Source organism: Daucus carota, chromosome 9 (assembly GCF_001625215.2).
Source record: "Daucus carota subsp. sativus chromosome 9, DH1 v3.0, whole genome shotgun sequence".
In the NCBI taxonomy this organism is placed as follows: Eukaryota; Viridiplantae; Streptophyta; class Magnoliopsida; order Apiales; family Apiaceae; genus Daucus; species Daucus carota.
Genome location: NC_030389.2, coordinates 30,827,223 through 31,115,580, shown reverse-complemented (window position 1 = coordinate 31,115,580; position 288,358 = coordinate 30,827,223). Strand labels below are relative to the sequence as shown.

General features: G+C 34.7%; 27 protein-coding genes and 2 non-coding genes across 57 annotated transcripts in view; 12 read left to right on the top strand and 17 right to left on the bottom strand.

Moving 5' to 3' along the window:
• Positions 1–6,303: 6,303 nt before the first annotated feature.
• LOC108201400 (protein BIG GRAIN 1-like E) lies at positions 6,304–7,602 on the top strand. Its single transcript, XM_017369685.2, has one exon. It carries the CDS (start codon positions 6,467–6,469, stop codon positions 7,424–7,426), a length of 960 nt encoding a protein of 319 aa, XP_017225174.1. The 5' UTR covers positions 6,304–6,466; the 3' UTR covers positions 7,427–7,602.
• A 6,420-nt stretch (positions 7,603–14,022) lies between these two features.
• LOC108202012 (protein CRABS CLAW) lies at positions 14,023–15,868 on the bottom strand. Its single transcript, XM_017370370.2, has 7 exons — positions 15,619–15,868; positions 15,234–15,362; positions 14,891–14,996; positions 14,743–14,791; positions 14,576–14,651; positions 14,385–14,444; positions 14,023–14,299 (listed from the first exon to the last, which is right to left on the bottom strand). Exons 1-7 carry the CDS (start codon positions 15,685–15,687, stop codon positions 14,273–14,275), a joined length of 516 nt encoding a protein of 171 aa, XP_017225859.1. The 5' UTR covers positions 15,688–15,868; the 3' UTR covers positions 14,023–14,272.
• A 21,787-nt stretch (positions 15,869–37,655) lies between these two features.
• On the bottom strand, positions 37,656–42,357 carry LOC108200270 (translocation protein SEC62). Of its 2 annotated transcripts, none has more exons than XM_017368370.2 (5): positions 42,119–42,357; positions 40,793–41,107; positions 39,243–39,444; positions 38,921–39,149; positions 37,656–38,111 (listed from the first exon to the last, which is right to left on the bottom strand). In XM_017368370.2, exons 1-5 carry the CDS (start codon positions 42,209–42,211, stop codon positions 37,862–37,864), a joined length of 1,089 nt encoding a protein of 362 aa, XP_017223859.1. In that variant the 5' UTR covers positions 42,212–42,357; the 3' UTR covers positions 37,656–37,861. The 2 variants fall into 2 exon arrangements, with proteins under 2 accessions (XP_017223859.1, XP_063940506.1); XM_064084436.1 differs by having other exon boundaries at positions 40,793–41,104; positions 42,119–42,333.
• Positions 42,358–65,624: 23,267 nt separating this feature from the next.
• On the top strand, positions 65,625–69,034 carry LOC108200805 (cytochrome b5). Its single transcript, XM_017369058.2, has 3 exons — positions 65,625–65,849; positions 68,374–68,440; positions 68,537–69,034. The coding sequence occupies exons 1-3, from the start codon at positions 65,763–65,765 to the stop codon at positions 68,785–68,787; spliced, it is 405 nt and encodes a 134-aa protein (XP_017224547.1). The 5' UTR covers positions 65,625–65,762; the 3' UTR covers positions 68,788–69,034.
• Positions 69,035–69,620: 586 nt separating this feature from the next.
• Positions 69,621–72,547, top strand: LOC108200791 (uncharacterized). Its single transcript, XM_017369043.2, has 3 exons — positions 69,621–69,740; positions 69,844–70,107; positions 72,111–72,547. The coding sequence occupies exons 1-3, from the start codon at positions 69,704–69,706 to the stop codon at positions 72,317–72,319; spliced, it is 510 nt and encodes a 169-aa protein (XP_017224532.1). The 5' UTR covers positions 69,621–69,703; the 3' UTR covers positions 72,320–72,547.
• A 3,396-nt stretch (positions 72,548–75,943) lies between these two features.
• On the bottom strand, positions 75,944–79,428 carry LOC108200564 (probable 6-phosphogluconolactonase 1). Of its 2 annotated transcripts, XM_017368763.2 has the most exons (4): positions 79,205–79,428; positions 78,379–78,583; positions 78,161–78,296; positions 75,944–76,620 (listed from the first exon to the last, which is right to left on the bottom strand). In XM_017368763.2, the coding sequence occupies exons 2-4, from the start codon at positions 78,549–78,551 to the stop codon at positions 76,126–76,128; spliced, it is 804 nt and encodes a 267-aa protein (XP_017224252.1). In that variant the 5' UTR covers positions 78,552–78,583; positions 79,205–79,428; the 3' UTR covers positions 75,944–76,125. The 2 variants fall into 2 exon arrangements, with proteins under 2 accessions (XP_017224252.1, XP_063941087.1); XM_064085017.1 differs by lacking the exon at positions 79,205–79,428 and having other exon boundaries at positions 78,379–78,599.
• A 1,813-nt stretch (positions 79,429–81,241) lies between these two features.
• LOC108200295 (cell division control protein 48 homolog B) lies at positions 81,242–87,959 on the bottom strand. The gene is made up of 12 exons (XM_017368400.2): positions 87,745–87,959; positions 87,420–87,464; positions 86,957–87,012; positions 86,455–86,604; positions 85,660–85,767; positions 84,575–84,674; positions 84,159–84,440; positions 83,912–84,081; positions 83,106–83,234; positions 82,426–82,513; positions 82,242–82,319; positions 81,242–82,126 (listed from the first exon to the last, which is right to left on the bottom strand). The coding sequence occupies exons 1-12, from the start codon at positions 87,877–87,879 to the stop codon at positions 81,659–81,661; spliced, it is 1,809 nt and encodes a 602-aa protein (XP_017223889.1). The 5' UTR covers positions 87,880–87,959; the 3' UTR covers positions 81,242–81,658.
• A 65-nt stretch (positions 87,960–88,024) lies between these two features.
• Positions 88,025–88,096, top strand: TRNAT-CGU (transfer RNA threonine (anticodon CGU)). Its single transcript has one exon. It is a non-coding gene; the product is annotated as a tRNA-Thr (tRNA).
• Positions 88,097–93,957: 5,861 nt separating this feature from the next.
• Positions 93,958–97,014, top strand: LOC108202855 (ninja-family protein AFP1). The gene is made up of 2 exons (XM_017371429.2): positions 93,958–94,984; positions 96,450–97,014. The coding sequence occupies exons 1-2, from the start codon at positions 94,294–94,296 to the stop codon at positions 96,851–96,853; spliced, it is 1,095 nt and encodes a 364-aa protein (XP_017226918.1). The 5' UTR covers positions 93,958–94,293; the 3' UTR covers positions 96,854–97,014.
• A 414-nt stretch (positions 97,015–97,428) lies between these two features.
• Positions 97,429–100,861, bottom strand: LOC108202854 (probable LRR receptor-like serine/threonine-protein kinase RPK1). The gene is made up of 2 exons (XM_017371427.2): positions 99,182–100,861; positions 97,429–99,091 (listed from the first exon to the last, which is right to left on the bottom strand). Exons 1-2 carry the CDS (start codon positions 100,601–100,603, stop codon positions 97,541–97,543), a joined length of 2,973 nt encoding a protein of 990 aa, XP_017226916.1. The 5' UTR covers positions 100,604–100,861; the 3' UTR covers positions 97,429–97,540.
• Positions 100,862–101,211: 350 nt separating this feature from the next.
• Positions 101,212–104,675, bottom strand: LOC108202856 (uncharacterized). The gene is made up of 5 exons (XM_017371430.2): positions 104,546–104,675; positions 104,353–104,432; positions 103,607–103,722; positions 102,865–103,493; positions 101,212–102,707 (listed from the first exon to the last, which is right to left on the bottom strand). Exons 4-5 carry the CDS (start codon positions 102,935–102,937, stop codon positions 102,175–102,177), a joined length of 606 nt encoding a protein of 201 aa, XP_017226919.2. The 5' UTR covers positions 102,938–103,493; positions 103,607–103,722; positions 104,353–104,432; positions 104,546–104,675; the 3' UTR covers positions 101,212–102,174.
• A 2,223-nt stretch (positions 104,676–106,898) lies between these two features.
• LOC108203176 (protein root UVB sensitive 3) lies at positions 106,899–113,128 on the top strand. 3 transcript variants are annotated; one of them, XR_010287751.1, is made up of 14 exons: positions 106,899–107,148; positions 107,693–107,752; positions 107,835–107,873; positions 107,973–108,035; positions 108,141–108,197; positions 108,391–108,454; positions 108,721–108,804; positions 109,571–109,653; positions 109,795–109,924; positions 110,508–110,600; positions 111,135–111,293; positions 111,574–111,614; positions 111,698–111,885; positions 112,708–113,128. XR_010287751.1 is itself a non-coding variant. In XM_017371948.2 (14 exons), the coding sequence occupies exons 1-14, from the start codon at positions 106,963–106,965 to the stop codon at positions 112,804–112,806; spliced, it is 1,326 nt and encodes a 441-aa protein (XP_017227437.1). In that variant the 5' UTR covers positions 106,904–106,962; the 3' UTR covers positions 112,807–113,128. The 3 variants fall into 3 exon arrangements, 2 of the variants coding, with proteins under 2 accessions (XP_063940965.1, XP_017227437.1); XM_017371948.2 differs by having other exon boundaries at positions 106,904–107,148; positions 111,155–111,293; XM_064084895.1 differs by lacking the exon at positions 108,141–108,197 and having other exon boundaries at positions 106,903–107,148; positions 111,155–111,293.
• Positions 113,129–113,314: 186 nt separating this feature from the next.
• LOC108202668 (PHD finger-containing protein 1) lies at positions 113,315–131,177 on the bottom strand. 21 transcript variants are annotated; one of them, XM_017371172.2, is made up of 14 exons: positions 130,956–131,176; positions 130,608–130,671; positions 124,017–126,573; positions 123,819–123,942; positions 118,666–118,773; positions 118,125–118,205; positions 117,830–117,885; positions 116,572–116,685; positions 116,388–116,480; positions 116,185–116,289; positions 114,742–114,862; positions 114,015–114,236; positions 113,815–113,939; positions 113,315–113,634 (listed from the first exon to the last, which is right to left on the bottom strand). In XM_017371172.2, exons 8-14 carry the CDS (start codon positions 116,594–116,596, stop codon positions 113,543–113,545), a joined length of 783 nt encoding a protein of 260 aa, XP_017226661.1. In that variant the 5' UTR covers positions 116,597–116,685; positions 117,830–117,885; positions 118,125–118,205; positions 118,666–118,773; positions 123,819–123,942; positions 124,017–126,573; positions 130,608–130,671; positions 130,956–131,176; the 3' UTR covers positions 113,315–113,542. The 21 variants fall into 21 exon arrangements, with proteins under 21 accessions (XP_017226661.1, XP_063940972.1, XP_063940967.1 ...); XM_064084902.1 differs by having other exon boundaries at positions 118,666–118,849; positions 124,191–126,573; XM_064084897.1 differs by having other exon boundaries at positions 124,191–126,573.
• A 2,988-nt stretch (positions 131,178–134,165) lies between these two features.
• Positions 134,166–134,237, bottom strand: TRNAP-AGG (transfer RNA proline (anticodon AGG)). The gene has a single exon. It is a non-coding gene; the product is annotated as a tRNA-Pro (tRNA).
• An 86-nt stretch (positions 134,238–134,323) lies between these two features.
• LOC108200949 (uncharacterized) lies at positions 134,324–138,152 on the bottom strand. The gene is made up of 9 exons (XM_017369223.2): positions 137,942–138,152; positions 136,611–136,731; positions 136,417–136,484; positions 136,252–136,311; positions 136,007–136,165; positions 135,693–135,839; positions 134,993–135,207; positions 134,772–134,880; positions 134,324–134,674 (listed from the first exon to the last, which is right to left on the bottom strand). Exons 1-9 carry the CDS (start codon positions 138,059–138,061, stop codon positions 134,594–134,596), a joined length of 1,080 nt encoding a protein of 359 aa, XP_017224712.1. The 5' UTR covers positions 138,062–138,152; the 3' UTR covers positions 134,324–134,593.
• Positions 138,153–141,087: 2,935 nt separating this feature from the next.
• LOC108200486 (PLASMODESMATA CALLOSE-BINDING PROTEIN 1) lies at positions 141,088–143,714 on the bottom strand. 2 transcript variants are annotated; one of them, XM_064084814.1, is made up of 5 exons: positions 143,504–143,714; positions 142,841–143,083; positions 142,700–142,739; positions 141,892–142,006; positions 141,238–141,810 (listed from the first exon to the last, which is right to left on the bottom strand). In XM_064084814.1, the coding sequence occupies exons 1-5, from the start codon at positions 143,556–143,558 to the stop codon at positions 141,472–141,474; spliced, it is 792 nt and encodes a 263-aa protein (XP_063940884.1). In that variant the 5' UTR covers positions 143,559–143,714; the 3' UTR covers positions 141,238–141,471. The 2 variants fall into 2 exon arrangements, with proteins under 2 accessions (XP_017224148.2, XP_063940884.1); XM_017368659.2 differs by lacking the exon at positions 141,892–142,006 and having other exon boundaries at positions 141,088–141,810; positions 143,504–143,710.
• Positions 143,715–152,478: 8,764 nt separating this feature from the next.
• LOC108200668 (triose phosphate/phosphate translocator, chloroplastic) lies at positions 152,479–156,606 on the bottom strand. The gene is made up of 12 exons (XM_017368900.2): positions 156,175–156,606; positions 155,957–156,028; positions 155,626–155,691; positions 155,408–155,486; positions 155,199–155,319; positions 154,900–154,995; positions 154,109–154,221; positions 153,716–153,793; positions 153,493–153,609; positions 153,198–153,297; positions 153,005–153,105; positions 152,479–152,782 (listed from the first exon to the last, which is right to left on the bottom strand). The coding sequence occupies exons 1-12, from the start codon at positions 156,468–156,470 to the stop codon at positions 152,756–152,758; spliced, it is 1,266 nt and encodes a 421-aa protein (XP_017224389.1). The 5' UTR covers positions 156,471–156,606; the 3' UTR covers positions 152,479–152,755.
• Positions 156,607–158,912: 2,306 nt separating this feature from the next.
• On the top strand, positions 158,913–162,356 carry LOC108200927 (uncharacterized). Its single transcript, XM_017369201.2, has 5 exons — positions 158,913–159,099; positions 159,387–159,459; positions 161,150–161,201; positions 161,297–161,366; positions 162,065–162,356. The coding sequence occupies exons 1-5, from the start codon at positions 158,983–158,985 to the stop codon at positions 162,149–162,151; spliced, it is 399 nt and encodes a 132-aa protein (XP_017224690.1). The 5' UTR covers positions 158,913–158,982; the 3' UTR covers positions 162,152–162,356.
• Positions 162,357–162,425: 69 nt separating this feature from the next.
• LOC108201399 (14-3-3-like protein GF14 iota) lies at positions 162,426–164,600 on the bottom strand. Its single transcript, XM_064084802.1, has 7 exons — positions 164,416–164,600; positions 163,745–164,051; positions 163,332–163,419; positions 163,119–163,228; positions 162,879–163,027; positions 162,745–162,803; positions 162,426–162,657 (listed from the first exon to the last, which is right to left on the bottom strand). Exons 1-7 carry the CDS (start codon positions 164,486–164,488, stop codon positions 162,652–162,654), a joined length of 792 nt encoding a protein of 263 aa, XP_063940872.1. The 5' UTR covers positions 164,489–164,600; the 3' UTR covers positions 162,426–162,651.
• Positions 164,601–165,356: 756 nt separating this feature from the next.
• On the bottom strand, positions 165,357–170,020 carry LOC108202643 (probable methyltransferase PMT4). The gene is made up of 9 exons (XM_064084801.1): positions 169,364–170,020; positions 169,039–169,174; positions 168,642–168,882; positions 167,952–168,150; positions 167,672–167,831; positions 167,234–167,538; positions 166,420–166,552; positions 166,041–166,241; positions 165,357–165,764 (listed from the first exon to the last, which is right to left on the bottom strand). The coding sequence occupies exons 1-8, from the start codon at positions 169,873–169,875 to the stop codon at positions 166,092–166,094; spliced, it is 1,836 nt and encodes a 611-aa protein (XP_063940871.1). The 5' UTR covers positions 169,876–170,020; the 3' UTR covers positions 165,357–165,764; positions 166,041–166,091.
• A 2,002-nt stretch (positions 170,021–172,022) lies between these two features.
• LOC108200500 (protein KTI12 homolog) lies at positions 172,023–175,100 on the bottom strand. The gene is made up of 2 exons (XM_017368674.2): positions 174,961–175,100; positions 172,023–173,201 (listed from the first exon to the last, which is right to left on the bottom strand). The coding sequence occupies exon 2, from the start codon at positions 173,125–173,127 to the stop codon at positions 172,219–172,221; it is 909 nt and encodes a 302-aa protein (XP_017224163.1). The 5' UTR covers positions 173,128–173,201; positions 174,961–175,100; the 3' UTR covers positions 172,023–172,218.
• Positions 175,101–176,741: 1,641 nt separating this feature from the next.
• Positions 176,742–179,070, top strand: LOC108202264 (uncharacterized). The gene is made up of 3 exons (XM_017370655.2): positions 176,742–177,659; positions 177,937–178,482; positions 178,724–179,070. The coding sequence occupies exons 1-3, from the start codon at positions 176,847–176,849 to the stop codon at positions 178,823–178,825; spliced, it is 1,461 nt and encodes a 486-aa protein (XP_017226144.1). The 5' UTR covers positions 176,742–176,846; the 3' UTR covers positions 178,826–179,070.
• Positions 179,071–206,822: 27,752 nt separating this feature from the next.
• On the top strand, positions 206,823–211,566 carry LOC108200772 (beta-glucosidase 6-like). Its single transcript, XM_017369022.2, has 13 exons — positions 206,823–207,120; positions 208,293–208,359; positions 208,759–208,817; positions 208,888–208,963; positions 209,122–209,193; positions 209,328–209,415; positions 209,541–209,796; positions 209,928–210,043; positions 210,184–210,407; positions 210,554–210,588; positions 210,672–210,774; positions 210,941–211,049; positions 211,177–211,566. Exons 1-13 carry the CDS (start codon positions 206,965–206,967, stop codon positions 211,349–211,351), a joined length of 1,536 nt encoding a protein of 511 aa, XP_017224511.1. The 5' UTR covers positions 206,823–206,964; the 3' UTR covers positions 211,352–211,566.
• Positions 211,567–212,291: 725 nt separating this feature from the next.
• On the top strand, positions 212,292–216,459 carry LOC108200928 (beta-glucosidase 40-like). Its single transcript, XM_017369202.2, has 13 exons — positions 212,292–212,564; positions 213,117–213,183; positions 213,531–213,589; positions 213,671–213,746; positions 213,883–213,954; positions 214,096–214,183; positions 214,326–214,548; positions 214,704–214,819; positions 214,960–215,183; positions 215,348–215,379; positions 215,499–215,601; positions 215,750–215,858; positions 216,109–216,459. Exons 1-13 carry the CDS (start codon positions 212,409–212,411, stop codon positions 216,281–216,283), a joined length of 1,500 nt encoding a protein of 499 aa, XP_017224691.1. The 5' UTR covers positions 212,292–212,408; the 3' UTR covers positions 216,284–216,459.
• Positions 216,460–217,333: 874 nt separating this feature from the next.
• On the top strand, positions 217,334–220,701 carry LOC108203160 (uncharacterized). 3 transcript variants are annotated; one of them, XM_017371926.2, is made up of 4 exons: positions 217,336–217,489; positions 217,720–217,773; positions 218,679–218,829; positions 218,948–220,701. In XM_017371926.2, the coding sequence occupies exons 3-4, from the start codon at positions 218,685–218,687 to the stop codon at positions 220,420–220,422; spliced, it is 1,620 nt and encodes a 539-aa protein (XP_017227415.1). In that variant the 5' UTR covers positions 217,336–217,489; positions 217,720–217,773; positions 218,679–218,684; the 3' UTR covers positions 220,423–220,701. The 3 variants fall into 3 exon arrangements, with proteins under 3 accessions (XP_017227416.1, XP_017227415.1, XP_017227414.1); XM_017371927.2 differs by lacking the exon at positions 217,720–217,773 and having other exon boundaries at positions 217,334–217,489; XM_017371925.2 differs by having other exon boundaries at positions 217,336–217,773.
• A 31,306-nt stretch (positions 220,702–252,007) lies between these two features.
• LOC108201802 (uncharacterized) lies at positions 252,008–254,763 on the top strand. The gene has a single exon (XM_017370092.2). It carries the CDS (start codon positions 252,716–252,718, stop codon positions 254,402–254,404), a length of 1,689 nt encoding a protein of 562 aa, XP_017225581.1. The 5' UTR covers positions 252,008–252,715; the 3' UTR covers positions 254,405–254,763.
• A 7,041-nt stretch (positions 254,764–261,804) lies between these two features.
• On the bottom strand, positions 261,805–262,979 carry LOC108200743 (uncharacterized). The gene is made up of 2 exons (XM_017368993.2): positions 262,514–262,979; positions 261,805–262,438 (listed from the first exon to the last, which is right to left on the bottom strand). Exons 1-2 carry the CDS (start codon positions 262,952–262,954, stop codon positions 261,923–261,925), a joined length of 957 nt encoding a protein of 318 aa, XP_017224482.2. The 5' UTR covers positions 262,955–262,979; the 3' UTR covers positions 261,805–261,922.
• Positions 262,980–269,145: 6,166 nt separating this feature from the next.
• Positions 269,146–273,609, bottom strand: LOC108200279 (probable WRKY transcription factor 57). The gene is made up of 3 exons (XM_017368377.2): positions 272,877–273,609; positions 271,295–271,438; positions 269,146–269,587 (listed from the first exon to the last, which is right to left on the bottom strand). Exons 1-3 carry the CDS (start codon positions 273,263–273,265, stop codon positions 269,257–269,259), a joined length of 864 nt encoding a protein of 287 aa, XP_017223866.1. The 5' UTR covers positions 273,266–273,609; the 3' UTR covers positions 269,146–269,256.
• Positions 273,610–281,720: 8,111 nt separating this feature from the next.
• LOC108202925 (alpha-1,4 glucan phosphorylase L-2 isozyme, chloroplastic/amyloplastic) overlaps positions 281,721–288,358 on the bottom strand; it is an 8,456-nt gene continuing 1,818 nt past the window's right edge. Inside the window, exons 4-16 of one of the 2 annotated variants that reach the window (XR_010287613.1) lie at positions 288,124–288,300; positions 287,747–288,022; positions 287,257–287,528; positions 286,985–287,102; positions 286,245–286,616; positions 285,965–286,117; positions 285,259–285,387; positions 284,435–284,671; positions 284,026–284,102; positions 283,014–283,200; positions 282,627–282,824; positions 282,194–282,372; positions 281,721–281,910 (exon numbers count right to left, since the gene is read on the bottom strand). Coding sequence is in view for 1 of the 2 variants with exons in the window: in XM_017371546.2 (XP_017227035.1) it covers positions 282,256–282,372; positions 282,627–282,824; positions 283,014–283,200; positions 284,026–284,102; positions 284,435–284,671; positions 285,259–285,387; positions 285,965–286,117; positions 286,245–286,616; positions 286,985–287,102; positions 287,257–287,528; positions 287,747–288,022; positions 288,124–288,300 (2,313 nt within the window). In the remaining variant the exon portion in view is untranslated. Of the gene's footprint in view, positions 281,911–282,036; positions 282,373–282,626; positions 282,825–283,013; positions 283,201–284,025; positions 284,103–284,434; positions 284,672–285,258; positions 285,388–285,964; positions 286,118–286,244; positions 286,617–286,984; positions 287,103–287,256; positions 287,529–287,746; positions 288,023–288,123; positions 288,301–288,358 lie in introns of those variants that run through there. The other variant, XM_017371546.2, reaches the window with a different exon arrangement.

Below are 288,358 nucleotides of genomic sequence, written 5' to 3'. Positions count from 1 at the left end.
CTCCACCCCACATCAAGTATTTCTTTTTTCCTTTTCTCACTCTTTTTCCATTTTCCTTTATGATTTATTTCAGAAAAACTATATTACAACAAACATACACACACATATGTATAGAAATTATATAATAGGAGTCATATATTTTTTCATTTGGTTTACAGATTTCAAGCTAATCAGTTAATATAATTTAAGAGTAAGTCCAACAGCGCCCTATAATGATGTCCTAAGTTAAATTTAAGACATTTGAAATAAAGATGTAATCCAAGTGTCTTTGGTGCCTTAAAACACTAGAACACACTACATGTGCCTTATTTATAAGACACTACCACACTTGTCTTAAACCATTTTAATCCATAAAATATTTACCTTTTCTCTCTTTTCACACCTTTTCATACCTGACTTATATATAGTTTTATTCAAATATATTAATATTTTAATATTAAGAGATGAAGATAAGACATATTGTTGGAATAGATGTATGTGTATAGTGTCCTAAATCACTAGGACATTATATTTTATTATATATATAGGGTTTCTACTAAGACACTGTTGGACTTCTAATATCCCTTTTATGTCTTCTTATTTCCTTTTCTAAATTTTATTTCGTTCATTTTCCTTTAATTTCTCCCATTCTGTTATACTGGTGGAACCAAACAACATCTTCTCCTTTTTTTTTTTGAGAATTCAAACAACATCTTAATCAACAATATAATGTGAATGTATGTATTGAAAATATTTCTATACAGGGGAAAAATGCTAAAGATATAAATTATATAGTTATAATACATCTTAATCATATAATTGATTTATGGAGATAAGATCAATACAATTAAATCACCAACAATGATACGAAACTTTAAACTCCTTGCTGCTACAAGGAGACATAGCACCCTTTTCACCTTTAACATTATAGAGGCAAGTTAGAAAAGTGGGCTGATATATATGGCCCGCACCCTTTTCACCTTTAACATTATAGAGCTGGACTTTGTATCTTTGCGTCTATAATGTACATGGAAATATCATATTATATGCTTAGATAGTCATACATTACGTGTATAACGTGTGCGCTAGTGCACGAGTATATTTACATTATTACGTATATGGACATAGCAGCTCGTGAACGGAATGAAGGAGGGCTAAGTTAGCTCAGTTTCGGAATGAGCTTTCAAATTTAGAGAAATAATTTGAAATTACAGAAAATACGGTTAAAAATGATCGGATAAAAGTGATCATATTATTTTGAGCGAAATTTTGATGTTAATAATTTAACGTATTTAATTAAAAGGATAAATTGTCATATTATTCCGGATTTTTTTGAATATCTCAACCTGATTCTCGTCGCGGCAATTAATCGTTTTTTCTCCTCCAGGAGAAAGTATTTCAAGTTGAAAAATGCTAGTTTTCCAAATTTCACGTTTCATCTTCTAACTGGATATCTTACCATTAAATAGACATGAACCGTGTAAATACATGATATTTAATTTGAGTCTGAATATTTTAAATTCTTGTTCCGTCAAAGTCGCATAAGTTTACAACAAGAGTGTCCCCAGCTTATCTGAGAATCCGAGTCGACTGGTTGTAATACTACCTGGCAATGGCAGAGATATGAATATCTGATGAAACAGCTATTGTGGTTCTATGATGACCGAGAGATAAGGAGACCGGTTGTGGTCATGCAACACAAAATGTCTCACCACTCAGGCACAAAATTGGACCCCTAGTTGTGCCCTAATCTCATAAACTAGCAAATGATAGCCAATTATTCATACTGTGGATTTCCACAAGAAGAACATACAGGGGTCCATGTAATTTAGCTATTTGCAGTTTGTGATCCTTGAAGAATAAAAATGGTAAGAGCCTGTGGAGGAGATCGATTAATTATTCATGAAGTGGTTATTAGACAGAGGTGCCTGAATTGAATGGTTATTGTGGTGTAAGTATCTAAGGTGAGTACTAATAATTTGAATTCAAACATCAGGGTAACTATCTCTATTTTTGTGTGAGTTGAAGTCGGACAAGTAAAATTTATGAATGTGTTAGAAATAAATAAAACTGATGTTAATGCAGTACACCCATAGACTATAAAAGCTGAGAGTTATGAGATAATATTTGACAAGAATATTAAGTTGGAAAATAGCCGTTTTTTTTGTAGTGGTTGTATTTGATGTATTTTATCAAATAAAATAAAATGACTAAAATAAATACATTATGGATAAATTAAGAAAAGAAAATACAAATTATTTATTGTAGGGAATTACAAAAATGTATGTATTAATATTGGGAAAGTTATATTCATTTAGTTAATGATATTATTTATATGATTTGACAGATTCGTTGCAAATGAGGGGTGGAGTTTATGTTATATTGCCCACATATATAGTAGTTCAAGACTTCAAGTGATGAAGAAGAAGCACACAATATTTGCTTGCTTATAACATATTCGAAACCCCATAATATATCCTTCTTTCAAATATCATTATAAGCTAATATATGATTTGCAGATGTATAAATTATCTTTGCCATCGAAAAATAGAAAAAAACTTCAAATAATGATCTCAGTACATTATACGGGTCCAAACTATATATACTAGGATTTTTTGCCTGCTTCACATGGTTTAAAAAATTAATATTGTATTATTAATTTAATTTATTTTAAAAAGAATTTAAATATTATTAAAAGATTTGAAAATAATAAAGAAGACAACATAAAGATTAAAGAATAGATTGCTAATAAATAGATTAGGGATGACAGTTTTACCCAACTCGTTCGACCCGATTAAGTCCAGCGAACCTGATTTTTTTGACCTGGATTTTATTTTTAGACTCGAAAAAGTTTGGATCTAGATCTCGATCTCAAGTATTCCAAACCAAGACCCGACCCGAAACCCGATTTAAACCCAATCTGAACCCGAAACCCGATAAAAACTTAATACAAAATATTATATATATATATATATATATATATATATATATATGTTAAATATAAACTATATATATTGAAATATTATGAATTATTGGGTATGAATATTAACATTTTTACTTAATTTTATATGCGCAATACATAATTTATATTCATTTCATCAATATTTTATTTTTCTCGATTATTGTGCGTTAAAATATCTAAATATAATAAAAATAATAAAATATAAATGATAAGTTTAATGATTGTATACAATCAAGTTAACATGCTTCACGTGTTTCTTATACTAAATGAAACCTGTAATTCCCTTTTTTATATTCCTAAATTTTGAAAAAATAATCAATAATCACAAATTTTATAGATATGTAAATTTTATTTATTTTTATTTTTTTAATATCCGAATTAGACCCGAATCCGAACCGAAATCCGGAAAAATCGGACAGATCGGATTTGGATCTTCATTTTCTGGACCTGAACCCGAATCCGAATCGAATCAAAATATAATGAATCGTGTCTGGATCTCAAAAACCCGACCTGATCCGACCTTGTCTACCTGATTGATTCCTATTTATCTTTGCCGTCAAAAAATAGAAAAAAACTTCAAATAATGATCTCAGTACATTATACAGGTCCAAACTATATATATACATCAAGTGCTACAAAGGACTAGCATCTCATCTCAATCACAAATCTTGATCTACGAATAGTCCACACCACACTACATTAAGCCTTCACATCGCATATTTTGTTTTCAAGTGTTTCAGACAAACATAAACGAGCTTAGGAGAAATCATAGCCATGCAGTGTGCCTTTTGATTGCATGGTGCATATCTAAAGAAAGCAGCCGAACATGATGCATGCCGCGAATATAGTGGATCCGGCCTTGCAAATTACAATGTTAAAAAGATATGTAGAAATAGGTACAACCAAGACATCACCTAAGCTTGGGTGGCATTGTGATCCATCATAGTTTGTCAAACATGGATATCTAAATTATGTGGTCGATATTCTACCAAGTTAATTATGCACTCTACACAGTCGAAATCCCCAACATAATGTAAATAATGTACTTTCATTCTCAATAAAATAATAAACTCAATAAAATAATTTTTTTCGTTCATCCCAACGTTATTACTTTAAAAAGGTTTAACTGTATATATATAAGTTAGATCATGTCTATGTGCAGGTCACCTTTTTTTTTTTTTAATATATATATAGAGACTATAAATTTTATAGGAGGTAAGTATTATATTTTTATAAATAGAGAGACTATAATATAGAAAAATTATGATATTTATATAATAATATAGTGACAACCTAGGGTGTCATGCCCACCTCTGATCCTATGTAGGCTCATCCTGTTTAAGATATCTAGACCGTCTCATCATGACATTATATTATATTAGAAATCTATAAATCTATTAATTTAATTACATAGATTTTGATCCTATGTATAATAAATAAAATTGCTAGTAAAATATAATCAAAATACTAAAGAAAAAAATTATATAACAAATTAATCGATAAATTTTGTTTTATGAACTACTGAAAATTGATCCAACTAATTATGCAACGGAGACCGCTCATGTTTAATGTGAAGGTCACGAATGCCCACCAAGATTGAGAAGATATAGTGATTTTAAGAAAAAGAAAACGACTTGCCAATGTTAATACTGACAATTTAATTAAATGGTGGTACTGACATTTCGACCAACTCGTATAGGCTTCTCATGATCATTCATAGAATTTAATGTAATTTTTATATATGAACAATGATCTATCCGAACTTTCCATTTATTTTTAACTAATAAAATTTAAAATGAAGGAGAATTGAGTATTATAATAGATATATACGCAAACGGTAATTCAGGACACATATTATTATTTCCCCTGTCATTCTCATTTGTTTATAATTTTTTTTATATTTTTTGACTCGTGTTTTGGGATGTATATGAAATATAATATTAAAATTTATATTTATTTTTTATAAATATTTAAATACTAAATTTTATTAAAAAATTAATATGATTTCTAAAATAATATTTTATGGGTACACGCCATCTTACTCAAATTAAACAACCTGGAGGGAGCATGTGATTAATGTTAGTAGTGGTATTGTGCTTTCATGTAATTAAGGTTTGTCCCTGTATAACAGAGACTAACGAACAACTTTAATAATGTGCGTGTAGACATCAAACATGGGATTAAGCCATCATATAATTAATCGCAGATCGTGTACAAATAATGCACGCCCGGCCAGATTCTGGATTTAGCTAGTAAGATATACAGAAACTGTTTTCTTGAATTGTTTATGCTTATTTTCAAGAAATAACAAGTACAGATGGAAATAGTAAATACTTGTGCCATTTATGCGTTACTCAACATTTTTGTATAAAAATTTCGTTATTTTCTATGAACCGGGTTAGGATGAGAGAAACCGCGGTAAGATTCCTTTTTGTTTTAGTAGCGATTAAGAATTAAGGAAGCTTTACAGTAGAATCCAAATTTTAAGCGGCTTCATTGCTATCTGCTGTTGATAACATTGCACGCATGCTCAGAACTAAGAGTAAAGAGTTTCACTGATTTTACTTCTTACAGAAGCATGCATGGTGTGTTTAAAGTTCTTTTAGACGAAAGTTATGTCTACTAGTGCAAATATAAACATCGGGACTGTTTGAATAAGTTTAAAAAAAAGTGCTTCTTACTTAAAGTAAAGAATTGGACCAGATTTGAGAAGTAAATTAAGATTTTTAAGTGATTAGAAAAGAAGTACAAGTCCTGAAACAAAAGTTAACATTCTTAGTTTCTTACAAGTGCTTTTAGCTTTTTACACAAACGAGTTAAGAAAAATAGAAGTCGGCTTCTTATCAAAAGACGGGTCGCCAAACATGCCCATTATACGCTTCGGTCCCACCGGAACTCATCTAGAATTCCGAACTTTAAGTGGGTGTCAAATACTTGTATATTTTTAAATTTCACGAGAGTACTTTTATAATTTTATAAAATTTAGAAGGATAAAAATATGTAAAAAAAGAATTTGAGGAGGCCCACGTGTCCCATGTACCTTTTACTAGATCCGTCTCTGGTCCCACCCATTTTTATAAGGATTTTTATATTACTTGATACATATTTTAAGTTTTCTATAAAATATAATTTAATAATTTTTGAAATTCATTAAAATTTTATTCAGAAGAAAAAAATTTAAAACAATTTATATAAATATATCTTATAATTTATATTTTAACTTATTTACTTTTTATTTTTGCTCACTTCTCTGGTGTAAGCAAGAAATCTCTTGTTTTAAGTTTGCGTAAACGGCCCCATAATCCGGAGCACTGATAGAGTAGTAAAAATTAGCATGTAGACCACTACCCAGTACCCTCAATCATAAGAAAAAATCAATCCCATCTCCTCATTCTACTGTAGGCTACTTCTTCATGCCTTATATAATGTCCTCTAATTACTCCAAACGTTATCAACAAACACCAACAAGAGAGCAACTTCACTTCTACACTTTCCAAACAAATAGCAAAGTTGAAGCTAAAAATCATGTCCATAGCAGCTGGACTCCCTCGAATTCATGACAAGGGCAACCAAAAATCATTCCACCAGCGGCACAACTCCGGTGAACTCGACGTATTCGAGGCTGCAGGCTATTTTTCCGGTTCCAACGATATCACTGGTGCAAGTACTACACCGCAGCCTAAAATGATGAGACCTAGTGGAAGAATGAGCCTTGACATTCCAGTGATGAGTAGCAAGAGAAGCTCAATTCCAGCACCAACTTATCAGCACAAGGTCTCGAAAGATGAGAAAAAAATGAGGCAGCCGAACTCTCCAGGTGGTAAGCTTGCTAGCTTCTTGAATTCACTCTTTAACCAGACTTCCTCTAAGACGAAAAAGTCGAAAGTATCATCCTCAAAGTCCATGAAAGATGATCAGGATCATGAGATGGGGAGGAGGAAAAGGAGAAGTAGTATTAGTCACTTTCGAGGTGGAAAGACGACATCTTCGAATTGTAACTCTTCGGATTCGAAGGCTTCGTCTTTTTATTCATCATCCTCGAATTCCGAAAAAAGGCCTCCTGCATGTGCAAAAATCTCTAGTCGTTCTGAACATAAGCCTGAAGTGATGGTGAATTCTTTGTCGAAGATCAAGTCTTCTTCTTCACACAGGAAAGTTCATACAGATGAGAACACGGAAAATTCTTGGTTGGATGAAGAAAAATTCAGATTTCGCACTCCTAGTGAAAATTCATCCGAAAAATATTACAATACTTCGGTTAAGGGGGTTTCGGCTGATAAGATAAATCATTCCAAGGATTCGGCAAATTTTATAAATTTTATAAACAACGAGGACGATGGAGCTGAGAGTGATTCAAGTTCTGATCTCTTCGAATTACAAAATTATGATTTAATTTCCTGCTATTCGAGTGATTTACCAGTTTACGAGACTACGGATATCGATTCCATCAAGAGAGGTGCACCAATTGTCAGTGGCGCCAAGTAGTATAATTAACCACACACATATACACATAGCTACGTCGTTTTGTAAAAAATTCTGTAACACTTTCTGCAGACGTATGTTCTTGTTTTAAAGTAGTGGTTGTCATGCATGTTTGAAGCTGTACTTATGCATCCTTTTGATCATCTTGTTCTTCTTTTGAAGATATTGCGTTAGTAGTACATCTTGTCTCTACCCTTTTTCTACTGTGGAATGATTAATTCTTATCGTTATGTTTCGGCCAATATCTACCTTGTCATCTGGCTCACATTCTCGATCACAGCTTTTTAGCGCATGTACAAAAGTGTACAGTATGTATTGTTTGTTTGTCTGATTCTTTTCATTTGGTTGTTTTCGACTTTTTGATAATTAAACACACTCTCACACCCATCTCATTTCTGATAAGATCCGAACTTTCAATTTGAGGTCAAGAGGACGATACCATCTAAGAAAGATACTCCCTCGTCTCAACCACTTCGTAACACTTTTCCTTCTGAGATGTCTCTAGTTCTTTACATTTCAAAATTTATTGAATATAATAAAATTTTATAATATAAAAATTAACTACTACTACTTTTTCTCCACTATATTTACTTTATACATTAAACATAAGTTGGTCTTACTACTATCGTCAATTTTCTTATCTTTTCATTCTAACTTTACTTATTTTCATAACCTTTATATCCAACCCTAATCTAAACATTTGGAGGGGACGGAAAGAATAATTGGTTTTCGATTCTTGGATGAATTCAGTGGAGAACATCAGGACATCACATAGGTGAAGTCTTCACATATGGTGATGACTGAGTAGATGTGCATGATTGACTTGAGATGAATTCACGCGGGTTTGATATAAATTTCAACAAGATAAGTGGATGCGCGGAGCCGGTAACAATGATCCACAGAAACACAATGGAACAAAATCATCTATTCCGCGGCTTTTAGCTAGCACTTGCAGGAGTGCCTTTTCTAGACTTGTCCTATACGCACTTGATATATGATGCATGTAGTTTGAGAACTCGAATAATAATTAGGTAAGATAAATAGTTGTCTCACCTGGAATCATTAGATCGACTATCAATGGGAGAAGATGATCACTGCAAATCGAATTGGATGGGAGGGATCTCTCCGAGAAAAAAAATTGGATGGAACAGATTATTAAGATCATCTTCGACGGTCGACTAAAATGATCGGTTAAAAATGATATAACATATTGATTGAAGATGTTGTACTCGGATGATATTGATTATATTTCTAAATTTATTATTATTTCACATTATTAAAAATAGAATATATTATTTTATTTGATTAATAGATGATTTGGAATCTTAGAACATTTAACTGTAGCTTCAACAAATATAGTCAATATTGAAATGTTAGCTTAATATTTTAGAAAAGAAAAATGCTTCACTCTTACTTTCTAACGCCCTTTCGTAAAGTAACATTGGTCCTCACTTGAGCGTGTCCCATTATATATAACATAAATTAATAAATATATTATTCATTATCGATCCATCACGAGTTTAACTTGGTCGAACGTGAGTCAAAATAGAGCGAACTCAAACAAACATGTGATTAGTTTGGTTCGTTAAGCTTATCGGGCAGAAATATTGTTCCGCTATCAAACCGAGCTTAACGAACTCGGACACGAGTAAACACAATTGAGCTTAACGAATAGTTCATTTTGTTTACGGCTCTAATGCCGATGATGCAACTAACTCTAGCTCGTCTGCAGGGATTTGATTCAAGTACCCCTGAAAATGAACCAGTTAATATGACTGGAGCAGCAGGACTGACTATGCACAGGAAATACCTATCAGAAGTTGTGCTTACTCCCTGCCTCCCATATAAGCTTGACGATGAAGCAGATAGCCGAATGGATCCCTATTCTTGTAACCTGAATGACATACTCTCATCCTAGTACTTAAGAAGTCGGGTTTGCAGATGGAGGCATGGACGTGTGCGATTCTTTTTATAATTTCGAATTCTAGAAAATTATAAAAGAAGGCTCAGCAGAGACAGCTGCAGTAGATGGTTTTTTGTTTATAATTGCATGTAAAATAAGTATATGATTCCAGTTGCTTGTCTCAGACAATGGAGGTAATGCGTGTAATTTGATTTCAGAAGAGACCGAACATTCAGAAATGAATGCAACAGTCCTGGCACAAGCTATTCAGAAATCTCAGATTTTTTCTGCACTAGAAAATTAAGAAATCGCTTGCTACTCCAATCGTCTAAGACAGAGACTAGCATTGTCTTGCAAAGAAAGCTCGGTTTTCTCTGTATTTTCAGTGTCAAATGAAGGTGCAGGTTACATGGTAAGTCATTGTTTTCTTGACTCCTAATGTGCAAGGTTGCACTAGAATACCTTTTTGAAGTGGATAAGATTGTCAAATATCGGTAACAAACTTATCAGAAGATACATCGTCTTTTCTTGTAATGCCATATCCACTCTGTTCTTCACAAACAATATCAGAGAACATAGATTACTGCTAATCCGATAACTTAGAGAATTATTCAAGGTCGCCATCGCAAACAATATGGTATTTCACTGGTTAATTATAGGCTATTCGCCTATTCGGTCTACTTAAGCAATTAGCCTCTTTTGAAGAATTGAGAGGCGCCATTCTAGTACTATTTTCTTAACCCTCATATATGATATATTCATTTTTCTATCTTTTCCTTCGGCACAAACAATATAGTTCCTTCCTTATAACAGTTTATGTGACACAAAAATATGTTTTTGAAAGATAGGGTTCGAAGATTATGCTGCTATTATAGGGTAGCTTGAGTTTCAGGATCATGGTGCTTGTTACAAAGCTCTTGAAAGACGACAACCACAGTTTCCGCCTCTTATTGAAGTCACATGGTGACAACAAAAATCCCTTTCAGTCAGGTATGATTTGTTCTTAGGCCTGAATTGAAGATGTTTGGATGCATCACTAGGTTCATAAATGTAAAATTAACAATGCAGGCTACCATGTAATACCCTGCTTTCCCTCCTGAACACACACACGCAGAGTAAATGCTTATGACATCATAAGCATGGCAGGAGCTTTATTTCTTTCATCTGGAATGCTTGCCAAAGGAGCCTGAAGATCCCTCACTTCAGCGGCTAAACTACCCTGTGCGCCATAATACTTGTCCAGCACTATTCTGCATTGCAAGAGGATACGAGAGGAAGCTTATAAGTTAAACCAATAAATAAAACTGATAAATATCAAGGCGGGAAGGAGAAGGCATGAAAGTATTAATTCCTTTACTAGTTACAGATTACACCTTGATGACATATCATCATCTTGGATGCTGCAGAGATCTCCTATGTTTCAATTCTAGAAAGACCTCATAGGGAAAAACTATTTCACCTCTGAGTACAGATCAACACTCCGTCACAACTCACAATCAAATGCAATAATTCATGCCAACGGCCATTTAAGACCGTTCAGGCTCAATCCAAACCCCACAAACTAGAATAGCCATGCCATATACTTTATATTGAAAATCTCACCCAAGTCCGTGGGTGTGTACATGAAAGATCTTAAAAATTACAACCAAATGAAGAAGCAATGATTAAATCACATTAAAAGCCCGCAATATACTTCAAAATCTAGCTATAAATAGGAGATATTGCTACAATGAGAAAGGGTACGAAACCAATACATCAAAATCAGTCTACAACTTGAACAAATAACATAACATGTTTGTTGGGATTATTTATTTAATCTAAACCTTTGTCAATTATTGTTATGAGGTGTTTTATTTGTTTAGTTGTTTTAAATAAATTATATCTTACGTGTGTATAAGTAGCAGTAGGAGAGATATTATAGGAGAGTCATGGGCAGTTGAAGTATTTTAGGAGTCCAGTACGCTACTTTCTAGGTTAGTTACTATTTTTGTGTTACCCACCTCTTGCATGTGGTTCTATTTAAACTGCATGTATCTTGTTTAGTTTATCAGAAGAGAATACAATGTAGTCTTTATGTATCTTCTCCGTTTATACACATAAAACTACTGTCTCTATATCCTTATTATTATTTTTATCAAATTACAACATGGTATCAGAGCTTGGGGGGAGTATCAAGGCTTAACAGCCTTCCCTACCATTCTTTGGAGGTACTGAAGAGCAGTTAGAGTGAGGGAGCCGGTGAAGAAAGAGTGAGGACAAAAGGTTGGTTTTGATAGAGTGCGCCAACTGTTCCATGAAATGCAGGAGAGATCATCATGTGCAGTATGGGATGCATATGGAGTTCATTCTTTAGTCTAAGTGTCAGATGGGCGTGCCAGACGGGCAAATTTAAAGTGCGATACAGTCAAAGAAGTAATAGCCATACGGGCTCAAAAGGATAGCCATACGGGCTCAGTGTAAAAGTCATACGGGCTTGTGAAGAATAACCATACGGGCTCAGAAGGATAGCCATACGGGCTCAGTTTAAAAGGCCACACGGGCCAATAAAGAAAGTCTTATCGGCTACGAAGGTCTTGCCAGATGGGCACCAAAGATATCGGCTACGAAGGTCTTGCCAGATGGGTACCAAAGATCATGCCAGATGCGAAGAATTTGCCAGGCACTAAGTTTAGATTAAGGGGGAGATTGTTGGGATTATTTATTTAATCTAAACTTTTGTCAATTATTGTTATGAGGTGTTTTATTTGTTTAGTTGTTTTAAATAAATTATATCAGCAGTTACGTGTGTATAAGTAGCAGTAGGAGAGATATTATAGGAGAGTCATGGGCAGTTGAAGTATTTTAGGAGTCCAGTACGCTACTTTCTAGGTTAGTTACTATTTTTGTGTTACCCACCTCTTGCATGTGGTTCTATTTAAACTGCATGTATCTTGTTTAGTTTATCAGAAGAGAATACAATGTAGTCTTTATGTATCTTCTCCGTTTATACACATAAAACTACTGTCTCTATATCCTTATTATTATTTTTATCAAATTACAACAATGTTGAGCCATATTGTGCAGAGAGAACATAAATCAACAAGTACAACTAACAGCAACTGGCATCTGCATTCAGCTGTCATTGACCCCCTTTAATTTTTACACTGAAAGGAAGCTCTCCGTGTGCACCTAGTTTTTCCGAAAAACTTATTAGCATCAGCATACAGAAACACCCGATCTATCTTCTCCAAACCAGAGCCAAAAGTGAAGATTTTGTTCCAAAACACCTCATCAGATACCACGTCCATAGTCCATAGACTGACCTCCTTTATATCAAGCGATCCATCACGAATATTGGTTAGAGCATCTCAGTAGTGTCTTGAGGAGGTTCTCTAAATATATAATAAACAATTCAAAACAGGTAATTTATATTGATTGCAAATTTGTGTTCCCTATTAATATTATAGTATTAAATTCAAATTCTTTTAGCAAAAAAATAGTAGAAAAGATGTGAGAAAGAGTACGCAAAAAATGACCGTTGAATATTTAATCATTAAAGACAAAATGAGGAATGAGATAGGGATTACCTATTTATGAGGAATGAAAAATGTATCCTTGATGTTTAGGGAATGAGTCGAGACTCTGATGGAGTGAATTTTCGTGCATATTTCTCAAAATTATAGTTTAAACATCATATAACTACTCTGCTGGAGATGCTCTTACCATAATCATATTTCAGAATCATGTTCCATGCAAATTATTTCAAGATGAAGGGCAGAGATGATGAATATGAAGTGATCCACATCATTCATCAGACATTAACAGATATATTTTGATTTCAATAAAAATATCAATCTTTTTATACTAGTTGACTACTGTATTAGCTATGAAACATAGTATCAACTATTAAGCAAATATTTGACTCACAGAATATTAAATTTACTCACATGTCCTATAGTACCGTCATCTCCAGATACTGTAAAACAGAATAAAAAGCTGCTATTAATTTTATTATTTTACAGTAGATTAAGTTTGGCGAAATAGTTGATTAAGTATTACATGCAAGTTAGGAGTATAAATTGGTAACTAATGAGTAAAATCATTGAATTTTATGCAGTAGTGTTGAGTATGTAAATTCTATTTATTTCAATTTGGTAAAAATAGCGAAATAAGGAGATATTTTACGAGCGCCTTGTGATCACTCAATGCAAACGTCTCTGTTTATATAGTTTGTTATGGAATAAGGCAAACATTAGTTAGCTACTGAGCTCCCAAGGAAATTTTGAAACCTGAGGGAATCATAAGATGTCTAACTTTGTATAGCATTCCTCGTCCTTCCTTTTTACCACAACTATTTTATTTTTCATTTTTTTCTTTGAAATGCAGTCTACGTACTTTTACGTCCTGATTATAGACCAGAACCGATAATCTTCTTTCTAATCCTCCTAGATATATGAAATTGGACCTTGTAAGCTTTATATTATTCAGATTAATTAGTTGCAAGGGGCATTTGAAAGTACAAATGGGATTTATAAATCAGACATATGACCTATCGAATCCATGTCCGACATTAATATATATGCAGTGTTATTAGCTGCAATTTTACTTTTAGCTCAAGATTTTTGTATAAACTTATAATACTGCGATAGCACATATATAATGTTTGTCTAAATTTACTGTAATAGCATATGAAGTGATTGTAAACGTAAAAGTCATGTTAATTAGCAAGTACGTAGAAGTTAATTATTACTTAAAGCAAAACATCGGCGCCATTAGTCCGCTAGTAATTATAGATCATACAATCAAATGGCTAGAGCTAACTGATGGAGCAGGAAGTGCATAGAGCAACACAATACTATTACAAACATCCAACCCTAGTTAATCTCCGAAATAAACATATAACTAACACTAATTAATTATTAGAATTAGAAACGAAGGAAGGACATTTGCGCGCATCTGGCTCGTCATCACTTCATTCCTGGGAAACCTAAACCCTAAACAGATAACCAACATTGTGAGAAATAATTGGAGCGTCGAATACATAAGGACGCGTACACATAGCTCTTGTTAATCACTTACACCAGCGTTGCTTGTGCCGGAGATGGATCCAGAAGCCGCAGCTGGAATGTACCTAGCCCACTATGTAAAAGCCGTACGTATTGGCAATTTAGATCATAATTTATCATATAGAATTGGAAATTATGTTGACAAAGAGCTTAAATGGATTGGTGAAAGAAAATTAGAAAAATATAACGGCAATCTAAACTTACATTTTTTGCTGCTGCACTGAAGGCTTCCCTGTGAGGTATTTCCGGATTGGCTGTTTTGATGCGCTGGATCTCCTCCCTAATCCGTGATTAATGAGCACACCAAGTTTAAAATTAATTGATATGTAAATTATTATGATCTAGTAGATGAAAATTTAATTTATCCTCACTTCATGAAGCGATTGTAAGCAGAGGGAAGCCTGTGCTTCTTCTCAGGTGCTGCATAAATTTTAAAAAGAAAATATCATGAAATGTTCCATCTGTAACATGTAGGGTTAATATGGAACTTCGGTTATTCAAAAAATTAAGATTTCATACGCTTTACAACAAAGGGTGCTTTGGGGGATGCAGGTTCGCTAGACGTTGATGAGGATGAGGATGACGACTGGCCCTTCTTATTGTAATCAGTATTGCCGAAAGCAGCCTAGCCATTCAATTATATTTCAGACAACAAGTAGCTAGTTAGAAGCCAACACTAGTCATTAATTGACGACTAGCTAGCCTAAAGAAGTGTTCTAAGATAGGTAAATATACCTTATAAGATCATGCAGTTAATTATTTATGAACTAACAATATTGCAAGTACTCTCGGAATCTATTTGTGGGCATTCATCTTGGTTTTATTCAAGATAGTGTTAATTATATAATGTGTAGAAACATACCTGAAGAGAGGCCGGGTGATCGAGACACTGGCCTTGCAAAGGAGGCCTTGTGCTCAGAAATGAAAGATTGCTGCAGTGTCCACATTTCACCGTCACCGTGTCCAGCAGCCTCTTACAAGGAATTCCGACCTGTATATGTATATATGTGGGAATAGAAAATTAAGGTTTCACTAAAGTACTCCTATCCAACAACTCATTACAAGGCCTACACATTAACTAGCTAGGGTTTATATGCAAAATAGAATATCTATTTATCTGCTCACACGCTTTATTAAATTTATCAAACTCTTTAATCATGCTATACATATAGATTAGTTGTTTGCATGGGATGGAAGAAGATTGAAAAGATTGCGGGAAAATATATAAGATATGCAAGTATATGTACCGCAAGAACAGTGTTGCAGAAGTTGCAGCGGACATAGCACAAGTGCTCAGATGGGGGTACCAAATCCATGGAGCTAGCAAGCTACTTCAAACAATGAACAATCTATCAGCTGATATAGGGATTATTGTTGAGGAGTAGTAGGAGAGAAAGGAGATGCGGAAGATGGACTTGGCTAAAGAACTCGTCCAAAGAATATATATATATATACACAACCTAATTGCTTTGTGTCCTAATTATTTTTATTCTGCTTAAGTAGTAAATATAACTGCATCAATCACTACTTGTCGAACTTATAGATGTCTACTAATCCTGCATTTTTAGATCTTTGTTGAATTATGAATGCGAACGTTTGGGTTTGACACACTTTCAATGCTCATTTGATATAACTATTTAGTTGTTACGTTAGCCTTCCACATGTATTTTAATGCACGCGCGTATGTAGAACATACTACTATAATTTTAAATTTTCTTTTCATATACAAAATCAATATAAATATTTTAATAATATTTGGGAATTTTAAAAACATTTTTATGATGAATGTAAAAAATTAAATAAACAACTAAATAAGAGAATCTCCGTCAGAGTTGGTTAAAATGTTTATCTAAAATAATAGAAATTATTAACTATATAAAATTTGCTAAACATGTTCTTCAATGGTACTTACTATGTATATTAATTGTCTATATTTTAAAAATAATGTTATATTATTATTTTAAATTGTTATAAATAGAATATATATGACTTGAACATGATCATTTAATGATGTGCAATCTTCTTACAGGTTTAGAAGTGTGAAAATATAGTCAATATCAGGAGTTTAGTTAAAATTATACAAAAAAAGAATGTTCTCGGAGTTGATTTTTTTACATAATCTTTATAAATATTAATTTATTCATAATATATATTTATTAATTTTAGCGTTTGAATAAATTTTGTAAATTATTTTTCAACTTTTCATTTCTGAGTAGAAATGGAGATGTTAAGTTCTTATATATCCTGTCAATTTCAGTGCTAGGTCTACGTATGTACCGGCTAGATTATCGATACAAGTTAATCTCCTTCTCGCCTTGCACTTAAAAAAAACAGGCAAAATCGATCGGCATTAAAAAGTGTCGGGATATAACCGACCGTCAACAATCGGTCGGTTTTAACCAGAACGATGTCGTTCTGCCGCTTTAAATTATTTTAACCGACCGAAATGAACTTGGTTTGTTTTAGAGCTGACGTGTCCGACTCATAACCGACCAACTTATCGGTAGGTTAAGTGTTTGTGTATCTTTAATCAATTTTTTAATAATTTATTAGACAAAACGATGTCGTTTTATTTCTGAAGATAAAACTGACTGGCTTTCGATCGGTTTTAACCTGATTTTTTAGGTTAAATATGTTTATTTATATGAAAAATGGATGAAATATACGCGTCACAAGAGCGGTACGACGCCGTTTTATGTTAAAATGCTAAACCGACCACCAACGATGGATGAAATATACGCGTCACAGGAGTGGTACGACGTCGTTTTATTATATATGCTAGGAAAACTTTTGACAATTTCAAAATTAACTGACCGATGGTGGTCGGTTATATTTACACACGTGACACTTGCGTCCACGTGGCACCGAATGACAATGTTGGGTCCGTCTCAGCGAGTTTTTACAACTGAGAAAACCGACCACCTCTGTGGTCAATTTTATACTTTAAACATGACCAATCTGTCAAAACTGACCACCAGAGTTGCTCGGTTATAGGTTTGAAACCGACCGTTATTGGATCTAACCGGCCGTATGATTTGATTGTCGGTTTTGTCCTCTCTCTTTTTTTTGTAGTTTTGCATGTTGGTGCGCGTTCGGCAGCTAACTAATTCACTTAAGCACGAGGACATGACTCGCTGATCAATTATATTGTACTACTCTCTCTTTAATGATTTAGTTACGATTAAGCAATTATATAATTGTCCTCAACAAAAACAATTATGAAACAATGTGTGCATAGCTAGGTTAAATGACTTTTACAATTTACATACAAGCTATCTGATCACTTTGATGAAGCTGATGTATGCATGCACAAAAAACATATAGAGCAAAGTACAAAAGTTCTAGATTAGGTAGCGACAATCTAGGGCTAACATGGCTAAGATGATCATCTTGTACTGCTCCGTGTTTCTTGCTAGCTCGCAGCAAGTACGCAGTTTTGTATGTTTAAATTTAGACATATGCGACAGTAGAAAACTGTTATGACTCATCACCCAATTCTAGCTCTTACTCCATCAATCGTACATTTGCTCTTTTATAAGCACTTTTCAGCTAGCCTATCTGATTTTTGCAGCCTAGCTCTCCTCATGCTTTTGGCCATCAACTAGCTTGCTATCATGCTAATTTTAAGTTTTAGCAACTCACACATCATATGTTTTATTAGAAACCTAATTGATATATAACTCGATAGCTCAAATTCAATAATTATGTTCCTCAGAAATTACATCTGAATACTTACTGAGATTACCTCCGAATACTCCTGATGTAATCAACAAATCAGATAGAATATCACTACACACACACACACACACGAGTATATTAGCTCAATTATATAATTGTCTCGTAGGGGTCGTGCTACGTGGAAAACACGTTTTAGCGTGAAAATAGTGATAATCATATTGTTCTATTACAGAATAATACAATATTGAAAATGTGAAACACTTGTTCTGTACTATTTGAACAGTGCTAAGAGCAATATAAATTATTCTCACTTGAATCACTTAATCGCTTGCGCTATAACTATTCTAAAAATCTCAGAAAATTTATTTTATAATCTAATTTAATATATGTGAAGAATTAAAACCGGCATGGACAAAAATAAAATATGTGTGCACACAAATTCTATGATATATGTTTATGTAACCAAAACGAACACTAGTAAAAGGTATATAACTCAAAGATCACTATTCGGAGCATGCTATATATATTAAAATGGTGAAGAAAGGAGTTATATATGTGAATAAATGGAGAAACAAAACGTAGATAGAAAGGGTCTGGGATTTGATCTAGTGGGTGGCATTTCAAGGAGACAAAGCTGAGAGTGACAGATGCTAAAATGGAGAGGTCACAATCGAAATCAGAGTGTGATCTGAGGGAAATGAAAGAAGAAATTAAAGTAGGCAGCTGGGTAGGGTTTTGTATTTTGGCTTTAAGTGATAAGAACCTTTAATTGATGAGACTACTCCTCTGGAATTGCCAAACATGGATATAACCTAGTCTTAACCCTTGATTTCCACAACTTGCTTTGTTTGTGTAAAACTACTTTCTCAAGGTCACTTTCCCTCCCCCTACAGTACCCCTCCTTCTGATCATCTCAGTATTTGTTTCTTCTTTTACTGCTACTCATCCATATATGATCCATGCACCAATAATAAACGCATATAGACACACGTTACGCCGATTAGCAGTTTGAATTAACTGTTTTCGCTAGCAAATTCATCGATTAGCTATTTTGATTCACCGGTTGATAACAGTTGTGGTGTGATTCGGTCGTTTATAATTTAAAACATAATATTCTAATTTAAGATATACGATTTTTTTTTTGTTGTTAAAAGCGACCACTCACAAAAACTATCAGACAAATTCAACTAACAGTAAAAGCCACCGAATTCAATCGGTTTTATATATTTTAGTGACTCAAATTTGAATTGACTTTAAAAGCAACCGTCGGCGGTTGCATTTATGCGTGCTGTTTTTTAGTTCGTGATTTTTGACCAGTTTTCTTGTGACGATTGTTTGATTCAATCATTTATAATTTAAGATATATATATTCCGATTTTCTGACTAAAAAATCTTATGAACTTTCTAAAAATTAAGGAGTCAAGTTTAAACCACTTATCAATATCATTAATTAACTATCAAACTTTAATATCAATACATGATTCATCTTGTTAAATCTCTTATTTATTTTTTGTGCGCGAATTTTTTTCCACCTATAACTTTTAAATATATTACGAGGGTTTCTCTAACTGAAATATGTCTTGTTAAGATTGATCTCCATGTGATACATGTTAGCATAAACATCAATTATGGAACACTCCTTGAACTCGAAGAAATACTAACGTATTTTTTATATATGTGTGTATATGTGTGTGTGACTGTGTCGAATGGAGGCATTCTTGAGAACTCGCATCCATGCATGGCTTCCTGGAATCTAGCCACACACAACGGCACCTTTTGTGTGTGTGTATATGATCCAAGCATGCATTTTGATTATTAACGGATTTGGAGCAAACATCTCATCTATACTCGCTCTTGTTTCATATCTACTTCCGGTACCTAGATTAGACATGCCTCTACCTTTCCTCCGCATTCATACATTGTCGTGGTACCCTAAACGCTACACTCGCATCTCTCATGACTCTTTTACCCACCGATTTTGTTCTCGATTTGCTCGTCGCTTCTAGCCCTTTTTCTTGTAGTGCGGAGACGGTGATACAATTATTTACGGCAGATTTTTAACACTAAATTTTTCGCAACTGATCAAATAATGACGAATTTTTCCATTATATTTTGCTCAATCATAAAGGCCATAATTGATCATAAGAGCATCTCCAATGGGAGGTGCCAAAGGGGGTGCCAATGCCATGTGGCATGACATGGACTGACACTCTCGTTGACGCCCCCGAGATGTTGGGGTGCCAGTGAGTTGGCTTTGGGGTGCCAAAAGTTGGAAACCCATAAAGTAGGGGTGCTAACTTAATTTGTGGTTCCAATTATACATAAAATATAGATTTGTGGTCCCAATAATACATAAACTATTATTTCTCTATTAATAAAGTTAGCATCTTGGAGTGTCAACCATTGGAGTGTATTTTGAAAGAAGGATGCTAAAAATGATTTGGAAGAATGTGGAATATAAAAAATAATATTTTGAGTTATGTGTGAAAATTGGCACCCCTTGAAGGGTGCCAACTATTGAAGATGCTCTAAATACTTCATACGTCGACACATGCATGAAAACCTGGCGGTAGCTTCGGTCTCTAATTAGTCGCTCTCCGCATGTAGCGTGTCTGGTAGATAATCTCTATTTGTGTAACATGTTTTCTTAATTTAATCTAGGATCCATGATCCATAAATGAGAAAGTTTTTAATACCCGTGGATGCAGAACCTGCCTAATGCCTTACAAAATGGTGAGTTCGGTCTCACTGTTAATGGAGAGCCAGGGCTTCCGGAGATTTTCATTGTGTCATTTGATATTGCTGACGTGGCATACTCAAAATCAATCTTCGAATTATTACTCAAATCTTTTAAAAGTTTATTGCGTTTTGCACGTGGTTTTGACCAAAATCACTTTATTATTTATATTTTTTATAATTGCACTATGCATCCCGTTACAATTTTTGGCGCATCACTTTGCACCCTTTCCGTTAAAAGTTAGGGGTAGTTTGGGCAATATAAAAAATTAGTTATAGACAGACTTTTATTTAAATTTTTTTTGACCCTCTAAACGATATTTTTTGAAAATTCTTAAAGAACGAAAGTTGTAGAGAACGAAAATATCTTTTTAAACAATAAAAATTAAATTTATTGAAAGCTTCTTTGTAATTTTTTAATAGATTACACAACTTAGCGATCTTGTAAAAATTCGTAATAAATTCAATTAATTTCGGATTTCGATGATTTTAGATGATTCGGAAAACACTTTCAATTGCTTAAAATTTTTGTTCATGTTAACTCCTCATATCATGTTTCGAAATATTTTCGAAATAATTAAATGCATTTACAACTCTTTTTTTTAGTTTAAAATTCAATTTTTCAAACATATTTCGAAACGTGATATGAGGACACAACATGAATGAAAGTTATAGCCGATTGAAAGTGTTTTCCGAACCGTCAAAAATCATCGAAATCCGAAATTAATTGAATTTATTACGAATTTTTACAAAATCTCTAATTTTTGTAATCTATTAAAAAATTACAAAAAAGATTTCAATAATTTTGAATTTTATTATTTTAAAAGGATCTTTTCGTTCCCTACAACTTTCGTTCTTTAACAATTTTCAAAAATATTATTTACAGGGTCAAAAAAATTAAATAAAGATCTGTCTATAAATAATTTTCTAATATTGTCCAAACTACCCCTGAACTTTTAATGGAAAGGGTGCAAAGTGATGCGCAAAAAATAGTAAAGGGATGCATAGTGCAATTATAGAAAGTATAGATAATAAAGTGATTTTGGCCAAAACCAGTGGGGTGCAAAATGCAATAAACTCATCTTTTAATGAAGATTACGTTGCTTTCCGAGTTCGGTCCCGATCGAACATATCTCTCCTACGTCCAGTGACGGACCCATAAATTTATTCTAGTGGGTTCCTAATATAAATGTTAAAATAAAATAATACAAGATTAATGACGGTAAATAGTACAAAATACATTAACATAAGAAATATTTTACATTTTAAACTTGTTCCCTACGTGTTTTCATCTTTTGAAAATGAACTATTACATCATCATTTGTAACTTTGGCAAGTGCTTCTTTATCTATAGCCGAAATAAGACAATCATTTAAATAATCATCACCAATTCGATTGCGCAAATCCGACTTCATAAATTTCATTGTTGAAAAGTATCTCTCAACTGTGGTAGTTGCAACCGGTAAAACCAATACAAGCTTCAGTAACCGATAAAGTAAAGGATAAGAAAGATGTTTCTTTGTTTGTATATACCATCATCCAGCAAGAACAGCAATACCCTTCAAATGAGCAAATCTTCCATCTTCTTACGCATTATCAATATAAATTGCTAGTTCATGCTCAATAGCAGTCTTATTTATAGAAATAGAATCATCATGATAGAAATCAACTAACCCCATCAACTGCAATAAGTCAAATGCACCAAATGAATCGCGTGGATCCAAAGCAGTCATACAAATTAGCAACTCAGAATTCACCTCATTTAAACAATCATCAAACTCTGCAAGTTGCATATCCACAACAACATTAATACAATCATAAGAATAATAATGTTCATACGTGATTCCTGTTTTTTGTCGTCTATTTTTTGGGTTAATGAATGAATCTGTCATGTTCAACTTTTCTATGCCACGCTTTTTACAAAAAGAAAAGATCTTCTCTAAAAGAGGAATCCATCCATCAAGCCTAAACTTCTGCAATTTCCGCTTAGTTGATTTTACCAATGAAATAGCATTCAAGATATCTTGATCTTTTCTTTGTAGTGCTTTTGTCAAAGATTCAGTTAGCCCAAAAATGTGCAACATCAAGTGCAAATAGAATACAAAATCAAATGATGTAAAATATATTTAGACCATTTGCTTGACGTTTCTACACATCTTTTTCACCCATCTTTTCAACATAATCAAGGACATCAGTAACATCCTCTCATACAAATAACCAAACGCAAAAGTGTTTTGTAATGAGAACTCCAACGTGTGTCTTCAGCTCTAATTAGAGAAAACTCTTAATGTCACATCCTGGTCCCAAAAAAATGCTTATATAATACTTTTGAATGTATTAAAATAGTTTTCGGGATTTTTAGATTTAACAAAAATATTTTGTTTTAGGATTTATAAGGAATTTGCGAATAGTAAGGTGACCCTATAAAGGAGAAAGGACATGAAGGGGTAAAAATAAAAGTCTCAGAATAATTTTTAGATATTTTATAAATTACCAGAGCGGAGAAATAGTGAACAGAAGTACGGTCAGAATTGTATGATTTTGCACCGAACTGTGATTATAAAATCCAGTTATTAGAAAATAGGTGAAAATAGAAAAGACACAAAATGAGCCAAGAATTTTCCTAGAGTATCTAAATAAATTGTGGAACTCATTGATGAATTTTCGGAAATTTTACGAAGCTCAAGGAAGTTAAAATGAAAAGGAATAAAGGAGCCGGATACCCAAGATTTCCGGACTGCAAAATGACCTTTAAACTAAACCAGCAGAATTTCAGAAGGAATACTGAAGAGAAGGTTAGTACGTTTATGATCTTTGGAGTCTCTAGAACATTCCTATATTGAGTTTGAAGAAAAATCTCGAGATTAAGAGTGGACAGGGATCAGTGGAATAATATCAGACCGATACATCCCTAAGAAAAAGTGAAAAATTTCCGGACTCCAAATGAGCTCATTTTACAGTCAAAAATTCCCAAATAATATACTAGGAATTATTATATCGTCGGAATTCGTCAACGAGATCAAGAATAGTGAGATTTAATTTAAGATTTCAAGAATTTAAGGACATGGAATAGATAATTATCCAAAAAGCATATACAAAAGAATATTCCTGCAGGGTGGCACATTCTGATTGGTTAATCAAGTTAAAAGAAAACCAAAATGGAAACAAAGTATACGACCACATTTCATTGCTGCCGAAGTGAAGGAAAAAAAGAAGAAAAGAAAGAAAATAAGAAAAAATTCAAGAAAAATTCATAGAAAAATATTTCTAGCTCGGATTTTCGTGTTCTATAGCTTGTTGGAAAGATCTCTTCAAGACCTTTAATTCAAGAGGTATGCTTCTTATTTTTGTAATCATTAACGTGTTCAAAAAGATGGTTGATTCTAGCTATGAATAGTGATGTTCTTGGTGGAAGAATTTCTTTAAATCCTAAGATAAGTACTAGGAGGTTATGGTGTTATAATAAGCATGTTTACATGTTTGGATTATTGTTTAAGCTTGTAAAGTGGTTGTTCTTGATTGGGTGGAAGGAGGATCTGGTATAAGTATTATATGGTGATTTGGAGGTTGTATAATTGTTTGGGCTGATGATTAACATAAGTTTAATTATGGAAACGTTAAGATTATAGCCGTTATCATGGCCAAGTTGAAATAACAGCCGCTGTTACTGTTCATCCGAACAGTTTAGTTTCTACTTTAAGAGGTTTATTTATATGGATGGCTAGAGTTTGGTTAGTAGATCGCGTGTGCGCTTGAATCATGCAAAACGGATTTACGGTTTAGAAGTTATGGCCATTTTAGTACAGGACGCGCAGAATCCTAGTTTCCGTAAGAAAATGAACTTTGACGTTACAATTCGACTAGTTCAAAGATGATATAAATCATGAAATAATTTGAATAAATACTAGGGACAAATTGGGAGGTATATGAGTTGGTTTCGTAAGAAAAACTCGAATGATTTATAAGTGAAAAGTGTCAGAACCTAAAGGTGTAAATAGTAACAATAATACGTGAGACGAGAAACAGTTAGTACCAAATCTCTTTAAAGTGAAAGGATTGATAATAAGACTGATTAGAAGGGACTTTAAGGGTAGGTAACACACTATGATATAGAGTTATAAAGGATTTTAATGATTAATTATGTCCCTTATAGGTGCACAGAAAGGTGCAGAAGAACTTTAAGGACCAGGAAGTTGTAACTGAGTTGCTGAAGTAAGGTGAGTATACATCAACACTACTTATATCTGTGTGATATGTGAATTACGTGCTTTTATATGCTGAAAGTAATATATTAGAATATTGATTTGACTATGTAATTCTATACATGACTGAAGTTCTTTGATGTCAAGGTAGTGTGATGATATATCAAAGTACATGTATATATGGAATGTGTATTGACCTGTGATTTCACGAATGATACATTAGCATAGAGTCTGCATATAGAATAGGTCATATGCACGTCCTACATTCATTTGACAGTTACAAATTAAAAAGTCAAAGTGACAGTCACTTGTGTAATGGCCACCTTTATATATGGAACCTACGGGTAATTACGGAGCAGACTATATGTCAGCCATAGACGGGGCCGACTTGTGTCGGACATAGACGGAGCCGATTTCCATAGTCGGACATAGACGGAGCTGGCCAGACACACATAAATCCTTTGAGGATATATGTGGAAACACGGGCATTATACAGTGAACTGTTCACAATAGAAAAAGAAAAAGAAATAGAGATGCATGCATGCATAGATACAAGCTCATACATTCGTTGCATACATGATTAACAAAAGTAAGTGATTTATGATTAACTAAAGCATATATGTGATGATTCTATATTTTCGTGTAATTTGAGATGATGATAATATTATGAATGAAAGAAATATTTGTTCTCATAAATACGAGCAGGAAATATATATTAAAATGAATATTTCTTACAATTGTTTCAAAAGAACCTTACTTTCTTTTGTTTTCTGGAAAATTTTACAAAGACGTTATAAGTTATTTTCAACAATCTATGTATCTTTTTCAAAGTAAAGTTGATGTATATTCATTGAGTTGCGACTCATGGAAATCGCTCATTTTTCCAGGATATGAATAGTTAGTAGTGTGTTTTGTATGAGTGCTCAGTGGAGATTGTAGATAGTGCCTAAGAGACGGTGGTCCAGCAGGATGCTCCAGACTCCTCCATCAGCCGATGCACATATATGTAGTTTGAGAGATTGTGTTTATGTACTCTAGACTTACTAAGTGTGCAAGAAATCACGAAGATAAATTTATGTTTAAATTCTGAATATGTGTGGTGAATATGGATGATGGAAATGTATTGAAATGTTATGTTGCTTGGTAAATGTTGTTGAAGTAGTTGAGATTTTCTGTTCTGGTGAAGATCAAGATATAGCCAAGCAATAGCTGATGGTTATATTATCCACTTATACAGGAAAAGATATTTCATAATATTATTAAATTACATGATTTTGCTAGAAGTGCATGAAAATGATTATATGGTACAAGGGTGTTACATTTAGTTGGTATCAGAGCAGGGATATGACCTCTAGGGCATAGAAGTACGGTTAGGATTTTTGAGTGATATAGTATCTAAGATATGTTTATATGTGCAGAAGGCGATGGAAGGAGCATCCAATGAACAGGCTGCACAAAGGAGTCCAGCTGACCACCAACCATCTGGTAGTGGATCACATACTCCACATGAGTCTAGACACGAGGAGTCTATACCTATTCCACAAGAATCTAGGCATGAGGCCACTGTAGAAGTAGAAAGACAAGTACCTGAGCAGCAAGCTATGTCAGAACCCCAAGTTGTACGTAGGAATGCACCAGTTAAACGGAATTATAAAGAACTTAGGAAATTGGGGGCGACTGATTTCTATGGTACTGTAGATCCAACTGAAGCTGAGTCATGGTTAAAAAGGACAAAGAGAGTGTTTAATATGATGCATTGCGGAGACGAAGAGAAGTTTGATTATGCAGTATCCTTACTCCAAGATGATGCTTATGATTGGTGGGAGACTGTTCCTGACTCAGATGCTCAACCACCAAAACTTACTTGGGATGATTTTCAGCGAGAGTTTAAAGATAAGTATATGCCAGAGATCTATAGGGATGAGAAACAAAGAGAGTTCTTGAATTTGAAGCAAGGAAATATGACGGTAGCTGAGTACGAAGTCAAGTTCACCCAATTGTCCCGATATGCCTCATCAATGGTGGCAACTGAGAGGGACAAATGTAGACGTTTTGAGGAAGGTCTCAAGTATGAGATCAGGAGTAAAATTACTATTGGAGAACTTAGGAGTTATACAGATTTGAGGGCTGCAGCGATTCGAGCTGAACGCTTGATTAAAGAGAAGCCTGCTTTCTTCTCAAAGTCAAAGAGAGAAGAAACAAGATTTGCTGGAGAGGCTGGTGGAAGGCCTAAGAAGCGTCCAAATGTTAGTGCACCCACTAAATCTATTACAAGAGGAGGTTTTTCTGGAGCTCAAGGCGGGAGATTGAATAACCCTCGATCAAATCCAACTCTTAGCCGAGGTTCAAATGTACAGGTGAAGCCTACATGTCAAACTTGCGGAAGGCAACATTTTGGGCAATGTAGAGCTCAAACGGGAGGATGTTATTTGTGTGGGGAACAAGGCCATTTCATTAGAGACTGTCCCAACAAAAGGGAAAATGTACGGGCTGTATCTGAACCAAGTGTTCAGAATGTAGAAGTGAAAGGAGTTGGTACATCTTTTGGAAGAGGTAGAGGCAAGAAGGGTACAGGTAGCACTGGGGGAGGCATTGGAAGATCACAGGCTCAAAGTTCAAATCCACCAACCCAGGCACGAGTTTTTGCATTAACGAGAGGAGAGGCAGAAGCTGCACCTGAGGTTATAACGGGTAAAGTTCTCTTATATCAATTAGATGCGTATGCTCTTATCGACCCTGGTTCAACACATTCATTCATATCATCTAAAATGACATCTCACTTGCATAGAAGTCATGAAATACTAGATCTCAAAGTAAATGTTCATACACCACTAGGAGAAGTGGAAGTAGTAGATCAAATATATAGAGACTGTCCTATCGAAATAGGAAATACGGAATTAAAAGCAGACTTGATAGTATTGCCTTTTCAAGAGTTTGATATCATACTAGGCATGGATTGGTTGACAAGGCATCATGCTAAAGTTGATTGTTACGCTAAAGAAGTTACGATCGAGTCACCAGGACAAGGGAGAGTCGTATTTCAAGGAGAATGTAGGATGATATTTAGTTGTTTAATTTCGGCTATGAGTGCTTTTAAGATGATTAGAAAGGGCTGTGAAGCGTATTTAGCACACGTGGTAGACCCGAACACTAACTCAACTAAACTTGAGACTATTCCAATAGTTCGAGAATTCCCAGATGTGTTTCCAGATGATTTGCCAGGAATGCCGCTGGATAGAGACATAGAATTTAGTATTGAGACAGTTCCTGGTAGTACCCCTATTTCTATTCCTCCTTACCGAATGGCACCCGTAGAGTTAAAAGAGTTAAAGAAGCAGTTGATAGAATTATTGGAAAAAGGTTTTATCCGCCCAAGTGTTTCACCATGGGGAGCGCCAGTATTATTTGTCAAAAAGAAGGATGGAACTATGAGGCTATGTATCGATTACCGAAAATTAAATCAAGTCACGGTTAAGAACAAATATCCATTACCAAGAATAGATGACTTATTTGATCAATTACAAGGGGCTCAAGTGTTTTCAAAGATTGATTTGAGATCAGGATATCATCAATTGAAGATTGCCAAGGAAGATATCCCAAAGACTGCTTTCCGAACTAGATATGGTCACTTTGAATTTCTAGTTATGCCGTTTGGGTTAACAAATGCTCCAGCTGTGTTTATGGCACTTATGAACAAAGTGTTTCAACCTTTTCTGGATAAATTTGTTATAGTATTCATCGATGACATATTGGTATATTCAAAGAGTAAATCTGAGCATGAAGAGCATTTAAGAACAGCTTTACAAATCTTAAGAGAAAACCAATTATATGCTAAGCTGAGTAAATGTGAGTTTTGGTTGGACCATGTCGTATTCCTAGGACATGTTATTTCTAGTAAAGGAATTGAAGTGGACCCAAAGAAAATAGAGGCTATATGGAATTGGGAAGTACCCAAGAATGTTACAGAAGTGAGGAGTTTCCTAGGAATGGCTGGTTATTACAGACGTTTTGTTGAAGGATTTTCTAGGATTGCCGGACCAATGACCAAATTACTCAGAAAGAATGTTCCTTTTCAATGGACTGAAGAAGCTCAACAAAGTTTTGATGAATTAAAGCGAAGATTGACATCCGCTCCAGTGTTGACTACACCATCAGGACAAGGTGGTTTTGTAGTATATAGTGATGCGTCACAACAAGGCTTAGGATGTGTCCTTATGCAATATGGAAAAGTTATAGCTTATGCTTCAAGACAGCTCAGACCGCATGAAAAGTCATATCCTGTACATGATCTAGAATTGGCAGCAATTGTTTTTGCATTGAAAATTTGGAGGCATTACTTATACGGGGAAACATTTCAGATTTTTACAGACCATAAGAGTCTAAAGTATTTAATGAGTCAGAAAGAGTTGAATATGAGACAGAGAAGATGGGTGGAACTTTTAAAGGATTATGATTGTACGTTAGAATATCACCCAGGAAAGGCCAATATAGTGGCAGACGCTTTAAGTCGGAAATGTAGTAGCGTAGCAAATCTTCAAGGATCGACATTCCCATCTTTAGTTGAATTAAGAAAGATGAATATTGGGTTAGAGGTTGACACCTGTGGAGTTTTATTGGCTACACTAAATATCCGACCGGTGTTGAAGGAAAGGATCCAGAAGGCACAAATAAATGATCCTAAATTAAGAGACGCAGTCGAGAGAGTAAGACAAGGTCAAGAAACTCAGTTCACGTTATATGAGGATACTTTAATGTTAGGAAACAGAATTTGTGTTCCAAATGACGAAGACTTAAGACGAGAAATTCTAGATGAAGCTCATAATGCTCCATATGCCATGCATCCCGGAGCAACAAAAATGTATAATACGATGAAATCTCATTATTGGTGGTCTGGAATGAAAAGAGATGTGGCAGAGTTTACAGCCAAATGTTTAACGTGTCAACAAGTGAAAGTGGAACATCAAGCTCCAGCTGGGAAGTTACATCCGTTGTCGATTCCTGAGTGGAAGTGGGAAAAGATCACTATGGATTTTGTAACAAATTTACCCAAGACAAGGAAGGGAAATGATGCAATATGGATCATTGTTGATCGACTTACCAAATCAGCTCATTTTCTACCAATACGTTGGGGTTGCACACTAGATCATTTAGCTCAAAGGTATGTGAATGAGATTGTACGATTACATGGAGTACCAATATCCATTGTTTCCGATAGAGATCCAAGATTTACTTCTAGATTTTGGAAAAGTTTACAAGAAGCAATGGGTACAAGATTGAATTTTAGTACAGCCTTTCATCCTCAGACTGATGGGCAATCTGAAAGAACCATTCAAACGTTGGAGGAAATGTTAAGAGCGTGTGTGATTGAGTTTAAAGGTTCATGGGATGAATATATTGCTTTGATGGAATTCGCCTACAACAATCATTTCCATAGCAGTATTGGAATGGCACCTTATGAAGCCTTGTATGGACGGAAGTGCAGAAGTCCCTTGTACTGGGATAAAGAAGGTACTATCATTTTAGAAGGGCCAGAACTTGTCCAGAATGCAGTAGATAAGGTAAACATTGTAAAAGCAAAGCTGAAGGCTACCCAAGATCGACAGAAAAGTTATGTGGACCAAAATAGAAGAGAGATGGAATATCAAGTAGGTGATAAAGTATTTCTGAAAGTATCGCCATGGAAAGGGGTGATGAGATTCAGCAATAAAGGGAAGTTGAGTCCTAGGTATATTGGACCATATGAAATAATTGAGAAGATAGGACCACTTGCCTATAGATTAGCATTGCCCCCAGAACTTTCTCAAATCCATGATGTATTTCATGTAAGCATGTTACGAAGATATAGGTCAGATCCTACACACGTTTTGAAGGACCCCGGGATAGAAATCAATGACAATTTGAGTTACATTGAAGAACCTGTCAAGATAATAGGACACAAGACCAAACAACTGAGGAATAGAGAAATACCGCTAGTCAAAGTACTATGGAGAAACCACGCAGTGGAAGAAGCCACATGGGAGACAGAGGAGCATATGAGAAGCAAGTACCCTCACCTATTCGACAATCCAGGTACATTTTTGAATTTTGAGGACAAAATTCTTTAAAGGGGGGAAGAGTTGTCACATCCTGGTCCCAAAAAAATGCTTATATAATACTTTTGAATGTATTAAAATAGTTTTCGGGATTTTTAGATTTAACAAAAATATTTTGTTTTAGGATTTATAAGGAATTTGCGAATAGTAAGGTGACCCTATAAAGGAGAAAGGACATGAAGGGGTAAAAATAAAAGTCTCAGAATAATTTTTAGATATTTTATAAATTACCAGAGCGGAGAAATAGTGAACAGAAGTACGGTCAGAATTGTATGATTTTGCACCGAACTGTGATTATAAAATCCAGTTATTAGAAAATAGGTGAAAATAGAAAAGACACAAAATGAGCCAAGAATTTTCCTAGAGTATCTAAATAAATTGTGGAACTCATTTATGAATTTTCGGAAATTTTACGAAGCTCAAGGAAGTTAAAATGAAAAGGAATAAAGGAGCCGGATACCCAAGATTTCCGGACTGCAAAATGACCTTTAAACTAAACCAGCAGAATTTCAGAAGGAATACTGAAGAGAAGGTTAGTACGTTTATGATCTTTGGAGTCTCTAGAACATTCCTATATTGAGTTTGAAGAAAAATCTCGAGATTAAGAGTGGACAGGGATCAGTGGAATAATATCAGACCGATACATCCCTAAGAAAAAGTGAAAAATTTCCGGACTCCAAATGAGCTCATTTTACAGTCAAAAATTCCCAAATAATATACTAGGAATTATTATATCGTCGGAATTCGTCAACGAGATCAAGAATAGTGAGATTTAATTTAAGATTTCAAGAATTTAAGGACATGGAATAGATAATTATCCAAAAAGCATATACAAAAGAATATTCCTGCAGGGTGGCACATTCTGATTGGTTAATCAAGTTAAAAGAAAACCAAAATGGAAACAAAGTATACGACCACATTTCATTGCTGCCGAAGTGAAGGAAAAAAAGAAGAAAAGAAAGAAAATAAGAAAAAATTCAAGAAAAATTCATAGAAAAATATTTCTAGCTCGGATTTTCGTGTTCTATAGCTTGTTGGAAAGATCTCTTCAAGACCTTTAATTCAAGAGGTATGCTTCTTATTTTTGTAATCATTAACGTGTTCAAAAAGATGGTTGATTCTAGCTATGAATAGTGATGTTCTTGGTGGAAGAATTTCTTTAAATCCTAAGATAAGTACTAGGAGGTTATGGTGTTATAATAAGCATGTTTACATGTTTGGATTATTGTTTAAGCTTGTAAAGTGGTTGTTCTTGATTGGGTGGAAGGAGGATCTGGTATAAGTATTATATGGTGATTTGGAGGTTGTATAATTGTTTGGGATGATGATTAACATAAGTTTAATTATGGAAACGTTAAGATTATAGCCGTTATCATGGCCAAGTTGAAATAACAGCCGCTGTTACTGTTCATCCGAACAGTTTAGTTTCTACTTTAAGAGGTTTATTTATATGGATGGCTAGAGTTTGGTTAGTAGATCGCGTGTGCGCTTGAATCATGCAAAACGGATTTACGGTTTAGAAGTTATGGCCATTTTAGTACAGGACGCGCAGAATCCTAGTTTCCGTAAGAAAATGAACTTTGACGTTACAATTCGACTAGTTCAAAGATGATATAAATCATGAAATAATTTGAATAAATACTAGGGACAAATTGGGAGGTATATGAGTTGGTTTCGTAAGAAAAACTCGAATGATTTATAAGTGAAAAGTGTCAGAACCTAAAGGTGTAAATAGTAACAATAATACGTGAGACGAGAAACAGTTAGTACCAAATCTCTTTAAAGTGAAAGGATTGATAATAAGACTGATTAGAAGGGACTTTAAGGGTAGGTAACACACTATGATATAGAGTTATAAAGGATTTTAATGATTAATTATGTCCCTTATAGGTGCACAGAAAGGTGCAGAAGAACTTTAAGGACCAGGAAGTTGTAACTGAGTTGCTGAAGTAAGGTGAGTATACATCAACACTACTTATATCTGTGTGATATGTGAATTACGTGCTTTTATATGCTGAAAGTAATATATTAGAATATTGATTTGACTATGTAATTCTATACATGACTGAAGTTCTTTGATGTCAAGGTAGTGTGATGATATATCAAAGTACATGTATATATGGAATGTGTATTGACCTGTGATTTCACGAATGATACATTAGCATAGAGTCTGCATATAGAATAGGTCATATGCACGTCCTACATTCATTTGACAGTTACAAATTAAAAAGTCAAAGTGACAGTCACTTGTGTAATGGCCACCTTTATATATGGAACCTACGGGTAATTACGGAGCAGACTATATGTCAGCCATAGACGGGGCCGACTTGTGTCGGACATAGACGGAGCCGATTTCCATAGTCGGACATAGACGGAGCTGGCCAGACACACATAAATCCTTTGAGGATATATGTGGAAACACGGGCATTATACAGTGAACTGTTCACAATAGAAAAAGAAAAAGAAATAGAGATGCATGCATGCATAGATACAAGCTCATACATTCGTTGCATACATGATTAACAAAAGTAAGTGATTTATGATTAACTAAAGCATATATGTGATGATTCTATATTTTCGTGTAATTTGAGATGATGATAATATTATGAATGAAAGAAATATTTGTTCTCATAAATACGAGCAGGAAATATATATTAAAATGAATATTTCTTACAATTGTTTCAAAAGAACCTTACTTTCTTTTGTTTTCTGGAAAATTTTACAAAGACGTTATAAGTTATTTTCAACAATCTATGTATCTTTTTCAAAGTAAAGTTGATGTATATTCATTGAGTTGCGACTCATGGAAATCGCTCATTTTTCCAGGATATGAATAGTTAGTAGTGTGTTTTGTATGAGTGCTCAGTGGAGATTGTAGATAGTGCCTAAGAGACGGTGGTCCAGCAGGATGCTCCAGACTCCTCCATCAGCCGATGCACATATATGTAGTTTGAGAGATTGTGTTTATGTACTCTAGACTTACTAAGTGTGCAAGAAATCACGAAGATAAATTTATGTTTAAATTCTGAATATGTGTGGTGAATATGGATGATGGAAATGTATTGAAATGTTATGTTGCTTGGTAAATGTTGTTGAAGTAGTTGAGATTTTCTGTTCTGGTGAAGATCAAGATATAGCCAAGCAATAGCTGATGGTTATATTATCCACTTATACAGGAAAAGATATTTCATAATATTATTAAATTACATGATTTTGCTAGAAGTGCATGAAAATGATTATATGGTACAAGGGTGTTACATTTAGTTGGTATCAGAGCAGGGATATGACCTCTAGGGCATAGAAGTACGGTTAGGATTTTTGAGTGATATAGTATCTAAGATATGTTTATATGTGCAGAAGGCGATGGAAGGAGCATCCAATGAACAGGCTGCACAAAGGAGTCCAGCTGACCACCAACCATCTGGTAGTGGATCACATACTCCACATGAGTCTAGACACGAGGAGTCTATACCTATTCCACAAGAATCTAGGCATGAGGCCACTGTAGAAGTAGAAAGACAAGTACCTGAGCAGCAAGCTATGTCAGAACCCCAAGTTGTACGTAGGAATGCACCAGTTAAACGGAATTATAAAGAACTTAGGAAATTGGGGGCGACTGATTTCTATGGTACTGTAGATCCAACTGAAGCTGAGTCATGGTTAAAAAGGACAAAGAGAGTGTTTAATATGATGCATTGCGGAGACGAAGAGAAGTTTGATTATGCAGTATCCTTACTCCAAGATGATGCTTATGATTGGTGGGAGACTGTTCCTGACTCAGATGCTCAACCACCAAAACTTACTTGGGATGATTTTCAGCGAGAGTTTAAAGATAAGTATATGCCAGAGATCTATAGGGATGAGAAACAAAGAGAGTTCTTGAATTTGAAGCAAGGAAATATGAAATTGTATAAAAATTTGAAGCAAGGAAATATGAAATTGTATAAAAATTTATATCAAATGAATGGTGTAAGAGCATCTCCAACCATGAAGATTCCTTAGTTAAAAACTTAGATGACATACCATAAATAAAAATTATAGTCAATCTCTTCAAAAAATACACTCCAACTACATTTACCCTTTGTCTATAACTATAACAAAGCTCCCATGAATGACTATATTTGTCGAAGCTCTACAGGTCTGTAAGAAATCTGTAGGAAAATTACACATCATTTATTACCATATTAAACTGATATATTCAATTTATGAGCAGAATTTGTGGTTATGCCTCCTGGATCAAAGCCTGTCGCTTAAGTGCGGTTTACCTTGGTTCACGTAGTTTGCAGGCTATTGCGTGAACTCGTGGGTTTACCCAGTGCCCACCCGAAGGGTAGCGGCTGCGGGTTCCTACGTTAAAAAATATATATATATATATATATTAATAACATACTATTTTTAACTTATAACCCACCAATATATCCGATACCAATTCAGCAAATTTTACGTAATGTCTTACAGGTCCAATTTAGCCAATGATTATAGCCAACGATATTGGAGATGCTCACCATATATGTGTTAAATATTCATTAATATAATTTCTGTGTCAGTTTTAGAATTTTTCAAAATATTAAAAAATATCAAATATATATTTGTTAACAAAACAAATTTGTTTCAATTTTCCATTTATCCTATTATATCATAACATAACAAAGTTTGTATAGGAGTAGGACTATATATATATTATTTCATTTTCTATTTGTCTTGGAGTAAAAAACATCCCTCAATTATATATATTTTTCTGTTTGAATTTTAAAATAATACATATAAAAAAGTAATGATGAATTTTTGTTTTGGTATATATAACTGGCATTTTTATTCTTTGAAACTGTTTAATGACATCAGAGGAATAGACAATTATTGTGGACTTGTATATACTAAGGGAGGTGTTGGAACTTTTTTCTTTTTCAATAAAGATAGTTTATATTTATTTTTAGAAAAAGCAAATAAAAGATAATTCGAGAAACAAAAAATATGTGACCGAATCTCTGTATTAGAAATTATGTATGTGTTGACTTATTATATTATAATATAATATAAATGACATGTTTTACGATGCATACTATCTCAAAGTGAAATTATTTGAGATTTATCCAATTCACCAGTTATATTTGTATCGACTTATTATTATATAATATAAATAGTAGTAATGATATTTTTACTATACATACTACCTGTCTAGCCGTAAAGTCAATTTATTCGAGATTTTCCTGATTGCGGTAAGTATTTTGATTGAGAGCAATATAAAACCCGATAACATTTGGACACAGTCAATTTATTCGAGATTTCCTGATTGCGGTTAGTATTTTGATTGAGAGAAATATAAGACGCGGAAATATTTGGACACATGGTAAAAGATAGGGGTGTACACGGATCCGTGAAACCGACCGAACCAACCCAAACCGATCATATTTCACCCGAACCAATCCGAACTTTTTTGACCCGATTGATAATTGGATTAAAAAATGAGTAACCCGATTTAATTGGGTTGGACACGGGTTTCGGTTTTTTTTAACCGATCCAACCCAACCCGATTAAAAAATAATAAATTACATATAAAAATCATTCACCCCACCCTAGTAACCCATAATATGTTAGCATAGTCCATTTAACTGATCTATTGATTTGTTATACTTTGCTAATTGTTGATTTGTTGTGCTTTACTAATTGTTTCTGTTCAACTTAATTTTTAAATTTATTGCTATAATTTTGAAACTTCTGGTATCAAGCTTAACATGGTATCGAGCTTTAATTGTTTTGATAAGTAGTGCACGTTTTTTAAGATGTTATAGTGCTTAACTCATTTTGTATACACTGGGTATTTCACCTTGCTATAGTACATTCAGTTAAAGTTTTATCTTTTGATGTGTCGAAATTTGGTTTTGCTAGATCATGGAAACGAAATTATTTTATATTTCATAATCCGATCAAACCGATCCGAACCGAAGTAATACAAATTGGTTTGGGTTATGAATATAATTTTTATGGTTTGGGTTGACAATTTAAAAACCCGATTTAATGGGGTTGGGTCGTTAAATTTCTTTAACCCGCCCAACCCGAACCGTGTACACCCCTAGTAAAAGACATGTAGCACATATGTTTCAATTTTATTTAATTTTCTAGTACCACTCTAATTTTTTAAATCGTCAAGTATTTTAATTGAAATTATTCAAAAATATTTGGAGAATTATTTTGACACTTTTTGAAAAAAATTAAATAAATTCTCATTAAATTTAATAACATAAAAATACTTATTAAAAAGTGTACTTAGTGCCGATGACCTGAAAAAATCAGCCTCATACTTGCTAGTCTTGATAGACTTTTTCGTATTGGGCTTTTAGGAAGATGCCTTTTGTACCTCAAATTCTTGAGCCCAACAAGGCCAATATGCCATAATGCTAGAGAATCACGATCACCTCTGCTAAAGTGTAAACAGACAAACACACTCTAATTCATATTAAATATTCATACTATAACAGAATCAAAATTCACAACACTTAAGAAGAACTAGGAATATAAACTTGCGAGAAAGAACCACCACCGTGATCAGTAAAAGTCTCCGGTATCGGATCACCACCGTGATCAGTAAAAGTCTCCGGTATCGGATCGCAAAAATTTTCTACAGAAAAATAAAGTAACACATACTTTGACTGCTAGATTACCGTCATCATTTGTATACCATAATTCTACACATGCAAACTTGTGATTAAAATCAAATACATAATTTAATTTTCCCTGTAGAAAAGAAAAAACTGTAAATATAATAGCTATTACAAGTTCTATAATCACATATCGTCGTCCTTGTTTTCTAGGTCTCCTGTAACTTCTTCATCCTCATGTTGCATCGAAATAGTTTCTCCATCTTCATCATCATGAACTGCTGGTTCTTGAGAGCTCGTCTTGCTCTCGTTGGTAATATTGTCGTTTGAATCTGTAGAATTTACCACTGGCTGCTTATCCATCATCCCGGACAATGCCAACCTTGGATTCCACTCCAGCACATCATCAATAATATTGGAGACCCTCTTTTGGTACCTAGAATGTGAAAGAGCAGACTTGAGACAATGTGTTGCTATAAAAAATTTGTTCACGGCTGTCATAGGACGAGTGGAAGGAAAGCAAAAACAAACAAAAAGGCGTTCCAATTGTTAATTATTCGTGTGCATATATAATTGAATCCTTAAACTACACAGATAAACTTATATCTGGTTCCTTAAATTATTAGCATCATGCCCAGACTAAGACCTATGCCTACTACACAGAGGTAGTGCCCCAAGTTTCATCATTATCCAGTATGACAGGCAGAAGTGTGTCTAAAGGTACATACCAGGGCAGGTTAGAAAAGACTCATTCTAAAGCATAAAAAACGAAAAGAGGTTAAATTGTTCTTGGGGTGAAGGTATTGACCATACAAATGAATCACCCAGGGGCAACTTCTTATTACATGGCAGTATGGCACCTTAATATACTAGGAAGAAGAGGAATAAAAGAGCAGCCTCTTTTTAACCAACTCCTACATTTCCATTGCTGTTTGTATGATAATGTGTCTATTCAAGTAGTCACACATTCCACCAGCTATTCGCAAGGATAATCCAGACATAATCATGCAACAGATATATATAGGAACCCTTGTCGTTCAAATTTCTTCAAATTTCTCTAGCACGACGAAATCTACCTCAACCAACTCACCTAAATCTCTTCCCATGTTCCAAAACTGCTTCTAAAGTTCCAATAATCTATCTCAACATGGAGCAATTCATACATGTTTGATTTCATACTGCAATATTAATCAACACATGCACAGTGCTCCGACAAATTCATCTTGTTTATAAATTAAAACTGACCTGGCTCTAGCAGCTTCGTCAGGGGCATGATGACGCAGTAAGACTATCACCAAGGCAGCCACTGCTGCATAAAAGAGTCGTGAAGTCCACTTTGGTCCCTCCTCCTCATCTTTTGGGGGCCAAAAACGGAACAAATCTTTTAGTGTTGCTTCTTCTGCCAGAATGTTAGGGAAAATCCAGACCCGTTTTCCAAGAGTAATCCAAATAGCACCAAATACCAGGGCTCTCACTGCAAACAAAATTTTGAGAAAATATCTTAATGCAAGGGATTAGATGAAGCCAGCTTTTACACATTTCAAGCACTAGCCGCTCAATGACTTACCAGCAAGCAAGCTAAGTATAAGAAGGAGAACACCAGCACAGCAGTATAGTATGAGTAGCTTGCACTGATGAGGATATACAGGAAACAAACAGATTGCAAGAGTTAACACAGGCCAAAAAAATGATAACAGAGTTTGCCATAGGGGGTTTCTTTTGACAAATGTCCATGCAAAGAATGCGTCGTTTTCGGAAAACACTTGCTCCTGCAGCAAAGCCAGAAAAATATCAGAGTTAGCTCATACTAGTACTGACATACAGCTATATCACACCAAAAAAAAAACAGCTATCAGCTTCACATTCAAATATTTCATGATTGCAAAATTTAATATTTTTCGCCATAATCTCACATTTACAATTTGCTATACAAGGAAAAAAGCTCATATAAAAGCCTTGATATCCGTGTTTGGTGAAGAAGAGAGGGATTACAGTTTCATACTTAGTTGGCACAACGTATTGATTTATGAAAAAGCAAGAATTTTAAGCACCAAAACTGCCTTTGATCCTTTTCTATATAATTGCTTATATCTATCTTCTGGATAATTATTCAAATTATAAACCTGATCTTTATCTATAAATTATAATAGTAGTGATGAGTTCTTCTTAAATTTCAATGCAATTAGTTAGCAGTCTAATTTGCATTTGTGGCAAATTATATAGCTATACAATTTGAAATTATCAACAGACATTCTTTTTCCATCAGTGATGCAACATGATTAAAATTATTCAAATAGAAGTGTGTTATAACTTATAATTATAAGGTAACAGTAGCTTCTACTATTTTCTACCTATTTGTCTGTTCTATTGGTGACATTATGCAATTGCAGTGCTTTATCACCACCAATTATTAGCTTTCTGATTAGCGGCAATATCTGTTGTCAACCAAAGTACCCTTTAGATCAATGCAACATACTACCAAAATGGAGGTGTGAACTCGAGTATTTTAAGCCTTACTTCAAAAAATTTGAAGACTCTTGTAATTATAGCATATGAAATGGACTGATATGAAAATGAGAAACCATTTCAAAAAGGAAAAAAAAAATTACTTTCTGTTGAATAATATAAAGTAAAAGTGAGAGAAACTACCAACAGAAGGCAAGGGTAGGTAAACTCACAAGTGTGACACCAGTAATCTCTATTAGAATTAGGTAACATAACAAAACATCAGAACAGAGGAAATAACATTAGAAAGAATGATTCAATAAATTTATCGAGTACTAAAGGACCCGCAAAATTTCTATGCAAATGTCTTAGTTGAACTATCTAATCTATTGAACTATATGACATGTACCGCAGTAAGGATCACTATTTAATTTCTCAGATATACAGCCACCAGATTCTTTCTTTTATAAGGTTAACAATGCCAGATTAAGAAGCCAAAACCCATAAGCCTTTTGTTGGTAATAGATGATGACATGCGATTCACCTACCTTTTGTTGGTTCGAAGGAGTCATCTTTTTACAGAATATATAGCCAGCAGACTATCAATATTGGATCTGAACAAAATATAATATAAGCACTTCCTGCATATTCAAAATTTAAACAAGATCTTACCGGGAATATCTCTAAATGTGCAGGCCAAGTAGATAGTTTTTTCTTCCCGGGACGAACAGTTTTCACCACACGGTCACAGCGCACTAAAAGATTTTTTTCCAGCAGAACATTAGCAATATCCTCCGCTTCTAGGTTCCTGTCGGATTCCAGAATATCTTTCAGCTCAGAGTGATTCCTAAGAAAGCTAGCAAAATCTTTCCCTCGGAAATACTCCACACGTGTTTCCTGCAAGACAGCCCACCTAGAGACCAGACCCTTATGATCTCTCAACTTCTCAGCAAACAACTGAAATACATCCTTGTTGCTAGCTTTCTTCTGTGGATCAGAAACATTAAAACACAAATAAATAAGTAATCATCCAAATCACCAAAAGATAGAACCAACTTCACGCAAAAATAATGTTGCTATATGCAATAGCCAGGCAACCAAAATCAGAGCTTCCTGGATATGTATTTCAGAAAACAAGCTCCTCAATATGATAATACAAATGAAAGCAAAACAAGCATATATTTGCTTATGCCTTATAGTCTGTTATCCATAGTGCATTTAATATTTACACATGAGCAATTAAATAATAGATAATGACATGCAACTCACCTACCTCCGGTTGGTTAAAGGAGTCATATTCTTATTAGACTATATAGCCAGCAGACTATGAATATTGGATCTGAACAAAATAACGAGATGGCATATGAATTCAGTATCGCTGAATACAGGAATATACATTAAGCCAACTACACTGAATGTGGTTCATTCTTATAAATTCAATCTACCGATGCAATAAAGTTATGTTCAGCCAATTTACGTGATTCAGTCTTCCGATAAATTTTGCTTAGACATGTATCAAGTAATTGTATGATTATATCACATTCACAGCTAAATACCTAATTGCTACTGTAATTACCCAAGCCAATATGAACTATCATTCTCAACACCACCTAAAGACCCTATTTTCGACTTCTTGTGAAGACCCAATTTTTATCAACCGCAAACAAAGCCAAATCATCCCCCATTCTCCAGTTCCCATAAAGACCCAATTCTCAACACCCAAAAACCAACCATCCCCATTCCCCATTTTCGACATCTCATAAAGGCCCAATTTTTAACAATCTTACACAACCCCAAATCTACCAACTTGCACAACAATCAACCATCCCCACAAAAGGGCCTCACAAACACATTAACACATCAACAATCAAAACCCCAGATCTTCAATTCATCACAAAACCCATAAAGATTTTACCTTTACACACAAAACAAGAAAATACACATAAACAAAAACAAAAAAAAATACATGTATGTATAGATTATGCATAGATATGAGACCTTGGGGGCAGGATCGGAGTTGGAATTGGCCCCATTTTGAGGGGCGGCAGAGGATCGCCGGACCTTCTTCTTGTCAGCTCCGGCCTTCTTCATCTGTATGTATTGCTGTGTGTATAGGTGCGCTTGTGTTTGCTTGAGGGGGTGTGTAAAGTGAGAGTGCTAAAGTTTCAGGGGGGGCTTGGATTGTTTATAGAGTGAGGACCTTTTGGGGAATGGGAAAGCTAAATCGTAAACATGGTACTACAACTTTTTAACGTAAAATTTATTACTATTATAGAAAAGATTTAAATGTGCAAGCTAAAGGAGGGTGAAATTACTATGGTTTGATAATAAATTTTGGGATCAAGAAGATATGGATAATTATGTCTAATAATTTGATTTCTGAAATCCGATCACATTAGTAACTAAATAAAATAATTAGAAAAAAATGAGTTTCATTAGTCGATTTCGAATCAATATCTTATCAAGTTTTAATTTATTTCGTGAGATCATATACGAATAATTATGTTCAATTGATCTGATACTTAAAATCTGACTACATCAATAAATAAGTACGTCATCAACAAATTGAGTTTAAAAAAGTGGGGTTGGAAATAACGGTCTTGTCAAATTTTAAATTTTTTTGGTAAATATGATCGTTTTAGTAAAATCCGAATCTATTATCATATTCGGATTAGATTTCTTTTTCGATTATTTAAATAAAATAGAATATTATAACGAACCTTTGTATATTGTTATAAAATTTGTGCACAATTAAATTATCATCACTCACCTTCAATCTTTACTAAGTAGGGTTTGAAGAGCCGTCTTCCGTTATTTATTTTTATCTTGAGAGGCTTTCACTGGATTTTTTTTATGTGGAAAGCCCCAAATCCTTTAGTTTCTTTCATTTTTGTTGATTTTCTTTCAATGAAATTCATTTTTTTGGGATGTTCTTGTGCTCTCCTTTTGGAGTTTTTGTTTTGTGTCTCCTTTCCTTTTGGAGTGTTTCGTTATATTTTCGTCTAGTTATGTTTTGGTTTATTTGATTTTGAATTTGTTCAGAATGATTTCGGTCGTGTTTTTGCTTCTAGAAAATCTGGATCAAATTTGAGGCGGTGGTAATTATGACAGGAGCTCATCTTTCACAATCAAAGAATGTTCATCAATTGATATTTTACACTTTCGACATGTCAGTAGCTAGTATATGGCATGTGAATAACTTATGTTGTAAAAAGCGAGAATCAGACTTAGTCGGTGAAGGTACCGTCCAGCGATTAATCAGATAATCATAAATTTATCGGTGTGATTAATCAGATCATTATTTGTAATCAATTTAATATTACTTTTTAAATTATATATATATATATATATGTAAGTCTAAATGTAAAGACAACCCTATCTGTTACATAGGGATGATAACTCAACAATAGAACAGGACAAGTAAATAACACTACGCCTGCACCGGAATCGGAACATACGAAGACAAAGGTTGAAGAAGCCATCTACAGTCTTGAAGGAATAAGTTCACTGGAAGAAGTTCATTAATATGTTCATGCCTCAGTGAAGAATAAAGATTGAAGTATTCAAGATTGTGGAAGTAATGAAGATGTTGTCCGAGTACTCGAAAGATTTCAGTGCAACCCCTGAAGCAAGATATTTCTATATCTTGGTTGGTTAATTTACAATCAACAAACTGAAGCATAAACTAACCCGGAACGGACTGATCAATGTTTGCTGACAAAGAAGGTACAATGTTTAACTTCAGTGTTAGTCGCTTGTGAACCAGACCAGTGCACTAAGCGTCAGCACGTACGGAGCTTTGCAAAGTATTTATCGATCGAAGAATTGATCCAGTCATATCAAGTCATTTGTTCCAAAGCCAAGCCAAGCCAAGTCAAATGCCAGCTATGCCAAAGCTTACTGCTCAAATGCCATATGTCAAAGCTTCCACAGAAAGCCATATCAGGAAGTGACATTTTATATATGTGTGCACTTATATATTTGTATATGTACAAATATAATTATATATGTATATATGTATATTTAATTAAATATAATATATATAATATATATGTATATATGTTTTTAAACATATGTATATGTATATTTATATGTATATATATTTAAATAAATATATATGTATATAGTATATATATATTTATATTTTACATAAACATTTATATATTTAAGTGTATATATATATATATATTATATTATGTGCATAAATATGTGTATATTTATATCTATAGATAATTATATATATATCCCTATATATATTTATATTTATATTTACATATAATTTTATGTATATTATATATATTTAAATATATGAGAATATATTTAAATATATGTATATATATATATATTACTATATGTTTATATAAATATTATTTATATACATTTATATATATATATCTTTATTTATACATATATTTATATAATATTATGAATATAATATAATATAAATATATGGATGGAGCATACTCCAGGTCAACTCTCAGTCTTATGAGAGATAACAGTGGAATACATGAAGAAGGGAAGCGCAAGTTCAAATCAAGAAAATTCTCCTAAGTGCTCAACCTCAGTGCATACACTGTGAGGTGAATGAATCAGGCGCCAAGTTTGACTGAAAGTCAAAACTTGCGCTTGGTTTATTCATTAGGAAATCGGCTAAGTAAGGAGGATAGTGTACTGAAGAATGGAGCGCAACATTTGACCAAAAAGTCAAATGTTGCGCCTCCTGTCCATCTCTCTCAAAGCGCAACTATTGACTAGGAAAGTCAAAGCGCAACTTTCCTGTGCTTAAATCTTTCTAAGTCATACAGGGGTACATTTCTTGAAGGGGCGCAAGTTTTGACTGTGTCAAAGCGCAAGGTTTGACTTAGTCAAAACTTGCGCTTGACATCAACTCCGTTTTGTGGCTAAGTAAGGATGCACACTCTTCCCTCCTTGTATGGCGCAACTGTTGACTGAAGTGGCGCAAAGTTTGACTTCTGTGAAGATGGAATGTATTTGAGGCGCAACTTTTGGTTTATATATATATACACATATATATGTATATGTAAGTTGCGCCACCCCTAATATATTCTGTGTTTGATTTATTTTCATAAATCGAATCCGTCCAGGACGAACTCAAGTCGTCCAGGACGAACTCGTTAACCATGGTTAGTTTATGAAAGCCTATAAATATGTGATTGTGGTTCTCACAATTACACATCATCCTTCGGGATGGATGGCCAAGTGCTATGCACAAACTCTCTCAAATATACACACACCCTAGCCTAGTTTTATACCATAAATATTTGTAGTGGATAGGGCTTGTAATATTTAGAGGAGTGGTCATTGTAGCCAACCTTCGGGTTTGGATTTGTAGCATCTTCGAGGTATTTATCAATATACAGATATACCTTGGAAAATATTGTGTGTTGGTTTAATATTTTCATATCCTCAGAAACCGACCCAATAAATATCCGGAACACGAAACCCATTACAGGACTGCAATTTATTTATCCGCAAGATTCGAAAGAATTTTAAATTGTAGTGAGTATCGTATTCAACCCCCCCTTCTACGATACTTTGGACCTAACAATTGGTATCAGAGCCAGGTTGATTGATATACAAATCAGGATCCTTATCGTACGGAAAATCAAGAACCTAGCTTTTGATATTTGATTAGGGGAAATGTTCTTCCGGTTTGTGTTGCTGAATTTGTCCGTAGGCCTAAGCAAGGATTATTTGTCGGATACTGAACTTTGGACCGGGACTTATAAATTTATACTTTAAATTTTAAAAAGTTTATTTTATAAATTTGACTTAATTTATTTTAAACTTATTAATTGAGTTTATTATGAATTAATTAAATTTATCTTATAAACTTAATTAAATTTACTTTATAAACTTTACTAAATTCATTTAATAAATTTGCTTAAATTTATTTCAGACTTGTAAAGTTTACTCTTAGACTTTATCAAGTTTATCATAAATTTTTATAAATTTATTATTTAAATTTGTATAGTTTATGATTTAAATTTAAGTTAAAATATAAAATATAAATTTTAGAGGATTTTAACTGATTATGGATATAAGTTCAAGTTCAAGGGTTCAATTTAGTTTGTTCTGGAAGCTATGATTTAATTGGAGACGAGACACTTGAATATTTTCAAAAATTAAATTTATCTAATAAATTTTAATATATTTACTAAATGAATTTATAATAAATTTGTTCTAAACTTGTTCAGTTTATTATGAATTTATTTGAATTTATTTTTTAAATATAATTAAATTTACTTTATAGATTTAACTAAGTTTATTTTATACTTTATTTTCTTTTATCTTTTAAAACTTATTTTTAAATTTATTTTTTTTATAATTTAAACTTAGTTTAAATAATCAAGTGTCCCGTAACTTTTTTAATTATTCTACTCCAAGACAAATCAGATTGACATTTAGTTGAGACAGTTCAGGCTGACAGATTACAAGACAAACACCGGGCTTTCAAATACCAAATTCTCAGAACCGGTAATGGAAGTACATTGATGACCCAATCCAATTGATTTCTCAAAGGATTATTAGAAGCAGTTTTCTATGTTCGACAAAGCTGATTGTGATTCGAAAAAGATTCTATTGAAGACTAATTTGGTACTACTAAAAGTGGATTTTGAAGAAGGTACTTCAGGCCTTGATCTGAGTAATTACTCCGACTTGATTATCAGATCACCAGATCAGGATGGGAATGTGCTACATCTATAATGAAGCATATTTCCAGGGCTCGGAATGTCAACTTTGAATGGCACCACTGGTAGTATGAAAAGAGAAGTTTTTGCAGAAGAATCTTCAAGGGATTTCAATCTAATTCAGTGATTCAGGGATATACAATTACACAGTGAATTGTACCAATGCTAAATCTATTTAGAATCAGCTGAACCAAAGACAGAGAACTGTGGAGGTTTAAGGATATAATTATCGAGTTACTACCGCACCAAATCAGTTTCGTGCATTTATGTCAGAACCTTAGGATTGAACAGAAGAGTTTGTAACTACTGAATTTGAGGAAGCTCAAGTCGACGAAAGTTAACACTTTTGAAGAATGTGAGGACATAACTTCAAGGATTAGCATAACACTATCTGAGAGGTTTAGTCATGTCAGATTCAGATGGAATCCATTGGTTTCAAGTGGTGACTCTTCGGGGTTCAGTTCGACAGGTTGTTTGAAAACTGAGTTGGTCAGTACACACAATATTGATTGGTATCTTTAGCAAAGAATGGTTGCTATATATATTTGAAGCCACGACAAACAAGGATGATATGGCTTGTCTGAAATTCAAGTGGATGTTTTCAAAGAAACATCACAACAAGTTCTTATGCTATTTTAGGAAAGGTGTGAGATGGATCAATTGCTAATGAGAAGGATGATTATGGTTATCTGGCTATCCAAGCATTCTCTGAAGATGATTCACTTTGCACATCTCAGGTATGAATTCTTTCTATCTATGCAATACATATTTCTTTATATTCAAAGCATGTTATAAATCTCTGAGTAGAATTGTTTAACACACAAGCACAAGCATGATAGCATCACAATAGATAATGATTGGACTAGTATGCTAGATCACTGTTCTGGTAACTAGGATTGATGATAATCTTGTGCATGTGTCTTTAGCAGATTCTTAACATGTGTATGAATATTTAGGATTTGATTATTTGCAATGGTGAGATTAGAAGCTTTCCTTTGGAACACGACTCTTAGTTTTAGGGGTTATGATCCTAGCATGTATAACTTTGTTAAAACACTTTGTTTCAGATTCCCTAGTACAATTAGATTTGCTTATCTAATCTGAATTGTTTGTTAAGGAATTTATTTGTTCTATGATGGAATGTCTACCTTATGTCAGTAGAACTATTAGAACTTCATGTTAGATCTAAAACTGACTTAGGTAATAGAGATAGTATAATGCCATATAACAACAGATTGGGATTAGTATGAATTGATAATGTGATTATTAATTTCTTGTGTCTAATCCATATGCTTTTCGAAGATTATTGAATATATGTAATTCTACTTGCTACCTGTTGCACTTGTGTTAATTGGTTTAAGTAGAGAGTACTGAATTTTCTGAATTGCATAACTGCCTGTCTTGCTATCTTATCTTTGATTGTTTTCCATGTGTATTCAACATCATGTCTGCTTATTTTCATGAATGCATGTCTTTGTACTTGCATTGATTTTAGAAAAGCATGTTTGAGAATCACATTAGGGCAATGTCTAGATAAGAATTAGCATGTTAAGATTGCTTATGTTGTTACCACTGTTAAAGAAAAATCTCTAATCCATCCGGACCCAGTTATGATTGGGGACCATAGAACTCTTTCCACTTGTGATTGCAGGTTACATATGATCCATATGATTTTTGGTGCACTCTGTTTGCTGAGTAGCTGAAATCATATGATTCACAAAAAGTACCCTGTTAGCAAATGTGATCGTGTGAGCAGTTCCGTCAATAATCTTTGAAAGATGACAATAAAGATTCTCTTGCTGGACATGCCTGTTTTCCTGGAATGTCATCATGGAAACATATCTTTCTTGAAAGAGTCCAGGCACACAAATTCTTAGTATCAGACTGTTCTCTGACAAAGGACATTATGTCAGTTCATGGAATAGTGTTTTATCTTAAATCAAGAAGGATGTGAATTTTGCTCGTAGCTAATATGGAACTTCAACTGAAGATGGAGTGAGCTGTTTTGATAGTGAAGCCTCATCAGATGAGTATTAGCTATGGCACTTGAAGCTCTCGCACTTGTATGTCAAAACAAGTAGCTCTTTCTATTCGTAAGAAGAGAATTGGTGAGAGGACTACCTCATCTGGAATTCAATATGGATGAAGCTCATGAGGTATGTCAATAGGGAAGTCGAAGGAGCATCGCACAGAAGCAAAGATATGACTAACATTACTGAGCCGCTTCAGATGATACGTATGGATTTCTACGGATCAGCTAATGTCATGTCTGCAAACAAAGCTAGATATCTTTTTGCGATGATCATTGACTGCTCTAGATTCTTTCGTGTTGTTCATATGTGTTCGAAGGACGAGACGTCACAAATGAAGGTTGATCAAGATGAACCCTGATCATTGATAAATCCAGAAAGACACCATTCTTAGTGGCCAATCAGAAGCAAACACTAACTCTTGGTATGTGTTTGGAGGAAAATGCCTCTTTGCAAGTCTTGCATTTGAAAATCAAAGAATACTTTCCTCGGCTACTCAATGGAGTCTACAATCTACAGGGTGATTATGATTGATCAATAGAAGGTGATTGTAAGTCTAGACAGGACATTGAACGACACTTTGCTCCAAGCTGTTAAAGGTGATAGTATTAGTTTAATAATGATTCAGATCCAAGCAGAATCTCTTTGCAAGGATAAGGATTATTAAGGAGATCCCAGCAACAGCTTAGGGGGAGCATTTGGTGGATCTACTAGTCAAACTCAACACCACATTGAAGATGAACAGGACATATCAAGAACGTATCTGCTTAGACAAAGGGTTTGAGTCTATATCATTCTCGGGTTCTAGTTCTTATATGTTCCTAATGGTGAAGTGAAGATTGGGAGAGCTATTGTGAAAGGATGTTATTTCTTTGGGTTTCAATCTGAAGTGAAACTTGGGGAAGATTCAAAAGCTCTTAATGGGATCCAGATTGAGTGATTGCACAGCAAGATGATCTCAGTCAGTTTGAAAGCAGATTATGCGGAGTCTGATACCCTGACCTAATGACAATTCAGTACTTAGTATTTGTCGGGTATTTAGATTCCAACTGGATGTTTTTGGCTCTGTTACGAGGGACAAGCCAATTTGGTTGCTTAGAGTTATTACAAAGGAGAAGGTTATGAAGATGATGGAAATAGAATCTTCAAGTTCAGGACTCTACATCTTAGGGGACTCAACGACCTTCATGATTTAACTAAAGCACCATTGACGAGACTCGGGTTCAGGATATTACAGTGAGCTAGAAGATGAAGATTCATACAATATTTCAAGGACTTTGCAGTTGCAGATCCAACGGAATTTGTATACCTATTTCTTCACCAGCTCTCTATGAGTTGCTATCCAATACCTGATGATCGTCACAGACATGGTATGACTTCTGACTAGCATATTATCTTAATATCTGTTTGCTAGAGTCATATTTGGTATCCAAATTATTACCTCTCATGATACAAGGCACACACAATACAACTATCTGTGCTGTAATACCATGATTATATTATATGTGGACTAACGTCACTTGTGCAAGATAATTGCTAAGTGAATGCAGATTAGTGATATGATGAGTTTGTTGGAAAGTTGCAATTTTTTATGGTCTACTAGTTAGCCTAAAGAATGATGGCAATAAAAGGAAGTCAAGGATCTTTTGAATATGCGCATTTTGGAAGATTCTAGACCTGCCAAGACTTATGCCAACAACCACTGGACTTCATCAGTACAAGAAAGTAACATCAACTGAAATGTCAAGTCTCAGAGGTATTCAACTTATCACTTTACTTAACTGCAAGTGGATCACATACTATACTTTCTATAAGGTATTACTTCTTTCATGAGCATGTCTATCGTATTTCTTGAATGAATTCATGAGTATTAAATTGTCTATACATAGGACTTGTGAACTTATTTAAAATCCAGTACCTCGTGCTTTTTGCTATTCTATGTGATTGCCATGTTTATTGTTTTGCATGCTTAGATGGTGATTATATGTTTTAGCATGAGCGTTTGTTATTTCAATTATTTAAATTATGTTGCATGACAATTAAGTGACTTATTTGTTCATGATTTAAATGATTAGAGATGACATGAAGCATGACTTAATTATGTTATTTTTCTTGATCTATACCTCTTTAACAATTGGTATCTAGTAGAGAAACTTTGTCATAATCTAGTCGTGATATATCTGTATTTGTGAACATACTTAGGATTATTTTCTAGGTTGAATTCATTTTTATAGGTATAAAATCTGAAGCATGACTTATCTATTTCTAGACTTATAACTTGTATCAGTAATTGGAATGTGGTTAGAATCTAGTTAGAATTTAGTCATGATATACTAGTATTTGTGGAGTTACTTAGATTCTCTCTAGGATGAATCCATTTATATTAGTGTATATACTTAAAGCATAACTATTTGTGTTGGATATTTGATGATTTATTAATTGATATTTTATTTCATGTCTAACTGCATATAGTTGTGATACTTTTAGTGTTAGTGATATTTTGGATGCTTATATGTAGATCACTAATATTAATTGTTAATATTTTCTGTGAGGAGTTGTTGTGAGTTTACTTGTACTTAATGCTTACATGTATAGGACTTGTGAATTTTTCTTCAACTTTCCCTCGGGCTTGCGAATATCTTTGTATGATTGTCATGATTTTAGTTGTTATATGCTGATCTGATAATTATATGATATTGCGTAGGTAATTATTATTTTATCTTAGTTAAATTGTGATCCATGACAATTATATTCCTATTTGTTTCATGATTGACTTTGATAGAATAATAGATGCATGATTAATTCACGTTTTGAAATATTTAATTGGTATCTCTTTTTGATGCTTTATTGATGTTTTATATGTGAATTGGTTGTGATGTATTGGCACTGGTGAAATATTGTTGCATATTTCTTAAAATCACTAGTGCTAATATATTTTAGGTGTTTAATATTCTGAGTATAAGGGAGACAACAAAATCCTTATTCTGTCTCGTATTTATGTTCTGGAGTGGTGAGTTTCTGTAAAGAAATTTTTTTTTATCAATTGATTTTAACAATTGGTATCCACTACTCTATTTCATAAATATTTCTTAGAATATTTTGCATCTATACATGTAGGGTCATAGGACGAGACATTGATTATCTTGTATTTGTGTACTTGGTGATCTCTGTCACTTGCAACGTCTGTTTTGACGATGTGCTAGTATGAGGCCTTTTCACTAATTATTGTGGTGAGTGTTTTATACACTGTAGCGCATAAATTTTCTTTTTCCCTTTTTAAAATTGTAGTGAGAAACAGGAGTCTGTGTCTTCTTCAAAGACAAGTTCATTTAAACTTTTTATGCATAGATTCAGACTCTCGTACTCAAACCAGTTTTTAAAGGAAAACTTTGATTCTTTCATCGGTTGTGATTGTCATTCTTTATGAAAATCATTTTACACTCACAACTGGTTCATTTTTCTCAAAAGATAAAATGCAATGCTTTCATTCAAAATCATAGACTTTCCAAAGTGCATTTATATCTCATTCTGTTCTTCGGAACTTTATCAGCCTCTTGGCTTTCCTAGATAGTCATAAGGTTGAAAACCAACAATCTTTATCCCAGACTATAAAACCAAATTCAGAACACATCCCAACTTTCCCCCTGGAGTAATAAGGAACTTTTCAAACAAAGAGTCAATGAGGGAGAAACTGTACTCGTTACAGCAAATAAGGATGTGAGGGATAGTGTACCCACAGCTCTACCTCTCAAGAAGAAAAGGTGTTTTTGAACTTGAGGTAACTGTTGCTCATCTGTATTCTCTCAAAAGAATATAGAGCTGAAAAGGCAATAAAACAGTCTCTGGAATCATTCTCTCAACAGGATGAGTCCATTGAAATTCGCTCGTCAGCCAGAGCATCTTGTATTGAGTCAAGCACATCATCAGTAATCACTCTGATGAAGAGCCTAAACAGAAAATCTTATGGACACAATACAAGAGAGTGCACATTAAGGTTAAAGGTTTTGTTCCAGAAGCAACTTCTTCATTTACCATTTTACGGTAAATAAGATGGTTGATGCCTTTACCGGTGTAAGGAGGAAACGAGGATCTCAATTGCCAAATCTTCAGGATTCTCGTCTCCCTCCCCAGATAAGAACAGATCTGGATCCAATCGGAATGGATTTCCTATTTATAGGAGATCGGCAACTCTCTGACTATGAGTCAATTTATTGATGAGTCAGTTGAGGATTGGGGATTTACGAAACCCCATTGCACCGCTAGTGACCTCTCTTGAAGGGGCTATGGTGATTTTCTCATGCAGGTACAGAAGACCATACTTTGAGTGCTGAGAGAAACACTGTGAGCCAAACACTGAGAGTTAAACACTTGGTGAGATTCTGAGAAGAACCAGTTAGATATCTGAATGAGAAATATGTGAGCATGAGTGAGTGCAAACACATAGGAAATTGAGAAGAGTGAAACACTTGTGAGGTACATATAATAATAATTGGTATTGAAAGCTCACAAGTTGTTGAAAGAATTGACGGAAGCAACTACGGTTCATTCCATTTCACGGTGTGAACTTATGGTTGATGATTCTCTTGAATCAAGTGTCTTCACAGACATTGAGGAGGACTTAGGCCTTTGCCATAATTAAGCCTTTGTCTAACCTCCCAAAGGAAACAACTCTGGATCCTTATTTGGATAAGCCACTTAGTGGTTGGCAACTTGTGGACCATGATTCGGATTTATCTGATGAGTCTGCAGGGACTGGGAATTACGAACTCCCATTGCACCACCGGTGACCCCCTTTAAGGGTGGCTAAGGTGATTTTCTTGCAGGTACTCAGCATTTTGGAAGCTCAGTATTTGTGTGGAGGGATACACTTACAGAACTCGTGAGTGACACCCTTACCCAAAAACCGAGAGAAAATTGAGTGTTGAGTGATACACCTGCAGAACATTTTAGTGAGACACCCACTAATTACCAAATTTATACCTAAAGACAAAGTGGATGTTGTTACTGGAATGTCAGTTCTTATTCATTACTTTTCCGTTTGGAACCTATTCTTTCAACATAGGGACCAACCCAATCAAAGTAAACCCTTCTTCTGAACTCTTTCTTCGAGCCCAGCTTTAGCGTTGTTTAGTTCTCTATGGGGAGATTATCTTTTGGTACAGGAAGTATTGTACACGTTCCTTGACCTATTTGATACCACATATCCTCGGAGGATTCCACAACTAAGGGGGAGAATATATGAAAGGGGGAGAATATATGAAAGGGGAAAGAAAAAGTAAGTTAGCGTTCTTCTATTGTCTACAACTAAGGGGGATTAAACTACTCTTTAGCTGTGTACTACTGAGGGGGAGATTCTTCTTTCAAATAAGGAGGAGGATTGATCTTTCATCTAAGGGGATAGCTACTTATAACTAAAGGGAACCTGATCAAGGTAACGGGAGGAGAAGTATAAGTTGATACATTTATTCTTCAGTAAGTGGTAGACATGAACTCATTCATTACCACTGAAGAATTCAATGAAGCTGCTGATTGTTCTTTGCATAATGGAATGTTTTGAATTCTCTTCAAGACAGACTATGAGGATTATCTGGCAGGTAAGCAAGAACCAGAGAAATAAAGGTGATATGCACATCTGTTATTTCTATTCATGAAATCTGGAAATGTATTATATGATCCAGAAACTTTGTAGCATTATTTACTAGTCCAGGACTCTACTTTTTCTAGTGTTAGTTGAGTTATCCTCCAGAGGATTTGCTTGTTGTGGTTAACAAACAAATAGGGGGAGATTGTAAGTCTAAATGTAAAGACAACCCTATCTGTTACATAGGGATGATAACTCAACAATAGAACAGGACAAGTAAATAACACTACGCCTGCACCGGAATCGGAACATACGAAGACAAAGGTTGAAGAAGCCATCTACAGTCTTGAAGGAATAAGTTCACTGGAAGAAGTTCATTAATATGTTCATGCCTCAGTGAAGAATAAAGATTGAAGTATTCAAGATTGTGGAAGTAATGAAGATGTTGTCCGAGTACTCGAAAGATTTCAGTGCAACCCCTGAAGCAAGATATTTCTATATCTTGGTTGGTTAATTTACAATCAACAAACTGAAGCATAAACTAACCCGGAACGGACTGATCAATGTTTGCTGACAAAGAAGGTACAATGTTTAACTTCAGTGTTAGTCGCTTGTGAACCAGACCAGTGCACTAAGCGTCAGCACGTACGGAGCTTTGCAAAGTATTTATCGATCGAAGAATTGATCCAGTCATATCAAGTCATTTGTTCCAAAGCCAAGCCAAGCCAAGTCAAATGCCAGCTATGCCAAAGCTTACTGCTCAAATGCCATATGTCAAAGCTTCCACAGAAAGCCATATCAGGAAGTGACATTTTATATATGTGTGCACTTATATATTTGTATATGTACAAATATAATTATATATGTATATATGTATATTTAATTAAATATAATATATATAATATATATGTATATATGTTTTTAAACATATGTATATGTATATTTATATGTATATATATTTAAATAAATATATATGTATATAGTATATATATATTTATATTTTACATAAACATTTATATATTTAAGTGTATATATATATATATATTATATTATGTGCATAAATATGTGTATATTTATATCTATAGATAATTATATATATATCCCTATATATATTTATATTTATATTTACATATAATTTTATGTATATTATATATATTTAAATATATGAGAATATATTTAAATATATGTATATATATATATATTACTATATGTTTATATAAATATTATTTATATACATTTATATATATATATCTTTATTTATACATATATTTATATAATATTATGAATATAATATAATATAAATATATGGATGGAGCATACTCCAGGTCAACTCTCAGTCTTATGAGAGATAACAGTGGAATACATGAAGAAGGGAAGCGCAAGTTCAAATCAAGAAAATTCTCCTAAGTGCTCAACCTCAGTGCATACACTGTGAGGTGAATGAATCAGGCGCCAAGTTTGACTGAAAGTCAAAACTTGCGCTTGGTTTATTCATTAGGAAATCGGCTAAGTAAGGAGGATAGTGTACTGAAGAATGGAGCGCAACATTTGACCAAAAAGTCAAATGTTGCGCCTCCTGTCCATCTCTCTCAAAGCGCAACTATTGACTAGGAAAGTCAAAGCGCAACTTTCCTGTGCTTAAATCTTTCTAAGTCATACAGGGGTACATTTCTTGAAGGGGCGCAAGTTTTGACTGTGTCAAAGCGCAAGGTTTGACTTAGTCAAAACTTGCGCTTGACATCAACTCCGTTTTGTGGCTAAGTAAGGATGCACACTCTTCCCTCCTTGTATGGCGCAACTGTTGACTGAAGTGGCGCAAAGTTTGACTTCTGTGAAGATGGAATGTATTTGAGGCGCAACTTTTGGTTTATATATATATACACATATATATATGTATATGTAAGTTGCGCCACCCCTAATATATTCTGTGTTTGATTTATTTTCATAAATCGAATCCGTCCAGGACGAACTCAAGTCGTCCAGGACGAACTCGTTAACCATGGTTAGTTTATGAAAGCCTATAAATATGTGATTGTGGTTCTCACAATTACACATCATCCTTCGGGATGGATGGCCAAGTGCTATGCACAAACTCTCTCAAATATACACACACCCTAGCCTAGTTTTATACCATAAATATTTGTAGTGGATAGGGCTTGTAATATTTAGAGGAGTGGTCATTGTAGCCAACCTTCGGGTTTGGATTTGTAGCATCTTCGAGGTATTTATCAATATACAGATATACCTTGGAAAATATTGTGTGTTGGTTTAATATTTTCATATCCTCAGAAACCGACCCAATAAATATCCGGAACACGAAACCCATTACAGGACTGCAATTTATTTATCCGCAAGATTCGAAAGAATTTTAAATTGTAGTGAGTATCGTATTCAACCCCCCCTTCTACGATACTTTGGACCTAACAATATATATATATAATTAATATAATCATATATACTATAAATTTATAGTCTTATAAAATCAAAAAGATTAATGATTTTTCCTAACACAAAACATGCCTTCATAGACATATACAAGTCCAGTCATCTCCTAAAAAAGTTGAATTTGATTGAATTTGCGAACAAAAATATTGCAGATTTCTGAAATTAGAGTTTAGAGGCTAATATTAAAAGCGTGAAAGGTAATGACAGTCAATTTCAACAAATTACATGGAAATGAAGATATCTTAGGACTGTTTGTATATAAATATAATTATGAGCTATTTAAAGAATTTCAGCCTCTACTAATCTAAAGGATAGGTATCTCTTTACTTACATTACTTCACAACGATTCAAATCTACTATCTACTATATCTATTATACGAGAACAGGTTTTGTTCCTGATCAAATTTATTCAGGTAAAGATGTCCAAACCTATCTCCGAACCTCCCTTCCCCAAACTTAATAATTATACCGCTCCTCGTCTTAACCCTTTCTTTCTTCCGCCCAACCTGAAACTACATGACAACACCTTCACACCTTCACACACTAGACCAACCACGGGTTCCATTCATCTTCTACGTTCATGAGGTCAATTCTGTTGATCGGTGCAGGTCAACAAATATAAAAAATGAGGAGGCTTCCAATCTCATGTCTGTTTGTCTTCTACCCATAGTATATGATCAAGGTTTAGGATTCCTGACCAAGAACAAATTGACATCTTTTATTACGATTTACATACTTGGATTGATTAGATAGTGTGGTAAAACTATTGATGTTTTTTTTCCATTGCTTTTCAGTGTTTATATGTGTCCAACTGTCCATACTCGGGGCTGCATATGTTCTTTGGGTATGTACTTACACAAATTCAGATAAAAGAAACAAAGCACCGATGATTAAGATTTTAAAGCGGAATGATGTGAGATGTATATATACACATAATATCTTGTTCTTAAATTTATGTTTTGGGCATTCTCAAGAGAAATCCGCTACTAAATGTTGATTCTTTGATTTTCAAGCTCTTTCTGTTATTGCGCAGTCTTGGGTTCTATCTTAGAGCTTTATTGTTAATGGGTTTTATTGAAATTTTGAGTTTAAGTCATAGATGATTCTTTTTGTTGAGTTTGCAGAAAATGATCCTGTTATTTGAAACCCTTACGGGGTTTGGTATTCTTAAAGTGTTGGTGAGGGGAATCTCTCCAAGGTTGAGGTGATTAATGATTTATGTTCTTTGTTGTGGTCGGTTCCTACAATATTTTATTTAATTTAATTCTTGTTTAAATTTATTTGGTTTTGGAGTATGTTGGGGCATGTTGTGTTTTGATGTTCCAATACTTGTTAAAGGAGTTTGATACTGTTGACGCAGCTCGAACGGTTTTTTATCTTCCTTTTGTGTTCTTCTCTTTTCTATTTTTTGTTGTGTGTGTGTGTTGATTGAAGTGCGGCTTAGCTTGTTTTGCAACAATTTTTTTTTGTGGACAGAGTTTTTTCACATTTATTTATTTAAAGTGATATGTTATATGTGCATACAACATTTTGCCTAATCCTGGTACTTGAGAGAAGTTATATTTGGGATTGCTATTGTGCTTCAAACTCTTGATGCATTTCTTTATTTTTTAATCAGAATGTGAATTTAAAATTGTGTCTTCCATGTCGTAGTCATATCCCATTTGGTAAAATTTTGTTGTGGGATAATTTTTTTCACCAATTGCATATACTTTTGGTTTGGGGCATAATATTTATACGCATTTGTTTGCTGCAATATTTGAAAAAAAGACCAAGTAGCTTGCAGTATAAAATGTATTTTGTTGCCTACATCACTATACTTAACTGTCTTGTCATATTCAAACTCTCCACCAGGTGGATATAATGATCATACAAGCAACTGGTTTATTGGATGATCTTGATAAAAAGCTTAACTCCTATGCTAAGCGAGTTTGGGAATGATATGGTTGGCATTTCCGGAGCTTGCAAAAATTGTATAGGATAACATACTATATTCAAAGTCTATGGAGCTGATGGATGATCGTGCAAATGCTGCGAAGCTTGATTTTTCAGAGGTATACTACAGGGTCATGTTCGTTCTTTTTAATTATAATCATTGGACTTTAAGCTCATTTGCTCTAAACTTATACTATGTTTTGTCTAAAAGATTTATATTTATTAACTTTTTGGTCCATTTTTATGAGATTAATACACTGAGGGAGTGTGGTGGTAGTAGTCTCTCCAAAATAACTAGAATGGGTAAATGGACTATTTATCAAGTGCACTGCCGGGCTCTTTGATAGAGTGCAGTTAGTATTGTACATACCAGCTTTACCGAGACTGAACTTCCAATTTCCAGAAAAAATAAGATTTGAAACACTGATGGGTGCGTGAGTGAGTGAGCAGGTGTAGGTATAAAGTCTGAAAACCTGCTTCTGAGTGTCCGATTTTAGTGTAACCACAGTTCTCTCTTGTGGGCGAGTTTCTGCAGGGACAAATATAAGACAACAACCAAACCTGTCAAAAAAATAAAAAATCAGAAATATTATACAAATCACATCTAAGCTAGATGTACATTTCTTGTAGATGCAAGGCATCAGAATTGAACCTGATTAAGTAATGATCAATATATTAGTAATCTGATTAAAATAATTTTTTTTAATTCCAATATGATCAAGAATGTATAGTTTCTACCATATATCTTTTCTATTAGAGCAAAAAATTACCAAGATAGCTCAATTTTATTAGGTGATAGATATGGGCAGCTGTTAGCATTCACTCTCTTACAATATATTAAAGGGTTTTTATAGGGACATTTATTAAACAGTTGGACAAAAAAAACTAAGATAGCCATTTCAAATGCATGACAGAGATTAAGTAGTCATAGAATATGAAAAAAATGGATAGAACCAGGGTATTTCAAGTGCTGAAGAAACACAACTTCAGGTTTTCCATGTCCCTCGTCATTATTAGTCTTATTAGCCCCTCTTGTAGCTTTTTTTTTTTAAAATAGTATTTATTCACGTATTTGTCTTCTTGCTAGGTATATCTCTGTTTTTTGCTATTTGTTTATTTTTTATGTTAAGATCTTCCACCCTTTCATAAATTAGTTATGTTGATTGTTAAATTTAGTGGTTCTTGGGGCCAAATTCGATTGTGGAATGTATAAATATATGTGTGGTAGGTGTGTGGTCTGCAGGATCACGGGAAGAGGGATATTTGACGGGAAATATAGTTGTTAAGGTATTTTTATCCGCTTATGACAGTTGTGTTTCAAAATACTTGCAATTTGTTATTCTTTAATTTAATGATGCTCTCATGTCTGCCAGACTTAAACTTTACTATTAGTATTCAGCTATCTATGACCTTCCAACCTTCTAATAGCTATAATTCTAGAGTAATTGGGTAATTACACCGTACCTTATATAATAGACTAAATTGTTTTTGTTAGAACTTTGCAGCTATGATAGTTTTAAAAAAACAGTTATATTAAGTGGTTTTTAGATAATCACTTTGGCAGTAGCTCAAGGATTCTGAAGTACACTCTTATTAGGAAGCACCAAATTTTAATTTTCTCAACCAGTAAGTAGAAAACTAGATCAGAATATTCTTTGTAGGCAGGGAAGATAAACACTTTTTAACTCCCAGCTATATAGTTCATCCTCAAAACTAAATGTCATGGTCATATCCATTCAAAGTAAGTCCACTAACATAAGATGAATTGTCGAGCGTTCCTAGAGCCTTGTTGCTTTAGTGAAAAAACTCAAAAATCTATATGTATGGCGGTCTTTACTTGTAATAGTCAGCTGATCAGGAGATTTTCAGCTCAATGACATGTTAGACATCAGGCATAACAACGAAACTGATAAGATTCAGTTTCTGTCAAAGAAAAATTACCAGTAATGCTTAGTTAGGAGAAGTTAAACTAACAGTCTGAGTTCCATGATTAAGATTTAGATAATTGTTTATGGTCGGCCAAGTTAAAAGGTAGGAAGGTTTATACATAACAATTTCAAAGAAAAGGAGAGGACGAGTCGTGGTGTATATGATTATTGCTGCTTGGGTCACTAACTGTTGTATGTGCATTACGATGTTCAGACTGGGCATCTTGATGATTTTTCATTGAGTCTGTCTAGGTTCAGATTTTCATGTATCACTACTTTGAATTGCTCTTAAATTTTATCACTCTTTATTTAGCTGTCAAGGAAAGTAAGTTGGTGAAAATTAACTATGTGCTACAGTACCTTTTCTGCTTTCCTGTTTCTTATTCTCCTTTTCTCATATGTAATTAGATCTGAATTCAGTTGTAAGAATCAGACTTATACTGTTAGAGTAAAAGGAGTACTAAAACTGTTGAACAAGCACAAACTAACAGAATCAGTACTCCAACACTGACATCAGTAGCAAATTCACTTTTCGGGGACAGTACGAATTCCGTGAACGAATAAATAGTCACCAATACATTTAGAGGGTTTTCACAGTGATCTTTTGCTTGCGGTTGGGGAGAGGGGAGGGGGTGTGTGTAGCGTAGAAAATTCAAAATATCCTAAAATGTTAGATGACAGAAGAATCGGGCTCTTTATTTACAGCAGGAAGACAGTTTAGTAATCTTTGTTGGGTTTCGGGGCAACAAACGCAGCGGATAATCGACGTAAAATCAAAAATTCCGAAACCCTAACCCGAGGATCCATCTATAAAGTATGGCTGATCATGGAGATACGAAGTAATACCTTGTTAAAGCTTTAGGTTAGCGAAAGATGGAGGTCCGAAACAAGCAATCACCACGCAGCCCTCGGTCTAAGGATCGCGTCTCTAAGCAGTCCACACGAACGTCTGATCGCCAAAGATCACCGGAGCCGGTACTAGCCGAATGCAGCCTCTCTCTCTCTCTCTCTCTAGCCTCTCTCTGATGTAGAGCTGCTAGGGTTTTAGTAAAAACGAATTTTATATCACCTAACCCAAAACAATACATCATTATGTATTTATAGGGAAGAGAGAGATAGATGGGCCAAACCCTAATCGGATTTGGGCTTCTCCAAACCTAATCCGATTTTGGTTTTAATATTAAATTCGAAATTCTAATTACTTAATTAAGACCGGCTCAATTAAATAATTTATTTCGAACTTAATCATTTAATTTAAATTCAGAATTTAAATTAAAACTCCTTTAAACGTTCAAAGTGTGTGACCCTTTAGGTTATTATTACGTTGGCAATAATTTTAATATCCAATAATAAAATTATAAACAATGAGCGGCATCTAGTAATACATCATTGCTACCCAAGTAATAATAATAATTGGTGATTCAATTAAACATTTTGTGAATAATGTACAATGTAATATAATCCCTTTAATCCTTATATTATAGATCAGACTCAAGGCATGTATTGTGTCATCCTCTTCATCGTCTAATCCGAATTTCCTTGATCAATGAGTAGACTATTAAACAAATCAATATTTGAGCACGGCCATGCATTTTATAGTCTCACTCAATCAAGAGGCCAATAATATCACTCCTAAAATAGGAGGGTTAAATCCTTTCTAGATCATTCATATTTCTCATACGATTCATAATATACCCAATGTACATTTCATCATCACCCGGTCAAAGGTAACTTTTAGTGCAACCAAAGTATATTAATTCTCATATAGAAATATAATGATATCAAGTCAGAGGATCATTACATCATTATCACAGTGAGAATTTCCAATGACACTTATTAACATGTAAAATCTCACGGTGGGTCATTCCAGTGCCATGTGTCGATACATGCACTTATGTTCTTGACTTTAGCATCACTATACCTATGATCAATGAGATGTGATCATCAGTCAACAAACATACTAGTCTTAATGCATCATTATTGTCCCTTAACAATAATACTCGACTAGGGACATTTAGGAATATTGATATTATTCTCATAATCTCATTTCTAAGTCACGTACTTAGAGATATAGAATTACATATAATATTCCAAGGACATTTATTATGCTTTCAATTTATTACGCAGTAAATAAAGACATAATAAATATTTATTCAATAATCAATATAACATAATCCATAAATGTCTAAAATAGAACACAATAGTATTGTCTCTAGGACACCAATACTAACAATCTTCAAGTAATCAAAAAATTAGTGTGGTTCAGTACAGATTGAGAAAAATAAAAATGATAAGAATACAAGTTACCTTCTTAATTCGAATCTGAAGGCTGTGCAGATGGAAGTGCCAGAAAATTGTAGAGGCCTATACACTCTACTAGAAGTATTAAGTCTAATCATAAGAATTCCGCAGAGAAGAGTATCTTACACCTAAAATAGAACTGATGATGACCATGATCGTCAATGCAGGGAAAAGGAATTGGAGAAAGACTTTTAAAAAAAACTATGCGAAAGTGGACTTTCAATTCATATTTTCAGATTCTGCTGTATTTTTCAATATCCATTTGGCCACAGTCCCACAGTCCACTAGACGATGAGCTTCCTCTGTACAAACATCGTGTCTTTATACTTGAACTATCAAGCTTAGATATTATCAGATTATATATTATTGTAGTTAGATTTTACTTCACAGACAGTAGGAGTATTGAGGTGTTCTGTGTTATGTGCATTTGAATTTATTTCGATTAGGGTGTTGACATCCAGCTTGGACTTGCGATTGATAGTACAAAAGCCACTCTTGCGGTAAAACGTAGGCTTGCATTTAAGATGGTGAGGTACTGGCAGCAGGTATATTTGCATAAAGATCATTGTTTACATTTGGAAACTGATTAGTCAGACGTGATTAAATATTTAAGGCTCTCCAATTTACACTCCAGGTCTTCCTTGGTCAATATTGTGCATTTGTACTGTGGTGTTTGCTTCAACTTCATGTACGCTTAATTGCACTTTACATGAGCCAAACCACACACACATTATTAAGAGTTTACTTAGACATATTACGTAACTATGCCAACACAGAACACGCTAAACTGAATACATTTCATCTTTTGGATTTTATACTTGATATAGATATATTAGCAATATGTCTGGCACTAATTAGGTTTGGAAAATGTCAAACATTTTTTGAAAATGTCTTTATTTATTTGTTCTTGAGTACCTCCAATTGTTCTATGCAGCTGTGTACACGGTGGAGTTCCAGAAACGAGACCTCCCCCATACCCACATTGTGTTATGGTTGGCTGATGAGGATAAATTAAAGACCCCTGAAGACATTGACGAGGTGATATGTGCCGAGATCCCTGAAGAAGAAACCGATACTATTGGGTATAGAGCGGTCTCGCAACTCATGATGCACGGTCCGTGCGGAGAAGCAAATCCAAAATGTTCATGTATGTTTCAATTGTGATAAAATATCATTTATCAAGTTAGAATTATACATTATTTGTGTGAGAAATTACTGGAAATTTATAATCTATTAATATCATAAAAAGTCAAGTTTTTTAAAAAATAATGATATAATCATAATATAATATGAGTTTTTATACGAGGCCCGTGCCTTGCACGGGCACCAATGCTAGTGATAACTAGAAGAAGAACAAAATATTCCCAATAAATAACAAAAAATAACGATACTTAGAATTTACATCGCAGAATCCAATATTATTGACTTAAATAATGAATCGGGGTATATCCAATAATTGTTGTTGAGCTCGAACATAAATAAAAAACAGAATAATAACTTTATTATGATTCAATAACAATCAGCTTCAACAAATTATGTGAAAATGAACGTAGTTTGGGATTGTTTGTATATAAATATAATTATCAGTTCTTTAAAGAATTTCACAATTTACTAATATAACTTATATTTGTATATATCGCACAAAATAGTAAATTTACAACTTATTGCACATATTCAAATCAAAAATAAGGGAAAAAATCTTAAAATTACCTGCTCAAAGTTCGTGGACAACAATTACTAAATAATATACATAACAACGAGATAATTTTCGTGAGAATATTTAAATTATATCCAATTTATTTGGATCTTCTTATTTTTTTAAGTCGGGTAAATCCAATTTTTTTTTCATTAAACTCTACCCCTTCATTAAAGATGATGAAACTGTAAGTATTTAAATCAAATATCACTAGTTTTCATAATTTTGATTATTTACAGACTTAAATTTTTTTTCTTTAATGCTCTTTGATAAAATTTTCTCGCAATCGTTTAATTAAAAAATTTCTTTCATATATTTTAAAATAGTAAAAATTAAAATTTTCCTTGTTTATATCTTATTTTACTTTGATTTTTCTTCATTCCTATATTTACCCAATAGTTTGTATTCTTTTTCTCGACGAAATATTTTAAATTATTTATTTCTTATTTATTCCAAAATTTCTGCTTAATTTATATTTCTTCCAAATTTAATTACACTAACTCCCTAAAACTACTTATCTTCACTATTATGCCTTCATATAGTTTCTTTAGGTTAAAATTTTTGAGAGAGTGTTAAGCACGCATATCAAGACTTTTATGTGGTATTGATTTGTAATTTATGTTCATTATGAAAAATGAAAGAAATTGAATGGAGATAAAAAAAATTGTATACTTTATAAATTTATTCGTCCGAGTGTGATTTTTCTTGTGGATTAAATTTAATATAAATTTATTTATATATAGGGCCTAAATATTTTAAATAGAAATATTGTATACTAACAAGAACCCGATTCATTCAATTCCCATGTTTCTCTTGGGGCCAAGCCCAATCCCCTTAAAAAAGGTTTTGAAAAGTGTATCTAGGGTCCAAAAGCTTGTCTTTTGTTTACAGATTCTTTATCCAAAAATCAAATCAGTTGTGCAACATTCTCAAATTCTTTCTTGCACTTTTCTTCAAGAATCTTGATTCTTGAAGTCAAATCACAAACACCCACAAGACCAAAACAAAGAAAGATGCCAACTTTAACTAAGCTATATCCAATGCAAGAAGTATCTCTGCACAACTCTCAAGATGATTGTTGGGTCACCATTGATGGCAAGGTCTGTTTTTTCTTGTATCCATGTTGTTATATCAATTTTTTAGCTATTTAGTGGATAATTTGACTTGGGTTTATGATTAAGTTGATAAAGATTTGATCTTTCGAGTTTAACTATGTCGCCCATTGATGAGAGGTCTGTGTATCTATGTTTTAGCTATATGGTGAATAATTTGACTTGGCTTGATGATTGATTTGATAAAGATTTGATTTTTTGGTTCAATTATACACCTACTGATGAAATGGCTTGTTTTTTCTGGTATATATGTTTTAGCTATACAATAAATAATTTGACTTGGGTTTATGAGTAAGTTGATAAAGAAGATTTGTTCTTTTTAGTTCAATTATATCACAGATTGATGAAAAGGTCTTTTTTTCCTTGTATCTATATTGTTATATTGATGTTTTGCTGTATAATGAATAATTTGACTTGAGTTTATGTTTAACATGATAAAATTTGATCTTTGGAGCTCAATTAGTTTTTACATGATTACTAGTTTGTTGAAAATCAAGTATAATTTGATGATATTTATATAGTTAAAAGGTAATCTAACAAAATTATACGTATGTAGATGTAAGTATAGCTATATATGCATTATGCATATAATACTCATGTTAGTAGGATATGTTTGTGAAGTTTAGTTCAGTTCGGCAGGATCAGCCAGCAGAAGTATTTGGTTGCTACGCTGTGCTGTTCTAGCTTTAGTTTAACTTCAGATTCAGTATTCAGAGCAGGTACATGCTGTTAAGAAATTAATAAAATTTACCTTTTGAGAAGTACTCGACAATTTGGGTGGGGGAACTTGACTAAGTTGCATATATTCAATTTGGGGGTGTGCTTCATGAATCATGCCTTGAACAAGATTGACTCAGTAATGTCCCTAAACCAGATTAAAGGAAGTTAGACAGGTCTATAAATGTCCCAAGCTAAACAATTAAATACATGTGTGTACTTCAACAAATTAGGTACGGGGAATCTGGAGAGTTGGTCTTTTACTGTACCTTAGTGATACCTAATGTTGGGTTTTCTGTTATAACGTATATCCTTAAACGATTTTAATCCTAGGACTTTCATATCTTGAAAAGATGCTTTGGCTATACATATCACGATATTTTGCTAAAAGATGCTTAAACTTTATTTGCTCCCATTTCTTGTTAAAGTTACCTATATCTTTTAACTTTATCGCCAACACGTGTTATACAAATCAAGTTCATTTTTAGTCTAGATGTATAGTGGGATCATATATTGAATTAGATGATAAAGTGGTTTAAATGCACGTGCTGTAAAGGCAGAGAATCTCTATATCTTGTCTGTTTTCTGGTGTTCCAATCTTTCCTGATAACAGAATAAATTTATGTAGTAAAACTACTGGTGAAAGAAGGATGGGAGAATGAGGAACACGAGAGTGTAGAAATGCTAGCAAACTTTTTCTGAAAACGGGTTGTAGAATAAATGGACAAACACATGTGAAAAGAAATGAGCAGGAAATAGCTTTTATATATGTATATATAATTAACCAGTATCAGGACAGTCAAACTTCAGACACAACCAATGAAAATTATCCTCCAATTCAGGAGATCCACATATATTTTAAAGTCATATGTCATATACTAATATTAATATATTATATTCGTATTAAGATCCAGGGAATGCTTAGACCTGCCCTCACTTTAGTGTAGGTTTCTGACTATTAGGTTGTGTTCACTTGGAGTGAATGGAATGGAGGGAGAATGGAATGAATTTTGTACTCAAAAATGGTGCTGATCAAATAAAATGTATACAATTTTCATTCCTTCAATCATTCCATTCATACTATTTTAACTACAATTTTATCCCACATGTTTTGGAAGGAATGCTCATTCCATCTCTACATCATATTTCTTTACAATCTTAATCACACAAAAATTTAACTCATTCAAATTTAGTCACTATTAGCTCATACTTTAGTCTTTCTCCATAAAATTTCTATATAATTTTTCATTCCATTCTCCCCTCATTCCATCCCATCCAAGTGAACACAGCCTTAGTATAATGCAGTACCTTATACAGCCTAAGGCATCCATGTTCAACTAACAAAAACTTTCTATAAAACTTTAAAAGTCAGCAGTCAGCTTGCTTGTCTATCATCTGGGATGTTCATCACAAGAATCATGCCTATCATAAAAATTTTGTAAGCTGATTGTGGTTAAAAAATAAATATAAGGTCCAGACAGGTGGATACATACCCACACTCAAGACGCCTACAAAGCGAGTCAGGTTGTTTAGCTTAACTGCCTACCTATGGGAAGTATGTGTAACTGTTTTACGTGCTTGTGTTCTTTATTGGTAATTTTCAGCATGTGCTGACTCTTATATATGGTAGAAATCTAATTTTGCAACAATCGATTGTTGTGGTCAACAAATTATGTGAAAATGATCTGACAGCTTTCTATATTAATCTCGAGTCTTCAACATTTGTGTGGATGTCTGTGCATGTGTTTATAGAATATAGATACATGATGATATATTATTGCATTCTATATTACAGGTGTATGATGTGTCCTCTTATATGGATGAACACCCAGGGGGAGATGACGTCCTGCTTGCTGCAACCGGTAATATTTTGGCGACTATACTAGTAAATCAACTAAGAAATGTGCTTAACAAAATATTAAACCCTAATATGATAATTTAATACTTTGCTATTGAAGGGAAAGATGCCACTGACGAATTTGAAGATGCTGGGCACAGCAAAACTGCAAGGGAGCTCATGGAGAGCTTCTGCATAGGTGAGCTTGAAGTGCCTACCCCACTCATCCCGGAACTTGAGATAGTCCCAAATAAGCAGCAAAATGACATTGTGGAGAAGATAAAGGATATGAGTAAGCAATACTGGACCGTTCCGGTAGCTGTTGTTGGCATCAGTGTTGTAGCGAGCTTCTTGTACTCGCGTAGGAATTAAAGAAACTCAAATTTCTACTTCTAATTGGCAGCTTGGAAAAAATTATGTTGCCGGTCTGCCATGTATCTTGAATTATTAAGAAAGTTAGAACCACAGAAAACTAAATACCTGTTCAATCATTAGATTACAAATTACATGATTTGAGACAGTTGCGAATATATGTATGAACTTTCAGCGGAAACAACAATTTTGAATTTGGCCAGTTTTGAGCATTGGCAATGATAAGTTTTGGAGGTTTTGCTTGGTATGTTCTATTAAGATCAGATTCTTGAAATGTTAAATTACATAATGTTAATAATGGTAGTCAAAACTCAAAAGTATCTACTTTAATCTGTTAATAACATACTCCCTCCTCGATCCCTTTCTTTCATTTAATAATTTTTTGTCATTATTTCACACGTATTTTTTGTCATTATTTCACGTGTATTTTAAAAAACAATATAAAATATAATTTTTTTGAAATTTTTTTATTCACCATTTTTTTATTCACCATTTTTTTATTCAAAAGAACAAATAATCAAAATAAGTTTTTAGTCAAAATAATTTTTTAAACTACAATGTATAGAAGTCTTACACAAGCGCCAATGAGGTTTTTATTTGAGAGAAAAAAATAAGACTATGCTTTTGTCATATTAATTTAATATTAAGTAATAATAGCATGGCATTTTGAATTTGATATCAAAATAAAACAATTATGATCTAATAATCGTTAACAGTATAATTTAAAAAAATAGTTTATATTTAAAATAAATATATTTAATTTAATTACATAAGACACTTATATATGACAAATGTTTATCCACGAAATCATACCATTTTCTAAATTTATCATAATTAAATTTAAATTAAAAGGTATATATACCGTCTATGTATAGCAGCAGCAAGAACCAATTTTTATTCTCAAGAACACTCCACGATGAATCAACAAGTGCAGAAGAACACTCTTTATGTTGGTAAGCACCAACCCTTTATCAGATTACTAACACAACATCTTGTATCACTTCATATTTTCACGAAGATTCAAACTTGATTATGTTCTTGATTGATTTTTGACAGGGGGCTTAGCAGAGGAAGTGAATGAGACAATCTTGCACGCAGCATTCATACCCTTTGGAGATATTAAAGATGTGAAGACCCCATTGGATCAGGCGACACAAAAGCACAGGTCTTTTGGGTTTGTGACTTTTCTTGAGAGGGAAGATGCAGCAGCTGCTATGGATAATATGGATGGGGCTGAGCTCTATGGGAGAGTTCTTACTGTTAATTATGCTCTTCCTGAGAAGATTAAAGGGGGTGAACAAGGATGGGCTGCTCAACCAAGTATGTTTCTTATTTTTTGGTCATGAATGTTTGTGTTTATGTTTGTGGGTAAGGCCTAATTTTGAATTTTTGGTGTTTGGTTGATGATTGATGGAAATTTTGTGTGTATGGTTAATTCTTGCAGTAGGGTTTGGGTTTTTGGCTAATTACATCAAGTTCAGTGTTTTTTTTCATTGTTTCCGAAACCCTTAATTTTTCTTGAGGAGCTAATCTGTTTGTGCGTAAGGCCTAAATTTGATTTTTTGGTGTTTGGTTGATGATAGATAGAGATTTTGTGTGTATGGGTTAATGTGATTGTCATAGTGACTTAATTCTTGTATTAGGGTTTAGGGACTTGGCTAATTACTTCAAGCTAGGTATATATTTTTTTTCATTTTTTTTCCAAAAGCCTCAAATTTTTTTGAGGTGCTGATGTGTTTGTGTGTAAGGCCTAATTTGGGGTTTTTGGTGTTTGGTTGATGATATATGCAGATTTTGTGTGTATGGGTAATGGATAGTGTGATTAAGTCATGTTGGGGTTGGGTTGGGTTGGTTGATTGTCTGGTGGGTTAATTTTTGTTCTGGGGGTTTGGGGTTTAGGATCTTGATTTTAGATACAAGAATTTTCTGTAGGGGTTAGTATGAATATGTTGGGTTGTTTTGATTGATTGTCATGGTAACTTGATTCTCGTTGTAGGGTTTACCAGTTCAGGGTATTGGTGTCTGGCGATATATACTAAGTTTGGAGTTATGTGTCATTTTTTTCCCTAACCCTTTAATTTTTTAGTAGCAAATGTATGGTTGATTATAGATAGAAATTTGTATGTATGGCTCAGTGACTCAGTGTGATTAGCTAGTGTTGATTGATTTCTTGTATTGAATTAATTCTTATTTTGGGGTTTAGGTTTTTTGACCAATTATATCGATTTAGAGCTTTTCTGATCGGTTTGGGAAGCCCATATATTATCTTAAGCTTTGGTATCTTAATTCAGTGTTGGTGTTTAATTTTATATCCCTTAGTGTGATTATGTTGTGTTTGGTTAATTATGACTTGGTTCTTGTTTCGGGGTTTTGCCTAAATATATCAAGTTTAGAGCCTTTTTGATTACTTCCGAACCCTTTTTATTTCCTTGAGCTCTAGTATTTCATTTCTCATACAGTGTTAAAGCTTTTATATGAATTCCTGATTTTGGTTGAACACTATAGTTGATAGTGGATAAAAGATGCAAATTATATATGAATTTATTGATATGTTGATAGATTATGGCCTGCCTTTTGTTAATGGGTTTAGTGTTTTTTACTAATGATATCAACTTTAAAGTTTTTTTTCAGCTGTGGATGTTTGTTTTCACTTAGATGAATTTCTAGTGTTCTGTTTCTGCCTTAGAGTTCATTGCAGGTGTAATTGCAGACTTGCAGTTATATGTATTTGAACATCGGAATTGTTTGAGTTGAACTGTCGTATGCTCTTTTCCTTTTCTGGTATTTTTATGGTTGGTTGTTTCTTGCTTTTGCTCATACAGTTATACGGCATTTTAGTTAATAACCAATGCTTACATGCCCGGTGGCTAGTTATACGGCATTTTTACTTCCAAATTGTGAAAGAAACACTAAAAATATGATTATGTCTAAATTTTGTTGTAACATTTATAAAGACTTGCAATATCGAACTGAAAGAGCTTGATCATTTATAATTTAGGTTTAGGATTTTACTCCGGAACTTGTAATGGTTTACTCTAACAGTTCAAGACCATGCTTGTAAACTTTTACTTCTAAGTTCTAACACAGTGTTTACTTTTAGGCAGATAAAATTTTAGTCGATTGTTGCCCTTGGATGTTAAAAAATTCCAGCGAACAGTGAGATGACATTTCACTTCTCAATGGATTTTTTTATTTTTTTTCTCCGGAATTACTTCAATGGATTTAAGTTATTTGAATATTGAAATTGTTAGTCTAGTCTTTTCTTCAAATGTAATGTTAACTAAATGTAGGATGCTGACTTATATGATTTTTTCAATTTTCAGTATGGGCGGATGCCGATACCTGGTTTGAAAGGCAGCAACAGGAAGAGGAAATGCAGCGGATGCAGGCAGAAAATAAGGTGGCTATGGAGGCTGCGGAAGAGTTGCACAGGAAGAAAATGGCCGAGGACCGAGATGGGGAAAAAGATGAGGAGACTAAGGATGATCCCATGGCTATGGCTGAAGCAGAGGCATTGAAGCAGAACACATAGTCCTCATTTGCATTTTCAACTTTATAGGAAATTAACTTGTGCAAGTTAGAGAAGAATTTTTCTTTATTGCCATTTCCAAGATATATTGTGTTTATTCTGGTGGTGGTGGAGCTGTTCTGTTGCTATATAGTTTTTGTAGACTTGTATGGATGATATTTCTCCATCTTGTAGCCCTTCCCTGTTCAACTTGTTTTTCATGGCTAATATGTGAAGTGGGTATTCCTAGCTTCTGCACTGCAGTAATCTGAATGTGGTCATCAGTCGGGCCTTATTAGACCAGCCTACGAGCTGCTTGGTTGATGTTTTGCGATGAACAATCTTGATTTAGAGAGGGGGGAAAAATCTCTGCTATGAAATTTTCCTGCTTGGCATTTCTGTACTTTCGGAAATATGTTGATGAATATTTTTTGACCATTCATTTTGGTTGATTCAATAAGAAGATGAAATTAAAGAATTACATCACTTTCTTTGGTTACCGGCAAATCACAGGGACTCTAGTTATAAGTTGCATCTGTTCTATTCCAAACAATTTCAGATTTGGTTCGATGACCTTGTTTCACAGCATCTTACCTAGGGGTGAGCAAAAAAAACCGAAAAACCGAAACCGAGCCGAAAAACCGAAAAACCACACCGAAAAAAACCGAAACCGAAAAAAACCGAAAAAAACCGTAGTTCAACCGAACCGACGGTTAACCGAACCGACGGTTACGGTTTTACACCTAAAACCGAACCGAAAAACCGAACCGCTTATAAAATATTATATAATTTATTATATATTATATATTTTATATAAAATAAATTATTACATTGGTATTATTGGTATATTATCTGCTAAGTAAGGAACTATCCACCTCAACTATAGTTACAAGTCAGCAAGTTACAGTAGTTTGTTATATTTAAGTAGAGAGAGAGTAGTAGAGTAGTTAGTAATTAACATCATTTCCATAAAGAGATACTGTGTAACTAAGCCTTGTATTGAATTCTTATAATTTCTAAGTAATGCAAGTTCGTTTCCTTAAAAAAAAAAAACACTGGGTTGATTCATACTTTACATTTCTGGATCATCTTTACATACCGTAATAGTGTTCATCTACTTCATTTCGATTATATTAATAAGTATTTATATTTTAAATATTTTCTTTCTTATTTATTTTGGTAAAATACGTACTAATGAATAATATTTAATTAGTGATTATACCTTATTTTTTATTAAAATTTTTTTTGAGTTGATTATTAAATTTGTATAATATTTTTTATTATAAGAAACCGAAAAAAACCGTAACCAAACCGACGGTTAACCGAACCGAAAAAAACCGTTTGAAACGGTTCGGTAACGGTTTTAAGGTAGAAACCGAACCGAACCGACATGTACGGTTCGGTAACGGTTTTAGCTAAAAACCGAACCGAACCGACCCGTGCACACCCCTAATCTTACCATTCCGAGAAGGATAAAGTCAGATATGGGGTATTTGCTGATTCACACTTATAAGTCGGGGAAAAAGAACACTAAGACTGGAAGTCACTTTTGGGTGGGGAAAAAAATTAAGTGCCTGTGTGGGACGAGGGAAGAAGTACTTTTTTTCGGAAGAAGTTGACTTCTGCTTTTCTTGACCTGTTTGTGTAAAAAAGCAGAAGCACTTTTTAAGAGTTACAAATGTTAGTTTTTCTCTCACAACTTTTATTTCTTTCCCAAACACTTTAATTACTTATTTGTTTCCAACTTCTATTTCACCTTTTTATTTTAAACAAGAAGCACTTATTCTAAACTCATCCAAACGGCCCCTAAGTATCTTGGAATTCAGGTTGATCACTGCACTGATCGCTAAGTCGCTATCGCCTATCGCATGAGGGTGAATTCTGTTTCTTTTCAACATTTCGTGTTAGCATGCATTTGCTACCATGACTTTTAATATCATATATACGTCTTTATATAACTAGCTTATAGCCCGTGTAAGGTACGGGAGCTTTTTAATTATTTATAAACTTTTTATATATATTGTAAATGATGTGAAAGAATTTAATTTATAAACAATAAATTAAAATTTTCAATTAAATAAAATATGAAATTATGATTTGTTTGTAAGTCAGAACCATTGTAAAAATATATAGGTTCTACTTTTCAGACTTGTTTCTGTAAAAAAAAAAAAACAACTGGTCACTGTGTTGGATCATCCGACAGTGGCGATGCAGTATAAAATACACCGTCACAGTCATTAAAGGCTTCAAAACTATTGTAATAAAGCCATTCTTTTTCTCTTATGTATCATGCCAAAATATTAAATTTTTTCAATCAAATTTTAATATATATTGAGTAGAATATGTAACGTCAACTTCCATTAGATTATATTTATAAATGTATTTTATATTAGAATTATTATAATATGATTTAAATATGGCTCACTAATTTTAGAATATATTAGATAAAAATAATTTTGTGACGGTGCGATTTATATAATTCTACAATTAAAACTGGTAGGAAATATTTATTTTGGATTAAAATATTCGGCTTATTAATTTTAAAATATATTAGATAAAAATAATTTTGTGACGATGCGATTTATATGATTCTACAATTAAAGCTGGTAGAAAATATTTATTTTGGATTAGAAAAATCATAAACATGTGAAAGACATAATTTATTTTAGGTTCAGAAAAGGAATTACAAACATGCAAGTAAAATTTCAGTTGCCTTATAGAATTAGAAATTAATTTTGTTATAATCTAACGGTGCTTATTTGTTCAATATACGATCCAACGGATCATAAGCTTTTGGAACATGTGACCATGCGACCAAATTATCTCCCTTACGCTTATTATATATAAAGTATATAATAGGGAAAGCAGACATGTTTATATTATATGATTTTTGTATAAAGAAATATTATATGATTTATTATAAAAAAAACGTGTAGGTTTTGATTTATAATTTTCTTTTCTTTATTTTAAGATAATGGAGGAAATTATATACAGTAATTTTCAAATTTCAAATTTATGCCCAAGTATATGCAATGATTTCCTCCATTTATTTATAGGAAAAATAATAAGTTGTCATAAAAAATTTAGGTCAGATAATCTTAAAGATAAAAAAGATGATTGTCAAAAATGAAAAACCTTACAAATCTAAACCATTAGTAATAAGCTATTCTTGAACCTAGCAGAGAAGCTGCACCCTATCCCAGTTCATTCACATATTACTTGCCGACTACTTATACATCTCTCTGCTCTACAACTCCTTATACATCTAGAAAGAGCCATTATGTTTCTATGGCATCTCTCTGCACTGCAACTCCTTGTAAATCTCTCTGCTCATGTTTCTATGACAAGACTAATAAGTAACAGCTCCGTACAAGCATATAGTTACAATTTCGGTTCTACAGAGTATATATATAGATAAAGACTGTACTCATTCTAGAATTATCGTGAATATAATACAATCTCTCTGTACTTCTCCCTCATCTTTCTGTTACAATAATTCTGCTTACATTTAATTAGGGATAAGGAACTTTTTTTTTTTTGCTAAATGGGATAAGGAACTTCCATGGTTACAATGCTACAATTAACTTCCATGATTACAATGCTACAATTTTTAAAAAATGAAGAATGAAAGGGAATAGATGAGCAATATACAGGACCAAGAATAATCCAACATTAAGATTAAAAATAAACTAGGAAGAAAGATCATAGTCATACACTTTTCATTGACAATATTCTACTAAAACTTTAGATAAAAAGGTAAATTTTAGAGATCTTAAAAGGAGTTTGCACTGATCTGATAATGCGCTACATGCACCATCATGAAAACTGATCTACGCTGAAGTTTGGGAAGCACCGCCAAGCTTTGAAGCTGCTGACTTATCCAAAAACCATATCAACTTCCCATTGATTGGCTGAATCATCTTTGCAGGCACTGACGGGCATTCAAGTCCAACATCATCAATTGCCATATGGACAATATCTGCTTTGTTGCTCCCTGTCACAACCACAGCTACATTGGCGGCCGACTTGATGACAGGCAGCGTAAATGTGATTCTCTCAGGTGGGGGTTTGGGTGAGTCGATTATATAAGTTACCCAGTCATCTTTCTCATTAAGAACAGAGTGGTTTGGGAATAGGGACGCAACATGACCATCGTAGCCCATTCCAAGAAGGATCAAGTCAAACCTGGGGCAGTCACTGATTTCAGACACTCCAACCACGCGGGTCCTTACTAGCTGTCTGATGACGAACTCATACTCATTAGCAGCTTTCTCTGCAGTTAGTGAGTCATTGATCGAATGCAAATGACTTGGAACAAGAGGAATCTGATACCATAACATATGTTACCGTCAGAAATTTTAAGCAGCTGTTTTCTAGTTTTGGATGATAAAATTTGAAATTATTGTAATTAGTATATTAAAATAAATCACATATAAGAGTAGCTGGGGCAATAAATTACAAAACTAAAAACAATAAACAAACTTATAGTACATGGTCATATGGTATAAAGGCACAAGTAAAATCTGTCTGCCTATCAATGAGGTTTATGACGTCTTAAACACCAGGAACATCGAGGCTAAGTTTCCTAGGAAGGAAAGATGTTACACACACATAGCAGGTTATGATGGTTGGACTGACAGGGAAGCCTGTGAAGAACATGTATAGGATCCCCACCGAGTGCAGGGTCACTGTCCTTTTTAGCGTTCAATTCTAGGTGAATTTCGATTGTCATTTTACCTACAGGGTCTGGGAGAACTACATCAACCTGAATAGCATGAAAGCTGCTGCCCACTAGTTTTGAGGCAGGCAGCTTATCTCCAAATCAAAGACAATGTAACTAACAGCACAGAGACCAAAATCAAAGTATTCAAACCAAGCTTGGAACATGAAATGTTATACCAGAGAACACTTTGAAAAAGACGGAGTGGAAAAGGAAGCCAGTAGCAGCAGTTAATATTTTTTCCTAAGCCACCAGCAGCATTTAATTAAGATATCTTTTCCATAATATTGCACGATTTTTTTTTTGGAAAGGCCTCGGCATCAATTATAATGTGGCCAAGGCCAATCTGGTTAGTCAGCTTTTCTTTGTAGATGACTCTTTCATCCTGTCCTATTTAGCCCAGTAAACATACTACTGGCCACTTCTTCATCTGGGACAACATAGGGAGGCCTCGAGAAGATACAGATAATCAATATAGGGATCAAGAAATTGAAAAGGTCCTTCCCAGACTCCCGCAACAGGAGGATCTGGGACCTCAGAACTCAGGAGGGTCCCACAATGGGCAGTGTTACCCTTTTTTCATAGATTGTTCTCAGGGTCTGAACTTGTGACATAGCGAGTAGCAAGCACAGACTTGAGTACTTGACAATCACACAAGAATCTGGGCTGCCGGTCTTCTAGTAATATTAGGAAGATGTAATCACAATGAAGTCGCTGACTATAACACAACGATCAAACATAATGTACCAAATACAGTAGGGAAATCTTATTGATGCTATGGTCCATGTACGTGGCACGAACAAATAAGCAATAAAAACAGTAGAATCACCACCCATATTAATTATAAAAAAATTACCAGAAGATACACAGGAACTTTTTAATTCCATGATAAACTACTGTTAGGAAGATTACAGGTTTACAAGACTTCTACAGCTTTATGACATAGATAATTACGAATTGGGATGACATCACGTGCATACGTAGAACTTGTGAAGTTGAATTTTATGATTGGGGTCAAGAAAGAATTTATTGAACACATTAAAGACTGACTAGTATGGTTAAAAATCTCATGTACCTAGTTAATCAGTACAAAATCTAACATCAACAAGTCAGATAATTTGGAAGTATGGAGCATCTGTAGATACCTTGGACAAGAAAATATCCTTTGCTAGCCTGTAGTTACTATCCACGTGATTTTTAGCCACCACACGTTCGTCAGCCCAGAATATATGCCATTTGGCCCAATCAATGGTCTTAATATAAGGTGCTGAAATCAGTGTCCTGCTTTCGGCCAATATATACACACCCTTCAAACAACCAATAATGAACAAAAGATATAGACACGAAACGGTATTGTATATACCTCATCAAGCTTACAAGAGAACCGCCAGATATAGCGATACAAAAAGCACCTCGTTCTTTGATAGTTGCCTCCGATAAATCTGATATATAATCTGCCAAATCAGTGCTTAACTCTTCTACACTTTCCTGGATCCTCACCTCCATTCCATCTCTGCAAGCTCCAGAAAGAGCCATTCTGTCTCTACGGCAACGCTGATAAGTAACAGCTTTGTACATACAAACATCAACACAGCAACAGTGTCGAGTTTAGCTCAAGTAACAATGCAAGATATGAAATTCAAGATTCCCATTGCCTCAACATGCTGAAAAATGACTATAAGTGCATACATCAACAACACAGCAGTGACAATGCAAGATATGAAATTCAAGATTCCCATTGCATCAACATACTGAAAAGAGATTGCGAGTACTAATTCACTGTCAGCAGGGAATCGAGGCCTAAAGGACTATATAGTGAGCAAATTTGTTTCGGAAAAAACTCTTCGGTGACAATCTGAATATCAAAATAATAGAAACATTCAAATCCAGCATCATCTACACAGAACCATATGAGATGACAGTATATAAACTACTACTAAGCAGAATTAAATCAAGAAAAAAAAAAGACAATTCAACTAAAGAGATCACTAAAATTATAAAAAATACCCACATGCATCAAGCAAAATATATCATACTCAACATACAAAACCCAGATCATTAACAAAAACTAAAACCCTGTTACAGTAAACATCTCACAAGTCCAAAACACAAATGCATAAATTTAAACTACACATTCTTGAAGTAGCAAATTGTGTGTGTGTGTGTGAGAGAGAGAGAGAGGGACTTACAAAGCACTAGAGAAAAGGCAGAAATTGACCAAGTTAGAAAGATGGGTATGAACAAATTCTATTTTTGAAGATATATAGATAGATAAAAACAAGAAAACATACATACAGATATACAAACACACACATTAGACATAGATTATCTGAAACAGAAAATTTAATCTTGTGGGCTTCCACGTGGAACCACTGATCGTGACAAAGCACACACACTCACAACTCACACACACACTCTCACATACTCACTCTCTCTCTCTCACAGTTGCAATGCTTATCTGGAACTAGATAAAATTATCAAACTTATTTAATGTGTCATAAATTACAATGATATATCACATTGCATGTTTTTCTCTAATTGATTTATCTTGTTATAATTCAGAAGATCCGGCATGAAGATCATATCTGCTTTTTTGTAATTTTTTCTTCCATCAATACCTTCATAACTGAATTCTAAATGCCTAAAAAATATATGCTTTTAAAATTTTTCATACTCGGAATTAAGTCAATTTTACAACTCAGTTTTACTATTTCGATACATAAAAAAAAGATATATTTAATTCTTTTCAATACTCGAAATTAACTCAATTTTAAATACAGATCAACTTAGTTCAGTCGGGATTGCAGTCTCGTACATTTAGTATTACTCATACATCATTAACAACTCTGGTTGATAAATTAAGTTGAAGTATTAGATAATGTTCATGACCCACCAAACTGATCATTGCATGTAGACTATACTATAGACTTTAGAGTATAGGATAGTACTAAATTTAATAATAGTGACCAATGACTATTGGAAGAGACAGATGCTTGAATAAGGGGTGATTTAGTATGTGATTTGATGCATTATAAATTGTTTTAGCTACTTAATGAGGAGATTAGGTGTGAAGGAATGATAGGTTTTATAGTTATTGTACTGCCCACTCAATGCTATAATTGACACAGTGAAATGGCTTGTCATTTGAAGCAAATAAATTATGCTATTCATTTTACATGCTTATTAGAGTTGTAAACTCAACTCAAATTTATACTAAAGACCAACTTTATGTCATCATTTTTGGTAGCATTGAAGAGTTCAAATCACCCATCATTTCTTCAGTTTGTACAACTTACATCATCCCAGAAGGGCTAGAGGAATCTTTGGCCATCTATATCATGAGAAAGCAGCACCCACCATAATATCAAGTACGAGAACAGAGTTCGGGTTCTCGACTAGAGCTGTAATTCAAGTCGGGCGGCTCGCGAGCTCCCCGGGCTCGAACTCGTTTAAATGGGCTCGGCTCGACTCCACTCGTTAAACGAGCTGAGTTCGGGCAAAGGTTTCGGCTCGTTTAATTAAACGAGCTGGCTCGACTCGACTCGTGAAATTAAACGAGCCGAGTTCGGATAGATGTTTGGGCTCGATTAAGTGTAAAATTATACGAGCTGGCTCGCTCGACTCGTTAAAACCGGCTCGTTTAGCTAAACGAGCTGGCTCGACTCGACTCGTGAAATTAACCGAGTCGAGTTCGGGCAAAGATTTAGGCTCGATTAGTTAACCGAGCCGGCTCGGCTCGAAACTCGCCCGACTCGACTCGAATTAGGCTCGGCTCGAAACTCGCCCGACTCGACTCGAATTACAGTCCTATAATCTTGACAAGCGTATTTTATGTGTTTATTATTTGCGAAACACTGAAATCAGTAGTGTGACACTCCCATCAAGATCAGTAGTAATCATGCTTGCTTAAGGTCATAATCAAGGTGATGACATGATTATGGAGCAATACTGGCCAATGGGTCCATGAAATTATTAGTCCTTTTAGGGCCAAGCATTAGCTCATCTACCATATCTATCACTGTCACACTCACTTCTTGATTTATTATTACCAACACATCAAAATTGTACATCTTGACTCTTTTTCCATCTTTTGTTCCCATTCCTCAGGACCCGTGTCCACTCTGATTTATCTTATTTTTCAGAAATAAGAATATATTTTTAAAAAGTTAAAAATATACTTTTTTTTCAAAAATAAGTATTTATTTCTAACAAAAAGTACATAGATGTATAAAATAAACAGTAATAAATTAAATAAATTTGAATTGTTTTTGCACTCCCAAATAAGCTAAGAATATATATATTGGGAGATGAAAGATGATAATAATGTGGCTACACTATCAGGCCCGTTGGGCCTTGATAAAAAATGGGCTGAAACAAAATTTAAACCAGTTTCTTTCCAAGTAAATCTCAGTATACAGTAGTTCCAAGTTGTCAGAAAGGTTTTGCATGCTTAGCAAACTGCTGCTCTTGTGTTGGTGTGGATGGTTAAATACCTCAAATGGCATTTCTTTATAGCACCTGCATCATATTGGCACTTAAATATCATCACAGCATTTCCGAAAACATCAACCGCGGTTTGTAGGAATCGGACAAAATGGAAAGCTGGTATGGCCATTCATTCCTCCCGTCTCTCTCCAGCATCTTCAGGTGGTTGCAAGTTCACTAGGTACTACTACATCAGGATGCTGGAGAATATATTTGAAGCCGGCATATAAAACTGAAAGTACAAAGACAACTGTAACAGGAGCCGCTGAACCCAAGAAATTCTTGTTTTTCTGCTTGGAATTGGATTTGACGGTGCCAGATGAAATTGGAGATGGATTCTTTCTAAAAGAGGAATAAGAAATAATATCTTCCCTGCTGAGACTTGGCTTTAGTGAGCTCCTGGCAGTTCTGAAGTGGCGATTACACACTATTTTTGCAGAAATGTTTTCTCTTAATGCTAAAAATCCAGCTTCCCTGCATAGTCCCTCCAACTCGGCTCCATTAAAAAGCTCTGTATCTTTTGCTAATTGTCTTAAATCAACATCAGAAGCCACACTTATGTGACGTGTATGTACTCGAAGTATCTCATATCTAGATTCTAAATCTGGTGGTGGAACATAAAGAACCTACAAATTCATTCAAACAGAGCTGTTACCAAATAGTGACTATGAACTACAATTATGATGCATTAGTCACTGTAGTTAACTTAAATTGTTATAACAAAGCAAAAATCTCTCTTACTAAATCAAAGCGTCCAGGTCGCATAAGTGCAGAATCAATTGCATAAGGGCGATTCGTGGCAGCCAAAACAAGAATTCCCTATTAAAAAACAAAACAAAAAAAAATCATCAAAACACATCTTCAAGCGTAAAGAGTTTGCTGGAGGAAAAGGGAGGGAATGGGTTAAAGGGGTTTTACTACTCACTTTGGCCTGCTCTAAACCATCCATTTCAGTCAGCAAAGTAGACAATAGCCTCTCTCCAACTGTGCTGCTGCCACTTGAATTCCCTCCTCTGCATACAGGTATAACATATAATACAGAGAGAGGGGGTGGGGAACAAGGAAGAAAAGGACAAGTTTAGTACAGAAAAAGAAAAAAGTTCAAAGACGACGAATTTTATATTAGAGAGTTATAATGGCCTCCGCTTGCATGAGTAGTATCACACATCTGGACACTTGCGTGGCACTAACTTATCTAAAAATGTAGTCCTCAGGAAAATATTGCATAGCCCTATAAATGCTTGAACAAATTAACGTATATCAAAATATGTAGACACACATGCAATGTTACCAGAATCTTTAGGCACGTATCACTTCTGCTAATAATAATATGACCATGTACCTCCATAAGGAGGATGATACAAAAGCCAACACTGCGGCAGAACAAACTAGAGAAGGATAAGGAAAAAGAATGTCTACACACTTTCCTTCTGCTAAAAGACCTATACACAAATCTACAAAGCAAATCCCTGCATAAAGATGAAGATCTAAAACAAATATACACGATAAAGATAACAGAAGGCGTCCAGAAAATTGAATATAAGACAAGCAGTCGGCCATTGAAACAGAGATTTTACAAAATAGTATATACTGTATAGCAAGTACCTCTTTGCAGCAACAATATCAGCCTCATCAAAGAAAATTATACTTGGTGCTGCAAGGCGTGCTCTCCTAAATGTGTTGCGCAACAAAGCTTCACCTTCCCCGACATACATAGAAAATAATTCTGCACCACTAGTCAATATAAATTAACTGTCAAGACCATAGAAGCTAAAGAAGTTGCAAAACAATAATATTAAATGAACAAAAATATAAGTTGAATATATATCTATCGGGTTCAAGGTTCACTAAATTTCTACTTGTATGAAGCTGATTGTATTCTAATAAAATATACTATATAAACAACTTCAGAGTCCGGATCCATATCAGAAATTGAGATTTTGGGACATATCAAATATATAAATTGTTGAACTTATAAAGCACTTGAGCACCCAAGCCAATAATGTTGAACACTAAGAGCATAGCCAATAATTTTGAACTCGAACCACCCAAGCCAATAATGTTGAACACTAAGAGCATAAGCCAATAATGTTGCACATGAATCCTGGTAGATCAAGGAATATTGACACCCTGATTAAAATAAAAATGTATTCTGGTTGGAACTGGAACCCAATTTGTTTTAAGCTCTCTATCATTTGGTAATAAGTACATGTAACCCACCTTAGTAATCAAGCTCTAAAAATATATTCAACACCAGGCATAACGATTTAAGACAAGGTCTAGATTTTGGAATGACTGCAAGGTCACCAAGAAACCACGTGTATAAAGTGCACATGTTTTCGTCGCGTTAGTTGAACGATAAACATAAAGTGCAAAATCTATCCTTGTGGAAGATGGCACAGAATTCTAACCTCAAGGAAAAAAATGAAGCCTGGGCAGCATGAGCTGCAGCTTTGGCAAGAGTAGTTTTTGAGCATCCCGGAGGTCCATGAAGAAGGATCCCACGGACAGGTGATACTCCCAATCTTGAAAAGGCAGAAGCATGTTTTAATGGCCACTCAACAGATTGCTTGAGCTTAATCTGTTCAAGCAATTATCAAGTTATTGTCAGTGATCAATACTGTTTTTGTTATGACTGCTTTCTTATACGTCACTAACCTTCAAATCTTTTAACCCCCCAATATCATCCCAAGTGATTTTTGGAATTTCCACAGTAACACCTCTTGTTATGCTTGGACCTATTTTAGACTTGGCATGGATCCAATCATCCATTGTCAAGCTAAACACGCCTCCTTGATTTTCATCCGGATGTTCTTTAGCTGCATACATGGCGGCCTCACGACATAAAGCTTCTATATCAGCTCCAACATAACCGTTACAAGATGAAGCTATAAATTGCAAGTCAACACTAGGATCCAAAGGAAGCCTTTTTGTGTAAAGCTGAAATATTTCAAAACAGACATTAATGTAAGTTACACACCCTCATCCAGATCTAATAGAGGTATACAATAGTTAAGATTGGCCTTTTTCTATGATCATTAAGACTAAAGAAGTACACTACATAAAGAACTAACCTTGAGAATATCTAAGCGTTCCTCTTCATTTGGTGTTGTAACATCAATCTCAGAATCAAAACGCCCTGACCTTCTTAACGCGGGATCAATTGCATCTACTCTATGAACATGAACAACAATACACACACATTCATGTCAATTGTCAAGTACAATAGATATACCTGAAGCTCATACATCTGCAATTTTATTACGTATCAGAACTAAAGCTTCTGTCGAAAATAGTTAAAAAAGTTTATTGATTTGATATGTACTAAACTTTACTACCTCAGACAGCCTGACTTATAATTATTGTTGTTAGTTAGAGGTAAAATGGGTTGGTTTAGAACATTTCAGTACTTATTTCACTAAGCGCACCGGATCCCTACTACTGTGTTAGCCGAAAAAACTCTTGGGGTCCTCTAACCTGAAATAATTGTTAACCTACCATAATGTACTGCCTCTTCTAAAGCTGATGCTATGCCTATTAAATCAATAACTGTGATATGAATTGCATGACAACCCAGAGGTGCACCAGTAGCATAATTTTCAAAAGTTGTCCAGTCTTCTTTTTACCCCAGAGAAACCAGACAATCTAAAACAGTAAAAGCAAGGTCAGAATATTTGAAATCATAGCCTAACATAGTATGCGATTTATACGTGTTTTATAATCAGTGTAGATTTACCATAAGCACTTTAATCACTCATCGTATCAAGGAAAGACCTTCCAAGGGATCGATTGTTTACAGTCTTCAAAGGCAGTTACAAGCGGTCACAACTTCTTTTTCTTCCATTTTACCGGATCATAAGTAAGTCCCATGAATCAAGGGCTCAGGTATTGTCTTAACCACTTTATAAATTACATGATCAAATTTATGTTTGTGTATTTTAATATATCTTTTTTTCCTAATTTAATAATTTACACTTTTTATATAACCGTACATATACACACACAAGATAGGTTCTTTTCTGAAAATAGCCTCTTCATTCTGTTGAATGAAGGTAAAGGTTGCATACATCTTACCCTCCCCATTTATAGCCTAGCCTAGTGACCTGATTATGTGTACATTAAAAGAAGCAATCTTCTAATAAGAAAAGTCAGAAGAAACCTGTTCGTTGATGCAACCACTACAACTTTTGGCATAAACGTTGATAAGGAATTTTGGGAGTCCATTAGCATAAAAAGCTGAGAAGTCACACGAATGTCTTGCTCACGCCTGCAATTCAAACCATCAACAGAGAGAAGAAACTCGGATTCAAACTACAGAGATCTAATGTAAGAAACTCAAACCATAGTCAATTAACAAGAAACTCTGATTAAAATCACAGAGATCTAGCGCAAGAAACTCTTTTTTTGTAAAATTGTTATCAACAATAGAAAACTGATACATTGAAAAATAGAAACAGGTATGAAGAAGACAGCTGTAAAGTACTATACTATACTTCACAAAGATCCTATAGACATTATGTACATTACAAGCAAACGAGTGAAATAGTTTAACGCATCACATTTCACTCAACAATTTGAAGTTAAATGCTTATTGCTAAAAAAACAATGCAAATTTTCATATAAATTAAACCTTAGAAGTTAATCAGCAAAAAGTAGACATAAAGATCAATATAAGAGAAATTAACATACCGCCATCTTAAATTTTTTCCACTTACTTGTAGAATTCAAGTGTCTGACTATTCTAACTATAATGATTAACTCCTTTCACTATTTCTAATATCAAAATTGTTACATAGAGCAACTTACTAATTACTACTCTAAATAATTAAAGAACACAGTGTAATTTAAAATCAGAGAAAATCAGTTACAGTGTTTTGTATCAAAACATGTTGATTCAACATGAAACTGACCAACAAAAAATTTCAGAAATTGGAATATATTAACATTTACATACCTAGAGTCACGGCGAGGGCAAATTGCATCAATTTCATCTATAAAAATAACTGCTGGTTTGCCCAACTTTGCATGTTTGGATGCTTCAGCAAAAGCCTCTCTCAAAATTTTCTCACTTTCTCCAGCATGTGCACGATTGACAGAATGGGGACTGAAAAATAATCAAATGATCAGCATCACGGCAATTTAATTTGATAGCTTTACAACAAGAAACAAAAACCGCTGGGAAGAAAATAAACACTCATTGTTTTATACTGCAGTTGACTATGCTAGAAGTAATCCCAACTTGTGAAGGTACAAGAAAAATCCAGGTAATCCAAAACTGATGATACAGTTGATTTACTTTGTGGCATAATAGGCAACTGCCCACACACACACGCACAGGGTTGGGTTCTATGGAGAACTCTTAATTGAAAAACTAAGGTATATATATTTTTTATATAGAAACTACATAAAAATATAAAGTACTTCTAATAAGAATAATTTACGTATAAATGAAATACCTGATAACGGTCAAATGTGCACCGCATTCACGAACAACTGCTCGAACCAAGCTTGTCTAACAACAAAAACACAAGATTAACCAAACAGACTCGCAAAAAACAAATTATCCTCACTACCTACAAATCAAAATACTGTATCTCTTCCAGCTAGACAAGTAGACAGCCAAAACATAACTTAAGTAAAAAGTCTATCAGCCGAAAGTAACATTTCATGAATTCTACATTAACTATTCGTAATTTCAAGATCAGCTATCTTACTTAACAGAACATAACATTCAAAATTACTAGCTTCGTACTTACATTCATTCATGTTGGATGATTAATAATTAAAGATTAATAATCAGAATTAAGCACAAAAATCAAATCTTTTGGACTAGGCACTTCGGTTTTTTTTTATTTTTTCGAGAAAACATGATAAACAACAAAAACCTTCAAAAATCAAATTTTTACACAAAGGCCATACCTTCCCAGTACCAGGAGGTCCATGTAATAGCAATCCACTAGGCCACTGAAAAATAACACCAACCCAGATCCATAAACATCAATACATCCACATATACACACCCCACATCAAATTACTTGACAAAATAAAACTACCCATCTCATAAAGCTTGAAACTTTAACATATACACACACAAAAATTACTTCAAAATAAAACTACCCAACTCATAAAGCTTGAAACTTGAGCATAAACACACCCCGCATCAAATTACTTCACAACAAAACTATCCAACTCATAAAGATTGAAACTTTAACATATAAATACACATATACACAAAACTTTATACCTTGAGACCCAGTTTTTGGGCTTCTTGAATGTAAAGATGAGGAAAAATGATGAGTTCCCTCAAGGCTCTCAGTGCTTCTGCATTGCCACCTATCACTTCCTCTGCTTTCCACTTGGTTTCTTGAGTTTTGTCCATTACGACGTCGTTTGATGTTTCAAACCCTAATCAGAAAATAACATAGATTGGAGAAGAAGGTTTAGGGTTTTAGGGTTTGTTTTTTTGTAATGCATATAAATGTTTTAAATTTATGTTGTAAAAAAAGGTGAAATTGTCATCATCTGCCTCTGTAGCATAGTGGTATTGCGTTCGCTTCGTAAGCGAAAGGTCGCGAGTTCGATCCTCGCCGGAGGCTGTTTTGCGGCTTAGTTTGTGTAATCCTCGTTCTCGATGATGCGAATCCTGCGAGGGCCTTGTCCCTTTCTTTAATTCGTTTTTTTGAAATTTTTATTTTTACTTTCGAACAACATTTAAAAAAAAAAAATAGCCATCTTCATTCGAAGGTCAAAAATTTATACACCCTCGTCCCCTTTTACATGTTCATTTTGTTTTTCGAGAAGTCAAATGACCCATTTTTGAATATACACTACAAATTATCAATTCATTATTTTTAAAATCTGAAAGTTGCATATTAAAATAGACAAAATATACTTTTTAATGATATAATTTTTTTTTATTTTTCAATTTTATAATACATATAAATTTCAGTCAAAATAAATTCAATTTAACTGGTCAAATGTCAAAATAGACATGTAAACGAAGACAGAGTGAGTAACAACATAATCTTTCCATAAAATGGACTCTATCATCATTTTATAATTTATAAAAAATAGAATAAATAAATAATGCGAAACTAAATTTGGTGCAGCAGTGAGGGCCACAAAGAGCCATGTACTTTGACACGGTACATTGGTACGTTTTGTTAATAGGCGAAACGTGAAACAACACGTTAGTGCAGAGCACAAGTGGCTCGACACAATTATTGTTTACTCTTTGCTGGTACTATTTTAATTTTTTATCCCATCTCACGTTCCACTTTGTCTATGCTTCATCCACGTGTTGTGGATCGAGATTATTCTTACTCAACTTTCAGGCTTAAAATATACTCCCTCCGTCCCTTTTTACATGTCCCTTTTGAAAAAAAAATTTGTCCCAAATTACTTGTCCACTTCTCTTTTCAAAGCAACTTTTTGTATGTTTTTTCAAAATGTAACAACTTCCAATGTTTGACTAGCATATATATATATACACAACTCTATCTAATTCATTACATTTATTAGGGATAAGTATGAAAACAAGATATCCACCTAACATTTTCTTAAGATGCGTTATTTTTTCAAAAGGGACAAGTAAAAGGGGACGGAGGGAGTAAGTCTTTTGTCCCTCTCATTTCTTTACGCTTACTATTTTGAGATGTCTCTCTCATTTCTTTATGTTATTATAAATAGTAAGTTTTTCGCATCATTACACCCACTATCTTCCCCTACTATCTCATATTTAACAATAAAAACTATTATTACACCCACTATTTTCTTCCACTATCTCAAATCTATTATTAAATATTGGTAGGTCCCACCACTTTACCCACTTCTCATCTAACTTTACTCATTTTTCATATATTATCTTGGTCTCCGTGTCCCCCTCCAATGTAAACAATTGAGGGGACCGGAAGGAGTAAGAGCAAGTCCAATAGGTTATTTATATGAGTTTCTAAACTTACATTTAGGTAATGAACCAAAAAAACCCACTCCAACGCTCTCCTAGTGAGCTCCTAAATCACTAGCACATGCTCCAATATGTTAGCCATTACCTATTTTTAAGTAACCCCTAGCCATTACCTATATATTATTTATGAATAAAAAAATCATCTCTCTCCTTCTTTCTTTGTCTTTTCCCTCCCTTTCTCATTCTCTCTCCCAAATTTATTATTAAAATAATCTTAAGAGAACAAATATAAGGATTGCTATTGGAGTTGACACTAAAAGCAGATTACCTAAATCACTAAGACTCGCTGGGATTCATTATTTTATATTATTAATAAGTAATGAGATAGGTAACCTATTGGACTTGCTCTAAAGATCACTTGTATTTTGTCTTAAAATATACTCTTTGTCCCTTGTTTATCTTGGAACAGATAGGGTATATGTATAAAAAAAATTATAAAATATAATTTTAATCTTTTTCTGATTTAATATCATATATATAAATTTAAAAATTAAGTATGAAATTATAATTTATATAAATATTAGTGCGTCTCAGATGTCAATTCCATTAAAAAATTATAATAATGATAGGGAAGAATGGATTATATAATTCTGTGTATTATAAAACAAGAGTTTGTCTCCTCAAAAAAAAAAAAATAAGAGTTTGTCTAGTGTCCATGAGCACATGCTAATCGCATATGTTTGGGAGATTTTAATTGGTGTGGTGGTTATATATGCAGGAGTTCATCATTATTAAGATATAAGAACCAATAAAAATGAATCAAATTTATATAATTTCGCGCTTAGCATGTACCAATGAGTACACACTAGAAAAACTGATAAAATAATTCAAAATTGATTAGAAAGAGGTATAGATTGAAATAAAAGAGAATATTCTCTCCATCTCAACCATTTGTTTACAAATAATTTGAGCACGAAAGTTAAGAGATATGTATAAAATAGTACTCCCTCCGTTTCTTTATTCTTTTCTCGTTTCATATGTCGGGACTGTTCATAACATTAGACAAATTACTAATTTATGTCTAATCTATAAGACTAAATATTGTCGTGAGTGATCTTGTTGGATTCGTATTCACGAGTACTTTAATACAATGAAGTTTTTATATTTAATACCAATACGAAATTAACGATATTAAGGATCAAAAGTGTGTATTGGCAAACTTGCTGAAGAGAAACAGGAAAAGTAATAAGAGACGGAGGGAGTAGAATTGAGAAAGAAAAGTGGGTGAAGTGAAAGAAAAGTGGGTGAAGTGACGTGACTCATTGTTTATTATTATTAAAAGGAAGATAGCGGAGTAAAATGAATGTGAAAAGAGAAAAAAAAAAATGAGAAATTGATGGGATTCATTGATTATTTTGATTTGATAAAATTTAAAATGTAGAAAATTGGATGAGACACACCAAAAAGAAAATCATAAAAAGTGGTTGGTACGGATAATACGAGAACTTGTATACTTATTCGAATTACGTTTCGTATTATTCGTTCCTTTTCATTTGGCATGGTTATTTCAGTTATGTTATTAGAAAATATTTTCGGAGAATATATTAATATCATAAATATTTGATAATTATTTGATATTTACACACTTTAAATTATTCATATATTAATAATTAATAATGTGGGGTCAGGTTCCATGAAGTACACAAATACATTGAACGATCAGAGGATAAAATTAAGTAAAATATAATCTAATCATTTTAATTTTAATTTTTTTTATTGTGCGATATTTGTAAACATCTGGCTCTATTCTAAAAGTCGGTGATCAATCACGATTAATCACGGATTAATCCTTGTTTTCATAGCTTGCCAAAATGATTAAATTTTGATTAATACCTGATCAATCTAATTAATTTCTAATTAATCCTTATTCCGCAACTTCATCTGTTAAGTCTGATTCCTGCTTTTTACAACACTAACATTCGACAATCTCCAGATTTTGTTTTACAACATAGACACCGTAATCAAAAGATAAAAAAATTACTTTGAGAAATCATAGACACGGTGCTCTATAAATATAACTCATAAGCAAAATAATAAATTTAGTGCTTGTTAAATTTGAAAGATAATAATGATTAATTAATAATTATGTTTAAAATTGCTTATAAACAATAAATTTTATATAAATTTAGATTTAGATAATCAAATATATTATTTATGATTAATTAAAAAATATGACTAGTAATCCTATGTTCTAGTATTCTCATGCTTTACATAAAGCTTAAGAGCATCTCCAACCACCTAAAGCCTTTGGCTAAAAGATGAGTTGGCTTACTTAAAATAAAAAAATATAGCCAACAGCTCAAAAAACTCAGCTCCAACCATGCTCACCTGTTGTCTATAAATTTAGCCAACCTCTTATGGATGGCTAAATTTGTCGAACCTCTACAGGTCTGTAAGAAAATCTGTAGGAAGATTGTACATCATTTATTACCATATTGAACTGGTATATTCTATTTTAACAATTTAAAATATTAATAACATACTATTTTTAAATTATAGCCAATCAATATAGCCAGTACCGTTGAAGCAAAATGTGTTACAGGTTCAGCAAATTTTACATAATGTCTTACAGGTCCAATTTAGCCAACGATTATAGCCAACGCCGTTGGAGATGCTCTAACCCTAACAATGTGATGTAAAGTGTATCTGATATGATATAATCACCTAGGTCAAAATATGAAATTCGACAAAACAAGATATCAATTTATTTATGGCATAACTATTAATAAATAATGTTAATTTAAATTGTTTTCCATATAAATGATTGTTTTCCAATTTGTTTTCAAAAATAAAAAAGCAAAACTTAAAAAAAAAACAAAAAACTATTTCAAAAGCTATTCTTTTCGTGAGCATATCTAATTTTGAAATCAAGACCTTCAATTTATACTACTGTTACACAAATCATCTGTTTGACAAATCACTTAATGGTACTCCCCAGTCCCATTCATTTTTATACAATTTTTTTTAGGACGTTCCATCTATATATTTCAAAAGTTGTAAACTTTTATAATGATCATGTTTGAGAATTAACGATTAGTAGTTAGTTGTTAGCGGATTGAATTTGATGTTTTGACTAAGTGATTAAAGTAGATGTTTTGATTAGCGACTGAATTAGTTGTTTCTCGTAAAATTGTTTGGTAAATAGCTGATTGATTAGTTTTTTTTTAACACAAATCAAAACCGCTAACCCAAAAAACTCTTTAAAGTAGTTTTTCAGAAATAGTTTTGTGGATCCAAACCTCCATTTCAATCCGCCAACTATCAAACACTAATATTAGTGGATTATAGTGGCCAAACCTCTAAAACACCTCAAATTTCCCCCGAACCTCTGATTTCCAAACTTTAACTACACCTAATTTATACATTAAATATTAGTTGGTCCCATCACTTTAATCACACTACTCTATCTATATTCATTAAATACTAGTTGATCCCATCATTTTATCTATTTTTATTATTTTACTTCATTAAATTACAAAATTTTCTCATCCCATATGTATATAACTCGTGGGACGGAGCGAGTATATCTTTTTCTTTTAATACTAGTTTCAAGTTAAGATATATATAACCACGTATGCAAACTTTAACAACTTATTTACAATACTTTAGAACTTTTTACCAAATCATCATATGTTAACCCACATCTTTACACATATATTATTCCCCATATATTTTAATAATACCACTAATTAAAATAAATAGCATATGGAAATCCCAAAATATTCACACACCCACGTGTCACCATCACTAATTACATCCTCCAGCATTACCTGTCCTTAAATTACATGATTCAATAATGACAGCCTAGGTGTGGGCCCCACGACAACAACCTTTGGAACAAACCATCAACACAAAAACGTGTGTCCATATGTTAAGGCACCACGTGGTGAGTTACCAGACTTCCCCAAGTACCACCGACACGTGTCCTTATTTCCACACCTCTAGCTGGTGACACGTGCCCCGGGTCAATGGACTGTTCATTGTAGTCTCACCAAAACTAGTCCATCCCCCCACTTGGCGACACGCACAAACCTAGAAAATTTTAATTATTAAATCGCAGAAATCGAGACAGATAGAAAGTCAGTGACTCATGTCCACGTGGCACCATGCACTTTCTCCCTCAATGGATAATAATAATCTCCAATTTTAAATTACTTTTTAATTAAATTTTAAATTTAAATACACATTAAAAATGTCATGCTACTAATATTTATAATAATCAATATTGTTATAGTATAAGTTTCATTTTGAATTTTCTGATAATACTAATTATAAACGGATAAGTGTCACATGTAAGGTCCTCTTTTATTAATTAATTATTTATACATAAATTTGATAGTTATATGTTGTTTAACTAAATTTTATAACTTTATTATTTCGAATACAAACTTGTGATTTTTAAATTAATCAGTATTTAATAAATTTAAATAATCAGATCGAATTCGAATGAGGTTTATTGTTATTTGTTGGGGTCCCTATCTCTAATCTCAAGGTCATTTTGTAGATATAGTAAATCTCTGTCTCCCTCTTTCTTGCCTGTTTCTTCATTTCCCTTCCCCTTACTGCCCTTTTTTTCCTTCATCTTGTCATTACATAAAATAATAATTTTCCGGCGAAAGCTGACGGAATTTCAAGAAACCTCCGCCGGAATTTCAAGATTCAATCTTTATGGGATTTCAAGGATTCAAGTGAGGAAACAAGGAGATGGGGTTGCTTATCTGCAGATCTATTCATCTGGGTAAACTAGCTTATTCAGATAAGTATAGTTGTGCATGAATTGTTGATGATTTATGTGATAAAGTTTTGATTTTTATTGCTTTTTGTTCAATGGGAGATAGTAATGAGACTAAGAAAACTAGTAAAGAGATGGAGAATTTGAGTCTTGACAACACAGCTCCTAGAGATTTCTTGCAGAGATTTAGTGGTGTTTCTAATGAAAGCGAAAAAAAGATTGATTCAAGTAGTGATGCTATAGAGTTGAATCTTGGTTTATCACTGGGTGGAAGATTTGGTGTTGATAGAAGTACTAGTAGTACTAATTCAAACAGACTTGTGAGATCCTCTTCTGTAGCTGGAGTAATTCCTTTAGTTAGAGATGAACCTGAGGTTTTGACACCTCCTGCAACTGCTCCAGCTCCTTATTCAGGGCTAGTTAGGACCTCTTCGCTTCCGGTTGAGACGGAGGAGCAGTGGAGGAAGAGGAAGGAGATGCAGAGTTTGAGAAGGATGGAAGCGAAGAGAAGGCGGTCTGAGAAGCAGAGGGGAAGAGGAGGTGAGGAGGACAGGAGAGGTGGTCAAAGGCAATTGTATGTGGAGGCTATGAGTAAGGTGGGATCATCCGCGGCGCCGCAGTTTGGGTTGCCTTCTTGGGCTGTTGCTGCTAAACAGACTATTCTTGGTGGGGGAATTGAGGGTGTAATTGCAAGAGGGAGGGGGAATTCTGGCGGTAGTGGACAGGAGTTGGCTCGAGGAGGTTCTTCGAGTGTGTCGGATATGGAGAGTAGCAAAGCACCTCAAGGTATAAATTTCGATTGCATAGTGTTGTTTACCTACCAAGTTTCATAATATTGCGAGGTTTTTATGATGAGACCTTGATATGTATAATATGCTTGTGTTGATACAACTCGCAATCAAAAGTCCTATTTTAAGATTGAATAGTAGTTTACTAGAAAGGTTTATTTAGGGAGGATCGAGAAGAGATTTGATGCTTAATTTATGCATATGTTTTGATATCTGAAACTTTCTTTATTTGCTCCAACTGTATTTGCTTAATTCGGCATTAAGACCTTTATGTGATTGCTCCTTGTAAATTATATCCATCAGGAAGAAGTTGGTGACTATAACTTTTGATCAAGTACTGTTGGTAATGCTCAAGATAGACTTTAAATGTAGCTGTATTTGCTCATAATTTTCCCTTCATGTGATAGTTAAATCTGTTAGTTCTTTAAACTTCATTTATTATGGATACGAATCTTTGAAACTTTTCTGTGTCATCAAATTGAAGGCAGATTTATGTTTTTGAAGTTCTAATGAAGAGAAAAAGAAGGAAACGTTGTGAAAAGTTTGAATTTGAGGTGCAAATTTGTGAACACAACTTGCATATTATCAATGTGGAAATATTATTTGTGTTCAGATTGTTGCATACGTAGGCTTTAATGATATGAAGTCTTTTGTAATATAGCAGCTACGAGCTTTCGATATTATAGTATGACAGATACTAAAATGATAGCGGGTGACGAAATAGAATGACGTGTAGGGTTAGACATTAGGGTTATACATCTTTAACACGTGTTATACTATTCCTTTCCTTTTCTTAGTAGTTTACGTAGTTCATTTAACACTTGGTGTGTTCTCAGTTTAATTTTAAACATGTAATTACAAACTATATTAACTTGGAGCGTAACAAGATTGCACGAGGTAATAAGAGCTTCAATATTGTTTGAACACATGGTATCCGGCCGTCCATTTAGACGCAAGTGGATAGAATTGTCTCGTCTCACTGAAGTTATGATCCATTTGGAATACAGAAAGTTTTACAAAACAAATCTGATTATTGGATTACATGATCAGTGACCATCAGATCTGATATCTACATATATAAGCTTCCATTTGGCGCTAGGGTGTAGTTGCATCAATTTTATACTTCCGCCTTTCCTTCCCTTTCAAGTCAACGCAGACTCCTTATTGTTTAATTCTTTATGCATTTATTATCTTACACATCTTTACATGTAATGTCACTCCTCTAGACAGTGCTGGATTGTTTTCATCTTATGGGTTAGCCAAATATATTCAGACCATGAAGTTTCTTTGCTTGGTACTTCAACCAACATGGTCTGTTAATTTAATGTAACTCGCCCGCCAATAGTTTCTCAGCTAAGGGCTTCTGCATGGAATATCTTTTTACTTGTGAACTTTAGTAACCTTTCATTATTTGTCAGATCTTTTTTTCCTAATACCAGTTCTTTTTGTGTCTTTTACATCAGGGGCTTCTAGTTGTGGGGATATTAGTCCAGCTAGCATTCAGTCAGCCCGAAGATCTCAAGATTCAGAAGGTTCTCTGGGAAAAAAGGAGGGAGAAAATGCTGGTAGACCTCCAAGGGCTGAGCTTGAAAATCCTAATAAGAGAATGAATGCAGCGAGCAGCGGAACAAAGGATAGCGGAATGAACTCATTGGAGGACATGCCATGTGTGTTCACAAAAGGTGACGGTCCTAATGGGAGAAGAATAGAAGGAATTCTGTACAAGTATGGAAATGGAGAAGAAGTGAGGATAATGTGTGTGTGTCATGGTGATTTTTATTCTCCTGCCGGATTTGTCAAGCATGCAGGTGGAACTGATATCGCACATCCACTCAAGCATATAGTTGTAAATCCCGGTTCTTCCTAGGGCATTTGAAAACAGGACAGGATTGATGTATTCATCTCCAGTCCTTGCATGTAACTATGAGTGTTTTATTTCCATTTGGAGGCTAAATGTTCAGTAAGATTTTTTTAAAGTACCATTTCATAAGAGAAGAAAGCATGCTGTTGGCATGGAATTTTTAGACATTTCTTTTTCCCTAAAGTTTAGTCATGTAATATTTTTTTTCCTGTATAGTTCTTGATAATGTTTTACTGTATAGTTCTGGAGATGGGAGGTGCACTAAATTGTGCACAAAGTACATTTGTGAAGAGAAATGTACTTGTTCTAGACAGAACTGAATGATCTCCATTTCCAAATTTTGGCCACAAAGTTTCTCAGGTACCATCAAACTATGTTCTCCGGACTCGGCTAAAAGTGTCCAACATGATACATCGAATGTCGGTTCGGCAAAATTCTGAAAATTTTATATGTTTTTGGCTTTTTGGCTTATAATAAGTGTTTGGAATGTCCACGTTCAAGTGTCGAGTACCTGACACTGGTACATCCGACAAAATGAAGAGCGGGTAACATAGACATCAAATACAGGTTGGAAAATGAAGAGCGGGTAACATAGACATCAAATACAGGTTGGAAATTTTTTTATTCGGTTGCAACAGTTATAATTCTGATGTTCTCTTTATATTTAACTATGGAGTCTATCGAGTGTATCATCTACCCCGGAGCAGGTGTAAATCTCGTTAGTATATCAACAACTTGTCTCATTGCAGGCCTGGTAGCTTTGATCTCAGCTGAACATCCAAGTGCCAACTTTAGAGTATTAACAAGATGGTTCTGTGGAGCTCCTTCCCAAAGACCAGCCGCAAAAAACTCAATTTCCTGGCTTCTTTCCAGCAGCATCAATGCCCATGATACGATTGTAAAGCCATTTCCATACGATGAAAAAGAAGGATCCAGAGCTTTCTTGTCGGATATCAACTCAAGAAGCATCACACCGTAGCTGTAGACATCGGTTTTCTCAGATAAACGACCAGTGAGCGCATATTCTGGAGCAACATAACCATATGTTCCTGCAACACTTGTTGTTGCGTGGGTATCAGAGATTCCCAGAAGCCTCGACAAGCCAAAATCAGATAAGTAGGCGTTGTATTCATCATCCAGCAGTACATTGCTTGGCTTGATGTCGCGATGTAGAACACGTGGATTACAGTGGTCATGAAGGTAAGCAAGTGCATTGGCAACGTTCAGAGCAATCTTGTGAAGGATTTTCCAGTTGATAGCCCTTTCGGATCGTTTTTGAATATACTGCTCCAAATTACCCCCAGGAAGATAATTATAAATGAGGAACATCTCAGCTTCACTGGCATGATAACCGATTAACGTTATGAGGTTCAGGTGTTCTATACTTCCAAGGATACCTACCTCAGCATCAAACTGTGGAACACCTTGGCATCTTTCTACGGTGAGTCTCTTTACTGCTACGATGATTCCTGGGGCAACTTCAGCCCTGTAAGTGGCACCAAAACCCCCATATCCTATGCAATGGTTTCCATTAAAGTTTGCTGTTGCCTCAACAATACTTTCATAAGTCAGTGGGATCCCCATATCCTTAAAAACTACAATATCCTTTCTCTCAGAAGAGACAGAAACATGAGCTCTCGAATTTGGAGTATTTTTTCTTATAAAGTAGAAGAGGATGACTAGACACAGAAGTATACCGACAATTGCAGATGCAGGTATTATTAAAACCAACTCGGTAGAACTAAATCCTTTACTCGAGTTCTTAGAACCACTTGCTGCTGGATATGCCACAGAATTATCTCTTTCATCGCCTGAAGGATTTGAAGATAAAGTAGCTCGTCGAAGAGAAGGATTTCTAAGAAAGTTGCTACCACTCATATTATCAAGTAGAATGTCACAATTGGCAAGCGACCTGGTATTTGACAACTTGAAAGGGATCTTACCTGACAACTCATGTTCATTGTTATTGAGCAATAGAACAGTCAGGTTGCTTAAGTTGAGTAGACCTAGGGGAATTTCACCAGAAAAAGAGTTTGACGAAAGTTCTAAACATCGGAGAGATGTTAACTGTGCAAATGTAGAAGGTATGGTTCCATCTAGGTGGTTACCTGCCAAGGATAGATACCTGAGATTCTTCATGAGGCTTAGATCATATGGAACCTGGCCTTGCAACTTGTTCCAACTCAAGTCGAGCTTAACAAGTGAGCTTAAATTTCCGATACTGAGAGGAATTCCTCCTGAAACCTGATTATTGGAGACATCCAAAACTTTTAAAGATTTGCATGCTACACCAATATCAGATGGAAGTTTGCCAGAAAGTCTATTGTTGCTTACATTTATGATCATTCTGAAAAATTCGTTACAGTTACCGAGCAAGTCATGTAATGGACCAGTGAGCTTATTTCCACTAGCAAGAAATGCATATTCGACATCATTCTGTAGTCTTTCAGGGGTTACTGGAAGTAGTGGGATTTGACCACTGAAGTTATTTCGGCTGAAATCATGAATAACTGAAAAGCTCACACTTGAAAACGCCGCAGGATTTCTGGAAAGTGTCTTGCATGTAAAAGATGAAACACGCGCAGAGGATAGCCTGGGAGATTGCAGAAGGCCGCGCAAATTAGAAGAGGGTAAAGAATTGCAAGTAGATTTGTTGAAACTGGGAATCAGTCCTGACATTAAGTTTGAACTAATATCAAACACAATCATACAGGAAACTGGAAGTTTTACATCGAGGTGCCCACTTATCCTGTTTGAACTCAAATTAAGGAAAAGCAGGTTTTTCCCAAGCATTGCCGGGATACGACCATGGAGGCTATTTCCTGATACATCCAATACTTCAAGCTTATTAAGTCTACCAAGTTCAGGTGGAATAACACCCTCAAATGCATTAGAAAACAACAAAAGTGTTCTTAATTGGCTACATTTACCAAAACCGCGAGGAATTCTTCCAATCAGATAATTACCAGACAAATCTATATGTTCGAGACTCCCACAGTTTTTCACCAATTTATCAGGAATCGATCCCTTTAACAAGTTATATGACAGGTAAAGTTCTTTCAACTTCACATAGTTACTAATGTATCGCGGAATCTTTCCCTCTATCTTATTATTAGCTAAATTCAAAACTTGCAGGCCCCTGCATTCTGAAAGAGAATTCGGGATTTCCCCATTAATTCTATTAAAACTGAGGTTCAACACCTGCAGTCTCCTAAAATTGTCAAAACCACCAGACAAATTCCCAGTAATTTCATTCCCTTCAAGATCAAGTACCTCAATATTTTTTAAACCCCAGATTTCGCTAGGAAGTTCACTACTAAGTTCATTGAAAGGAAGCGATAAAACCCTAAGCTCTGATAACTTACCAATAACTCGCGGCAATTTCCCAACCAACTTACCAGTCCTATCAGAACAATTCCTTTTGTATCCATATCCGTGCAATACAAATTCTGAAGAACTCAAGCAAGGAGCATCGAAAACATTACCTCCTTTACCACCAGGTATCTTCAGCTCCACAATCCTAGAATCTGAACTGCATGTGATTCCATACCAGGAACAATAGTTGAAACTGTCACTTCTCCAGCTGGAGAGAATACCAGATGGGTCGGAAACCGAGTTCTTGAACTCCAATAAAACCAGTTTTTCATGCAAAACTTCTGCTGAAACTGAATAAACAAAGTAGAACAGTACAATTACATTAAACAAACTTAAGGTTTCAACAACTGATCTCCACCGTCTTGTTTCAAAACACTCCATTTTCTTGATTTGATCACTAAGTAAACTGAAAACCCATAACTAGAAACATCAAAAGGCTGTAAATTTAACACTATTGAGGGTTTTAGTTATCAATCAAAAAACTAAACTTTATGATGAAATAGTAAAGAAAAAGATAAAGACTTGGCTTCTTTCTCCAATTCTTGTGTATTTTTCTTGAGCAGTTGAGTGTTTCAACTATCACAAACAGTAACAGTTTTTTTTTTGCACAATTCATTGTCTGTGGCTAGTGTATGGGGACATTGACCCAGTTGGTGGTAGTCAGTCAATGAATGTGCTATTCTCTAGTCAGCACAATTTGGTTTAAAACTCAAAGTGGTATAAGAGTAACAAAAGAATATATGAACAAACTAGTTTAGAATTATATAACAAGGGTCATGTTCAAGAGAGAACTATTAGAGAGAGAATCATAGAACTCTTAACTTATTTCTAGTATTAGGTAGGGTTCTGCAGCAGAACTTAAGTATTAGTTAGGCTTCTGCAGAGAACTTCACATGCAAAAAAATGTCAATATTTATGTATTATATTTTAAAATTATTTTTGAACACACACAACAATGAAAAAACATGAAAAAAAAATATGTATTTAGATTTAGATCCTAAAAATCTATTTAAAATTTAGGGTTCTGCAGTAGAACCTTAGTGGTTCTATGGTTCTATTTTAAGAACTGGTTCTCTCTTGAGCGCGACCCTATATAACAAATATAAGAGTAATATTTAGAGGAATAAGGTGACTAGTAATAGCAGTTAGCAGTAGTAGTTTCCGCAGCATAGCAGCATCAGGAGTAAAAAACATGAGAATAATGACGATGAAAAGAGACCTAGTTCTTGGCCATTTTCTTTGTATCACTTAGATTAGCAGGAGAGTAACAAACAATAGTAACAGGTTTATTTTATTTTGAAGGACTTCCAATCCAAGCAATCTAGTAATGTCAATATATTAACCGGGCTGAACATCATTTCTACCAGGACTGGACTTAAATGTGGATTGTGTTGTTCCTGAGCTTAAGTTCTTTTATATAGATACGAATAAAAAAAACAGCAAAAAATTTTCGACATACCTTTCGTGAGGTCACAGACTACGCGTTATGTGCAAATCTTCCACCGTCATCCAATATTTGTGGCCGCAATTATAAGGGTATAAATATTAGCAAGCGTTAGTAACAGTCGATGAATTAATGGACATTGGTGTGTATTTCTACAAAACTTTATGTATTTGAATTGAAAATTTTCAATACAAGGCTAGGTATGGAAATCAGTCAAGGTCTGTTACAATCAACAAACCGACTTTCAAAAACCAATACCAGCAGTCGGGAAAAATATGACCTACAAGATAGAGAAAAACAGTACCAGCAAATCTTGGAAGTTCTCTTAGCATATTCAAAATTCATAAGGGCTGTTGTTGGATGAAACCTTTGCTGCTCAGCTAGCCTCTCTACTATCTGTTGGATTTCTGCTGAATGTATTTCTTTGTCGAAGTGGTTGTATTTTTTCTAATTTCTCTTTTCTCGAATTTAGCATTGGTAATACTCACAATGTCATATGAGTACTATGTCAACAAGGGAGGGCGTTTATATGTACGTTAACAGGGGAATAAAATGCAACATAGCTATTTCCTTCTACCGTTGCAAGGGCAGCAGAATGACGAACTAAAACTTGAACAGTTGCAGTCAAAGCTTGGACACTGAAACTTGCAGCATGACTGAGGCCATTCACAGCAACTGCAGCTTTTCCATTCACAGCAATTGCAGCTTTTCCATTCACAACAACTGCAGCTTGGCCATGAACAACAACTGCAGCTTGGCCATGCACAACAACTACAGCTAGGCCATTTACAACCGCAGCCTGGCCACTTGCAGCCACAGCTTTGCCAATTGCAACCCCAGCTTGGCCACTTGCACCCACAGTTTGGCCAGTTACAGCCACAGCTTGGCCATTTACAGCCACAGGATGCCCACTTAAAGCTGCAGATTTGCCACGTACAGCAGCAGCTTGGCCACATTGAGCACCAATTCCAACTTGGCCACTTACACCCAAAGTTCCATGTACAAAGGCAGAAACCCCAGCACCCGGATTTCTTCGTCTGTCTGAAACACAAACAATACTTTTTCCAGCTAAGACAACATAGAATTCGGCCTGCTTTATACATGTTTGCATCTCAAAATAGGAAAGAAGTATACATTCATGTCCATGTCCATACATTATTCCTACACATATTTAATAAGAAAGGCAGGGGGGGCTTACTTTGGAAACGCGAGGGGTTGGCCGCTAATTCCACTTTCATCAAATTGTTGTTGATTTGCAGATGAACCTCCATTCGGTTCTATATGAGGGACTCCATGTTTGAATTGATCAGAATTATTACTTGGAGAATCTTCCAAGGTTTCATCTTGTACTTCACATATCTTTCCCATGTCAAACTGTTGGTTCCCAACCGAGAATACGCTATGTAGACTGGACCTGATTACCTCAGCAGATTTTCTCATTTCTTCAGATTTGAATAATTCATCAAACTTGTCATCAGTCAAAGTGAGGAATTGATCTCTGGAGAAACTAAGTTTCCCAATTTGAATGCTGAACAACGAATCATTGGAGACAACACTCCAGTCTGTCGGAGTAGAGGCTTTGTTTTCAAAGATAGAAGCTGGAATCCTATCACTTGATACTTCTACAGGCCTTTCCATGACTTGAGTAACAGGAACTTGTACTGGAGATCCATTTTGAGAAGGAGATTCACAGGTGGCTGATGAGTATGAAGACAGAGAGCTAGAGGATTTTGAATATCCTGAGTCAACTGTCTCATCTTCATTCATTGTGTTATCTGCACCTTTGCTTCTATTTCCTTGTACAAGATCCATAGCTTAAGTCGAAACCTATAGTCATATCAATACAATTAGGTGTCTGAATTTTATGCAAGCTCACACAAGATAAAAAAAATTAAACGGTTTAAGTGATTATGAAGAACAAGCACAAAAGGAAAACTTACTGTTACAACGTCTATAACACGTGTTTCTGACTTAAGGTGGATAGCTACGAAGCCTAACTACATAACTATTCGATCACTTGAGAAGAACACCTGCGGTTAGTGCAGAAAGGGTGACCCTGGAACCAAAGTTTAATCATGAACTAGTAAGTCTGCAATGCTTTCAATGAAAAAACCAGATAGAAAATATGCAGTTTGATCATTGATGGCATCATAATAACTTCGATGAAATACAACATAATAATGAAGAAACTCCAGTTCAGATATATGGTGAGTTTTTAGTCTTGTCAATACATTTTTAACATTACCAAATCAATTAAAATCTCATGATACTTAATTAAATCATTTTTTAACACTCTTTCTCACTCGAAGGCCCATGCATTGTCCAAGATGCGGATCCTCAATCACTCAATCCCTCTCACCAACTCGAGTTCTGATAACGGTTCAAAACTCAATCCCTCTCACCAACTCGAGTTCTGATAGCAGTTCAAAAACTCGATCTCTCTCCTTAACCCGAGTTCTAGTAGAGAGGTTAATCAAATTAAAATCCTTAACATCATTTCATTTTCGCATTAGTACAAAATATCAACCATCGTATTGAATGAGAACATAATTACCATCAACATAGAAGGCCTCAAAAATATTAACAAGCTTTGTAAAAAAAAAATTCATTATTAGTCAATGCTCTTATCACAAATAACCATAAGATTCAAACTTCAAACGAACATCAAATCATATAAAAATCTAACCTGATCCGAAATCTCAAAACCCGTTTTTCTCTCCTGGAGCGGCAATGGTCAACCACAGGCCACCTATTACCGCTCCTCACCTGCACATTACAAACACAAAATTCCCATAATTAAAAACATGACATGCATGCAAAAAATATTTTTTATAAATTTACATGCACAATACAATAGAATTGATTTTGCATGAAATCACCTTAAGATTAAACTTTATTTGAGGCCGAAGCTTCAAATTGGTAAAATCCAAGGAAGGAGGAAAGAAAAAACTAGGGTTTTGAGGTAACAAATATGGATATCTTCTCACCATTTTGGTTCAGACAGAAGGGCTTACCGACGTTCACGGGTAACACAGTTAAGTTCCATTATTAAAAACATTAAACTCCCCGTAATACTTTAATAAATTATTTTAAAACATTTTCCCTTTTAACAATAATTAAATAGAGTTAAGTTCTATGGAGTACAAAAAAAATTGGAGTATTGGAGTACAAAGTTTGATAAAATGTAATCTAGTCATCTAAATTTCAAATTTTTTTGTCCAATAATATTTGTAAATATTTGACAACCTGCACATTATGTTCTGCAACATAAACATCGTGATCAAATGATAGAATAATTACTTTTATAAATCATAGGACTCTATGTTCTGCAATATAACTAATAAGCAGAACAATAATCTTAATACTTGTTAAAGTTGAAAGATATTAATGATTAATTGACAATTATGTGCAAGACAACTCATAAATGATAGATTATATCAAAATTTGGATAATCAAAGATATTATATAGGATCAAACTAAAAAAATATGATTTGTACTCCAATACTCCAATGTTTTTATGTACTCCATAGAACTTAACTCTATATTATATAAAAAGCGATTTATAAAACTTAAAATACATGTCATACAAAATTAAAAGGGAAAAAAGGCGGCTACTACCATTATTTTTCATGCTAAAACATCATCATATTTCTTAAAAGTGGTCTCAACTATTACTTACTAACATTTTGTAAACTAATGTTTTATACATAATAGGAAAACGCTACTTCGTGTAACGTTTTTTAATTATTAAATACGAAAACGCTACACAAAGTAGCATTTTAATGTTTTACGAAAGCATTGACGCTACACAAAATTGCGTTTTGTGTATTTCTTTATATATATAAAAATATTTGAAATTAAATTGGCAAACGGTTAGGGTTTAGGAGGCCCTAAACTCTCGAGCCTAAACGGTTGTTAATATTTTACGATCGCAGTTGAGTTTTAGAATAATTAATTTATACTTAAAAAACATTTTAGGGTTGAATCGAAAGCGCTACGTGATATAGCATTTTGAGTGTTAAACGCTAAATAGAATATTGTTTACCCATTAAAACGCTACACAATATAGCGTTTTGCCCTAAAATGCAAAACGCTATACGATCCCTCGTCACTAAGTGATATTCAAGTATCATTTATTCGGATCTTGATATTCGAGATATTAAAGTATAATTTGTAATACTAGGGGCCAATACCCGTTAAAAGGACAGAAGAGTATTATCAATAAAATGTCATTAAATTTGACATGAAATTTATCATATCATATTAATATAATATGTGCAATTTTGTAGAAAAAAAAATATAAAATTGATAATATATTCGTCTTAATATTTAGGTCAATTACAAGTTTTCCATAACAAAATTATTTTAACGGATAAATTTTTATTTAATTACTGACATTTTAAAATTATTAATTCAAATACAACTATTAGTACTATTTATATTAATTAATTTAACATATTTGATCGTTACAAACTTGTGTTAACGATATTAATCCAAATATAATAAGTGCACACACCAGTATGAACAGACAGAAAGAAAAGTCTATTCAAAATCTTTTTTGATAAAAAATAATAATTCATTCATCAAAAGCCATACGACGTCTACAAATATAATTGAAATTGGACAGACGCTGTATTATATCGCTGTTGAATCCTTCTTTCTTGAAGAGGCAACTAAGCGATTTGAACATGATCTGAATATATGTACTCATTTTCACCTGGCTGGCTTTCACTTGATTGGCTTTCACCTGATTGGCTATCACCCGACTGTTCTGAACAATCGATCATAAATGCGATTCCATAATAACCTTCAAATCTAAATTAAACTCATGAAAATCATGTCGATCTATAACTTCGGTCATGAAGAACATCAAAACACATCAAAACAAAAACCAAAACCAACTCTCAAAAGAAGGAGAGACTAACAAAACCCAAATAAATTGGGAACTTATTGAAAGAAAACAAGATTAAAAAAGAAAACGAAAACAAAAACTCTGGGCTTTCTACCGATGAAAATCGATGGAAGCCCCCTCGAAAACTTTTGACGGAGGCTCGGGTTTGAGAGGGAGAGAGTGTTTGGAACCTTTCACGAGTCTGTTCAAAATCTTATTAATAGATTCAAAATCTACGATTAACAAAATATGTGTACAGAATAAAATTATTATTTACACGCACAATTGGATATTAAAATTAAAATATAAATAATAAAAAGATTGAAAAAAATAAAAATCATCCGTTTTCTAAAGATCTCAAATACAGAATAGACAGTCAACGAAGAAACAGCTCGAGCTTAGTCCATGTCCATGGGAAACGGAGAAGCTCCGTCGGAAATAACACTAGAAGAATGGAGCGGAACGGCGTCGTCTAAGTTCTTCAAAACAGCTACGATCACGGCCAACTCATCTACCCACTTTGCTGTTCAAAGACACGGCTCTCGCTTTCATCACATTTCCAACAGATTTCTTGAAGCTTTTGTCCCTGAGGTCAATTTTCGACCCTTTTCGATTTTTGTATACAGACATGTGTTTTTATGTGTGGTTTTGCTTAAATTTGTGATCTTTTTAAGTGGGTTGTGGTTAGTTTTGTGTGATTTTGAGTGGATTCTTGAGAAATGTTGGTGAGTGGGAAGGATTGGAGGCAATGTTCGAGTGGAGTGTGAATGACTTCGTTTTTTTTATTTGCTTAAATTTGTGATCTTTTCAAGGGGTTGTGATTGGAATTGTGTGTTTTTGAGTGGATTGTTTAGAAATGCTAGTGTGTGTGAAAGATTGGATTTTGACATGTTTTTTGTAATGTAGCTAGAACATCACTCAATTTCAGTTACACAAATCTCGAAAGTAACCCGAATGGCTGGTTTCTTAAAATTTTGTTTGTTTAAGTTTGTTGTGTTTGTTTTTATCAGATTTCAGTAAGTTTTAAAATGACATGTTTGCAAACATGACCATAAACCTGTAACTGTTACTTACATGTGGCGTGATGTGGGCGGTGCGTGTTAAGTGTTGTTCACTCTGTATATGTTGAATGCAGGGATTTCCGAACAGTGTGACACCGGATTATGTGCCGTTTCAAGTTTGGGACTTGTTACAGGTCAGGGAGTCTTGATTCATATTGTTATTTTTGAGTTGGATTATCTTTTTTGAAGAATATAACTTGATGTTGTGTTGGTTAGGGCCTTTCGACTTACGTGAGGATGATGCTTTCCACACAAGTAGGTGTATTTAAGTGCATCAGTTCAACATCAACCTCCTTGCTAATTCCTAGCAATGATTTTGGTCTAAGAAAGATTATGGTGTTCTGCTTTTTTTAGGCTCTTTTGAGTGCTATTGGAGTTGGTGAAAAATCAGCTACTGTAATTGGGGCCACATTTCAGGTGAATTGAACTATCTACTTTATGCAGGAACATAGCAACTAATATTGGTTTCATTTTTATGCATAAACAAAAATAATAACAATAGAGTTCTTTAAATCTTTTCAGTGGTTTTTAAGGGATTTAAGTGGAATGCTCGGAGGTATCTTATTCACATTCTACCAGGTTTGCTGTTTTGACCTTAGAGTTATTATCAGGTGTAATATATTTTTCTGCGTCAGGTTATTTTTTCTAGACAGCATTCATTTGTTTAACATTTAATTGATGTTATGCACTTGGTTCATGTTATGATGTGGCTTATGCATACCATATATCTTTCATACAAGTTGGTCAACTTTTTGCCATACTTGATCTTCAGGGTTCTAACCTGGATAGCAATGCTAAGATGTGGCGTTTGGTTGCAGATCTCATGAATGACCTTGGTACTAGTCTCCTTTTTACACACACACACACAGAGCACATATGTGCAGCGCACGTGCACAAACCAACACATGCTTAGCAGATATCCCTCATCCCTACTTACCAATTTGAGTGTCAGTGGAGGCAAATAAAATTGTAATTGACCTCACCTCACCAAAAAAAAATTGCTCTTATTTTTCTCCGGGACAAACTCTCTGCAAACGTTTTCAGTATTTTAATGGAAAATGCCAGTTCCAGGAAATGATATGGAAGCATGTTATTGTCGCAGGAATGCTGATGGACCTTGTTTCTCCTCTCTTCCCCTCTGCATTTATATTTATAGTCTGCATAGGGAGCTTGTCAAGATCTTTCAGTAAGTTATTACATTTTGATAGTGAAGTCCAGAATTTCTTTACTCTTTACCTATGAGCATTTGATATACTGAAGGAGACCAAAGGTTTTAAAGTTGACAATCCTCCCACAATTGACCTTTCAAATACCAAAGGCACATGGCTTTTAACTAAAATACTATATTATAATTTAAATGATTAAAATCATTATTCGGTCAGTCAAAAGTTCAAACACATTTACTTTCCTTTCAATCTCCGCCCCTCTCGAATCAGGTAAACACATTGTCTTCCCTTCTGGAGGGATGATTGTACGAGTATATGCTCAGCTTTGGCCTATCCCTATGTTACCATTTATATTGTACAAATTACGTCCTCCTGAATAAAGAAATGAAATCATCGCTAGCACAAATCTTTATTCTTTGATAACTTCGGGGACTTTAAATTTTAGTAATAATCATGGTGTAGACTAGAGATGTACAAAAAATTTGAAATCTGAAATTCGATTTGATTCGATCTGGAAAAAAGTCTGAAAAATCTGATCAGAAAAAAATCCGGTCCGACCCGCGGTTCTTAAACTGGCCTAATATTTTTCTTAAAATCCGGCCGGATTTAAATCTGTATATAAAAATACCCAGATAAAATCTGTTTTCAAAAAAAGCCATTTAAAATCTGCATTTAAACTTGTTTATATAGAATCTGTGCTAGTGAAAACACAAAATTAGTCTTCTATATTTACTTTACAGCTTCATCGATCTGATAATTTTTTGTTAAAATATTATAACTGCTTAGCTGGTGTTGCAAGTGGAGCAACTCGGGCTGCTTTAACACAGCATTTTGCCCTCCAGAATAATTCAGCGGATATATCTGCCAAGGTATATATTATTATGATTACAATAGATACTCTGACTATACGCGCGCGCGCGTGTGCGCGATGAAAGACATATGAAAAATTTACTAATACAAATTTTCAGTTGTGCACATTGTTATACTCTCTTACCTATGTATATTGACAGGAAGGAAGCCAAGAGACGGTTGCGACCATGGCCGGGATGGCTATAGGAATGCTTATTGCCCACATCACAATGGGGCAGCCAATTGCTATCTGGTTTTCCTTTTTGTCTCTTACCATGTTCCATATGTATGGTCAGTACTTCTCATTATTACTCTATTTTAGTTGGAAATATTTCTATATGCATCGTTTATGCACATAAACCCCATGCAGGACATGTGTAAATAGTACAAACTGCAAGCTCCTTGAGTATGTGAAAAGTTTAACTTTTAACCCCAACTTTAATTCTTACAATGTTGCATTTATGTTTTGTTCTTTTCACATTTCTGTTTCCTATCATAAACTTTCTTCTTATATCATAATAAGATCCATGGTGGTCTCGTCCAATATATATAGCCTCCTAGACGGTAAGGTAAACATGGAGATGGAACCTTTTGGCCAGTGTGTACTCAGTTTCCACAAAAAGTCTTATTCAATAGATAATTGAAAGAGGATTACTACAACTAAAAACATGGTCAGTGTTACAACTTACAGAAAAAGAAGCACAGGGGATTCACGCGAATTTTTTTCTAGATTCTAGCTAAAAAGAATAAGAAAAACTTAATTTGGAAGGACACTTCGAAATTCACCATTTTATTTGGATTAAGCAGTGTATTTCTTAGAAATCTACACTTTAACCTGTACTTTTTTGTTGATGATATTTCTCTGGCATTTCAGCAAACTACAAGGCTGTCAGGTGCTTGTCACTAACTACGTTAAATTGTGAAAGAAGCTCAATTCTTTTATGGCACTATGTGGAGACTGGCCAAAGTGAGTGCGGTTTTTGTTTTTGCAGTCACTTTTTAATTGATTTCCAGTCCCTAGTCTCGGTGATTATCATTAATTTATAATTGGAGGCACTATCAAACTGTAATCATGAGTTGTGACAGTTGTGGCAACCAATCACTGGTGTCTGATACTTGACAATAGCATCTTCAGCATATTAGAATATTTACATTTCCAGTGATCAGATAATAATACTATATTGCATATGTTCTATAAGGGAATTGGACACCTTTCTTACATGGACGATGCAATTTATTTTATTTTATTTTATTTGTACATTGAAATTCCTTTGTAAATGCTGAGATATATCTGGTACACTGTCGTGAGAACTGTGAGCATATCCCTTCATGATCACAATTTGTTAATTATCATCTATTGTAAACAAATATGCTGACAACTACTGTTGTACAAGATCAAAACATTTCAAAGACTGCAGACTGCATTGATAAGAAGAGCTGTGTCTATATATCATCTATATATAATGCTTTTTTAAAATAGGAAACGTGGTATTGAATGCAGCTATGTGGACTGGTTGCCAGTTCTTTCTCCAAAACAGGTCTCAGTCATGGAACATGTTTTACCACTATGGATCACTTCGTGGACCTCAAGGAAGTTCACTTATTTGTACACACGGGTACACTTGGGTGTCAGGATCTCCTCAGTTGATCACCTTGAATTGTAAGCTTCTAATTTAGTGATTTCTATTTCTTTGATATAAAGTTACGATACCTTTCACATACGAGGTTTATGCTACACCATTTAATAGTTTCATTAGTAACACCTCTGCATGCCTTACTATGCCTCCAGAAACTTCCCAGAAATTTTGATTTCAAAACTTTTGGGTTAATTTTCTTGCATGATATATCATACATGGCTTTCTTGACACGCATATCATAATATAAAATACAAGTTGTGTGTATAGGCTACATTAATGACATTTTCTTTTGACCTAAAACAGGAAAGAGCTTATACAATTAGCCGGATCACATTACAAGAAAGGTTCAAATTTATCTCATACGTCTAATTCATTGAAATACACCTGACAAACTTTTCTTATTAAAGCTTTTTCCTGAACTTTCCAGCCAAGTACTTGCTGCATGAAAAACGAGGAGTCATCAGCATTATTATGCATAAAGACTCAACAGCTGGAGATGTCTTGCAGGCATACATTCATGCTCTTGTCATGGCACATCTTGTTGAAAAAGGAAGCTCTGTCTACTTGGAGAGTCAGTCATGGATGGATAAACATTACAAAGTGTTTTCCCTCAAGGTACCTGGTTAACACATACTTTTTTGATATTATGTAGTTGGGCCTATATAGATCTCTGGATTCTGGCTCATTTATCACCAATGATGACTCATCCCATTTAATTGAAAAAGAAACTACTATCTTTAAGCAGTTATCTTGCTGGACAATCAAGGGTACTACATATAACAGAAAACCCTGTTGTATGAGATTATGAAGTAGAGAAGAGCTAATGAACAACTCTCTAGTATCATAAACAATATTGGTTGAGTATTATTAACAAAAAAAACTGGTCGAGTAGTAATGCAGGAAGATACTGTAGTTGATAACATGTGGAGAGGGGCATTTCTCATTAACTGTTGTGTATTAAACAAGTAATAGTAGCGATACAGGCCGCGGTGATGCCAAGAGGTAGAAAAGGATGGGGTTTGGTATTGGCATTTAAAATCATGGAAATCATGGTGGCCAAGTATTCCAAGACAGCAGACTGGAGTGATTTGAGTTTTATCAGATGCTTGTCCAATAAGAATAATTAGCATACCACACTTGTTCCCTGTTTTCACAATTTAAAAAGACATATTTGGAACCCAAAACAAAAAACAAGGGCGACAGGAGACAATATATGGTTTCGTCCTATGAATCTTATATGTTGTAGACTGTAGTGAAATCTTGGTGAATGTTGAAACTTAGTACCTATGCGAACTTCACTACTGTAACTTTCAGTTACATGTAGCTAGCTTCTATAAAATCAGGTATATTTTCCTAGACCTGCACATGTATTTATTTGTCAAAACTACGGCATGTATGCTTAAGGTTTTGGTTTTTATACAATTTCTATTACGGCAGCTACGATCATCAGGCTGGAAACTGGAACGCCTTTTGACACCATCAATTATATGGAGGGCACATTGGAGACGTGATTGTTTGGATGAAAAGACCGAGTGAAGAATTTGAGCAGGATAATCTTGTTAGCACAGCAGTAATAGTAGGAAATAGGAAGTTCTGGAGATTGAGCGCAGCAGTTCTTGGTTGATGTACGACTGGTAAAGAAAAATGATCTTTAGCATTCGTACTTGAGACTTTGTACTTTGATCTGCTTTTCTCTCTTCTGCGAGGGAAGCATCTTTACTTGTATTATTATAACGGTGCAAGCTTTGCCAAGTAATGTTCTCCAGTTTTATTATTACAGATTTACAGTGCTGCTTCTATGTGCAGTATACTCTATATTCAATATTCTATTATTAGTAATAAAAAGACTCTTCTGACAGTTGATATTCTACAGTCCGGTGAACACATGAATATTGTACAGGACTATTGTCTAAAACTGCACATCTAACTGTGCAACAATATTAAATCAAATAATCACATAATTGCAAAAACTCACAAAAATTTTTTTTGAAAATCCAACAAATTGGAATAAAATATAAATTTTTATTCTCTCTCTTTCAGAAAATTAATAACAACAAATAAATAATTATTAAATTTTTCCGAGTCACCACAATAAACATCCATGCGGCCTTCGGTGACCAGAAAAGAAGGCAAATTTCAAAATCTAATCCATGCAAAACTAAAAGTAAATTTCAAAACAAAAACATAATCATCATAGTTTTATCAACTACAATCTCACAACTCCTTACTAATGTTACATCATTAGACTATTACATGACGACCAAGAAACTCTTCAGCGCTTCAAGTCACCAGAACTTTCTTGTGTCCCTTGGTCCATAGCTCGACGGTAAAAGAGGCCCCAGATGAAGTAACTATTGTTTACCGCTATTAAAAGCATTCAAGGAAAAAAGTGTACCGTTACAAATTTAAAATGTGATGAAGTTATGAAGCAAAAACAAGGAATGATATAGTAGCCAGAAATTGTAACACTTGTAAACATCAATTAATAAACAAACTTGTCATGAAATAGTATAAGATCAATGATGCAAAATTTATGATGCTCACTTTGAGAATCAGCCGTCAGGATTGTTGATGGAAACATCAGCAACTCTATACCGTCAATATGAGCATGCATCATCAAATCATTATCTGCCATGCCTCTTAATAGTTCAGAGTACTTCCCATTTGCCCTAAAAGAATATAAGAAATGGCTTAAAGAGTTGGAGCAATATACCAAAAGTCCGGTACAAGAAGTCTAGAATTACCTTTCATCTCTGGATGGATAAAAATACAGAGCGATGTCGTCTCGGTTGGGGCATGACTCCTGAAAAATATCAGGATGGCATTTTGTACGAGGAAGCAACTGGGAATGCAGTTCTGGGTTCATCTTCTTCGATAATTCAAAAGCGTTGCGAGAAACTATTGCAGATAAATGAGCGGTCATTTTTACAGACAACCTCTTCATACCATCAACCTCCATGATGCCACTAAAGAAAACAAAAAGAAAGAAAACCACACTTAGCATTCATGCTTATTGCTTAGTAACTGAAGTTTAGTCAGAAAGCAAGCATATGAAGGAGAACCATACAGATTTCTGTAGGTTCAAGAATAAGGATTTGGTTTGGTTTGTTTCCGGTCTCTGTTAACAGCCCACAAAACACCCAACTACACCGCTTTATTATTATACTGTCTCTCAAGTCTCGACGAGGAAAAAAGAATACATAGATTTACCAGAAGCTTCTTGAAAACTAATTATAAGACCAAATAAAGCATGGCATCTTATGCTGGATAAAGGTTTACAGACTTCTTAAATGAGCTTTTACTCAACTCATAAATGGGCTAGGTAAAACATAAGTACCGACCGTATAATAAACAAACAAAACTTGAGCAAAGAAAACCAGCAGAAACGTATATAAAGAATACAGTCGGCTTAAATTTACCACAATGTATAGACAGAATAACAATATGCACATGACTTTAATGCTGACTAACCACCATGCACGCTCTAATGCAGGAGCATTCTTCGGGAATAAATAAGTAGGCACACTAGTTTGCTTACTGCCTTCTCCACTCTTAGGGCTGCAATGATTGGAAGCCGTCTGAGATTGAACACCTAATCAATCAAACATCAGGAGTTGGGATTATTTCATTTCTTGGATATGGTATTGAAACATAATTGACCTTACAACTAGCTTTAAAGCTTTTCATATAACTGAACTTCAGTGATATTCATGATCATAGGCATTTAATATTATGTATAAAACTTCGCCAAACAGAAGCGTGTAGACATGGAGACATTTTAATGAGAACTTTATTAGCAAAATGTTGCTGCAGGAACTGGGTAATCACCTTTAATGAAGCATTATCTCAAGATCAGCATAAAATTAAGCTCAAAAAGTACTTTATCACAGACATGTAGTGTTCAATACATGAACTTCCATGGAAGAAATATAAGAGAAGAATTGAGTCGGAGCTGTATAAAACTTCCTGGACATTTAAATAACTAGCGAGTCCACTTATGCACATAGCCAGTATGGGGAGTGTGGTGACTAGAACACTCAGAAGGTTAAATGTTCATTACAATACACCAAAGCTCATCAGGGCCATATAAAAACTTTTTAGGGATCTGTGCTAAATTTTAACATATTAGCAATTAAGAATTTGATGTTAAATTTATTTAATAATTTAATAAAACATTAACAATTAAAAGGTTATTAAACCCTTAATAACAAAAGACATTATTGATTAGTATTATCTATTTTCTCCTTCTCTATCTAATAATTAAAGATTCAAATTAACTGCATACATATTTTTAATTCCTTTTACATGAGAAACTCTTCAAAAAGGGGTTAATTATCAATTAGACCACTCGCTTCGTTTCAATATATCAAGTGGATCACCGACAAATTTTTGGTCTCATTTGCACCACTCATTTCAAATTAAATTATATCTTGATAAATTTTTGAGAAGTTAGGTCAGAATAAACGTTTTTGTTAAATTATATGACATGAATTTGATGTGAACTTCTGCACAAGATAATGTGATGATAAATAACAAAAAGAAAAATCCAAAATTAGATTAGAGAAATTTACACAAATAGAGGTTAACTTCAATTGGAAAAGGAAGGAAAAAAAAACATGTTTGGTTAGAAAAAGCGAAGTAGTAAGAAAGAGATATACTTATTCAGAAAAATTTTAATAGTCAACTTTTTACATTTATAATTTTTTAAAAATTAATAGAATGCAAATGTATTTTAAATTAGTGATGCAAACGAGACCAACTAAGCTTTTCTATTTCTTAAATTTCTTGATCCTATATAACAAGTTACAAATTACTTAAAAAGACTTATCAACAAACATACAGCCCGTATCAATAAAGGAGTAAAAAGGAGCTACAGAGAAAAAATATATGAAAAGTGAAAATATAAAGTGGTACCTATTGAATTGTTACTGGTTCTAGTTCTACTAACTGGAGAAGGTACCACATCTCCACCGCCACATGCATCGACAAAATCAAGTCTAGAGACTGAGCCCTCAGTTCCTGCATGATGCACAACATTGAAACTATCATCCAGGAAGATAATAAAAAAAAGAAAGAGTAACATAGAATCTGGGGCAAGCAATTATTTTAGATCTAACCACTATAATGGCATATTGTCGAAATCTGGTCAGCAAAAGTAACTCGCCTGCGGCGTCCATCTTGTAGTGCTTCTGAGGTTGACCTTCTTTTACCTGCAGGTTGTATAAGTGGACAGTCAAGAGTTCGTTTACAGACGGGCAATGGAAAAACTGCAGGTTGTATAGTAGTTAAGAGGTCATTTACGGATGGGCAACAGATGGGAATCCATAGCAACGTTTAAGAGATCAAAAATCACGCTATATCTTTTCTGAGCTAATGCAATGACCTTGGATCCTCTTGACAGCCTCTGCCTCTGTACTGATGAAGATGAAACTAACAAATTCATTAAGACATGACAATATCGTATATGAAATATTTAAACCAAGAAAAAGATTGGAAGGATAAGTATAATACAAACTATGAAAGGGCCGTCTCCAATAATTTGAGGCCCAATGCTAAAATGTATATGAGGACTTATTTGATGAATAAATAATATATATATATATAGGGTCTTACTCCGGTACAAACTCCTTACTGTACAAACGTACAAACCAGTGATTATGACACTAATATTTAGTGATTAGCAGATTTTAATTTAACAAATACACATACATCCATCACCACCGCCACCACAATCACCTCCAATCACCACCACCACGACCACCCCACCCACCACCACCACCACCCACCACCCACCACGACTGCCCAGCGCCACTCTCTCTCTCTCTCCACCATCCACCACTGCCCAGCGCCTCTCTCTCTCTCTCACCACCAACCACCACCACCACTGCCAGCGGCTCTCTCTCTCTGGTTGTTCGCTCACCGATTAGTGCTATACACACACAAACACACACATTCACCACTGCTTTTCTCATCTCCCTCAATCGTGTTTCTAGCACTGCTCTCGCGCCGGCGTCGTGGCTGCCGCCGGCCGCGCTGCACCACCACTCGGCTATGCCGCCCCGTAAGTGCTCCCCTCCCCTTATCTCTCCATCAGACCCCCCACTAGATTTAGTGATTCTGTTCAATCATTTAGTGATTCTGTTCAAGTCATTTAGTGATTGTTTGTACGTTTGTACACTAAGGAGTTTGTATTTGAGCACCTGCCTATATATATATATATATATATATTTATTTATTTTTATATGAAATTTTCCAGTTAATTTGTTATTACAAAAAATTTCAAATTACAAGTCTTAAGAAACTTTATTAAAAGGTTTAAATATCTTAAATGCCACTGAATGTAAGAGTTAACAGAGCTAGAATAATATAGTGTGATTTCACAAGTAAATCTCCACTCCAAAATTAAATTTTTTAATTTTCAATAAAGATTACATAACAAATTTGAGGTCACTGAGCCGCACAACAAGTTAACAGTATACCACAAATCTAGAATAGGGCACACATTCCATAGACATGTGCATAGATCTATAAACATAAATTTTAATTAATGGTGACATACCTTAAAAGAGATTACACCAGATGCGTTAAACACACTCGTATCTTTTCTCGGTCACACTTGAATTGAGAACATCAAACAAACAAACATACAAAATTAACAAATCAGTTAGCTATATGTGTCTGAAAACAAAACTTTCTGTAATAAAATAGATCTGATTAGAAGCATAACCCAATTGGCACAAAAACTATAGATACATAAAACATTCATTGCTACAAACCATATATTAGACAACATAGATAGGAGGAAATAACAGAAGAGGACTATTTTAAATTCTGGATTTCAATTTTGTAATCACCTTGTCTTAGAGATATCACTTGTTGACACAATGCTAAGCCTTTGACGCAGCGGCGGCTCCAGAAATCCACTAAGAGGGGGGCTTCATTTGTATTAAAAAAATTATAAGATTAGTAATTTTCGTATAATTACATATTAGTAAATTGGTATTTTTTTACTAAGATGGGCTAAAATTTTAGGAGAGGGCTTAAAAATAAAATATTTTAACCCGCCTTAGCACCCCTTCTAGATCCGCCACTGCTTTGAGGAGATGGTGTAAATGATTAAAATGGTGACTCATGAGTTAAAGATTTTTAATTATGTTTCCTTAGTGTTGCCATATTTTAAAAAAAATCTTCGATGATGTCGAGAAACTATCTCAAGGAAAAATTAAAATCCATTGGTTGACAACAACTATCCTACAAAACGGTTTTGTATTACAACAAATACCCAATTGGGCTAAAATAAGTAATTTAAAAGAGTGTTGGATATTCTTTTGGTGCCAGTTTTACATCAGTTTTATCTATTCCCTATAAATCAGAACTATATTTATAATTGCTTACCTAAATATGGGTCATCTTTGCAAAGTCGTATCCAACTATCCATCCTCAACATTTTGCAATAATACCAACATTCCAAGTTGGTATCCCTGATTTCCAACCTTTCACGACCTTTAATACATCAAGATGGTAACAAAGCAAAACATCAACACATTTATTAGCCCAAACACCGTGCCTTTTTTAATTCCTAAAAACCAAAAAAAAATAAATAAGTATTTGTATCTTGAGTACGTCGTCCGAAACCCAACTCTAACATAGGCCCGAAAAATCAATAACTCCCCGGTGGTCTTCTTTTGAAAACTCACAAATACATTATAAGAATTCCTAGATATACATTGATAGAGCCATAATTTTTACCCAAGTGTCATAAACAAAATACCTAGATTGTTAAACATCACAATTTCACCAAAAAGTTATATTCAAATCCATACATAATAGTTCATTGTAAAAGTAGATTTCAAACAATATCTTATCTTCAATATTTTTTAAAAAACCGGAACCTTTTAACAACTATGATATAGTTTTAGTAATATTTTTAATATGTGCACTTATTTAGGTATAATATACGATATGATGTTTTCTTATGAGGTTTGGTATTGAAAACTGTAGTTGTTCCCTGCAAAAGCTGAAAATAAAAAAAATACAAAATACCATGATTTTTAATATATTTGTATAAGAATACCACTTTTCAAATTAATGGCCAAAAAATACCATCCTATTACCCTCTTTGAGAATGGGTAACTCAATTAATTCATATTTGATGTCTTTAATTTTTTGATCGGGGATAATTGATAATGTAGACAACGACGTTAATGATTGCTGGTGTTGAATAACTTGTGAATATATATATATATATATATATATATATATATAGAGAGAGAGAGAGAGAGAGAGAGAGTCTTACTCTAATAGAAACCTCGTTATCCTGGAAACTAAAAACCCATCTCAAATATCACTAAATTCTAAAGCACATATCACTAATACATACACCTTCTTCTCCATCTTCCCTGCCATCTCCATCTTAACCTCCACCTCCATCTCCGCCACTTCCACCTCCGCCTGCTCCACCTCCACCGCTGCCTCCTTCACCTCCGCCTCTTTCACCGCCACTGCCGCCTTTTAATTGCAACCCCAGTTATCTTTCCACGGTTCCGGCGAAGCTACACCGCTTGAAACCACAGCTTCATCCCGTTGTCTACCTCCTCCGCATCTCAGCTGCCTCATCTGCCGCCCTGTTTTTGCCTCATCCCATCCCTTCTATGCTCCCGCCCTTCCATGTCCACCTCCTCCGCTATCTCCACCATCGTTATTACTCTCAGAATCGATAACAAGCACAGATCTAGAGTTTTCGCTGACTCCTGGAGTTTTTCACTAATTTTTGCAACACATATCACTAAATTCCACAGAGGATATGACTAAATTGTATTGAGAATATCACTAACTTGTATTGGTTTCTAGTTTTTATTTTAAGAGTGGTTTCTTTTTGATCATGAGCCTATATATATATAATTGCTCAAATACAAACCAAGAGATCCTACCTCTTAATGACATCACCCACCCTCCATATGTCATCACCCCCACTCAATTCATCCCGGACCCACTAGAGGCTCGCCAAGGCTCTGCACAGGCCTTAGACAGGCTCCAAATAGCCTTAGGGGCCAATACTTGGCCCCATCATAATCCTACTAGGCCCCACCCCAACCCTACTAGGCCCTGTCTAGGCCCACCTCGGGGTCATTCCCCGGCCCCAAAACCTTTTTCATTCTACTTAATTGTATTGGTTTGTATTTAGTTTGTATTTTAGTGGTTTGTATTCGAGTAGGAACATATATATATATGTGTGTGTGCGCGCGTGCGCGCGCATAAATGAAGGTGGGTGTAGTATATGGTAAATGTTTAGGATTACAAAAAATGAAATTTGAAGAAGGTTACCCATTCTGAAAATGGCTATCACAGTCACCCATTCTGAGAATGTGTATCAGCCTTTTTAAAAAGTAAAAAAAAAATATGCGATACCAATTTCAAGAATGCGTATCTTGGGATACCCATCTTAAGAATGCACATCAGAATGGTATTCTTGGCCATCTCCCCGAAAATGGTATTCTTGTTAAAAAAAAGTTAAAAGGTGGTATTTTTGTACCCGAAAATAACACTCGAGGACTTGCTTTCTCTAAAAGCTTTGAAACCATTTTTACCTATTTTTCAAAGTTGGCTGCAACATCAATACCAAACAGTTTTTATATTCCCATTGCTATCAGAAAGGGTATACCCTTTGCTACTAATCATCTTATCTTAAACTTTGTATCCTAAAATGTATCATCTCCTCTTTCACTTGCTTTTGTGTCATCCTTGTTCATCTTTTGTGTTACACATATTTAGCCGGATGTTCAATGTGATTCCAACAACTAGGAAGATGCCATGATAGAGGAACTAAATGCAATTGAAACATAATGATACTTGGGAGCTAACTGCTTTTTCAGCTCGAAGGAAATCAGTAGGTTGCATATCGGTGTTCACTTTGAAACAAAAACCCTAATAGGTTTATGAGTTAATTGCAAATTGCACCCTAACACTTGAGACCAAACTCACTTTAGTATACATACGTTTTGAAACTGCTCGCATCCCCTTACTATTTTGAGCGCTGCAGTATACACCCTTTTTATCAAAAGTTAACGACGCCGTTAAAAAATTAAGGGCAAGTGTGGCATAAAAAAACACACAAATCCACTAATTATCAGTTGATACAAGGTTAATATCCAAATAATAAACACCGTTCAAATCTCTTGTTCTCCCCTTTACTCACCCCTAAATTGATTGCTTTTAACCCTAAATTGCTTGCTACTTTTTTTTAACCCTAATCACTTGCTAACTATACCTCAAATTGCTTGTTATCAGCAGGCAAGGCAAAGACCATATCTTGGGCAAGCTTCCCTTTGGATCTGTAACAAGAGTGCACAGGAGATATGACCGGAGGTTCACCATCTCCGAAGGGTTCTCATCATCGTCTAATTTAATGTTTGATTATGGCTTCTTTTCTGTCCCCCCGTTAGAGATAAATTAAATCGAATTATGTTAGCATCGTCTGAATACTAATTTTGGCCATTCTGTTGTTCCCATGTCATATAATAGTACAAAATGCAATTTCCGAAAGTATTTATACTAAAGTGAGTTTGGTCCCAAGTGTAGGGTGCAATTTACAATTAACTCTAGGTTTATTGATAGGCACAAAGCAAGATCTACGGGCCAAAGGGTACATTCAAAATTACGGGATTAATTATAAGAAACTTTTGATCCACTAGCAAAAATGGCTCTATTTAAGACTTGATATCATGTGCAACCAAATTTGGATGGAAACTTCAACAACTCGATGTTAAAAGTGTATTCTTACATGTGGAGCTAGAAAGAAGAGGTCTCATTCCACCTAGTGCTGCAGCAACCATCGTGAAAATATGTAAACTAAACAAGACCATTTAAGGATTAAAACAATCTGTGACTCTCCAAGGGTTTGGTTTGGCAAATTTCAGAGGGCAACGGTTAATATGGTATTACAAGATATTTGTGAAAAGCAATGGTGAAACATTAGCGTGTTGACTATTTATGATGACAATATTGTAATCACAGGGAGCAACAAATAGGTAGAGACACATGTGAAATTGCAAACGTTAAACAGAGACTTATCTCTGAGTTTGAAATGGGGGCCTTGGGAAGACCTTGGCATTGAAGTCTAGGGGTATCTAACTTTTACGACAGAATAATGTGCTTGATATTATAAATGAAACAACTATGCTTGGATGTAGACCTGCAAATTCTCTTATAAAAGTGAATCATAAGCTTTGCGGAGATGTGGGTAACATCGTTGATATAACTAAGTATCGACGATTAGTGCCCAGATATGGCATATGTAGTGAGTTGTAAGCAGTAATCACACACATGCACGATCCTCATCAAACTCATTTAGATGCAGTTTATATGATATTAAGGTATCTTGGAAAGGGAGTGGTGATAATTTTCTCGGGGTTAAGGGGTATATAGACGTAGAGTGGGCTAGATGTCTAGATGATAAACCTTCCACTTCAACATACTGGACATTTGTTGGAGGCAACCTAGTTACTTGGTGAAGCAAGAAGCAAACGGTAATTACAGAATACAAAGTCATTGCTCGAGATGTGCTTAAATTACAGTGGATCAGATTGCAAAAACAGACTTGCATCGGCCTCCCCTATAAAGTTGCATTGAGATATCAACACAATCAAACTAAACATATCAACATTGATCCACATGTCATCAAACAGATGATGAATAATGATATCATTAATATTTAATTTGTAAGATCAGAAGATTAAATAGCTGACGTATTAACCGCTTAGGTTGAAAAATGCTTCATCCTCCCATCGGAAAGTTGGGCATGAGTGATATATAGGCCCTGTTTGGGAATTGGCGGTTAGCGGTTAGCTGTTAGCGGATTGAATTAGCTGTTTTGACTAGCTGATTGAATTAGATGTTTTGACTAGCGGATTGAATTAGCTGTTTCTCGTAAAACTGTTTGGTAAATAGCTGATTGATTAGCTTTTTCTGACACAAACCAAAACCACTAATCCAAAAAGCTCCTCAAAGTAGCTTTTTGGATCCAAACCTCTATTTCAATCCGCCAACTACCAAACACTAATATTAGCTTATTTTGGTGGTCAAACCTCTAAAGCACCTCAAACCTCTAATTTTACACCAAACCTTTAACTTCCAAACAGGACCATAGTGTTACAAACTTAAAATGATGTAACCATCAAGAAGTCAGCTATCTTATGTCATCATTATTGTATGCTATCTTAGGGACTAAGTGTTTCACCCTATATATTAAGTTCCAACCTTCTCTTTGTATAACACAACTGATAATAAAATAAGCATATAATCTATCTCATTTCTCTGTTTATATGCACTGTATATATTCCTGCTATAGTTCTATCTATATAACAGTCTATACCTGACCTTATATGTGTACAAGCAAATATATTCTACTAGTATAATATAAAATAATCCTACTTATATAGTTACCACACACTAATAAAATAGCTAATCAATTATAATCAATTTATCTAATACACAACTTAATCTATTAATTTCTTTATCAAAATTGTTGACAAAAAATTCACGAAGCTCACCTTGAGAATCTGCTGCAGGATTGTTGATAGAAACACCAGTAACTCTCTGCCATCCATACATGATTGCATCAGTAAATCCTCATGTTCCATGTATTTTAGTAGTTGAGAAATACCTCTTCTTGAGCTACAAACAGAAGAAATATGCTTAAACCCACAGAGCAATCTACTAGTAGTCTTTCATAACAAGTCTAAATTTACCTCCTCAGGTTGAATAAAAACACAGAGCGATACCGTTCCTCTGAGGGCATATATATCGAAAGATAACAGTATAGCATTCACTAGGAGGAAGCATCTTAAACTGCATATTTAATTGTTCTTCTACAAATATTCAAAATATTCTCTTTACCCTCTAAAAAGTAAAAGGAATATCACCTAATCACCCCACAGTCGAGTTCCTCAATGATGCCACTGCAGTCTACAGAAAACATACAATGCACTTTACATTCTTTCTTAGTCACCTATGGTTTTTGTGAGAAAATAAGCATGTGAAAACAAAAAGACATGCAAGTTTATTTAAGCACACTCCCAACTCAATTTCAAGAAGCACAGAAGTAAAACCTGCATCATAAGTGTACATGCAAAGTAAGGGTTTGATTTAGTTTGCTTTTAGTCTCTGTTAACATCCTACAAATCACCCGTTTACACAACTTTATGTTTTCAATAGTTACTCATCCATGTACGTCATAAATATTAAACATGCTCCATTCCTATTTTTTTTAAAGATCAATACAACATAAGATTTGAGTAAATGCCTTTTTTACCTACTCGGCGTCTTGTACATTCAAGTTTGAGGCTGGTCATGCTCATGAATTACTATACAACCACAACCACAACCACAACCACAAGTCTGTTTTTAATGTTTGTGAACCTCTCTTTAGCGTAACCAACCATCCTTCATCTGTACCTAAAATTAGTTTTCAAAAAGTTTCTGGTAAATATACTTAATATGTTTCCCATGTTGAGAAATGGTACACGGGCATTACCAACTAAACTTCCTTTGGTAATCCAACCTTTTCTCTCCTCATTAGAGTTTATAATTTCATCTTCTCCGTCGTCCACCTTGTCATTTAATTCTCTGGATTGAACCAAGATGAAGAGCATTGTTTCCTGTCTAGTCTCCACATCTCTTTCATGTTGAGCAACGCACTCAAGTGAGAATGAGGACTAAAAAGATGTATATTAAGAAATTTGTTATGAAGATAGAAAAAGGTATGGCTAGAAGAAAAACTCAGTTGGTAGTACCAATGGTTTATTGGTAGTACTCGTGCTTTATACCGTCTCTCAACAAGGACCACATAATATGTAGATTAAGCATAATCTCAGAAAAACTTATTGGAGGAACAAATGAAGAATGGTAGGTATCCCGTGAGAGATTTGTAAACAGGTTACACGGGTTTCTACACAACTCATAAATGGGATGGGCAATACAAAACCGTTGAGTGTATATATAAGTATAACAACAAAACTTGAAATATGAAAATCAGCAAAAGCAGATGCAAACAATAATGTTTCTTAAATTAATTGAAATGTATAGGCAGTATAACAAAATGCAAACAGGTTTATGCTGAATTCAGCTCCACAAGCAATCTTTCGCAGGACCATTCCTGTGGAATGAATAAAGTACAAAACACAATCAACTATCAAGATTCATGAGTTACTGTTTGCTTAATTTTTGGATATGGTACAGGTACAATTTTATTAACTGATCGAGCATAGAATGGAAACTATAATTTACAGACTATAGCTGTGGGAAGTGATAATCAGTTTCAATGAAGCATATCGCAAGCTTACAAGAGTACTTCATGTTTCGTGTTAAATACATAAAATTTTGAGTGCAAAAAGGAACAGGGCATGCACTGTTGGGCCAGAGACAGCCAATAACTGCACAGTATACAAGTAAAGCACTTCCTAAACATTTGCAATACTAACAGATCCACTTATGCTCAACATCATTGTGGGGACTAGTACACCCAGAGGGAGACGTGTTGATTAAAATTCAGTAAAGGTCATTTCCGTTCTGCCCTATGACCAAGCTTCATTAAGAAGTCTTTTGCTCCTAGATAACATCTTAAAACTACTTATAACTTAAAAAACTTTTTTCTAAAAACATCAGGGTCATACCAATATAGGCTAAGAAAAAGAGTTAAAGAGAGAAAATAAATAACAGGTCTAGAAACATGTTACTTAGACTCGGCTAGAAGTGTCGGACATGGATACATGTCTATGTCTCGGACTCGGTAATATTCTGAAAAATTTACATGTTTTTGGCCTAAAATAAGTGTCCTAGTCCAAGTGTCTATGTCCGAATGTCGAGTGTCCGACACGGGTACTTCTAGACAAAATGAAGAGTCCGAGTAACATAGATTTCATACCCATTGAATTGTTACTACACCCTGTAATAATGGTAATGATAAACTGTGTTCTCTGTTGTGCATGCTATTAGTTCTACCAACTCGAGAAGATATGTCGTCTGCACAATCACATTTTCCTTAACCGCATCAAGTCTGAAGATAAGAAATTTGGCATAAACTTGGAGACCACTTTTGTACCTCCATTATATCACACACAGACGATCATCTTCATTTTCTTTTCAAACTCTTAGTGACACACATTTAGGCCTTTGAAAAAATGGCATACATGGTTGGAATGGCGGCTTACAAGTCAGAGATGTATTCTGATGTTGCCCTAGTGTTGCTATCTATAAGACCATTTCCACAATGATATTGGAAAATTACCTGAAGGATTGAGGAATTACCTGAAAAAAGAGTTTACATTTTTACCATTAGTTTACTATTTCGCGAAAACGTTTGGCAATATTATGGTTATTTTCATTTGGTTTTATACCCATTTAGCCTGATTTTATGGTCCAACACTCATTAATTTATCATGAGAGCAAGGCCAATGCAATGTTATATATGATTACACTGCTATAATTTCAAACCACATGTAAAAATTGACCACTACAAAGCAATTGCATACTTGAATGCAAAATTGCATAAATGCATAGTTAGTTCTGATTTGCAACTAAAGATTGATATATTCATACTTCCAAATCAATAAAGTACAAATTAGAAAAAAGAGAATAGTAAATACCATGAATGAAATAAGGCTAAATTTGGTGCGTTTTGTATTTAGCATTGAAATGATAGTTTTATTTTAGCATCAAGATTCACTTTTTGGTGTCATACTATGGCAATGGCTATAACCACTTTCGTATATAGCATGACTTGCTCTAAGTGATTCCAATGGAGTACAAAAAGAAATAAACTAGTTTATGAATATTGTATATTACGTGGATACAAGTGCATTGGTTTCATGTATTAATAGTTTACCTATATGCTAATCTATACAATTATTAGCATTAGTTTCTTATTACTATATTAATCAAATTCCAGATATGATGAATATATGGTTGTTCCATAAAGCAAAGAATTTTATTGTGTTTCCATTGATTCTTTGCAAGACAGATTTAACCCTAGTTTTCATATCTCAACGAGTCAACGTTGTCCCACATCAAATTGTTATAAAAATCCAACATTGACGCACTGATATATAGGTAATTTAGTTGTTAAATTTTTTGTACTTAATGTGGATAAAGTGTATTTGTTTTATGTAGTAATAATTTACCTATACGTTAATCTATATGATTATTAAAATCAGTTTCTTATTATTGTATTTATCATATCCTGATCAAATTAGTTAATGTTTGTCTAATAAATCCAATCATCTTTTGTGTTTCCATTGATTCTTTGCTGAAGAGGTTTAAACCAAGTTTTCATTTCTCATTTCTCAACCTTGTCCAATTAAACATTGACACACTCTTCTATCGAAACCACACCTTTTCTCATCACTACTAGCAATCCAATAAAGCCAGGGATGGTTCCCAGATCCCAGTACTACAAGTCCAAAAAACATGGCGATCTTTGTAAACTTTTGATCTCGTTCATTGTTGCGGTATGGTACATCCCTACATAAGCTAAGCAGCTCACCAAAAATTGTGTTCAGATAACATGTAATACGTGTTTGCGTGTATAAATCCAACAGCAGTCAACGGCACACATTTTTCATTTGGATTGTTTACTATGTGCACTAAGGGCATCCTCAAACAATCATACCCATATGATTATTCGTTTATCTCTCCCTTCTTTTTTATCTCTCCCACCAAGGTATAAGTACTAATAAAATATTATTTTTTTATAAATTTGGGGATGATTAATGGGAATATGTTGGAGTAAAACAACTTTTTAATTACCTATATTTAGGTAATCATTATTTTACTATATTTTAGGATACCAAAATAAGGTTTGCCCTTGAAGATGCTCTTAATTAGAGACTATGTCAGTTTCTTTTCTTTTTTTTTTTGTGTTAAATCTAAGTATAAGCAACAAACATTTTTACGACAAGTACATTAAATATAAGTGCATATATATACTTGTATTAACTAATATTATTTCTGTAAAAGTGCACACGCTTAATTGCACTTTCCATTTCATGCTTCAAAATTGAATGATGCAATTTTTGAATTCGCACGCCCGTGATAAGGCCAAGATAAATAAACGAATTAATCAATGAATTTTAAATGTACACCATGATGACAAAACATATATGTCAAATGAAATCATATGTTGTGGAAAAGATAAAAGCGACAATTCTGCATATTATTAAAAGTTATAATACTTTCAAAACAAACTTGGATGTGCAAGTTGATGATTGGAGTGTTTTCTCTCGAAATGATAACATGATACTTCCAATACAAGGAGAGATACAAGTTAATGATGTGGATATCCTACAACATGTCTAGGATTTTAGGCCTCTCTATGAAGATAATAGTTTGCATTGACTATCATTCCATTATGGTTCAATGGAGTCATTAAATTGTTACCATTGCCTTATTCTATTTAATTGCATTATTTGTTCGAGGTCACATTCCCATGCATATCCTTTTATATGGATTCATGATCAGGCTTTTTGAATTATAATTATTATTCTCTTCAAAAGAATCATTATTCGGTTCATGACTCGAGGTTGAATAAATTGAGAAGGGATAACGATGCAGAGCATGAAGTAATTAAATTAGTTAATTATAGTTTATATTTTGATTTGGATATAAATATATTTTTATTGTAGTATTTATTAGAAATATTTATTTTAGATTAAAGCTAACGATAATTTATGGGAAATATGGATAATTACAGGGCTCTACACACACACACACACACATATATTAATTGATCCTGTATAAATCAGTTTTTGATCATCATAAATTAGCAAAAACTTTATTATCTAAGGATATATAAGTGTTCTATCTATTATTCAAGGGGAGAATGATGTGGAACGGGAATAAACAATTAATATATATATATTATTAATTAGTTTATATTTGTTTAGCATAGAGACAAATAATGTATTTGTCTATATGTTTTATATGTGGGGTTAGTAGTTCATAATTAAGTAGTTTATTTATAATAAAGCCCAAGTGTTATGGGCCTTAGTCCATGAGGTTATTTATTAGGGTTTTTATTCCCTATATAAGCATTGTAATCCCCACATTATTACTTAGCTTTGATTATACATCTTTCTTGGGAATAATATTGATTATTTATTCTTGGGAATCGTATAATTTATTGCTTATTATCTTATAACTGTTTTTATTGCTTTAATCACTATTTTTACAGATCTGTCCAAGGCCCGATGCACATAAAGCATACAAATATACAAGAGAGAGAGAGAGAAGTTCCCCAGCCATTTCGGGTTAAGAAGATGTACATTGTTTTAATTAATAAATTAATGAAATTTTTTGCCCGGCTATACATTTCCCAAAAGAAAACATGAAACAATAAGGTATTTAAGAAATCTCCAGAGAATACAAAATAAATAAAAGATACCTCATATACAAATGCCTATGGACTTGCCTGCAAAAGTATAATCAACATAAATTTTCTAGATTAATAGTCTCTTATGAGCATGCTTGTTAATATCCTCTCATCACTGCAATTCCTATGTTTATTAAGTTACGTGTAAAAGTCCTAAAACGGTGGACTTCGTCAATCAACCATAATGATCATGACTGTCAAAACATATGTTAGACACACTCATTTGAAGTGAATTTTGCCAGCCAGACAAGTCTAAATGATAGGTGAACCATGAATGTGGAAAGTTAATAAAGAAAATATATAGAGTAAATAGCCTAATTTCTGGAAATGCACGATATTGAGAAGTTAAGTTATTACTTGAATGCTATTCATGGTGTTACTCAAGTTCGGGCATGGAGTTTCGTACAAGACGAATCCAAGTGCCAAACTTGAAACTTTTATAATTGGGGACACTGTTACTCTGTTCTATTTTGAGTTATGGTGACACGGCATAATGTATTAATAAACATGTATACATATAAACTACAATAAAACTCAACTAATAATGGTTCTCCAAAGAACTTTTTAAATTAGGCCTATTCTAGTACTATATATCTTTTACATTCCTATCAATGGATCTGACACTGTGAAGGTCGTGTCCAACTGTTCGACATGGGTCTGGAATCAAAACGAAAGAGTCAGAGAAACATAGGCTCTAAATCTGTTTAACGAATGCACTGTTTGCCTAGTCCACTTTGGTACGAAAATGCCTCTAGCAAACATATATACTCACTCTACGAAAATCTCAGGGTAAAACACAAATCACAACTCTTTCATTCCGACACTCGCAGAGTTTGACACCATCAAAATGGCTAATTCAGCTGAACAAGCAACACTACAAAACTGTGCCAACTTTGAAAACATAAAGCAAACATACCACATGCATTATACTCGAAAGCAGCCATAAGCAGCAGCAAGCCAAATGTATGCAGACCTTATACCTGTTCCAAGGAGTAAAGGGAAGGAAATTTACAAAATCTCTACCAACAAACCTTTCTTCCAAAACCAGGTTAATACATTTTCAAGAAATTAAACCATATCAACTGAACACATAATAACACACTAATAAATCAACATGACACTCAAGAAATCAATGCCAAGAACACAAAAAAACTGCATAGATAGCTAAATTAATCAAGAACTCAGAAACCCATCAGCAGAAGTGATTAAATATGCATAAAAAACTAAAAATCAAATAAAACAGCAAATAATTTACAAGGGTTACCATAAAAATCTCATCTTGATGGCGAATGGTGATAAAGGAATTGACTGGGTGTCAATGGAGAGTAAACAAAATGGGTTGATTCTTTTCCTGACTACTTCACTCTCTACTACATTTTCTTGTATTGTTAACACAGTTACAGGGATTGAGGATTATCTACTTACATGTTTGAGCGTCTCAGTGAATATTCATTCAGACATAATTCTGTCATAATTCTATGGCGTTACAAAAACTATAGAAATAAAAATAAATTTGATAGAGCACGATTGGATAGGCAAGTGGCGGGCATATCCTCTATTGTCCCGGACACCCGGGTTCGACTCTGGCTCCTGCATTGTCCAAAAAAAAAAAATTTGATAGTTTATTTATTTTTATAAAAAAATAAAATAATTCGATAAGTACCTATCTAGCTATCTCGTAAAATAAAATTTTCTTAATAAAAATATATATAATAACTTATTCAAATCAAAATATTATATTACTTTAATTATGAACAATTGAAGAATTTGTGATATGGTAAATATATATTTGTTAATAAATAACTGGTATAATAATAACAAAATATTAAATAATATTTAAATATTAAAATACAATCGATTTTCACTTCGATTAATATTTTCAATTAATTCCCGATTTTCAATAACCCTGAATCGGTAACTCAGCCGATTATGTCCGATTCCCGATTATGTTCAATATATTGTATCTCTTTTCTTTTTAGTTTACTTAAGTGCAGATAAAATTTATAACCACCTGTTTAACTTCAATTATTTGTATTCACGTGCAGTGTTACAGTAATCGGGAATCGGACCTAATCGGTTGAGCTACCGATTCAAGGATTAATCGGAAATCGGGGATTAATCGGAGTTAAAATCGGGTTTCTTTTAATATTAAAATATTATTTAATATTTAGTTATTATTATATTAGCTATTTAATAACTAATATATTTAGAGGCCGTTTGGTTAGGGGTATTCAGGAAAGGGAAAGGTAATCAATCTGATTGATTCTCTTTGTATGTGTTTGTTTTGTAATAATCATCATTCTCTTTCCCCTTTTTTAGTAGTAGGTTTACCCAATAATCCTCATATCTCATTCCCCACTCCCAACTAGGTATTTGGATTCCCTTTCCCCAACTTTTTTCTATTTTGAGTTATAATTCATATTTTAAACAATTAATATAAAAAATCATCATATAAAGTATTTTCAGAAATTAAAAATAATTTTCAATTTAGTTTTTTAAATTAAATATAACTGTGACATAATTCACATGTTAATTTTTAAAAAAAAATAATAGTATGGTTAAATAAATTATATTAATTTATTAGAATGTTAATAAATTATCTTGGTATAAATATGAATACATTTAACTCTTTTGAAATTATATAATATTAAAAAAATCGAATATAAAATTAATCACACACATTTCCATTCCGTTTCTGCAACAAAACCAAACAGGTAAAACAATTCAGGATCATTCTTTTCCTTTCTCTGCATTTCCCTTTCTAAATTCCATTCCGTTTCCCCGAAATGAACCAAACGGCCCCTTACTATATTCATAAACTCTATAATTATTCATATTTAAAGTAATATAATATTTTAACTTTAATAATTTATCACATATACTTCGATTATTAAATATATATAAGGATTAATCGGATCGGTGACCGACCTTGCAGAGGATTAATTGGGATTTATCGGTTAAATCGGGGATTTTAAGAACACTGTTCACGTGGAGTAATTACATTTTCTTTGATTTTTTTGAAACCTAATTAAATGTGTCAAGGAAGGCTAAAATACATTTTTACCATTGAGATTCGTAGTGCTGGACACACCAACCATCAAGCTATCAGAATATCCGGTTTAACCATTGAAGTTTGTAAAAATGCACAAGACGGCCATGACCGAGTGAAAATTGACAAACCGGAGGTGAGTGCTTTACAACTGCTTTGAAAGAGACTAAGAGAGTGAGTGGTTGGGGAACGATAAGCGGGGGCCACCTCACGGGCTTGCTTGTCTCCTTGTATATTAAGTATTCTAGTGTTGTCCAACAAGTCTTGTTGTTAAAACTTACCAACAGACAACGGCTGATAACAATGCTCGGTACATTATTAATCAACTAATTTTCGAATATATTTTATATTATTTATTCATTTTAATTAATTACAACATAACTTTTTAAAAATTAGTAAATAAATTAAATTTTATTATATTCTGATAATACCTCGATTAATCAGATTAAATTCCCAAATATTTTGTATCACTTATTTATTTGAATATTAATATTTATTTTTTTAACCAACTTGAAGCATCGTAATTTTGATTAAAAGTAAAACATATTTTTTTAAGACTATTTTAATAAATAAAATATTATTATTTATTTTTATATATTTCGACTACTACCCCATTAATCATTCCGGCTAATTATCGAATATATTTATTTGTTCCGACTAATCACAATATATTTTTCAAAAGCTATTTTAATAAATAAAATATTATTAGTTATTTTCAAAAGCAATTTAAATGTGACAAACAAGTAATTAAGGAAGCTATTACTATTACTCACACGGTTGCTTGTTAAGTTGAAAAATCAAATCAATTATGACAAGGCATGCAAGAGGCTACTGCCCGGCGGCTTTCCAAGATATCCTGCATCTGCCCAGGCCAATAGAAGAGTGGGAGCTGCATTTAGGGGCCTGGGAAACTGAAAGAACAAATGGCGCGCTCGACTTGTACTGCTATACTTCCCTCTTCGTTTCACAAGTCTCGTCAGGGAAGGATAATCATAGTAATGGTATCGGGAACCATGGGCGATGGGCCGCATCAACAGTCCGGCTAATGCTCTGTGGGCCGCATTAACAGTCGGTTGGATTTGTTGGTTGTTTCTCTTCTGCTGGTTGCACTCTACACTTTTCTTATTGTTTGCCAAATGGCAAGAGAGAAAAATCAGATGGTCACAGTCATTTTTATGCACTGGATTTGTTTGTACGCAATGTTCAACACCCAGGCTCCTCACCCTAACTGAACACACATTCTTATATCAATCTTGTGTTTTGCCACCATTGTTCCTGGATCAATCTTAACAACAACTGAAAGCAGCTCCTCAATGGCGTCACTCCATCTCCCATTCTTATATGTTTCGTGCTAGTGAACAGTAGCCTGCTATACTTACAATTGCAGTGAACCATAAGTAAATAGGTAAAACAAAATAAAAAGAGGGGGCATTCCGAGAATTGAACTCGGGACCTCTCGCACCCTAAGCGAGAATCATACCACTAGACCAAATGCCCAGTTCGAGTAAAATTGGTTTTGTTGATATAAAACCGGGACTTAACATCTTCTAAAATCCCACAGGCCAAAAAAACAGTGAGCAAGCTATTTACAATGACAAATACATAAAAGAATAATCCTGCCCTGATAGACAAACATTGTGTGCCATTGATACAAATAACAAAGAACAAACAAAACCAGAATAGAGTTCCCAAGCGATCGATCGATAATCCATACAAATAACAAACAACAAAACAAATGAGAAAATGAGTTTCGAGGTGATCTGTAATCCTGACCAAATATTCATCACTTTCAAGTTTCACCAAGTCCCATTTTCTGAAAATTTCTTGACTGAAGCTTTTGAGCCTTATTTAAACTAAGTGTCCAGCTTTTCTATCGGTGCTGCATCCTGGAAAAAGTTTCCCAAAAGTCTCTGGTCAAAAAGCATATTTGGTACCTGCAATGCAAAACTCGTTAAGAATTATGGAGAAATGTGTTTCTTTTTTGCAGTGTGTGATTCCTTTAGGTAAGGCTCAGAGAGAAATTAGACTCGCCTTGTTGCCAAAGAATATTTTGGAGTTGTTAGCAATTGCTTTGATGAACTTGAGCTCCAGAAACTGAGGAGTCAGTTTTAACTTGTTTGCCTCTGCTTCTCTCATTGTTCTGTAGAGTAAAGACATTCACTTGTTACAAAATGATATCTATCTGAATACTTCTCTACATTTATACATGCACAAATTAGTGTACGGAGGACGAGAGGAAAATTAAACAGTACTTGTAGAAATCAGCATCAGCCAAACTCTTTTCTCTGGCTAGATACATAGCATTGGCAATTTCCTCTTCTTTCCGTGCACTATCTTTCTCAGCCAACTTCTGTTCCATCTGGATTGCGCTAACATGAGCATGCTTCTGAGCATCACTTATAGCTATCTTCTTCTGAGTCTCGGCCTCCTTCTCAGCTACCCGCTGTTTCTCCACTGCAATCATGACCTGCATGAAAACATCTGTCACAACTCACAACCAATTATAGATGCCTAGTTTACTGCTAGATATTAACCATTAACTCGGGCCTATTAAACCAGCCTGCTTAATCTCTTACATCCCACCGTCAGGCAAAAAGAAAGTGCTTGTGATTAAAAAAAAAAAAAAAACTAGTATAAATTAGCAAATCAAAGGAAGTAACTAGGAATGAGAGATGAGTACTGTACAAACTACAAGGCATCAATGAAAGTTTCCGACATACTTAAAGATACTCAATCATAAAGGACCTATAAAATAACAAGAAGTTGAACAGCGGGACATTAACAAACACATTCTACAGATATTGAGAACCTTTATTACACAGCACTTGTTACTCAGAAGCTCTATGTAGTTGTTGCCTTGAGAATTTACTACTTTCTATCATGTTTGGTAGTAATAGTCAATAATCTCTATCTGCTGAAAACAGCGTGGTCAATAACGAAAAGATAGAATACCTTAGTGCGTTCTTCCTCCATCTGCTCAAAATTCCGCCTTACACTCTCTGGGATAGAAGGTTTTGTGACACGCACACTTATAATTTCTATACCTGGAGCATAACGTGTGCAATCAGCCTGAAGAGCGTCTTTCATTTTTTCATCAATCTGAAGAGTTCACTTTGTTTAGTCAATATGTAAAATGATAATCAAGAAGAATCAGTACAGAAGCAACATTCAAACTGAAATTAATAAAATATATGACCAAATGCCGATTTCTAAAAAAGTGACAACCAACAGTCATTTATCAGCATCAAAGCTGTTTAGTTAGTTACCTGATCAAACATATCGATATATACTTGCTGAAGAGAATGGCCACTGCAGAACTGATTAATCTCGTGATGAATCTTGTCATAGATCCATGTGTTGTCATAATGTACGCCATAGTTCAGTAGCGTTTCATAAACATAATTCTTTTTAAGGCGATTAACAACCTGAGAGCATAATTTCAATATAAATACCACAATTAAGGCAGCGAGCAGATATTCATATGAGGCAAACAATAATCTCGAATAATCACCTCAATCTTCTCAAAGTTAGTCATCACACCGCCTTTTGTGCCACATGGAATATCTCTCACCTGAAAACAATAATAGCAATATGAATAGTGTAGGAGAAATTATCAGCTAAAGATTAAAGGTCCTGCACTCTTCCAGATGTAAGGCTTTAACAGAATTATATTTACCAGATCCGTCTGAAGGGTCACTTGGACGGGCTCAAAGTATGTTATAAGTGGCAGCTTCAAATGAAAGCCTATAACATTATAAAGCCGTATTAAGAAAAATTCTATAAAACTAAAATATAAGCAATTTCCATAATCCCGCGATGACTGACAGGAGTAGCATGCACATTGAACTTTAATACGGCAATGTATCAAACCTGGATCTGTGATTGTTTTTAGCAGGGCACCTCCTTTCCAATAAACCCCGACATGGCCTTCTGGAACTTGGTGTATGATAGATAAGCTACTCGTTAAATCTGATGCCGATTGAACCAGAACCTAGAAAATTAGTAATGTCAAGGGCTTTAACTATATTTCTGGTCTACAGTCCAGACAGAATTCAAGAAACACAAACGTGCAACTATATACATATTAAAGTCACAATATGACTAAATCAAGCTCTTCTCCTAACATGGCCTTCTGGCACTTGGTGTACTAAAGATAAGCTACTCGTTAAATCTGATGCCGATATATTCAAAACCTATAAAATAAGGAATGTCAAGGACTTCAACCAAATCTCTGGTCTGCATTCATAACAAATTTCAAGAAACATAAACGCGCAACTTAACATATTAAAGTTACAACATTGCATTCACTGTAATTGTATGAATCCATGAGATGAAATCATTTAGAGCACAGTATACTCCAGGTATCTGGTGACACTGGCTACTTCTAAGAACAATACAATGAAACTCAAGGAAATATCTATCAAGAACTTCATCTTGATGTTCAAAATGATGTGCTCAAATGAAACTGTATATTGTGCTATTACAAATAAATTTCCTAAGCAAAAGGTACCCTTTGTCCAAAAATCATAACCCTAAATACCGAAACATAAGCATAATTCAAACATCAAGTCATCCTCCCAAATATCATAAGATTTCATAACAAGATATCAGAATTCTTCTCATCTCGCACTTCATTTCTAATCATGAGATCCCTAATATCCTCAAATTTCAATTTGTTCACACGTTTCCCAAACACATGTTTTAGTATACCACTTTTCAATTCCACAAACATCCCTACTATGATAATTCAAGTATACACGCCACGCCATCTTCATATCGTAACAAGAGGTCGAGGATTCAAACTTCAGATAAGCAAGAAGCAGAGTATTTGACCATTATTAATACAAATACAAATTTGAACTTGTAAACAAGAAATTCATTAATACATAATATACATTCTTAAAATTTAATAAATAATTATAACACTTACTTCTAACAGCGAGTTCGTAATTTAACATGATTATGAGATCTCGAGTTGAAACCCCACGGCTTATATTGTCCTAAACAATATTTTGTACTACTATTTTTTACGAGATCCGAAGAGTTTGTTAAATACGATATATGATCCAACTAAGCTCGGTTGTCAAGTACTTAGGGTTCCAGGGGAGTTGTTAGTTCGAACCTAGTTAAACAAATATTCTCGAATATTTAATTTGTACACGGACGTACGTACCAGTTCGGTAAAAAAAGAGGAAACTAACTAAAACGAAAATTGCGATGAATGCCAAAAGCATAGGTAAAGAGTTATTAGGAGAATCTCCGGCATTTCCTTGCTGTCTCCGCGGTGGCGCCGCCGGTTGAGTTCTCTGCTCTCCGTCCATGTCCCAGTTTTCGAGTCAGATAAGGAAGGGAGGAACACACGAAACTTAGAGCTAACTCCAAAATACTCTCTAAACAAGCTTCTAACTCTAAATTTTAGAAGCAAATCAAAATTTAGTGCTCCAATGCTCTTTAAAAGTTTAGGACTTTCTTTTAAAGAGCATCCAGTAGCTCTTGACTCAATATCATACTCCCTCCGTCCCAATATGATTGAACTGCTTTGACTTTCACGGAGATTAAGAAAAAGGTAGTAAAAAGGTTGAAAAGTTGGTAAAGTGGTGGGACCCATCAAAATTTTAATAATAGATTTGAGATAGTGGAGGAAAGTAGTGGGTGTAATAGTGTTTATATTATTATAGAATAGAGATAGTGGAAGAAAGTAGTGGGTGTAATAGTGAAAAGTAGTGTTCAAAAATAGTAAGTTTAATAGGTTCATTCTTTTTGGGACGTCCCAAAAAGGAATAAGTGTCAATTAAAATGGGACGGAGGGAGTATTAATTTCCCTTCAATCTTCTTTCTCTTTTAGAAATGTGAATAAGGAGCCAAGTATAAATAGTAGCATTGGAGTTAGAGTATCTCGCGTTGGCTAAATTGGACCTGTAAGACATTATATAAAATTTGCTGAATCTGTAAGACATTTTACTTCAACGGTACTGGCTATATTGGTTGGCTAAAATTTAAAAATAGTATGTTATTAATATTTTAAATTGTTAAAATAGAATATATCAGTTCAATATGGTAATAAATGATGTACAATCTTCCTACAGATTTTCTTACAGACCTGTAGAGGTTCGACAAATTTAGTCATCCATCGGAGGTTGGCTAAATTTATAGACAACAGATGAGCATGGTTGGAATTTTTTGGAGCTGTTGGCTAAATTTTTTTATTTTAAGTATGTCAACTCACCTTTTAGCCAAGAGTTTTAGATGGTTGGAGATGCTCTTATCACCTTTTCCAAGTGCTTATGAATTCAGAATTCGACGTGTAACTAAATTTTTTTAAAAAAAATATAGATAGAGAAAAGTTATATGGTGACCACGTTTTCATCGGAGACTTTAGAGACCACTTATATTCTGTAATTAAAACACTTAAATCTATTGTTTTGCGAAGTACATTCGATAAATATCACTATTTCATTGAAAATGTTGAAAATTATTTATGGTAAACAAGCAGAACATCTGCACGATTAACAAATGTTCTGCACACTAAACATGATTTTGTAAAATAATATGTTTTTTAATGTTTTATTCGTCAAATGTATAAAATTTGCAAGATTGTCAATAAAATAATAATCTTTGTAGAACATGATTCGGAAAATAATATGTTTTGCAATGTTTTTATGAAGTATTCTAGTTGCAGTACATAAGTGGTCTTCAAGTCTCTAATGAAAACGTGGTCTCCATAGTAATGTCAAAGACATCAAATAACTTACCAGGAGTCACATTTTATATTATTGTTTAAGGAATGATTTATGAGCACCGTTGGACATGCTCTTAAAGTTTAATTGATGTATCTTAATAACTTTTTCATCATTTTTTAATTATAAAAATTATTAATATAATAAAAACTAGGATTTTGTGAGTCGATTTCTGAAACTAGAATTCTCGGTCATTATTTTTTCATTCTTCAATCTTCATTATCTTGACTAATTAAACTCTTTCTTTTTTCCATCATCACTCTTGTTACCAATTTTTATGATAAAATCAAGATTGCTGATTGACTAACTTGTTATTAAGGTTGTTGGTAATACTTATTTTTTTGGTATATTATTATTTTATGTTTTGATATTTTTCGTGTGTCTTATTATGAATTTCGGTAATTTTTCTTAAAAAAGACCTACAAGAATGTTTGGTTGATCCAGAGGGTTTACATCAAATATGGGAAGCGAAGATTATCGCTTTCATAACAAAAAATTGCTCATATCCGGAGGGTATTTATCGCTCCAATATCAATTGATATAACTGATTGTTCTGAACATTGTATTGGGTTATAAATTGTGCATACGTGAAGATTGATATTATTATGTTCACACTTGAATAAATTCGATTGCTTGAGATATCATTATAACATCTTTTAGATAATTTTTTTTGTTGATATTTTATGTGTTAAACAATTTGAAAACAAATTGAATATTTGTTTAATTCATTTTTTGTTTTATTAACAAATGTAGTTGACAGTTCAAAGTTTGTCCCGATTAATGTGACTGTTTGTCAAGGGGTTTTCGTAACTAAAAGACGGAAAAATACAGATAAATGTTCAAAATGTCGCCGTTCTTTTGCAACTAATAATCGTTCTTTTGCTAGCACAATTGAATAAGCCAAATGACAGATTTATCGTTTGTTATCCTGGTTTCGACTCCGACTCCCGCCCATCCAGGTGTGTAAGCCCAAATCATCGGAAAAAAAGAAAAGAAAAATGTCACCCTTTGTCAAGGCCCAAGGGGCTGCATGAAACAAGAGCTAACCCTTCAAATGAAAAAAAAAAAAAAAAAAAGAAAGAAAAAGAAAAAGTTCTTTTGCAACTAAAAAACAGAAAAATGTTCAAAATGTCACCCTTTGTCAAGGAGCTGCATGAGAGCTAACCCTTCAAAAGATTTGCTTGGCTAGTAGTGTACAGAAGCTTGTATCTACATTATGATAAGAGTACCATGTGTGTGTGACAAAAAAAAAGAAAAAAAAAAAGAGTACCATGTGTGTGTTCTTAGAATGCTAGATACTCTTGAACTGGAGTAGTTCTGAAGCAAAATTATAGTCAGAATGTTACTGGGATGGTGATGACTAGCTTCAATATCATAGTATGGCAGGCATTGGTAAATGTTAAGGTACTCGTTGGCAATCAAAGTCGCAATCTTTATCTTTCCGGAAGGGACAAGATTCTGCTGATCACAGACATAATCAAAATTTAACAACAAATGCCTGCTTAGCTAAACATTGTGAAAAGATATGGGTAAGCTAGAAAACTGATTGTGATTGATTCTCATAGCGCACAAAAGCAGATTGTGAAAGGGTCAAAAGGGGAAGAAGCACAGAAGCTAATTATTGATCATAATAAAATTAAAATCACTCATTAGATATACAAATGGAATAAATTTAAAGGGAAGAGATCAGATTCCTTACTCGACTAACAGCTACTAGCTAGGGAATCCAATTCCCATCCCTTTTAACATACAGGAACAGATAACAAAGGCTCTCTCCACAACTGAGGTCCACTCTAGTGCAGAACAGGATTCAGATACTAAAGAAGATCCACTAATTTCAGACATTCTTTATTCAAAGCTTGAAACAGAACAAGACTGAAAACATGAGTGTTAATGTTAAAGAGTAAGAGGAGTGTGCACATTGATGTGGACTTGCAGATCCACTGCCGTCTGGATTGCTGATGACACCTGTTGGAGCAAGACCGGGGAACGGACTAGTTCCTGGAACTGTTGTTGAAGGTGTTCCTGTGCCTGGATTTCCAATTCCAGGTGTACCCGTACCTGTGCCTGTTGGTGTCCCCGTTCCTGGGGTTCCTGTTCCAGGTGTACCAGTCCCGGGTGTGCCGGTGCCGGGGGTACCAGTCCCAGGTGTGCCGGTGCCTGGCGTTCCTGTCCCGGGTGTGCCGGTGCCTGGCGTTCCTGTCCCGGGTGTGCCGGTGCCTGGCGTTCCTGTTCCCGGTGTGCCGGTGCCTGGCGTTCCTGTTCCCGGTGTGCCGGTTCCTGGCGTTCCTGTTCCCGGTGTGCCGGTCCCAGGTGTGGTTGGGGTTCCTCCACTGCAAACAATCAAGATATTAAATGAAATGTTAATCTTCTAAGCAATAAATTATGGACCTTCAACACAGACACTACGTTACCAAGAATATTGTACAAGGTAGGGACTTTATCATTTTCCTCGCTACATGGAATAAATGGGTTATCAATGTCAACTGCAAACTACAGAGTAACTGATTCCGTCGCCAGGACCAGACCCTACAATAAGTTAGAGTAATCCGGAATATACAGCCAACCCATCAACAATATCCTTTAAGAATAAATGCTGAACTCCATGATATAACAATTTTCATTCCTACGCAATGATATAAAATTTTATATGAAGTGCTCGTAGCCCTCAACAAAGAAAACCCAGATTTGCTGTGGCCTGGAACATAATATACTATGAAATGGCGGTAAACAGCCACGAAAGATACTCAGTGATACAACTTAGAAGGGATGAGAAATGGTTCCAAAAACGAAAAGGGACCAAGGTGTGCCGTTGATAGATGAAGCATTTACAAACCTATATCTGTCAAGGCACCAATCACCTTCCCCAAATCAATGGTTAGAAACGGAGGAAGCCTCAAAGTAACAATTAAAGGAGGAAAAAAAAAGAGCAAACGAAAACCAAGTAGTCAAAAAAAGGAGGAATCAAATTGAAGAATATGAAACTTTATTTTAAAAAGTACATAAACAACAATCCCCTCCCTTTCATACCTTCATAATCAAGAATCTTTGCAATTTCACACATAAGAAAATTCAAAAAGACAAGGACAAGCTCATTTACAGCATTCAAATTCATTTCCACGCTTTACTACAAACAGTCTATATCAAACAATTAGCACATTGATTCAAACTGAAAAACAAGATCTTGATATGACAAAAATGTGCAAATAAAAATTCACATACCTGCCACTTGATGGAAAAACACATCCAGTAGTAGCAAGAGCTGTAAAACAAAATTTACAATAAAATCAGACATACAGTCGAAATCTCGAAAAAGATGTAAATTTACATAGCAAAAGCAGAAACAAGACTTTCAAAAATCACCTGGTGGACTAGCACTAGGAATTGCAGTGCCTGAGAAATCACAGGTTCCAGTAGCTTGACCTTTCTTCTGGTAATAACTATTAACAGCATAATTACAGTGGTCTTTTACTGTGTTTGGGTTAAAACAAGAACCACCTTGACTAATTGCTGAACAATCAGCTCCAGCTCCACAAGCATAATCTATATTTTTCTGCAACACTGCATCACTCAACCCATCTTTGCAAATACAATATGAAGCTCCATCTGTCAAGAAAATTCAAGAAATCCACACAAATCCCATAAAAATCCAAACTTTTTCACAATCTCACTAAATGCAAAAAAAAAAAAAGAAGAAGAAAAAGAAGAGAGTCTCAAATACACTAGCCCAACAGTAAATTTACTCAAAATAAATAGAAATTTCAAGAAAAATCAAGAAAACCACAAAAACCTCATAAAAATCCAATCTTTATTCACAATTCCACTAAATGCAAAAAAACCCATCTCATATATACTAGCTAAACATTAAATTTACTTTAAAAAATCAAGAAGATTCAAGAAAACCAGGAAAATCCCATAAAAATACAAACTTTTCACAAAATTTCACTATATGCAAAAAAACCATCTCAAAAATCCCAGCAAGACACTAAATTAACTAAAAAAATGATAATTTTGAAGATTACTTACTGGACTGAGCAGCCATTGAAAGCAAGAACATAAAGGCACCTAGAAGAAGAGCCATAATTTAATTTAATGCAAGAATTAAAGTTAAATAAGTGAGAATATATGAAGAGAATAGAATGATAGCTATGGTGTGAGAGAGAAAGAAAAGTTATATTTAAGAGAATGGAGATCTCTAGAGAAAAAGAAAGACGGTGGGTAAAGTTTTGCGTGTATATGTACAAGAGCTTTTTATACAAAAAATATACTTACAAGATTTCTAGAGAGATGTGGAGCAGAGAGAAGCTGCTATTTGGTCATGATGCTGTACTAGGTGTCCACGTGTCTTGTTATTTTATGTTTGTGGGTTTTACGTTTGTTTTTTAAACGGTGCTAGACTCACATGACATGGATAGGCAAAGGCAAATGTAACTCAAGCTTATTTAATTGATGTGGGCCACAAGGCCCGCAACTCCTAACCCCTCCCTTAGATTCCCCGGTCTCATTCATTTCTATATCTTCAGGATATACCGACATTTCTATACATTCGAAAATGGAAATCTTAACAATATAAAATATCTTTAAAATATATCGGTATTTTTCTATACATTCGAAAATGAAAATTTTAACAATATAAAATATTATGACATCTCATTATTTTCCTCCACTAACCATTAATCAGTTTCGGTGATTTTTTGCCGCATGTGACAAGTGTTTGAAAAATACCACACACCTCATCTAAGAATCGGAAGCGAAAAATTGTCACCCATAGAGAAAACGCTTTTATCTAGTTCTCCCCGTAAGATCAATATCAAAACCAATGAGGTCTGCAAGTTTCACATCCTTTAGGATACCATGCCAAAAATTGTCACCCTTAAAAGAAAACGGCTTCAGCGACCAACGCGAAAAATGGATAACAATTTCATTATCTCCATTCTATAATAATATTCTCTCCATTTTAAATTACATGTCCACTTTCTAAAAATCACATAGTTCAGAAAATTCACTTTTAAGAAAAAGGAGTTGTATTAAATCATTAATTGAACATAATACGTGACATATAGTTGATCTTGGAAATAAAAAATTTGAAATATGTGAAAAAAGAGTTATTTTGGAAATATAAATTTACATCGAAAGTTAAGGTGGACAAGTATTCTGAAATATTTTTTTTTAAATGGATATATATTTTGAAACGAAGGGAGTAATAAACACAGTTATACCCACTACTTTTTTCCATTATCTCAAATTTATGATTAAATATAAATGAATCCTACTACTTTACTCACTTTTCAACCAACTTTATTCATCTTTTATATTTTTCTTAGTCTCGTCTCCACGCTAAAATATATATAATTGGGTGGGACGGAAGGAGCAGTGATTTTGCAGAAATGCCACATTGTCGATTTGTTTTTTTTTCTTTTCGCCAAGATTTATGGATTTATTGATTATCGTATGATATAGTTAAAATTTTTGTTTTATCAAATTTTTTTGATAAATTTTGAATATTAAGTTTTGATTTTAATATTTATAATCATAAATTATAGCACAATTTTATATGTTTAATATTTTTACTCTTTTTATAATATTTAAAATAAGCAACAACTTATATTATCCATGATTTTTAAGCGGGGTCAGAAATTAAAAGAAGTTGAAAATTTGAATGTTGCGATTTTGTGTTTAAAATATTAGATTATGTTTTTAAAGTCCAACTCCTTCGACAAAAATATGCAATAAAATATATTCCATAAACTCCATCTATATTGTTGGAGACTCTCATGTCGGATTATTTGGTGGTTTAATGAAGTTGCTTTCGATCAAAAAACATATATTCCATAAAAAGGTATATTAAATCATACATTTTTGATATATATCTAGAGAGAACCATCTAGAGAACCTTAGAGCCATTACCTTATTTTTAATATTAGCTAGGGTTCTGCAGCAGAACTTCAAATGAAAAAGAGTATTAGTTACGGTTCTGCAGGAGAACTTGAAATGAAAAAAATGTCTTAGTTATGTATTATATTTTAAAATTACTTTTGAACACACACGACGATACACAAAAACATGTATTTAGATTAAAATCCTGAAAATTTATGAAAAATATAGGGGGTCTGCAACAAAACCTTAGTGGTTTTATGGTTCTATTTTAAGTACTGGTTCTCTCTGGAGCACGGCCCTATATATATATATATAATATTATAACATTAACTATATATTGCCTTTTATTTAACCTTTTTTTGGGACTAAATATCGGGATGACAATTTCGGATAACGGGTCATGTTCGTGTCAGCAATCAAGTCGATTTCGGATAAAGCTAAAATCACTTATAATTGAATGAAACTCAAAATTGAAATTATTAGAAACGAAATTCTAATTTCAGGTCATTTCGAGTCCATTTCGTGTCAATCGGATGATTTTCGGGTCACTTTCGAATTTTGTCTTAGTAAGAGGGTGTTTTCCCGGGCTTAAAGCCCGGGTTTTAAGCTATTTCTGGCTTTAAACTGAAAAATGTCTGTATGTATAATAAGTCAGAAGCTAGCTTAAAGTGAGAAATAAACCAGAAGCTGACTTAGAGCCAGAAGTTAGTTTGAGGTACTTTTTACCGTGGCTAAATTTTTTTGAACTTTTTTTTTTTATAAAAATTACTCCCAAATTATAAGTTACTCATAAATCACTTTTATTTTTATTATTATATTTTTAATAACTCGTAAGTCATTCTTAAGCCAAGATTACCCAAACAGATATTTTTAGCTATCAGCTTATCAGATAAGACACGTTAAGTCATAAGCCATAAGTTCAACCAAACGGACTCTAAATCAAGTTGCGGGTTTAGATCGGGTTTGGATCGGGTCTAATATTGTCAGCCCCTCTAAATATATGATACTATCATCATCCCTATCTTTCAGAATGGCTGTCATGTTTCTGATCATATTTGTGTTTACAAAATTTTTGTAGCACAGTGCTAGATTGATTGAAGGGAGGGCCCGCCATTAATGTTTTGCCACTCATTTCTTGGATGAAATGTTTTTGTCAAAACGAGTTTGCATTATGTATGATGTCTCTCTCTCTCATTTTGCAGAAGTTGGGGAAATTCAGCATCGCCTTCGAATCTGGTAGCTGTTGGGTTCCTTTTCTTGCTATAGCACCACTGCTCTGTGGTGCTCTTTTTACCTTAGCCTTCGTGGCCAGGGACCAGTCATTCGAGAATATCGAGTTTTTTTTTTTATTTCGGTTCTAAAATTTATGGCTGTCAATTAAAATCTTAAAAATTAACTAAATTTTTCTAAAATTTTGAGATTAAATCGGTGCGCACCCGAAGGGCAGCGGTGCGGGTTCTCACGTAAAAAAAAAGAAGGAATATGTATTTACGAGAAACGTTGTACAATAATATTGGTGCACACATTGTTAACGGAATCGAAGTCTTTCAGAATTCAAAATAATCAGAATTAATATGATATGAATATTAAATTTTGTAGTTTAGTTAACTACATAGCTTTTTTTAAAAAATAGATATTGCAACGATAGTGCAATTTATGAAATGACAAATTTCATGTCCAAACCATATTAGTTATTAGAAGTATGTCTGGTAGTATCAGTAGCATGATCTTGTATTTTCTTGTTAATAGAATCATGGATCTATAGTGTTTTTTTTTTAAAGAAATGGATCTATAGTGTTATTCATGTTACAACAAGTTCTTTGTGATGCACAGGAGGATTGAGTTACCGTTAACATATTCCAGAAGACAGTTCAGGGGCAAAGGAGTAAAAGCACCCGACAGTCCAGGGGTAAAGAAGTAAAAGCACAAGAGAAAGGGGGAAAGCACGTATAGGCACATGGAGGCTGTTAGGGTTTCTTATCTGATATTTTGTTATTGTTGCTTGCTAGTATGGAGAGTCTGGCCTCTCGAATGTCCAGCTTTACCTTCTTAGTTTAATCGTATTGTATTGCAAAACAGTTATCCGCACTATTATTCCTAAGTAATTGAGCTCTATTTGGGTAACAGTAGTTGATTCTATTACAAATTGGTATCAGAGCCGTTCGGTCCAAATGGGTCCTCCGACGACGGCGCAACGGTTGGATTTTCTTGAGCAGAAGGTAACAGATCTGGAGGAGACGATGAAGGAGATGGTGGCGAAATCGGTGGAGACGGCGATCGAAGCCATGCGCCACTCTCTGACCGAAGTGTTAATGGAAGGACAGAATTTGACAACAAAGAAGTTGGGGGTAGAAATTGAGGCGATGACGGAGAGATTGGAAGGTCGAATCAGCCGGAGTCGTGAATATCACGAAACCCTAATTAATACTATGCGCACTGAGCAGTTGAAATTTCAGGCGGAGATGCGCTCTACGGTGACTGGGGTTCCACTGGGTCAAGGGGGTCATCCCGACAAAGGGGAGGCGAGTGTGAACCGCCATGTGTTTGGTCCAGGGAGCTATACAGCAGGGGGTCCAAATGGCGGAGGTCATTCTGGTGGTTTAGGCGGTCCTAGTTCTAACTGGCGTTACCGGAAGTTGGATATGCCGGTGTTTGATGGGAGTGACCCGGATGGTTGGGTGTTGCGTGTCGAGCGGTATTTCAATTTTTATAAGATGTCGGAAGAAGAGATGTTGGATGCTGCTGCAGTAGCTATGGAGGGCGATGCTTTAAGGTGGTACTAGTGGGAAAATAAGCGACACCCCATACGTCGCTGGGCAGATTTGAAGTTGTTTGTCATTCGGCAGTTTCGTTCAATGAATGGAGGGTCCTTATATGAGCAATGGTTGTCTACAGCTCAAACTACGACAGTGAATGAGTACCGCCGTAAATTCATTGAAACGGCGGCCCCCCTGGACCGAGTCTCGGAGGATATACTACTCGGGCATTTTGTGAATGGGCTAAAAGAGGAGATTAAGGCTGAAGTTCGCCTCATGAATCCTGTTAGTCTCGAACACGCCATGGAATTGGCAGTACAGGTGGAGGAGAAACACAAGGTGATTAGCTATAAGAAATTGGGACTGAGCTCTATAAAAACAGGGAGCTATTCGGGGTATAGCAAAGGGGCATCAACTGTCAGTCCGTCGTCTGCGTATGTATCAGCCAGCCCTCCTAACTCACGCAGTTGGGGTACTCACTCCCCTGAATCACAGGCTTCAGTTCGTTCTACGATGTCTACGGTGTCCACAGCCCAGACTGGGGGTGATGTTAAACGTTTAACGGACAAGGAGTTACAAGAAAAACGGGCTAAGGGCCTCTGTTACAGGTGTGATGCTAAATGGGCTGTCGGACATAGGTGCAAGAACAAAGAGCTCAGCGTTATGCTCATTGCAGATGACGATGGAGAGACGGATGGGGAGGAAACTGAGGTACCACCCTCACCTACAGAAGAGGTAATTACTGAAGTCTCTCTGAATTCCGTTATTGGTTTATCTAACCCCAAGACGATGAAGGTTCGGGGCTTGATTGGGGATCTTAATGTGATTGTTATGATAGACCCCGGTGCTACGCATAATTTCATTTCGCTTAGCACCGTGGCTGCTGCTCATTTACCCATAGTTGAGGCTGGTAGTTTCGGGGTGTCCCTTGGCAATGGTGATGCTATACGGGGGGAAGGCGTTTGTAAGGGTGTGAGAGTGCAATTGGATGGAGGCATGGAGGTAGTAGATGATTTTCTGCCATTGAAATTGGGAAGCTCTGATGTGATTCTAGGAATACAGTGGTTGGAGAAATTGGGAATGGTGTTAACGAATTGGAAGACGCAAGTGATGAAATTCGAAGTAAAAGGGAAACCCATGACTTTGGTAGGCGACCCGTCTCTAGTCAAATCTCAGATTTCGTTGAAAGCAATGCGTAGGGTGTTACGAAAAGGAAATGTTGGTTATTGGGTAGAATGTAGTCTGATGGAAGGGAAGGAGCTCCAAACTGATTTTCCCAGCCGAGGTAACAAGGAGATTCCAGAATTTTTGACGGGGGTATTGCAGAAACACTCAGTGGTGTTTGAGGAGCCTGTGGGTTTACCTCCCACCCGAGGGCATGAGCACGCTATTATCCTCAAGGAAGGCAGTGATCCAGTGGGGGTTCGTCCTTACCGTTACCCGCAAACGCAGAAAGATGAAATAGAAAGATTGATTCATGAGATGTTGGAAGCTGGAATAATCAAACCTTCCACAAGCCCATTCTCTAGTCCAGTGTTACTTGTTAAAAAAAAAAGATGGTTCTTGGCGTTTTTGTGTGGACTACCGTGCTTTGAACAAGGAGACGGTGCCTGACAAGTATCCGATTCCAGTAATCGATGAATTGCTTGATGAGTTACACGGTGCAGTGGTGTTTTCAAAGCTTGATTTGAAAGCCGGATACCACCAGATTTTGGTACGTCCCGAAGACACCCACAAGACGGCTTTCCGTACACATGATGGGCATTACGAGTTCCTCGTAATGCCATTTGGACTCATGAACGCCCCTGCTACATTTCAGTCGCTGATGAATGAAATTTTCAGACCCTATTTAAGGAAGTTCGTCTTGGTGTTTTTCGACGACATTTTGGTGTATAGTAGGAGCCCGGAGGACCATGTGGTACACCTTCAGACAGTGCTAGAGACCTTGGCCAGGCATTCGTTGTATGCGAATCTTAAAAAGTGTGAGTTTGGGAAATTTGTCATTGGATACCTTGGGCATGTGATTTCGAAAGATGGGGTTGAGGTGGAACGTGACAAGGTAGCAGCCATGTTGGACTGGCCGCAGCCAAAGAATTTGCGTGAATTAAGAAAATTTCTTGGCCTCACGGGTTACTACCGTAAATTTGTGGCCAGGTACGCTGATATAGCAAGGCCCCTCACTAAACAGTTGAAAAAAGATAGTTTCGGATGGACTGAGACAGCCACAAATGCGTTTGAACAACTTAAAAGGACCCTGGCCAATCCACCAGTGCTTGTAATGCCCAACTTTCAGCAGACATTTGTTATAGAAGCGGACGCTTCGGGGTTTGGAATTGGGGCGGTACTCATGCAAAACAACCGGCCAGTTGCCTATTTTAGCAAACTATTGGGTACTCGTGCTCTCCAGAAGTCAGTTTATGAAAAGGAATTGATTGCTATTTGTTTGGCGGTCCAACGGTGGAAGCCTTATCTCCTGGGCAGGCATTTCGTTATCCGGTCTGACCAGCAAAGCTTGCGGTTCTTGACACAACAAAGAGAGATTAATCCTGAATATCAGAAGTGGGTCACGAAGTTGTTGGGTTTCGACTTCGAAATACAGTTTAAGCCTGGGACGGCTAACCGCGTAGCGGATGCACTCTCCAGGAAGCAAACAGGTGAAATAGTACTCAATACACTAGTGTCAAGGCCTTGTGTTTCATGGGACAATTTAGACAAGGAATTAGGGGCAGATCCTTTTATTCAACGCATCAAGACGGACTTGTCTACTGGCAGCCACGAACACCATGGTTTCAGCTTGGTTGAAAACAGAGTGGTCTATAAGGGGCGTACTGTTATCCCTCGTCATTCAGTAGTCAAACCTATACTGTTGAGGGAATACCACGACTCAGTGGTTGGGGGTCATTCAGGAGAATTAAAAACGTACTTGAGGCTAGCCACCGATTGGTATTGGGTTGGTATGCGACGTGATGTGGCAGCATACGTGCAGCAGTGCTCTGTGTGTCAACATCAGAAAGTGTCCCAGCAACTCCCAGCTGGCTTACTACAACCTTTAAACATCCCCATCACAGTCTGGGAAGACATTTCAATGGACTTCGTTGAGGGTCTGCCAATGTCTAAAGGGGTCAATTCAATTTTTGTGGTCGTCGATAGGCTTTCCAAATATGCTCACTTCATTGGACTGCGCCATCCGTATGATGCTTTTATTGTGGCTGAAGTTTTTATTCGAGAAATAGTTCGCTTGCATGGTTTTCCAGCTTCCATCGTCTCGGACAGAGACCGTATCTTCCTTAGTACATTTTGGAAGGAGATTTTTAAACTCCATGGCACTGAATTAAAGAAGAGCACATCGTACCATCCACAAACGGATGGGCAGACTGAGATTGTCAATAAAGGGCTGGAGACGTACTTGCGCTGTTTTGTGGGAATTAAACCCACCTCTTGGGCCAAGTGGCTACCTTGGGCAGAGTTTTCTTACAACACTTCTCCCCACTGCTCTACGAAACTTAGTCCCTTTAAGGTTTTGTATGGAAGGGAACCTCCACACATCATACGGGTTGGTGCTGGTCAGACACCTATCCATAGTATTGATGAAATGTTCCAGGAGCGCGATGCTATGCTGGATGAATTGCATTTTAATTTGGTTAAATCTCAGCAGCTTATGAAAAGTGCTGCAGACGCTAAGCGGCGTGAATTATCATTTGAAGTGGATGAATGGGTTTACCTTAAGCTGCAGCCTTATCGTCAAAAATCTCTCGCGAGGCGACCATTTGAGAAACTTGCAGCTCGCTTTTATGGTCCTTTTCGCATTCTGCAGAAAATAGGCAAGGTTGCCTATAAACTAGAGTTACCAGCGGACACCAAAATTCACCCAGTCTTTCATGTGTCGCAGCTGAAACGTTCTGTGGGCAGCATGGCTCATTCAGTTTCATTACCCCCTCAAATGAATGCGGATTTGGAGTTAGTTTTGGAACCAGACGAGATACTGGAAGTCAGGCAGGTTAAAGAGGGCTCAAATACCAGGCTTGAAGCGCTCATTAAGTGGAAAGGGGTTCCCCAGTTTGAAGCTACATGGGAGGATGTAACTACTGTCACCAATCAGTTCCCGGATTTCCACCTTGAGGACAAGGTGCATTTTTGGGAGGGGAGTAATGTGATGCACAGGAGGACTGAGTTACCGTTAACATATTCCAGAAGACAGTTCAGGGGCAAAGGAGTAAAAGCACCCGACAGTCCAGGGGTAAAGAAGTAAAAGCACAAGAGAAAGGGGGAAAGCACGTATAGGCACATGGAGGCTGTTAGGGTTTCTTATCTGATATTTTGTTATTGTTGCTTGCTAGTATGGAGAGTCTGGCCTCTCGAATGTCCAGCTTTACCTTCTTAGTTTAATCGTATTGTATTGCAAAACAGTTATCCGCACTATTATTCCTAAGTAATTGAGCTCTATTTGGGTAGCAGTAGTTGATTCTATTACATTCTTCCATTTTTCTGAATGCATCACCACAAGAACTTCCATTCAAGTCCTACAGTTCGAAAAAAATGAGTAGCTCTGCAAAAATTTTAACCAGGCATCGAATGTTTCCTAAAGGCCTGCGTTATTACCCTCAGCGATATGCAGATGTTGTCAGTTCATTCGGCTTTGTAATGCCTACGATGAGAGTGCTTTAGCAGCCTTCTGAAATGTTGCAGAAGATACTTCACATTAGAATGTCGAAAATTGAGGAAGAAAACAATGACTTGAATGTATCAGACAGAACCAGACAGAGGAACAAATAAATAAAGGGTAATTTGTAAAAATATCCATGTTACTGAAGTTGCAAACGAGGTTGCATATATGGTTGTACCATATTTAAAAAAAATTGTAACCAGGGTATTTTTGAAAAAATTATAAGTGTACCCGTTTTTCTTCTTCCATGTTTGCTTTTATTAAGGAGTAAATGGCAACACCAGCGATTGCTACTGCAGTACCAATTCCGGTCTGTGTAGAGATCCTATTGCCTGCAGCAATTTTCGGCAAAAGACCAGAGAAGTTAGAATGTTGCTGTGACTGTTTAGTTTAAATGTAAGAAACAAAGGCATGAGCAATTTACCAAATACAATGATGGAGAAACCGATCACAAAGACTCGTTTCAACACATTTCCAACAGCATGCGTGAGTGGTGCAACTCTTTCCAGTGTGTTCGTCGCGACCTGGTTTTGTAAGAAATTATTTGTCAAGTGAAGGTTAGGGTACATGAAATGCTACGTTCGGGACAGTGGACTTGAGAGAAATTTAGTAATAATATGCTGATATGAATCTATCCAGAAGTATGAAGCTGAGGAGTGAGGTCTGTAAAGTCCACTACATTCGGACTATTATAATTAGGATGCTAGCAGAATTAGTACCTGATTGTATAAATGGTAGAACATTCCGATCCAAAATAGATCAGACAAGAATTTGTATAGACCTACTTTGGCGATTGCATCCTGGAACCCGTATTGCATCAGCTTAGGTCCCTCGATCTAAAAGCAAAGCAAGTTAAAGCATTCATTGATTTGGGACTTTGGAGTAAACTTTTTCATTTTTAAGTAAAGATATAGAATAATTGTCGGTGAAGAGGACACGTACAAGTATTGCTGGAGGGAGGCAAAACAACAGGGCTATTATAGAGATGTAAGCATAGACGTTGGTACTGTCCATCCCTGTCTGTTACCATCGTAAACATCAAACAAATAGCTTAGTGAGCCGGAAATAAGAAACAATAGTGATGTGATCAGAAGTTAGTAAGTCGTGGTTTAGGTAATGCCTAAACTAGTAACTCAGCAACTATGATGCATGCCTGGTGCTAGTAGTTTTGTAACAAGGAAGTGAAATCTTGTATAAAAAATGTCGAATGTACAGTTTTATAACCCTTAACAGACTGGCAGATGCTTGGCCAAAAGAAAAAGGCCAAAGACACCTCGGTCCAGGTTATGCACACCGTCACTCTGAATAAGTGGAACAGAGTTTTGATGATCTTACCATTGCTTTCTTAGAGTAGATGCTCCGGTAGGTGAACGAGATATTTGAAATCATGGCGCTAGTAAATCCCAGCCAGTTGAAAGAAAGTTCAGTCAGTGATGCCATTGAGACACCTAAAATACCATTTTAAAGGCGTAATGGATATCAGGGATATGACCAGCACAATCAAATTATTTATGGGGAATTTAAGTACAAAATCAGATCAAAAATGAAAAATAGTTTTGGAAACTCGTTGTCACAGCTAACATTATACTTGCATATGCTAATAACTTTTACACAGACGATGACCAAGTAAATGAGAAATTATAAAAGTAATAAGGCTTAATAACCTTTTAGCCCTTGAAGTTTTGGTGGAAGTTCCGATGCGGCCTTGAAGTTTAAAAACGTACATTTCGACCCACAAAGTATCTTTGTCGTACCTTTTAGCCCTTATGGCGTATACCGGTATATAACGGGGTGGACAAAGTTGACATTTCACACTTGAGGGTTAAAAGGGGCATTAAATATTAAGGGTTAAAAGGAACATCTAATGTATTTTAATGTATTCTATAGGGGTTAAAATGAACGAGATGTATACTTTAAGGGTTAAAAGGTACGCCCAAACTTTACCCCTAATATGAATTGTCAAGTTTATCCCCCGATGTATACCGGTATTTTTAAAAAGGGCTAAAAGGTACGACAAAGATACTTTGAGGGTCGAAAGGTACGTTTTTAAACTTCGAGGCCGCATCGGAACTTTCACCCATACTTCGAGGGCTAAAAGGTCATTAAGCCAAGTAATAATGGTGTACCTAGAACGACAGGGGCCAGTGATAGCCACAAGGGAAGCGGAATTTGTTGGCCTAGAATGAACTGAGAAGCAGCTGCATTAAAGAATGGCTCCAGGGCTGCAAGTAAAGACATTTGAAAGTACTTAGCACTACAATGAACAAACTCTGCTCAAAGATCTTAGAGACGGACAAACTAACTCATGTCTATCTGAGTTATTTTTATGCGGAAAAGGCAAAACTCACAGTTACAACAAGTGATGATACATAGCTAACCACAATGTAATAGAATGAGCGGGTTAAGATGTCCAGGTGTTCTATACCTTTTATTGTATGTGTGAATGACACTGCCACGGCTGCAAATGATACATTAGACATGACATGTCCAAGGGCATGGCAGGCTGCTACCGGGGTAAGTAGGCCTAAAAGTTCCTTATTAACTGGCTGCATATATACAAGCAAGTAACTAAGCGGTTATCAAATACAATTTGTGACTTGGTGAAAAGTAAATTGCAGAACAGATCAGTCTTACTGCACGTTTTGGAAGACCGACTGTCCAACTAATAAGACAATACACGACACCAACTAGGAGGTGGACAACTGAGACAAAACTGCAAACCAGATTAAATCACACCAATAAATATTTAGAAAATTTATAAGATTATATCAGCACATACTTTATCTATGAAATTTGAAGAGTTTAAAGAATGTACATAGCAAATACCAATTAAGTTGGCCAAGATCACTTACTATGGATACGGAAAATAGTTGTAGACCTTCTTGTTCAGGATGTTGAATATTACATTTAGGAAATACCTGAAAAGAATTTCATTAGCTGAGTAATAAGGCCAGCTAAACACAGTTTATCTTAATACACTCTAATCTGTCTGCAATAAATATATGGTTAATTAAGATTGTAAGATCTTATTACTATGGTTATTATAAGCTACTTCTTGAGGTAATGGATGTCGGATGAAGTGAAATTTAGAGGCAAACTAAACATAAATTACAAAAGAGTTTGCATCTACTAGGCTATAAGCTATGAAAATTTAAGTAAAAATTAGTCAATCATATAGTTTACCATGTAAAGAAAAAGAATCCAGTAAGTAAAGCAGGATATTTCTCAAAAAAGCCCGGATTAGCCTTTGAAATCCTGCAAAATCACAAACATTTATCAAGATTACTACAAGACATCCACAATTGACTTCTTCAGGTAACAACATTTCCAACTTCAAGCTTCGACGTTGACCATCAAACAATTCCAGATAAATATAAGACAAATTAACAAAAAATTCTGACCCCTCAACGCTTTCAATCTCATGATCACCAGCATCTGCAGCTGCAGCTTTAGTAACCTGAAAATCAACAGCACCGCGCCTTCTCAACAAATGATCCCATCCCGAAAACTTCAAGGCCTTGCCAGGTATCCCAACCGGAGAAAAACTCTCTGGGGAAAATCCTAATGATGATGAAACTGACTGTATCTTGCATGGAATCAGACCAGAAGAACTAGTTCTAGCACCAAAAAGTTTATTCCCAGAAGGAAACTGATATCGTTGAATCGAAAATTGCATGGCATTAGCTAAGGAAGCCATTACACATAAATCAAAGAAAACAAACTCGAATCCTCTGTTTTGTGAAATTTAAAGCTTGGAGAATAACTTCTTTAGTTGGAGGAATATAGTTTTATAAAATATAAAGAACTAACAAACAAAATGAGCATAGAACAAGAAACAAAAGAAACGTAGCAATCGAGGCTGGCTGGCTTTTAAGCAGCGGATATAACAAACCAAAATTTATGTAATAACTAATAATGCAAACACAGTTAATTCAACAACGAATAAGGAGCTTATTTTTACTGTGGAGTTTATAGTTCTTGTTCCCGCCAAATTAACCTTTGTAAAAGTCTAAAAGACATGCCTTCAATCACTTCACTGTGCTTTTTTTTTTTTAATCATTATACATTAGTTTTTTAGCAAGTACTTTCAATATCTTGACATAATATTTGTGATTTGAATAGCTGCTAAATTATTCAGTATAAGCCTTTACAAGAAAATTTATGCGAGCACAAACATGTCGACGGAATCATGATTTTCAAATAATCAGGTTTTGGTCCCAAATGTTACTATTTAATAGTAAAATGTTTTTATTGTCATTAACTGAAAAAATGTCCTCAACTATCATTTCAAAACGTAAATTCGTGTTGTGTTAATAATGCAATTTGGAGTCGTAATTTCTAGTTGAAAACATAACTTCAGGTCGTGGTTTTAGCTAAAAATGCAACTTCAAGTCGTGTTTTCTTTGTAAAATCAAAACACAACTTCAAGTCATATTTTCAAATCACAGCTGAGACTAAATAACGTGGAGGTCCTTCTGACTTTAAATAGTGATTTTTTGAACCTTTTCTCCAAATAATCCTTGTTAAAGTTTGAAAATTTGCTGATCAAATATTTACTAATTTTTATTAGAAATCATGACCTATATGAAATAATTATAATAATTTTTAAGAATCAACCGAGATTTTATTTTTTCTCGAACTCAAAACTCGAAAATATAATACATTTTCGTATGAGAATTCAAGATACCGGAAAAACCTATACTTTAACTGTTTATCAGGAACCTCCAACATCCAACACACGAAGCACTAAAAGAGGCACCTAACCATAGTTACAACTTTGTATATTTAACAAAATTGACTGAATATACTACTGTTTTTGTGAAAAAATAATGGAGGTGTCGTCATTTAAAGGGTGTATGAAGAATTAAAAAAGAATGGGCATGGAACATAACGTTCGCAACCAACAACAAACAAGATGATTAATCAGTTGAATAATTATGTGTACATGACGCGCGTATCTATCTGCTCCCTCTCCTCATCCACCAACTGATAGAATTCTTCTTCCCAATTCTTCCATCACTTCGATGCATCTGCATATGATAACATTTGTCAAAATTGTTCTTTCAAAAAAAAAATTGTCAAACTTGCAAGATATCTTCTCTAAAAGATACCAATTATATTGATCGATTATTTTGCAAATATGATATATAATTATTAGTTTTTTTTTGAAAAAAATAATAATTCAAAAATGAAAAGTCATACGATATGTACTGATACAATCGAAATTGAGCAATCGTCATTGCATCCTTCATTCTTCGATATGCAACCAAGCGTTTTTTTTAAGAGATATGTACATGCTGTAATACTCTCAATATTGTTTTGAGCAATTGACCATAAATACATCACCATACAAATCTTTATCACTGAATCAACATAATGAAATCCCATAGATCTGCAATCCCGGATATATGATGAACAAACAAAGACCAAACTTCCACAGAGACCAAATAAAACTCAAATAAATTGAGAAATTATAGAAGAAAATAAGAGATTAACTAATAGTAATAAAAGAAGACAAGATTGGGGTTTTCAACCTGTGAAAGCCTCTTAGATCAAAGAGACGACGGCTAAGGTCTGAGACAAATTTAGGGTTTTGAGAAGAGGAGAGTAGTATAATTATTTTTAAATAAATTTTATTATTTTAATATAATGATAAATGATGTGGAATCTTGCTGCATGTTTACAGATTGACAATATAATTATCACGAGGTTGATTACATAATCTCCATAATTTTTATTTATAACATATATTAATAATTCCTGACAAAAAAACTATACATTAATAATTTTTAACTAAGAGTTTACAGAATTATAAATGCTCAATTGAGTTATTATAAATCAGAATTGATGTAATTTGTCTGAATAAATTTGGGGTTCTCGCATTTTCCCGTTCCTAATTCTATCGTATTCGTTTGTAAAATAGTGACTGTCCCCATCTAGATTAGGCCCAACCAAAATTTCACAATTGGGCTTAAGCCCAAAATCATGGACCCATAAACGCAAACTTCGAGTATTGGATCAAACACAATCAAACAAGAGCCCAACCTGGCCCAACCATCTATCCACTTTCATTCGACTCTTTCTTCTTGTAAAAAAAACATATTTAAATACAACTTCAAGCTCCATAGCCCCCTTGACAAACACACATATAAATACAGACACAAACACCATTTTGTGTTTGTGTAGGATCATAAAACAAAAGAAAAAGAATGAAGGGGTTGAATGGAGGGACAGTGAGAGCCAAGGAAGAAGAGGAGCAAGAGGAGGGCATGTCTGCACATTCCCCTTGCAAGAAATCTCCCTCTTCTTCTTCATCTCTCCACAAGGTCTTTTCTTTACTTCTCTTTGCATCTTTATTTATGTTTATATCTGTGCCTCTACATGTTACACACAGAGAGAGAGTGGAGGAGGTAGGGAGAGAGAGATACGGAGAGGGAGATATATGGGGGGAGAGAGATATGTGAGAGAGAGAGGGGGGAGAGAGATGTGAGAGAGAGAGTGGGGGAGGGAGATATGTGTGTGAGAGAGAGGGAGAGAGATGGGGGAGAGGGGGAGAGAGAGATGTGTGACTGTTTTAAATTTGAGTACATTGATTTGGGGTTTATGTATGCAGGAGCAATCACAGGTTGAGGTGGAGCTGAAGCTGTTGGAAGCTCTGGAAATCTACCCTCTTGTCAAATTACGAGGCTAGTTCTTCTCTTTAGCCCTTGATTCTTCTTTTCACTCATTTTTCGTTAAAATTTTAGTGTGTTTTTTTGTTAAATTCTTGACCCTTTTTTGAAGTTTCGTTAGATATGGGTTCTTGTTTCCTTTCCTATCAGAATCTATATGAAGTTGGATAAAAATTGCATTTTTCTTATGTTCTTGAATCTTGGAATTAATATGAACATATATTTTGTAGAGGCTATATTGTGGTAACTAGTAAGTAAACAGATGTGGCAATAAATAGCATATATCAATTCTTAAATTGATAAGAGAAATGCTAGGTGCTAGGCAATTTCTTTTGGTGCCAAATAAGTCCAAAGACCAAAGTTCAATCATCATTATCCGGTTTGGAGGCATGGGCTTATAGTGTTTCCCGTGAAAATATATCATTATGTGCTTCGTGTATATATATAAAAATGTAAAACCCGAGTTTTCTTTTCACTTCCGATCATGATGCATATAAAATCGTTTTAATTTACAAGTATCAAGTGCTTGAATCTTGAAATTGATATAAATTCATCTTCAATGGACATCATTGTGTAACTAGTCAAGAGATTTGGCGATGAATGGCATATTCAATTATATATATATTAAATCAAATCCATTAGCAAGGTGCTAGGGAACTTCTTTCGGTTACGAATAAGTCCAAAGTGTGATTTGAGACTATATCAGTTATATTGCATTCGGCGCCGAATAGGTCCAAATTTTATAATCATCATGACGGTGGACTGCTGAAGCACCCGTGTTTATCTTGAAATTTGAGTATATCTACCTGTCATATTTTGAAAGTTGAGATAGCCGAGTCGGTCCTTCCGAGAAGGTGTGGGTTCAAATCTTTCTTTTAACAATCACTTTATTTTATTTTATTAAATTTAAAATATTTGATACAAATATATGTTATTACCCCGACATTCCACATTTTACCTGGAACACTGTTCATTATTCCCTAATACAGTAATATAGTGGAAAGAAAATTTCAGTTAATATCTACTAACCATTAATTTACAATTAATGAAATAAACTCTCTCCGCATTTACAAAAATGTGTATATGAAACAACCAATATTTACCAGAAATAGGAACTTTTTTCTTTCGAAACGGGGAGATACTATGAGCATACAATAGGTATGATTGTCAGTTCATCTAGTTATGGAATGAAGAGACATATAGCGCTCTGTTTGTTTTAGAAGGAGACTAATTTTATTTCTAAATACTTGTCTTGGATGTATATGATATGCAAAGTTGTGCTTTCCATTACTTATATTCTGTTAAATTGAATTATGTAGTAAAGAGACTTAAGTTTGTGTAAGATTAATATCTGTGATTGTTAATATCTGATAATATTATTGCCATTAAAATTCACTATGATTAGACATCTCGTAGTTGCGTTAATACTTAATACTAGAGTTTTGAGATGTTAACACAGCCACATGTAATTTAAGATTTTGAGGAGATGAGTAGATACTATATGTCTATGTATCATTCTCCTATCATATGTATTCATCAACAAATCTTAAATTTGTCAAAGGATCTAATGAAGCGTCAAATATGCTGCAACGTTAAAGATGTTTTTTATGGTCCGTGATATGTCTACATTATATCTCTAATGCATTAGAAATTTCGTACATCATGCAACATTACACCATTTATCACTTCTAATGTGGTCTTACAGGTATACATCGTCACTTTGTTCTTTTTGGGCTGACTGAATATTTGCAGAGAAGGTTTTTGTTACTTCTATCCTATCTAATACTAAATATTTCTATTTTGTGCTCGCCTAATTTCACAATGCTGATACCACAATATTCCATTGTCACAGCTTTAATAGGCCGTTCTCCCCTTCTGAGGTTCTGCAGTTGCTAGACCGTTTCTACAATCTGGAAATGCTGGTATGTGTGGTAGCTCTTGATATCATGCTTCTCTTTATCTGCAACTTGATTAATATTTCTGTGACAAAATTATAGCAAGTCATAACAAGATTAAAGTCATTATATTTACTGTTATTTCTAACACGGTATAGATTGCGGGCTTCATTCAATATATATGCACCGTCATGGATTTATTTTTTTGATTTGGAGATTGTTTAGACAAGTAGTATATAAAGAGATACATTCAATAAAAACTCGGATTCTTGTTGATTTTCCTTAAGAATTGTGTTATTCTTGTTCTATACTTTCTCATGAGGTATATCATATTCTTAACAATTAAATAATCTCTTTCCGGAGTACATTTCAAACATCTTTGTAGTTTGTACTGTTTGAAAATTTCAATTTCACAATCACAGATAGTGGATTGGTTTGTCTCACGTAACAAAAGTAATGTGTGTGCTAGTTTATGTATGGAACTCTGAGCGGAAAATTTTCTTTTTTGAAGATTAATTAACTGATTAATTGAATTATCACCAGTTGTATGCTAATTACTAGCTAGTAGCTGTTAGGGTCAAAGTGTGCAGCTAATGGCATTTTACCTCTGTTATCCACGACAATGATTGAAGGTTGTCAGATGTTATTATTGATATTAGCAACAAAAGAACTCATACTTTCTTTTGGTACTGCAAAACCTAATAATCTCATACATCCTATTGCAGCAACCAGATGACGAGGATAATGAAATACTGAACCAAGAAGAAGAATTCTCCCTTCCGCCGAGTTTCTTTGCTAAGGATGAACCTTGAGTGCTACTGAAGTGGGCTATATGATCGAGACAGATGACTCATGGGAAATTATCTATTTCTGCATGCCCTGTAATCATATGAACCTCTAGTTTGTTTTAACTTTTGCGACTTTTGCAGCATCCTTGCTGCTAGTTTCTGCAAATAGAATAAAAAAACACTCCAGAAGTGTCCTTGACTTTACTTATATATGTTTTGTTGCTCATAACTTGTAGTTTGCATATGTTATTCCTTTCGTACTTTTATTTTAGAGAAGGGAGGCAAGTGCATAGTCCTGATACCAGAAGATTTAAAATCGATTTCCTTAGGTCAAAGACTCTCAGAAGGTTAAAAAATATAATGAGTTATACATAGTTATGGTAGAACATGAAGTTGCTAAACTGGAAATACTTATGTAAGCATAAATCGGAACTAAAGCAGAAGCAGATTTAGAGAAATTAAAGGCTATGATCTGATCTGTGACCCAAAAGACTGATCTGCACTGGAGGTTCTTGCCATTATGTTTATGTCTGCAAAACAAAAGAAGGTGTTTAACATTTACAACGATGGCCGGAATCATTACTTAATCAACGGGAGAAGTAAAATAAGATACTTGCCTCGGAACCGTCTTTGGTTTCGGTCTTGGACTCTTCTCCTTTGGCAGCATTGTCGTCGCCTGCAATTAATCATTTTTGCAACATTAGCTTCCCTTTTAGAAATGAATGATTTGCAGTTGCAGATGAAATAGTACCTCCATCCTCAGGTAAATCAGAGGTCCACAGAGTGAGATTGTCTCTCAACAGTTGCATAATCAAAGTGCTGTCCTTGTAGGATTCTTCACTCAAGGTGTCGAGCTCAGCAATCGCCTCATCAAAAGCTTGTTTCGCTAAATGGCAAGCCCTACATTAGCAACAAATGCAACTGATCAGTTACAGAGAATAGAGGTTTAAGAATCAAAAATGGCTTTTTTTCTTCGTATATCTGAAAATACCTTTCAGGAGAATTCATGATCTCGTAGTAGAAGACAGAGAAGTTCAGAGCAAGCCCTAGACGGATTGGATGCGTTGAGGGGAGTTCTTTATTGGCAGTTTCAGAAGCAGCCTAATGAAATGCAGCAAGACATTATCAAATCAAAGTGAACACTGATGTACTGGTATGTTGATTAATCATTAAGACTGTATTAATCAGACAGTTAGAAACATGCCTCGTAGCCTTTCATGGATTGCTCGGAGCAATCTTTCTTTTCCTGGTCCGTCTTGAATTCAGCAAGATAGCGATAGTAGTCCCCTTTCCTGTGGTGATGCAGTTCGCAAATTACAATTGAAATTGAAAGAATAGTGCACAGAAGACATGAATTGATAAACTTCTGAGCATGAGACTGACATGCAAGTGCTGCAACACATACGCAACCTTTTGTTCTCATCTGTATTCATTGGCGGATCCAGGAATCCACTAAGGGGGCTTCATTTATATAAAATTTTAGAAGGGGGCTCAAATTTATAATTTTTTAAATTGTGATGTAAATAAGAAAAGACTATACGAGGCAGGTGTGTTTAAGCCCCCTGAGCACCCCTTCTAGATCCGCCACTGCCTGTACTAACATGAAACACGACTTACATCTTGTAGTAAAACACAGTAGCTTCTCCAGAGGTAGAAGCAGGAACCAGATTCTTGTCGATGATAGAAAGAATGTCATGGCAGATGTTGGAGAGCTCGTCCTCCACCTTCTGGCGGTAGCCCTTGATCAGCTTAACATTCGACTCATTGCCTTTCGACTCTTCCTTCTGCTCAATAGATGACATTATGCGCCAAGAAGCTCTCCGGGCACCAATCACATTCTTGTACCCAACCGAAAGCAGGTTTCTCTCCTCGACAGTGAGCTCAACATCAAGCGTCGCAACTTTCTTCATACAGTCCACCATTTCTATAATCAACAAGAGAAACATCCATATTTCACAAGGCTTTCAAGAATTTCAGCTTTATTATTAGTCTGTTAATAAATTTTTCCGGTCCCAAGATATCACTGTCCAGACGTTCTGTTATACGTTTTTTTCCTCTCACTTGATCCGTAAAAATTAAAAAAAAAGTTCATTACCTCAAAAACGTATTCACTCCCTCACCGATCAAAACACCGGATCATAAACTCATAACAAAAAAAAATCCAAACATATGGTAAATAAAAATTCACAAAGGAATTTCTTTCATCCAACAAAGTCGTTTACAAATCAAAACAAACACGTAAATTTATGCGCCTTTATCTACACATGCACACATAGAAATGTTGATACCTTCGTAGCGTTCGGCTTGTTCGGCAAGCTTGGCCATGTAGACATGAGTTTCCCTCTCTTTCTCCGACGACATTGTCTCGAAAAGCGATGAAAGAACAAGGTAAGATCAGAAGATGAAGAAGAAGGAAACAAAGAAGTGGTTGGAAGAAGGAAAGTGTGGTGTAAGAGATTTGATAAAGACCATTGGAGTAATATTACTACATTACTATAAATAGATGAATCGAGCAACTTAAGGATGACCCAGTTTAGACCGTGAGATCTCAATGCTTGCTTTCTTTCACAAGTATAACCGTGCAATTCGTGATCTCAGTCTCGCAATACGTGTAAACCAGGGTATTTTTCGAAATATTAGTGTTTTTTTCATGGGGTGAACGAAAATCAGAACCAGGAACTCACACAACTTTATTAAATTAACATGTAATATATACTCAGTTACACAAAATCTTGACACTATCACTTATCAATAATCCACATATAAGAACTCACATTAACGTATAATATATACTCGTTACACAAAACATTGGCACTATCACTCATCACTAATCCAAATTTAGTTCATGTATGTTATTTAGATTCAGAATTTTAAAGACATCAATAATCCAAATTTAGTTCAATTTTTACATTGTTGTTACCTTGAGAAATTTTTTAAGTTATATAAATCGCATGGACACAAGGCTCAAAATTTTAAAGAGAAATCACGTGCTCGATGTTCTATTAATGTTCTAGGTTTATAGAGAAATTACTTGTTGAACGCTGCTAAGGGTGCCCTCTCAAACATTTTAAAGAAAAATTATGTGCTTGATGCTCCCGAAAGTGCCTTTAGGTTTAAAGAGAAAGTACTTGCTCGACGCTGTAGAGGGTACTCTTAGATAATTACTCGAGAACAAAATTGTCATTAATATTGACGTACATAATTACTATAATATTAGGTGAGGCCACTCTCAGGAACAAATTTCTCATTAGAAAATCAATTGAAAAATTAATCAGAATAACTGGATTAGCTGACTGCTACAAACTGTGACAGGAAAAATTAAAATAAAATGAACTGCAGCTACATCTGAAGCAAAATTGGCTTCCAATACAGTCTCTCTCAAAATCATTATAAATAAAAACTTTGATTCCCCTAAATTGCAGCGTAGTAAAAACTCGGGGAACTTGTCATGCCTACTTGAATCCTTTTATGTAACACTATACATCATGGTATCATCATTATAGCCACTTCAACCAGTACCGAGGATTCGATTTTGCAGAATTGCTATTATTCAATGAAGTTCGAGTCTTTCATAGTTTACAGCAGCCATAAATCCATAACCAATCCAGATACTGTACCAGCAGATTCACAAATGTTGCTACATTCATTAAAAAAAAGGGAGGCAGATATCAGAAATATAGATAACCTTTAAACACCGCGGCAGAGAAGTTTCCAATGGTTTATTGAATTTTTTTTAATTTTTGTAAAAACCTGAACGTGGTAGGAAATTTAGTTAGAGAGCAGTAAAGAATAGATATGAAGGTGGAGCAATTAATTTAACTTATCCCACCCAGGCACCAAAAATCAAATAACTTATTCCACAATTATTAACTACATTCTGCGAGGCACTATCTCCAATTTCATTCAGGCTTACCTGAATAATTATGAAATGAAAATCAAGGAGGGCCAAGCCAAGCCCTTCCAATCATTTTCTCAAAAATGGCTTTTGGCAAACAAGTAAACGTTGGTCACTGCCGTTCTGGAGATCAATCACCCTTGCTTCCCACCGAATTTGTGTAGCGAGCATGCGGGCTTTCTCTATAGGCCCCAACGTATCTGAAAGAACTACCCAGCCCTGTCAAATGATAGCACACTAATCAAATTTTGTGCACTTATAACATTTTGCTTCAAGAGGAACTATGTGAACTAATTACTAATGCATACTTTCAAAAAACAAAATCACAGGTAAGTCATTATGCATAGTATTTTATATAAGAATAGACAAACAGAAAGAATAACAGCTATGGGATTACTTCAGGGCGCAAAATTCGATCCATTTCTAGAAGTAGGTCCGTTAAACTGCATCCTACTGAATCAATGTGTGAGAGGAGTCCATTCGCGTGAAGCATGTCATAGGTCCGTGGATAGGTAGGAAATGATTGGCACCTGAGAAGTATTAAACTTATGAAAACAAATGGAATAAAAGATCTTACACACTATTCCAAGATAACTCCGAAGTTATGATACATTGGTGCTTGGTGTGCACATAAATGCTTGGCTTAATTTAACAGACATGGCAACATTTATATCATCAAGTAAAAGGGTTTGGAGGCAGGGGCATCCTAGAAATAATGATGGAAACTATAATGAAGTGACATCAAAGTTTAAATTAAAATATAAATTTTTGATTTAGTATATCCAATACAATGATATAAATCATTACACGTTGAGCAGGGTCAACTGTCAATTACCCGTACTCCTTAGTGTGTAATATGTAGCTACGCCCCCTGCTTGTAGGCTGTAGCAACACTTAGACCATTGCATTTTCAGTTATTTTCCACAAAAAACAAACAGGTATCATAAAGAGAAAATGTTCTTTCTACATAATCTTCCATCAAAAAGAAAATATGTGATAATCACATTGAAGGCTGAGATGCCACACGATATAAATATTTAATTTGATAATAGATATTCTATAGAAAGCTCATAAAATATGTGAAGATAAGATTGATTGCACATATAACGATTTTGGCAGGGCAAGACAAAACATAGTAGTTTGGATAAGAGGAAAGAAACACAATTTTTCACCAGCACTGTGACACTATAGGGCAAAGAAGTAATGTTTACCAGTCATGATAAACACCAGCAAAACCTTGATTGAGTATTAAGGGAAGTGTATTTTGCGTTCTAATGGGAACAACATTCATCACCCATACTGATATTCGAGCTTCCAGAAATGCAGCATTCAAACCCCCATAATGAGCATTCATGTCTAGTACATTCCTAATCATATTATACGGAGGTAGTGGATCTTCTTCACCTGGCCTCTTTGGATGATCTGAGAATATTAATGGGGTTAACAATGACCAATAATTTTTCAGTGCTGATCTCCAGTACTCTAAGTCTTCATCAAATTCTTCAGGATGAACTTCTGAAACAACAGAAGAAAATAGTACTTGTCAGGAGAGAGATTATAATCGAAAAGGTTTGGCAACATTAATAGCATTAATGATTTAACACTGAACACTTGACATTATAAACTGACAAATATCAAAAACACTTTCCATAAATTTCTAGCTTGGCAGGCTTTAATGGGTAGCTAGATGACCTGTTCTGAATCGGAATCCAACGATTACTAGCAGTACCACTTATACAAGGTGCGAGTGGCGGATAAAATGATGGAACATCATGTGTGTCCTGACAAGGGGGTACAGTATCCAATTTGCTACATAAAGGCACCAAAGCTTGTTAGATTGGTTTTATTTTATCTGAAGGAAAGGAGATAGAAGCAAACTACATGAAAATAGTATAATTGTGAGAAGGCATTCATCATTACTAGCCTCACCTTGTATAACATTGAGAATCTGCTGTTTTTTGCCAGACAAAAGTATCTTCTTCTTGAGCTAAAAGGCTCCAACAAATTTTCTCAGTCAACAATGTGATTCGCGTAACAGAACTTGTTTTCGCCCTGCCTGCTGGCGAGTTTAAAACAAAGTAGCCTCCAGGCTTTAGTAGCCGGTCCACTTCGATAAGAAACATGCCATCTGAATTTGAAATGAAAAAGATTTAATAACGACACACTAGAAGAAGACGGTGTCTATTGTTAATACAACCTGATACTGCACATAACTTTAGAAACCCAAGAACTGTGCATGTACATGCCACCATTAGGATGTTAAGCAGATATAAACTATGTTACAGGACTGAGCTGGAAGAGTCCAACATTAATACATTTCCAAGTGTTAATCTTGGTTACTATTTATTTTATTTTTTTTGCATGTTTTGACCCAAAACGAAGTGTCTCTTTGTTCCCACCCATCTGCCAGTGTCGAGTGTCAGGCATGGATGCTTCAAGTGACATAAAAATCCGGGGTGACATAAGTTATAAAAGTACCATGCATGTATAGAATGAAAACTAGAACGCCAATCAAGATTAAGCTAAGCATAGGGCTTTCAATCTAAAGGAAAAAAGTAACTCAAGCACATGCGTTATCTGAGGTGGGTGAAATTTTCACACCAATAATTACTAACATACCTTTGCTATCCCAAGATATACCACATTGAGCGCAGTGAACCATGTCGTATGACAGTGATGGAAATGGAAGCTGTCTTGAAATAAAGTTGCCAATAATTGCAGGAAGACCTCTTTCAAGGGATAACTGGACTTGGCTACCAGTTAACTCGTATGCTGCCATACAGACTGCCATTACATTTAAGGAAAGCAAGTGGGCGCCAAAGCTTCCAAACCCACAGCCAATATCTAAAACTGTGTGCACCTTTAAGTAGCATCACAGTGAAGCAATATTAATAAAACGAAAAGAAAACAAGTATTATTTTGATAACGAAAAGTCAGCCTTCCAGATGTTGGACCTATGAAGGCAGAAACAACATAGGAGCAAAAAAGAATGGTGAGGACCAGAGAGAGTACTTACACCAGCATGACGGAATTCCAAATCACTTGTCAATCCTATCATCTCTGCAATTTGGTGGGAGTAATCTTTGACACCATCAACAATCAAACCATCATCTGAATGGAAAGCAATCTGGTTTTCCTCTAATAGCATTAACCTAAAATTAAAGATAAGGGAGCATGTACAAGAGTTATTACATCAGAGGATGACCGACATAGAATATCAGCAGACCAGAATGAGGTGCATGACACAGCTTAAATAGTACAGAGTTTCACTCTGACAAGCTCAAAATATTTGTCCAGCTAATAACAATAGATTTCAAAATCTGATGGTTAACTTTCTTTACCTTTTCGTCATGCTTCCAGAAGACAAAAACTGATCTTTAGTTATCTTCACATTCGCATTCCATATAATGTCTCTACCAGCTGGCCAGCTCAGGGGTGTCTTATAATTGTTAGGAGGTCGAACTAAACAGTGTTGCCTTTCTCCAGATGCTTCACAATGTCGATCAAACTCCTCCCCGTCTTTAAATCCTAGTAACAAATTTCCCGTCACATTATAACACGGTACAAAATCCTCTCTTTCTTTACCACAAAGACTAAACTCCTTCAATTGCTTAGCTCCCGACGACAAAGTCCTCAATTCCAAATAATCATTAGCTGTTTGTTCCTTCAACCTTCTATAATTAGAGTAAACATCTAATCTAGCATTAGTAATCCCCGGTTCAGAATCACTAGAAGAAGACGGTCCCAGCAATCCAATCAACACAAGTACACAAACAGCACAAAGTAGCAACAAGCTCCGTGGCTGTCTTGGCCCGAAAATCAGCGACATCTTGCTAAACCAAGATCTCCCCATATCAAGATTCAACAACCCCTACCACTATACCCTAATGTTCCACCTCAAATCTCCAATATTCATCAAAATCACAACTTTTGTCAAAATCTACACCCTACAAGGCACCACATTAGCACCAATTCTCCTCAAAACTCGAAAACTGCACATACCCTTTTCATCAAATCACACACACAACCATATAAACAACCCAGATAACCCTTCCAAATCCTCAACACACTGTACTGCTACCACAATTCAAATAACACAAACACAGTGACTAGACCTTCTACAAATCTGCAGCAAACAATGATCAACAAAACATCAAGAAACCAACCAAAAACCCAAAAAAACCACACAACCTTCTCATCAAATCACACACACAACCACATAAACAACCAACATAATCACAGTTCAAATAACACCACCACAGTGACTAGACCTTCTATAAATCTGCACCAAACAATGATCAAGAAAACACCAAGAAACCCACCAATACATTACACATACTCAAACACACACATAATTCACACACTTTAAAGACAAACCAACACAGATCACACCCTCAGATCAGATCCACCAATAATTCTCATTAAAGTCTCAATACCACAAAGTGTGAACAACAGTACTAAAATGAGTGTGATTAAGGTTGTACAGTAACATACCAGGTTGTGTACTTATGTAGTTGTGTAGACACAAAATGTATGTATGTATAACTGAACTACTGAAGTTGAGCTAGCAGTTGTGATTGGTGAGGAGGTTAGATCCAGACATATATACTGTACTTACAATTAAGCATACATGTTGTTTTTTATTTTTTTTATTTTTTAATTTTAAAGAAAAGAATATATAAAGTTATGTGTAAATTAATGGGGGAATAATTGTGTTTTTGTTTTGTAGTAAATTTAATTTACTGATGCAAATCCCGTGCTTGTCCTTCCACGTTTCAGAGTTTTGGACACCTGCCTATCCTTTTCTCTGGCACTGTATGTGGTCTCAAATTTATAGTCAATTTTGACTTCTCCTGGTTAAATTTAACAAATTTGATATGATATATTTTTCAGGGGGGTTTTGAAACATATACTTATATCACATGATTAAAATATATTATAATAATTATCTCCAAAAAAGGTGTTATAACATTTTTTAAAATCAAATTTTCGGGTTTTTTAAATCATAGAAGAACAGTATGTAGTTTTTTTGATTAAAACTTGACTAATTTAACTATAAAGAAAATCACAAAATAAATTATTATTTTGAAATAGAGTAGATATTATATTGTAAAAATAAATAATAAATATTTCACAACAAATTTTCGTATCAAATATTTTTAAAACGGTGAGAATAGTATGAATACTAATTAGTTAAACAGTTGTGCTAAAATTCCTATGAATATCCTGACAAAAAAAAAGTTCACTTGAATGTGTATGCTTTAAAAAAATATATGCACACATATTAGTGCCAAAAATATTCAGAATTTTAAACCTTGAATGAACATAAAAAGTGTTGGTACAATTTTAACCATTTTATTCTTTTGTTCATTAATTTCTGTTCAGAATAAAACTAAAATATATTCAAATTTCATTTTCTCATGCAACAGATATGCAACAAATCATAAAAATAATATGTAGAAACATCCCGAAACTAATAGGTTGATCTACGGATTGGATTGAAGGTTTATCAGAAATTTTTCAACAAATCAAAACTTTTTATCGATAAATTTATAAAATATTTTTTCAGTATTAATCAGCAATCCATGGAAACAAGATAAAGGTATTTTTTTTTTTCATCTTAAAATACTAGTACAAAAGTTAAGACCTATTTTGGGAAGAGGGGCGGATGGAGTATTTTAAGTCTATAGAACAGAGATGCAATATCTTCCGCAAATCAAGGTTGATTGTGAAGTAACATTAGGAGAATGCTGGTTCCGCATAACAACAATATAAGGGTTGAATGGTGTACAAGTAATGAAATGCCAACGAAATTTAGCTGCAAACAAACAATAAAAAATGTAATCTTGACATGCTTCACCAAGCTGGCATTATGTTCACCAGCTCACTGCTTGTGGCCACTGTCCACTTTAGCTAAAAGTGCATTTAGTCGGCAAGGCTCAAAATAAAACTGCATTTTCTCGGAATCTATCTATAGTAATAGAGGAACATTTATCGCGCTGGTTTCAATATTTTCTTTGTATTGAAGAGTTGTGATGAGAATTTAGCATTCTGATTCAAGTACAATGACAGTTTCGATACAAGTACACACAACCATTATTAGAGTACAAGTCTTGATGAAGATAAATAAAGGTAGTTGGAGTAAATTGAATTCACTATTAGGCCACATAAAAAGGTTTGTTGCTGTACCTTGGAATCAACCACTTCCCAATTCTCTGTTTAAGTAATCCACAAACATCCTTTTTGTGCTGTTGGCATCTGAGGGCGGAGGTGCCCCGCTCAAGCTCGATTGCCCTGTCAGCTTTATGAAAGTCCGTCTAATTCTGCGTAGTTCGGGTAAGGCAACTGTTCTTGAGAGACTGATGGTTGGTATGTCTGGACCAAGAGATAGTCCATTCACATTTCCTCCCATTGCCAAAGACTGAGCTTCCACTATGGCATTTGCGACTTCCTGGGTAGCTTTGTCCATTTCGTATAGGGAGTTGGCCTCTGAAAAACGTGCACCCTGTGTTGCTATGGTCGGCTGCAAAACCTTTACATCCCTCGTCTTAGAATCTACTCTTTTGGTCAAGTACAATACAGCATCTACAATAGCGGTAGAAGTTTTTTCTATTCCGTCTCTCGATGGCCATAACTCGAACAAAGGTGAATCCCATCGGTTTCTACTATCCGGCTTCTCGAATCTTCTCACTAAATCATCGAATATCTTATCATTATAACCAACTTCCTCTCTCTCCCTGCGCTCTTCATTCCATTTTCTACAGTAATCTTCTTCAACATCACAATAAACAACACAATATCTAGTTCCTGCAGCACGAGCCAAACACCACAGCTCATACCGATAACCCTTAATGTTGTTCAAAGAATCCACTATAATAATACTATCCTTATTCAAAGATCTATCAACTTCTGACCTAAGCACTCCCCTAACGTTCTTCTCAACAATCATGTTAGCGTAGCTTTGGTTACGATCAAGATGCAAAGAAGTTTCATCAATGATCTTAACCGGTGGATTCAAATCTGATTCCTTGAGAGATTCCGCAAGCAAGAGGGCAGCTGTTGACTTACCACTACATGGTTGCCCACAGATTACGACCAATGCCATTCAAAGCAAAACCTGCGAGGCAAATATTCTAATCCCTTGCTGCTAAAATATCAAATATCACCTGAACCAAGTTCCTGTCATTCCATAAGAAATTAAATTACCATAAATTTCGAAAAAAAATTACAGAACGCATATCCGAGTCTTTTTAATTTCAAGACTTTAACTAACATGACCCCCACAACTATATAATTTTGTCAGACAGCAAATCAACTACAAAGTGTACTTACTTAACAAAACATGACTAAAGCAGTAATCATACTGACACCCAAAAAAAACTAAACCCACATCGAAAAAGTAATAATTCACCAAAGTAAGAATCTTTCCAAGAATTCCACCAGCTCAATACTCTTCAACACTAAAATTATCCTAAGGCCACAAACAAACATTACTACAAGATCACACAGGTCTAATAACTTCCAACCAAAATATAACACTTCACTCCCAATTCGCATAATCATCAAAAAATAACATAATCAAGAATATCATTTTGATGATGACAATCAAGATTTCCAACATCACCACAAACCAAAAAACAAATTAAAGCAAACCCATTTAAATTAAATCAAACCCATTTAAATTAAATCGAAACTTTACAAAAAAGACCACCCAATAGCAATATATAATTAACCATAACACTCCACTTACAGTTCGCATAATTGTCGAAAAATAAATAATCAAGAACACCCCTTATAATAATCAAGATTTCCAACATCACTACAACACCAAAATAAACAAATTGAAGCAAATCCATGTAATTAAAACTGATTCTTTACAGAACAGACTCCCCCCCCCCCCCCCCCCCCCTCAAGAACACCCCTTATAATAATCAAGATTTCCAACATCACTACAACACCAAAATAAACAAATTGAAGCAAATCCATGTAATTAAAACTGATTCTTTACAGAACAGACTCCCCCCCCCACCCCCCCAATTCTAATTTATACTTAACTACAATACTTCACTACCAATTCGCATAATTGTCAAAAATACCAAAATCAAGAACACCCCTTAAACAATGATAATCAAGATTTCGAACATCACTACAACACCAAAAAAACAAATTGAAGCAAACCCATGTAATAAAAACTGAATCTTTGCAAAAAAAAAAAAAAAAGACCACCCAATTCTAAATTATACTTAACTACAATACTACACTACCAATTCGCATAATTGTCAAAAATACCAAAATCAAGAACACCCCTTAAACAATGATGATCGAGATTTCCAACATCACTTCAACAACAACAAAAACCAAATTGAAGAAAATCCATGTAATAAAAACTGAATATTTGCAAAAAAAAAAAAAAAAAGACCACCCAATTCTAATTTATACTTAACTACAATACTACACTACCAATTCGCATAATTGTCAAAAATACCAAAATCAAGAACACCCCTTAAACAATGATAATCAAGATTTCGAACATCACTACAACACCAAAAAAACAAATTGAAGCAAACCCATGTAATAAAAACTGAATCTTTGCAAAAAAAAAAAAAAGACCACCCAATTCTAATTTATACTTAACTACAATACTACACTACCAATTCGCATAATTGTCAAAAATACCAAAATCAAGAACACCCCTTAAACAATGATGATCGAGATTTCCAACATCACTTCAACAACAACAAAAACCAAATTGAAGAAAATCCATGTAATAAAAACTGAATCTTTACATAATAGACCACCCAATTCTAATCCATCAATTAAATCCCTAAAGAGCTAAGTAACAGTGTGTGCATATGTGTATGAATATATGCCAAAGAGTGTGAGATTAACATGTAAATTAGAAAGAACATTAAAATCGAAAGCTAAAGAACACAAGTACCTTGGGAAAGCAGAACAAATCGAAGGTTGTAACCTGCAGAATAAATTTGTGAATCGGCTGCTCTAACGTTTAAGTTTTGAATGAAGAAGCGTCTTTTGTTTAGGTCAGGGCTAAAACCTCCTGTCAAAATATAAAAGTATCTGCGTTTTACTAGTGAAAAGTAAATTTATGAGTTAATAAAATTATTCGAATATTTTCATATCACATTAGATGAATATCAATTCTTTGTCTTATAATGTTGGATTATTGCATTTGGTGGGATATTTCCACATGTCCTGCGTTCTGATGAAAAATTTTATGTCGGAAATAAAATGGAATTTTATGTAGGAAATAAAATGGAATTTTATGATATTATTTTCCAATACAATTCATAGAGAAGTGTTATGACAAAATAAAAATCACTATATTTAAGGATTTTTTCTGAAAAATATATCCATTTCTTTATTATTTGGTAGAAAAATTTACTTCTAAAAAATTTTTAAAAATAATATTTTTTTGAATTAAGTATACATTTAGTACAACACAATCATTATCAACATCCAATACGAATCCAATTTTATATCATCATAAATATAAAATTTCAATTTTTTTTAAAAAAGAAGTATTTTATTCTAATCAATTCATTCGATTTCTGAGGGGATTCTCTCTTCTTCACGTAATTACTTGATTGATATTTCACCACTCTACTCAAACCCTCTACTCTGAAATCATAAACTTCTTCTCACATATTATGACTGACACATGAGTGTTGATTTCATTTAACATCATATTCGATGTGGGATCTATTTTCAAGTTATCATCTTCCGAAAAGCGTTCAAATTATTCAATTGGTGGAGGATTTTGCGACATATGTAAATCCCATGTAACAAAATCATGAGTGAAGGTAAGTCCCCTATGAAAAGGACCATGAGCTAAGATATTATATTTATATTGTACCACACATTATTTTATTTATTGCGCATTAAGTCGGGGTATCACGGAAACAGCTTCTCTGTCTAAAAAATGGAAACATGGTCTGACTACATTTTATCATCATTAGACTAGCCACTCTACATGGTGCGTACATTTTATACTTCTCCGGCCAGTTTTAAACAGCGTCTGGTTTGGTTCTAATCACCAGAAAGGCCACTTATGACCAAATTCCCTCGCCGAGCTTCATTTAGATTTCCCATTTAGTGCTTATAAATGTATCACTTTTTTACTCCTGTTTATATTTCGGCTTTCATAATTTATCGAGGCCCTAAAATATATTTTAATTTAATATTTATGTATTTTACTTTAATAAATACATATAATTAGATTTTATGTAATCACTGCTTTATTAAAAAACTCAAATATCATATATATACACACATTTAAGAAGAAAAATGTTATTAAATATATTATTTTATAAATTATACAAATATCACAATTTCATTTAAAATTTTCAAATTATATATATTACTTCAGAAAAAGTCCATAAAAGCTATGCAAACATAACTTTACAAGACATATTATCATATAAATTATGTTTTGCTTACAAAATATATATAATTCAAAATTTTCAGTGAAATATTAATTTTCAATATTAGATAAATTATACAAAACAAGGTATTCTAATAATAAATGAATCGATAGATTTTATAATATTTTAAAATTTTAAAACTAAAACTAAGTCTTAAGTCGCTAGTTAGTATTTTATAACTCCCAGCCAAACGTGCATATCGTTATGAAAAAGAAACCTAGAGAGATATGTTTGTTATTGAATCAGTTCTAGGTGTGCATATTTATAGCAGCGTCAGTTTTAATGTTATGTATAATCAAGACTCCTATTCCTATCAAAACTTACTCTTCTTCTCAGCTGTTTCTCTTATTCTGCCGTCTCTATCTCACCCCTAGAAACCAACATGAAGCACATGAATGGAGATCTAATAAAAATCAGCGACATTTTCTCATTCTTCATGAAAAGTTTCGTAGCCCTGTGCATCATTGTTTCGGTTTCCCTTGTATCTTACTCCGCGTTCTGGAATCATTCTCAGTGGCATCTCTGCCCTGATTGCCAAGAACAAAATTTTATTGCAACGGTAACGAAATTTACACAAGGCCCCGTTTCCAATGAGACAGACATTTCCCATGTATTGTTTGGCATTGGAGGCTCCGCGAAAACGTGGAACACAAGGAGGCATTACTCTGAAGTGTGGTGGAAAAGTAACGTAACACGGGGTTTTGTATGGTTGGATGATGCTCCAGATAGTACTATCAAGTGGCCCGAGACCTCGCCGCCCTACAGGATATCAGAGGACACCGCGAGATTTAAATATACGAGCTGGTACGGGTCACGATCAGCTATACGGATAGCGAGGATTGTGAAAGAGAGTTATGATTTGAGGTTAGATGGTGTGAGGTGGTTTGTTCTAGGTGATGATGATACCGTGTTTTTCGTCGAAAATTTGCTGACAGTGTTGAGGAAATACGATCATAATCAGATGTATTACATTGGTGGCAACTCGGAGAGTGTGGAACAGGATTTGATACATTCGTATGATATGGCCTATGGCGGGGCTGGTTTCGCGATAAGTTATCCTTTGGCCTCGGAGCTTGTTAGGGTTTTAGACGGATGTATTGATCGGTATGCTTCGTTCTATGGATCTGATCAGAAAATTCAGGGCTGTATTAGTGAAATTGGAGTGCCTCTTACCAAAGAACTCGGCTTCCATCAGGTTCCTTCGTATCTCTTTTTACTTTATGTCGTGTTCTAGAGTTTTTTTTTTATGATCAGAAATGACGTGACAATTGAGATATATGGGACGTTTTAATTGGTGTTGCGGGTCATTTCATGTTATTTTGTGACAGATATTATACATAATTTTGTGCATGAAGCATTTTCATTGATGAAATACTTATTTATATTGTATGAGTCCTGGTCCCTGGCAATTGATGTATCAGGCATCTGAAACCGAAAAGAAAAAATATCTAAAAGTATATAAAATGTTACAGGTTGATTTAAGAGGTGATGCATATGGGCTTCTGGCAGCGCATCCAGTAGCGCCACTGGTGTCACTACACCATCTCGACTACTTGCAGCCAATATTTCCTGGATTAACGCGAGTGGGATCGGTGAAGAAACTCGTTCAACCATACAATGCCGATCCTGCTAGAATCCTGCAGCCTAGTTTCTGCTACGACTTGCAGAAAAATTGGTCTGTTTCAATTGCCTGGGGCTACACCGTGCAATTGTACCCAAAACTCGTAACGTCTAAAGTAATGGAAACAGCATTCCGGACCTTTGTATCATGGAGGAGCTGGAGTCATGAGCCCTTCACGTTTAACACTCGGATCATGAGCTCTGACCCCTGCCAAGTGCCCGTAATTTATTTCATGGATCGGGTTGAGGCTAGCAATGAAACAGGGCAAACCGTAACGCGGTATGTCCAGGCTCCTAAACAAGGCAAATTATGTGAGCGGACAGAATACACGGGTGCGATGAATATCCAAAATGTTAATGTCTCTGCTGACAGATTAGAACCTGCAATCTGGAATAAGGTGAGTATTAATTTTTATTCTTTTGACAATTTAGGCTTATACGACTTACAAATGAGTATCTGTTCTAATACTTCTCCGATGAGCCAGAGTCGAATCCAGGATAAACCCACCACTTGAGTTATCCGATTTTGCTCATTATTTTTAGTATTGTTAAATTGTAATGCATGGACGTGTTTTAGGATTTATAATGAGATAGTGATGAACACGTTTGGGCTAATAATACAGTGACAAATATTTGCAGGCACCACGTCGTCAGTGTTGCGAGATTATAGAGGGGGGAGAAGAAGATTTACAGGTCAGGGTGAGGGATTGCCAGCGATGGGAATCTGTGACACCACCGTGACTTTGGAGTTGTTTAATTGTATGATGTAAATGTACGATCGACATGAACGATTTGGGGAAAAATTTGGGTATATGTTGTATACATTGAGACAGATAACAAGTGTATATTTTCTTCATGTTGCAGGCGATATCGACCATGTTTTTTCCTGGCATTTTTTATTTGAATATGGTTTTTGATAGTGTTCAAGAACTTGTACACTTAAGATTTATGATCTTGAAACATCGGATGAAATTTAACGAGCCAAATGCTTTTTTACATATAACGAAACTCATTCACCTCTTTGGACTTGAATTGAGAAATGGGTTCAGCGCGGTGTGAAAGCACGAATCTAGTAAGAGGCATGGAAACACGTGCTTTCTTAAATTTTATGCGAAAATTTGTTTAATGTTTTTAAGATTTCGTTCCTAGATCCGCCGCTGGTTTAGCGTCGAGGGATTTTGGTGTCTTGGAACTACACGAGAAAAGAATCCAAACCCCGCAATATTTATTCCGCAAAATTACTAACCTCTATTGAGAAGTCATTATAAATTTTATCATTACTAGATAACATATTGTTTTCTGGATCGGTATATATCTACTAGTTTGATAATAATGACGAGCTCGAGAGGTGCCAAGGACTCTGTTCACTGGTTGAAGAAAGTTCTTGGCTTCAAGAAAAAGTTCAACCACCAAATTACCATTTACTCTATTAAACAAAAACTTCTGATATATTCTGCTTATATTTTGATTTTTTCGAATCGTGTATATCTTCTGTTTGGTTTTTGACTCTTTCGAAATTCTGTTATCAAAGATTCAAAATCTGTTTATCAGGGAACCAACAAGCAGAGCATATTTTGAATATTGATTCTATAAAAATTTAAATTCGTAAAGTTGTGTTGTGACAGGGCCAGATATATCGTTTCGCTATGTGTTTATGATAATATATTATTATTTATTATTTTCAAATTTTAAAATATGTTTCGATATGATAATCGATAAATATACTCTCTATGTCCCTCTCATTTTTTTTTTTTACATTTTTTGGCATTACTTAATACGCATTTAAGACGTATAATAAAACATAATTTCATAATATATTTTTTGAAATTTTCTTATTTATGTAAAAATATAAATATTGAACTTTTATTCACAAAAAAAAATAGTTCGAAATAATTTGTCAAACTATATTTTATAATTGCATTAATATGCGTGGTGAGCCTACTTTAATGTAAACACTGAGGACGGCGAGAGTAATATTTTGACGAGTTTATAAGAGTTCGACAAATATAACCAACCGAAATTAATGTTTGTCAGAATAAAACAGTAGATTATTTACGAAAAATAATTTTTTTCTTTATTATAATTATAAGAACAAAAATATTTGACTCGGATTCTTCAGGGATCCACAAGGATGTATCAATTTATTGGAATGTTTAAAATTCTAATTTATTGTTAACTACTGCTAGTTTCACATATAATATATTAAATTGCACTAGTTTATAAGTATATATTTAGATTATTCTTTCCATTTATCTAGAAAATATATTGTCCAGATATGTTGTATATTTGTTGAATATTTACTCGTGTAATAGTTATTTTAACAGAGTTAAGTTCTATGGAGTACAAAAAAAATTGGAGTATTGGAGTACAAAGTTCGATAAAATGTAATCTAGTCATCTAAATTTCAATTTTTTTTGTCCAATAATATTTTTAAATATTTGACAACCTGCATATTATGTTCTGCAACATAAACATCGTGATCAAATGGTAGAATAATTACTTTTATAAATCATAGGACTCTATGTTCTGCAATATAACTAATAAGCAGAACAATAATCTTAATACTTGTTAAAGTTGAAAGATATTAATGATTAATTGACAATTATGTGCAAGACAACTTATAAATGATAGATTATATCAAAATTTGGATAATCAAAGATATTACATAGGATCAAACTAAAAAATTTTGATTTGTACTCCAATACTCCAATGTTTTTATGTACTCCATAGAACTTAACTCTATTTTAACATTTATAATATTCTTATATCATAAATTATAGATAATTTCGTTTAATCCTGCAATACTTTCATTTATTTCGCCATGCATTATCATTTTATATTATTATATGTTCATGAATTTATATTTTAGAATTATAATAAATTTTAGATGATTTTTTTTTGATAAGCTAAATTTTAGATGATTGAACTCGTGTTTGGGCAAGAGACTTTTTTCAGTAAAGAGCCGGCTTCTATTTTTTTTACCCGTTTATGTAAATAACCAGAAGCACTTATAAGCACCTGAGAATGTTAGTTTTTATTTTAAAATTTCCACTTATTTTCCAAATAATTTAATCACTTATAAATTTTAATTTATATCTCACTTTCAATTCACTTCATTATTTTAAGGCATTCTTTTTAAATTTACCCACACGGTTCCTGAGTGTCTGCAGGATGCGCGCATCACATTGTGCAACACATGAGGCATATACGATATCTGAGAGAATTTCTTATATGCATGAATCTAATTTTTAGATATAATTAATTATAATAAAAATAATTTTAATCAAATATATTATATGTGATATATTCTTGTTTTCAAATACAATGTATTATAATACACAAACATAAGAATTCGTCAAGATAATAAAATATTATTTTATCAATAAAATAATAAAATATTTATTATATCAATATGTAATAAATTTCATAAAATAATATTTCTTTCCGTCCAAAAATATTATTTAACTGCAATCAGAGATGCAGGAGTATATATTTGACATGTGAACTCTTTAATCCGTGGAAGGTTGTGCAATCTAATCCCCAAAAAGGGTTTGCAACCCGTGATAACACTAACCACCTTGAATGAACAACACGAGAGTCTGATTTGAATTGAATTTTAGTGTTAGCTTGTTCAAAGCAGATATAAATTCATAACAATTAGTCCTTTATAATTCATTTTATTAATCAAAATAACCAAATTTTATTTAATAGTTAATAATTAATTATTATATTGATATGATATTAGAAAACTGGAAAGCACTTCTTTTAAAATAAAATAGATGTAAGTTTACCCATTTCTAGTAATATAATTTTTTCAGTCATTTGATATATATTAATTTCAATCAAAATTTGGTCAACTTCATTATTAAAAATCAAATAAGACTTATAAATCAGAACATGAAAAATATATCTCCATAATTTTATTACCACTGCATGTACTAGTCCAACAAATTAAATGTTTTAAGCACGCATCTGGAAGGGCATCTCCGATCACAACTTTAAATCCCGCTCCGAGTTATAACAGAGAGGAAAGCAAACGAAAAGTAACTAAAATTATATAACTTTTAGGGGTCATTTGGCAAATCTAAACTAAAAATTTCTGATTGATTATGTTATCTGAGTGATCTGAGTTAATAAGTTGTCTGAATTCAAAATCAATAATATCATTTGACAAATAATTTTTAAAATATCTGAATGAAATTAATTTATAATTTGACTCGATTAAATAGATAAATATGTCTAACATAAAATATTTATATAATCTAATAATATCATATTTAAAGAGAATATTGAATTCAAATAGTTTTCAGCCAATAAAACGTAAACTAAATTAAAATATTTCAATATTTTTTGTCAGAATTGAAGTATTTAATTAAATTAACATGTGATATTTAGATATTACAAATAATATAATTTTGAAGTTTTTAACGAAAATTCATGTTTTACAAAATTTTAATATTTAGTGGGTTAGTTTTAAATACGATAATGTTCTTCTATAAGTATACCCACAAACAGGTGCTGAATGGATGAGTTACGATTTTATAGCTGACTGGATGAGCAACATCTGATTCATACTGTCAGTTTCAAAATCACTCCCAAATAAGCTGAATGTATGGAGCGGTCAGCAGACTACTTATTCAGCACTAATAAGCGATAAACAAATGAGCCCTTACTCCTATTTGTACTCTCGAATTTTTTAAATGGACGAAAGCAAGTGAAAATGTATGTAATTATAACATACTTTCACTCCAAAAGTGGGATGATACTTTCACTTACATTCATTTGCTTTCTCTTCTAAAAAAATTGGGAAGAGGGCCTAAACTTCATATTTCTTCACTTTCAACTTTATAAATGGAATAATGAATATCCAATCATCCATTATTTTATCTTTATATATAAAGTCATCTTATATTTTACTCTATATATGAAGTTACACTATGCATATAAAGTAAAGTTGCTTTATTTATAAAATGAAGTAATGGTTGGAGATGGAATCAAGATATAAAATAAAGCTGTTTTATTTATAAAATTGTGATTGGAGATGGACTAACTTTCCTATCTAACCTCTAATACTCCGTATAACTTAGTACTTTTATAAAATAGAAAAAGCGCTTAAACTCATGAATGGCAAAATGTAAATTACTTTTATTATAAAAATTAGATATTTGATTTATAGTCTTTTTAATATTATATATTTTAAGTTATAAAATAAGAGTTAAGTTCAATGGAGACCACATTTTTTCTAGAGACTTGGAGACCACATATGTTCTGCAAGTAAAATATTTCATAAAAACATTGCAAAACGTATAGTTTTACAAATCTTGTTCTACGAAATCATTATTTCATTTAAAATCTTGAATATCATATAAGTTTTACACGTGGAACATTACAAAATGTTTTGTTCTATAAAATATGTTTAATTTACTTTGTTCAACTTGCAGAACATAGATGATCTTCAACAATTTTAATGAACACATGATATTTGTAGAACATATTTTACATTATATGATCTTCAACAATTTTAATGAACACATGATATTTGTAGAACATATTTTACAAAATAATGTATTTTACAGTGTTTTGATTGCAGAACATACGTGGTCTCCGAAGTCTCCGATGAAATAGCAATCTCTATAGAACTTTCCTCAATAAGATTAATGAAAATAACAGTTATGATGGGGTTTGACGGTAAAGTCTATATGACAACTTTCTGTAAACTTGTAAAATCATATATTTTTTAAAGAAAATATGAAAACCTGTTTTTTTATGAAAACCATTGGCAATCAATTTGTCAATCACACAATGACACAACCTCTTTTGGATAAGCATTATCTTCCATTTTGTTCTTTCACTTGCAATATGATGTCAAACGACGTTAATCGTTCAAATTTTGGGGGTTTAACTCAAATTTGATTTGACACGTAAATCTTTTAAATTTGATTATTATAACTCAAATTCAAATTATCCGGTTACTATATTAATCAAATGCACATTTGGTGCATGCATGGAAGACACCCATTAGAGCATCTCCAACCATGAAGACCCTCTTAGCTTAAATCATAATTGTTATACCAAAAGCAAAAATTATAGCTAATGACTTCAAAAATTCACGCTCCAACCATCTCCTGTTATCTATAATTATAGCCAACCACCTATGGATGACTATAATTGTCGATCCGCTACAAGTCTGTAAGAAAATCTGTAGGAAGATTACACATCACTTATTATCATATTAAAGTGATATATTTTATTTATAACAATACAAAATATTAATAACATACTATTTTCAAATTATAGCCGATACCATCGAAGCAAAATGTCTTACAGGTTCAACAAATTTTACATAATCTCTTACAGGTCCAATTTTGGCAACCATTATAGCCAACGCCGTTGGAGATGCTCTTATCTATACTAAGGGAAAGATCTTTAAATTTATCTCATTTTTTTTATATGTATAAGATTTATTTGCATTTTGCATCTAATGCAAGACGAGTAACGTAGTTCGACAAAATTCAGTTTATATCCCATACTTTTCATATCATAACAGATTGCACCCCTTTCGTTTATTTTGACTTTTACTGTTAGTCAAATGAGGATAAATCAGTAATTTTCATTTGCGTTCTTAAACTGTTCTTAAGGATCAGACCTATACTATCCATTTTCATCATCAAAATAATCTTATATCTCATATCCATATGGACCATATCTTTTCGGTTAGATGAAAGACTTTCATTATTTCGTATATGAAGGCAACTCTTCTTTTCAATACTTTATTTTGATTTAGTTTATTGACGTGTATAAGAAAAATGAAGAAAGTTTTTTTGTTTTTTAAACGTAGAAACTGGCAGCCGCTACCCTTTGGGTGCGCACTAGGTAAACCCACGAGCTCACGTAATAGCCTGCAAATCACGTGAACCAAGGCAAACTGCACTTAAGCGAAAGGCTTTTGGTCCAGGAGGCATAATTACAAATTTCGCTCCTTTCGGAAGTCGAAACTGTGACAAAGAAGATACAAGTCCCCTCTTTAACCAGCTGAACCAACCCTTGCGGGCAAATGAAGAAAGTTAAGTTGTGTTCGCTTGGATAGGATGGAATGGGGGGGAAAATTGAATGAAAAATTATATGGAGATAAACGAAAGTATGAGAAAATATTAATTAAATATGAATGAGTTTGAATTTTTCGTGGAAAAAATTGAAAGGACACATGAGGTAGAAGTGAAATAAACATTTGTTTCAAAACATATGGGTTTAAATTGTAGTTAAAATAGTTACAATTGAATGTTTGAAGAAATGAAATTATAGACATTTTATCATATCAACACAATGTTTGAGTACAAAACTTATTTGATTCTCTCTCCATTTCATTACATCTAAGCGAAGACATCAGTGACTTAGCTAAAATTTGTTAAAATCTAGTATGATAAAATCAATCACGATTGAGGGATTGATTTCAAAAAATAGTAATTATTTATTATCTACAGTTATTTTAAATAAAATTTGTAATTTAATATAATAATCAAAATTATAGTGGGTCATGAAAATGAAAGAACAAAAATTTTGCCTGTTGTAACTATAGATGTTTTATAAATTTGATATTTACGGGGTGTATTGAATTAGGATTTTAAAAGATTTTTTTGCATTCATGAAATCCGAGGGTATTAAATTGGGATTGTTTTTTTTTTTGTCATAATATTGGGATTGTTTAAAATCCATTAAAATATAGAGGTATTCAATTATGCTACAAAATATTATAGTATTCAATTAGAATTTTAAATTATACTTTAAAATCCGATGGTATTCAATTGAGATTGTTTAAAATTCAATAAAATCTGATGGGTATTCAAATGCTAATGGATTTTGTTTGCATTTCATGATGGGTTTTGTGACATTTCTCAGTGTATTTTAAGTTTTTTGGAATCTGATATGTTATTTTATAACTTACCGCAAGCGCACGGTGTCTGTTGTAGTGCAGACTGGCAAATGCGGGTCGTATCTTCAAGGAGACAGATGCTATCAATTCTATTCAGTTATACTCAATTGTTTCCAGATCAAAACGATTATAAAGATATTTTAACTAACTAAATAACAATAACTAAAAAGACACTAAATTAATATATAAAATGTCTAGGGCAATCAGGTCCACCATGCTTACACAATAACTGGCTCTAAGCTAAAGCAATTACAATGATCAAGTAACTAGAGTTTGTTAATCTCTCTCAAGTATCAACACTCTCGAAACATGATTACACATATAACCACTTTTAGTAATTCAATTAACCGGGCAATTAAAGCGAGGCTAATCTCTCTCGAGTATTAACGCTCTCAGAAATCCAATGATGCTCTCGCACTCAAATTCAATTCTGCTAATTGTATGTGTGCCTCTAGTAGTATATCTCTCGATTATACTCCTATTCGCAAAGAATCAATTCATGATATCGGCCGATTACACAAATCAATATTAAAACATATCAATTAGAATTAACCAATCAAACAAATCACTGTAAAATCATGCCAAGATCATAGCGCAAACATGGCTTCCCCTTAAACCCTAGAACACACTACTCGATACTAATTAAACAACTAGAATAATTAAAAGACATAATTAAACTAACAAATAAAGAGAAGAAAACTATAGAAGAAAACCTTTATTAACCTTCATTGTTGTCATCCCAAAAAGAGTCATGGCCTCTCCTCTGTAAGTTTCTCTCTAAACCTAACCTACTCTAGTATTCTACAATGATAAAAACTAATCTTCTCTCTGATATAATATCTGTCTTTTAATATTTAAAACTTATCTATCAATAAAACTCCAAAATCAAGTAGGATTTAGTCTCAAAATTCGCAGCTTTCTGTTCTGTCCAGTTTTTGGGCTTTTCCAATTGGACTTTGCATCTTGGACCACTTCTGAATTAAAGAAAATATCAAGGGCTTCGCGTGGGCTGTAAGATCGTCCAATTTTGACATCTGGAACTCAAGATATGGCCCAAACAGTGCAGAAATCGGGTAGAACCCAATAAATTCGAATTTCCTTAGAATTTAGCTATAAAATAGCTATTTTAGCTTCAAATCCTTCTCAACTTGGAATTCTTTATTCCCTACAATAAAACATGAAAATCTATTAAATAAATATCCAAATCAGTGCAAAATATAATTAAATATGGGAATAAAATCATATAGAATATATATAAAAATATATTCTATCAAACATCCCCACACTAAGCTTTTGCACGTCCTCGGGCAAATAAGCGAAATAAAATCTAAGTCCTAACTAACTAACACCATTTTCGTAGATGACACGATTGCATTGAGCGTATGCAACAAGCCGTTAAACCCCTAGGCAGCCCTAGTAGGACGAGTTTTGTCTCGTGAGGGTTTATAGTGAATCTACCCACAAAATTCATTATTTTCTACCAAGTCTCAAACATGCAACTAATATGAATGCAAACTAAATGAATATGCCTAAAAACAAATCATGAAAGCATCAACCTCATCAATATATATCCTCAGAATATGCAACAATCAAGACATTCATCTATCTCACACATTAGTCATGCTACTTTTCCACTGCAAGTGCGGAGTGCATCGTGTGTGCTCAACATGCTTTCTAGTGAAACAAAACAGAGACCAACAAACTTCAACAGAGTCTTAACCATGAGTCATTAATCAGAATAATGCTTAAACACTTCGTTACATTAGAGTCAACTACAGCTCAGGGTCGCAAAAGAACTTCTATGCCTCTCTTATTTTTTTCTATATTTTTTTTTCATGCTCGGTCTAAGGCTGGGACGCTTCTCAGGGTAAGTGAGTTACGACCACCATAAGACTTTGCTAGCTCTTTTTTCTCTCTTTTTTTTTTATTATTTTTAAGTCAAGTAATTCTCCAGTAATCAAGGATTATGAAAAGTCACCAAGAAAATTATTTCTAGTACAATTGCACTTAATACCAGCACAAGTACCTGGATCGTCCCTTTCAAATGACAATGCATTTTTAACCATTGATCTCAAAGGAGTACCTGATACTTTATTTGCAATATTCTTTTTTTTTTCATTTTTTAAGAAAGGCATATACATCTTAAAGCTCCCCTAAACTTAAGATTTACATACTCTAAGCTCAAAAGGGAATAATCAAAATTCTACGCCCGACTCATAGCCAAGATTCAAGAATTAAGTTAGCCTAGGTCTTGTCTCTAGAGCATTTTACAGTGTAAATAAAATTTCCGCACAACAATTTTTAAGCATGCAAGACATCACATATGATCAAGATTACTAGCCAAGAAATCATGCAAATAAACTCATCATGAGAAATCAACTTGGTATTATATACTTTCATGAAATTATGCAAACTAAATGAAATAAAAAAAAACTACTAAAAAAATGCATACAAAATTAATAACTACATGCTCTAATTTAAATGCAACTAACATGAATTTCCTAAGTTTAAGACATGGTAATATACAAATTTTTCTAATTTTTTTTCAATTTTATAATATATAATTTTTTTATCATTTTTTATCATTGAGAAATCATCCCCACACTAAAGTGGTTCATTGTCCTCAATGAACAAATATGAAAGAGATATATTATATATAATAATATAATTATATAATATTAGTTAAAAGGAATACTCCCCTAGAATGCCGTTAGATTGTTCTTTAACTCGATGCACTTCCTTGACAAGTGTAGCAGTTGATGCAGTGGTGTGATGTGCGCTCATAAAATCTGGACACTAGAGCTCTAGTGTTCGACTCCCACCAGCCTAATTTCTTTTTAAAACACAGCAGGTGGACAACATGGGCTGAAGTGGGCCTTGCATTCGCAATACTGGAACAAAAGAAACAAACTTCTAGGACCAGAAGCTTTAGAGCCGTGGCTAGCTGAGAAAGAGCTGCGGTGCAAAACTTCCTGGATCAACAGTCCAATTTGCACTCCCTTTATATTTTTTTTTTCTTTTCTTCAAAAACCCAGCTCCTAAAATTTACATAAAACACAAAAAAGTGTTTTAAGTAAATAATTTCATGCAGCTCCAAAATTCTTGCAGCTTCAAAAGTACCTGAAACACTTCATAAAATTTCATCAAGACATCTTATGGGAGTAAAAAAAAAAAAGGAAAATAAAATTTCTAAACTCCTAAAAAAAATGGAAAATAAAATTTCTAAACTCCTAAAAAAAATGCAAGAATATATTATATAATTTATAAGTTTACAGATATATCAGATTGACTCCCAAAAAGCGTTCTTTTAGAGTCATTAGCTTGACCTTCTCGAACAAAATCTCGCCACCTCGAATATATCCCAGAGGACCAGTAGTTGTTTTAATCCTGCAAAATATCTCCAAACAATTATTAGTAAACTTAATTGTCACATCAAGAAGTAACAATTGATCAAAATATTTTGTTGTTCTGGAGAACTTGGTGATAAAACAACGATAGAATTCACATCCATGAAAAGATTGAACTCCTTTGATATTCACACGAGGCGGAGGCTCAGGTGGTGGTTTTTCAGAACTCCTCACTTTTGCAGGAGTTAGTTGGATCTCTTGGCTTCTCGCGTCAATGAATAGAGAGTCAATATTGATATCTCCTTCTTCTTGGAATAGAAGTGTTCGAGCTTTTTGAAACGGATTATAGGACAAATTCTGAGAAATCTCATCTTGGACAATCATCACGTCAACTTTAAAGCATGTATTCACAAATATGGGAGCAGAGGACCGAGTAAAAGCAAATTTTTCCATATTAAATTGTTGATCCACCTTGATTAAGTTGATTCCCTTAGAGAATAGTAATTGAAACACGCAAGGTGGAGGAGAAACTGTTACCAACTCAATGTTGCTTTCTGCACTTAGCTCATCATCACGTATATGGTCCACAACAACAACATCATCGATCTTATCATCAGTGGCATGATCTTTCTCTTTATCAATAGGTACATCATCATCGCAGATCGAAAAACTACCACACTCTTCATCACTTGAAAGAATGATAATATTTATGTCATCTTCAACCTGGAGAGACGGGGGTAGAGAAGATTCAGTTTGCCGTGCAGTAGAAGAACTGGCCAATTGTGCAATTTGAGCTTCCATCATTAACTGTTCTGCTTTGACTTCCTTAATCATCTTGGTACTCTCTTCAATGCATTTTTGGAAGTTCATAATACCATCCTCAAAACTCATGTTCATATTTATCAACATATCATATACCTCATTTGTCTGCTTTGATGACACATCTACATTGGTTAGAGGAACTTGTAGCTCTTGTTGTAGTTGAGGATAATGGTATTGTTGAAATTGTGGTTGATCATATTGAGGTTGATAATATTGTTGCTCATATTGTTGCTGTGGCGGTTCTTCATAGCATTGTTGCTGAAATTGATGTTGATCATGATACGAGAAATTTTGAAAATCATTGTCCATGTAAGAGAAATCCGGTTGATCCATCCATCCTTGATCACAAGAATTAGAATATTGGTTGTACTCATATCTTTCTTGATAATCATTCACATGTCCCAACTGAGCATTCTGAGAATTAAAGACATTGTAAGAACATTCATAACCATAGTGACCCTGAACACCACAAACTTGACAGAAGTTATAAGTCTTCGGGGCAGCTTGTGACATCTTGTTGATACTCATTGGACGCATAGCAGGCTCAGTAGCTTTTAATGAGGCATTTTCACGAGTATATGCCTCAACTCGGGAAGATAGGAGTGCAAAGTTATCAACTCCCTCCATTGTAAACCTGCACAAACACAACAAAGCCAAGAAAACACAGTAAAATCCGCTTCAATTGGAACAAAAGTTCCAAAGAGGCAAAGGAAACAATCTAAATAACTAAACAAAACCAATAGGAACTAGCCGTCTCCCCGGCAGCGGCGCCAAAAACTTGATATGTTATTTTATAACTTACCGCAAGCGCACGGTGTCTGTTGTAGTGCAGACTGGCAAATGCGGGTCGTATCCTCAAGGAGACAGATGCTATCAATTCTATTCAGTTATACTCAATTGTTTCCAGATCAAAACGATTATAAAGATATTTTAACTAACTAAATAACAATAACTAAAAAGACACTAAATTAATATATAAAATGTCTAGGGCAATCAGGTCCACCATGCTTACACAATAACTGGCTCTAAGCTAAAGCAATTACAATGATCAAGTAACTAGAGTTTGTTAATCTCTCTCAAGTATCAACACTCTCGAAACATGATTACACATATAACCACTTTTAGTAATTCAATTAACCGGGCAATTAAAGCGAGGCTAATCTCTCTCGAGTATTAACGCTCTCAGAAATCCAATGATGCTCTCGCACTCAAATTCAATTCTGCTAATTGTATGTGTGCCTCTAGTAGTATATCTCTCGATTATACTCCTATTCGCAAAGAATCAATTCATGATATCGGCCGATTACACAAATCAATATTAAAACATATCAATTAGAATTAACCAATCAAACAAATCACTGTAAAATCATGCCAAGATCATAGCGCAAACATGGCTTCCCCTTAAACCCTAGAACACACTACTCGATACTAATTAAACAACTAGAATAATTAAAAGACATAATTAAACTAACAAATAAAGAGAAGAAAACTATAGAAGAAAACCTTTATTAACCTTCATTGTTGTCATCCCAAAAAGAGTCATGGCCTCTCCTCTGTAAGTTTCTCTCTAAACCTAACCTACTCTAGTATTCTACAATGATAAAAACTAATCTTCTCTCTAATATAATATCTGTCTTTTAATATTTAAAACTTATCTATCAATAAAACTCCAAAATCAAGTAGGATTTAGTCTCAAAATTCGCAGCTTTCTGTTCTGTCCAGTTTTTGGGCTTTTCCAATTGGACTTTGCATCTTGGACCACTTCTGAATTAAAGAAAATATCAAGGGCTTCGCGTGGGCTGTAAGATCGTCCAATTTTGACATCTGGAACTCAAGATATGGCCCAAACAGTGCAGAAATCGGGTAGAACCCAATAAATTCGAATTTCCTTAGAATTTAGCTATAAAATAGCTATTTTAGCTTCAAATCCTTCTCAACTTGGAATTCTTTATTCCCTACAATAAAACATGAAAATCTATTAAATAAATATCCAAATCAGTGCAAAATATAATTAAATATGGGAATAAAATCATATAGAATATATATAAAAATATATTCTATCAAAATCCCATCAAAATCCATGAGATTTTGAAGCATTGTGTTTAAATCCTAAAAAATCCATATCAACTCTCCGACATTTTATCAAGAATCCGGGCAAAATCAAAATCACATACAATTCATTAAAACCCATAATTTTTTTAAAGTGGATATCTAATTTGAAACGGAGGGAGTACATTAAAACCTTTAACATAAAAACGTTTATAAAATATTGTTAGGAATCAATAATTTTTGATGATAACATAAACATTTTTGTAACATGTCTTACTTAGAATCCTTATCAAATTTCAGTTGTAATTGTTACATTTCTTGTCTTTGGGAATTATCAACGGATGGGTAGAATAGGATGGCTAATTGTAAATATCCAATGCCATGTAATTTTATCTAAGTGAAGGATATTCAACTGATGAGATGTAACTGTTCAACTGATAAATACTGGATGATGTTTCAACTGATGAAAATCAAGCATTCAACTGAAGACAAAGTGTTCAACGGATAATGCTGAGGAATTCAACTGATGAGACTGGAACAGCATTCAACTGATGGAGTTTGTAATTCATTCAACTGATGAGCCAGGCATTCAACTGATAAAGTCAATAGCAGTTGAAAGCAACCAGAACCTTCAACTGATGAAGCAAAGAGCAGTTGAAAGTGACTAGAGCTTAAGTCTGACAAATCACATGGATCGAATTACACTAAAATAGACATGGAAGCCTAATTAGGAAAATAAAGAAGAAGCAGAAACATACTTATCTCATGCAGTGCAATCTGGATCAAATCAAGATGATGGTCAAAGATGAAGACATCTCAGAAAGCATGCATAAGACAAAGTTGTGCAGCATTGTTTTTAGATTAGAGTGCATTTTGTAATCTAGCTAAAAGCTTTGTAAAACTTGGAGTATATAACCAAGTTAGTAGCATCAGTTGAACTTGTTCAAATTACTTGAGAGAAAAACCTGAGAGTTAGAACTTGCTTTGAGTGATGAACCAGCAGCTGTGCGAATTGTAAAACAATCCACAGATTCTTCTATATAAAATCTCACGGGTGGATCATTCAATCCACCCGTATTTTTAATACTTGGTGTTTTTCTGTTTATTGTGTTCTTAGTGTATTATTCTTGAATCTTTTAAATTTGTAAAAGATTGTATTCAACCCCCCCTTCTACAATCTTTCTCATAGTTGGTGTAAAATAACAATTGGTATCAGAGCGAGGTTCCCAACAAACAGGGAAAAAGATCAACACTGCTAGAGAAAGATGGGAAAGAAGGATGCTGGAGTAAAGATTCCTGTTCTTGACAAAGACAACTATTTTCACTGGAAAGTGAGAATGCATCTGCATCTGTTGTCCATTGATGAAAGCTATGTGAACTGTATTGAAAAAGGACCTCATGTCCCCATGAAGGTCTGCACAAGTATGGGAGCTGATGGTGAAGACATGGTAGGTAAGATGATTCCAAAACCTATCCATGAATATTCTCAAGAAGATACTGAAGAAGTGCACAAGGACAAGAAAACCATGAATCTTCTGTTCAATGGTTTGGATCAAGAAATGATTGATAGTGTTATTAGCTGCACAAGTGCCAAAGAAGTTTGGGACACCATCAGGACCATCTGTGAAGGGAATGAGCAAGTGAGAGAGAACAAAATGCAGCTTCTTATTCAACAATATGAGTCATTCCATTTCAAGGCTGGTGAAAGTTTGAGTGATACATTTAACAGATTTCAAAAACTGTTAAATGGTCTAAAGCTCTTTGGAAGAGTATATCAAGTTAAGGATTCAAACTTGAAATTCTTAAGAGCTCTTCCCAAAGAATGGAAGCCCATGACAGTCTCTCTCAGAAATACACAAGAGTTTAAAGACTATACTCTAGAGAGACTGTATGGAACCTTAAAGACTTATGAGCTTGAAATGGAACAAGATGAAGAGATTGAGAAAAGCCAAAAGAAAGGGCATTCATCTGTGGCTCTAGTTGCATCTCTGGAGGATACTGTCAAGGACAAGGGAAAGTCTCAAGTTGAAGAAACTGAGAAGTTGGTCAAAGAGGAGAGCTCAGAGTCAAGCAAAGGAAGAAGAAAGGAGAAAGAAGTAGCTGATTCTGGTGAAGAAAGTGATGGAATTGATGAACATCTAGCCTTCCTGTCAAGAAGATTCTCCAAACTGAAATTCAAAAAGAATTTTAATTCTGCAAAATCTTTTAAAGGCAATCCCAAGTCTGATAGAAGCATGGTAGACAGATCAAAATTCAAGTGCTTCAACTGTGGGAATGCAGGTCACTTTGCAAATGAGTGCAGAAAGCCTAAAGTTGAGAAGAAGTCAAGTGAAAACATTGACTACAAAAAGAAATATTATGAACTTCTCAAACAAAAAGAAAGAGCATTCATCACAAAGGATGATTGGGCAGCTGGAGATGATTCTGATGAAGAGGAGGAGTTTGTCAATCTAGCTCTAATGGCCAACTCCACAGATCAAGAAGAAAACACTGGAAGCAGTAGTCAGGTATTCACTACAAACCTAGTTGAGTTAACTAAGGATGAATGCAATGCTACTATTAATGAAATGTCTACAGAATTGTATCACTTGCATGTTTCTTTAAAATCTCTCACTAAGGAAAATAGTAGGATTAAGGAAGCTAACACCTTTCTTAGTGATAGAAACAGTGTTTTAGAAGCTCAATTTATTGAGTTTGAGAAGCTGAAAATTGAGTGTCAGACAGCTAAGGATGATCTCTTGGTTGTTCTGAAAAGAGAAGAGATCATAAGAAAGCAGCTTGATAAGGAACAAGAGATTATTGCCAAATGGAAATCTGGTAGGGATGTTTCCACCAATATCATCAACATGCAAGGTAGAGAGACCTTTGTAGAGAATGAGTGGAAGAGGAATAAGAAAGTGCTTGAGATATCTGGGAACAGTTCAGGTGATGAGAATACTGATGATGATCATCAGTTGAAGAACAAAGTCTCAACTGATGAAAGTCATCAGTTGAACAAAAACTCATCAGTTGACAAGAGTGTTCTCAAGAAGCTTAACAAGAAATATGGTCCTGTTAAAAAGAATTTTGTTAAAGGTGAGAATAGTTCTTCTGAGACCAGTGATAGTGTTAATAACACTCTTCATTCCAGTAACAAGAACAAGAAGAAGTTGGATACTAGTGAGCATAAATCTGAGGAGACTAAAAAGAAGAAAGGAAATAGAAATGGCAAAATAGGAGTTAACAAGCACACCAATTACACTCCCAATGCTAGTGCTCTTAGGAAAACCTGCAGTAAGTGTGGTAGTGTAAATCATTTATCTGCTAATTGTAAAACTGTGGTTGCTCCTAATTTATCCTTGCCTATTCCTATGACATCTGTTCCTCACATGAATTTATCTGCTATGAATATGATGCCTGGTTTATTGCCTCACAATCCTTATTCTCAGCCTAACATGCCATATATGTTCAATCCTTATTTCAATGCCTTTAACATGCCTCAATTTCATTCAAACTTGCATGGAATGAACAATTTATGCATGTCTCAAAGGCCTGTGTTTGAAAACAGAGTTGATGTTCCAATTTCTCAACCAAAACCAAAGATTGAACCAATTCAATCCAAGGAAAAGGTTGAGAAAGTGGAAAAGGCTGCTAAGACTAACAAATCTGGACCCAAAGCAATTTGGGTACCAAAATCAACTTGATCTATTTGTAAAATGTGTGCAGGGAAACCACAAGAAGAATTTGTGGTACTTGGATAGTGGATGCTCCAGGCACATGACTGGTGATTCCTCCCTGCTCACAAAGTTTGTGGAGAAAGCTGGCCCTAGCATTACCTTTGGAGATGACAGCAAAGGATATACTATGGGATATGGCTTGATTGCAAAAGAGAATGTCATCATTGATGAAGTTGCATTGGTGTCTGGTCTTAAGCACAATTTGCTTAGCATCAGTCAGCTCTGTGACAAAGGTTACAAAGTTAATTTCACTCCTGCAGCCTGTGTTGTCACCAAAGGAGATGACAACAATGTGGTTCTGATTGGACAAAGGAAAGGAAATGTGTATGTAGCTGACTTCAATTCTGTCAAGTCTGAATCTATCACTTGCCTTCTCAGCAAAGCAAGCTCAGATGACAGTTGGCTATGGCATAAGAGATTGTCACATCTAAATTTCAAAACCTTGAATGAGTTAGTAAAGAAGGACTTGGTAAGAGGTCTACCAAAGCTGGAATTCTCAAAAGATGGACTTTGTGGAGCCTGTCAGCTAGGAAAGCAAAAGAGAAGCTCTTTCAAAAGCAAGACTATTTCATCAATTGTGAAGCCCCTTCAGCTCTTGCATATGGATTTATTTGGACCAGTCAACATAATGTCCATTTCAAAGAAGAAATATTGCTTAGTGATTGTTGATGATTTTTCAAAATTTACTTGGACTTTCTTCCTACATTCTAAGGATGAAGCTGGGAAAATCATCATCAATCATATCAAGGCATTAAACAACAATCCAGATGTCAAAGTTGGAAGGATAAGAAGTGACAATGGAACAGAATTCAAGAATTCTGTGATGAAAGAATTTTGTGAAGAAGAGGGAATTATTCATGAGTTCTCTGCACCAAGAACTCCACAACAAAATGGTGTTGTTGAAAGGAAGAATAGAACTCTTATTGAGGCTGCAAGAACCATGATTAATGAAGCTCAACTTCCAACCTATTTTTGGGCTGAAGCTGTGAACACTGCTTGTTTCACTCAAAACATCTCACTAATTACCAAACCTCATAATCTAACTCCCTTTCAACTCTTCAAAGGAAAGAAGCCAACAATTAGTTTTCTTCATGTATTTGGATGCAAGTGTTATGTTCTAAGAAATCAAGGTGAAAATCTTGGAAAATTTGAGGCCAAGGCAGATGAAGCTATTTTTGTTGGATACTCTGATGGAAAATCATTTAGAGTATATAATCTGAGAACCAACATTGTTATGGAATCAATCCATGTAGTTTTTGATGATAAGAAGATTCAAGGATTCTCAGATGAAGGATTTCATGATAATCTCAGATTTGAGAATGAAGGTGAAGGTGATCTGTATGACAGTGATGATGATGATGACATTATTCAAAATGTTGGAATCAATCCTGGAATTAATATTCCAACTGATGACTCTCTGGTGCAAGAAACAACTGCTATTGGAAACTCAACTGAAGCATCAGTTGAAACTACATTGGAAGGATCAGTTGAAACACCTCAAGGATCATCAGTTGAAAGAATGTCTCAAAGTTTCAATCAGTCTAGAAATAATGAGATGTCAAATTTAGGGGGAGCTTTCCAACATGGAAACCTGAACTTCAATAATGAAGCCACATCATCAAGACAATCACTTCCACCACAAAGAAAGTGGACAAGGGATCATCCTTTTGAGCTAATTATTGGAGATGCAAATGCATCTGTACAAACAAGAAGAGCAACTCAAGATGAGTGTCTGTATAGTGCATTCCTTTCACAGGATGAACCCAAAGTCATAGAAGATGCTCTCAAAGATGCTGATTGGGTTCTTGCTATGCAAGAAGAATTAAATCAATTTGAGAGAAACAATGTATGGAAGCTGGTACCCAAACCTAAAAACAAAACAATTGTAGGAACAAGGTGGGTATTCAGAAACAAGGTGGATGAGAATGGAGTTGTCACCAGAAACAAGGCAAGGCTTGTTGCTAAAGGGTACTCTCAATCTGAAGGAATTGATTTTGATGAGACCTTTGCACCAGTTGCAAGACTGGAAGCAATAAGAATCTTCCTGGCCTATGCTGCTCATGCAAATTTTAAAGTTTATCAAATGGATGTTAAGAGTGCTTTTCTAAATGGTGAACTGGAAGAGGAGGTATATGTCAGTCAGCCTCCTGGTTTTGAAGATCCAGAATTTCCAGAGTATGTTTACTTTTTATTAAAAGCACTCTATGGACTAAAGCAAGCACCAAGGGCATGGTATGACACTCTGTCTCAATTCTTGTTAGATAATCATTTTTCTAGAGGAACTGTGGATAAAACACTATTTTACAGGAATGTAAATGGTGCCTTTATTCTGGTTCAAATTTATGTAGATGATATAATTTTTGGTTCTACAGATGAGAAACTTTGCAAAAAGTTTGCTAATCTAATGAAAAGTCAGTATGAAATGAGCATGATGGGAGAGCTCACCTACTTTCTTGGTTTACAAGTTAAACAAGTAAAGGAAGGTATATTCATAAATCAAACTAAGTACATTTATGATCTACTTAAAAAGTTTGATTTATTGGATTGCAAAGAAGCTAAGACTCCCATGCCAACAGCCACTAAATTAGAATTAAGTCCTAATGAGAAATCTGTGGACATCTCTAATTATAGAGGCATGGTTGGTTCTCTTTTATATTTGACAGCTAGTAGACCAGATATTATGTTTTCTACATGTCTCTGTGCTAGATTTCAATCTGATCCTAAAGAATCACATCTTATTGCTATAAAAAGAATATTCAGATATCTTAAGGGAACACCAAATCTTGGTATTTGGTACCCTAAAGACTCTGGATTTGATCTAATTGGATATTCAGATGCTGATTTTGCAGGATGCAAAATTGATAGAAAAAGTACAACTGGCACCTGTCAATTTCTTGGTGACAGATTGATTTCTTGGTTTAGCAAAAAGCAAAATTCTGTATCAACCTCTACAGCTGAGGCTGAATACATTGCAGCTGGAAGCTGTTGTGCACAATTATTGTGGATGAGAAATCAATTACTTGATTATGGATTAAATCTCTCAAAAATCCCAATATTTTGTGACAACACCAGTGCTATTGCTATAACCGAAAATCCAGTACAACACTCAAGAACCAAGCACATTGACATCAAATACCACTTCATAAGAGAACATGTGATGGCTGGTACTGTTGAAATGCATTTTGTTCCAAGTGAAGAACAGATTGCAGATATTTTCACAAAGCCTCTTGATGAATCCACATTCACAAGGTTGGTAAGTAAATTAGGTATGTTAAATTTCTCCTAATTTAGAGTGAATTTTTTTCTAATTTGGCAGCCAGAATTTGATTAATTTTGATTTATCAAAATTAAATTAATTATAACTCTGGATAAAGTCTATAATATTTCAACTGATGAACTAGTGAAATTGTTTCAACTGATGCTTGAAACAATATCCTCTTGCGCTGTTTTTCATTCAACTGATAACACCAGTTGAAGACGCCTTCAACTGATCTTCATCAGTTGAATAGGAAGTTTAAAGAGGCGCTTATTTCATCCGTTGAAAGTATTATCAGATCTGAGCCGTTGAAATTTCTTTTGTCTCTCACTTACTTTATACACACGATCGTGTGTGTAATTTTTGTAGAGATAAATAAGAGTAATTTCTTCTCAACGGTAATTTCTCAGCCAATCACAGCAATTTTCTGAGAAAGTATTTAAGTGTTTTGATTTATTTTCACTTCCTTTCATCTCACTCTTTCGAATTCTTCAAGTTCTCTTCTCTCTCTGTGCAAAAGCAAACTCTAATTTTTCCTCAAGCTCTCTCTGTAACTACAATGGCACCAATGAAGAAGTATACTGCTCCAAGTGGGTTTATTTATGAGAAGAACAACTTCGCGTCATTTGTGGATACCAAGGCTGTGGAGGAGAAGGAGTATCACAGGATGATGGAGTTCATCAAGTCAAGCCAGCTCTCTTATGCTATGCTTGAAGCTCCTATCATCTACCATGAAATAGTAGAAGAGATGTGGACCTCTGCAGAGTTTAATAGTGAGCATGAAACTCTAACTTTCTCTGTCAATAATAAAACTCACTCTGTCAATGCTGATGTTATGAAAGCATGCTTTAAGATTCCTGAAGATACTATTTTATCTTTGCCTAGTGATAATCAGTTGGTTAATTTACTTTATGCCATGAATTATGTTTTGCCAACTGATGCCTTAGGTAAAATAGAAAGAAGGGGTCTTAGGAGAGAATGGAGTTATTTATGTGATGCTTTTATTAAGGCATTTTCTGGTAAGATTAGTAATTTCAATGCTCTCACTTCCCAGATTTTACAAATGCTTTACATGTACCTGACTAATGAATATTTCAATTTTGGTGGTTTGATGATCCAAGAAATTGGGGAGAAATTAGGTGATAAAATTGATAGACCTAGGAATATTTATTATGTCAGATTTCTCATGATGCTAGCTAACCATCTCAACAAAAAGCTAGTTATTACTAACAAGGAAGCCAAGCTTCCCAGTTTTGTGCAGGAAAAGAGAGTCTTTAAAGACCTCTTTAGGATGAATTTATATCCCTCCTTGGAGGTGGTGTACCTGCCAACAATGGAAGCTGGAAAGCACAAAGAGGTACATGGCTTTCCTACTACTCTTTCTCAACCCTCACCTTCTTTGCTTTCTGCCATCAGGGCTGTTGAAGAGGCCCATCAACAGTCCACACAAGTGGCAAAACCTTCTAAAGACAAGTCTTCTAAACCAACCTCAGATGCCTCCCAAAAGACATCTGTTGTAAAATCCAAGAAACACAAACCTGAGGGGAGTGTGATTGGAGGTTGTGAGGGGGAGGGAAAGGGTGAACATAAAAGAAACCCTAAGAACAAGGATGGAGAGGTGTGTGTTAACCAGCCAAGCCACTCTGCAGTCTCCCAAAAGACTGTAGATGTTAATATGGAATTAAACTCATCCCTAGCAGCATCCTCCCAAAAGGATGTTGCTATTGAAAATAGTCCTCAACCAGGGACACAGTTAAAAAGGGGGAGGGACACCACTTCTTCACCAGTAAAAGCTTATGGGAGAAAGAAGTTAAGAAGTGAAAAACTGAAGCACTCTGCACACACACAGGCATCCATTCTGGATTTTATGCCTTTAACTTCTCAAAGTCAGATTGATGTGACTCCAATAAATGTGGAGTCACAGCCCCCCTCTTCATCTCAACCAATCACCCATATTTATGATCTTACCATCTCTACTACTCAAACACAATCCCCAACCTCTTCTGTGGATGTGGAATTAATTCACACCACACTTGTAAATTCTCCATCTTTGGATTTCATGGAGAAGCCCCCATCTGAGATTGATCATCATCATTTTGATGATTTGTTGGATCTTTCTCTTCCATTTCCTTCCTCTGTGACAATGTGTTCTGTGGATTTTCCTTTAAAATCAATCACTACAGACTCAACTGTCACAGCCTCTAAACCTATTTCTTCATCTTCTTCAACTGATCTCCCTCATCAGTTGACAAGTGTTTGTCCTTCAACTGATATGCTTAACAGCTCTCATCAGTTGAATGCATCCTCTACTCATGTTTCAACTGATGTCCCTCATCAGTTGACAACTGCTGCTCCTTCAATTAATTTACCTTTTTCTACAGCAGTTGATCACATGGTAGCACAAACACTTCTAGGATTGAGTGGAGTGAGCTATGGAGTGGAGAGGCAGCCTTGTGAGCTGGCAAAAGGAGAGGGTGTGGAGAGTCTGGCATTTTCTTCAAGCCAGGAAAAAGGAGAGGATAAGAGTGACCCTTTAGTAAGGGTAAGTGAGGGAGAGGTGAGTGGTGTGGTGAGCCAAGGGGAGCCCTTGATGCAAGAAAAGAGAGAAATTGAGAGAAATGCAGGTGTCAATGAAGGGTTTAGTGAACAAGAGTTTCAAGCTGAATACAGATCCATATTGGATGGTGTTTCACTAGACCCTGAGACTTTTACTCATGGGATGTCTTCCATTCAAGATTTTGCCAGATTGGACAATCAAGCAGCTGAGAGGCACCTCAATCTGATTCACACTACATCTTCCATGCTTAGAGCAAAGGAGGCATTCACAGCTCTGCCTGCCAATGCTGGAGATGATTTTCATTATGATGATAGTGATGAAGACCTCAATGATGCTCTTGAGGAATCTCTTGTTGAACAACCTACAACTTCTCTACCTTCATGGCTCTCCATGCAGTCTGCCAATGCAACTGTTGTTAGCATGGAGCTGGAAAGGCAAGCCTCCACCATTCTTCAATCACATCCTGGAAGCTCATCCTCCCCTCCAGCCATTTCTGCCACCCTTGCCAGTCAAGCTCTGGACAATCTCAAGCTTCACAAGTTTCAATCTCTCCATTTTCAGCATGAGATAGAGCATCTCAATTCTCTCATTGCCTCTGTGAAGACTGACCTGACCACACAAATTGATGAAAAGCTTCCAGCTCAGGTTAAATCAGCTCTTTCTGAATCTGCACAAAAACAACTCCAATTGGAAAAGCAAGTGGAAGCTCTGGAAGGAAATGTCTATATCTTAAACTCTAGAATGGATGAGATGTTGCAGCATCAAAGAATTCAGACTGGACTGCTTCAACATCTTCTTCTTGCCTCTGGTGTTTCACTTCCCAGTTCATCCCCTACACTTGCTGCTAACAAAAAGGGGGAGAAAGAATTACCAACTCCTGCAGAATTGATCAGTCAAATTCCTCCCCCTTTCCACACTGAAAGGGAAAAGCAGAAGATTGCAAGGATGAAAGAATTGGACTCCGTTGCAAAGAGAGTGGCTCAACTGGGCAAGAAATCTTCCACATCTTCTACAGCCACCACAGCTCAAATCTCTTTTCCAACCACAACTACAATTCTCAGGGTGATTACACCTGAGATTGTCATCCCTTCCAAGTCAGAAAAGGGTGAGCCATCAATTGTGAATGAATTCAAGCCCATTCTGTTTCCAAACAATTGTGGTTACTCCAAGCCTGGGAAAGACTCAAGCTCAATCTACTTTCCACTAGCCAGGTCTGACAAAAATGAGTACAAGCTTTTGGGCCAAGAAATCAAAAGTTATAAAGACTGTGCAGATGTGGCCTTAAAGGCTCATTTTGCCATCATCTACAGAGAAGGCCAGAAGCTGTTTATTGGAACTGGCCATCCTCACTACTCATTTGCAAAAGCTGAAGAGGTGGCCAGAGAATGTGAAAAAGAGGAGTTTGAATCCCAACTCTCTTTGAACCGAATAGAGGTGGATGAAAGGTATGCTATTGAGCTGGAAGAGGAGTTGGCAGCTGAGCTTTTAAATGAGAAAGGATTGCCTCTTGAATCTTCTCCAAAGAAAAAGAGAGTCAAATCTAAAACTAAGATGCCTGAGGCAGCCAAGAGAAGAGAAGAAGTGCCAGAAAAGCCTATCTCAAAGCCTTCTTCTCCAATCAAGGATACCACAGTAGTACATCCAGATGTCAACTTCCATGATGAGCCAATAATGCCAAAGGAGGAGCCAATTGACTTGGAAGATATTCCAATTCCAGCTTTTCTTGTCCAAGAATCTTCCAAGCCAAAGAAGAAAGTCAAGTCTGTGGCTAAAAGGATGGCTAACCCTCCTAAACCTCCAAAAGAACCTGAGAACCCTGATGACTATCTCATCATTGCTAACATTGAAGAAATTTCTGAGTTGGATCTAGAGCTGGATGATCTTCAAGAAGTAAGAGGAATAGAAGCAACTTCAAAGTTACCTGAAAGATTGGTATTCTCTTACAAAAACAAGGGTGATGTCATCTGGCCTCTTCACAGAGTTCTGAATTCTGAGGGATTCAGTTCTCTAACAAAAATATATGGATCTATGAAGAGGACTGGAGGATTTACACCACCTGCAAAGCAAATGGTACTAAAGAGAATCCTTGAGATCAGGAAGGAATGGAATTCAGATGCTAGTCTACAAAGAAGGCTGAAAATTCCCTACACTGGAAAGAAAATTCATCATGAACCTACTCCAGTCATGGAATTTAGGGACAATCAAGGTGTTAGGAGATTTTTCAGACCTAAAGATCAACTCAAGGTTGCTAGCTTGAATACTCTGAAGACTCTCCAATCCAAGCTCAACAGACAAGACAGTGATGAAGAATGGTTCTACAGGATCTTTCAGAAACAGATCAATATTCTTGAAGAAAAACTTAAGTCCAGAAGAAGAAGATCTTCTAGGAACAAGTAACTGCTCAGTCTAGAGGAGCATAATCATCTGTAATCTTTTCTAACTCTTGTATTTAAATTCTGCATTTTATTTTATTAATGTTTTGTTATCATCAAGTGTAGAATTTATGTCTGCATCTTCTCCAGTCATAAATTGGGGGAGATTGTTAGGAATCAATAATTTTTGATGATAACATAAACATTTTTGTAACATGTCTTACTTAGAATCCTTATCAAATTTCAGTTGTAATTGTTACATTTCTTGTCTTTGGGAATTATCAACGGATGGGTAGAATAGGATGGCTAATTGTAAATATCCAATGCCATGTAATTTTATCTAAGTGAAGGATATTCAACTGATGAGATGTAACTGTTCAACTGATAAATACTGGATGATGTTTCAACTGATGAAAATCAAGCATTCAACTGAAGACAAAGTGTTCAACGGATAATGCTGAGGAATTCAACTGATGAGACTGGAACAGCATTCAACTGATGGAGTTTGTAATTCATTCAACTGATGAGCCAGGCATTCAACTGATAAAGTCAATAGCAGTTGAAAGCAACCAGAACCTTCAACTGATGAAGCAAAGAGCAGTTGAAAGTGACTAGAGCTTAAGTCTGACAAATCACATGGATCGAATTACACTAAAATAGACATGGAAGCCTAATTAGGAAAATAAAGAAGAAGCAGAAACATACTTATCTCATGCAGTGCAATCTGGATCAAATCAAGATGATGGTCAAAGATGAAGACATCTCAGAAAGCATGCATAAGACAAAGTTGTGCAGCATTGTTTTTAGATTAGAGTGCATTTTGTAATCTAGCTAAAAGCTTTGTAAAACTTGGAGTATATAACCAAGTTAGTAGCATCAGTTGAACTTGTTCAAATTACTTGAGAGAAAAACCTGAGAGTTAGAACTTGCTTTGAGTGATGAACCAGCAGCTGTGCGAATTGTAAAACAATCCACAGATTCTTCTATATAAAATCTCACGGGTGGATCATTCAATCCACCCGTATTTTTAATACTTGGTGTTTTTCTGTTTATTGTGTTCTTAGTGTATTATTCTTGAATCTTTTAAATTTGTAAAAGATTGTATTCAACCCCCCCTTCTACAATCTTTCTCATAGTTGGTGTAAAATAACAAATATTAATTAGAATTTTACAGTAAAATTATATACGTAAAAAAGTCGTGTTTTGAGCACGGTCCTTAATAAGAGCTATTAACCAAAAAACTCAATCTACTTGTCATTTTTTTGCCAAAAATCCTTTAAACTTTTATTTTCACGAACAACCCCAATCAACTTTATTAAATCTTTGAAAAAATTTAACTAGAATTACTTTTAACCGACCTGAACTAACTATAATCATCACATATTCTATGCGACAACATAATTACAATTAATCAAAAAATAGTAAATTAAAAATAAATAAATCTTTTTATTCAAGCCAAATAAAATTAGAGAAATGCCCTCTCCAAAGCTGCTCACCACAAAAAAAAAAAACAGAGCCCAAGCCTGAATTTGGCAAATAATCCACCCCACAGTACTACAAGAATAGACTAAAATAAAAATAGAGGACACTATATTTTTTATTACGTAATTTTGATTAAATGGAGCTTAGGAATCACATCCATTTGCTGAGCTCTTCACACACCTTCTGATTACGTAAAACATATAACCCCATTAATTTATGATAGAAATATGAAAACCCTTATACCTTCTATATAATATGGGTTTATGAAATTAAAATATTATAATTATCAATATTATCAATATTATTAATGAATAGGCACTATCTTACGCATAAATATATAAAAAGATGTGAATTATGGAAAGATACTTAAACAAGTCAGATTGGTATATTTTAATCATGGTTTATTTTGTATTGTTTTATATGATTTGAATAAAGTTCAATGAGGTTGTTAGTGAAAAAAAAAGTTAAAAGATTTTTTTGGCAAAAAAATGACAAGTTGGTTGGATTTTTTCGTTAATAGCTCCCTTGATAATATATCATGGGTGATTTTCCGGCGTCACAAAATACTCTTACGTGTAAAAAATGTAGAAATCCAAGAAGATTGATGGAAATAAATAACGTGCATTGATTTCAAGTAGGAATATGAATGCGTGCGAGTAAGCTCCTGGATTTCAGTTATTACACCCATAATCCCATTCACCATTTCTCCAAACAACATTTCCAACCACCAACTCCACTAATTATGACTAAATTCCGTCCCATTACTCCATGTTTCATCTCACTTTCCAGTTTCACATTCACAAGGAATGTTTTTCCTTGTACAAGCTTCTTATAACTTATAAAAATCATATACATTTTTGACAATGCAGGCTTATATGCCTTATAAATTAGTCATTGATTACTTTTCGGATGAGTCAGAGTCAAATCAGGATTTTCCGGGATAACAGATGATAAACCCACCACTTGCGCTATCAATCGTGCTTATAAGTTGATTATTTTAAAAAACTTACTTATTGAAAAATTTCTAATTATATTAATTTATCAATTACATTTCAATTTACCTTAAACTCTCTAATAGTATATCAAAAAAATTGATAAAAATCTAAATTGATAGTTCAAACTGATTAGTTCGGATTGTTGAATACGCAAGTCAAAGAAGCACATATTCCCAGCATCACATTCACATTTTCTTTCTTAAAGCATGTTTAAATGGTGGTGTCCATTATCCACTCATCTCCAATATTGTTTAGCCTTTTTACACACTTCAACATAGCACACATTCACAAGTATACGTTTGGTTACATACAAAAACTATCACAAGCAATTTAGATAGGCACATTGAAGAAAAGATGCTGAGGTTGAGAAGATGCATGTCTCTGGTTTTAGTTCTTGGGGTGCTGTTTTTACGGAAAGATTGTTTAGCAGCTGATAATGGCAGTGTTGTTATAAAAAGATCGAGCTTTCCAGAGGGTTTTGTTTTTGGAACTGCCTCTTCTGCTTACCAGGTCTGTTTCTTCATTCTTGCCTCTCTTTTCCGATAATTAACACACTCACGCACACATCTTTGCAAGCTTCCCGTAAGAAAAGCGAGAGAGATAGCATGAGAGCAAGAATTTGCTAGCCATTGACATAATTCTTTTCATTGTTATTATTTTCGTATTAATATTTTCTTTGATGAAAAAAAATTATAGTCACAATTGTACCAGAGCACTCAGAGTTCCAGCAAATAGAACATAACATGTTTACATAATAATATATTCATGTGTGTCTGCAGAATCCAACTATTTACTACCTCCGTTCCCATAAATTGTATACATCGGGGACGGACGAGTCACACATTTTAATGCTCCTGTGAAGTAGAGTTTTTTTTTTTGACAGAAGCTGTAAAGTATAGTTCAATAACATATATTTAAAATGTTCCTTTTTTGAATAAGAATTTTAGGAAAAAAAAATTAAAAATAAGTTATAAAACTATACTTTTAGAAGCATTAAAGTGTGTGCCAAACAGTTAGAAAAAACGTATAAAAATGAGTGGCACGGAGGGAGTATTATATTGTAAATGTTTGGGAGAACTTTCCCTTGTGCAGCAGGGTTAGTTTGGATATTTTACTGGATCATGTGAATGGACTTTGGTAACTGCTTAGTTCTGTTTATTGTTAAAAGTGTTTTTTCTATGTTTATGTTTGAGAGCCTGACAGCCTGTGCATAAAATGATGAACTGACATACCACAGTAAACATGAATAATTGAAAATTAACGAGTCCCACATTCCCTGGGATGGTACAGAGCAAGCACAAATATCATCATCAGGGCAATGCTTAATCCTAAAAGTCTAAAACTTCAACCGGTTAAGATAAAACATAAAATCCTGTCAAAGTTTTCTTGTTAAGATACGATACAATTTCCTATTAGGTGGTTCCCGTGATAAGTTGAAATTTCAGGAGAGCTTGTGACATAATATAATAATCTTAATACCCCCAATATTCTCAAAATTAATATAAAATGGTAAGCAAAAGAGCCTTTCATAGAAGTGCAATTTCTGTGTGGATCACCAGACACATTATAAAGGACTAGTAGACACTTCTCTTTTACACATGTGTGTCTTCGTTTAACTTTGAAGTTAACATTTCCATTAGCTCTTCCACATTGACCTTTGTGATTTGTGCACAAACTTTCAGTATGAAGGAGCTGTGAAGCAGGACGGAAGGGGACAAACCATCTGGGATAAATTTGCACATTCATTTGGTAAAACTTTGTTTTCATATCAATGATAGTGATAGCATCTAATTTGTATTGACAAAGTTAAAGATACAAAGTTAAAGATACAAGTACTCTTTTGCTAAATAAAAAAGTTACAGATACTTTAAAACGTTGATGCGATGTAAGCAAGGTCTTGCATTATACCTTTCGTCAATTTATGATAAAATTATTGTTTTTAGGCATTCAAAACCGTGAACTAGCACATAGCAAGTAGACACTTGCATATTCTGTTTTGCACAAACTTCTAATATCTAGATAATTATATTGATAGACAGTATACTTTACGAATTATAATATAATTGAAGAATGAAAATGATGAGAAGTTCAAGATGATGTCGATCTGGTTAGAATTGAGTAAGTTAGCTGACTCGAGATATGTTCCAGGAAAGGTGGTTGATTTTAGTAATGCTGATGTTGCTGTGGATCAGTATCATCTCTTCAACGTAAGTCATTCATAATACTTGCATTGAGTAGCATTGAGCATAGTACTAATAAATCTGGTTCTGCGAACAGGATGATATTCAACTAATGAAAGATATGGGTATGGATGCTTACCGGTTTTCAATTGCTTGGTCTAGGATTTTCCCAAGTGAGTGTCTTTTATCATTCGTTCATCATCATTACATTTCTGTAATTTATATGTCCATTGAAAGCTTATGTACAATGGCTTATCTCTTTAGACTGCCGATCAGTGATGTGAAATAATGCAGCAAATAACATGTAAAACTATTCGTTCATGTTTTTCAGATGGAAGTGGAAAAATCAATCAGGCTGGAGTCGATCATTATAATAATCTGATCAATGCATTGCTAGCCAATGGTACTCTTCAATGATAACTGCAACATATAGTACATACAAATTTATCAGTTTAACATTTAATCATTCTGATTGCGTATGTAGTGCTCTTAAGTTATGCAAATTGAAGAGGCTGATTCATGAAATACAATGTACAGGAATTGAGCCATATGTCACCCTATACCATTGGGATTTACCTCAAGCACTAGAAGACAAATATGAAGGATGGCTCAGCTCCCAGATAATGTAAACAATCTTTACCTGAAATGGTTGTATTGCTCATAGTCTTATATTGTGCAACTTATATATATATATACACATCTCTGTTTACTGCCTGATTTAAGTTGAATGTATCTTTGATTGTTTTGTAGAAATGACTTTGCCACATATGCCGAGACCTGCTTCCAAAAGTTTGGTGACAGAGTAAAGCATTGGATTACGCTCAATGAGCCACACACTTTTGCAACACAGGGTTATGATGTTGGCCTCCAGGCTCCAGGACGATGCTCAATTCTTCTTCACTTATTCTGCAGGGCTGGAAACTCTGCGACAGAACCTTATATAGTCGGTCACAATGCTCTTCTTGCTCATGCAACTGCGGTGGATATCTACAGAAAAAAATACAAGGTACAATACATGCTGCAGTTGGCGCATTCCGTTGTGGATCATCACAATAATCTGGCTATCTGACTTTCATGTGCTTTAATATATAGTTGTATGGTAGACATTTGTAAACACTACATCTTATTCAATAATAGGGAAGCCAACATGGATCAGTAGGGTTAGCATTTGATAGTTTTTGGTATGAACCTGCAACAAACTCGACAGAAGACATACAAGCTACACAGCGAGCAATAGAGTTTCACTTGGGCTGGTTAGATTTTCTACTTCAATCAGAACAATATTATTTAATATTCTCATATTCAAAATATATTCGTATCAGATGGTATGTTAATATCTATAAAGACTTTCTGCTATAAAATGCTAATTTTGATACTTGTGCACTAAGTGCAGGTTTGTTGACCCCTTGATATTTGGAGATTATCCCAGCTCGATGAGAACTAGAGTAGGAAGCAGATTACCTAGATTTTCCAAAGAGCAGTCCAGTCTTCTCAAGGGTAGCCTGGATTTTGTTGGCATAAATCACTATACAACTTGGTATGCCGAGAACAATTCAACAAAGATCATAGGCATTTTGCTTAATGATACACTGTCAGATAGTGGTGCTGTTACTCTCCGTATGTTTCTAAATTTCCTCTATTTTATTCTGATTTATAGTATATAATCTACATCCTTTTTACATAATTATCTATATGTTTTGTGTCATTCATTATATTATAGTGGCTTTATGTTAAGTATAATCCTTGAGATGTTTTTTTTTCAGCATTCAGAAATCTGAAACCCATCAGTGATCGCAGGGTATGTGTAATTGTTCCTGTAGATCAACTACCTGTAGCTTTGTTACCCATGAAAATAATCAAGCTTGAATGACCAAACTGCAGGCAAATTCTATATGGTTATACATAGTTCCTAATGGCATCAGAAGTCTTATGAATTACGTGAAGACAAGATACGGGAATCCTCCAGTCATAATAACTGAAAATGGTAAATATTCTCAAATCTCTGAGTACTTTAGCATTGAAAGGGAATTTTTCTCGAAATTCTTACTAATCCATACACTTTATATTAGTAAACTAGATAACTAAAACAAATTGTGATGGATGTAGCTTAAGACCTATAATCTTTGTTCTCTGTATCTGTGTCCTACTAGGAATGGATGATTCAAATAGCCCTTTTACATCCATTAAGGACGCGCTAAAGGATGAGAAGAGAATACAATACCACAACGACTATTTGACGAATTTACTAGCCTCCATCAAGTAAGCCATTGTAAACACTACTAGCTATAAACGTAGAGTGCATAAATAGTAAGTACATGTACCTATGCACGAAGAAATTATCCTGAAGTTTAGCTGAAACTGTATACGTCTGCTCTGCACTCTGCAGTGAGGATGGCTGCAATGTGAAGGGATACTTCGTGTGGTCTCTACTAGATAACTGGGAATGGGCAGCTGGATACACCTCAAGATTTGGTCTCTATTATGTTGATTATAAAGACAAGCTCAAGAGGCATGCTAAGGACTCAGTTCAGTGGTTCAAGAACTTCTTGGCCTCCGCATAGACTGCAGTGCCGGTGAAGATACATCATACAGCTCCATATTCCATTCAGACATCTCAATGTCAATTGTCATCATGTTACTAGAACTACACTACCATTTATTTATTACGTCGTGGATCGGTTAGTCCACATCAACTAATTACAGTTGATATTTCTTTTATTCTATGTTACAAATTGAAAGATTCTATAGATTAATTGATTACATAATTGGCGTCTCACTTGTGATCCCTATGCCAAATGTGCCCACTGAACCTTAACAAACATCATTTGTGAACAGTTGTGGAACCAAAATATTAAACAAGTCGAGGTTAAAATGCATAACTGCAAAAAATTCACCTAATTTTCGTTAATTTTACTTTTTCAACTCAGCCGGGATTTCAGTTTACCCTTCTCGCAGTGCAAACAAACAACACAGCATTCTCTACAAATTTTCTGTAAATACCAAAATGAACTGCAGCCAGTCACTGGCAAATCCATCTACTTTTGGTAAGCTGATGTAAAAGAAACCAGATTTCTATTTCCACCAGAGGGACCATACTTCACATTCTGTTAAACTCTATGATATTCTTTGACACCAAGTTAAATTATAGCAGGGGCCTAAATATTGACTGATCTTTACTTACCAATCTTTTTTCTCGATTATTGTTATTTCCTCTTTATAGTTGTCATTCTCTTCTCTCTTTTTTTCCCTAAAAATACTATATGAGTAAGAATTTGTTTGAACTATATAAATTGTGAAATTTGTAGTAAAAAACAGGAGGATATCTATGTAAATACTGATGACAGAAATGTTGAAAACAATTAATTTCATTCAGAATCAGATAGAGTATGAACCTCGGATCAAGTGCCAATTATTTCTCAATCTTGTACAGAAAAAACTGTGAATTTACACAAATATCCTTATATCAACTCTATTTATTCACAATCAAATTTTCTGTTCTTTGCTCACTAGTGAGGTTGCCTATCTTTCCACTCTTCTCCAACACAATATCTGTGCTTTCATGCACAGATTAAGTGTTTAAGTTAAACACACTTGGAATTGTATGCAAATCAAAAAAATATGTTGAGGCTTAAAAGATGCATGTCTCTGGTTTTCCTTGTTGGGCTACTTTATCTTTGGGAAGTTTGTTTAGCAGCTAATAATGCTAGCATTGTTATCAAAAGATCAAGCTTTCCGAAGGGTTTCATTTTCGGAACTGCCTCTTCTGCCTATCAGGTCTGCCTCTGCATTCTTGCCTTTCTCTATATTTTTTCATCCGCATTCAGCACTCACATTGTACTCACAGACTTGATCTAACAGTATGTGGTTTCGTATATTGTTTAAGGCGTTTTTTGTGCTTCAGAGCTTAATAGACTCTACTGAAAAAGAATGATTTACTATTTTTCATTCAAGGTTGTATTGAAAGTTAAGAGGACCGATAATACCAGAATTGATGCGGATATTCAAAAAAAAATAAAACAGAAAGAACCACGCATATTGCTGAATGTAAGGAGAGTGCACATAAGTGTGATGAGTATCATGGTCTATTTTTCTGCGCAAATATGTGGCCTTAAAATTCAACTTGCATTTTACAGTTCATCTCAAACGCGTTAAAACTTCAATCCTGCAACTCACATGTGCAGATCACCTGATACGTATGCATTATAGTAATGCCTAAAAAAACAACCTGGTTTTTATGCGATTAATGCACATTTTGGCTGATGTTATAAAATCACACATTAAGGTTACACATGTGCATTACTATCTCGACCCTTGTGTTTTGTGCAGTATGAAGGAGCAGTGAAGGAGGACGGAAGGGGACAGACCATCTGGGACAAACTTGCACATTCAACTGGTAAACTTCACTTACATATCGCTAATACTACTATTTAATTTGTATTAAGAGTCACTGATACTGCAGAGTGTTGGTACATATAGCTGCAATGCGTAGAGCTAAAGAAAACCTAAAATTTTTTAGCTCTTATGTTCGTGTGAAAACCTTAAGTACCATGAGCGAGTAGACACTTGACTATTGCGTGAAGCACAATCATCTGATATCTAAATATTATATCAACAGACAATATGCTTTTACATTAATATAATGAAATGAAGAATGAAAATATTGAAAAGTTCATAGCCAGCTATGATCTAGTTCCTTTATGGAGACATGGTACTGAATTCTGACTGAAGATAACTTTGCAGGAAAGGTGATTGATTCTAGTAACGCTGATGTTGCTGTGGATCAGTATCATCGCTTCCATGTAAGTCTACCCGTCCTACTTATCCTACTTCTAGTTGCTAAGCATTTAATATAGTGCTGATGAAGCTAATTTTGTAAACAGGATGATATTAAACTTATGAAAGATATGGGTATGGATGCTTACCGGTTTTCAATTGCTTGGTCTAGGATTTTCCCGGGTGAGTGTCTTTCATTGTTCGTTTATCATTTTTTTTTCTAGAATTTAATTATGCCTTTTATCTCCTTAGACTGCTAACCAGTGATATGAACTATTGCAGTGGATCCATAAGAAAATTATTTTGTTTATATTGCCAGATGGAAGTGGACAGATGAATCAGGCGGGTGTCGATCATTACAATAATTTGATCAATGCATTGCTAGCTAATGGTAATCTTGAATGAGAACTGCATACTGTATAGTAAATAAAAGATAAATGATTGACGTTTTGTGGTTCCTTTTCGACATAAGAATGGTCTAAAGTTATGCAGAAACAGAAGAGACTAAATTCATATGAAATAAAATGTACAGGAATTGAACCATATGTCACCCTTTACCATTGGGATTTACCTCTGGCACTAGCAGACAAGTACCAAGGTTGGCTCAGCTCTCGAATAATGTAAACAATCTTCACCTGCTCTGGTTATATACTTGTATACTCATATGATACATCTACATTTGGCACCCCTTAAAGGGTGCCAACCATTGGAGATGCTCTTATTGCCTGATTAAAGTTGAATGTATCTTTGGCTGTTTTGTAGAAATGACTTTGCCACATATGCCGAGACCTGCTTCCAGAAATTTGGTGACAGAGTGAAGAATTGGATAACGTTCAATGAGCCGCACAATTTTGCAACATACGAGGATATTGTTGGCCTCCAGGCTCCTAGGGCAGGAAACTCTGAGACAGAACGTTATATACCTGGTCACCATGTTCTTCTTGCACATGCAGCTGCCATGGATATATACAGAAAAAAGTACAAGGTAAACAACACATTACTGCAGATTGCAGCTACTGCATTATAACTACATGCCGTGGGGGATCAAAATTCACAAGACTTTGGCCATTTTATATTTGACTGTTCTTTATTTAGTTGTATAATAGAAATATTTGAACATTGTGTTTTCTTCATTTATAGGGAAAGCAACAAGGATCGGTAGGGATAACCCTAGATAGTTTTTGGTATGAACCTGCAACAAACTCGCCAGAAGACATACATGCTACACAACGAGCAATGGAGTTTTACTTGGGCTGGTTAGATCTTCTCCGTAAATTAGAGCAATATAGAAGAACTTTTTCATATTACAAATATTCTCTTGCTGGACAGTACGTGAGTTTCTACAGAGACTGACTTCTATAGAATGCTCATTCTGGAATTTTTACACTAATTGCAGGTTCCTTGACCCTTTAATGTTCGGAGATTATCCATACTCAATGAGGACCAGACTAGGAAGCAGATTACCTAAATTTTCCACATCTGAGTCCACTCTTCTCAAGGGTAGCCTGGATTTTGTCGGCATAAATCACTATACAACTTGGTATGCCAAGAACAAACTAAATAACAGCACTGGCTCTGTACATAATGATACAATGCCAGACAGTGGTGCTGTTACCCTACGTATGTTTTCCAAATTTTCACCATTTTGTTCTAATTAATAAAATTAAATCCACATCTCTGCACATAATTACCTTATAGGCTTATATCAATCATCATATTATTATTAAACCCTAGTGACCATTATGCGAAATATAATCCTTGAAATGCTTTATTTTCATTTTCAGCATTCAGAAACGGGAAACCTATAGGTGATCGGGTATGTAACCTGTAGATATATAATTATAGTGATAGCATACTTCAAATTTCAAACGTGTACATGTAGCTTTTGATGTAGAAAATCATGGAGCTTGTTTATGGTGTTACCTTGAACCGCAGGCACATTCTAAATGGTTATACATAGTACCTCATGGCATCAGAAGCCTAATGAATTATGTCAAGACAAGATACGGCAATCCTCTGGTCATAATCACTGAAAATGGTAACTCTCCTCAAAACTACAAAGCACCTAGTACTCAATAGTCTATAGACTTCATACAAGTAAACCAGTTAACCGAAACAAATTTGGACAATTCTAGATCAGAGCATAAGGTCTTAAATCCGTGTTTTCTGTTTCATTGTTCTACTAGGGATGGATGATCAAAATATCCCTACTATGCCCATCAAGAATGCTCTAAAGGACGAGAAGAGAATCCAATACCTCAACAACTATTTGACGAATTTACTAGCTTCTATCAAGTAAGAGCAAGTCCAATGGTGATGTTAAAATAGATGTAGCTATTGTTATAATTTGAAACCAAAAAGTGGTTTTTGGTGCTAAAATAGAACTTATGGTCCAATGGACATGCTCTAAGACATTTAAAAAAAGAGTTATTTGCAAATTGCATCCCTGGACTTGGGACCAAATGTACTTTAGTATACATACTTTCGACAATTGCAGTACACATCCCCTTACTAAAAAACGCGCTGCTGATATGTCTCGGTGCAGGGAAGATGGGTGCAATGTGAAGGGATACTTTGCGTGGTCTCTACTAGATAACTGGGAATGGACATCTGGATACACCTCAAGGTTTGGTCTGTACTATGTTGATTATAAAGACAACCTTAAGAGGTATGCCAAGGACTCGGCCCATTGGTTCAAGAACTTCCTGGCTTCATCTTAAAAGACTGCTGGCGCAGATAAGAGCAAAAAATATAAACTGTGATGGATTCATGTCCTAGTTCTTCTCAATTACATAGTTAAATGTATGGAAACATCAACGATTAATAATGCATACTGTTTAGCGGTAATGCAGGCGACTTCTTAGAAGGATCTTACATTGCTGCATACTAGCTTCAATTTTGGTTCCTCACTTTAAACAAAAATAGCGTTAGAAATATAATATGATCCGGGTAAAAACTCTTCCAAGATAATATATATGTAAGCCAACTCGATAAAATAAAATTATATGTCCTTTTTTCTTCTGGGTTGGAAGGGTGCTTGACATCTATTTTAGAGCATCTCCAACCATCTAAAGCTTTTGGCTAAAAGTTGAGTTGGCTTACTTAAAATAAAAAAATTTAGCCAACAGCTCCAAAAACTCAACTCCAACCATGCTCACCTGTGTCTATAAATTTAGCCAACCTCCTATGGATGGCTAAATTTGTCGAACCTCTGCATGTCTGTAAGAAAATTTGTAGAAAGATTGTACATCATTTATTACCATATTGAACTGATATATTCTATTTTAACAATTTAAAATATTAATAACATACTATTTTTAAATTATAGCCAACCAATACTATTTTTAAATTTGCAGGTTCAGCAAATTTTACATATTGTCTTACATGTCCAATTTAGCCAACGATTATAGCCAACGCCGTTGGAGATGCTCTTATGATTCCTATAAAAATTTATAAATTATATTACACTTTTTTTCTTCTGAAAAATTATGATATTTAATTTTGTTTGTAAATATTAAACTAAATTACAAAATCATATTTTATAGAAAATTTAAAATTATCCAGTTATAAAAAATATGAGAGACGGTCTGAAATTATTATTATTATTTTTTTGATAATACGGTCTGAAATTATTTATTAAAATTAAAACTCTGACATGTCAGGCCCACAAAATCCAACATCCGAAAACTGACATTCACACGGCACTAGTCAACTCAAATTCCAGTAATTATAACTCAAAAAAAATAAAATAAAACGTGCAATCGGGCCGGCTTTTTCGCTAGAATTATTGTCACGTGGACAACCCGTTTCCTTTTCGGATCCTCCCTTGATTACATAAACACCCAACCCGTATCTCACGATCTATAATAATCTCTCTCAATCAAACCCAGATCTCTGTCAATCCGCTACATCAATCATCAATCGATGTATATATTCTTTCTATTTGATCAATTCTCTCTCGATTGAGCCCTCTTTTGTTTCTCGCCGTGAATTAGTCACGATTCTAGGGTTAGGGTTTGATTTTTTTCCGATTTAGATCTTAATAGCCTTGAAATCTTTCGATCGGTTATGTTTATTTGATGGGTATAGGGTTAATTTGTGTTCTATTCGGCTACTTTAAAGAAAGTTGTGAGCTTTGACTTTTGATTTTTTTTAGGGTTTGTGAAGGTGGTCTGAAGCCTTTTGATTTGTTAATTGATTGAGGGTTTCGGTATGTTTCTTCCTTAATTTAGATTTTATGTCATTATTATTTGCAATTCTGTTGTTTTCCCCCAATTTTAGAAGCTAGGGTTAGGGCTCTGTTTTTAATTTGGGGATTTTTGTTTTTTGTAATCTTATGTGTTTGTTAATGATTAATGAATTGGGTTTGAGGTACTACTAGCTGTAACTATGTTAATTAATTCACATGATTTTTTTCAGCTGAATTTTACACTCAGACTCAGTCCTGCCCAGTATCTTTTAGTGATTTTTTAAGTTTATCTTGTAGTTGGTTATTATCTATGAATATTAGCCTAGCTTTGGAAGTGTTCGTTGTCGTATAATGCCCCCTGTCGTCTAATGCGCCCAACGATTGCATTGAATGAAGCTTTGAGAAATTTATTTAATGATGGATACATTTAAAGGGGTCATTTTTCCCAAAAACAATTTGCTTTGGTTATAGCTTTTTATTATTTATACCGTTGCAAGTTAGTAATAGCTTAGGGGTTATTTCCGCTTTTTTTTTTTGCTAACTAAGTAAAGTATTGACGTAATAAGTTCACAATTGTTCATCATTATTACATTATGTGGAAGCAGGGTATGATGGCATTATGCTTCGAGATGTAGTTCAGAGGCTTATAGTGTGGAATATATTTTCTGCCTATTAATAAATGAGGGTTGGTAGTTTAAGTTTCAACTAACGTTCGGTGGAATCATATTATGAGTAGTGTTGTATTTGTTTTACGTTTGTGCTAGCTTGTACAATTTTTTTGTTCCATCTGCATCTACTGTCGGATATTTATTGTAGTTTGGTTCCTTGCACAAATAGATTAAAACAAGCAATTCTGGTTATTGTCAAGGTGCGTATTATAATGTTCGATAAATTCTGTTCTTAAAATTTCTGTTACTAACTTGCAGGCCAAAATGGGACAGAAACGCTCTTTTGATGAGGAGGGTTTACAGGAATTGTTCTTTAAGCACCCAAAACAACTTAACTACACTGAGCATGCAACCTCACCACCAGAAACTAATCATCCTTATGGCGCTTCTCAGAAAGCTGACATTCCAGGTAAATTTTCATAGAGAAGACATGTGGTATGAGTGATACATTGAGGACATTTCTCTGTGTTGAGTCGGTGGTTTTTTTCATATTTTATTATGCTCATGTTATTAATTTTATGCCATAGGTGATGTTCTAGTAAACGTTTCTGGTTCTCACTCCAAAGATAATGTTAGTAATGCTCAATCAGAATTTAACGACAAGGAGTTCAAGCCGAGGGCTCCTGGTTCATGGGGGATCAGTAGTACTATGGAGGAAGATATGGGATCGCGGACAGTGTTGTACTCATCTGTTTTTCCGGAATTATTCGAATTCAGTTTCCCAAGGCGCAGTGTTATTCAGTTTGAGGATACATACTCATCTTTGTTGAATTCTGCTCCGAGAAAAGAAGTTCCTATTGGACCAGATCATCAAGCTGATGTCCCAGTATGGGACCCCACGCTTGCTGAAAACTATTCCATTGGTTTTACTGACGTCAATACTGACTACACCAGAAAGCCATTTGTGGGATCTTCTGTCATTCCTATGCCTGAGCTGGAATCTTCAGATGTCCTTGGTAAGACTATAGGTAAAAAGCTGGAGTGCAGCTGTTTGGATGGTGGCTCTGTTAGATGTGTGCAGCAGCATGTGAATGAAGCACGAGAAGAGTTAAAAGAAGCGATTGGACTTGGGAAATTCGTGGATTTGGGGTTCCTCGAGATGGGGGAGGAGGTAGCATATAGATGGACTGAAGAAGAAGAACAAATGTTTCATGAGGTGGTTTACTCCAATCCAGTGTCACATGGAAGAAATTTCTGGGTGCATTTGTCTTTGGCATTTCCTACTCGAAGTAAGAAAGAACTTGTCAGTTATTATTTTAATGTGTTTATGCTTCGAAGGCGGGCTGCTCAGAACAGGTCGAGCTGGTTGGACATTGACAGTGACGATGATGAGTGGAGGCAAGTTGGAGGACCCTTTGGGATGGAAAGAGAAGATGAAAAATTAGCAGCTATATCTTTTGATCAAGATGTGCGAGTTGACCATGGAGATGATTCCCAAAATGAATATGACGATGACAGCAGCAGCGATGGTAATGGCGATGATAATGATGACGGTGATGAACATGACATTGATGACAATGGTGATGATAGACTGCAATTTGGTGAGCCGGATGCTACCGATAATATGGAGGGAAGATATCACTCCTCGAAGGGGAAGAGTGAATATTCTCTGGATGATCACAGGGTTGATCACATACCTCATAACTTGGCTAAATCTCTTGGAAGCTTTAACAAGGAGTTACTGGATGTCCGAGAGGACTCATGCGAGTCCATACAGCCTTGTGTGACCGGCTCCGATCATCCAAGTGATGAGAGGGTGCCTTTACAAGGAACCATGGTCAACAGTGCTGGTGAAAAAATATTAGATGAGATCGGTCATGGCTCTACTGATAAGTTTGGCCCTCAGTATGCATTGGAGTCCTGTGAATCCAAGGTTTGGGATGTAACATATCCAGTTGGTCTCATGACATCTTTTGATCTGCTACCCACATGCAACATGATGGAAGAGATATTCGGACCATGCAATTGGAACAAGTCCAGCAACGACAAAAGCGTTAGCTAGTGGCTTCCATAAATTATTTGGCACATGTAAGCTTGCATACTTTCTTGCCTTCATCTTCACTGCATCAAAAGCGAAAACTGTTTTGAGTTGCTTCAAAAGGATGGTCAAATTTTCTGTAGATGTATGTTCAATGTGCTTCTGAATCTAGTGGACTATTAGTGCAAGACAACCCTTATGATTAGAGAACAGAACACTCGTGTAAGAAACTATAGCAGACTGGGGAGGTCATTTTTACATTGTTTTCATATATTTATTTAAATGAACTTTTTCCCTTTACAATCAGTTTTCTTCAGATATCGATTTTTGGCCGTAGTTGAATTTGATGCGGGAGTTTTGTGCGCCCGGAAAATGACTATTTTACGTTCGACTAATTTCCACTTGGAATCAGAAGTGTGATGCAAAAACGTTTGACAACAAAATATTCTCCTCTCAAGTGTGTTGATGAATCATCACATTTTGGAATGCAATGCAATAGGTAGGAGGAAAAGTTGGTGGGCATCATACTGTTATTTTTTTCCAATTAAAGCCCCACCATTCTCATTTTAAGTAATGTGATTATTCAGAAAAATTCCCAAATATTTCGACGATAAAACTAGCAGTTTAAACGTTCTTATAATAAAAAAGGAATGAATTTTATGTACGGAAAAATGGTAAAATTTCACACAGATAAAAAGAACTTTTCTAGCGTAGCATCATGAGGTCGCCATTTAATGTGGATCACTGAATTGTACTCCCTCTGTCTCTAAATACTTTTCATGTTTGTACTTTTCACGTTTGCCAATACACATTTTTGATCGTTAATATCTTTCATTTCGTAATAGTATTAAATATAAAAACTTCACTGTATTAAAGTACTTGTGAACACGAATCTAACAAGATCACTCATGACTATATTTAGTTTTATAGATTAGATGTAAATTAGTAATTTGTCTCATGTTATGAACAGTACCGACATCACAAACAAGAAAAAAAAAAAGAAACGGAGGGAGTATAGTTTCAATTTGTCAATGTTCAACTGATTAGCCTTTAGTCCCCTTATCTTCAGCCTGTTCTTTCCAACAACCAAATCTTAATTACTGATTTGACTCCTCACTTTTATGATTAGCAGAAAAAAGTTAAAATTGTCGGTAAAAATAATTAATTACTAAAACAATTTCTTTCTTCGTCACCAATACTATTTCAAAAAGACTTAATTATCAAAAAGACTGTACAACAATCATGTTTTTTTTCAATTTAATCATAATAGTATATTAATCATGTTCTTTTTCAATTTAATCATAATAGTATATTTATTGCAGGACAATGCAAGTAACTTTAAAAAATTATATTAAGAAAACTTACCCTCATTATCCATAACCACGGTTAAGTTAAAATTGAGATATCACATATATTGTCAAGTTATTAATTATAAAATTAATTAGTATACAAATTTTATTAACTTTTAACTATCCAATTAAAAGGTCAAAATCCTAATTTATATTTTACACAAATATAAAGCGAATCATAATTTATGTGCGAAGGTGTTAGGTCCCGATAAAGTGTAATTTAAGCTAGAAGGGGGGGGTTGAATAGCTTAATCACCAATTTAAAAATTGATGTGGTGTAATAAAATTTATCCCCCTTTTGAATAGCTTTGATCGAGAGTATAGGCAGTTTATGTGTGCGGAAGCAATGTAAGAGTAATACGACACACGAGATTTTATCCTGGTTCGCGGTGGCTAACTCAACAATTGGAGTCCACTCACCCCTACTCCAGTCCCCGAGCTCCTCCCCGGACTCGAGATTTTCTCTACTATAAAGAAACTCCTTTACAGTAGGCGGAGAAGCCTTTACAAATATATATCTTGGAGCGTAACTTCCCGTTACCTCCTCACTATAAATGTAAACTTACAAGACTTGTCTTGGAGCGTAACTCCCCGTCACCTCCTCAAAGTCGTTGTACTCCGGGTGTAGTCTTTGAACTTCTAAACTTTTGTGGGTCTTGGATCTTAGGTCTTAGGTCTTGGGTCTTTCCTCTTCCTCACGGTGCAAAGACGACTAACTCCCCGTTAGCTCGTCTAGGACTTGGGTCTTAGAACGAAGATCACCTCACTTCACTTCACCTCACTGCAAAACTTAGAAAACAATATCTACGACAAATAATCCTTTGTTTATAGAAAGGGTTTTGGACTAGACGCAACTAGGCCGATAGTGGGTATATATATATGTTGATGATATATATATATATTTAAAGTATACTTTCCGAATGATTTAGAAAGATTTAAGTATACTTGATGTTTTACTCCAATACTAAAGATGAGTATATAGTTGGAGTAATAAAAGTCTTGTAAGTTTTAGTCTCGCTTAAGACTTGTATAATACTTGTCTTTTTGACTAAGTATATATTACTTCGAATATACGTCTATTTTCGAAGTACGGATTTAAGAGAGTCTTTTGATATAGCTCTTTTGGCTATGGACTCTTCTTAATACAACTCTTCTCTTGATATAGTCTTTTTAGACTAGATATAATCGATTTAGTGCGGATAGAGAGAGTGTAGTCTTTCTTTAACTTTAGCACAATATAATGATATAGCCAAACTAGAATCCGCAATTACAACAACAATAAATAATAACAATAAAGTGCAGAAAGTAAATAGCGGAAAGTAAATAAGTTAGTTGGCTAAGTTAGTGCTAAGTAAAGTTAAAGAGTTAAAGAAAGCCTTTTAGATTTTCTTCCCACGGAACAATACGATGATAGTTGGGAATAGAATCAAGCTTAATAAAATTGATTTTGACCGTCGTCAAATATTAATCTCGTTTTCGAGATTTATTACGAATCTTTAGTTCGTAAGAAGATACAAATCGTAGTTCGTTTGTATCAAAATATATTTGAGTATATTCGAAAGATATAAACTTTGTTTATGTATATAACTCAAATATAACGAATCTTAGTTCGTTTAAATATACCCCGAATCTATAGTTCGTGTATATATATATATATATTTCGAATAACACGACTTTGTTAGTTCGTGTTTGAATTTAATTCGAAATAAGAAATCTCTTTTATAAGAGATATAAGATGAAGAGCTTTAAGATGAATAGATCGAGAATAATAACGAGCTCTTGTATATATAATGGTCGGTTAAGACTCGGATCGAAGCTAAAAATAATAACCACTTACAAAAACGATCGGAAAATTCGCCGGAAAAATTCGCCGGAGGTTCGGCCGGATTTTGGCTTAGTGGCGGAACTTGGGCAGCCCTACGGGAGGCCTAAAGTATTAGTGGTTGAGCTAGTTGGGTTGGGAGAGAGCTTGGTTGGTTGAACTAAGCTTATATAACTAAAACCTTGTATATATAAATATATATGTATAAGAATGGAGGTTTTAGAGAAGAAGTATTTGTAGAGAGTGTTTGTAGAGATGAAAGAGAGAATACTTCTAAAATTCCCAGCAACTAATTAGCTCTTTAGCTTGTGTTGAAAATGAATGGGGATGGGGTGGTATTTATAGGGAAATTTTGGGGTAGTGGGTAGTGGAAGGTGATGTAAGGGATGATGTAAATGGGTAGGTGATGTAAGGGATGACTACATTGTTCTTGTCCACTAGCCTAGCAACTTGACAACCAACATGTGACACCTTATCTCAGCACTTATTGCTTGGAAGAGGATAAGGCACACACCCCAATGCAACCCAATTAACTATTAATTAACGATTAAGTATCGTTAATTAAAACTAGCTTATTTCTAAACATCTCCAATAAATCCACTAAAAAATATGACAATTTTATAAATATTGGAAAATGGAAATCTGTGAAGTTTGGTAATTTTTGGTCAAAGTCTCCTAGGTCAAACGCTTAGTCAAAGCTTCTCGGGTCAACCGTTCGGAAACACACCCCGACAAACATTCTCCAAAAATCACGAAACTTTTACCTAACATACATCACATCATAAAAATAACATCCCCAAAGTTTCAAGTCATTCTAGCAAGTGAAAGTATTTTATCCGGAATTAAAACGATAAAAACCGCTTTTTGGGTATGAATAAAATACGTAAATCCTTTTGACGATTTGTAAAACGTTTTTGGCTAGAATTTTGACTTGGATAAATACTACAAATATATTTCCTTGAGAATAAAAGAGTTTGGAGTTAATGGAAATATTTTTGAGTATTTAAATTAATTTCCTTCGATATATAAGGAAATATACGTAAACCGAGAAAATTAGTATTTGGTCAAAACGAGTAGACCCTTGACTAATTTTTTGATACCAAAATACTTTGAATAATATGATTCATGATGAATCATGGTTTTGATAATTTTAAAGTGTATTCTAAGTATTAAAATATTTTTCTCCGAAAAATGAGTAATTTGAGAGACCTTGGAGAAAATATTTAATGAACAAGAAAAATGGATATTAATATTTGACCATCCAAATATTAATGTTTTGATAGAGTAAATCTTTCTTTTGGATAGAAAACAATTTTTGGAATGAAAGATTTATTTTTGACTAATTAAAGATAATTTGTCCCGTAAAATAGAAATCTGATAAATCAGGGAATAAATTACTTTAATTAAGAGATTTAAAAATGAGGGTTCTAAAGAATATCAAATCTTGATAATCCTTTTTCGATCTTCATGCGAGTTTAATTTTGCAATATGAAAATAGGGAAATATCGTAGATTGGCGATATCCCACAGCATGAATATTGCGTGAAAATATATTTCTTAAAAATAGGTATTTTGATTCGAAGAAATATAAAATGATTTTTCAAATGACTTGCTAGAAATAACTTTTCCACTTAAGGATAATCATGCAAGTTAATGATCCTATTGGGAGGATTACTAGGTGATTTAAATTTTACGTTTATTTATAAATACCAAAATAAATTAATATCGAAGATATCCTTTCAATCTTCCCCTTTTTGGTATTTATCAAACAAACCTAAAATTTAAATTTTACAAGTGTGTGCTTCCCCTCAGTGTATGCATGAATTTGAAAAATTATTTTCACATAGGCACATAAAAAGGGTTCAGAAATTTTTACTTGTAGGTCTCGCAATTCTGATAGTAAGACTTGTAAACCTCGTAATTCCAATAGCGGTACCTTGAAAAGAAATTGGTTAGATACATAGACAATTCTAAAATTTTAAACCAAAATTTTCTTTTCTCTATCTTTGGGAAAATTTTAATTTTTGATCGTGCAATGAAAAATTTTAAATTTTGATATATTGCACGTCTCTTCCCCTTTTGGTTGATAAAAACCAAAAATGATCTTTCCCTTTGAGATAGGTACAACTGTTTCGTAGAATACATACTTTAACATCTTTTTGTAGATGAGAGTATATTTGTAAAGAAAATATAATTTTCTTTGATTTGCTTCCCCTTTCTAATTGACCATTTTATGAAAATTCTTTGAAGGATTTGGTCAATAGATATTAAGGAGTACAAAAGGAGTCTTTTTAGATGAGTGACTTCCCCTTAACACATGAGTGAGTTGTTTCATAATTGACTTGAGTGTTCGATTAATTCTCAAATTGAGTAACTTTGATTTTTATATTCGAAAATCGAATGTGTATCTTTTGATAGGGCTTTTGTGAAGTCCTTCTGCGTAAGTCATTATTCGAGTTCTTCTTTTATTCTTGAACCAGTTTAGAACTCGAAGTGCATCAAGTTGATTATTCTTATTGTTTTGGACTTGATAAGCTCGAGAAATTTGAATATTTCGTGTAATAATTTGAGCTTATTATTTGAATCGATAAGATAATAATAGTGTTAGTTATTCGATTCATTTTTATCACTTGAAGCTCTTTGCTTTCTTGTAATTTTGTAAGTGATAATATATTCGTTTTTGAGCAAGAAATGCTTGAAAAAGAATATTAAAAACGAAGTCAAGTCCTTGTAAGAAATATAGACTTTTCTTGAATTCATAATATTATGAGACAAATGCAATGTATTGCTGAAATATAAATCTCAAACTGAATTTTCATTAATTCTTGAAATTCATATAAGTACATAGATTCTTGAATAGAATACATTTGTATAAACTTCGACAATCCAGAGGAGAACCCTGCAATTTGAGTTAGTCAAAAGCAACACATCATTAAGTTTAGTAAGTTAATATTCGAGCAGTACCTGCAGACTATCAATGTTTAAAAGGACATTATTTTTAATACTTAGTATCCATGAATTAAAACGTCCTATTTTACCAACAATTTTTCAATGACTTTGTATCTGTTATTAAGCAAGATAAACAAGCATAACACATATTAATAGCAGATGTAATTATTTAAATGCAGATTTATATTCACAGATCAAAATAGTTCAAATTAATCAATGTTGTTCATTGATTAACCAGAACTGGAACCTGCATTCCTACAACCACATGGCCAGAGGCCTATCACATACATAAGCAAAAGCACCAGTTTAAACCAAACTGTAATCTCCAAATTTCAGCAGTCACAAACATCATCACAAAAAGCCAGCAGAACTAGTAACAACACATAACCATAATTCAGAACCAGTAGAACCAGGACCAACCAGCCATCATTCCCAGTTAACATAGCAAGCATAAAACAGATCTAAGTCTTCTCAGGCTCCTCAACAGCAACAAAACCCAGATCATCAGCTAAATCATTCAAACTAGGAAGTTCCACTTTCTCAGAATTACCATTACCAGCCATCTCAGTTACCATCTCTTCATTAAAGAGTCTATCAATTTTATCATCTATACCTTCCTCTTTCCCAACAGTAGAGTCTTCCTTAGACTTGTTTTCCAACTGATCTAACCTTGCCATAATGAACAAGTTTATTTCCTTAAGATTGCTAACTTCTTCCTTAATCTTATCAAGTTCATCATTAGCCTTATTAGTACCTTGTTTGCTACCAATAATCATCACATCAGGAGTAATGCATACAGGGGTAACAATTAAGGGCTTACAATCACTAAGGGAGACTTGATGCTTAACCAGACTAGAAATATCACAATATTCAATCCTTTCAGCAAGAACTCTAGGCATAGCAATGTGATATAGCTCAAACAAAGATGTTAATAGCAGTCCATAAGGCATATACTCAACTTCAAAAGCCATTATCATGTTAATCAGGATCACATAATTAATGTTAAACTCAACCTGATTAGTAGCCAACTGAAACATAACTTTTAAATCCACAAAATCAAAGAACTGAGTGTTCTTAGGTTTAGGCAACAGATTAGACCTTATAATTATAGCAAGCTGTTGGTACATAGGAGTAAAATGATGAAACTCAATGGCACAGTTTCTATCACACAAATCCACAGGAACATCACTATCACAGAAATACCCAACAAGCAACTCAAATTCCTTCTTATCAAACACAAACTTCTCATATATGTTGATGCAAGGCTGAAATGGCACATTCTCTCCTAACTTAAGGCATCTATTCAGAGTATTAACATCAACAAGCATGTTTTTGTTATGCACTACAGTACTTATCTTAAGAACATCATCTATCCCCTTCTGAACCACCATATTACCATAGAATTCACCAATCAAATGCACAAAATAGTTCTGACCTCTATAAAATATCATGTTTTCCCACTTAGCAGATAAGAACATGTTATGCACCACACCATTCTGAGGAACATAGACCATCATACCAGGTTGCACATTCAGGAGCATGTTATCAAGTTTAGACAAGTTGGAAGGATCAACTAACACACTTTTAGGAGCATTCACAGTAGGTTTAGCATTTGGAGTGTGTGTGTGCCTAGAAACTTGATTGTTTGGTGCAGAGGTGATGTGTTTGTGCATATGCAGTTTAGAGTTATGATTTTGAGAAGAGGGATGATGCATTTGTTTTTGCTTTTTATGATAAGTATGAAGAGGTTTGCCATTGACAGTTTGGAAATCATGGTTGTGATTTTCAGAATAAAACCTTCTCTCCATGTTTTGTAAAAGAGGGAGAGTATGGAGAGGTTTTGAAGAAGGGTTAGAGTGCAACTTTTTGAATTCCATGCAGAGAGGTTTTTGAAAAACAGAAAGGTGGTGTGAGTTTTGAAAAACAATGCAAGTCTATTTATAGTAGAAAAACAATGATCAGTTTGCATGATAAGTGTGTGTGTGTGTGTAAAGCATGCACATATAAGCATTTAATGCATATATCAAGTATTTCAGGCATGCATATATGAGACAGAGTGGTATATATCAAGTAATGTGAGTTATCAAGCAACCACATATATGGCAGTCATATATATTTACATCAGATTGTGTGAGACAGCATGCATATAAGTGAAAGTGTGTGTATATGATATGTGCAGTCATGTATACATACAAAACATATAGCATATATCACATTTAATGAACTGACTTAGTGTAAAATGGTGGCCAGAAGAAACAACTGGGATATCAGCATGCTTAAGAGAGTTTTCAAATCAAATTAATACCACAGAGTTCAAAACAGATGATGATATCTATACAAATAGCCAGATAATAAGCAACTCTACATATGACACACTCCAGAAATCATTTAATGCATGCAGCCATTTACATATATCAGTTTGAATATGCATAATGTTCCAAGTTATTAAATACAAGCAGACACATACATATCAGCTTAAGCAGTCAAGAAATATATACACACAGATATGATGCAGATGCTATGTCATCCAACACAGAGATTAAGTCCTAATGCATTAATTTCTAGCCTAAATCTAGTGGCCAGATGCACCAGTGATCCAGATACCCAGGGGCTCATAGGACCCCCAAGCCAAGTCTTAATGCATGGGCATGGTGTGTGTAGTGTCCTATCTTAGGAGATTTCTACTTAATTTTTATGAATTCTCCCTGTATTAGTCATGTATATGGAGACTTACCATGGCAGAGGACATAGAGCATACACACAAGCTAATATATATAAACAGAGTTATGTATATGTGAGCAAGTAGTATATGTAGACACATCATCACTAAGTAGCACTGAGTCAGGCAGAAAAAGATACTTTATATACAATAATCTCAAAGTTAACCAGCACAGAACATGTAATAAACTCACAGTTAACTAGCAACTGCCACATAATCAAGTAAAGCACAGGATATAAGCAATAGATGACACCTCACAGCTTTGACTTTATTATTTTATTCTTACAAGACTAAGTACATGTTGGCAAATACTCAAGTATATGCAGTGCAGGGGACAAGTTCAGCAGGTATCACATGATATAATCAGAAAAGTTCAGTTTTATTAATATTTTAATCACTTAGTGGAGGGGCAAGTCAAATTAAACACAACTTCTACACAACCAGTTACACCAGCCTTCACTATTCTACACATACAATTAATCCAGTTAACAGTGACAAGATTAATTAACAAATCCATCTTAAGGTCATAAACCTAAAACTTTAGCAGTTTAAACACCACTCTTAAGACTTAAACTCAGTTAACTGACTTAAAGCTTAATTAAGTTAACAGAGATCATAGTTAATCAAATGAGGCAGTTAAGTCCAGATTTTTAAGAAAATTCAAATATCATCAAGTCAAATTTTAACATAAAATCCAATTTTAACAATTTAAAAACTGACAAGATATTCAATTTCATCAAAATGTTACCACAGCACATAATCACCTAAAATTCAAATTTCATCAGTCAAAACCAGCAGTCAAATTCAAACCAGAAAACAAATATAATCAATTATTCGAACACAAAAATCACATAACCAAAAAGAATTCATCCAACAAGTACCAAATCCAACAGCCACCAACAATCCAACAAACCAACAATCCAACAGCCACCGATATGCCAACAAATCCCATCCTCCTAAAAATACATGTGTATAGGATATCGAATCTCACCTAGCCTCAAGGCTTCGAAACTACCTGAGGACTTACCTCAGCAGCTATATATGAATAAATCATATATTTTACAGAACGCTTTCCAACCTTCTCTTTATTCCAGCAGCTCTCCTTTCCATTTGCATCTCCTCACATCTCCTGCAAAAATACTCGACATCGAATGTTAGTAAGGGAACGAAAATAGAGAATAGGGTTTAGTAATTACCTGAGCTCGAGGCCTTGAATCGACTCGAGACTTACCAGAATCCATAGATCGGAGGCTGCTTTCGATGATTCAAGCGAATTAAACACCAGAATCGAACTGCCGCCATGAAACCCTAATTCGATTTGAGTATCAAATCGAATTAAAGAGTATCAAACCTGCATAAAATCGTTATATCAACCATCAATTAGGTCTAATACACACAGATTTGAGCTAGGGTTTCGAGATACTCAAGAACCCTAATTAGGGCTTTTCGAAAAACAGCTCAAAAACACAATCTATTGCATCTAATTGATGTATAACTGTCGATTTCGTGTCGAATCACAACATCCATCACTTAGATGCGCGATTATGGACTGAAAACGATGATTATTGTACCAATCCCGACACGCAGCGACGATTTGACTCAAAACGAAAGAGAAAATCAGAGAAGGTAGTAATTTTAAGGAGAGAAGAGTGATTTACGGTTGAAAAACAAACGAGATTTGCCGGAAAAAGGGTTAGGGTTTCAGAGAGGGTCGAGAGAGACGAGAGGTTTAGAGAGACGAGAGAGAAACAACGCGGCTGCTTACTGAATTATAAAAATAATATATGAGTTTATATATTAAAACAGTGAACGGCTGAGATTAGAGTTTGACTGAAACCAATGGCTGAGATATTAGGGTTTTAATCCGGGTCGGGTTGGATCCGCGGGTCTTGACCCGAAAATAACAATTTAAAAACCAAAAATCAGTTTTTGAATATTCTGTTTTGTAGCATAAATACTTAAATATTCGAAAAATGATTTTAAAATACAAACAAAATTACCCAACATTTTGAAAAACAATTTAAAATACAATTTGGATAATTTTGAATATTTTAAAATGTTTGAAGTATCTTTGACATATAATAATAGTAATTGAAATGATATTTGGAATTTATTACAATTTTGTCCAAAAATGAATATTTTAAAATGATAGCTTTGTTGGACAATTTTGTAAAATAGAATCATTCCAAATTTAATTCTCCAAATTTCATAGAATATTTTAATATAACATTTCCCAATATTTAGATAATTTCTTTGAATAATGTTATGGGATCATCAATATTTGAATAAATATCGTAATTTATTTTGGCATGATAATTTATGAATGACTCTCATATTTAGAAATATCACAAATATTTCTGATAGTTCATTAATATTTGCTTGTACAATAAATATAATAATCAATTATGAACTCCCAAATTTTGACTCAGAAAAATCCGATCAATAAATTTCTTTATTGACAAATCTGAATTTTTAGAGTATACTTGAGAGAACCGAATTAAAAATGATATTTAAAGTACATGAAATAACTAAAATAATAAGTAGCACTCATTTATTATTTTATAATGAGCATGCCAAAATATTATTTAGCCGGTTCCAACATTCCTAAATCCAAACGTAATTTGGCAAATCTTTCGGAACTTAACGGCTTAGTGAAAATGTCAGCGATATTAAACTCAGTTTCAATATGAGTCATTTTTATGTCGCCTTTATTGACATGATCACGTAGAAAGTGATGTCGTATATCTATATGTTTGGAACGTGAATGCAACACGGGATTTTTACTTAAATCAATAGCGCTAGTGTTGTCACATAATATTGATATGACATCAAATTTAATATTATAGTCTGCCAATGTTTGTTTCATCCATAAAATTTGAGCACAACATTTAGCGGCAGCTATATATTCAGCTTCAGTGGTTGAAATTGATACGGAATTTTGTTTCTTTGAAAACCACGAAACTAGGCATCCACCGAGAAATTGACACGTACCACTAGTGCTTTTTCTGTCTACTAGGTGTCCAGCATAATCCGAATCAGAATAGCATACTAGATTAAATGGTACGCCTTTTGGATACCAAAGGCCTAGATCAACAGTGCCCTTTAAATATCTTAATATTCTTTTTACAGCGGATAAATGTGATTCCTTAGGGGCCACTTGGAATCTTGCACATTTGCAAACACTATATTGAATAGCGGGTCGGCTAGCGGTAATATATAATAAACTTCCGATCATACCACGATATTTCTTAGTGTCAACGGGTATTCCTTTAGGATCTTCCGTTAATTTATCCGAGAGTGACATGGGAGTTGAAATGGGTTTAGCATTTTCCATTTCAAATTTCTTGAGCATTTCTTTACAATACTTTGATTGTGAAATATGAATGCCCTCATTGGATTGCTTAATTTGCAAACCTAAAAAGAAATTTAATTCTCCCATCATACTCATTTCGAATTCCTTACTCATATGTTCAGAGAATTCCTTGCAGAGATTATCATTTGTTGATCCAAAAATGATATCATCTACGTATATTTGGACAAGTAATATATCGTCCTTTTCTTGTCTCGTAAATAAGGTTTTATCGGCAGTTCCCATTTTAAATTTATTTTCTAGAAGGAACTTGCTTAACCTTTCATACCAAGCTCTTGGAGCTTGTTTTAATCCGTATAGAGCTTTATGTAATTTATATACGTATTCCGGATTAATAGGATCTTCAAAACCGGGAGGTTGTTTTACATAAACTTCTTCTTCGAGAATCCCGTTTAAGAAGGCGGATTTAACATCCATTTGATATACTTTGAAACCTTTATGACAAGCAAATGCTAACAGCATTCGAATTGATTCAATTCGTGCTACAGGAGCATAGGTTTCATCGAAGTCTATTCCTTCCATTTGAGTATATCCTTGAGCAACTAATCTTGCTTTATTTCGAACAACCGTTCCATTTTCATCTAATTTATTTCTAAAAACCCATTTTGTTCCAATTATGGATGTATCATCGGGTTTTGGAACGAGTTCCCACACTTTACTTCGAGTAAATTGGTTTAATTCATCTTGCATTGCAGAAATCCAATCCTCGTCAAGTAAAGCTTCTTTAGCGGTCTTAGGTTCTATTTGAGATAGAAAACTAAGATGATTCACAACGTTTTGTACTTGTGACCGCGTTTGAACTCCTTTACTTAGATCACCCAATACATTATCTAAAGGATGACTTCGTATAGTAGGAATTTCTTTAGGAAGTTCATCTTCCGTATTTAACAATTCTAATGGATTATTTTGAGGGGTATTCCCAACTTCCATATTTTCGAATTGTCGAATAATATCTTCAATCCCATCTTGTTGTGCATCTTCTTTGTCAACAAGATCAATATACTTCGAGGGTGGTTTTGTTTCGTCAAATGCAACATTCATAGATTCTTCCACCACAAGAGTTTTGAGATTGAATACTCGGTAAGCCTTACTATTTGTGGAATAACCGAGAAATATACCTTCGCTTGATTTAGGATCAAATTTCGTAAGGTAATCTTTAGAGTTTAGAATAAAACATTTGCATCCAAAAACTCTAAAGTAACTAAGTTTTGGAGTTTTACCATAATAAAGCTCATATGGAGTCTTTTGAGTAATTGGTCTTAGTAAAACTCTATTTAGTATATGGCAAGCCGTTGACATTGCTTCGGCCCAAAAATACTTAGGACGACGATACTCATTAAGCATCGTGTTTGCCATTTCTTGTAATGTTCTATTTTTCCTTTCAACAACTCCATTTGATTGAGGTGTATATGGAGCGAAAAAATTATGAGTAATACCATTTTCTTCACAAAATTGAGTGAAGTTAGAATTTTCAAATTCTTTACCATGATCGGTTCTTATATAAACAATGGTATTATTTTGTTGATTTTGAATCTTTTTGCACAATGACGAGAAGGACTCAAAAGCATCACTTTTGGCTTTGAGAAATTCCGTCCACGTATAACGTGAAAAGTCATCAACAATTACCAAAGTATAAGAACATCCTCCGAGACTTTGTACGGGCACCGGACCAATCAAGTCCATATGTAATAGCTCGAGAGGTCTAGAGGTTGATACCATGAATTTAGCTTTGTGAGATGCCCTTATTTGCTTGCCTATTTCACAAGCCTCACAAGTATGATCTTTTTGATAGTTCAATTTTGGTATGCCTCTAACACGATCATTTGTTGATATAGTTTTAATCAACTTCATATTAGCATGTCCTAATCTTCGATGCCATAGCCATGGGTCATCTTGTGTAGTGATTAGGCACACATTATTATGTTTGCTAATATCGCAAGTATAGACATTTTTGCTACGAGGACATGTAAGCACTAATTTTCCATTCTTATTTAGAATTGAGCAATGTGATGGATAGAAAATTACCTTGTAGCCATTGTCACATAGTTGACTTATCGAGAGGAGATTGTATTTCAATCCCGTAACTAATTGTACATTGGCAATTTTAAAATGTTCATTTCCTATATTTCCAATGCCAATAATATTACCTTTGCTGCTATCTCCAAAAGTGACGACACCAGCGGTTACCTTTTTAATTTCATTCAAGAGAGACTTGTTACCGGTCATATGCCTTGAACATCCACTATCGAGGTACCACATGTTTTGCTTAGCAACAAAGGATTCCTACAAGATAAATCAAGTATATTTATAGGTACCCTTTTGTCTTGAGGGTCCTGGGGTTAGTACTTCATAATAAAGATAAGGATTAGAAGTAGGCAACACATTTCTTGAAGCATAATAATTTTGAGGTGCATTGTTCCTACTTTGATACCTTGAGTTATCATAATACCGTGTATTTCTCGAATTATATCCTTGAGAGTTTTCATATTGATACACATGATTTCTATTACTTGGATAATGCATTGCATTTTGAGAATAGAAATCATAACTTGGTATATGATAATTTTTGGAAGTTTGACCATTAGAGAAGGTCTTGTTTCGTGTGTTTCTTCTTTGAAACGGAATAGATTGTTGATGATAACTTAAATCTTGGTTGCCTTTGCTCATTTACAACTTTGTTGTATGGTACATGTTTTTCAACCTTGGGGTATTGATTTGACCCTTTACGAACCCATATATGCTTCCCCTTAAATTCACCACTCTTGAATTTGCAACTTTGAACTTCATGTCCATTTTTGTTGCAATATGAGCATTTAAGCATGGGTGATTTGGAAGCCATTTTTGAGGGTTGTACTTTTGGTTGAATATTGCTCTTTCTTTGAGCATTTTTATCATATCCCAATCCTTCACGGTTGTAGGATATTTTTGAATGTACCATTTTATCCAACATTTCATTGCCTTTGGTAAATCTTTGAATCGTTCGTTCAAGATCTTCTTTATCATTAATTAAGGCATCAATCTTAGCATTAAGAATTCTTTCTTGATCCATATATTGTGCTAAGATGTTGGAATGAGCATCCTTGAGTTTTTGAGTTTCTATTTTGAACTCTTTTTCTTTTACTTCAAGGACATGAGCAAATTCTTTTTCGAGTTTATCTTTTTGATAACTCGTAGTTGATTTTTCTTGAGTCATTGACTCATTTAATATTTTAAGATTTAGTAAATCAACATGAAGCTTTCCAATATTTTCATTTAATTTAAGCTTCTCATCTTCCATTTCTTTTGTTTGCAACAACAAGGAAATATTTTCAATTTCCAACTTTGTAATTTCATTCTTGGTCTTGTTGTTATCAAGATTAAAGGAATCTTGAAGAGATACCATTTCTTCTTCAAGTTTAATTTTTGATTCCTTTATCCGAGAAAACTCTTTTTGTTGAGTTTGATATAAATCTTCAAGTTTTTCTTTCTCGGACCAAGTAGATAAAAATAATTGATCAAGATAATCATATCGAGTATTCATTTCAACTAGCACCTTGATCAATTCATCCTTTTCCATTTTTGACAAATTTAAACTAGAGAGTTTAAGAAGAGGAATATCAACTAAAGTTGGTGAAGAAATACTTACCTCTTGGTTAGTAGTGGAAGGATCCGTTGATGTAGAAGCATCTTCAATTGCCATCAAACATAGATTAACCACTTCTTCACTTGCTTCGGGAGGTTCCTCATCTTCACTTAAATCCCAACCGTTTTCGGCCACGAGAATCCTTCCTTTAGAAAGTTTAGGACATTCTCGTTTATAGTGACCCGGTTGTTTACACTCGAAACACACTTCTTGCGTTTCCTCCGGAGTTTGTTCTTTTTGTTTTGGAGGAGTGTAATTATTGGTATTATAACCATTTGGGCTTTGATTGGTTTTGCCTTTGTTATAGCCCGAGTTGGTAGGAAAATTACTCTTGTAGTTTGGAGAATAATTTTGAGAGTAATTAGGCCTTCCATTAGAGTTAAATACTCTTTGTTGATTATTTGATTTTAGGAAGCCTTTTCCATACCTTTGTGCTTTGCTTTGAAGCACACGACGAAGTTGTCTCGTGAGTAAAGCGATTTCGCTTTCATCGAGATTTTGAAGTTCTTCATTTAATTCTTCATCATTTTCATCTTCGTCAATTAATATAGCCTTTAGTGCCATATTTTTCTTCTTGTCTTCCACTTTGGGAACGACAACATCCGGAATATTATCTTCTTCGTAAGCACGAAGGTTTCCGAATAAATTATCAATGTGATAGTCATTGAGATTATGCATCTCTTTAATAGTAGTGACTTTCACTTTCCAACTCGGAGGTAGAGATTTAAGAACTCTACGATTCTTTTCATTTTGTGTATAGTTCTTTCCGAGTTGAGATAGTTCATCGATTATTCGAGTAAATCTTGTTTCCATATCGATGATATTTTCTCCATCTTGGAGTTTAAAGTTCTCGTATTCTTGGATTAATGTGTCCATTCGAGAATCTTTTATGTCGGTAGTACCTTCATAGGTTACTACTAATTTGTTCCACATTTCTTGTGCCGACTTGCAGTTGTTTACTCGTTTATATTCTTTTTCCGCAAGTGCACTTGTGAGAACCATTTCCGCTTTTGCGGCGATATTCATTCTATCTTCTTCTTCGTGAGTGTATTCACTTACTTTCTTTTCGATGATGGTATCGTCGACTATTTTAGTCGGTATAATAGTACCATCTTCTATGGCCATCCAAACTTTGACTCCTTGAGATCTTGCATATATTCTAAATCTCGTTTTCCAAGTAGCAAAGTTTGTGCCATCAAATAGAGGAGGTCTAGAATTTGAGAGACCTTCACTACAACCGATAGCATTTATATAAGCCATATCGGATCTACTTTTCTTTGTGCTTGAAATTCCAATAGCACTTTTTAAAAGCAACTGCTCTGATGCCAATTGTTAGGTCCCGATAAAGTGTAATTTAAGCTAGAAGGGGGGGTTGAATAGCTTAATCACCAATTTAAAAATTGATGTGGTGTAATAAAATTTATCCCCCTTTTGAATAGCTTTGATCGAGAGTATAGGCAGTTTATGTGTGCGGAAGCAATGTAAGAGTAATACGACACACGAGATTTTATCCTGGTTCGCGGTGGCTAACTCAACAATTGGAGTCCACTCACCCCTTCTCCAGTCCCCGAGCTCCTCCCCGGACTCGAGATTTTCTCTACTATAAAGAAACTCCTTTACAGTAGGCGGAGAAGCCTTTACAAATATATATCTTGGAGCGTAACTTCCCGTTACCTCCTCACTATAAATGTAAACTTACAAGACTTGTCTTGGAGCGTAACTCCCCGTCACCTCCTCAAAGTCGTTGTACTCCGGGTGTAGTCTTTGAACTTCTAAACTTTTGTGGGTCTTGGATCTTAGGTCTTAGGTCTTGGGTCTTTCCTCTTCCTCACGGTGCAAAGACGACTAACTCCCCGTTAGCTCGTCTAGGACTTGGGTCTTAGAACGAAGATCACCTCACTTCACTTCACCTCACTGCAAAACTTAGAAAACAATATCTACGACAAATAATCCTTTGTTTATAGAAAGGGTTTTGGACTAGACGCAACTAGGCCGATAGTGGGTATATATATATGTTGATGATATATATATATATTTAAAGTATACTTTCCGAATGATTTAGAAAGATTTAAGTATACTTGATGTTTTACTCCAATACTAAAGATGAGTATATAGTTGGAGTAATAAAAGTCTTATAAGTTTTAGTCTCGCTTAAGACTTGTATAATACTTGTCTTTTTGACTAAGTATATATTACTTCGAATATACGTCTATTTTCGAAGTACGGATTTAAGAGAGTCTTTTGATATAGCTCTTTTGGCTATGGACTCTTCTTAATACAACTCTTCTCTTGATATAGTCTTTTTAGACTAGATATAATCGATTTAGTGCGGATAGAGAGAGTGTAGTCTTTCTTTAACTTTAGCACAATATAATGATATAGCCAAACTAGAATCCGCAATTACAACAACAATAAATAATAACAATAAAGTGCAGAAAGTAAATAGCGGAAAGTAAATAAGTTAGTTGGCTAAGTTAGTGCTAAGTAAAGTTAAAGAGTTAAAGAAAGCCTTTTAGATTTTCTTCCCACGGAACAATACGATGATAGTTGGGAATAGAATCAAGCTTAATAAAATTGATTTTGACCGTCGTCAAATATTAATCTCGTTTTCGAGATTTATTACGAATCTTTAGTTCGTAAGAAGATACAAATCGTAGTTCGTTTGTATCAAAATATATTTGAGTATATTCGAAAGATATAAACTTTGTTTATGTATATAACTCAAATATAACGAATCTTAGTTCGTTTAAATATACCCCGAATCTATAGTTCGTGTATATATATATATATATTTCGAATAACACGACTTTGTTAGTTCGTGTTTGAATTTAATTCGAAATAAGAAATCTCTTTTATAAGAGATATAAGATGAAGAGCTTTAAGATGAATAGATCGAGAATAATAACGAGCTCTTGTATATATAATGGTCGGTTAAGACTCGGATCGAAGCTAAAAATAATAACCACTTACAAAAACGATCGGAAAATTCGCCGGAAAAATTCGCCGGAGGTTCGGCCGGATTTTGGCTTAGTGGCGGAACTTGGGCAGCCCTACGGGAGGCCTAAAGTATTAGTGGTTGAGCTAGTTGGGTTGGGAGAGAGCTTGGTTGGTTGAACTAAGCTTATATAACTAAAACCTTGTATATATAAATATATATGTATAAGAATGGAGGTTTTAGAGAAGAAGTATTTGTAGAGAGTGTTTGTAGAGATGAAAGAGAGAATACTTCTAAAATTCCCAGCAACTAATTAGCTCTTTAGCTTGTGTTGAAAATGAATGGGGATGGGGTGGTATTTATAGGGAAATTTTGGGGTAGTGGGTAGTGGAAGGTGATGTAAGGGATGATGTAAATGGGTAGGTGATGTAAGGGATGACTACATTGTTCTTGTCCACTAGCCTAGCAACTTGACAACCAACATGTGACACCTTATCTCAGCACTTATTGCTTGGAAGAGGATAAGGCACACACCCCAATGCAACCCAATTAACTATTAATTAACGATTAAGTATCGTTAATTAAAACTAGCTTATTTCTAAACATCTCCAATAAATCCACTAAAAAATATGACAATTTTATAAATATTGGAAAATGGAAATCTGTGAAGTTTGGTAATTTTTGGTCAAAGTCTCCTAGGTCAAACGCTTAGTCAAAGCTTCTCGGGTCAACCGTTCGGAAACACACCCCGACAAACATTCTCCAAAAATCACGAAACTTTTACCTAACATACATCACATCATAAAAATGACATCCCCAAAGTTTCAAGTCATTCTAGCAAGTGAAAGTATTTTATCCGGAATTAAAACGATAAAAACCGCTTTTTGGGTATGAATAAAATACGTAAATCCTTTTGACGATTTGTAAAACGTTTTTGGCTAGAATTTTGACTTGGATAAATACTACAAATATATTTCCTTGAGAATAAAAGAGTTTGGAGTTAATGGAAATATTTTTGAGTATTTAAATTAATTTCCTTCGATATATAAGGAAATATACGTAAACCGAGAAAATTAGTATTTGGTCAAAACGAGTAGACCCTTGACTAATTTTTTGATACCAAAATACTTTGAATAATATGATTCATGATGAATCATGGTTTTGATAATTTTAAAGTGTATTCTAAGTATTAAAATATTTTTCTCCGAAAAATGAGTAATTTGAGAGACCTTGGAGAAAATATTTAATGAACAAGAAAAATGGATATTAATATTTGACCATCCAAATATTAATGTTTTGATAGAGTAAATCTTTCTTTTGGATAGAAAACAATTTTTGGAATGAAAGATTTATTTTTGACTAATTAAAGATAATTTGTCCCGTAAAATAGAAATCTGATAAATCAGGGAATAAATTACTTTAATTAAGAGATTTAAAAATGAGGGTTCTAAAGAATATCAAATCTTGATAATCCTTTTTCGATCTTCATGCGAGTTTAATTTTGCAATATGAAAATAGGGAAATATCGTAGATTGGCGATATCCCACAGCATGAATATTGCGTGAAAATATATTTCTTAAAAATAGGTATTTTGATTCGAAGAAATATAAAATGATTTTTCAAATGACTTGCTAGAAATAACTTTTCCACTTAAGGATAATCATGCAAGTTAATGATCCTATTGGGAGGATTACTAGGTGATTTAAATTTTACGTTTATTTATAAATACCAAAATAAATTAATATCGAAGATATCCTTTCAGAAGGTAGGGGACAATCTTAGCGTGATTTTTTGAAAACACAATCAGCCTACTAGATACCTGTGTATCGATAATTTTTCATGTGATTTAAATAATTATATCGAATTTATAAATTTATTTAAACTCTTGATCGCTCTATGAATCAGTGTTACTAATTTTGTCGACATGTTACTGCAACATGGATATGATAAATGTGTTTTGTTTGGGTACAAACTACACAAGCACATATAATATATATATGGTATTTTGAGATTTCTACATGATTTTTAAAAACATTATATATTTTTTATGCATTTTATTAGTAATTGATAATAAAACTTTATTGAACTAGTATTCATCTAAAAAAACAAACAATTCAAATGCTATGATTTTCGATAATAAATATAATTCTTCAACAATATTAATATATTTATATACACACACACACATATATAATTTTTAAAACAAGTGTAAATTCTTACCAATCAAAAAAATGTAAACTAAACTAAACTAAACTAAATTAATTATTTAGCCGACAATAATTTAAAATTATATTATGATGAGCCCTAATAATTCAAATAAAAACTGATTGTTTGGTCTGTATATAATGAATTATGTAAATATTTAAACTAAAATTTGAAAAAAATGATATTTTAGTAATGTTGCATAGGACATCCATTTAACCATGGTTAAAATTGGATTTTCTCAAATATGTTTTTTATTAGTTAGTTGCATTTTTCTGCAACAAAATTAGTGTTATGATTAAAATGAAAAAATCATAAAAGTTTAATAGTTTTTTTGGTAATTAAGTCTTTCAAAAAATAAATTTTCATTAAACATTTTGACCATCGATCAATGACGGACCCAGAATGTTATAATGAAAATACTAATTATCATGAAAAATTACCTTAAAGATAGAATGTTATTATTATTTCAAGTTGTTACTAATAAAAAATATAATATTATTTTAATATGATAATAGATAATATGACATATTATTATTTTAAATTGTTATTAATAGAATATATTATTTTAATACGATAACAAATGATGTGGCATTTTACTATACATATATAAGAGCATGTGGTAAGGTTGACTATAATGAATAACATTAATGGTCTTTTTGAAAATTTTGATTTTATTTGAAATTTTTAATTTGATCAAAAGACATGTTTGGACACATAAAGAAAGTTAGATTTGAAATCAAGACAAGTATAAATATGAGAATATGAAATGACATCTCAAATAATGTCATTCGAATCTAAAATTTAAAATGATATTCATGTTCTCAAATGTGATCTAATATCATTTGAATTTATTGTATATGATATAAAAATAAGTCTAATTATATTTAAGAAGGCTAAATAAGTTTTTATAATAGAAATATTTTTTCTTTTATTTAGATTTTTGAGCTTTAGTACCCCTAACATGTCATCCATGGCTCCTGACCAAGAGCGTGTTTGTCCCGGCTTTAAGCCGAGACTTAAAACTATCTCGGACTTAAATTTAGAAAATATTTAATTCTGTAATAAATCAAAAGTCGGTTTAAAATCAAAAATAAGTCAAAAACTGACTTTAGTTTGAGATATTTTTTTTCAGTGACTTAGTTTGTTTGAATTTTTTTCTTGATAAAGATTACCCGTTTACTCTCGACAAATCGATATGGATCGGAATGGAAGTGTGTTACAGTCGGCAAACTTATTCTCACTATCATCTTAACCAAAATGAAGGACAGTAATTGTAATTATCCTCCTATGATGAAGCTAACAAATCCGCAATTATGTCCAACTTGCTCACGAATCTAAACGTATAAAACAACAATTAAGAGCAAGTCCAAGAGATGCCCTATATCATGTCTTAAGTTATAATTTAGGGCAAATGACCAAAAAACTTGATCCAACAATGTCCTAGTGTTGCCTTGTATCACTAGGACAACGCCCTATTTTTTAGGCACATCTCACTTTGCCCTATTCAATATTTTATTATAAATTCTCATTACACTCTTTTTCTCTCTCTACTTTTATATTATGCTTAAATGATGAAAGAGAGTCTTTAATAATAAAATATTAAACATAGTGTGAGAATAAGGCACATTGTTGGAGTTCAAGTTAGTAAAGTATGTCCTAAATTACTAGGACATAATATTTTATATTATATTTGGGGCATGAATAGGACACTCTTGGACTTGCTCTAACACACTATCGATTTAGCTAAAAATACATGTATGCTTTGCAGCACAAGTGGGAGCATCTAACAATAAAAGCGATTGATTGTACTCATAAAAATGGTCCATTATAAATTACTACTCGTTCATTGGTAATTGCTATAATTGCATTTATTTATTGCTTATTCTGGATAAATTACCATTTTAAAAGATTTTTACAGATTTTAAAATATCAAGTGCTGCAAGACAATAACGCATGAACCCATTTGGAATTGTATTCTAAGTCGATTTTTCGAGTTTAGATTTTTTTTTTTTGTAATTTTTGTATCAAATTGAATTGTAGTCTGGGTGTAAGTAAATACTGTGCTCCAGTCAAACATATTTTTAGAAAAGTGAAGTTGAATGTGACATAATTTGTGGTATTTATTAGAGACGTTTTCTAAAAATTGATCCGAATTAATTTGTGCAATAAAGTGAAATGACTTTTCTAAATTAATCCCCTTTTTTTTCAGAAAATCAGCCCAATGTTAGAAGTGTGTACAATCATAATACTATCGATCTTTTTGTGTATTCACTTAATCGAGTCCAAATTGAGTTTAGTCAAATAAAAAGAACGGGCATTGTTACTCCAGATTAAATCTAGTCAAACGGATGATTATTGTTTTCGTCGAATACAAATTCCAATTAAATTAATTTAAAAATCAGTTCCTTCATTATTGTCGATCTAAAAAATGATTAATTAATTCGGTGAATGAATAAATCAGAAATGAAACAAAAAGAAAAAAGAACAATTTTGAGAACACTACAACTGTCCACAAGTAGACAATTTCAAATGAAATAGAAAAAAAATTCTAAATTGGAAGGTTTTGAATGAATATTGATACAAAACTTTCGTCGCCCTATCTATATGCATGTTTGGTATCAAAAATTCCACAGATTCATTATTTTAATATAATTTGATAGCTACCACATAAATATATTACTATAATTTCTGGTCAAAACAATATAGAGTAGTATTATACTTTGAACTTTGAATGTGCTCACTTTCCACCACATGCATACAGACAAACTCCACACAAACTCATGTTTATACTCCTCTGTTTGACTGGCTTAAATATATACAAATTCTATGGTGTCATCAAAATGATACAATATTCGCCTACTTTCATGAGAATGGTTTAATTAATGGATAAATGCTATACATTTATATTTATATTATTCTCTAGAAGCTAAGTAAATTATATTTCTCTGCAAAAGTAATTCTTTGTGTTATTTAAATTAGAATTCAACAAAATAAAATTTATAATTTTTAAAACAAAAATTTAATTTATAAAATATTGGGTATGGAATATCAAATAAGACAGTGTGCCTGTTTGGCCGAGACTGATCAGATTTTTTGATAAGAAGCTAGCTTTTACATTTCGTAACCCGTTTATGTAAAAAATCAGAATAAGAAGTTGAGAATGCTTAGTTTTTGTTTTTTTTTTTCCAAACAGCTTAATCGACATCTTATTTCTAGTTCACTTATTTAATTTGCGGAAGAAAGTAAATTTTTTTAAAAGTTTACAGATACGACTGATGTGAACCAATTTAAACCCTTTTTCTGTCGTTTATAATATAGAATAAGCAAGGGTATCGTTCAACGCCAAGGATCAAGGGCTTACTTCTCTTCTGTTTTTTTTAAACAAATAAATGATTTGATTTTTGTTTTTATAACTAATCTAAATATTAATCTAATATAAATTAACTCAAAAGCAATTAAAAAAATATGTTGGAAAGCATGAATATCCACCACTAAACTTATGACACAATTCTGAATCCTTTGATATGTTAAAAGAGATACTTATAGAGAACTTGCCATGGACCGCATAGAAACAAGCTCTGCTATTCGCATAACCCCATGGACCGCATAGAAAGGTTAAAACGAATTACACACTAATACAATTAATCCCATGTCCGCATAGAAAGATTAATTGACTTTGCAGAGATAACAATCACATAACAAATTGGGATGTCCGCATACCCTAGTTAATTCAAGCATCTCTACAAGCATTGACGTATATATAAGCACAATCAAAACAAATCTCCATAACTCAAAACTGTATAATTGTCATAAGGTTCAGGGCTTCAAAACAGCCCTCCAACAATGGAGGTTTAGCCAAGCATAATAAAGATAAGACAAGTAAGAATCATGAAAAGAATAGAATACGATACAAAGTGTCGATCCTTTCTCTTCTTCTCCGTGGCTCTCCTCCTGATGATATGTATGTAATATTCTATCTAATAAAACCTAATACAAAAGTGTTTTTATTCTAATAGGAATACACAAGGCAATTCCGAAACTGAATAGGCTTCACAAAGGTCAAAATTCGCAGTTGACTTTCTCCCCTGTTCCTGGGCTGTTTCAGTAGGCTTTTGATATCTGGACTCATCTAGAATGATAGAAAATTAAATTATCTTCGCGTGGGCTGTTTACTCGCCCAAATCCGACTTCTAGAACTCAAGATATGGCCCAAACAATATTCCGAATGCGGGTAGCCCAATAGTTGCGAATTTTCTTCTAATTTGTCCAAATCCTTTCCAATTTAGAATTCCTTGCTCCCTACAATAAGATATTAAAATATAATTAATATATGTCCAATTAAATGCAAAATATAACTAATATGAGAATAATTATCATCTAAAATATATATAAATATATACTCTATCAAATATCCCCACACTTAGCATATTGCACGTCCTCGGGCAAACAAAGAATACAAATATTACTAACTAACTACTAACATCACTTTCGTGGATGACACGATTGCATTGAGCGTATGAAACAAGCCGTTAAACCCCTAGGCAGCCCTAGTAGGACGAGTGTTGTCTCGTGAGGGTTTATAGAGGATATACCCACAAAATCAAATATTTTCAATCATCAAGTCTCAAGAACTAACAACATCATCGTACTCCACATATGCAAACCTCAATTACATAACAATCTGAACAAGTGTGAAAGTACCAGTACTATCACGTATGCATCATTGTACACAACAATCCAAGCGTGCACACAATGTCTAGATAGACAAAAATATCATGAAATATACATCAAAGTCGCATCCAATAAGTAAGCATGCTATGGATAGAAAATCTCACATTGCTCTCAATTCACACAAGTGTTTGGGTGTAAGTGTTTCACTCAAATTCAATCAATATGGACATGCACTACCATAAACTTGGTTGTCCACCAAATCTCCACTACTTTGTATATATGCACGCACAAATCAAAAGGACTTTGTTAAGGGTTGTAACGAGGCTTAGGCAGGGGCAGGATATCAAAGAAAAAGGCTAACAAGTGGCTAACTCGATAACTAATAGAGCACAATGTTCACTTTTGATTAAGCACTCAACATGAAATTTGAATCATGTAAAAGGTGATCAAGCTTTCACAAGCATTAAAGCCCAAGCACATAATTATGTACTTCCCATCTTTCACATTGTAACACCAATGAACACATTCTCCACTTGATATTTCTTTTTTTTTTCTTTTCAAAGTCAAGTTATTCTCCAGTAACCAAGGGCAGTGAAAAGTCACCAAGAAAAATAAGAGGAATTAATTTGATCCCCTTAATTTCTAGTACAATTGTGCTTAATACCAGCACGTGCACATGGATCGTCCTTTTCATATGACATTGCAATTGCCACCCATTGATCTCAAAGGAGGACCCGATACTTTGTTTTTTTTTTCTTGATTCCCACTAACTTTCACCCTTTAACAAAGAAATCCCCACACTTGAATGTTAACCACTGCTCTAATGAATAAAAAAAATGCTCTACTAGTCATCAAGACAAGAATAAACAAGTAGGCTCAAAATTCATAGATTGGTGATAAACAAAAAAAATGGATACAAGCTTCAAGGGGGTTCACTAAGGATATAATTATTTGGGTACTGTTTGGATAAATGAGGTTAATCCTAGTGCCTTTATCATTTTCATGCATACACATAACATTTTCATCTCAATAAGGTTTAAACCATGTTCTAGAGCAACAAGCCAAATGATGAACACCACTCACAAAAGAATTAGATTGATATAAAATGTATCAATCATATATTAGGCTCAAAATCTCACAAGGTGAAAGCATGCTTTACTCATAGAAATTAACTAAGATGCATCTCAAGTTTTAACATTTTCGCAAGCACACACAAGGAATTATCATGCATTGAATGATTTTTATCATGGATATGATGCTCAGAACTAATCATGCAAATTAGTCTACAATATGTGTTTAAGTACTCACTAAACATGCTTTGAGACAAGATAATTATATACAAAATTTTTTAAAATTTTCAATTTTTTTTTGGATTTTTAAAATAATATTTTAAAAAAATAAAAATAAAAATAATATAATTATTCGTGAGAACACATCCCCACACTTGGATGGTTCATTGTCCTCAATGAATAATATAAGATATATAACATAATATCTAATATCTAATATAATAATATATAACATAATATATAATATAATGAATAATTTAGAATACTTCCCTGAAGCGTCTTGATAGTGATATGAGAACCGGACTTGTCTGGCATAAGAATATAGTAGAAATGTAGCATCCATCCTTAACATCAGGATTGTTGGACCAATGGTTCACCGCATTGACCTTTAATCAGGAGCTCAAGGGTTCGATTCCTTTCAGCAACATTTGTTTTGTCCACCATGACACAACTCAAGGAATATCAAAGCAGTTGGCCTGCTTCTAAATTAATAAACTTGGGCTGGGCCCACTGCAATTTGGAGAGGTTACGCATGCTTGAGTTTGAGTGGGCTGGTGGGCTGGAACATAAACAAATGAAGAAAATTGGACAGAGTCTGAAGACGCCCGGCTTGGTGATTAAAAACGCCCGTCCTGGGATTCTGTTTATGAGCTCCAGAAGCTTTCGCACGGTAAGCAGGGATGACGCACGGCAGATAGACAAAAGTTATAAATAATTTGTCCAGGAAACTCAGCACTCAGCAGCACCATAACAGATATGTCAGCCAATCTTCAACTTCTTGTTAAATCCCGAGATTTTTCATACAATTTTTTTTTTTTTACACCAAAAATTATTTTATAATCCTGCAACACTTCACAAACACTATCAAAATACCTTAAGGGAGTTATAAAAAAATCAAAAAAAAAAAAACTATCTAATAATAATAATAATAATAATAATAATATAACTAATCATACCGTAGACTTGGGTTGCCTCCCAAGAAGCGCTTTTCTTTTACGTCTTTGGCTAGACGTTGTGCCTTCACTTTCAAGGTGGATACATCAACACAATTAAATCAATTCCAAGCTTATGAATGTCGTCATGAAAATTGCACAGTTTGAACGGCATCCAAAAAATTAATTTGATTGAGAATACGAAACTTGTTGAAAAATTACTCACTTTCTCGCTGAAAGGTATATGATACCTAAAGTGAGTTGGCAAAGGCTTCCACTCGAGTTTAGGTGCATCTTGCAATACCAAAAGAAACCCCAACTCCTTCAAAATTTTGTGTATCCCCTCAAGAGCAAAATTTTCAAATTCAAGAATGAACGAAGAAGTTGATTTATCAATAGTGCATATAGGAGTCACAGAAATTTCTTCAACTCCAACAAACCCCAACCCTCGCAAATCTTTACTATCTTCTCCAGAAACCACATCTTCTAATTTTTCTTCCACTATTTCGGAATCTTGTTTAGTAATGCTTTCTTCCATAGTAGCTATCTTTGTATCCGCGTGGTATTCCTTCTCCATCTCATTTACTTTTGTCTGCATCAATCTAGACGGAAAAGGAATACGATGAAAGCGACTTTTAAAATCAACTGGACAAGAAAAGTTAGGAGACTTCTCTTTGGGTACTGTTGCAACCACTTCTTCATTGTTATTCTGCAGATTACCAAGTTCTTTCTCTGGTTCATCAAGTATGTCACTAAGTTGTGAAATAGAGCATCCTGCACCTAGTGACTTGTAGGCGGTAATGACATTCAAATGCTCAAATTTTGGCTGTGGTTGTGTAGTTTTATGAGTTGCAACCAACTCATGTTTTTGATTTATTTTGTCACCCACATCCCCAAGTTGTGTTGGCACCTCCTTGATGTCTTGAGAATTTTTGGAACTTCGTTTTTGCATCTCCAACTGTCCCTCAACTAATTTGGTCAATAATATTTCAATATTGTTTCCACTAGTTAAATTGTGATGGAGTGGTTCCCTTTGCTGAAAACCTGAATGTGGAGAATTGTCCCGAAACTGAAATCCATATAGAGCACCATTCGTATCTTCATTCCTTATGTGATCTCCCATCCTTGAATTATATATATCTAAGAAATGATTTGCTTCCTGATTTTCATAACCAAAAGATGGGCAAGAATCGGTAGAATGTCCTGGAGTTGCGCAAAAATCACATACTTGAATTTGAGGTGTTCTTCCAATTTGAATTAATGCACTCAACCTCTCCAAGTTTTGTTCAATCTTTGTCAACCTTTGATCAGATTCAACTCCTAAAATTGATTCCGACCTTGCGCGACTCCCATAGTCTAGTTCGTTGGCGGCTCTTTTAGATATTAGTTGTTCAGCAGCATCATGAGATAAATCAATAAAAGCACCTCTAGCAGAAGAATCCAATAATCTCCTTTCATACTCATTCAGACCCTGATAGAAGAAGTGTAATAGACTCCCTTTTGAAAAACCATGTTGAGGACATCTTTTCTGTAACTTTTGGAATCTAGCATAATACTCAACATACGTCTCAGTTGCATATTGTTGAATTCCAGCTATTTGACTTCTCGTGCTTATCACTCTAGTTGCTGGATAAAACTTCTGCAAAAATTCTCGTACTAGCTTTTCCCAAGAAGTAATGAACCCCATAGGCAAATCTTCGAACCAATCCAAAGCTGCTCCATCAAGTGAAAATGGAAAAGCCTTCATCTTTAAAATCTGAGGATCCGCCATATCAGGTCCCATGCATTCCACAATAGTCACAAATCTCGAAAGGTGTTGGTTTGGCTCTTCAGTTGGAAGATCATGGAAGACGGGTAATCTCATTAGAAGATTCTGTTTGAGCTCGAAATTACTACTCTTCCCTGCAATCGGCTCAGGATACACCATACAAGTATTTCCATAACTAGCAATCGACACCGCAACATCATCACGCAGTGTTGGAATTGCCATGTCAACTACTCAAAAGGTTCCACCTTATACCTGAAACAAAACAAGCAACGGAGGAGAAAAGAAAAAAAAGAAAAAATATGTACAAAAAATACAAAACAAAAGAAAAGCAAAATTTAATCCCCGGCAGCGGCGCCAAAAATTGATGTGAACCAATTTAAACCCTTTTTCTGTCGTTTATAATATAGAATAAGCAAGGGTATCGTTCAACGCCAAGGATCAAGGGCTTACTTCTCTTCTGTTTTTTTTAAACAAATAAATGATTTGATTTTTGTTTTTATAACTAATCTAAATATTAATCTAATATAAATTAACTCAAAAGCAATTAAAAAAATATGTTGGAAAGCATGAATATCCACCACTAAACTTATGACACAATTCTGAATCCTTTGATATGTTAAAAGAGATACTTATAGAGAACTTGCCATGGACCGCATAGAAACAAGCTCTGCTATTCGCATAACCCCATGGACCGCATAGAAAGGTTAAAACGAATTACACACTAATACAATTAATCCCATGTCCGCATAGAAAGATTAATTGACTTTGCAGAGATAACAATCACATAACAAATTGGGATGTCCGCATACCCTAGTTAATTCAAGCATCTCTACAAGCATTGACGTATATATAAGCACAATCAAAACAAATCTCCATAACTCAAAACTGTATAATTGTCATAAGGTTCAGGGCTTCAAAACAGCCCTCCAACAATGGAGGTTTAGCCAAGCATAATAAAGATAAGACAAGTAAGAATCATGAAAAGAATAGAATACGATACAAAGTGTCGATCCTTTCTCTTCTTCTCCGTGGCTCTCCTCCTGATGATATGTATGTAATATTCTATCTAATAAAACCTAATACAAAAGTGTTTTTATTCTAATAGGAATACACAAGGCAATTCCGAAACTGAATAGGCTTCACAAAGGTCAAAATTCGCAGTTGATTTTCTCCCCTGTTCCTGGGCTGTTTCAGTAGGCTTTTGATATCTGGACTCATCTAGAATGATAGAAAATTAAATTATCTTCGCGTGGGCTGTTTACTCGCCCAAATCCGACTTCTAGAACTCAAGATATGGCCCAAACAATATTCCGAATGCGGGTAGCCCAATAGTTGCGAATTTTCTTCTAATTTGTCCAAATCCTTTCCAATTTAGAATTCCTTGCTCCCTACAATAAGATATTAAAATATAATTAATATATGTCCAATTAAATGCAAAATATAACTAATATGAGAATAATTATCATCTAAAATATATATAAATATATACTCTATCAACGACCCCGAGTATTCCTGTGTAAGAGTATATCCAAGAGACTCCTTGTTGGCTCTTAAATATAATATTAAAAATGTGGTTTTTAGTAATTTAGGACAAAGTTAAGAGTGTAAATTCCAACAATACTCTCTGCATCTCTTCTCTATTTCATATTTTATTCATATATTGGGCTCCACTATAACAAAAAAAAGGGAAAGATGGAGGTGAATTGGAGGGAAGAATTTTTTTATTGTGAAAAAATAAGTTAGGAGCCATGTGGTGGCTCTTAACTTTGAGGAGAGAGGAGAGAGAAACAAGAGTCTCTTAGTGATTTAAGAGTCACTTGGAGCAATATTTTTCCTCTCCTTTCTCAAATCTCAAGTTAGGATCCTAAAGGAAGAGTATCTTCGACCTGCTCTAAGACATGTATGTGAGCAGGTGTATTTACAAAGTACAAGTGTACAAGGGCAGATGAGGAATTTCGAGGTACGATAGCGGCTGAAGATTCGGACCTCCCATGAGTTTTGGTTGCTACTATTCCTATGTTTGTTTAAGTACCTCTCTTCTTCACTCCTACGTGTCAATCTCACACTCCTCGGGATCCACAACTCATCTCAGCCGTTGGATCACTCCATCGAACTTGCCTCTCTCGGCTACACGTGCCTCCACTATTCTAGCTTTTCACTTCTACTAGTTCTACTAGTATTTGCATGAAATTCTCCTGCTCAACATAACAACATAACTTAACTTAGCCAGAGAGAGAGAGATGGTCTGAGAGAGAGAGGGAGAGAGATGGTTTCTGTTTTGATTGTTTATCTTGATACCCCTTCATGATGGCTACCAATAAGCTGACTAACTAATTGATACAAAGTGTTTGATATTTTTTGCATTTATTAGAGAGGGTGAAATAAAATCACATAATTGATGTGGGATTCAAAAAGTCTCATGTTTTGTGTGTGTGATCTTGTACTTCCCAAAACTGTCACATGTTACTTCTTTAATCTTGAGTGATCTTGTCCAATCAGATTTCACTTGGCCTTTTTCAAGATTTCACCTTTTTTCTTGATTTGGGTCTTTTTTTATATAGAGTTGATCACCAAATGAATGTGGCATTTTTGCATGATTTGAGGGTGGGAATGGTGGATTGATCTTGTTTTATCACTTGGGTCATTCTTGTTTTCTGTTGGAAAGTTGGGATTTTTGATTGGGCTTGATGGAGAAAGATCAAGAATTGAGATTTGTGTGCAAGTGGTGTGACAAGAAGTACCCATGTGGGAAGTCACTTGGGGGTCACATGAGGTCTCATGTTATTGCTGCTGCAAATTCAGCTGAATCAGATGAAAAGTTGTCTGCTTTAATGGCTGAAACAGGCTTGATCAAGTGTGAGGCACCGTCGGTTGCCGCGGTGGCTGGAGCAGGTGGTGGTGGGATTAATGGGGACTTTGGTGGACCTTCTGGTGGTTATGGATTAAGAGAGAACCCAAAAAAGACTTGGAGGGCTGTTGGTTCAACTTTCCCAATACAGCAACAGGAGAGGATATGTAAGCAATGTGGTAAAGGGTTTCAATCACTTAAAGCATTGTGTGGTCATATGGCTTGTCATTCTGAGAAAGAGAGGGTTTTGAAAGATGATCATTCTTGGACTAGTGAGGATCCTAAGTTAGTGATGGATGGTCATTCTGATACTGAGGAAGCTGAGGATCTGAGGCGGCAGACAAGATCGAAAAGCAAAAGGTACAAGAGGATTGTTGTTAAGTCTTCTCATTTCAATTTGGTCAATAATAATAGTATCAACTATGGTTCTTCATCTGTTTCTGAGGTTTATGAGCAAGAACAGGAAGAGGTTGCTATATGTTTGATGATGTTGTCTAGGGATTCTGGGAATTGGGGTGGGGTTAATTCTGTTGTCGAATCGTCGGATAATAATTCAGTTATTTTAGAGACTAAGTCTTCATCTATTGACATGAAACTTGGTAGAAAGGGTGGTTTGAGTTTAGGACATGAGGCATTAGAAATGAAGAAATTGGGAGGAGCTAGGAAGTTAAAGTTGAGTGCTTTGGATGCTGAGAGTGTTCAACTGGAGAATTCTCATTCTGGGTATTTCAAAAATGGTGTTAAAATGGTTGATTCAGATATTTCCGTTGATGAGTTGTTCCGATATGGTGAATACAGGAAGTCCCTTAAGGGCCACGAGGGAGTTGAGATTTCGAATGCTGATATGGACATGGGTTTTAACAGAGGAAAGAATTATGAAACTGGACTAAGCAAGAGTTTTGGTAAAGAAAAAGGATTTAGTGAATTTGGGTCAAGTTCGAAGTCATTGAAGTATGATCTCAAGAGGACTAGAGATGCTCCTGAAAGTCCTGAGCTTCGTAAGGAATCACTAAGAAGATTGATTTATGAAGATTCTTCAGATGGAGAATTGAGCAAGAATGTTTATAAGAGAAGCAAGTACGAATGTTTGAACTGTAACAAGACTTTCAATTCTCACCAGGCACTAGGGGGACATAGACCCTGCCACAAAAAGCCCACTGCAAAATTTGGTTCGAGGTATGCAAGTGGTGAGAACAATTTAGATGATGATGATAATCCTCCTGATATGACACCCACAAGAAAGTATGAGAGTGTCAGTAACAAGAAACAATATGCTAGCAATGCTGCAAAGAAAATTAGGACGAAGAAAAACAAAGGGCATGAATGTCCAATCTGCTTTAGGATGTTCAAGTCTGGTCAAGCTTTAGGAGGTCACAAGAGGTCTCATTTTATTAATGGTGCTGAAGACTTCAGCAATCAAGTTCCACTTTTCAAACAAGATGCTGCTGAAATTCATGATATGATTGATCTTAATCTCCCTGCTCCTGAAGAAGATGAGGCGGATGAGAACGAAAAGTTCATCTACTAATATCAAAGCAGAAACAAGCACAAGTTCCTGGTTCATTTATCTTTGAAATTTAAACTACTGTTTTGTTCATGGTTCTTATAAGATGGTAGAGTATACAGAGCAATGTGCTGAAAACCTTTCGAATTATGCTCTATCATAGATTTTGCTTGGAAATTTTAGGATGTTAGAGAATCGACATTCAGCAATTCCGCTGCTGCCTATAGACCTTGATTTTTTTTTTGTTTGTCCCTCTTTTGCATGTTCCAAGAATGTGCTTCCAATTTTAAAAAATTTCAGTTCAGTTCTCTTTGATATTATCATATTAGAAGTTTCATATGATCATTGGAAAATATACCTTGTTAAGTTTTTTTGTGTGATTACTTTTTGTGTTGTTTATCTTGTTGTGCTTAAACATTAATTGGTCAAAGTAAGCTCTCCCACTTAAATAAAGGATTTGGTATATACTAACTGCACTAGCTGCTTTCACAATACCGTCCAGTAGTGTTAGGTCTGTAAACAGTCTCATTGGAAAATGGTCATTGGAAAATAGTCATGACCGAAATATTGGAATATTAACAGTTCATAGTTCACTAATTTTATGAGTGCATCGTCGTTTCTTGAAGTTCTATTCCAACTACTGATTGAACAAAGAAACTCCATACTTGTGTGTTTTACAAGATGATAGACTTTACCAGAAAAAGTTCCTCAAACAGAAGCTCGTAGGTTGATAACCAAATTAAATATTTTATGTAGCACAAAACATGTTTAAATTATGTCATTTTCTCTCTTCAGGTTGGACTTATATGTGTATACTTATTCCCATAGCACAACTTTCACATACATTTGCTTTTGTTTTCCGGAAACAAACTCTCTACTCTGTAGCTTGAGCTAATTTTAACTGGTATATACATGGTATGCTTTGTTTTGTTTTATTGCAGTACACTAGGCTTGCACAAAACACTGAGGACCAACTGATTCCTAACCGAAAGCACACGGTTTAATAATGTAAATGATAGGTCTCACACTCAAATAGGATCTGATGCCCTTTGGGACTAACTGATGTTATATACAAGTTTTTGAGGTTTAGGTACCAGACAAAGTCGAAATCACTTCATATGTGGCACCAAAGTTGTAGCTTTGGTTGCTTGAATATTAAGTGTAATGTCTTACCAATGTTTCTTTTCAGTTTGATCTTGGGAAGTTTCTAAAGCATCAAAAGTGATAAATAATGCAACACATCTTTGTTTGATGCACTTTTGATTCTGAATTTGATGTTGCATTTCTCCTACACAGGGCCTAGAAAAAAGCACTTGTAGGCACTATAAAAAAGTTGGCATATGACATGTACTTTTAAGATCAATATAGCTGTTTGCAAATTTTTACTTGCTCAAGTGATTGGAAAATACTTCAAATAGGTCAAAAAAGTTGGGAGTTAAAGGTTGGTTCTTACTGTTTTAAGTGAACTTCAGGTAGAATTATATTCTCTCTTTATAAACAAAAAGTTGGTCATGACTCTTTCATGTAACTTTGTTATTCTGATATATCCCAATATTTCTGAGTCTATTTTTCTCTCGACTCTTCATTTGCCTCAAATACTTGTGTCGGATTTTTGTCACTCGGACTTGGATACGAATACTTTGACACTTATCTTAAGCCGAAACATGTAAAGATTTTAAATCATTGCCTGAGTCTAATACTTGAACACGTATATATCTATGTCGAAAATGTCGAACACTTTTAACCGAGTTCGAGTAACACAGTCTAAAGTAAACAGAATAGATGACTACACACATATAATCTTCTCGTATAACCATTTGAATGCACAAAAAGTTTCTATGCAAGTGAAATCGTTTACTAGAACAGTGAATACATTCTTTGAAAACTCTGGGGTCTTGACATATGACAGTCTGGGGACACGATGTCTTGTAGTCTCAGCTTTCGGTTGGTGTTGAATGTTTGCTCCAGCCTGCAGGTAACCGACTTAATTCTTTACAAGATCGTATTCTCTGGCGAATGAGAAGATACGATACTTGCATCAGCTCTGTTGATCTGAATATCACATTATATGAAATCGATCAGCTCTGTCAAAATTATGTTGTTTTCTGCCGATTTTTTCAGTTTATGATGGATTCGTAATTTACTACCAATTGTGCCGTCTTTTGGAAAATTGCTATTTGCAGCTCTTGTTGCATGAGTAACTAATTGTGCTCAAAGTGATGCCCTCATTTTCAAGAATATACCAAATTTACATATGCTAGGATGCTACCAAAGTTAGTTCCTTGATTAGTACATCCACAACATAACATTAGGCTCAGTTTCTGAACAGGTTCAATGTACTCTGTAACGCAATAAAACATCAATAATAAGTCTTGTCTATAGCTTAGGCACCGGGCAAGCCCCATACATGGTCTTACGACTTTGCGGATACGTGTGTTTTTGGTAAACAGTCGCCCGGGCCTTTGGAAGTTTTTGCTTTTTTGACGTAGATGTGCACCAGAGGGCTCATATTGCTCTGCTTCTTACGGAGACTAACCTCAAAAATCAAACTATACCAATACAACATAATTAACTCAACGGGCATCAAATTAATTCATAATGACAGTATAATGACATGCAATTAGCATCATGCATGTGTAAGATTTGATATAGTAAAAGCTCTGTCATGGCCTCACTTGAAATAGAAGCATCACTGCTACTACTTTCAGATTTAGACGGCCTGGACGAAGATCTGATTCTTGCAGCAGGGCTTGTAGAGCAGTTGTAGGGAGAATGGAAGCCGCGCCATGGTATACATGTCCTGACTGGCCCCCGAATATCAGAACATTCCCTGATTCCAGTACGATTTTCTCAGCTTTGTCGACATCCCTCTGATCACCGTATAGAAAATCTCCAGACTCACCGATTAGAATGGAGACTATAGGCAGTCCTCTATTAACTATCAAGATTTTCTTGGCTTTCACTCTTGTCCTGTACAAGAGAACACGGAAACAAGGTTATCTCAAGAAAGGTTCCTATGAGCTCAGATTGAGTGGCGAATCGACGATCATCTGCAGATTTAAAGCCTGGCTGATTGTCTAGATGTTTCAAACCACTTGAAGCTTCCACAGGTGGATCATGCACCACCTTAAGCCTTCTCAAATCCATACAAGTGCTTCCAATGGGTACTAATTCATCGATGAACCTTCTATATTTAGCTGTCGAGGATCCTCCTGAGCGGTCTCGAGGGATTTCAGAGTTGTCAGCCCTGTCATCTAATTGATCAACATCACCACAGATCTGCAGATTCATTACAAACAGAGAATTAAACCTTTTTGAGTTTTTCAAAATACAACATGTAACAGTTAACTAAGTTTCACAATTTCATGATCTAATTAATTAATTTTGTTGCATAATTCAATATATTTAAATTACGTGTCAAAAATCAACACACTGGAAAATAAAAGTATTGTATAAGTATATAACTAATGCATACATACTAGAACTTAGGAGCAGGAACCATTACTTAAAATTAATTCGAAGCCCATTAGTTAAAACAATATATTAATAGAAAAATACATTTTTCTAAATTTATTGTTGAAATATATATTCTTAGTTCTTTTTTATCAAAATAGAGCCAATGTAAACTACTAACTAGTACTTCTTTGCGGCAAAATCAATTACATTATTATGTTTTTTTTAAAAGAAATGTTTATATCGATGACACTTACATAAATGTCATATTTATACCGATATTCAGTAGAATAATATACAAAGGCTTGATAATAATATAGAAGGGTTCGAATCTTGTGAATGATAAGTCGTATTTATGACCAAGGACGAGCTAGAATTTTGAAGTGGGGAGGGCAAAAATAAAATATAACAGAGAAGGAAAGAAGGATAAGAGAGTAAAAAAATTGCTATAATAATAGCCTGTAGAAGGAAGAGGGGTAAAAAATCTTTTATAATAATAATCTTTAGAAGGAAAAGGGACAAAAAATCCGTTATAATAATGGCCTGTAAGGATCAAACTTGAATCTCTTCCAAAAACACACAAGACCTCAACATGGGACAAGTGAACTATTTAAAGAAATTTTCAATAGAATATACAGGTTTTATGAGGGTCACTGGGCGCAAGTACCCCACTTCCTTCCGTGTTTGTGATTGTATTTAATTTAAAAATATAGGTGTTAATATTATCTTCCTTAATATTAGCATCCATATGATGTTTGTATCTAATGTGTTGTTGGCTGAGCCAAATGCAATCAAGAAAGATGTCATCTTAACTACTAATAAAGGTTGGAGCATATTTTTTATAATGTCTAATAGCCGAAATGCAATAGCTGCTATACCCAACTTTCCGTGTATTGCATGACTTAGATCCTCTTTTGTCAAAGTATTATCAATCTTATGCATAGCGTAGGTTTTGAGGGTTTTATATTTAGGCTGAGAAACATTAATCTTTTCTTAATTGCCGGTTAAGTTTTAGCACTAGATTGGCCTATCTACAAATCTTTGTTTAACGAAGTTGATTTTCTAGAAGGGAAAAAAAAAACCCACACAAAAGCAATCACCGAGAGCAACTATGTGGGCCTGCAGCCCAAATTATCGTGGACTCTCACATCCCAATTTGACAACCCATAAAGATTGAGTCGACCCATTTTCAAGTGTCGTATTTCTCTACTAGTGTACTGTTATCTTCCTCCTATAGCTAATTTGTTTTATATATTTCGTACAATTTCTTTATAAAAAAAAATTTGAGGCGAGGAACAATCAAAATGACCCGCTGACGAGTGGAAGGGTATGACTCAAAAATTGAAAATCGTATTCAAAATCAAGAAGAAATTATGGTAAACATATATTATGATATAATTTTACTTGTATATTTTTCGAATACACTTGGACATTCAGCCATGAATGATAGGGTATAATCCGGATCCATGCACTACATGACCCGGAGATGATCCCGGACCCAGGAGATGATCCCGGACCCTGGAGATGGCCCGGACCCAAGACACAATCCTAGACTTCGGAGATGATCCGGACCCGGGAGACGATCTCGGACTCAGACACAACCAATCCATCCCTCCCCCGGACCAGCACATGATGAATGGAAGACCCAGGTGATAGGGACAGAACATGAATAACTACTGTCAAGAAACGACAAGCTGACACGGGGACACGTGTAGGGATTCGAGACATACAGGTGTATGGCCAAGATTCAGGTTTCCTACCCTTAAACCCTAATCCTTGGCCTATAAATAGACCAAGGATAAGAGGTTTAAGGGCTCTCCTCTCTACTCTCTTCTCCTCTCTCTCTCTCTCTCTCTTCTGCCTCCACACTCATATTTCATACACACAGCAAACATAAACACACAAGCAACCACATACAGCAACCACCATACACACACCCTCTACATTGATAGATAGCTCATTTTCCGTCTGACTACTTTCGAGCCCGCTCTTACTCTCACGCCGGAGGCGCCTCGGGGTCCAAACCCCCCTCCGGCGTTGTTTTGCAGGCACCCATCCAGCAGCTACACCGCAAGACGACGGAGCAAGGCGGAGAAAGGGCCGGAACGGGATCTGGCGTTATCATTTGGCGCTAGAAGGAGGGCTGGTGTATCTCCGTCCTGTGGTCACGGTGCCACTGGACTCATCTTCATCAGCAAGCTCCCGACAAGGGAGTCCCGTTTCATCTCTGTAAGCTTCAACAAACTCCAACCTTTAAGACACCATCTTAGCCATGGCTATTCTGTTGTGTGCACGTTAGCAAACCCCACCCACAAGAAGGACAAAATTTGTCTCTAGTAAATTAAGCACTTTGTCTGGTAGCATCTTATACTTCTTGGCACATAGCCATTTCAAGCATTCTCCAAAGTAGTAAGTTGACTGTCTGTCTATACTACTTATGTCATTCTGTTACTACCCATATTGCACACATACACTTTCACCAAAAAAGCAATCATAAACTTTCAAACTGAGAATTCTCCGAGCAACCAATCCGGATTCAATCATTTATTCATTACTTGAATTATTTTTTCAAGGAGAGAATTCTCCAAGCGACCAATCCGGATATAAGCAACCAATCCGGATTCAATCATTTATTTATTACTTGAATTATTTTTTCAAGGAGAGAATTCTCCAAGCAACCAATTCGGATATAAGCAAACAATCCGGATCCAACCATTTATTCACTACTTGAAACATTTTTTCAAGCCAAGCAACCAATCCGGATTCAATCATTTATTTATTACTTGAATTATTTTTTCAAGGAGAGAATTCTCCAAGCAACCAATCCGGATATAAGCAACCAATCATTTATTCATTACTTGAATTATTTTTTCAAACCGAGAATTCTCCAAGCAACCAACCCGGATATAAGAAACCAATCCGGATTCAATCATTTATTCATTACTTGAATTATTTTTTCAAGGAGAGAATTCTCCAAGCAACCAACCCGGATATAAGCAACCAATCCGGACTCAATCATTTAGTTATTACTTGAAATATTTTTTCAAAGAGAGAATTCTCCAAGCAACCAACCCGGATATAAGCAACCAATCCGGATTCAATCATTTATTCATTACTTGAATTATTTTTTCAAGGAGAGAATTCTCCAAGCAACCAACCCGGATATAAGCAACCAATCCGGACTCAATCATTTAGTTATTACTTGAAATATTTTTTCAAAGAGAGAATTCTCCAAGCAACCAACCCGGATATAAGCAACCAATCCGGATTCAATCATTTATTCATTACTTGAATTATTTTTTCAAGACAAGCAACCAATCCGGATCCAGCCATTTATTTATTACTAGAAATATTTTTTCAAGACAAGCAACCAATCCGGATCCAGCCATTTATTTATTACTAGAAATATATTTTCAAGGCAAGCAACCAATCCGGATTCAATCATTTATTTATTACTTGAATTATTTTTTCAAGGAGAGAATTCTCCAAGCAACCAATCCGGATATAAGCAACCAATCCGGACCCAACCATTTATGTACTACTTGAAATATTTTCTCAAGCCAAGCAACCGATCCAGAGTATAATACTATATTGTACTTACAATTACCATTCTACAAGTGGCCAATACCGGACCCAGCTATCCACCTAAGGCAAAGATTTATTCAACAGCCAAATCGAGTTACTTCCCAATTATTACTTGGAAAAATATTCCAAGGCAAGAGGAGCAGGAGAAAAGAGGTCTTGCATGATCCGGACTCGCTTCACACATCTAAGGTGCAAAAACTCTTTCAAAAGAGATTGGATAACCCGAACCCTGCATTATCACTGCCAACCTGCCAAGCTATCCAGATCATGTGACAAAAAAGAAAAAAAGCCCGAACCGGAAACACAATAGCTATAATCAAACAAAAACAGCAATCAAGAAAGCAAACAACAACTAATGAAGCAAAAGGTCATCAGGATTACGCCCAAGTAACAAGTTCAGGCCAAGACAGACAAGTTCAAGACTACAAAGAAAACAAGTTCAGGTTTACAAAAGAGAGAATGCGCTAAACCCAGACAAAGCAAAAGATAAAACTATCTGGCGGTCTAATCCTGAACGACAAGATGATCCAGACCGACATCTCGGTCCAACTCCTTGGGAAGAAAGCTAGGAGTAGGCCCATCATATGCTTCTGGCTCCCCAAGACCCTTTTCGAGGTCGCCCTTAGCCTGGACATACAAGCCACAAAAGCTATCAAAGCTTGCCTCCGGGTCAGACTTGATATGCCTCTCAGCAACAGTCCAACAACGTAAGATCTCGGCCGCCCCAGCATCGGCCAAGGCACAGTCATACTCCTTAGACTCCTTGAACTCAGAAATCACCACGGCAGGCTCCTTCCTCTCAGCGAGCTGCCGCTTCAGACTCTCGATCTCGGTCTCAAACTCGGAAACCCGAGTCTCAGCTGCCTTCAACTTCTCGCCCAAATCGTCAACTGAGGACTTGGCCAATTTCAGATCTGTGTCCAAAGTTGTGATCCAGACATCCTTGTCGTCCGAAGCCGCCTTCTCCTCCCTCAGTTGGCTTGAGCTCAAGGCAACCATCCCAGCGATTGCAATGCCCATCTGAAAAATTCAAATCGCACATTTCAGCAACAAAACAGAAGAGAATAGTTAAACAACTAAAGTTGATACACTCACCTGACCCCAAACCGCAGCAGCTTTCCTGTACATTCCCACCGTTCCGGATTCCCCCATCTCAGTCCAGTCCGAATCCGAAGGCATCTCAGACATGATCTTCACCACCTCTTTCATAGAATGATCCCCAACCCGGAGACCATCCTCCTCATCATCCAAGTCCAACTCCTCCATGATTGATTTCCCACAACCAGAAGTGGAACCCTTGGACACATGCTTCTTCTCCGGCTTCTTTCTCTTCTTGTCAACTTTCTTGGCCGGCTCCGGGCCGCCCATCTCCACATCAATGATTGCAACTGTCCCCGGATTCACCCTCGGTGTACTAGACTCAGACCCCATCTCACGGGGAGAAGACCTAGACCCCGCAACCAATCCAGACTTCTTCTTTGTCATGTGGGAGGAACCCAAGTTTTTCAAAGCTACAGCCAATGTACTGGAAGACATCTTCCAAAGCCTTCTGCGAAAATAAGGCAAGCCTGAAACAAAAAACAAGAAAAATCAGAAATCATGGACAGAGCAGTCCCACACCTGTATAAGAAGACCAGAAAAGAAACAACTACAACTACAACTACAAATGCAATAGAAAAGTATAAAGAAGCAACCACATAAGAAGATTAGACACAAAGCAACTACAAACTCGGACTTACACCCCCACTTATGTAATTTGAGATGCTGCATGAAAGTATCCCGGGTGAACTGTTGCCCAAAGAAATTGCAGAAATCAAAGACCTGTTGCAAAGCATCGCCTCTTAAAATGGGTGGAAAGAAGTCCGTCTCTACCCCCTCAGTCGCAATATAAGGCATAAACCCCAGATCAAGACCCTTCAAAAGAATTATCTCGTGATTCCAATGCTTCAACGAAGAAAGCATAATCATCGGTCTCGCAAGACCCGGACCGTACCCACACTCCTTAGCCCGGAATCTCACCTCATACAAAGGTTCCTGGGTGGACTTAACTAGAAGAAAGACCTGGTGAAACAACTTAAAGGTAGGCTGAATCTTCATCTTGTTACAGGCGGCTAAGAACCAAGTCATCCACTTGATTCCATTCGGGGTTATCTGCATTGGTGAACACTTATACACATATTTGCATAAGTGTTTGAAGAAAAGATGCCACCGGGGGTTCCACCCGGACCTAAGATGTTCTAACCAAACAGGAACGAACCCATCAGCTGGTCTATGATAAATTCTTTCCCCTGGTTCAGGCCACCTCCACTCTATCTCTGGACCTAGTTGGAAAGCAGACCTCACCACGGTGTCCATCTCCTCCTTAGGCAAGGAAGTGAGACTCTCCTTCAGAGGATAGGAGTCTCGGGCCATAGCAAACTCTGCAAATCTACAATCAACCTTCTCCTTATCATAAGGACCAGGATCCCCATCCGGATGCCTATCACGATACAAGCTACTCAAATCCCGAAAGTATCGGGTGCCGGGTACATCCGGAGCCTTCTTCACAAAGTGATAATTACTATCTGTCCAACAACCGTCCGGAGTGAACAACACCTGTCTATTTGAAACCTCCTTCACGGGAAGCCTCTTTGACAAGACAGCAGCTCGGGGCATGGTAGGAAAAGGACTCGGATCACCCCCTCTTAGCCGACTCCTCGGTCCGGACCATACACCTACATATAATAATCTGAGGTCAGTTTTATACACGAAAAACTCTCCGCAAGAAACTAGCTTATTCCTATTTGGTTTCTACATTGATTTTATTATGGTCCGGACCTCCAATCTAGACCTATTTGTGAAACCACCCAACATCAAAAAACCCCAGAAACACACTGACCCCGAACCCGGCTAAACAAAATATTTTCAAACCAAACTTTAAAACTCAAAGCAAAAGCCACGGGGACCCGCAAGCATATACACACAAAAAGCCAACAACATGACTCCCTAACCCGGACTCACCTCCCTAGTCCGGACTCCCAACACGCAACCTAGACCTATAAGCAAACACACTAGCTTTCATCAATACATACCCACAAAGAAAACCACAGACAACCGGGTTACGACCAACAACAACATAAATAGGCCGCAAACAGAACCCAAAAATATAGATTCCCAAAACTAGAAGAAATGCAAAACTACACTACGACAAGACCCGAGCCCGGACCAGCGTAACAAAACCAGACTCGACATTCAAGCAAGGCAAGGTTCGACTCAAACAAACAAGGCAATCACCCAGAAATAAAGCAGCCACCCAGACACACAACTCAAAACTCAGCACCGCGGGACTTTAAAGAAACCAACGGGAAGTCTGAGACGACAAAGGGCAACTCGGACTCACAAAAACGGCGAACAGAACAGCTAAACTCAAAAACGCAGCAAAGCTCGGTGACTAAACCCAAACTCTAACAGCCAACTAAACCCAGATTCCAACCTCGACCCAAGCGCACATAACCCGAAACAAACAACACAGCACTCTCAAGACTACTGAAAACAATACAAGCAGCACATAAGCCGAAACAAAACCAGGAAACCCACAAATCTATTTACACATGACGGGGCAACAAACCGACCCTGGACTTCAGCTAAACTCAAACACAAGACTCCATGGACTGAAATTACGGCAGCAGAAATAGATTTACGAAACCCAGCAAAATCAACAGATTACCGAACTTAGAAAACAAAGAAAAACCATCAACCACACGAAAATCCCAGCAAATCAGAGTATATCCACAGCTCGGTTTCGAGCAAAATCAGTTCAAAACAACTCGAAAATAATATGTCAGACTCGGTGAGAATGTGGACTCGGCGACTCAGAAACTTAAGGACCCAGTAAACAGCTCGCAACTCGGACAGACTCGATGTGTCGACTCGATAAAAGAAAGCAAACAAATAAGCGAGAAGCTTGACTGGGGTTGTTTAAAGCGAAAACAGGCTATTTTAAAGCAAACTCGGCCTGACTCGGCGAGTTAACTCAATACTGAACTCGGAAGGATCAGTGGAAAAGAAACCCAACAACCAAAAAATGCATTCGTAGCAACAAAGGGAACTCATGGCAAAAAGAAAAGGAGAGAACGAAGCATACCTGTGCAAGAGGGACGATCAAACTCCGACGCTGGAAGAAATCGAAAGTAAAGCAACTCGGTGGTATATGCAGAAGAGCCCGCAATGAAAAGCCTGGTAAAAGATAAAAATCAAAAGTGGAAGTGAAGGTTTTCACAATCCTTTGTTACCAGAGCCACGTGTCGAGGATCCACTGGCTAGCAAAAAAGTAACAGCCGTAAAATATCCTTTTCAAAGCTTTCAAACGGGTGTAATTTTAAAAAGAAGAAAAGTCAAATGGAAAGCAAAAAGCGTAATCCAAGAGTAGTATTCAGCCCGGACCTTGTTTTCGGTCCCGGACCCATCATGCTAGTCCGGACCTGGGAGCCAAAAAGAAAAAATATATAAAGCGAAATCGCCTCCTGCTTTTTAGACACACACCGCATCCTGATTATTCCGGACCTCGCTTTTGGTCTCGGACCTCAACACATGATTAGTATGACAAATGTTAATGGATCAAGCATTATTAGTCCGGATCTAGAACTTGGAAAAATATATATTAAAAAGAAAAGGATGCTCCAAGCCAACAATCGATCCGGACCTCCATTCTAACTCCGGACTCGGAGCCAAGGACTTGTTGGAAGTCTGGACTCACTCTCTCATACCGGACCCGCAACAGCTAGAATTTCGGAGAAAATATGAAAATATATGCGTACATCTCATCTTTCAAAAGGTTGGCGCCCCAAGCCCGCAAAAACAAAGACCATCAACCCGGACCCTACTTGTGGTCCCGGACTCCAGCGCTCGTTTTGTAAGAAATATAGAGCGACTCAGACTTGTCTGAAGCAAGACGCGAAAAACATCTCAAGGGCTTATCCCAGACCGGACACAACACTCTACTCCCTCACACAGAAAATCTGTATAAGGGAGTGGGGGGCAAATGATAGGGTATAATCCGGATCCATGCACTACATGACCCGGAGATGATCCCGGACCCAGGAGATGATCCCGGACCCTGGAGATGGCCCGGACCCAAGACACAATCCTAGACTTCGGAGATGATCCGGACCCGGGAGACGATCTCGGACTCAGACACAACCAATCCATCCCTCCCCCGGACCAGCACATGATGAATGGAAGACCCAGGTGATAGGGACAGAACATGAATAACTACTGTCAAGAAACGACAAGCTGACACGGGGACACGTGTAGGGATTCGAGACATACAGGTGTATGGCCAAGATTCAGGTTTCCTACCCTTAAACCCTAATCCTTGGCCTATAAATAGACCAAGGATAAGAGGTTTAAGGGCTCTCCTCTCTACTCTCTTCTCCTCTCTCTCTCTCTCTCTTCTGCCTCCACACTCATATTTCATACACACAGCAAACATAAACACACAAGCAACCACATACAGCAACCACCATACACACACCCTCTACATTGATAGATAGCTCATTTTCCGTCTGACTACTTTCGAGCCCGCTCTTACTCTCACGCCGGAGGCGCCTCGGGGTCCAAACCCCCCTCTGGCGTTGTTTTGCAGGCACCCATCCAGCAGCTACACCGCAAGACGACGGAGCAAGGCGGAGAAAGGGCCGGAACGGGATCTGGCGTTATCAATGAAAACATTGCTTTATAATCAAAGCCTTTTTTTCTGTTGCGCCTCATTCTTGATAAGGGTAAATTAAGGCCCACCATCTATCAAAAAAGGCTTAAGATGTGTTAAGGAGCCCAAACAAGTCTCTGTAAGTGGTTGTGATTTGAGATTCAGCTGTCGTCCGTTATACTTTCAGCCTGCAAAAGATTTCACAAAAAACTTAAAAGTTACTATATAGAGAAGTTACATGAAGTGTGTGTGTGTCTGCTCATACCTCAACTAAAATGGACTTTTTGTAGTTAGTACTACATAAAATGTGTCTGCTCAATGCTCATATAGTCATTCAGTTGAATATAAGTATAAGATCCATGAAGGGTCCTCTTCTAACATCTTAAGGTTTTAGAGGGAATGGATCTCTACAGCTTCCACAGGCACGAGAGGTTCGATGTTCGGCAGCGGCAACCCATCAAACTTCTACTAAAATATAAAGTAGATCCTGCGATTTATGAGCTGATAAAACCTACTTCTTGACATACAATCGAAGGGTAAAAATAATATATATGTGCTATATATTAATCGACAACTTAAATACATTCATCTAAGATTCAATTCGTCTAGAAAAAAGATCCTAAAATTTTTTGGTGTTTCTATAAACAACTACAAATCAATGTTCAAATGATAATATAACAAACTATACATTTTAAGCCACGACCCATGACAAGGGAGAACTATATTAAAATTTTCTTATATAAAAATCATTTGTTGAGGTCCTATTTATTGAGTAACGACGAGAGCACTTATAAACTTGAGTGAAACCTGTACATAGATTTTGTATCGCCCTAATTTTGATGAAGTGATCAGTACAATCATTATCAAAATTATCGCCCGCATGCAACAGAGGCTTAGCTGCGAATCTGCTTAAATCTTAATTGACAGTTCAACGCAATATTTACAAATTAGACAATTTATATTATAAAGTGTTAGAGCATCTCTAATGGCGTTGGCTATAATCGTTGGCTAAATGGGACCTGTAAGACATTATGTAAAATTTGCTGTGTAAGACATTTTGCTTCAATGCTATTGACTATATTGATTGGCTATAGTTTAAAAAGAGTATGTTATAAATATTTTAGTTGTTACAAATAGAATATATCAGTTTAATATGGTAATAAATGATGTGTAATCATCGTACAGATTTTTTACAGGTCTGTAGAGGTTCAACAAATTTAGTCATCCACAGGAGGTTGGCTAAATTTATAGACAGCAGGTCACTATGGTTGGAGTATGAACTTTTGAAATGGTTGCCTAAATTTTTTATTTTTGGTATGATTACTCACCTTTTAGCTAAGGGGTCTCCATGGTTGGAGATGCTCCTATAGTACCCAATTTCTCTCACTAACACATAGCAATATTCATACATTTTGATTAAATTACTTAAACGAAAAAGGTTTTAGTACATGTATACTGATGGAAGAATATCTTGCATGTGACTTTTGCATAGGTAATCAAGACCTGTAAAAGTTTCAAGATCAGTTTGTTGCCTTATAGCACATCAGTGATAATTTTTCATAAGTTTTTTTTTTTTTTTTTTAGTCTAATTTCCAAGTATATCGAATTTATGGTCAGATATACGTTAATCAAACATGCAGGATTCAGCCACACATGTTTTGTGCTCCAATAAAACTGTAGACGAGGTGAAAAGATCTCTTCTGCTGGCCATTCAACTAAGAATTATATTCGCCGAATTCACTTCCTAGCCAGCTCCCTTTTCACGTCCAAATGGAACAAATGCATAATTCACGAAAATGTCAAATAATTGTAACATGGAAGACGGCTTCGGAACGAGAATACATAATCCATATATAATTTCATTTTCAATCTCCCGAAACAACTCACAATTTCAAATAAGGAACAAGTTAATTGTAAAAAACTTTCGACCTTTTGCTCAAAGAAATTGAGAGTTGGAAAATTTTCATAGTGCTCTTCTTCTTTGTTATTTACCTACATTATTATTTGATAGTCTTAAAGTTTGATATGGTGAAAGAGTTGATTAACATTTCATAAGAATGTTAATTTAAATAATTAAGCTCATCAATTAGTTAATCAAAAATCAAAAAGTACTACACATACCCTAGCTAATTAATGAGTCCAAGTTAAGCAGCTACGTACGCCCTCCCGGATGCACAATATCACCAAGCAAGCCATCCGTGGGCGATTCTCGAGCCGCTGAAATCAATTGGCGTGGTTGAATAAGCCGAGAATTACTTACTTGCTGTCGTCCTGGAGCTGGAAACTGAATTCCCGGAGGATAAAAGTGCTGGGAAATCAAGCCTTGGTGAGTGATGAAGCCTGGCGGGGAACCTCGAGGAAATCCAATGGCGTGGTGAGAGTGCTGGCCTTCGTAAGTTGTGATTACAGTGCTTGGATCATCAGAAGATCGTTCCACTCGTTTCTTCACCAAGCATTTGCCGTTTGTGCACCTGTAATAGCTCCTGCAGATTCAAACTCAAATCGATAAATTAACAAAATGAAGAACATTTGTGCAATGTTATTAATAGACCTAGCTAGCTTCTTATTAGATGCATAGAGCTAGCTTGATGTATCCTTAGAGCATCTCCGATGGCTGTCACCCTTCAAGGGGTGCCAATTTTGACACATAATTTAAAAATTTTATTTTTTATATTCACACTCTTCCAAATCATTTTTAGCACTCTTTTTTTAAAATACACTCCGATGGTTGGCACTCCAAGATGCCAACTTATTGGGACCACAAATCTAGCTATATTTATGTATTATTGGGACCACAAATGAATTTGACATCCTACTTTATGAGTTGCCAACTTTTGGCACACCAAAGTGGCACCCATGCCAAGTCACTTGGCACCCCAATAGCACCCCAACATCTCCAATGGGGTACCAACGAGAGTGCCGGTCTATGTCATGGCACCCCTCTTGGCACCTCCCATTGGAGATGCTCTTACATATCATTAATTAAGATTCGGAATATATCATACAATGTAGGGAAAGTGCTAGATATCCAAAAAAATTACCAAATACAATTGATAAAGTATGATTTATTCCACTCAAACAAATAATAACGCGATTTCTTGTATACATATAAATCATCCAAATAAAATTAATCATTTGTCTATCACATTATTTGAAAAAAATAATTTAAATACAGAATTTGGGATAACTACTGTTGTTCATATATTTATATAAATATTTTACTCCTTGCACCAATTGTGAGGGGCATATACACATTCAATAAAATTGATATTAATATTTCAGAAATTTTAATAGTCCAATAGTTAATCTCTCTCACTTATAATAGTTTCACATATATAGTCACCTACAAAAATACTTAAATTATATAAATGTAATTTATTACCAGGGTTAATAATTAAGTGAGTCATCAAAATGGGTTCGACATATCAAGTTGGTCACCGAACTCAAAACGCAAATCACTCACTTAAGTGAGTTGCATGTATCTCGAAATTATGACTTCAAGGATTAAAAATATTATTTATAAGGTTTACAAATTATTCTTGAATGTTCCCGCAACAAAGTACTAGATTATAGTTTCTTGTATTTATGATAATATATTTAGATTTTATCAAGTTTATTTATTATTTATTTTTAATTATATAATTATTTTCTTTGTTTTAATTCAAATTAAATAGTAAATAAATTTAATAAAATCTAAATATATTATCATAAATATTAGAAGTTATAACGTTATTGTACTTAGTTGTGATAACATTCATGAATAATGTGTAAACATATATAACTAGTATTTTTATCATTGAACTCATATTTAGAGGTACACGTAATTGATTTAAGTGACCGACTTGAGAGTTCAGTACCAACTTAATATATCGAGCCCACTTTGATACTCACTTCATTATTAACATATTTAAGAACAATCGTGTACCACAAATTTCAAATTTATATTTTCATAATCAAACTGTATGCCATGTATTTTATTTGGTCAATACAGTAAATTAATATGACTATAAATGAAATAAATATCCTCCAAAATTTTAATTTTCTTAAGCGTAATTTTCATACTCACGTCAAGATTGCTGAAGTGATAACCTAGCTATACAGCTATAGCAGGAAGATTGGTACTATATATGAGTTATGAGAGGTGAAGTTTGAGAAGGGGATGAATGTATATGGGAGGAAGTGAGAAGAACCTAGGAAATGGACTATTTTTAACAGCTTTCTGTCCATATTTTCTCCACCGATAACCGTCTTCAAGATTATCGATATCGCTTTTCGTCATGAACGCAAACCGTGGCTGCCGAATCCTCTTCGCCCCCTTCTTCTTCTCCTTGATCCTGCATCACATATATAAATGATCAGCTCACAAAATGCAGCAAGCAAATTAAAGCACAATTGAGAAGCACTAATAATAAGCCTGTGTGTTGGCTAGCAAACATGAATTAAGCTAGCTTAATGGTCTTGCACCCCTCTGCTGTTCACTATATCTAATTTGGCGGCTAACCATTAAAACACTTAATTGTCCACAGTGTTTACGGTTGGTATTGCTTAATTGTTGTTCCTGACTTGCTTAGCTTATTAACAACCAGAAAACATGACCCTAAATCTCGTTCAAGAAGTAAACAGTACGTAAGATGTACGCAGAACTTACCGCTCGAATACAGAATTCCGCCTCAAAAAGTTGCAAATATACTGATCAACTTACATTTCGAAGTTAAGCATATATAAGGCCAACTGTAAATTACATTCCAAAGTAAACTTATATGCAAACAAGCTACTATTGTCAAACCCTCTGCAACATTCTGCCAGTGCAATTAACCTAAATTCAAAGCATTATTAGCGCTAACCCTACTTCCTCACAAACCAATCCGGCCCTCTGCATATTACCCTAATCTTTTTTGTACTGAAAAAACTAGCCAGGATAACCCCGTTTGACTTAATTTATAAATAACTTATAAGTTGCTCTCGAATTGACACCCTATACTGACAGAAAGGCTAAAAGTCCATTTCACTTAACTTAAAGTAACTTCTCGACCGACTGAAATGCTGGCAAAAATGTTAGGGAAAGGAAATGTAGTAGAAATAGAAAGTTATACTACAAATAGGCAAGTGCACAAATAATTGTGAGAGATAAAAAGCGAGATATCAAACACGCATGACAAAATGATCATACTTTGGTAACACGCACAAGAATATAAAATAATAAAATAAGATGTGTGCACCATCATTGGATGCAACCCTATCATTGACCACACCAAAAAGCCACACCCCACGCCATTCCCGCCGCAATAACGGCGCCTGCAATACGGAACATCCATCAACCCTACTTCACATCTTCTCACATAAAACCCCTGTTTTTCCACTAAATTACACAAATGCCACCCTTCCAAGTTGGTGAGCCGTGTTGACTGAGCTCGTACGGACGCGGAATTGTTTCCTTCACATGTTTTTTTAGATATTATTTACTTATAACTATATCTGCTTGATAAACTAGATAATTTAACAAATTTTTTGTTCAAAATTAAATTGTTTTCAGAAATAGATTGTATTTGATTTTGATGTAAGAAATCGGAATACTCGTCGGAGTATTTAATTAGCTCAGCTTGACCCGATTGATCCCTGATTTCCGAGTATTTATTGGATTAAATTATTTTTTATTAGGACAGGGGAAGTTGTACGAGAGTAATATTTATAGCTAGGGTAAATTGAAATTATAGTAGGGAAGTACGTGGTACTATGTGTATAAATTATGTGTAGTACACGCAAAACACTCACGCTGTCTCCGGAGTGGCTATGTCGGCGGAAGAGGCGGAGGCTGTCGACTTTTCCGGCAGGTCTTCCGACGTACTGGATGACACCGACTGGTTATTATCAGCCGCCGGGCCACTTTGAGCCTCCATTTCGGGGAGCACGGTATCTATGTTGTTACTGCTAGGGTTTTCGTGAGGAACCCTAGTGATCGCCGGAAAAGTGGAAGATCCGGCGAAATTATGGTCGATCCGATCGAAGTCGGCGAAATTGTGGGGGTTCTCGGGATGAAGATTCCATCCGAAGTCGCTATCGGGGAAGAAAGTGTTGTACATGTTGGCCGGGTCGGCGCCGAGTGTCCAGCTTGACTCGGGGGAGAAGTCAGTGGGGGGATCCAGCTTATCGGATTCATCCATGTAAATTATATGGATTTCAGCTGCAGTGGGAGAGAGAGAGGGAGAGAGAGAGAGGAAGGAGGTAGGGAGGGAGAGGGAGGGAGAGGGAGAGAGATATGGGAGAGAGAGAGAGGGAGGGAGAGGGGGAGAGAGAGATGGGAGAGAGAGAGGGAGGGAGGGAGAGGGGGAGAGAGAGATGGGAGAGAGAGAGGGAGGGAGAGGGGGGAGAGGGGGATGGGCTAGGGTTTGGGAGGAAATGAAAGGACGCGCAAGAAGGATAGAGAGAGGGGAGCAGTAGAGTAGAGTAGAGGTGATTCTATTGCTTGTGGGAAAGGCTGAAGATGTCGCATCAATGCAGTGTGTGTTTGATTTTGAGAGCGAAAAAGATAAGTTATTATAATCGCCGTCAACCTCTCAATAGTTTTGGAAAGATTTGATTTCATAAAAGGTTTGATTTCTTTTTTCTCCGGTATTGTGCAGGTGACAAAACATCACAAATAAATATAATAGGTGATATAGGTCACGTAAAAGTAAAATATATTATTATAAATAAAATCCAGCATGTACATTTTCATTTCTACAATTTGAGTATAAGGTAAAACTAAAAGTACTCTTTAATTAAACATTTTGCGGAATCTAGAGTTGGGATATTGTCATGATGTAAAAATTCAAATGCGTAGACAACCGACATCAAACTGGTTAAATATACTCCACAGATTAATTGAAGGTCAACTAATTGCTAAAGTTAACATAAGTACGATTTTAGCGCGCACTGATCTTTGTGAATCATAGAACTGAAAACTAAGAAAACAGGGCTATCAGCTGCCTATATACTGCACCCCAATTAACCGCAGATAAAATTTAAAAATATTGACCCCATATTTTTAATTTTTTTCTGGACAACTTATAATTAATTTAAAAAATATTACTTCTATACATGTGGTCAATGAACTTAAAATATGTGTGGATCAACATCAAATATTCGAAAAAAGAGAAAATATTAAAACAATAACTATATTATTTCTCAAATTATGTGAAACATAACTGGATGAGACAAGTTTATAGTAAAGAATTATATCGTATTATTTCTAATTTGGGATTCGATTCTCAAAATGAGATTCGTTAAGGGTTTCTAAGATATGTAAACCTAATTATATAAAAGAATATATAATAAAATTCTATTCAATACTTTTTAAATGATTTTAAATTGATATATGTTACAGATATATATATTTGTAATAATAAGTACGTGATAAGCGAGTATCAAAACAAGAGATGAATCCTTATAATTTAAGTTATTTCATCGCCCTCGAGTCGTCGACCCGCCCGTCCTTTTAATTTGTAAAGAGCGCTGCTGTAAAGATTCTCGAATATGTTCACAGATATTCAATAACGTGATTTAATTTGTACTTCTTTATTAACCAAAAATATTAAAAGACAAATTAAAAATTTATCAACCAAACATAGTCAAAATATTATTTAAAAATTCTCAATATTTCTCTTTTCTGTGAAATTACAGACATTTGTCGAGCTAGCTCTCTCCCATCATATAGGCGGATTATTTAGCCTTAAATTATTTTAAACAATATATACCACGCAGATATTCAGATGCCTAAAGCAAATATGTTTTCAAAAAGGCTGTAAAGCTTAAGAACATCGTAGGCCACTCCTTTTTGTATATATTGGAGGCATCTAATTTCTACATGCACTTTACAATATATAATAAACAAAATGAATTATATATCGTCGATATAAACTAAGTGCATCACGTTGTTTCTAGAAAAGCTTGTTTTCTAGTGCTTCTCAAAGGCAAATCAAGCATGCAACGATATCACAATCAGATTTATTTTGATGTATACATCTCAATCACATTAATTTAAATTTAAGAAAGCTGTGTACCACTTATAAACTGTTGAACTTAAAGCTAACCACAAATATTTAATGATGCAAATGCATTGTACTATAATATTAATATAATATTAATCTCTATGGTACTAGCTAGTCCGAAGCATCTCCGGCTAGCAAAAATTCTTGATGTTAATATTATAAATAAAATTTATAAGAAATTATAAAATCCCTCCATGTTAATAAGACGCTTTCCTTGCATAATATTGTAACAAATGTTATTATGTTAATTATATTTGACCAACTTATATTTGAAGAACTTGAACAGACCTGAAACTCACATGATCATCTATTAAATATAATTATCCTAAAATAATAATATTATTAATATTTAAATATTAATATTTGTTATTGTGGTCCATTCTAATAAAGATCAACAATTATTTTGAATAATAACAGTAAAAAATGTGTAATATAATCAAGGAAAAGTGTTAGATATCCAAATGTTATTCTCAATTTTTGTCCCTAAATCCTAATTAATAATGTTTGATCGATTTCACCTATAACAATAAGGGGTCGTTTGGTTGGAGAGGGGGTATGGGGTTGGAATGAGGAATCGGGTTAAGCTGATATGGGGTTGAGGTATTATTTATGATATCAGGTGTTTGGTTGAGTGGTGGAATGAATATGGTTGAATTATAATATTTATGAGTTGTTAATTGTAATTAATTTAAAATATCATTAAATTAATATTTATATACATTTTTAAGTCATTAGTTTCATTTTGTGTTAAAAATTTACAATAAATAATATATATAATAATGAAAATAAAAGAGAACAATTTTGATTCCTGAAACCCACGTTTCATACCCACCTCCCCCCTTGGGTATGAAATTCTCATACCTTGTGGGTTTGAGGAATGGGTTTGATGAAATAAAATTCTCAACCAAACACCAGGTATGGGTTTGTAATGAACAAAACCCATACCTGATACCAGGAAACCCTGAACCAAACGACCCCTAATAATAATGAAACCCTATATATATATAAATCATACAGTTAAATCAACCATTGCTTCGTCAAGTATTTGGAAAAATATGAACAGGTATCACAGTAAATTTAGCAAAATCTCCTATATATTTATTTTATATATCTGTAACAGTACTAGTATATGTAACTCAATCTTAACCGTATCTTGGATCAAAGTTTTATGTTTGTTCTTTTTCCTGAAATGGTGGCATTTGTCACCACACACAATGACTAAAATCTTGCACGTGAAAATAGAAATAGCTTTATACATAAAATGGAGACACTGCGTGATCTTTTCTGTTGGACATAATTGACATTATGGTAATTTCAGTCCTCAATCAGGAAGTGAAAAATGCTGCGACTTACAAACGAGTTTTCAAAAATATATATTGAAATAAAGCAAAGAGAATCGAAAGTTGTCATTATATAACTGGCTATTTTTAAATTAATATATAATTAATGAACTTCTATATTCTTATTTGACTAAATTTAAAATTATGATTTATAACTTAACGTCACATAACATGATAAGTTAAGAGTTTAAAATGAATAATTTTAATTTATTGATAACTTATGAATCATTAGAAATATAATAATTTATAAAAACAAAATTGACATAAGAGTAATTTGTGACTTAAGGGTGACTGTTATCAGAAATAAATAGAAATCAACAAAAAATATTTCAAACTAATTTCTAGATTAAAAATAATTTTTAATTATTTATAATTTTAAATCAATATTCGATTTATTTCACAATTTAAAATCCGAAATATTTTAAACTACGACTTCACCAACAGGTTGAAAGTGTGTGGATGTGAGAGATGACGTGCCCGTAGTGAAAATGAAACTTAACTTGGGGCCCAAGCAATGAACGTCCTTTTCCATCCAATTTTTTTGCATTATTGTCCGCTCTTATACCATTGTTTTCTTATCGATATTTGACTATATATTATTATCGATATCCTATATTCCTATTGGTCTAAATTATTGAATCATTTTCCCTATTGAATCTTGTTTACAATCAATATACTTATATAAAGGAGAAGCGAGAGGCGTGTAGGTGGCGCCTCTCAGATAGCTCCGTTCTATTTTTCTAATTTTCTGAAATTTTTGGATGAAAGATATCAAAAAAAAATTATTTCAGATTAATTGATATGGTATATATCTTGGCATAAATTAATCTGATTCTGTTTCAGATTATTTATGGAATATAATAAATCGCAAGTATTAATCTGATTCTGTTTTAGATTATTTATGGAATATAGTAGCTTGAGCATAAATTAATCTGATTCTGTTTCAGATTATTTATGGGATATAATAAATTGCAAGTATTAATCTGATTCTGTTTCGGATTATTTATGGAATATAGTAGCTTGCAAGTTTTTTAATCTGATTCCATTTTAGATTATTTAATTACGGAAAAGAGTAGCACACAAGTCTCTCTGCACCTATAAATACCCCTCTAGGTTGTAGGGTTTTGGATCATCTAAACACAACCTACACTCTCTTTCAATATCACAGTTAGGGGTGTGCATTCGGTTCGGTTAACCAAAAACCGAACCAAATAACCGAAATAATTTCGGTTCAGTTAATCGAAATTTATATTTCGGTTCATTTTTCGGTAGCCAAATTTTCATTTTCTGGTCATTCGTTTTTTAACCGCGGTTAACCGAAAACCGAACGGTTAACCGAAGTTTTATTTACTTTATTAAAAAATATTGGGTGCAGGTGCAGGTGACATTATCAAATGAAGATATCAGGTGCAGGTTCAGAGGACTGGCTACTGGCTTCTGGTTGAAGACTTTTTTTATTAACTTGGATTGTGAACTTAAATATTTTTAACTACTGTCTTAAAGTCACTCATTGGAGACTTGCTGTTGTAATTTTTAAGTAACAAATTATCTTAATGTTTGATGTAATGATGTTTGTTTCAAATTATTTTCATAGTTTTCACTTTTCAGATGTTTTCTGAAAATTTCGGTTAATAATTTTGCTTTTTAGTATTAACCGAAATCAATTCGGTTCGGTATTCTGTAGAGTTTTTCATAGAATTTCAGTTTTGGTTAACTGAAATAAATTTCGGTTTCGGTTAACCGAATGCACACCCCTAATCACAGTGATATATGTTTGTTGGTTATTCTTTTATAATATTTGTTTTGGTCGTCGGACGTATTTGTTGTTGTTTGCAAAGTTTACTGTCTGTTTTATTGGGCGATGAATGAATATGGCTAGATGTCATCAATCAGTTCTGTTAAAGCGTTCTATGCTTTTTATATGCAGGGAGTGCTGTATATGTCTAAGAAGTAGTGTTTGGAAAAGTTAATGACAATGTTAGTCAAGAACATGATTACTTTTCAAAAAAAAAACCACACAATTAGAAAAGTTAATGATAATGTTAGTCAAGAACATAATTACTTTTAAAAAAAACACAATTAAAATTAAGATTCATCGTGCTTTAAATCGTTAATTACATGTAGAAATTTATTATCATTTTTTCACTCATGAATTATAGTCCAATTTTACAATTTAAATATTAATATTAGTATTGCATCGAGATGTTTATAATATAAAATTTATTTTATTCTATTTTTAAATATTAATTTTGAATCATTAATATAATTTTTATAGTCCGCCGCAACGCGCGGCTTCTCAACTTTATTATGTACAGTTTTTCATGCGCGACTGTTTGTGAGGATGCCGTGGTAGAGTTAGGAAGAGCTGATTCGACTTTATTGACTTGATTAAATCGTAGCTAGACGAAACGAGGTATTGTAATTCGATGATTCGAAGTGTGTCGAAATATTTGAAAGCGCTGAGAGAAATGTGAGAGGCTGAAAGATGGAAATATTTTTGTAACAGATATGGACCCTTAATTCAGATGCCTTTGTCTGCCTTCCAAAAAGAATTTATTGACGTCGTACTGCTCCTTTTATACCTCAACGTATACTCTCTTTCTTGACGATTTACATTTATTTGTTTTATAAAAATGAATATCTGTTCTGATACCACTTGCGCTGAGTGAGAGTAAAATCCAAATATACCTTAATTTCTATAATAATATATGATAAATTCACCAATCCAATCTTCGATATATACTTTTTATTATCCAGTCTACACCCATATCCTTCATACAGTCTGCTAATTTCGTTTATTGCTGATTCTGTTTAATTATTGTTAGAGGATTTGCATTGTGAATGAGAATATGAATCGAGAATGTGAACTGCTGAATTTAATACCAACGGAAAACTCGATTGACTAAACTGTGATACAAAATTAAATGATCAATTTTTATAAATTTTAAGATGTTAAAAAAATTAATTACTATAATTATATTACTCCCTCCGTCCCTATTTATCTGTCCGCTTTGGAAGTAAAAATTTGTCCATATTTATCTGTCCATTTATACTTTCAAAACTAATTTAATGATAGTTTTTCAAATATATCTCCATAATTTCAATTTTCAAGACTTGACTTATTTAAAACTTGGTTGAATTCATGTTTTCAAGACATAAAGTAGGGGTATTCCACAATTTTCAACATATTAATTAGAGGTATTTAATGAAAAAGTTCATACAATCAATGGACAAATAAAAAGGGACGGAGGGAGTATATTCTAACAATGATCATATACATGGTCACCGCAAGAGATCGTTCATTTAGTGCCCAGATTTAGAATTTCTGCCGACTATAGTAACAAAATTCAGGTTTGGGAGAGATCATGAAGATCCAACGGTTGTAAAATCGAGCCGACATGTGATAAAAGTTGGGAGGATATATTACTGCGATACTACCCTTCATAACTTTCCAATCATTATTTTACAGTATTACGATTATGGGACAACCCAGATCAAATACCGAGTCTTTTCCGAAAATCAGATTAAGTCTCGAATTTCGGATAAATTTTGTTCAGCCTATTTCTTTGTTATTGATTCCGATTATTCAAAACTTAACAAAATTATTATTTAAAAAATATTTAAATCAGTCTACTTCGAGCTGGATCTGTGAAATTAGTTAGTTACCAAGTTGGTACTCCCTCCGTCCCTTTTTATCTGTCCATTTTGGAAAAAAAAAACGCATACCAAGGAATAATTGATTGTATAAACTTTTTCATTAAATACCTCTAATTAATATCTTGAAGATGGTGGAATACCCCTACTTTATGTCTTGAAAACATGAATTCAACCAAGTTTTAAATAAGTCAAGCCTTGAAAATTGAAATTATGAAGATATATTTGAAAAACTATCATTAAGTTAGTTTTGAAAGTATAAATGGACAGATAAATAGGGACAAGACGGAGGGAGTATCATTTATCGATATAACGGAAGTGGCGCGCAGCAAGTTGGTAACGGGTATAATGTCATGCAACAGGAGCATCTACGAAAGAAGTGCTCGAAAACGACACACGTTACAATCAGTGTGTAAAAGTGACGAGATATTGGAGTTTATAATAGAGTGGTGATCGGTTATTGATGTTGATATTTATCAGCCTAGCTCTCTCTCTCTCGATCTCTCTCCATCTCTCTCGATCTCTCTCTCTGATCACTCAGTCAAGGGACCTACAAACTGATACATGAGCAGGCCATGCATGAACCTAACTCTCTTTACTTAGCTTCGTATCAAAGAATCACTCCAGTGGAAGAAGAATTGGCCAGCCCTTCATTTCACACTATTGTACGTTAATGTATTAAGTTCTGTTCAGAAAAATTGGACCACCTTGAGGATAAGCTGTGTGGCCTTTTCTTATAGCCCTCCACTTGTTTGAGTTGTTTCCATAATTGGTACTCATCAATATGTATATAGAGATCTTATAATTTAGATGAGTTGTCCTGCGAGATTTGACGGTTCGGGATTCGGATGGTGGAGGATAATGTATTTTTTCAATTGTAGTAATAAGATGTCGAGAATTTGGGATTCGGGTGGTGGAGGATATTATTTTTTTCATCGTGATAACAAGATGTCGAGATTTCGAGACTCGGAATTAGTATTGTGCTAATTTAGCAAACATAATTGGTCCCAGGCGGGCTAATGCATGCATCTACAAATGATTGGCTTCCCTACTTCAGTGATTGAATCAACTAACTAAATAGGAGATTTTTTGGAAATGATAAATTGCTTGCAAAATGAATCATGGAAAGAGATCGCACCACTATATGGAAAAAAGAGCAAAACATAGCGCATCAGAAGCGTAGGCTTGCAGTTGGGAAAAATAAATATCGACGAGTGTTTTAGAAGAATTGGACACTTATTGCTTAATAGTTTAATTGATATGATGTCGAATGTCCTGGATTAATTTAGCTCGACCTGCTATGATCTGAAATGGAGAGATTAGAAGCAAGTAGGAAATTACAGTTCGAGAGAAATTAGAAGCAAGTAGGAAATTACAGTGCAAGAGGGGTTCGAGACAAGAGGGTTCGGAGTGTAATCATGTGCACGTGAGTATTTAAGTTTCTGCGAACATTTACCAAAATAATAGAATGTCAGGGAGATTCTCCGTTTTAATCTTCAGAAGCATCATGGGAAATAAATGGTGATGCCTGAATGGTATCGCACAAGTAGGCGATTACTGACATTAAAGGGGGTCTATGGAAAGATTCCAATGGAATTCGGATTAAATATACATGGCAAGGCGTAGGATGGGCACCATTCTAACAGGGTGAGCTACTAGCTATTTGACATGGCCTAGAAATGCGACGATAGATTAGCAGACCACTGAGTAAAGTTTAAACCCGATTACTTGCAAACAGTACAAGATTTTTAAACAGCAGAGGAATTCAGAGGAGGGCCTTCAGTTCTGTAATCCATTCACAAATTGTGACAGTTCTCCAGTTCTCCTCACTACACATATTACCGAGTTTACAACCTACAAGAACAGATAACGTAGACTATTGCAGACAAGATATGGAAGTGCCAAAAACTATTTTGTAAAAGTAACGTAGACTATTGCATTGCAGACTGAGATATCAGTTGACAATTTTGGTTGTTTGCGAGCTGAATTTTTTTTCTTTAAAGTCGGAACACTGGCAAGTGGCAATGAAACATGAATGAATGAATGGTCATAAAGAGGTAGGGGATACCTGCGCAAAGCTGGGGTTTCTTATACCTTCTATGATACATAAAAGTAAAATGACTACCACGATTACTGTAATGCAACAGGCTCAATCTTCCATATGTCTTTGGCGTACTGATGAATTGTTCTGTCACTGCTGAACTTGAAAGAACCAGCTGTGTTCAGGATCGACATTTTAGTCCATTTCTGCCCAGAAATATCAAGATATAATGTTAGGTTCCGTAGTTGGTCATTCTTTGCATATCTTACAGTGTCCTCTACTGCAAGATCTAGAAAGCACTACGAATATATAATACTTAAATTTGTTGGGCAATTCTACTGATTTAGTGTTTCTAGCTTATTATAGTGGCTAATCAGAGGCGTGATATATTAATTTGCTGCCTTTAGATTTCTTTCATGATTGATAGGATATATGGGTCAAGATAGCAAACAAGACTTACTTTCTGATCTCGGTATGCCTCATCAACCTGCTCTTGGCACTCAACATAACTAGGGAAATCCTTCCCAACAAGGAAATAATCAGCGCGGCCATAGCCTTCATTTCCTTCCAAGGATCCCATTAGTTCATCATAGTTGGCACCAAAGACACCACTTCTGACAAATGCTTTAACTTCCTCAAATCGCGGATCCGGCACAAACTGCATATCAAATCATCAATTCGGTATCATATACTCTTAAAATTGTTTTACCACGTAAGCAAGAACAGTGGATGAGTGGACATTTTATGTTTATATGTTTTAATGTCAGTGTTTGGATCACATAGTTGTTATAAATGATGACTTAGCTGTTTGTCAATTTAATCAAAAAATCAAGCTTCCAAAAAGTACCTTCCCATCAGCTCTTTCCTTCCTTAGATCAGCAATCTCATGAGCTTCAGCACCAAAAAGAAAAAAGTTTTCATCTCCAACCTCCTCCCTAATTTCAACATTGGCTCCATCCAAGGTTCCAATAAGAAGACAACCATTCATTGCGAATTTCATATTGCTAGTTCCACTTGCTTCCATTCCAGCAGTGCTACACAGAGTAGAACAATGAAATATGAAGTCAAGCAAGCAATAATATTTTTGATGGCAACGTTAATACTGCCAGATTCATGAGCTGTGCTGCTGGAATTATTGTTAACTTTTTTTCTTGAGTATAGCTTCGCTTTGCTACCAAACTTAAATCTTTAACCTTTGATTTTTATCAGAGCGTATTCCACTTGCAGCAATATTGTTGATCGTAATATCCAGACTCTTTGCAATGTTTTAATATTAAGAAAGAAGGTTGACAAACCTCCGTTACATTAAATACGAAATTAGTCCAAGACACGAGTGATAATTTAGTGAGCAGGTTTCCATCAAATATCTGTTTGTCACAACTAAGATCAATATGTTCATCATACAAGAGGAGTGCAGAATGAAATCATTGGTCACTTGTTAATAATAAGTTTAAATTTCTTATAATACACTATCAGGAATCCGATAAACTAAAAGGACCATATGACTAATATATTTTCAGAAATTCTCCATTTAAATAGGGCACCAAATATGTGATGATCAAAAGATCATAACCTACTATGAGCAAAAGTAAGGTATGTGTTCATCTCACCCTTCTGAGACCCTAATGCAGAGTTGGACATCCAACTTAGAATGAGATATAGCGGGTATGTTTGGTTTGGTATCAATGAATGACCAGTATGTATAAATTGGACGGAGGAGATAATATTCAGTTGAGAGCACCTTCTAGAATAATTGCATAACATTGACGTATATTTTGGACGATCTTAACTTAGGAGATTTGTCAATGCCAAATTTCAGGTTTCACACTTAGTGATAAGAAATACCAAGCCATTAATACCTTATATGTTGGGACAGCTCACTGCCAGGAATAAGCACCTCCGCAACACTGACGTTGTAATCTGGGACAAAAACAACCTATAAAGAAAAGAATAAACTCTGATGAGACTCCGAAGCATCATTTATTCAAGACATTAGAAAATAGGAACAACATAATTTACTCCATCAATTCTATAAACTGTGAGAAGACCTGTAAACTCCAGTAAACAATACCCCACAGCATGTATTATGATTTACGACTAATGACAATGCTGCCTGACATAGTGACATTTGAGTGCTTTCTTGCTATGGCTTAAGATAAATTACATGAGCACCAATTTTGTTTCTTCTACTATCCATAGTAGTTGAAAAGATTCATAAAACAAAAAAAACAATACACAGTTTCTTGCCAAAACTGTCTCAACCCATACCTTTAAAAGATCACCAATTTCAGCATCATGGTTTATGGTTGCGCCAACATCTGTGATGAATTTAACAATTCTCTTTGCTTGGACATATGTTGCAAATGCTTTTCCCCCAAATATGCACACTCTCGGAACATATTTCAATACCCTCTCTTCAGGGCTCATTTCTTTCATTTTTTTATACCGATAAACAATTCCCAGAATATTTAATAGTTGTCTCTTGTACTCATGGATGCGCTTGACCTGACAATGTATAATAAGAACAGAGAATTTTGCCCTCAATTCAATAAAAGTAACTGTGCACACATGAATGCATGCCAAACCAAATACACTCATTATTTTCTGCTTGGAAGCAACAAACAGCAACTACTCCTACAAGTATAGAGGTTTTTACTGTGAAGATCCCCAGATTTTGATAAAACTTGAAGAATTTTAAATATGTTAAAAATCACGAATTTTTGACTTTGTTCTGAGGGATTGTGAAAATGCAAAAATAGGAACAACGTGCAAGGCATGCAATAAAAACCCTGCAAATCATCATAAAAAGATAACACTAAGAGTATGTGTGCAAAAATATCTACAAGGTCATCCTCGGCTAAAAGTCAATTTAGGGTGAAAACTGCATTAACCAAAATATAAATCACAAGTTAAGATTTCTCAGTCGGCATACATGCCTCCACTAAGACTGGACCCTTGACCTCTTGTTACCAAGAGAAGAGGGGAAAGACAAGGCTACAATGCTAGCGATATTATCATGCTAACTTCTCCTATATGTACACCATGTTCAACTCATGGTGCCAATGATAAAATAAATTAAAGAGAAGGATGACCTGAATGTCAAACATTGCATCAGGACTGACAACATATCCGGTTTTATCCTTAATGAAGGATACAACAATCTCCTTAGCTAGCCGTTTTGCTTCCTTCCATTCAGATTGAAGCTTGTCATTATCTGCAAACTGCAAAGATTTTATTTCTTTAACCTAATTGCGAGATATTATCATTACCAAAGTAAAGACCAACATAACACAAGTCACAAGAGACAAGCATAATGCAGTTGCGACAAATCAGAAAAAAGAACCTGCAGGCAGAGATGAAGGCAGGAAAAGGAGCTCTACAGCTAATGAGCTATATGATACAAGAAGTATCAGAAAAAAGGTTGCCCTTACTTTGGCAATTACATTAGCATAGCCAAAACCTCGTATATGAGTCTTGTAGTTGGTTTTCTTACCACATGAACAAATGCTAATCATGAGCATCCAATAATGATTGCGCACTCACCAATAACAAGTCATGTTGAAGGACTTGTAGGTTTTTGTGAGAATGCACAGAGAACATGTAACATTGCAGGAAATTGTTCGGAAATTAGCAAAAGAAAGCACCTCTAAAGTGAAATGCATTTGTCAATATTACTCTGCTCAAGATCTCATTATTTATAGTAATGGACACATTTGGCTGGAGTTCTAGGCTGACTTCTTATACTGCAGTTCAGCAAAGCCAAAGAGTAATACAAATTAGAATGTGAATGAAGATTACCTTTCTAAGTTCTGCCAATTTGTCTGTATTTAACACCCAGTCTTCTGTTCCTATCCACTTGGTAATGATTTTACTTAACTCTGGATTGCAGAAACGTATCCATCTTCTTGGTGTGACCCCATTAGTCTTGTTTTGAAATTTCTCAGGCCACAACTGTGAAAAGAATATCAGTACATTAATCAGAAAGTATTATCATTATATCCACAATTTCAGCCTGTACCAATTTCACTAAGGCTGTAGACTGAAAGATAGCAAGGTAGTATTTTACTAAAGTACTTACCTTGTAAAATTCATTAAACACTTCTTTCTTAACTATCTCACTATGAATCTCAGCAACTCCATTCACTGCATGCCCGGAGACAACACATAAGTTTGCCATTCGAACCAGCTTTGGCAGCTGCAGATCTGGCTCAAATGTTACCTTTATCTTCTTGTCAGTATCACTTATGTTTGAATCCTGCCCTTCAGGTTCTACTTCAGAAATTTCACCATCTGCTTCCAGAGTAATTATGGTGCTTTCTTCAGGTTTAACAAGCAGTTCTAAGATGGAGGAAGGTAATTCAATATTATCCAAAATCCTCATTTCTTTAAATTTTTCTTGCAGCAATTCAAGATCCTCAGTACCGTACTTATAAATTATAGTATCAATCAGCTGCACAAGTCATCAAATTATAAGGTAAGTAACGGAATGGAGGGAGCATGGAATAGAACTGTGAAGAAAGTTCAAGTTAGAAAGACGGATGAAGCTAATGAAAGCAATTTAAAGTGAATACAATGATAAAGGTGCGAGTAAAATGTGATAATATTAGTGAATGATATTATAGAAGAATGCATTCACTTTTAAACTGGAAGGGATGGAGTCAGTTAGAAATTGTAGAATGGGCATCATGCATAACCATCTGCAAAATAGCCTAAATTTAATTCTATTTCCATAATTTCATTTGAGCCAACCAAACTCCATCTCAGTCTTTGTATAATAAACATTTTGAACAACTGAAATCAGCAACTGTGTTAGATTACCTCCTTGTCAATTAATTCTATAATCTCAATATGTCGAGGAAGCAATTCTTTCAGAAGGTTTAAACTCCATTTCTCTAAAGCCTCTGGCAGGACAGTGTGATTTGTATATGCCACAGTTCTGGAAGCAGTGGAACAACATTTTCAGAAAAAATTTATATGATCAAAACTTGGTGGGGGTGGGGGCGGGCCTTTACAAGTTCAACATATAAAGACAATGAAAAATAGTCACAAAATTAAACGCCAATAATTATGTTACAACATCATGAAGGTACCTTTGAGTGATATTCCAAGCTTCGGTCCAGCTCAGTCCTTTCAAATCCATTAAAATTCTTATGAGCTCAGGTATGCAGAGTGTGGGGTGGGTATCATTCATTTGCACTGCAACCTTTTCAGCAAAGTTATTCCAGTTAATTGCCTCCCCTGACCTCCTTTCGAACTGAGCAATGATATCTTGAAGAGAAGCAGAACATAATGTATATTGCTGCTTTAATCTAAGAGTCTTCCCTTCATGTGATTCATCACCAGGGTACAAAACGTAGCATATCTGGTCAAAACATTAATTTTCTTATGATGACCTTTGATTTAAATGGAAAGCACAAAGAATCTGAGGGACTGGGAATAGTATATTGAATCTTCGTTTTAGGGCATGGCATGTACCAGATGTCTAGAAATATTCTAGTTGTTTATGTATTTGCAAAAATAAATGCAGAACTGGAAACAAAAGAGAGAACTACTCGAATCATATATAAAAATAAAACAAACCTTTTCAGCCTTTTTAAGAGCCTCATATGCTTTAGCATGCTCACCAGCATTATAAGCTTTCAAGTCGAACTCTGATGAAGCAACTTTTGTTGACCATAATCGAAGGTTTATGGTAGTTTTGGTTTTATATCCTGGTATAGGAACATCATAGGCAACAACAGTGATATCCTCTCCCCCAACCCATTCTTTCTTTCCATCAGGTCCGGAAATGACTTCTCCATAGAACTTTACAGGATAAGACACATCGTTTCTAACAATCTCCCAGGGACTGCCCATCTAATAAGGATACTTAAATGAATCAGGGCATAAAATATAGTTATTTTAGAAGGATCAGTTTAAATTTTTAAGATAAAACAAAAGGAAACAGATTTCATCACCTCAAGCCAACTTTCCGCAACTTCTTCCTGTCCATCTTTTGTAATGAGCTGTTTGAACAGTCCATATCTATATCTAAGACCGTAACCCCATGCAGGGTAATTAAGAGTGGCCAAGGAATCCAAGAAGCAGGATGCAAGCCGTCCTAAACCCCCATTCCCAAGTGCTGCATCTGGTTCCTGACAGTATTAGCTGATGGATTCATGTCCGCTCTTCGGAAAAGGCATGAAAATTGAT

Coding starts and splice junctions, on each gene's coding strand:
- LOC108201400 (XM_017369685.2), top strand. CDS start 6,467: ATGTCCATAGCAGCTGGACTCCCTCGAATTCATGACAAGGGCAACCAA.
- LOC108202012 (XM_017370370.2), bottom strand. CDS start 15,687: ATGGATTTGGTACCCCCATCTGAGCACTTGTGCTATGTCCGCTGCAAC. Junction 14,997..15,233: donor ATCACCCGGCCTCTCTTCAG/GTATGTTTCTAC, acceptor TTGAATGGCTAG/GCTGCTTTCGGCAATACTGA. Junction 14,652..14,742: donor GCTTACAATCGCTTCATGAA/GTGAGGATAAAT, acceptor ATCACGGATTAG/GGAGGAGATCCAGCGCATCA.
- LOC108200270 (XM_017368370.2), bottom strand. CDS start 42,211: ATGAAGAAGGCCGGAGCTGACAAGAAGAAGGTCCGGCGATCCTCTGCC. Junction 39,150..39,242: donor TATACTTAGCTTGCTTGCTG/GTAAGTCATTGA, acceptor TTTTGTTTGCAG/TGAGAGCCCTGGTATTTGGT. Junction 38,112..38,920: donor GACGAAGCTGCTAGAGCCAG/GTCAGTTTTAAT, acceptor TTCACATTCTAG/GTACCAAAAGAGGGTCTCCA.
- LOC108200805 (XM_017369058.2), top strand. CDS start 65,763: ATGCCAACTTTAACTAAGCTATATCCAATGCAAGAAGTATCTCTGCAC. Junction 65,850..68,373: donor GGGTCACCATTGATGGCAAG/GTCTGTTTTTTC, acceptor TCTATATTACAG/GTGTATGATGTGTCCTCTTA. Junction 68,441..68,536: donor CGTCCTGCTTGCTGCAACCG/GTAATATTTTGG, acceptor TTGCTATTGAAG/GGAAAGATGCCACTGACGAA.
- LOC108200791 (XM_017369043.2), top strand. CDS start 69,704: ATGAATCAACAAGTGCAGAAGAACACTCTTTATGTTG. Junction 69,741..69,843: donor GAAGAACACTCTTTATGTTG/GTAAGCACCAAC, acceptor GATTTTTGACAG/GGGGCTTAGCAGAGGAAGTG. Junction 70,108..72,110: donor AGGATGGGCTGCTCAACCAA/GTATGTTTCTTA, acceptor TTCAATTTTCAG/TATGGGCGGATGCCGATACC.
- LOC108200564 (XM_064085017.1), bottom strand. CDS start 78,593: ATGTACAAAGCTGTTACTTATCAGCGTTGCCGTAGAGACAGAATGGCT. Junction 78,297..78,378: donor TCTCTTGTAAGCTTGATGAG/GTATATACAATA, acceptor GGCCGAAAGCAG/GACACTGATTTCAGCACCTT. Junction 76,621..78,160: donor AGGATATTTTCTTGTCCAAG/GTATCTACAGAT, acceptor TTATGGTATCAG/ATTCCTCTTGTTCCAAGTCA.
- LOC108200295 (XM_017368400.2), bottom strand. CDS start 87,879: ATGGACAAAACTCAAGAAACCAAGTGGAAAGCAGAGGAAGTGATAGGT. Junction 86,605..86,956: donor GCACATTTGACCGTTATCAG/GTATTTCATTTA, acceptor ATTATTTTTCAG/TCCCCATTCTGTCAATCGTG. Junction 82,127..82,241: donor GACCTGGACGCTTTGATTTA/GTAAGAGAGATT, acceptor ATGAATTTGTAG/GTTCTTTATGTTCCACCACC.
- LOC108202855 (XM_017371429.2), top strand. CDS start 94,294: ATGGGAGATAGTAATGAGACTAAGAAAACTAGTAAAGAGATGGAGAAT. Junction 94,985..96,449: donor GAGTAGCAAAGCACCTCAAG/GTATAAATTTCG, acceptor CTTTTACATCAG/GGGCTTCTAGTTGTGGGGAT.
- LOC108202854 (XM_017371427.2), bottom strand. CDS start 100,603: ATGGAGTGTTTTGAAACAAGACGGTGGAGATCAGTTGTTGAAACCTTA. Junction 99,092..99,181: donor TTTTCAGAATGATCATAAAT/GTAAGCAACAAT, acceptor TCCAATAATCAG/GTTTCAGGAGGAATTCCTCT.
- LOC108202856 (XM_017371430.2), bottom strand. CDS start 102,937: ATGGAGGTTCATCTGCAAATCAACAACAATTTGATGAAAGTGGAATTA. Junction 102,708..102,864: donor CAACCCCTCGCGTTTCCAAA/GTAAGCCCCCCC, acceptor TTTGTGTTTCAG/ACAGACGAAGAAATCCGGGT.
- LOC108203176 (XM_017371948.2), top strand. CDS start 106,963: ATGTCCATGGGAAACGGAGAAGCTCCGTCGGAAATAACACTAGAAGAA. Junction 108,036..108,140: donor TAATTGGGGCCACATTTCAG/GTGAATTGAACT, acceptor AAATCTTTTCAG/TGGTTTTTAAGGGATTTAAG. Junction 110,601..111,154: donor CTATGTGGAGACTGGCCAAA/GTGAGTGCGGTT, acceptor ACTGGTTGCCAG/TTCTTTCTCCAAAACAGGTC.
- LOC108202668 (XM_064084900.1), bottom strand. CDS start 116,596: ATGGATTCCCATCTGTTGCCCATCC. Junction 114,237..114,741: donor GCATTAGAGCGTGCATGGTG/GTTAGTCAGCAT, acceptor TGTTTTCTTTAG/TGGCATCATGGAGGTTGATG. Junction 113,940..114,014: donor TATCCATCCAGAGATGAAAG/GTAATTCTAGAC, acceptor ATATTCTTTTAG/GGCAAATGGGAAGTACTCTG.
- LOC108200949 (XM_017369223.2), bottom strand. CDS start 138,061: ATGGACGGAGAGCAGAGAACTCAACCGGCGGCGCCACCGCGGAGACAG. Junction 135,208..135,692: donor TGGAGGAAGAACGCACTAAG/GTATTCTATCTT, acceptor GTTTTCATGCAG/GTCATGATTGCAGTGGAGAA. Junction 134,881..134,992: donor GCTGATGCTGATTTCTACAA/GTACTGTTTAAT, acceptor TTTACTCTACAG/AACAATGAGAGAAGCAGAGG.
- LOC108200486 (XM_017368659.2), bottom strand. CDS start 143,558: ATGGCTCTTCTTCTAGGTGCCTTTATGTTCTTGCTTTCAATGGCTGCT. Junction 143,084..143,503: donor TTCAATGGCTGCTCAGTCCA/GTAAGTAATCTT, acceptor TTTTCTTGACAG/ATGGAGCTTCATATTGTATT. Junction 141,811..142,699: donor GTTTTTCCATCAAGTGGCAG/GTATGTGAATTT, acceptor GATTGTTTGCAG/TGGAGGAACCCCAACCACAC.
- LOC108200668 (XM_017368900.2), bottom strand. CDS start 156,470: ATGGCTTCCTTAGCTAATGCCATGCAATTTTCGATTCAACGATATCAG. Junction 155,320..155,407: donor TCGGTCTTCCAAAACGTGCA/GTAAGACTGATC, acceptor GTATATATGCAG/CCAGTTAATAAGGAACTTTT. Junction 153,794..154,108: donor TCTACTCTAAGAAAGCAATG/GTAAGATCATCA, acceptor CGATGGTAACAG/ACAGGGATGGACAGTACCAA.
- LOC108200927 (XM_017369201.2), top strand. CDS start 158,983: ATGAAGGGGTTGAATGGAGGGACAGTGAGAGCCAAGGAAGAAGAGGAG. Junction 159,100..159,386: donor CTTCTTCATCTCTCCACAAG/GTCTTTTCTTTA, acceptor TTATGTATGCAG/GAGCAATCACAGGTTGAGGT. Junction 161,202..161,296: donor ACTGAATATTTGCAGAGAAG/GTTTTTGTTACT, acceptor CCATTGTCACAG/CTTTAATAGGCCGTTCTCCC.
- LOC108201399 (XM_064084802.1), bottom strand. CDS start 164,488: ATGTCGTCGGAGAAAGAGAGGGAAACTCATGTCTACATGGCCAAGCTT. Junction 163,229..163,331: donor AATCCATGAAAGGCTACGAG/GCATGTTTCTAA, acceptor GCATTTCATTAG/GCTGCTTCTGAAACTGCCAA. Junction 162,804..162,878: donor TGATTTACCTGAGGATGGAG/GTACTATTTCAT, acceptor GATTAATTGCAG/GCGACGACAATGCTGCCAAA.
- LOC108202643 (XM_064084801.1), bottom strand. CDS start 169,875: ATGGGGAGATCTTGGTTTAGCAAGATGTCGCTGATTTTCGGGCCAAGA. Junction 169,175..169,363: donor TCTGGAAGCATGACGAAAAG/GTAAAGAAAGTT, acceptor CTTTAATTTTAG/GTTAATGCTATTAGAGGAAA. Junction 168,151..168,641: donor TATATCTTGGGATAGCAAAG/GTATGTTAGTAA, acceptor TTTCAAATTCAG/ATGGCATGTTTCTTATCGAA.
- LOC108200500 (XM_017368674.2), bottom strand. CDS start 173,127: ATGGCATTGGTCGTAATCTGTGGGCAACCATGTAGTGGTAAGTCAACA.
- LOC108202264 (XM_017370655.2), top strand. CDS start 176,847: ATGAAGCACATGAATGGAGATCTAATAAAAATCAGCGACATTTTCTCA. Junction 177,660..177,936: donor AAGAACTCGGCTTCCATCAG/GTTCCTTCGTAT, acceptor AAAATGTTACAG/GTTGATTTAAGAGGTGATGC. Junction 178,483..178,723: donor AACCTGCAATCTGGAATAAG/GTGAGTATTAAT, acceptor AAATATTTGCAG/GCACCACGTCGTCAGTGTTG.
- LOC108200772 (XM_017369022.2), top strand. CDS start 206,965: ATGCTGAGGTTGAGAAGATGCATGTCTCTGGTTTTAGTTCTTGGGGTG. Junction 208,360..208,758: donor TAAATTTGCACATTCATTTG/GTAAAACTTTGT, acceptor GATATGTTCCAG/GAAAGGTGGTTGATTTTAGT. Junction 208,818..208,887: donor ATCAGTATCATCTCTTCAAC/GTAAGTCATTCA, acceptor TTCTGCGAACAG/GATGATATTCAACTAATGAA.
- LOC108200928 (XM_017369202.2), top strand. CDS start 212,409: ATGTTGAGGCTTAAAAGATGCATGTCTCTGGTTTTCCTTGTTGGGCTA. Junction 214,184..214,325: donor TGGCTCAGCTCTCGAATAAT/GTAAACAATCTT, acceptor GCTGTTTTGTAG/AAATGACTTTGCCACATATG. Junction 215,859..216,108: donor AATTTACTAGCTTCTATCAA/GTAAGAGCAAGT, acceptor GTCTCGGTGCAG/GGAAGATGGGTGCAATGTGA.
- LOC108203160 (XM_017371927.2), top strand. CDS start 218,685: ATGGGACAGAAACGCTCTTTTGATGAGGAGGGTTTACAGGAATTGTTC. Junction 218,830..218,947: donor TCAGAAAGCTGACATTCCAG/GTAAATTTTCAT, acceptor TTTATGCCATAG/GTGATGTTCTAGTAAACGTT.
- LOC108201802 (XM_017370092.2), top strand. CDS start 252,716: ATGGAGAAAGATCAAGAATTGAGATTTGTGTGCAAGTGGTGTGACAAG.
- LOC108200743 (XM_017368993.2), bottom strand. CDS start 262,954: ATGTCTTCCAGTACATTGGCTGTAGCTTTGAAAAACTTGGGTTCCTCC. Junction 262,439..262,513: donor CTGCTGCGGTTTGGGGTCAG/GTGAGTGTATCA, acceptor TGAATTTTTCAG/ATGGGCATTGCAATCGCTGG.
- LOC108200279 (XM_017368377.2), bottom strand. CDS start 273,265: ATGGATGAATCCGATAAGCTGGATCCCCCCACTGACTTCTCCCCCGAG. Junction 271,439..272,876: donor ATAGCCACTCCGGAGACAGC/GTGAGTGTTTTG, acceptor TATGTGATGCAG/GATCAAGGAGAAGAAGAAGG. Junction 269,588..271,294: donor AAAAATAGTCCATTTCCTAG/GTTCTTCTCACT, acceptor TTGAATCTGCAG/GAGCTATTACAGGTGCACAA.